The sequence below is a fragment of the Saccopteryx leptura genome, chromosome 11 (assembly GCF_036850995.1).
Source record: "Saccopteryx leptura isolate mSacLep1 chromosome 11, mSacLep1_pri_phased_curated, whole genome shotgun sequence".
Classification (NCBI taxonomy): domain Eukaryota; kingdom Metazoa; phylum Chordata; class Mammalia; order Chiroptera; family Emballonuridae; genus Saccopteryx; species Saccopteryx leptura.
In genome coordinates, this window is record NC_089513.1 from 60389374 (window position 1) to 60677731 (window position 288358).

General features: G+C 43.0%; 3 protein-coding genes and 2 pseudogenes across 5 annotated transcripts; 3 read left to right on the forward strand and 2 right to left on the reverse strand.

The window, feature by feature from the left end:
• Window positions 1-2522: 2522 nt before the first annotated feature.
• CEP76 (centrosomal protein 76) lies at window positions 2523-26806 on the reverse strand. 2 transcript variants are annotated; one of them, XM_066352702.1, is made up of 12 exons: window positions 26420-26806; window positions 25305-25460; window positions 24143-24224; window positions 23303-23347; window positions 20578-20763; window positions 18305-18402; window positions 17809-17937; window positions 14279-14467; window positions 8384-8550; window positions 6345-6678; window positions 5430-5647; window positions 2523-5015 (listed from the first exon to the last, which is right to left on the reverse strand). In XM_066352702.1, exons 1-12 carry the CDS (start codon window positions 26480-26482, stop codon window positions 4877-4879), a joined length of 1806 nt encoding a protein of 601 aa, XP_066208799.1. In that variant the 5' UTR covers window positions 26483-26806; the 3' UTR covers window positions 2523-4876. The 2 variants fall into 2 exon arrangements, with proteins under 2 accessions (XP_066208799.1, XP_066208797.1); XM_066352700.1 differs by having other exon boundaries at window positions 23303-23527.
• Window positions 26807-26931: 125 nt separating this feature from the next.
• PSMG2 (proteasome assembly chaperone 2) lies at window positions 26932-50162 on the forward strand. The gene is made up of 7 exons (XM_066352703.1): window positions 26932-27136; window positions 30960-31131; window positions 36229-36287; window positions 41754-41872; window positions 42874-43047; window positions 49006-49126; window positions 49914-50162. Exons 1-7 carry the CDS (start codon window positions 27080-27082, stop codon window positions 50010-50012), a joined length of 801 nt encoding a protein of 266 aa, XP_066208800.1. The 5' UTR covers window positions 26932-27079; the 3' UTR covers window positions 50013-50162.
• A 13700-nt stretch (window positions 50163-63862) lies between these two features.
• Window positions 63863-170103, reverse strand: PTPN2 (protein tyrosine phosphatase non-receptor type 2). 2 transcript variants are annotated; one of them, XM_066352519.1, is made up of 10 exons: window positions 169911-170103; window positions 137789-137879; window positions 106336-106436; window positions 98604-98702; window positions 94852-94989; window positions 87238-87447; window positions 85480-85632; window positions 76720-76901; window positions 72734-72835; window positions 63863-64536 (listed from the first exon to the last, which is right to left on the reverse strand). In XM_066352519.1, the coding sequence occupies exons 1-10, from the start codon at window positions 169977-169979 to the stop codon at window positions 64515-64517; spliced, it is 1167 nt and encodes a 388-aa protein (XP_066208616.1). In that variant the 5' UTR covers window positions 169980-170103; the 3' UTR covers window positions 63863-64514. The 2 variants fall into 2 exon arrangements, with proteins under 2 accessions (XP_066208616.1, XP_066208615.1); XM_066352518.1 differs by lacking the exon at window positions 63863-64536 and having other exon boundaries at window positions 70683-72835; window positions 169911-169994.
• Window positions 82665-83015, forward strand: LOC136383455 (pro-neuregulin-4, membrane-bound isoform pseudogene; annotated as a pseudogene).
• On the forward strand, window positions 153690-154726 carry LOC136383456 (U1 small nuclear ribonucleoprotein C-like; annotated as a pseudogene).
• Window positions 170104-288358: the final 118255 nt, after the last annotated feature.

The window sequence follows — 288358 nt, forward strand, 5'->3', positions numbered from 1 at the left end:
CAGGGTGGTGCGGTGAAGTTAGGGGGTAGGGAATGGTGAGATAGGAAAATAATAGCTAAAGGGTATAGTGTTTCTTTTTGAAGTGATGGAGTATTTTAAAAAACTGGTGATGGTTGCGTACCTGTTTACAGTACAAACCACTTAACTATGGACTTTAGGTTAGTTAATTTTATAATATGCAAATGATCTCAATAAAGCTGTTAAAATTTTAAAATTATAAAAAAACCTGTTTGCTTATGTTGAAATGGAATAGATTTTTGCAACCTCTGACAACTATCTACTTTTGTATTAATAATATGGTTCCCATTCCCTCACCATACATTTTGGCAAGGAAAAATTTTGTAAAAGTTAAATAACTGGCCAGTTACAACTGATTTGTAAATAAGTGGATTTCAGAATTCTCAGAATACAGACTGAATGACTCAAATATTTCCTGAATGTTTATTAGTAGGCACTGTCCAAGTACTGCAGTCACTTACTGAATCTTCACCCAAACAAAAGGTAGAACTCCACATCTCTTCATGTGATTGACATTCCACAAGGAACCCCAGGCAGCTCACGGCCTCTCAGGGCTTTGGCTTTCCTAGGTCATCCTCCCTAAAAAGAAATTCTGGCCTCATCTATCAATGACTTGATACCCTACATATTATTGTATTTTTTTGGAGTTATGTGAGAGTTACGATAAAAGACAAATGCTTCCCATATTCCTATATCTTGGGCAGCACCACTAATATGAGAAAGGGAAAACTGGATTAGAATGGCGGCTTGAGGAGTGAGCAACACCCCTGTCCTCCCCCCACCTTTTATTTAATGGAAGAGATAGCACTATGGCACAAATATTTTCCCATACCATACATTGGACGATCGTACCCAATGCCATGCCCACAGAGAAAAACTCACATTTGTGCACACAATCAAAGAAAGAAAAAAAAAGTAAACTCAAAGTCAGAACTTAGTTTTAGAACTAATCTGCTACTGACAGGAAACTTGACTTCTCTGTAAATGGACTAGAAGACCTGATTCCTATCAAGTCCAAAATCCTGTAATTTCAGGCCATGAAATATTAAATCATGTATAAAACATAGCATAAAATCATAAAGGTAGTGAAAACTCAAGTTTTGTTCAGATTAGCTACCATCAAAAACACTAGGAAACATTTGTTTTGGAATATTAGTACAAGTCTAAATTCAGTAGAGTCAGAGTAAGAAATTGTTCATCTCATAGAATATACATGAACTATCTACCAGTTAATAACCTCTCCCTTCCTTCTAATATCCATGACTTTATCAAAACTGGTGTCAGGCAGTTAATTCACAAACAAATTTTACAAATCAAATGTAATTACAATGACTATGCCAACTAAATCTCAGAATAAAATATTACATTTAATACCCACATTTAATGATAACTAAACTTGTTTTTAGTGTAGAATATGTGACATAAAACAGTATGTTAAGGTTCTTCAAAATTGGATGGCTGCTAGTTTATGTGTTTGACTATTTTGTTTTTAAGATTTTAAATAGGCTTTGGCCAATGTTTCTTAACTACTAACAGCTGGAAAACAATGCTAATTTCATTGGTATAAAAGTTAAGTGCATGTTACAAAAAGATCATTTAATTTCCGTACTTACCTATTTAAGTAGAAAGTATGAAATTATTTGAAAGTGAAAGAAAAAAATTGTTGAATTGCAAACTGTAGTCGAACGTATTTTGTTTAGGAAAGCATGAAATCAGAAATGTGAATGAGTTTAAGCAATTTATAGTTCATAAATAATGTCTTCTGACAATCAGATAACTGGCTTAGAATACTAGTTCATGAGCAAAATTCTTTTCTAATATAAATCCTACACTTTATATTATAGAAAGTCAGGTTTCACTTGTGTATGCGTACTTTCCAGATTTGCTAGGTTACAGATGGATTTTTGCAGATCTAAAAATGTACACTTCGATACTAGAAAAAAACTTACGGGCACTTGGAGTGTTCAGTTATTTGGAACTGAATTTAATACATTTTATAGTAGAGGTTCATGCTTGGGCCCCTGGTCTGGTTGCTCAGTGAATAGCATCATCCCAGCGCACCAAGGTTGAAGTTATGATCCCAGATCAGGGTACATGCAAGAAGCAACCAATGAGTGTACAGCAAAATGGAATAACTAAATGGAACGAATTGATGCTTCTCTCTCTCTCTCCTCTCCCCCGATTCTTCTCTCCTTTTTTCTCTTTCAAATCAATTAAAAAAATTAAAAAACAAAACCAAAAAAACCCAGGTTCATGCTTGAGTAATGAAGTTCCTAGGTTTCTGATACTCTTATACAAAATAAATATACCTATATATTATGTACAGAGAACTATGTAAGCGCATATACTGTAAAAAAACACACACATTAGAGACATTATATAAAAAGATTTTGTTTTTAATAGAAAAAATTTTATGACCGCTAAATACACAAGGTAAATTAAACTTTTAAAAAGAAAAATTATTGTAAGAGCAATGAAACTTGAGTGATAAATGTACTGAAACAATCTTTTGAAATAAACCACCTCTAGAGAAAAACATTAATTCATACAAGACTCTATATTAAAGTGCATAAAAAGGAAATTTTAGAATTTATACCAAAGGAGCATTTATAAATACATGAAGCCCATCCTCAATGTAATATAGCCTTGGTCTAAATATAGTCTGCTTCTTAGTAGTGCCTCATAAATAGTTTGTTCCAAAAGTTGAAAATTCCTAACCCTAACAAGCAATTTTCATTATTCATAGCTGTAATGACTAATTTTGGCAACAGAATAAGTCTTAATTCTTACTTTGCTAATTCTCTAAAGTCATCTCAGTCTCACAAGAAACAGCTAATTATTGTTTTGAATGAAAATTGACAGAAAAGGGATATTTTCAGACCATTGAAACCATAAATACTTATCATATGTAAAAATAAAACAAAAAGTAAATTTTAGGATATCTTTAGATTTTAATTTTTTAAAAGACATTAATCATTTTCTGCAATGGTAGATTAAAATAATGAAAAGAATAACTTGTGGAGCCAACAGTTACACAGTTACTTTCTCAGGGCAATGGTAAGACCTGTGCAGAGATGCTGAATGACAGTCACGCCTATCACTGATATTATGCAGCTTCCTACAAAGTCAACCTGCTATAATTTTTTAAATACTCACTTTTAAAACTTGCTCAATTTTAAAACAAACATCATCATGGAGTTAACTCATATATGCTTGTTTTTAAGTGGCCTCACATAATGATTCTATGATTTAGATTATTCATATATAAGTTAATGTTTTTATCATAATGAAATTTAAAAAAAGAAAAAAATGTGTTTTCAGAAGATGGAATCCATGAAAAGGCTACCTTTGACCATAGAAAATCAGCAACAGAATGCTAATATTAATTACAAAGTATAACTTGTCAATATCACAACAAAAGGGCATAATAAAATTTTTCTAAAATACCTTTATTTATTTATTTATTTATTTTTTCCTTTTCATTTTTCTGAAGTTGGAAACAGGGAGAGACAGTTAGACAGACTTCCGCATGCGCCCGACCGGGATCCACCCGGCACGCCCACCATGGGGCGACGCTCTGCCCACCAGGGGGCGATGCTCTGCCCATCCTGGGCGTCGCCATGTTGCGACCAGAGCCACTCTAGCGCCTGGGGCAGAGGCCACAGAGCCATCCCCAGCGCCCGGGCCATCTTTGCTCCAATGGAGCCTTGGCTGCGGGAGGGGAAGAGAGAGACAGAGAGGAAAGCGCGGGGGAGGGGTGGAGAAGCAAATGGGCGCTTCTCCTGTGTGCCCTGGCCGGGAATCGAACCCGGGTCCTCGGCACGCTAGGCCGACGCTCTACCGCTGAGCCAACTGGCCAGAGCTCTGTTTTATTTTTATAATGAACAAACACTTCTATACTATTCATGTACTTTTATATGGGCTTGTTTTGTTATTAATATTTGTCCTTTTCCGGTACTAGTATTTTCCTACTCTGGCATCAAAGTCTCTCCATAAATCTCTGGAAAGTCACAAATATCCCTATGGCCATGGATTACCATAAAGTGATAATTCACCAAAATGTCTTTTAATCTATGTAATAAATAAATATGTTGTGATGTTAATTTTTCCTAATTATAAAATAATCCTATTCATCTTTGAAAACTAATTATATTGATTATACTATGGCTCAAATCCTTAGATATCTTTGTTTACTTATTAATGTAAAGAAACAATTACATTTTATAGTCATATTTAAACTACTGAATATCTGTAAACAAAATAGTATTTATTAAAATAGAATATACACTTTATACTAAATTCCACTCAAATTTATAGGTTTTTACCCTTAATTTTTAAATACACACATAATTTTCTTCAAACATTACAGGTATATACAAAACTGAAATACGACATCAAAGCCAGACTATGATTTTTAAAATAAATTCTAAACAGGTAATAATATACAATATGTAAAATTTCAATAAAACACAGGTATTTTTTTTTCTTTTTTGTATTTTTCCAAAGTGAGAAGTGGGGGTGGCAGACAGACAGACTCCCACATGCGCCTGACTGGGATCCATGCCCACCAGGGGGCAATGCTCGGCCCCTCTGGGGTGCTGCTCCACTGCAATCGGAGCCATTCTAGCGCCTGAGGAGGAGGCCATGGAGCTATCCACAGTGCTGGGCTAACTTTGCTCCAGTTGTGGGAGGGGAAGAGAGAGAGAGAAAAAGGAAAGGGGGAGGGGTAGAGAAGCGGACGGGTGCTTCTCCTGTGTGCCCTGACCGGGAATCAAACCTGGGACTTTCACACGCTGGGCCAATGCTCTACCACTTAGCCAACTGGCCAGGGAGGTATATTCTTATAGAAATGTTAGTCCTATAATACTGAGCGATATTTACAAGCAAACATGATCCAAACAGCACATGCAGATTCAGGATAAGTAAACACTCGGACACGAACTGCCAGTCGCACCTGGTCTCCACGACAACAGATTATTTCTTCACAGAAAGGAGACCTACAGAAGAATATAATTTATTCAGTTAAGAAGTAAACATAGGCTCTATTTTCTTATTTCTAAATAAGTTAGTATTTTATATAATATTTTAAAATCTTGTCTCTGCTACCAATGGCTCTATAATTTTAATTGAGCTATTCAAATTATAGACAATTTTCTCATAATCTATACATTTAAAAAATTACACTAGTCAAGATTAGGGATTCTCAACTGAGATTATACCAAAATACTGGGAAAACTATCCCAAACTATCAAGAGCTACATTTCAGACATAATGAGTTACAACCTGTGGCAAGGAACTTATAAGTCATTATAAAGTTCCCCATGTGATTCTGAAGTCATTCCTAAATAACTACCAGACCAATTTCTAAGATTCCCACCCAAAAACATATGAATTCATAAATCCCATCCTACCGAAGACATGTGGCAAATGCACGCCTTGCATTTCTATACACAAAATGTATTGGGAAGCCTTTAAATGTGTGACCATCAGGCACAGCCCTCCTTATAGCATCTTGAAATTCCTCGTTGCCAGCAGATATACTTGTTGTACGCTCAAATTCATAAGAAGCCAAAGCTGGTGATAAGAGATAGGAAAGCTGGTCTTCCCACACAGTAGTGAGGCCAAGATCCTATAGCAATCAAAAGAGAAAAAGTAAAATACATTAATATTTTCAAAACCAATTATAACAAATATGTGATTATTTTAATATAGGCCAAAATTTTTAAATTTATCAACTTTTTAAACTTATTAATTATAATAAAAAATACAGAGAAATTAAAAAAACTATAAGTATCAGATTTTACTTCTTAAATAAAACAAAAATATTCAGTATATTGATGTTAGTAAAGGTTCCAAATTCTATACTTCTTTAATATCCACTAGACAAGATCATACTGAATAACTGTACTATGAAAGACAGTGTTAGTAAATTTTGAGGTCACAATTTATTTAACTTTAGAGTTTAGTAAAGCTGAATTTGCTAAATTTGATTGCTCCTACCATAAATTCAACTATAGGAGGGGAGAAAAGTCAACAAACTAATTGCATGTATAATTAAAATCAAATATTTACCGAGTCTTAACTCTGTTTCTAGAAGGAAGTAATACATTTCTAGAAGTATTGTTGAATTTAAGAACTTCTGAGTTTCAGAACTTAACTCTTTGATATTCAAAACTATAGTATAAGCTTTATAAAGGTAGGGGCTGTATTTACTTTGCTCAGAGCTTGTGTAGTGACTGGAACTATCATCCAACACCCCCCCCAAACTGTTTATACATAAACAAATTTAAAAATTGCTTGAAACTAAAAATTTCAGTGTTAATTACCTTCCTGTGTTCTGACACTAGTAACCTCAGCTGCATTTCTATTTCATTACTTGTTACTGAAGCATCAATTGTGGATGCACAGAGAGGTGGAAAGGGAGGAAGGGAAGTTGTAGCTCCTGGAGCACACACAGATTTAATTGCTTCTTCACTCATGGGCTTCCATTTAGATTCATCATTCAAATCAAATACACAGATTTCTACTGAGTCAGAGGGCTGACAGTTTCCCAGAAACATCTGATGATTGAAAACACAACCAATTGTTCGATATGGGTACAATGGTTTGGGCTGCTCAGCAACTGGAGGTTCATCAGGATTGACAGATTTATGAATGTACCTGAAAAAGGTAAATCGTAATTGTACATGACAAGATACATAATTTTATCAGATAATGTATATAAAAACTTAAAAATTAGGAAGACAGAATCCTACTGAGGACACTTAAAGCTCTAATTATTCCCCAGGACTAGAGTTGTGTTTTGGGGTGTTTTTTTTTTGTATTTTTCTTAAGTGAGAAGCAGAGAAGCAGAGGGACAGACTCCCATATGCATCCGACCAGGATCCACCTGGCATGCCCACTAAGGGGCACTGCTCTGCCCATCTGGGGCATTGCTCCGTTGCAACCAGAGCCATTCTAGCACCTGAGGCAGAGGCCATGGTACAATCCTCAACGCCCAGGCCAACTTTGCTCCAATGTAGCCCTGGCTGCGGGAGGGGAAGAGAGAGACAGGAGAGGGGGAAGGGTGGAGAAGCAGATGGGCGCTTCTCCTGTGTGCCCTGGCTGGGAGTCAAACCCAGGACATCCACACACCAGGCCGATGTTCTACCACTGAGCCAACCAGCCAGGACCCAGGAATAGAGTTTTAATACTTGTTTTTCCTTCTTATATTTCTACAATTTGATTATTCTATATTAATATTAATTATATAGTATATTTTATACCATAGAAACCAATTTTGTTCCTGTAACATAATACATTCTATGTATATTGTTAAGATCAAAAACACCTATCTCAGATAACACACTTAAAATAATTTAGCTATATATTTTGAGGTACAATTAACCAAAATGATTATCAACTAGGGGAAAAAACAAAAACTAGAAAAATGAAAAGAGGGCCCAGGGCTGTGCCTTTAGGATCTCTAATATTTAAAGACAAGATAAAGAAAAACTGAGACAGAAAAACAATGAAAACTGGAAGATAGTACTATGAGAGAGAAAAGAAAATGTTTTATGAAGAAAAAGCATTTAACTCTTTGACAGGCCAAAAGACTGAAAAAATGTTCAACATGATTTATCAACATGGGATCTGGCCTGTTGGCTCAGTGGTAGAGTGTCAGTCTGGCACATGTTTGATTCCCATTCACGGCACACAGAAATGACCAGAAGTGACCATCTGCTTCTCCACACCTCCGCTCTCCCCTTTCTTTCTCTCTCTCTCCCTCCTTCTCCCCCTCCCACAGCCATAGCTCAATTGATTCAAGCAAGTTGGCCCAGGGTGCTGACGATGGCTCAATGGCCTCTGTCACAGGCGCTAAAAATAGCTCAGTTGCAAGCAATGCATCAACGCCCCAGATGGGCAAAGCATCACTTCACAGGGGGCTTGCCAGGTGGATCCTGGTCGGGGCACATGCAGGAGTCTGTCTGTCTACCTCCCCAGCCCTCACTTAATTAAAAAAGAATAATTTATCAACATGGAGTTGGTAACCACATCAAAATTTCAAAAAAAATCATGGTTTCAACTTGAGTTTATTTTCAGGCTTAGGGATGATCATCAGAAAGAGCATATGACAATTATATAAAATTAAAAGTAAATATATAAGTGTGGTTTTTTTTTAACCAATACTCTGTTGGTAAAGAGTATTTTAGGTATACAACTTTTTTTCGAGCTTTTTACACAGCTGTATTAATTGAAGGAATTTTTTACATAGTCACTGAAAAGGCTGTAATAACTAAAACAACCTGTACTTTTGATAATCATCAATATAAACAAAGAACCTATATTTAAAACGTCGGCATCTCTGTAAACTTAGTTGGCTAACCTGTGTCCTGTTAAACTCTCCCAGAAAGTGACAGTTCCATCGGTTCCACAGGTCATAACCCAAGCATGAGGCACTCCTTTTGCCTTAGTCCCAACACAGACAAAGGCTTCTAGTCCATATCCAAGAAGAAGGCTGCACAGAAGGTTAGCGTGATCTTCACAATCACCCTAAAAATAAAGTAAGTTAAGAAATTAAGTATCTCTTCTTTCATACTGTCTCATTAAATATTTAAATACAAAATGATTAAAAATATTAAAATTTTCATTCTAATCATTAGCCCAGTGTTAAGCTGAAACAATAGGGGTGGAAAGAGAAATATGAAATTTAGAAGAGCCTAAATTATTTTACAAAGTCAGTGCTCATAAGTACTTTAAGAGGGGAACATTCAGATTGAAAAGTTTATAAAGAACTCACACAACATGAAAAGAAAGCAATTAAGATTTTAAAGATTTCAAAAATGAGTAGCTAATGTACATCAACAGACAAGCAGACAAATCATAGAACAGAAAATGCAAATAAATAGGAAAATACACAAATTGAAAACAATGAGTTACAGTATCTATAGAAGACCATTTTAACACATTGCTGACCGCTCACGAATTAACTTGTCTTTGCCCTTGCATTAGCTATTTCAAGTTTTGAAACTCAGGGTAATGAAGGATTATTGTATTTGTGACTCTTCGTCCTGAGGGTCGAAGTTCGAAAACTAGCATACTGTTCTATATTCTCACACGGACTCCTTTTCTTCCACGGACTCCTTTTCTTCCCACTCTTCCTCTTCCCACTCCTCCAGGCTTGAGACCACAACATAGAAAGTTATGGTAAACAAAAACAATCAGAGTTGAGCCATCAAACGTGGACTATCTTCCAATCGCTCACAGTTTGAACATACATATTAAGGATATTGTAAAATCTTTCTTCATCATGTTCAATTGTGTTCAGTTTATTATAAAAAAAGTGACTTTTCTTGATATTTAGGTTTTTTTATTTATTTTCTTTTTTCTTTTTCTGAAGCTGGAAACGGGGAGAGACAGTCAGACAGACTCCCGCATGTGCCCGACCGACCGGGATCCACCGGCACACCCACCAGGGGGCGACGCCCTCAATGAATTATATGCAGACACTTTAATTGTTCAAGTGATTTTGAAATATACTGTAGTGATGTAGAAATTGATAGTTTATCGGAAGACAGTAATGAGTCAGATATTAGACTAAAACAACAAAAAGAAATGTAATAAGATCTGATAGCAAAAGTGATTTTGAAGAAGAATGGATTGAAAATGATATTACACTAACTTGGGAGGATTATTCAAATATTTCTGACCTTATTGATCCACGAAGCATCAGGGAAGTGACAGAGTTACTTTTTAGTGATGATTTTTTTTATTTAGTTCCTTTTCAGTGATGATTTTTTTGATTTAGTTGTTTCTCAAACCAATTTATACCACCACCAAATGGAACAATTTTACCATTACACGTAGGTGACTGCTATACCACACCAAAAAAAATTACTAAAATATATAATATGTATAAAAATATAATATGTATCAGATATGTATAAAGTTTTATTTAAATTCATTATGTATAAATAAAGTATATTGAAGTTTATTTAGATTGTTTCACTTTCATACTCAATTACGGAAAAAAAATAGCCGGTGAGATAACTTCTGAGTAAAATTGCCGGTAAACAATGTTTAAAGAAATAAATACATAGGAAAAATGGGTGTAATACAACAAAATGCCAACAATGGCTATAATTAGGGTGGTTATATATAATTTCCCTTTCTTTGTTCTAAATTATCTTTGGTAATATCACATTACTTTTACAATTTGTACTTCCTCGTGCCTCCTGACCATCCAAAGTACTATTGTACATGTATAAAGGCAACATTAAAAAAGGACAAATGTATGTTCTTCTTGTTTCCATAAATTGATTATCAAACAAACATGATTTTAAGTAAACAAAGCTGGAACTGGAACTAATTTCATTTTTTGAAAAAACTCACTCCCGGGGTCACCAAGCATGAAAAAAACTCACTACTCAAAAGGTTAAGCATAGGAATACAGAAATATTAAAAAATAGCCTGACCAGGCAGTGGCGCAGTGGATAGAGCGTTGGGCTGGGATGCAGAAGGACCCAGGTTCGAGACCCTGAGGTTGCCAGCTTGAGCACGGGCTCACCTGGCTTAAGCAAAAAGCTCACCAGCTTGGACCCAAGGTCGCTGGCTCAAGCAAGGGGTTACTTGGTCTATTGAAGGCCCACAGTCAAGGCACATATGAGAAAGCAATCAATGAACAACTAATGTGCCGCAACGAAGAATTGATGCTTCTCATCTCTCTCCCTTCCTGTTTGTCCCTCTCTGTCTCTGTCACAAAATAAATAAATTAAATTAAAATGCTTAAAAAAAAAAGAATTAAAAAAAACAACACCCCCAAAATACAACCAAAGATGTTCGATGAAAAAATCATCCTCAATGATATCAAAAAACTGGAAGCAGCCCTGGCTGGGTGGTTCAGTTAGAGCATCGTCCAATATGCCAAGGTTGTGGGTTCAATCCCCGGTCAGGGCACATAAGAGAATCAACCAATGATGGCATGAATGAGTGGAACAAATTAATGTTTTTCTCTCTCTCTCCTCACATCTTCTCTAAAAAAAAAATCAATTAAAACAAACAAACAAAAAGCTGGAAGCAAACTAATTCAGCCAAAAGAAACAATCCCTGGCCCTGGCCGGTTGGCTCAGCGGTAGAGCGTCGGCCTGGCGTGCGGGGGACCCGGGTTCGATTCCCGGCCAGGGCACATAGGAGAAGCGCCCATTTGCTTCTCCACCCCCCCCTTCCTCTCTGTCTCTCCCTTCCCCTCCCGTAGCCAAGGCTCCATTGGAGCAAAGATGGCCCGGGCGCTGGGGATGGCTCCTTGGCCTCTGCCCCAGGTGCTAGAGTGACTCTGGTTGCGGCAGAGCGACCCCCCCCCCCCTCCGGAAGGGCAGAGCATTGCCCCCTGGTGGGCAGAGTGTCGCCCCTGGTGGGCGTGCCGGGTGGATCCCAGTCAGGCGCATGTGGGAGTCTGTCTGTCTCTCCCCGTTTCCAGCTTCAGAAAAAAAAAAAACCAAAAAAAAAAGAAACAATCCCTAAATGGGGAAATCGTTAAGCAGATTACATGTATCAACTCATGAAAACGTTATACAGTCATTAAAAGACATAGATCATAAAGACTAGTAAACACATACATAAATGTTCATAATATAACACAAAATTATAAAGCAGAACACAAAATTTTATTTATATATTAATTATAACTATGGAAAAATGATTTATAATACGAGCAAAACATAAAAATATAAAAGGACATAAATTCTGTTTCAACAGAGTTAGAAAGCTAATGACAGTCTGACATATTTTTATATTATCCACTTTTTAAAATACATATGATTAGAAAATATCCCATAATCTATACAATTAGTTTACTGAAATCAATTCATTTTTTTTTAAACCATTTTTAGAGAGGAGAGAGAGAGGTAGAGAGAGAGACAGAGAGAGAGAAGGGGGGAGGAGCTGGAAGCATCAACTCCCATATGTGCCTTGAGAGGTAGAGAGAGAGACAGAGAGAGAGAAGGGGGGAGGAGCTGGAAGCATCAACTCCCATATGTGCCTTGACCAGGCAAGCCCAGGGTTTCAAACCGGCAACCTCAGCGTTTCCAGGTCAACGCTTTATCCACTGTGCCACCACAGGTCAGGCCTGAAATCAATTCATTTAAGTTTAACATAAATAAATTTACACAAATTCTTAAATATATATTTGTTTCTAACCAAAACACCAATGAATCCAGTAATTTTCCATATTCATTTTTACTGCCATTTTTCCTTTTTAAAAAAACACATCATCTCAGGTTTGATTCCCAGTCAGGGCACACAGGAGAAGCCACCATCTGCTTCTCTACCCCTCCCCTGTCTCTTGCTCTTCTCCTCCCACAGCCAAGGCTCAATCGGTTTGACTCCTCCCACAGCCAAGGCTCAATCGGTTTGAGCAAGTTGGCCCTGGGTGCTGAGAAGGGCTCCATTGCCTCATCTCTGGTGCTAAAATGGCTTGGCTGCTGAGCAACAGAGCAGTGGCCCCAGATGAGCAGAGCATCACCCCCCTACTGGGCTTGCCAAGTAGATCTCAGTCGGGGCACACACCGAGTCTGTCTCTGCCCCCCACCCTGTCTCTCACTTAAAAAAATAAATCATCTAAGCAAATTTTAATACATGACTATTACTAGAAAACCACAGTACTGGTCCTAACGCTCTCTCTAACTCACTGTTTAATTTACCTCTAAGCCCTGGCCAGGTAGCTCAGTTGGTTAGAGCATTATTCTGATAAGCCAAGGTGACAGGTTCGAATCCCGGTCAGGGCACTTACAAGAATCAACCAATACAGTAAATACATAAATAAATGGAACAACAAAGCAGTTTCTCTCTCTCTCCCTCCGCCCCCCCACCAAAATCAATTAAAAAAAATTTTACCTCTACATGTTAGTTTCTGACATAATAGTACTTTTAGATCCCTACCTCACAGAAATCACAATACATTAAATAAGAAACTAACTAGAAAATAAAGATGCTAATGTTTTTTCTATACTGACATCTAAATGTTAAGAAAAATGGTGAAAAAATTGACTTGTTCAAATTAATAATATATAAATTTTTTCTAGCCTGACCAGGTGGTGGTGCAGTGAATAGAGCATCAGACTGGGACACGGAGGACCCAGGTTCAAGACTTGAGGTCCCCAGTTTGAGCACGGGTTCATCTGGTTTAAACAAAGCATACCAGCTTGAGCCCAAGGTCGCTGGCTTGAGCATAGGGTCACTCGGTCTGTGGTAGCCCCATGGGTCAAGGCACATATGAGAAAGCAATCAATGAACTAAAGTGCCACAACGAAAAATTGATGCTTCTCATCTCTCTCCCTTCCTGTCTGTCCCTATTTATCCCTCTCTCTGACTCTCTAGTGTGTCCATAAAGTCATGATGTACTTTTGACCGGTCACAGGAAAGCAACAAAAGACGTTAGAAATGTGAAATGTGCACCAAATAAAAGGAAAACCCTCCCAGTTTCTGTAGGATGCTATGGCAGCATGTGCGCATGCGCAGATGATGACGTAACACCGTGTATACAGCAGAGCAGCCCACGGCCATGCCAGTCAAGATGTGGACAGTACAGAGGAAAGTTCAGTGTGTTCTGTGGCTCACTAAATTCGAATCAGTGACCAAAGTGCAATGTGAATATCGGCACGTTTATAACGAAGTGCCACCATACAGAAATAACATTACTCGGTGGGATAAGCAGGTGAAGGAAACCAGCAGTTTGGTGGAGAAGCCCTGTTTTGGTAGGCCACAGGTCAGTGACAAGTCTGTAGCAGGGGTCCCTAAACTTTTTACACAGGGGGGCCAGTTCACTGTCCCTCAGACCATTGGAGGGCCACCACATACAGTGCTCCTCTCAATGACCACCAATGAAAGAGGTGCCTCTTCCAGAAGTGCGGTGGGGGCCGGGTAAATGGCCTCAAGGGGCCGCATGCGGCCCGCAGGCCGTAGTTTGGGGACACCTGCTGCAGAGGCTATATGGGATAGCTACCTAAAGAGCCCTAAAAAATCTGTGCGTGAGCCCACATCGAACTGCACTGAATAGGTATGAAACTGGGAGAGTTTTTCTTTTATTTGGTGCAGATTTCACATTTCTATTGTCTTTTGTTGCTTTCCTGTGACCGGTCAAAAGTGCGCTATGACTTTACGGACACACTGGTGTATTTCTGTCCAAAAAAAAAATTTTTTTTTCTAAGTAAATTCTTTTACAAATGTACCATAACTTCACAATTATGAGGTAGTGCTTTTTAATTCTATTGAGTATGTAGAATACCTTGTTTCTACAGAGAAAGGCCAGCAGAGTGCACCATTGTTCCTGTTTACCTCCTCCTCCAATAACGGGGGCTCTTTCATAGCCAAGGACATTAACAAATCTTGCTGCTTGCCTTGGAGTATCCAGAAGCCGCCCAGCTCGAAGTGGTTTAACATAGGAACAGACTGGTCTATTTATCCCATTTTCATCCTAGAAGAAGAAAGGGAAAACATTATCTGTAATGAAAGATTAACCATATCCAATTTTTTTTTAAATTTTTTACAGAGACAGAGAGTGAGTCAGAGAGAGGGATAGACAGATAGGAATGGAGAGGGATGAGAAGCATCAATCATTAGTTTTTCATTGCGCGTTGCAACACCTTTGTTCATTGATTGCTTTCCTATATGTGCCTTGACTGTGGGCCTTCAGCAGACCGAGTAACCCCTTGCTGGAGCCAGCGACCTTGGGCTCAAGCTGGTGGGCTTTTTGCTCAAACCAGATGAGCCCGCGCTCAAGCTGGCGATCTCGGGGTCTCGAACCTGGGTCCTCTGCATCCCAGTCCGACGCTCTATCCACTGAGCCACTGCCTGGTCAGGCCAATTTTATTTATTTTTTTAACAAGAAAGAAAGACAGAGAGAAGGGCAGACAGGGACAGAGATAAGAAGCACCAATTCTTTGTTGTGGCACTTTAGTTGTTCATTGATTGCTTTCTCATATGTGTCTTGACAGAAGGTGGGGGTGGGGGTGGGGGTGAGGGAGGCATTCCAGCCAAACCAGTGACCCACTGTTCAAGCCAGTGACCCCTTGCTCAAACCAGGGACCTTGAGCTCAAGCCAGCGATAATGGGATCATATCATCAGCATCCCAGGCTGATGCTCTATCCACTGTGCCACTGCCTGGTCAGGCTAACCATTTCCAATTTTAACACCTTTTCTTAGAGTACATTAATGGGGGATAAAGTAATTCTAGCTATCACTAAGCGTTTACCCTGTATCTAGCACTAGGTTGCTAAGTGCTTTGCATACAATTTATCTTTTAATCCTCATAATATCTCTATTACTTTCATTCCATAGATGAATAAACTGAAGCTAGCTCGTTTTGTAGTAATACAATAGTAATTCAATTGGCCCTGGCCAGTTGGCTCAGTGGTAGAGCGTTGGCCCAGCGTGTGGAAGTCCCAGGTTTGATTCCTGGCCAGGGCACACAGGAGAAGTGCTCATTTGCTTCTCCACCCTCCCCCCCTCTCTGTTCTCTCTCTCTCTTTCCCTCTTGTAGCCAAGACTCCATTGGAGCAAAATTGGCCCAGGCACTGAGGATGGCTCCATGGCCTCTGCCTCAGGCGCTAGAATGGCTCTGGTTGCAACAGAGCAACACCCCAGATGGGCAGAGCATTGCCCCCTAGTGAGCATGCTGGATGGATCCCGGGTACATGTGGGAGTCTGTCTGCCTCCTCGCTTCTCACTTCAGGAAAAAAAAAAAGTAATTTACTTAATGATAGTTTTATCATTTACTGTGCAGAAAAAGAACAATGGATTATTAAGTATGATAACCTTGGGGTTCTACAATGTTTGGTTAGGATAAAGGTAATTAATTAATTTGGTTCCTGTGTGGGCACGTTTGTCCTCTTTTTACAACACTAAGGCAAGAAAGAAATAAAAATGTAAAAAAATGGATGCATTTGCCCTTCACCAGTCATCAATAGTATCACCTTGGAATACAAAACATACATTACTTATTTCATCACAACAATAATTCTAATATTACCTAAATATATCCCCATACACTATTTAAACATCTTGAAAATCTCAGTATTTCAACCTCTAAACCTATACTGTCCAACATATCACTAATCATATGTGGTTATTTAAATTTTAATTAATAAAATTTTAAATTCAGTTCTTTAACCATGTTAGCTACATGCTCAATAGCTATATTTGGCTAGGGATTACCACTGGGCAGCAAAAATACAGAATGTTTCTATCGGTGCAGAAAGTTCTCCTGGATAGTGCTATTCTATACTATTTCCTCTTGTGCATTCATTTTCAGACTATGTATAATAATCTTTATTTAAAACTACAGTTTTTGTAATTAGATTGATGCCTTAAATAACTGCTGCTCCTTAATTTCACATCTAGCCAAGTGTAGAAGAAAAGCAAGAAACACTACTGAGGAAGGAACCTATGTAAGATAAATGACTTCTTTACTCTCTATATGGAAAGAGATGGAACAAACCAAAAGCAATTGTAAACTGAAATTTAATAGTTTGCCATGACTGAGCTGCTGTTTGAACTTAAAAAGCCTTTACTTCTCCATCCTTAATACTGTTTGCAAAAAGTAGCAATGCCTGGTCACTTGACGATCTCATATGGTTCCCATGATATTAAGTGACCTTATGTGATTAAAATCTTCTTACAAAGAATTCTGAGACAGGAACTTAATATTTCCTAAAAGATAATATCAGTTCCTTGATTCCCTTAACTGTATATCCCATCCTTTTCCTCTTCCTTTTTCATTTCCCATTTCTCTGATCTACTCCCTCCCCTTCCCCACTATTCCAGTCCTCTTGTCCAGTCCAGTTCCAAATGGCAATAAAGAACCTCACCTCAGACTAAATAGACAGCTGGGAACTACTTATATTTTCATTGGTTTCTCTTTGCCATTGTCCTGACATCACTGCTACCTTGACTGACCAGTCATTCAATGTATAGACAATGCTATTGTAAAATCCTAGCAGCCATTTTCCTCATTTCTACCACTAGTGAACTAGGGTTTCCCATTCCCAAGCTCCTCATGTAGAAATTTAACCACTTTTAGCTTGTCCTAAAAATCTAGGAAATGTAGAATAAAGCCAGACAAATGCATAGGATCTGAGAAATAGAACCCAAAATAATACATTATATTCATATAAATGCATCTATACAAGGTCAAATATATATAAATTATTTGAATAGTACACAAACCACAAAAAATATGGATATAATCACATATTTTATGTTGGTTTATTAATGAGAGAAAATGGGCTCAGGATACAAGAAAAACAGGCAGATATATAGTTGGAATGCTACAGTTAAATATTATTGGTCACTGGCTTAGGGTTCTTGGTTATACAGAATTATTACATGTAACATTGTCTGTCTTAAAAAAAAAAATACCCTAACCAGAAAAAAATATATATGCAGAGCCCCAGTTATGCACACAAAAGTTGAATTTACATATAAATTACAAACTGGCCTAATAGTTATTTAGTATTAAGTAGCAACCAAGGACACACTCAAAGTTAAACAAAAGTGTTTTCATCTACTTTAAATAGAGTACATTCAAAAAGGGTTTTAAAAAAACAATTAAAATGAAAAGCAAAATAAAACAAAGATTGTATCATACCACTCACCTACTCAGTGAAAGGGAGTATTACAACATTAGCATTCTATTTTACAAATAAATGTTCACTTCTCTGGAATAAAGACATTTTACAAGTTCAACTTAAAATGTATATAAACAAACAGTAAGTATCAAATGCAAGCGTGAAGCTGTTCTAACACAATTTACAAACCTGAGCAAAAATCTTAACCAGCCGTGAGTTGTGTGAGGGTCGAATTTGCAAATACTCTCTCCACCATTGCTTAGCGTACACAAGAAATAACCGTTCTTTCTCTGCAGTTTTTTGACGCTCCAGAGCAAGCTCAAAATAAAAATAAAAAATTTTCATTTCTATTCGTTCTCCTTAATTACTATAAAATATGTAACAAATCCATGCGCTTCTCTCCATCTCTCCCACCGCCCTAATCTAAGCCAGCATCTCATCTGTAAGAGCCTCCTAACTGACTTCCCTATTTCTATACTGTACTTCCCCCAGTACAATCAGGTCTCCATACAATAGTCAGGTGGCATTTTTTCCCTGAGACATTAAATATTAATTTATATTGTCATTCTCTTGCTTTAAACTAAGTAAGTCGTAATTTTCTAAAAAGAGACTGCTTTCTAGGATCAACCAATAAATATACTACTATAGAAACAAGTACACAAAAGAGAAATTCAGAATTAATTACCTGTGTGTTCACTACTTCTTGAGATAATGTTTGATTGAGTGGTGGGTACATCTCAAGTTTTATATTTAAAATTCCCACAGAAACTTTTGATTCTGTGCCTATAAGTGAACATAAATATTTAGAACTTCAGAACTTTCAATACTACTATATAGTCAGTCTAACCAAAAAAATTAAGAATTTTATGCTTTACACTTTACACAGAATAGAGATAATATCAACATCAGCTTTAATATTCACATTAAAAATAAACCAAATCAAACTAGTTTTTATTTGGTACAAAGGCATTCATCTAATTTTGAAGAAATTGCCTATTTTCTTAGTGTCCTAATCACATTTTAAGGCACTTTTCAAACCTAAAGGATTGGGTCTTCATTTTTATCTTAATTAAATGTATAATATAATACCAACCAGACTTATATTTAAAACCAAAGTCAAAGCAACTATTAACTCATTCTCAGACAATATTTATACTGTCACATATAGTAATTCCTACTTATCCCTTTGCATTTTCACATCACGTGTGAGTAGAAATTTTCAATCCATGCCTGTTACCTTTTTTTTGTAATTTTAAAAATTCTGACTTTAGGGAAACAGTAGAAGAGGGAGAGAGAAGAAACACTTATTTGTTGTTCCACTTATTTATATATTAATTGGTTGAATCTATGCCTTTATTTAAAGAATTAGAAAACAAATATACTTCACAACGGAACTATTTAATATTGCTTTGGTGAATCAGAATATGTTTGTGGGTCACTAGTATGCATATCATGTTAGGCCTATATTTGAAGAAAAATAATGGGTTTCACATTTGAAAATAAACATCCTACATAAAATTTTTTCTATACTTTTTAAGGAAAAATATACTCAGGGTCTGACTTATTAAAGTCTAAATAACTAAAGCTATTCCATCCAATGGCCAGATTTAACTCTGTGACTAAGTTTCAACACCGAAGTACTCCATTATGTTATTCATAAAACATTGGTAGCTTTTATTTTGTTTTTCACTGTATTAGTAAATATGTATTACATATTAGTAAATATGTGGAAGAGTCCAAGGAGACAATGGTAAATAGGCACTATCTCTGCCCTTAAAGAGTACTGTCTATTGATATTGAGCAAGTTAGCCCCTCTCTGAGTCCCACTTTTCCACATGTAAATGGGTGGAAGAAAGCCTACCCCATATCCCACAAGAACAGCTGTTGAAGGAAGCCACTGGTATAATGGGGAGGCACCTATATCCTGGGGTGTGCAGGAAGCCACTGGTATAACAGGGAGGCACTATATCCTGGGGTGTACAGGCAGCCACTGGTACTAATGGGAGGCACTATATCCTGGGGTGTGCAGGCAGCCACTGGTATACCAGGGAGGCACTATATCCTGGAGTGTGCAGGCAGCCACTGGTATAACGGGGAGGCACTATATCCTGGGGTGTGCAGGCAGCCAGTGGTATAACGGGGAGGCATTATATCCTGGGGTGTGCAGGCAGCCACTGGTATAACGGGGAGGCACTATATCCTGGGGTGTGCAGGCAGCCAGTGGTATAACGGGGAGGCATTATATCCTGGGGTGTGCAGACAGCCAGTGGTATAACGGGGAGGCACTATATCCTGGGGTGTGCAGGCAGCCACTGGTATAACAGGGAGGCATTATATCCTGGGGTGTGCAGGCAGCCACTGGTATACCGGGGAGGCACTATATCCTGGGGTGTGCAGGCAGCCACTGGTATAACGGGGAGGCACTATATCCTGGGGTGTGCAGGCAGCCACTGGTATAACGGGGAGGCACTATATCCTGGGGTGTGCAGGCAGCCACTGGTATACCAGGGAGGCACTATATCCTGGGGTGTGCAGTCAGCCACTGGTATAACGGGGAGGCACTATATCCTGGGGTGTGCAGGCAGCCACTGGTATAACGAGGAGGCACTATATCCTGGGGTGTGCAGGCAGCCACTGGTATAACGGGGAGGCACTATAACCTGGGGTGTGCTGGAATGGAGGTATTTTGTGTATGTACGCATGCATGTATATATATGTATGTATGCAGAATCTTAGTTTTCTTTATAGCCTTACCTATAACCAAATAAATTTCAGAAGGAAAATCCTTTTAAAATTTCTATATTCATTTCCCAAGAAAAGAATTTATTTAAGAAACTCTTCTTTAAGAAATTATTTTTACATGTTTGCCTCTTGGTCTACTAAGGCACTTAAAATACCAAATGTATTTACAAACAAACTGGGACTATAAAAAGGTAACAGTGATATTAATCATCATACCTACACCCATAAGTTCCGCAGTAAGATTGGTCACTCCATTTTCTGAGCCCAAAACAGATCGCCATTCGAGAAAATAAGATGCTACTAACGTAGTCTCACCAAATATATCTGTTTTGATTAGCACCATATGAATTGGATCACTTATTGATAACATTGTTGTTGAATCAGCCATTCTAGTTCCATCACCTAGCAACATAACCCAAAAATAATTACACTACATTACATATTTAGTTAGGCCAACACAAAATGAAAAGTACTAATAAATTTATATAAAATCAAATGGAATAATTTGGTAATGCCTCAGAAAGCATTCAATTAACTGGGAATAAAAGTAGTCCTATTTCACACAACTTTTAAAAGAACTGATAGGCCTGATCAGGCGGTGGTGCAGTGGAGAGAGCGTCGGACTGGGATGCGGAGGACCCAGGTTCGAGACCCCGAGGGCGCCAGCTTGAGCGAAGGCTCATCTGCTTTGAGCAAAAGCTCACTAGCTTGGACCCAAGGTCGCTGGCTCAAGCAAGGGGTTACTCAGTTTGCTGAAGGCCTATGGTCAAGGCACATATGAGAAAGCAATCAATGATCAACTAAGGTGTCACTACACAACAAAAAACTAATGATTGATGCTTCTCATCTCTCCTTTCCTGTCTGTCTGTCCCTGTCTATCCCTCTCTCTGTAAAAAATAAATAAATAAAAATAAATAAATAAATAAAAGAACTGATAGAATTGTGATGGTTTTTTGTGTTTTTCTTTTTTTAAAAATTAATTAATTTATTTATTTATTTTCCCTGAAGTTGGAAACGGGGAGGCAGTCAGACAGACTCCCGCATGCGCCCGATTGGGATCCACCTGGCATGCCCACTAGGGGCGATGCTCTGCCCATCTGGGGCGTCGCTCTATTGCAACCAGAGCCATCCTAGTGCCTGAGGCAGAGGCCGTGGAGCCATCCTCAGCGCCCGGGCCAACCCTGCTCCAATGGAGCCTTGGCTGTGGGAGGGGAAGAGAGAGACAGAGAGGAAGGAGAGGGGGAGGGGTGGAGAAGCAGATGAGCACTTCTTCTGTGTGCCCTGGCCAGGAATCGAACCTGGGACTCCTGCACACCAGGCCGATGCTCTACCACTGAGCCAACCGACCAGGGCCTGTGTTTTTCTTTTTAAGTGAGAGAGAGACAGACAGGGACAGAGAGAGATGAAAAGCATCAATTCTTCGTTGTGGCACTTTAGTTGTTCATTAATTGCTTTTTCATATGTGCCAGCAACCTTGGGCTCAAGCCAGTGACCTTGGGCTTCAAGCCAGCGACCTTTGGGCTCAAGCCAGCAACCATGAGGTCATGTCTATGATCCTACACACAAGCCAGCGACCCCACGCTCAAGCTAGTGAGTCTGCACTCAAGACAGATGAGCCTGTGCTCAAGCTGGCAACTCGGGGTTTAGTACCTGGGTTCTTAGCATCCCAGGCCAACACTCTAACCACTGCACCACTGCCTGGTCAGGCGGGACAAGTTATTTTGTCATGTAATGCATATCAGTGTTTTCTAGTCTCTAAGAAATAAATCAATCTAACCATTAAAAGTAGTTACTAAACTATATGCTGCTACAATAATTCAAATATGTGAACAACATATTTGAAACTAGCTTTATCCTTAGAACTCTAGAAATAATCACTGTATTTATCTACACAAAACTAAAAGATTCAGGACCTTGGAGCTAGCAATTTAAGCCATTAACTGCCTTATTAGGGTAACATTTTTCACTGGGGAAAAAAATAAATTTCAGTACTGCATTAGTCATCTTAGTATCCTATAAAAAAAATTTTTTTTTTGAGAGACAGGAAGGGAGAGAGATGAGAAGCAACAACTCGTAATTGTATTACTTTAATTGTTCATTGATTGCTTCTCATACATGCCTTGACTGGGGGGCTATAGTTAAGCCAGAGACCCCTTGCTCAAACCAGCTACCTTGGGCTCCAACCAGCGACCTTTTGGGCTCAAGCCAGCAACCATGGAATCATGTCCATGATCCCACGGTCAATCCAGTGAACCTGTGCTCAAGCCAAATGAGCCCAAGCTCAAGCGAGTGACCTAAGGGCTTCAAACCCGGGGCCTCAGTGTTCCAGATCAACACTCTATCCACTATGTCACCACTGGTCAGGCAGTTATCTAAAATTCTGAAGGTATAATTTTACAACTTTGCTACGTTTACAAATATGTTACAAAAACTTCTAAGTTAACAACTAAAATGTACAAAATAACTTTACAGGAAGAAACAGTGTAAAACAATTATAGGAATCAAGTATCATAATTTTAAAGTTCTAAAAAGGAGTTATATATAGATTCACATCTAAACTTTGACTTCTAAGTTATATAATATCATAAATATAGTCATCTTTCATAAATGAGGAAAATCATGTCTCATTCTCTGCTATATCTCTAGGACTTGCCTAGCATATAGTACCATGCACCTAATATGTATTTAAATATTTATCACTAAACTACCAACCATTAAAATAGTCAAAAAATAATGTTTAGGGAAAATTAATTAGCAGAAAATAAACCAAGGATGTAGTTACAAATAGTAAAATAGAAAAGAGCAGTGGAGAAAAAATAAACAGCTGGGCGGTGGGGGAGTCATCCATTACAAATCTCTCCTTACAAAGGTTACTGTTGTTCTGCAATAAAACCTCACAAAGATTTACTCGATTAAAAGACAATTTATAATTGCTCCTTACCTAAGTTTTCTCTGTGTACTTCAAGTAAAAAGCCATCATGAAAATCTGGTTCACAGGCACATGGAGCAGGTTTAGAACGAAAACGTTGGTTTCGAAAATGCAAACATAAAGTAAAGGTTGAACAAACTTGTCCTGGTAAAGGCTCAGGTTCTTGCAGATGTTCCAAGAAAGCTTTTCCACCCAAAACCTGAAGGTAAAGATACCTCCGTGTTGGATCAATATTAGCTGTAAAGTGTAGCAATATATATGAGGAAACTGCCGAATAACTTCTGGAATGTGATCAACATAACAGTAAATAATAACTTGACAGAATAAAACCCAAGACTGGGGGGAAAGTAACACATTTATTGTATACCAGGACCATTTGCACCCAGGGAAGAATAGATACATAATATGATAGCTTTTTCTGAGTTTACATTCCGGCTACTTTCTCCCAGCTAGAAAGGAGTCAGAGACAGGGTTTAGGATACCTTTGCTGTTAGTTGCTTATCCAACATTCCTTCATCTCCACAAACCAACTCAGACAATTATCTCAACTCAGTAAAGTGTAGTTGTGAGATGATTACATTACCATTAAAAAAGCAAAGCTATACAGTTTTTTAATGAAATATATTATTAAAACATGAGAAGCAGTTTTTGCTTCCACTGTGCTATACATTAAATAGTCTGATAGACTTTGTGCAAAACAGAATTTAAGTTTTTGGGATGATTACTCACAAAAATGTAAGCATTTAATTCTGGGGAAAAAATGGAAAGTTTTCTATCAAACACCAAACTCTACAGCACATCTATCCACAAGTACTGCTCACAATTAAATTAATGTTCAAAAAATACACATACTTTTTTTTAACAATGTTGATTGTCTATCGGTAAAGCAAACTGGTTGTTTTGGAGAGAGAGGAAGTTCTTGATCAACATTGTCCTAAAAAGGCAAAAAGAAAAAATAATTTTTTTAAATCAGAGAACAAAAATTGTAGTTAAGTAAGAAAATGCCAATATGGAACTAAGAACTGAACCAAAAAATAAATAGGATAACATCCCCTCAAAATACCCCTATGTTCTTTGCATAATGAATGAATGACTTCATAATACACTAGCTTGCAAAAGAGGTGATGCAGCTGGTCACTCCTAAAATCTAAGGTTAAGAAATTAAACGGTCTTCAAGCCATGTCCACAGAATGGTAACAACAAATTCCTAATACCTTAAACAAGGTTACTTCCTCTAAACCTCATCTAACCTTTGGCTTATGATTCTACCACGAACTGAATTAAACAAGTAACACTGCCACAGCAAAAGCTGTTATTAGGTCAATTTTTATACCAAATGGGTTTACAAACCTCAAAAACCAAAAAAAGATGCTGTATTAAAATATTTATTCCCTCGTGTATTATGAAGTTCATCCAATTTTTACATTATATTTATCCAGTATTGAGGTCACAGTTTCTCATTATTTCCTCATTTCCAAAAGAAGGCCTACTTACTAATTTGTGCACTGAGGCCATCATCCCATTATGACCTATTTGTATGAAAAGATTTGAAGGTTCTTACACAATTATTTACTTAAATTGATAATTTTTTAATCAGAGATAACTGTACCAGAACAGTGTGTTATTTTTTAAATAAGCCTAATCTAAAAACAAAACAAAAACTATAGGACAATTAGTGAAAAAGAACTACATTGTGATAAAATAATTTGACTAAAACATACTGCTTACAAAAATTAGAGAATATTTCAAAATGAATATAAAGCAATAAAATATCCCCTAATTTTTGTGAGCAATATACATACATATACTCAACATTAAAGACCTAGAGAATAAATAACAAAAATTTGTGCCTGTAGAGAAATATGGAATATAATGCCAATTTCATTGCTTATATTAGAGTTGAAACAAGGATATTACTAGACAAATGGTCTTATTTTAAAGTGGTTTTACTAAAAGGAGAGGCCCTAAATATATATTTATGACGTCAAATATTTTCCCCTAAAAGATTACTCACAGTAACAAAATTAAGTTCTTTCATCACATCATCAATGATTCCCCGATTTCTAAGAGCTTTGATCAAATCTTCTGTTGATAACTGTTGTTGATCTGGAGCTAACTCTTCCCGTATTGTCTCAGCAAGGATTTCTCTTATTCTGCCATGGACGTCCATCTATGTAGAAAACTCGCATTACAATGTACAACACCAAAAAGCAATCAAATACTGCCACTTAGCAGTATAAGTCTTAGCTCATTTCTTTTTAAAATACTGACGGGAAAAAATGGCCGAATAGATTCAGGAAAGGTTCTCCAGCTAAGAGTAAATATAAAATTGGTACCACTAAAAAAAAAAAAAAAAAAAATTGGTACCAGAACTCAATGAGAATAAATGTAAGTTTTTAAAAGAAAAAACAACAACAACAAAAGAAAGATGAAACATTTTTAGTACATATTCTAAAAATAATCCCTACTGGTTACCTACCTTTGTTACTATTTCCCCACAAATAACACTGAACCCAAGCAATCTTTGGGGAGGGCGTACAGTATAATAAATCAAAAGAATACAGACCCAGAGGCGGCGATCAAAGTTAAATTTCAGCTGTCGGCTTACTGGACGGGACGCGGAGCCACCACGTTCAGCCTTTGTGCCCCTGGGAGAGGGAGTGCGCGCCCCGAGCAGCACAAAGCCGGGCACAGCGCTCCGTCACCCGCAGCACCATTCCTCAGAAGCACGGCGTGTGTCTAGACTGAGCTCTGAAGTATCAACAATACTTTCACCACAATCCTTAGTACCTTCTTCCACGACTTCTTTCAAAATTGCTGACTTGGTTCGTCATCAGTTACACCTCCTGTTTCACCCTTAAAGTAATTCCAATTCCTGACCTCTGAATAGAAACCCGCTCCAAACACAACTTGTATCGGATGTGACTTCCAGAAATCGCTGGGTAAACGCTAATTCCCATTGTCCCGTGACTACCGCCCTTCCGTCCCCTCAGACCCTTACTAAGCTGCTCTGGCTTCCAACCCGAAGCTCTGCCCAGCGCGCGCTCCGCGTCTCCCAGCCTGTGCTCGAGCCCCCGGCAAACAGGTGCCATAGCGGCCGGACCAGGGACACAGCCCGCGGCCCCTCACCTTGCTCAGCTGCTGGTGGATGAGCTGCTTCAGCTCAGATGCTTTCTCCGGAGGTAGCGACATGCCGGGGCCAGCGCCTCGCCGCCGATTGTCACCGCTTCAGGGGCCCCAGCCCGCTCCGGAGCGTTCGTCGCAGCTGAGCACAGAGCCAGCGCGACCGTCTGCCTCGCGGAGCTCCCGGGGGATGCGGCAAACGTCAGACCTGCTGCTGGGCGGGAAGCGAGGCTGCGGCAGCCGCAGCGTCCAACCGTTGTTTCCAAACAACCGCGGACAGCAAAGCCTCGGGGCTGTCCCCCGCCCTGCCTGACCACCTCTACCTGCCGCTCTTCCTCCCTCAAGGAGCCCACCCCGTGACCTCAGCGAGCCCCAGCGCCCACCAGCGCCTTGCCAGTGTCGCCGGATGCGCCATGCGCTCCCATATTTCCCTCCTATCCGGTCCCTTTCTGCCCTCCAGACAGGCAGGTAGCTGGACGGGCCACCTGAGGACCCCGCGCCGAGGGACTCGAAGGACCCCGTCCGGCTAGTCCCGCCGCACCTCCGTCGCGCGGACTTCCAGGGGGTACAGTTCGCAGTACGGCTGGAGTTTGGGATTTCGCTTACCCGCCTCCTTAGCTCCTGCCAGGCCCGCGCTGATCTCCTTCGTCCCACTTCAGTGCGACCATGTTTGTTCCCTGCGGAGAGTCGGTCTCCGACCTGGCGGGTTTTACTCTACTGATGGTGAGTCCCCGCCTTTGCGAACTCTGCACAGCCGACTTTGGGCTGCTGCCTTTCGGAAGGCTCCTGCGGTGCCGCCCCGACGCGGGGTGTCCCACCCGTCCTTGGGGAGACTACTTGTTTCTGTTTCAGGTGTTCACCCTGCGCTGAAAATGGAGAGAGGCAGTCGCTAGAGGCGGCGGGCAGATAGAACCTTCGTTGGCTCTATCACCAAACCTTGTGTCTAAGTCTGTAGGTTGTGGTTTTTGTGGACTGTGCAACGCAGTGTGTGTGGGTCTTAAAAATATGTTGTACTTAGGTCGTGCGAGGCATTCTCTTTACATTTTATCCCAGAAAAGTAGTTTTTCAACTGGTTTTAGAATCATTCTTAAACAAGCACGTGATTTCCATTAGCCAGAAAAACTACCGATAGGATAATAAAAGCAACTTTTTTGCTAGTAGCTAACACGGTTTTGTCGCTTTTACAATTGTCCATGTTCATTCATTCTTTCTGTAAGCATTCTATTATGTGAAAATATTAGAATATGACTGGGTCCTTGTGCTCAAGGAGTTTTACAGTCTAGTTGAGAACACGTAAATCAATAAATGCAATACATGCTAGGAAAGAAGTTTTATAAAGATACAGAAAGGCCCTGGGATTTATTGGGAGGGAAAGGGGACACAAGGACCTGTTAAGGAAAACTTCATTTGTGGAAACTTGAAAAACAACAACAAAAACCCCCACCAAACTCACAGCTGCAGAGAACAAATGAAGGGGTGGTTGAGTAAATGGATGATGGTGGTCAAAAAATACAAACCTTCAATTATGAGTAAATCTCTAAGAGAGTAAATATTAAAAATTATCATCTTGAGAAAATAATGTAACTGCGATAGTGGATCTTAAAACAATGTATTTGGTAATCATTTCACAATACACGGGTGGGCAAAAGTGTTTCCAGTTTTTAGTACATGAAAGTTTCTTGTGTTACTATCAATTAATGGTATTACTTAGTTGTATTACAACTGTAACCCTATTTTGCTCACTCCTGTATATATATCAATCATGTTGTCACTTAAAACTGACAGTGTTATGTGTCAGTTAAAGAATAATGGTATTAAGAAAAATAACTTTTTGACAGTTTTCATCATAATGCATGCAAGAAATATCAACGAATGCTAAAATTAGTGCGTCTGTGATTGTGTTCTAAGGGAGGAAACTTTACATGATTTCAAAGTAACATCCTGAAAAATACTTGTTAATCACAAAATGGAAAAAAAAAAAGTATCTTTTCAGCAGATACCTGACAGGAAAAAATATATAGAAAAGCTTTATAGAGAAAGTAAGGTCTAAAGGAGTATTAGTGGTAGCTTTGGCAAACATCAGTGCAGTGGTGAAGAGAGAACCCATATCAGAGTGGGTTGAATAGATGGGAGAAGCAGTGGAGATGTCTGAAAGGCAGAAACCGCAGGCTGAACCAAAAACACGAGAACACAAGGCTAGTGTCATTTATTTTAAAAACGCCTGGATATAGGCGGGCTGAGACCAACAAAGGGTGTCAGCCCCAAGTGTTAGATATATGTGTTAGAGATTGATTAGCATATCTTGGTTTATGGTCTTTGTAACTGACTTGATGATGAGCAGGAGGAGGGAGATTCAGCTACAGAAACATCTCCTCTGCAAGTCCTTCTGATGTGGTGCAGGCCTAATCAGTAGGGTCCTATCCGGTGTCCTTGGTAAATCTTCAAGACAACCGAGGTCAGGTATTTCCCAGGAACAGCTGGGACCTGGCTCCTCTGGGTCCATCTGCTTTTGGGAATTATCTGTGAAAAAAACCCTCCCTGTTTTCCTAGAATACAAAATAAAGATTTAAAATTGGTGATCTAAGTTTCTAACTAATTTACAGGCTTTAACTTTCCACAGTAAATCCTGTGGCTAGGTTTTTATAAACTACTGTGATTCAGACTCCCCTAATTGTCAGGTCCCTCCCCAGTGTAAGCTTTTCTTGACATTCCTGTAAAAGTAAACATTTTTCTACATTTCAAAGTAAAGGCCAGGAAGCCATTAAGAGACAGAATAGCAAGCAAATTATCTACGTCACAGTGGGAGATGAGAATGTTCTGTTTTGAGCCCTTCCTCCTCCTTTGGACCAGCACTGTTCTAGGGATGGCAGCTGGCTGAGTAGCCATTTTATCTAGCAATGTGTATATGTATGTATTTGTTCATTAATTTGTTTGTATTTTAGTGGACAATTGTGGGGAATTTGGGCTATGGAGGGACACCCTAGAAGTGAGTTAGGGATCAAAGAATGGTTATTTGGAAGGAAAGATACTAGAGCACGTGTGTATGCAGATGGGAAGAATCCAGTGGTGAGGAAAAGAGGAACGACTCTGGAAGAGTAAGGGTCTAAGCAAAGTAGCAAAATCTTTGAGAAGAGGCAAGGCAATTACAGGAGATGACCAGCAAACTAACAGATGAGAGCAGTGAAAAGTGGGAGACCACAATGAAGGACACAAAAATATGACAAAGGCAAAAAATAGAATCTGTGATAATTAGTTGTGTATTAGATGTGGTTGGTAAAGGGAAGAAGTTTCCTGATTTAAGTGATTGGCACAGTAATTGTTGCTTTTTTTCTGAAATACAAAATATGGGGACAGTTTTGGGCAAAAGTTTGATATTGTACACGTTAAATGTGAAAATGTGAGTTACCTGTGACATAACCATGGAAAAATTATCCATTAGGCTCGAGTTCAGATAAGTCTTTCAGACTGTAGATAGACATTTGACAGTTGGACTATTTGCAGTTATGGAGATAAGTGTGTGTATGGGTATGTGTGTGGTTTTAGTGTGAAAACAAGCTCACTCCAACCATTAGACACTAACAAAGCAAACAGAAGACCCAAGGACACTTTTGTTGTTACCTCATAGCCCTTCACTTGCTTTCCCACTGCCTGAAATAGTCTTTCCCCCGTCTTTGTGTGGCTTTCTCCTTTACCTCTTTCAGGTATGTAGTTTCTTGTTACCTGAAGTGATTCTTTCCTTGACCGACCATTACTGCTCATAAAAAGTAGGGGATATTTTATCGCTTCATACTCATTTTGAGATATTCCCTAACTTTTATGAGCAGTATATTTAAAATTGCAGCCAAAGATACACACACTAATGCTTAATTTTTGTACATAGCACTTCCCACTGTATATTTTAGTAATTTTTTTATTACAGGTAAACTACTCTCACTACAAAGGAAGCTCCACCTGGTTTTCCATTGATTTGTTTTAGTGAATTCCCAGTGTCCAGAGTAATTAATAGTTAACACACAGTAAGGCAGGGGTCGGGAACCTATGGCTCACGAGCCAGATGTGGCGCTTTTGATGGCTGCATCTGGCTTGCAGACAAATCTTTAATTAAAAAAATGTTAAAATATAAAACAGTCTCATGTATTACATACCATTCATTTCCTACCACTCATGTTCATGGTTGCAGGTGGCTGGAGCCAATCACAGCTGTCCTCTGGGACAACACCAAATTTTTATTGGATAATGCATAACATACATGGGTCGTTGTATGGCTCTCACAGAATTACATTTTAAAATATGTGGCGTTCATGGCTCTCTCAGCCAAAAAGGTTCCCGACCCCTGCAGTAAGGGTTCAGTAAGTGTTAAACAATAGTTGCAAAGGTGAAGGAGGCTCCCTCCTGACACCTCAGTTGCAATTAATGAAAGAATATGTAGCAATGATATACTCGACCATAAGCATTCAGTACTAGAGCTGTGATTATTATCTTCTGACTAAACTTCTAACAGTGCTACTAATGTTGATGATTTAATGAGCTTTTTTTTTTACTGCAGCCAGCAGTATCTGTTGGAAATGTTGGCCAGCTCGCAGTAGATCTGATTATTTCTACACTGAATATGTGTAAGATTGGTTACTTCTATACTGATTGTCTTGTGCCGATGGTTGGAAACAATCCATATGCAACATCAGAAGAAAATTCAACAGAACTCAGTATAAATGCTGAAGGTATGTAAGACTTTGGCAGATTTTATTCTGCTATGAGGTAGAATTGTTTTGAATTAGAAATAAACTCTGCAAACACTGTTTTGTAGCAAACATTTACTTGGTGCCAGCTTTGTGCAGAATTGATGACCTAGTCACATTGTCCTGTTCTCTGATACCCTGGTTTTGGTTCTTACCCTTTCCAATCACATCTCTCTATGAGAGATGTGATTTTACTTGTGTCTTTGTATAGAATTTGAGATTTTTTTTAACCTGTATTGGTTTTATTTCCCTTTTATCCTCAGTTTTTTTTTCTGTTATTAATGGCATGCGTAAGCATTACTAATACCAGGAAAGGAGAGAAGAGAATTCCACCGGGCTCAGTCCTGTGCGTTTAGTATGTGCTACCTCTTCTAAGCCTCAGTCATCCTCTCACAGTATAGAAGCCATAATAACATATCAATAAGGTGTGGAGAGATTGAGTTGCCCAGTGTTGCTAGTAGGTGTAGGCCTTTCCCATTTCATAAGTATCCATAATGTCTCATTAGACTATCAGGCTTAATAAGGGAGCACAGTTTTTATTGTAGTGACCACTGAGTAAGGAGAGAAGCTGTTGATCATGAAGCACAGGAGCATACAGTTACTTGATTTGATTGCCAGCTCCTCTGTTAGCCTCTTAGTCCCCTTTTATCATTTTAAGGTCAAAATCAAGAGGTGATGGAGGACCATGAAAACACAGGTTGGTGGATTGAAAAACAAATGAAGGAACATTTTGTTTGTTGTCTTACTAACTACGTCATTAGCTGGCGATAATGAAAAACACTTTCAAGAAATCATCTTAAGGCCCTGGCTGGTTGGCTTAGTGGTAGAGTGTTGACCTAGCGTGTGGAAGTCCCAGGTTCGATTCCTGGTCATGGCACACAGGAGAAGCGACCATCTGTTTCTCCACCCCTCCCTTTCTCTCTTCCCCTCTCTTCCCCTCTCTTCCCCTCCTGCATCCATGACACGATTGATTTGAGTGCATCGACCCCACGTGCTGAAGATGGCTCCAGCTCCATGGAGCTTCCACTTCATCTGCTAAAAATTGTTTGGTTGCAAGCATGGGCCCCAGATGGGCAGAGCATTGGCCCCAGATGGGGATTGCCAGGTGGATTCTGGTCAGGGCGAATGCAGAAGTCTATCTCCCCTCCTCTCACTTAAAATTTTTTTTAAAAAAAGAAGAATCTTAATATTGAAACTTCTGCAGGAAAGATAGCTTTTTTTTTTTCTTATTTGCACCCTTCCTAAGTTGGAAACAGGGAGGCAGTCAGACAGACCCCCGCATGCACCTGACCGGGATCCACCTGGCATGCCCATCTGGGGCATCGCTCTGCCGCAATCAGAGACATTCTAGCACCCGAGGCAGAGGCCACAGAGCCATCCCCAGCGCCCGGGCAAACCCCGCTCCAACGGAGCCTCGGCTATGGAAGAGGAAGAGGGAGAGGGGGAGGGGTGGAGAAGCAGATGGGCGCTTCTCCTATGTGCCCTGGCCGGGAATCGAACCCGGGACTCCCGCACGTCAGGCCGACGCTCCACCACTGAGCCAACCGGCCAGGGCCGGAAAGAGAGCTTTGTTAATACAAGATGGAATTTAATTTATTGCCTTAAAGGATAAAGGACTATAAAATCTATAAGTTGAACACTATGTACATTTACATGGGTTAACTCATTTAATCCTCATAGTTACTGCATAGGTAGTTTTATAGATGAGGAAACCATTGCACAGAGAAGTTAATGTCAATTATAATTGTTATTACTGAGCCCCTAATCAAGCCCATGAGACCTGACTCGTAAGCTCCATACCACCCTGCTAATGCACCTTCACTCTAGTGGAAGACCCACTGATTGTCCACTGATACAAACTGGCAGCAAGTCAATTGGATACAGTTCTTTAATCCACTTCATGTTTTTTTTAAGATGAGGTAGTTTGAAATCATAGACATCATGACATTTCACCCCCACGTATGTAAGTATGCATCTCTTATTTTTAAGAACATTTTCTTACATAGCTAAAATACTGTCACATTTAACAAAATTATAATCTTCTATACACCATGCATATTCAAATTCGCCCAGTTTACCTTAAGATGTTCTTTAAAGTTTGCCCAAACCAGGACCCAAAATACATCTGATCATTGTGCTTTTGAAATCTCTTTTACTCTAAAGTAGTCTCTTTTTTTCTTCTTCTTCATGAAACTGATTTATTGAAGGAAAAACTGGACCCACTGTCCTATAGAATGTCCTTCCTACATTTGTCTTATACTTTGTGATATCATTTGATTTGTCCCTTTGGTCTCTGTATTTCCTGTTACTGGAATTAGATCTAAAGGCTTGATTAGATAAAAGCTAAATATTTGGGGCAAAACACATGAAAGGTGATACTGCTTTCTTTTATTGTATCAGAAGGAAAAAAGAAGGAAAACAAGATCTTAAAAAAGAATTGCATGATACACTGATGGAGAATTTGAATATTGCTATGTGGAAGGTAGCATATCTTGTATTTGAAAGCCTAGCCTGCTCACTCCCTACAGATACAACCCCTTCCCAATAGGTATGTTGCATTGCACTGTACATATACATCAGAGATAAATTAGAGGCTGATGCCTATGCCTTAGTCCCTTTTCCTAATTCCTAAACTTCTTGCTTTAGCTGCCTTTGCCCTGAACATGCCTAATGGTTACTAGACTTGCTGATGCAAGCCCGCAATCACACCACACCAGTCCAATGAGAGAGTCCCTAAAAGACCTGTAACAGAAGAGACATGATCTCAAAGGATTTGCCCCTAAGTCCAGGGTTATTTGTAAGCTTTAAAAAAAAAAAAGTGTATTGCTTGATTGATTTTAGAGAGAGGGGAGGGAGAGAGAAAAACATGGGTTTGTTCCACTTATTTGTATAGTTATTGGTTGATTCTTATATGTGCCCTGACCAGGAATTGAACCTACAACTTTGGTATATCAGGACAATGCCCTAATCAACTGAGCTACCCAGCCAGGAACTGTAATCTTTTTGTAGTAACTAAAGGCTTAATTAACTCTTTGTACAGTGGCCTAATCACATGATCTTAGAGACTCTATATTTTGCCTTTGGTTCAGATCAGAGCTTTTCATTCCTGGAAGTCAAGTTGACAGGGACATTTTAGGCATCAATAAAGTAGGCTCTTTGTAGAATCTGAAGAAAGTTTCCTCAGAAAAGCACACACATTGACTCACAGAATATTTTGCATATTATTTCAGGTCTGTCTTTTTTTTTTTTTTTTTTTTTTTAATGTAGTGAAAGGAGGGGAGGCAGAGACAAGACTCCCACATGCACCCTGATTGATATCCACCTGTCAAGCTCATTAGGGGGTTATGCTCTGCACATCTGGAGCCCTTGCCATTGTAACCAGAGCCATTTTTTAGTGCTTGATGCAGAGGCCGTGGAGCCATCCTCGGCACCCAGGGAGAGCTCGCTCCAATCGAGCCATGGCTGCAAGAGAGGAGAAGAGAGGGAGAAAGTAGCGAGAGGGGGAGGGGTGGACAAGCAGATGGGCACTTCTCTTGTGTGCCCTGACCAGGAATCTAACCCAGGACATCCATACGGCAGGCTGATGCTCCACCCCTGAGCCAACCAGCCAGGGCCAATATTTCAAGTCTTTCAAAAACTCCTAAAGAATACAAATGTACTTCCTGTAGGGATTTTGTTGAATGGCTAACATTCACCATTTTATTCTTCTGTTAACCCCAATAAGTATTGCTGTTCTCTAGAGAGAAGAAAGGAGAGCATCAGAAACTGACTACATTTATTTGTGGTTATCCTGGCCAGAAGCTCAGTTGGTTGGAGCATCATCTTGATGTTCCAAGGTTGTGGTTCTACCTCTAGTCGGGGTACATGCAGGAATCAGCCAGTGGATGCATAAGTGGATGGAACAACAAGTCGAAATCCCTCCCCGTACCGCTACCCTTCCTCCTCCCCTCCCCTCTCTCTTCCTGTTCATTGCCCTTTCCCCCTCCCCTGTCCCCTTTTCTCTGTCTCTGAAAATCAACAAATAAAAATTTAAAAAGAATTGTTTTAGCCTGACCTGTGGTGACACAGTGGAGAAAGTGTCAACCTGGAACGCTGAAGTTGCTGGCTCAAAACCCTGGGCTTGCCTGGTCAAGGCACATAGGAGCAGCAACTACTATGAGTTGATACTTCCCACTCCTCCCCCCCAAAATCAATAAATAAAATCTTTTTTAAAAAAAGAATTGTTTTATTTGTGTTAATACCAGAAATTTCTAGGGGAATACTTTTTTGGTTATTTAAAGTGGAAAGAAATAATTTTTGATATTTTCTTACAGTTAACTTCTCAGAAATGAATATATTTTGTAGAGTGAAGCCCACAAGTACGTCTTTAAAAATACTTTAAAGTATTTAAAAATACTTTAGCCAAGTGATATAGTACATATCTTCTATTTTTAATTATTGAAAATATTTAGACAAACAAGTTCTTAAAATTCAATTTTTTATATTTTTATTTATTTAACTTTAGTTTTCAACTACAGTTTACATCCAATATTATTTCATTATAGTTTCAGGTATACAGCATAGTGGCTAGTCAGTTATATACTTTACAAAGTGGTTTCCCCAATATTTCAAGCACCCATCTGACACTATACATAGTTATTACAATATTACCAACTATTCCCTAGGGTGCACTGAACATCCTTAGGGCTATTTTGTGACTACCAGTTTGTAGTTCTTACTCCTTTCACTTTTTTCACCCAGACTCCCATCTCTCTCCTCTCTGGCAGCCATCAGCCTGTTCTCTGTATCTGTGAATCTACTTCAGTTGTTTCTTTTATTCCTTAGATTCCACTTAAATGAAATATGGTATTTGTCTTTGACTTATTTCACTTAGGAATACACCCTTTAGGTCCATATGCTGTTGCAAATGGTAAGATTTCATTATTTTTTATGGTCAATATATGTACCAGAACTTTTTTTTTCCATTATATATGTGAACCACATATAAACATTCATCTATTGATGGGCGTTTGGGTTGCTAATAATTTTATACTTCCTCCATTTTAATTATTGTATGATTTTATTTTCTTGACTTTGCAGTATATTCGTTGCCTTCAAAGAAGTTAGTGGCTCTTCAGTTAAGATCCATTTTTATTAAGGTTAGTACATTACATTTGTCTTTAAGTATATTAAAGTAAAATTTAATGAGAAAATACTAAGTGTTCTTAAGAATTGAGTCAGAAGTCATTTCTGATCTTTTAATCTGTACAGTTAAGAAAGGTACTGAATCTATAGTAAAGGAAGCTCGTGAAATTTCAGAGATGCTACCATTATTTTATGATTATATTAAAAGGAATTGGGATGTATAGCTTGGGTCTTCTGTATTCCTGATTCAGGTAGCATTGGTGAAAAAAATTTAAGCATGTGAATTATTGGCTTACTTCATTTATATTGTTTCCTCCTAGTGGCATCTACATACAAATTATGTATATATCAAAATATATTCTATATCCAAACCACTGTCATCTCACCCTCCTGATTCCACTCTTGTACCACCCACTCCCCACAAACACTTAACAGTCTGTTTGCAAATAGCACCATCAGTGATCCTTTAAACCTTTAAACCTAAATCAAATCACTTTACCTCTCTTCAAAACACTGTCTAGTGCAGGGGTCCCCAAACTTTTTACACAGGGGGCCAGTTCACTGTCCCTCAGACCGTTGGAGGGCCGGACTATAAAAAAAACTATGAACAAATCCCTATGCACACTGCACATATCTTATTTTAAAGTAAAAAAACAAAACGGGAATAAATACAATATTTAAAATAAAGAACAAGTAAATTTAAATCAACAAACTGACCAGTATTTCAGTGGGAACTATGGGCCTGCTTTTGGCTAATGAAATGGTCAATGTCCGGTTCCATATTTGTCACTGCTAGCCGTAACAAGTGATATGACACGCTTCCGGAGCCGTGACGCGTGCGTCCCGCATCACCGGAAGTAGTACTTTATGTGAGCGATGCAGCGCTTTGCGGCGCCGCCACGTACAGTACTCCAGGATGCATCCTGTGCTCCTCTCACTGACCACCAATAAAAGAGGTGCCACTTCTGGAAGTGCGGCGGGGGCCGGATAAATGGCTTCAGGGGCTGCAGTTTGGGGACCCCTGCTCTAGTGGCTTCCCATCTTACTCAAAGTGAATTCATGCCTTTACCAGGGCCTGTAAGGCCCTGCATTTACTCTGATATGGTAGCCACTGGCCATGTGTAGCTATTTAAATGTTGATTCATTAATTAAAAGGAAATGAAATTAAAAATTCAGTTTCTCCATTATTCTAGCCACATTGCAAGTTCTCCATAGCCACACGTGGCAAGCATGTGAAGAGCATTTCCATTATTGCAGAATTCTGTTGGACAGGTGCTCTACCTAATCTTTACTCTATGCACGTTGCCGGTTTCCCCGTTACTCACCCTCTTCAGCCATGTTAGCCTCCCTGTGTTGTTCAGACAGATTAAGCTCACTTCTGTCTCAGAACCTTTACACCAGGGGTCCCCAAACTACGGCCTGCAGGCCGCATGCAGCCCCCTGAGGCCATTTATCCGCCCCCGCCGCACTTCTGGAAGGGGCACCTCTTTCATTCGTGGTCAGTGAGAGGAGCATAGTTCCCATTGAAATACTGGTCAGTTTGTTGATTTAAATTTACTTGTTCTTTATTTTAAATATTGTATTTATTCCTGTTTTATTTTTTTACTTTAAAATAAGATATGTGCAGTGTGCATAAGGATTTGTTCATAGTTTTTTTATAGTTGGGCCCTCCAACAGTCTGAGGGACAGTGAACTGGCTCCCTGTGTAAAAAGTTTGAGGACCCCTGCTTTACACTAATTTCTCTGCCTGGAATACTTTTCCCTTCAATACATAAATGGCTCATTTCCTTGATCTTTGCTTAAATGTGACCTCATTAGAAAGGCCTTCCCTGACTACCCTTTTTTTTCCTTTTTTTTAATAGAAAGGAGCAGAACAGGTGCCTAGCCACAATTTTTTTCTTTCTTTTTTTCTTTTTTTCTCTGATTGATTTTAGAGAGACAGACAAAGGAAGGGAGATTCAGAGAGAAAAAAGTGTTCATTTTGTTCTACTTATTTATGCATTCATTGGTTGTTTCCCGTATGTGCCCTGACTAGGGATCGAATCTACAACTTTGGCATTTTGGGACGATGCTCTAATCCAGTGGTCCCAACCTTTTTTGGGCCATTGACCAGTTTAATATCAGAAAATATTTTCACGGACCGGCCTTTAGGGTGGGACGGATAAATGTATCACGTGACCGAGACAAGCGTCAAGAGTGAGTCTTAGATGGATGTAACAGAGGGAATATAGTAATTTTTTTTAAATAAAACATCGTTCAGACTTAAATATAAATAAAACAGAAATAACGTAAGTTATTTATTCTTTCTCTGCGGACCGGTACCAGTCCGCAGCCTGGGGGTTGGGGACCACTGCTCTAACTGACTTATCTAACTGGCCAGGGCCTGACCAACCTTTCTACCATCTTATTCTATGCTACTTTTCTTCACAGCTTATTACTACCTGGCATGTCACATATATGTTTATTATTTACTTCTAATAGAAAGTAAATTTCCTGACAGAAGGGATGATGTGTCATTCACTCTTATATCCCCAGCTTATAAAATAGTGCTTTTGCATGTAGAGAAGCTCTCAATAAATGTTGAGTGGATTAAGGTACCATTTTAAGGAGATCAGAAATTTATCAGTGTTTCAGACGCCCTCCCTCATGCTCCATCCTAGTTACATTATTATATTATATGAGTGGACTTTTATGATATGCACTTTATATCTAACTTCCTTTACTCAGTATTCTACTTGTGTGGCTCACTTATGTTGCTGCAAGAAGATGATGTTTAGTCTCACATCTATGTAGGATTCTGCTATATAAATAACCCATTATTCATTGTACTGTTGATGGAGTGTTTGGTATCTAGTTTTAGGCTGTCATGAATACTGTTATGATTATTTTAATATTTTTATTGGAATCATTCTTTAGTTTTTAGTTAACAATATCATGCCCAAAGAGTTGCTAACATTTTTACATTTTGCCATGTGGCTTTTTAGTTCACTTTTTTGCACACACTAAAATCAGTGTAAGTTCAAGAATTAAGATAGTTCAAACATTTATAAATGAAATTTATGGTATATGGAAATAGTGATTTCAAAGTAGCAAACATTTGCCTGACCAGGTGGTGGCGCAGTGGATAGAGCATTGGACTGGGATGCCTAGGACCCAGGTTCGAGACCCCAAGGTTGCCAGCTTGAGCACGGGCTCATCTGGTTTGAGCAAAGCTTACCAGCTTGAGCCCAAGGTCGCTGGCTCGAGCAAGGGGTCACTCAGTCTGCTGTAACCTCCCCGTCAACACACATATGAGAAGGCAATTAGTGAACAACTAAGTTGCTGCAACAAAGAATTGATTCTTCTTGTCTCTCTCCCTTCCTGTCTGTCTGTCCCTATCTGTCCCTCTCTCTGACTCTCTCCCTCTCTGTCACAAAAATGGGGGGAAAAAAGTAGCAAACATTTATTGAGCATTAATACTTTGAACCAGGACTGTTCTAAGTAATTTATATAGGTTATTTAATCCTCACAGTAATCATGTGGCAGGTACTAATGTTACTGATGTTTCACATTTTACGAATGTGAAAACAAACACCAAAAGGTTAGGCAATTTGAGACACAGTTGGAGGAAGCAGAGGCAGCATTCAAGACCAGGCAGCCTGCAGAATCTGCCTCTATTTACCAATTTACTGTCTTGCGTTCCTGTTTTTAAATGTTACAGTTAGAGTTCATTTCTTACCTGCATTTTAAATTTATTGAATAATTATGTCTTTGAAAAGAGTTTCTATAATATGGGTTTCCCCCCTCATAATTTTATAACCTACATTCCATATTAACCATGATGTTAACATCTTGCCACACCTGCTTGATTCTCTGTATGTGTGGGCATGGACGGTTTTCTATTGCAAAACAAAACAATCCAAAATTAGGCTAGTGACATATGTCACCCCAAAGTACATTAGCACATGTCTTTCAGAATAAGGACATTATTCTTTATAACCACAGCACCATTACCACACCTGAGAAAATTAGCATTTAATGAATTTTTCAGTAGCATCATCTAATACTCAAATTTCCCTAATTGTCTTCAAAATATCCTTCAATTCTGGATCTATTCAGAGTTCACATGTTGCTCGTGGCTGATACATCTTTTAGTTGGTATCCTTCAGTGCAGAACTGGCTGTCCTCTTTCTGGTTTTCGCAATATTGACTCTTGAGAAAGCAAGGCCAGCTGTTTGGCATTCTGAATTCACCTAATTGTTTTTTCATGATTAAATTTAGGTCAGAAATTTCTGGCAAGAACATCTTATAGATGACCATGTGGCATTTTTAAGTAATAATGGATTACTTAAGAGTACTGGAGCATTGGCCAGATAGCTCGGTTGGTTAGTGTGTCGTCTTTAAGTGCAGAGGTTGCCAGTTTAATCCCCAGTTAGGGCACATACAGGAACAAATTGATGTTTCTCTCTCTCTCTTTTCCTCTCCCTCCCTCTCCCCCTCTCTCCTTCTAACCCCCTTCCTCTCTCTCTAAAATCAATTTTAAAAACATTTTTTAAGAGTACTGGGGGTGGCCTGACCAGATGGCGCAGTGGATAGAGTATCAGACTGAGATGCAGAGGACCCAGATTTGAGACCTTGAGATCGCCAGCTTGAGCGTGGGCTCATTTGGCTCACCAGCTTGGACCCAAGGTCACTGGCTCAAGCAAGGGGTTGCTCGGTCTGCTGAAGGCCCGCGGTCAAGGCACATATGAGAAAGCAATCAATGAATAACTAAGGTGTCAAAACCAAACACTGATGATTGATGCTTCTCATCTCTCTTCGTTCCTGTCTGTCTGTCCCTGTCTATCCCTCTCTCTGCTTCTATCTCTGTCCCTGTATTAAAAAAAAAAAAAGAGAGCACTGGGGTCCCTGGCTGGTTGGCTTAGTGGATAGAGTTGGCCCAACCGATGGACATCCTGGGTTTGATCCCCGGTCAGGGTACACAAGGATTAGCGACCATCTGCTTCTCTCTGCTTTCCTCATCCCTTCTCTTCCTCTTCTCCCACAGCCAGTAGCTCGATTGGTCTGAGCACTGGCCCCAAGCACTGAGGAAGGCTTACCGCATCAGCTTCAAATAGCTTAGCTGATTTGAGCATTGGCCCCAGACAGGGTTGCTGAGTGAATCTCGGTCAGGGCGCATGTGGAAATGTGTCTCACTATCTCCCCTCCTCTCACTTAAAAAAAAAAAGAGTACTGGGAAATTTTCCTTTGTCAGTCAAAATCAAATTTTTAAAAAATCTAGATTCCTCACAATTTATTTCTTAATTGAAAAATAAAATAGATAATTGCTCTTCATTTTTCCCTTTCAGTTTAAAGACATTAAGTGGATCTAAAAAAATTCTAACTTTAGTATATTTAAGTTATGTGTCATCACAAAGTTGATGAAATAGTATGTAGAATACTTTCATTATATTCTTAAGATCTAATTTTTATATTTTCTTTTTCTTTCAATGTATACAAAGTATAAATCAAAGCCATTCTGTGAAAAACTGCTTTCCTGGGTGAAAAGTAGTAACTGTGCCCAAGTTATTGTTCTTTCAAGCAGTCATTCGTATCACCGGAATGATCTACAGCTTCGCAGGTATGTTTTGGCCTTTGAAAAAAATTATTTTTGTTATGATTACACAGTATTATAATGATTTACTATTAAAAAGTTAGAATAATTTTAAAAAGCCATGTGTATTAGTGGTTTTCCACCGCCAATCCCCAGGCCGATGCTGTGTGTGTTGTATGAACATACATCAGGGTAGTTAACTCTTTGATTATATAATCTTCATATAATATCAGGATGGTTAATTCTTTCATGGTCTGGTCGTTGAAAACCACTGACATAACCTTACTTCTTCTCCCTGGAATTAGGAAAGTAAAGAGGTAGAGATCACAGGTAGAATCTTTTCATTCTGCAGTTGGGGCACAAGGGAGGCTTGTTGTCAAGATAGAGATGGTTCTGGAACTATGCTTCGATTGTTGATATCATGCATGGCAACATCACAGAACTCACCTATGAGAAAGAAAAAAGAGGGAAAGGGTACCTAGATTTATTGGGTTTTGAAAGATTGGATTGATATTTTCATTCATTTCCATATATTCATCGATTTTTATTTGCAGAAATGCAGTTGCCTTTAACTCCCAGGCATTTCAGATTGAATTCTTAAATAAAAGACAAAGTATCCAAGAGATAGAAACATATTTTATTACATTGTCATTTATACACCTGTAAAATCATGATGAAAGATATCAGCCAAGAATAACCTGTCAAAACTGGAGCTGATTTCTAGGACTCTCACAATAGGCCTCATGGCCAGAAGGGAGCATAGCTGTGGGAAATAGATTTATCCTCATGATGGCCTTGCCTTGGTTTAAATTTTCCTGTCTTTTTACTGTTTCTCTCAAGTATGTAAATAGCAAGTCAGAGCAATAGTTTTTACATGTTATTCTCCCATAGACTGCTAAAACTTGTGTTTGCCTTGTGAAATAGAATATACAGTATAGAGAACAGGATAATTTTTGCTTAAAGAACTGAGTTTTACCTTAATGTTTATATGTGAGGTTTTAGGAAGTTAATTATATAATTGTTTCTAGTACTCCCTTTAGGTACCTATTTACACCTCCCATGCAAAAAAGTGTTCAAAATAAATTTAAGAGCCTTAACTGGGAAGAAATGGAAAAAAGCCCACGCATTCCTGAAATACGCGATTCTGATTTTTGTATCCGTGTACCTGGAGGAGGCATCACAAAAACACTCTACGATGAAGGGTGAGTTGTTTGACTGTTTGTTCATTTGTTTCCCCCCTTATTTAAATGTGAAAGTAAAATAAAATATTAGTAAAGTAGAAATTACATTCAATTTTAAATTGTAAAATATATATAATATTAACCATTTTTAAGTATACAATTAAGTGGCATTAAATACATTCAGTGTTGTGTACTCACCACATTCAGAACACTGTCATTCTAAATGGAAAATCTGTCTCATTAAATAACTCCTATTTTATTTCTGTAAGATCAATAATAATGACCTTACTTTCTGATTTTAGTAATTTTTTTTTTTTTTTTTTGTATTTTTCTGAAGTTGGAAATGGGGAGAGACAGACAGACTCCTGCATGCGCCCGACCGGGATCCACCCGGCACGCCCACCAGGGGGCAACGCTCTGCCCACCAGGGGGCGATGCTCTGCCACTCTGGGGCATCGCTCTGTTGCGACCAGAGCCACTCTAGCGCCTGGGGCAGAGGCCAAGGAGCCATCCCCAGTGCCCGGGCCATCCTTGCTCCAATGGAGCCTCAGCTGCAGGAGAGGAAGAGAGAGACAGAGAGGAAGGAGAGGGGGAGGGGTGGAGAAGCAGATGGGCGCCTCTCCTGTGTGCCCTGGCCGGGAATCGAACCCGGGACTTCTGCACGCCAGGCCGACACTCGACCACTGAGCCAACCGGCCAGGGCCTGATTTTAGTAATTTGAGTCTGCTTTCTTTTATTCTTAGTCATTCTAGTGAAACATGTTAATTTTATTTATCTTTTCAAATAATTAGGTTTTGGTTTTATTGATTTTTCTCTATCTTTTTGTTCTCTATTTTATCTCCACTTTATAATCTGTTATTTTTTTCTTCTGCTGACTATGGATTTAGTTTGCTCTTCTTTTTCTAGTTCCTAAGATATAAACTTAGGTTATTGATTTGAGAAATTCCTTTTTTAATATATGCATTCATAGCTACAAATTACCCTCTTAGGACTGCTTTAGATATAGCCCCCTTAAGTTTAGTAGATGTATTTTCATTTTTAATCATCTCTTAAGTATTTTCTACTTCCCCTTGTGATTTTTTTTCTCCGTTTAAGGTTTTTACTTCAAATGTTATACAGTATAGTTCTTTAGCTGATGTCCTTGTGACTTCTTCTTTGATCCCTTGGTTGTTTGAGAAATGTTTTAATTTCCACAAATTTGTGAATTTTTCAGTTTTCCTTCTGTTGTTAATTTCTAGTGTCACTTTATTTGTTTATTCTTCTTGATGAATTTACCCTTTTGTCTATATATATATATATGCACATGTATATGTGTGTATATATGATATATATATGCATATATAGTTACAAATATACATATATATTTGTTTCCTGTAACAGTTTTTGACTTGAAATCTATTTATTTTGTCTGATGTTCATATAGCCATCCTGCTCTCTTTTGGTTACTATTTGTATGGAATATCTCTTTTCATCCATATTTTCACTTTCACATTGCATGTCCTTAGATCTTAAGTGAGTCTCTTGTAGACAGCACATAGTTGGATCATGTGTTTTTATTCTGCAATCTTTATATTTTGATTGTAAAATTAACTCATTTTCATTAAATAATTACTGATAAGGACTTCTATTATTTTGCTCTTTCTTTTCTGTATATCTTACAGCTTTTTTGTTCATTCCCTCCATTCCTGCCTCCTTTTGTGCCTAGTTGGTTTTTGTACTGGCATGTTTTGATTCTCTTCACATTTCCTTTTGTGTATATTCTATAGATACTTGCTTTGTAGTTACTACGATTCCATATAACATCCTAAACTTTTAACAGTCTAATTTGAATTGATCTTGACAACTTCAGCTGCATATAAAAAATACTCCTATACACACTTACCTCCCATCCATATGCTGTTTTCATCACAAATTACATCTTTATACATTGTGTGCCCAATAACATAAATTTCTAATTATTCTTATGCATTTGTCTTTTAAATCCTCTACAGTCACTCTTGATTAGCCTCTAGGATTCATGAACATTTTGAAGGAAAGTGAAAGTAAAACTGGAAAATAGAAAGATCTTTTTTTCTTTTAGCCCCTCTTTAAATTGATTTATATGTCTAAGCCCAGTCTGCTGTCAGACTTGTAGACACTTACACCATCCCTATTTTTACCTGCTTTATCCCTTAGCCTCTTATTTCCTCATCCAGAGGCTAAGTTCGGGGTTAACCAGTAGGCCTTGCTGTATGCTCTAATTTCCCTTGACGACGACTCCTTGCTAGGGGTTGATATGCCTGATAAGTTCATGGGAGACAGAGCCAATGGTTATGAGAGGGGTAGGGAAGCTGTTTAGAGTGTGGCTTCTGCTGCTTCTGGGCTCATGTAATCTATCCACTCTTCCATGGAGAGAGATGGACGAGGGATGTGCCTCTGGTACCTTGAACAGTGGCTCTAGAACAGGGGTCCCCAAACTACGGCCCGGGGGCCGCATGCGGCCCCCTGAGGCCATTTATCCGGCCCCCGCCACACACCCGGAAGGGGCACCTCTTTCATTGGTGGTCAGTGAGAGGAGCATAGTTCCCATTGAAATACTGGTCAGTTTGTTGATTTAAATTTACTTGTTCTCTATTTTAAATATTGTATTCGTTCCCATTTTGTTTTTTTACTTTAAAATAAGATATGTGTAGTGTGCATAGGGATTTGTTCATAGTTTTTTTATAGTCCAGCCCTCCAACGGTCTGAGGGACAGTGAACTGGCCCCCTGTGTAAAAAGTTTGGGGACCCCTGCTCTAGAAGGTTGTCAGAGCTAACCCTAGGGAAAAAAATGTCCCCAAACTCAACCAATAAATTTGCTTTCTTAAATAACATAATAAGTTACAGGAGTATAAACCTATCATTGCAATTAGAATGATTGGTTTGCTTACTCTGAAATTTACATTATATGACTTTGTATGACCTGAAGAAGTCATGGTAGTAGTAACTAATATAAGCGGTAGTCAAGGTAATAGCAAATTATGTGCCTAGTACTTATTGTGTGTACCTTACATATATTGTTATTTAATTCTCATAATAACCATATAGGTATGTGCTGGTATTAACCACATCTTATCAATAAGATTATTGGAAAACAGCAAGGTTAAATAACTGCTAAAAGCTGGATGAGTAATGAATGGCAGAGCCAGGATATCAAACACAGGCATCTGGCCTCAAATCTTAACTCTAATTCAGAGACGGATCTAGCACCTATGTGAGAGAGAGAGGGTGAGAAGTATCAACTCCTAGCTGCTTTCACTTTACTTCTACATTGGTTTCCTCTTGTACGTGCCCTGACCGGGAACAGACCTTGGGCTCAAGCTGAGCTGGTGTCCCCTTGCTCAAGCCAGCATCCTTGGCCTTTTCTCACCAGCAATCTTTTGGGCTCAAGCTAGCAAGCTATGGGATCATCCTGATCCCCCACTCAAGTGAGTGACCCTGTGTGAACAATCCCCCGCTCAGAGCTGACAACCTTGGAATTTTGAACCAGTAACCTCAGTGTACCAGGTCGATACTATATCCACAGTGCCACCACTGATCAGTCCACAGTTTATTCTTGTATTATTGTTTGTTTATTATATTATTTTCCATACAAATAACTGTAAACCTACTTTTCCCCACTCCTGTATTTAATTGGGATAGAAATACATTTATAATTTAATAATGGATATATCTCATGTGTTAGATTTTAATGTCACAGAAAGTAGTAAAATTAGTCATTATCCACATTTGTAACAGAGCGGACCAGAGGATAGTGTTTAAACTATTACTGTACTATGTGTTTGTGTTACAGAGTAGTAGCATGAGACACTGTAATTTAAAGACCATACCCGAGCACTTTTCAAGCTAGAGCCTTTCACTTGCAAGCACACCCAGGGTGACTAGCTTTCTTTAGGCATGAGTCATTTCTAAGGCTATCATCATAGCATGAGTGTTTAGGAACTAAAATCTTCTGAGCCATTCCAGCTCTCAGTGCTTCCATGCAAAGCCAGTGAATCTGAGATATTTCAGAACTGTGTACTGAGATGGTATAATTAGTGCTAACAACTTCTAATTTTCAGTTTTAGAGACTGAATGAAATGCTGTGGTAAGCTCTCACTGTAGATCTGAGACTCTTACCTACATGTCAAAGTCTCCTCCACATTTTAAATCCAGATTAGGAACCTATCTTGCCTTTATTTGTGTAGCTCTCTGTCAGTCATGTGCTCTGAAGCTTTTGCATGGTTTTTCTCATTGTAGGGTGTTAGAAATGATTTTTGCTTCTTTGGGCAAGCAGGAAGCTTTGCATTGGTGTAGAGCTCCATCTCATTACTAGCTTGAGGCGTATCTAACATAACAGGAGACTTATGTTTTGGAGTCAGAAAGACCTGGGTTCGAGTTCCATCTCTGCCACTCCCTAGATATAGAACTTTAAGCGTATTAACAATATTGAAATCACTATATACCTCAGTTACCTTATAATTAATTGCTAACACTTTAATTATGGGCACTGTTCTAAGCACTTTGTCATCGTTATTGCCTTTAAACCCCACAACAATCTGTGAGGCCCATTCTGTTGTGATCCCTCTTTTACAGATGAGGACCACTAAAGCCTTGATTAAGTAACTTGCCCAGCATGTCTGGTAAGTGGCAAAGCTAGAATTTGAATCAAGGTGTTCTGTCCTTGTTTCCATTATTCTAAACTGATTCATTTTTGAAAAGGATGTAATTATAACTTTATCAAGGATTGTTGTAAGGATTGAATCATAAAATATGCAGATTTTTGCTTAGCACATAATAATCACTCAATAAATTAAGAAGTAATAGCAAGATTTTTTCCCTCCTTTAAATATTCTATTTCAGTTTTCTTTCACTGCTTTAGGATAAGGTTAGTAACTTTCAGCCTAACATTTTTTTTTTGCTGTGGTGCTTCTGAAAATATTTTCCTCATTTTCTATAACCCAAGTTAGAAAGGTGGTTTTTCTTAGAGCCTTGGTGTGAGGCACAAACTTGCATATGCCTATGGTAGGCATTGCATGGTTCCTAGTCCTGTCCCCACAGGCAAAAGAATATATCTAGGACAAAGGGAGGTAAATAAAGTGATCTCAATGAGGCATCTTCTTGCCTAAAATCTGGAAAATTATCTTAGCTATAAAAACAGACACACTGGAATTACCGTTTCCCTGAAAATAAGACATCCCCCGAAAATAAGACCTACTGCAATTTTTTTCAAGCTTAGAAACATAAGGGGTCCCCAGAAAATAAGATCTAGCACATCTTAGGAGCAAAAATTAATATAATACACTGTCTTATTTTGGGGGAACCATGGTAGATTGTTGTACATGGAAATAGTGTCACAAGAAATTCTGCCTGACCAGGCAGTGGCGCAGTGGATAGAGCATCGGACTGGGATGCAGAGGACCCAGGTTCAAGACCTGGAGGTCGCCAGCTTCAGTGCGGGCTCATCTGATTTGAGGAAAAGCCCACAAGCCTGAACCCAAGGTCGCTGGCTCCAGCAAGGGGTTACTCAGTCTGCTGAAGGCCCGCGGTCAAGGCACATATGAGAAAGCAATCAATGAACAACTAAGGTGTTGCAACGCGCAATGAAGAACTAATGATTGATGCTTCTCATCTCTCTCTGTTCCTGTCTGTCTGTCCCTGTCTATCCCTCTCTCTGACTCACTCTCCATCTCTTTAAAAAATAAAAAATAAAAAAAAATAAATTCTGATGGAATTCAGAGTTTGGCTGCTTATGCTGATGTTTGTGATGACATGACTACAGTATATTAATAAATGTTGATTTTTTTTGTTTAACAGTAAATGTGAATTTTTGTTCACAGAAAAATAAGACACCCCCTGAAAAGAAGACCTACCACGTCTTTAGGAGCAAAAAATAATATAAGACACTGTCTTATTTTCGGGGAAACATGGTAGCGTTCTGTATCAGTAGCATACTTAATTTTTTTTTTTAATTTGTCGTAGCTGTTCTAAAGAAATCCCAATGGTGGTTCTGCTGAAATTTGTTTCAGAAGGAGACAATATCCCAGATGCATTAGGTCTTGTTGAGTATCTTAATGAATGGCTTCAGATAATCAAACCACATGTAAGTTTTTCTTCAGCTTAAGCCTGATTTCTCTGGTTATGTATTCATAAACTTGTATTTTATATGCTATATAAGTAGACCAGATAAGTAAAAACTCATGTTGACTATAAACATATCTCTACATAAAATTTAGTGTAGGTGAACTTTTGAAAAGAGGGCAGTTAACCAGCCTGTTTTCTATTTGTTTCATTAAGGCTAATTTTCCAAAAAAGGAAAATCTTAAGTATTTCATTGTATTCATTGTTCATGTTGCATTTATAGCAGACAGCTTTTTACAATAAGTTCTTTTTGGAATTTAGGATTTTTTATTTTTATTTTTTAGAAAACAAAAGGTATTGTGTGAACAATATACTGTAGTTGAGCATGCATTATAATTAAATTCTTTATTATGAAATCACACCTAGGGAAATCAGTTAGCATTTAGGCAGGAAGTCCCATAAGGCTTTTTATATGGAAAGTAACTGTTTAATTCATACTTTTGCTAAGAACAAATTGATACACTCACAGCTCTGATTTTTTTTTTTAAACCCCTGTTCCTTTTGAATTTGATTTTCCTAGTGGAATCTATCCATAGCCTTTCTGGTGTATCATTATGATTTAAAAATTGAGAAAATTTATCAAGTTGACATAAAGACATAGAAATGTATTACTTTGTTTTTCTTTAAGTAAAACCCAGCTAAAAGTGTCAGAACAGAAAGAAACAAAAAAATTAGAGGAGGAGTTTTATAATACATGTTAAAAGGCAGTTTGGTGGTAAAGATGGAGATTTAAATATTTTGTTTTTTAGTTACAGTGTGATGGTCCCACAGCATCTGCCTTGCCGTGGAAAATGCCAAGTTCCTGGAGACTGCTCTTTGGCAGTGGGCTTCCCCCTGCGCTGTTCTGACCTGTTCTTATACCGTGTGTTCCGACACACTACCAGTACAGTCCCACGTCCCCAGACACTTGCTACCAACACAGATACTAAACAACTGTATTCAGAGTTGTATTATCTAATGGTTAGAAAATAACTCTTTACTTTTCACAGAAAAGAAATGGATTAGCAAAAGAATGTTTTTCCATGCTTTTCATCATATGCAACAGATATAAATTTTGTACAATAAAATATTTCCTAATTTTATGAAAAGTGTCCTAGTTTTTAAACTCTGATTTCTATATTAGTTTTCTATTTCTGCTCCAACAAATTACCACAAAATTAGTGGCCTAAAATAACACAAGTGTATTAGCTTAAGGAAGAAGTCTAAAAATAGGTCTCACTGAACTAAATCAAACTATAAGCAGGTCTGTGTTTCCTCTGGAGGCTCCAGAGGAGAATGTTTCCTATCCCTTTCCAGCTTCTAAAAGCTGCATTCTTTGATTTAGAGCCCCTTTCTCCCTTTTAGTTATAAGGATCCTTATGATTATAAAGTGCATAACACAATAATTTAGAATAATTCCCCCATCTCTAAAGAATTTTAATATAAAAGAAATAAAAGTTATCATTTTTGAGTACTTACTACATACCAGCCACTTTTTACACATGATCTTATATATCTGTTGTTATCTTCATGAGTTGGCCTTCTCATCTGTAAAACAAAGGCTTATAAATATTAAGGGGTATACTCTACGTGGTAGTACTTAGTAAATGATTTGTGATAAATCATTCTGGTTTCTATAGCCTGTTTCTCCTTCTCTTGTGGTGAAATAGGAGGTGACAATCAGATGGTAGGATAGGAAGTTTAGTCCTTATTCCCCACAGAGACACAACTTGTCAATAATATATGGGCCAAAATGCCTTTATGAGAAGTCCTAAAACCAGTTAGAAAGTTGTACTATTCCAGGCGAACATAGAATTGAGAACAGCTGCATTGAAATGGATAAGAAGAGCTGTTTTATTTTATTTACACTGCACCTCCACCAAATAAATCATGATTGGGCAAAAATCACCAGCTCATTGGTTGGGGTTGAGTTTGGGAGCAGTGAAGAGTGGAATGTGCATTCAGCATTCCATCTTTTTAGATGGCTGCTGGAGCAACTGGTTTCTGTCTTGACCAGCACTGACATATATTGGCATATATTAGAGGTCTCGGGACCACTGGGAGCAAGGAAGAACAGGAATTCCTTTCTCTAGCACCAGAGAGCCTGCAGTGCCACAGGCCAGCACAGCTCTGCATAGTCAGAAGGCACCCAGCTTGGGGCTCCAGCAGGTATTTGTGGCACTTGATTTGGTGCTGATGGGGAACCAGCATACTTTGGATACATGGGAATAGCTGAGAACAAAGAAGAGAGGGGCACTTTGCTGCTGCTGCACTGTAGAACTAGCAGTGCCAAAAACAGCACAGGGAGCGAGAGAGTGTGCGCTCCTGAAAAACTGGCCGACTTCTCTAATTGGGAAATATACACAAGCCAAGAGAGATTACATTCTGCAAGGAGTTTCAAGGACCCCCAGAATCTCTAGCTAGATTTATTAGTGAAGGTCCTCCGAATAAGAAGGCTGGTAGAGTTGGCTTTTTTATCAACTGCATAAAACAGCAAAATGATCACAAGGCATAAGAAGAGACAGGGAAACAGCTCAATTAAAGGAAGAAAATAAACCTCCAAAAACCAATCTCAAGGAAATGGAAAACATTACATGATGAAGAGTTTGTCTCAAAAAGCACAATGATTTACAAGACAGCAGAGACAAATGCATTAACAGCTTGATCTGTATTGGCACAGTGGATAAAGTGTCAGCCTGGAATGCTGAGGTCGCCAGTTCAAAACCCTGGGCTTACCTGGTCAAGGCACAAACGGGCAGCAAGAACTGAATTGGTGCTTCCCACTCCTCACCACCCCTCTTTCTCTCTCTCTCTGCTCTCCCCCTCTCTAAAATCAATAAATAAAATCCTTTAAAAAGTACATCAATAATATCAACAAAGACAAACTATATTTTTAGAACACCATACAGAAATTCTGAAGCTGAAGAACACAATAATGGATTGAAAAGTTCACCAGAGGGGCTTAACGGCAGAGTTGATTGAACAGAAGAACCAGCAATACTGACCATTACAATGATCAAGTCAGAGGAATAACAAAAGAATGAGGAGAAATGAAAGCCTAAGGCGTCTATGAAACAGTATAAAATAGACCAAAATATGCATTATGACAGGGAGAGAGGAGAAAAGCAGTTTATTTGAAAATATGATGGCTGGAAATTTTTTAATCTGAGGAAGGAATTAGACATCCCAATCTGAGAAACAATTCCAAATAGAATAAATCTAAATGGGCTTACATCTAAAACACTTATAATTAAAAAAATAAAGACAATGACAATCTTGAACTAGCAAGAGAAGAGTGACATCACATACAAATGAGCTCCCATAAGATAATCAGTAGGTCTCTCAGCAGAAACCTTCGAGTCCAGAAAGGAGTGGAATGATATAGTCAAAGTGCTAAAATAAAAACACACCTGGTAATATTATACAGCAAAACTATAATTCACAAATGAAGACATACTTTTCCAGATGAAGAAAAGCTAAGGAGGTTCATCACTACCAGATTTATTTTAGAAGAAATGCTAAAGAGAGTAGTAAATAGAAAAAGAAAAGATTTTTTAAAAATTGTTTAAGACTTTATTCATTTTAAAGAGAAGCGAGAGTGAAGTGGAGGGAGAAGCAGGAAGCATCAACTCCCACATGTGCCTTGACTGGGCAAGCCCAGGGTTTTGAACTGACGATCTCAGCGTTCCAGGTTGATATTTTATCCACTGCGCTGCCACAGGTCAGGCAGAAACAAAAAGATTTTAAACAGCAACATGAAAGCATACAAATATACAAAGCTGATAAAGGTAAGTAGACAAATACAGGATCCTGTAATGGTGTTGTATAAAGCAATTTTAATTTTGGTCTAGAACTTAGCATAAAAATAGCTATAGTAAAATTTTAATAATATATAAAGATGTAATTTGTAAACCAACATAAAAGGGTGGAGGGAGATAAGAGTTTTTCTACACGCTTAAAGTTATTGGCATAAAATCAATCGTTATGACCATAACATGTCTGGTGTAAGCCCCACAGTAACCACAAAGTAAACACCTGTAGAAGATAACACAAAAAGGGGGGAAGTCAAGCACATCAACGCAAAAAATAAAAGCAGCAAGTGGAAAATGGGCATAGGCAAACAAAACAACAAAATGGCAATAGTGTTATAGTCTGAATGTGGTCCCCAAATTTATATGTTGAAATCCTAACCTTGGTCTGACAAAGTAATGGTGGCATGAGACTTACCCTTTGAAATTTCAACAAATTGAACAATAATGCAGTGAAAGAATCCCCGCCAGGCTTGCAGGCTTGCCTGAAAAGACACGTGCGCAGAATTGACTAAAACAGGAAAGGGTTGAGAAGGGGTGGGAGATGAAATGCACTGTGGTGGGGCTTCAGAGAGGAGAGAAACCCATACTGTCTGGTGTTTGCTGTTGCTCCAGAGAAGGGAGAAACCAGAGTGACCAGGTTTCTGCCTGCTGGGGCTCGAGAGAGAGGAGAAACCTGGAGGGACTGAGTCTCCTGCCAGGAGGAGCAGAGAGATGGGGGGGGGGGACAGTTGGAGGGATACTAAACCAAAGTGGCAGCAGAGAAAGGGGTCACTGCCAGCATCCCCATGGTCTGCAGGCAGCCCACACTTGACACAGCAGAGAAAAACAAAGTATGGTCCCCCAATCTCCCAGATCCCACCACTCTCCCTGGCAGAGAATTGCAGAGACATACCCTACAGCTAGTTCTACAGGACTACTCTATCCTGGAGAGCAGAGGTACTCTGTGTCTAGTTCCCTGGTTTGTTCAGACTTGGAGAAGAGCCGCCCAGAGGCCTGATATCCCCACTGCTAAAGCTGTAAAGTCCTCACACGATGCCCCACCTATCATCACAGTTGCAATCTGCCTTCATTATCAACATCTCAGCAGAGATGAGCCCAGGAATTCCACAGAGTTTGTAATCCGGCACCACCTACTAAAAAAACCAAAAACAAACAAAAACTCTTGGAAGTGCAATATTTTTTTATCTTGAATTTTAATTTATTTTGTTAATTATAATTTGTGGTTTTGTTTTTGATTATTTTTGCTTTGCTTTCATGAAGTGTTCTCTTATTTTAATTTTTTTCTATTTTTATTTCTATTGTGTTTTTTATTGTGGCTTTTTTTTTTCCTCGATTTCTTACCACTACCACTATCAAATACCATCAAGGAAGAAGAAAACTAACACCATGGCTTCTCAAGACAGAGATGCAGTTCAGAAAATGGAAAAAAAAAAATCTCCATGAAAAATCTCTAGAAAGCAATATTAATCACATGGAATTCTTGGAGTTAAACAATAGAGAATTCAAAATTTAAGTTCTGAAAATAATAAGATGTGAGAAGTTAATGAGCTCAGAAAACAAGTTAATGAACAAAACAAGTACTTCACCAAGGAGACTGAAATTTTAAAAACGGATGAAGTCAACACATGCATTGAAAAATGAGCTAGCAAGCTTAGCTAATAGAATATGCCAGACAGAGGAGAAAATCATTGACATCAAAGACAGGCAACCAGAGATGCCATAGAGAAGAAGAGAGAGTATAAATTTTTTTTAAATGAGAGAGCTCTATGAGAATTGTCTGATTTCATCAGAAAAAGCAGTATAAGAATAATGAGTATATCAGAAGAAGAAGGGGAGAAAGGAATGGAGAGTTTATTCAAACAAATAATTGAGAACTTCCCAAGCCTATGGAGTTAGATCCTCAAGTCCAAGAAGCAAACAGAATGCCAAGTTACCACAACCTAAACAGGCCTTCTCCATGGCACAGTGTAATAAAAATGTAAAATAATCAATGACAAAGAAAGAATCCTTAAGGCAACTAGGGAAAAAAAGAACATCACATATAAAGGAAGGCCCATCAGTTATCAGACTTCTCAGGGAAACTACAAGCCAGAACAGAGTGGACCCAAATATCCAAAGTACTGAAAGAGGAATTACTAACCAAAAATACTATATCCATCAAAGTTATCCTTTAAATATGGAGAAATAAAAACTTTTGCAGACATTCAGAAGGTATGTATCACCAGAAAACCCCCATTGCAGGAAATACTCAAGGAGGTTATATTAGCAGATACAAAGACCAAAACAAAACAAAACTACAATTAAAAGCTACAAAAAGGTTACAGTATAAACAAGGATATTCTGTGACAACAATAACATAAAAGGAGAGAGGATAAAGATCTGCAGTAGCAAAAGAAGATGGAATGCAGAAGCATTCTTAAGACAAAGGACTCATACATATAATTTTTCTCTTAATAACCTAATGGTGACCAACCATGAAAAACCAATACTGAAATATGTATCTTAGAAAAAGGAGAAATGGAAATGAAGTATGAAATACCATCAAACAAAAACTGACAGAAACACAAAAGAGAAGAACCAAATGAGACACAGAGCCACCAGAAAACAAAATATAATATAGCTATATGGCCCTGGCAGGTTGGCTCAGCGGTAGAGCGTCGACCTGGCGTGCGGGGGACCTGGGTTCGATTCCCGACCAGGGCACATAGGAGAAGTACCCATTTGCTTCTCCACTCCCACTCTTTCCTCTCTGTCTCTCTCTTCCCCTCCTGCAGCCAAGGCTCCATTGGAGCAAAGATGGCCCGGGCGCTGGGGATGGCTCCTTGGCCTCCGCCCCAGGCGCTAGAGTGGCTCTGGTCGCGGCAGAGCGACGCCCCGGAGGGGCAGAGCATCGCCCCCTGGTGGGCAGAGCATCGCCCCCCGGTGGGCATGCTGGGTGGATCCCAGTCGGGCGCATGCGGGAGTCTGTCTGACTGTCTCTCCTCGTTTCCAGCTTCAGAAAAAAAAAAAAAATTAGATGACATACTGTAGAATGCACTTATTTTGTATGGATCAATACAGATCATTTTTGGTACAAAATAGTAGAAACTCTTTGCAGCAGCATACAACAATCTTTTCAGAGTTGGGTAGCCACTCCCTGTGGTAATCTGATTTAGTATAAGATCAGGCAATTCTTAAGATTTCCTAAAACCTGTTGGTTAGAACAAAATTCAAGCTTCTTCACAGAAGTCTGATGAACCTGTTCATGACTATTGTACTTCAGATTATTTTCAAAGAAAACGCTGTTTTCCCTTTAGATGTTGATTCTACTCAGTCAGGTAGCTTTTAACACTATGTTTATCAACTGGCTGAATTGAGACCTTTCTCTTTTAGTTAAAAGAACCAGCATGAAACGGGAGACCACGTCCTCTCTAGATTTGGTCAATCTGGCAAATCAGTTTGCTCACACCTGGATGAGTCACCTGAAAGCAAAACTGCTAAAATTCTTAACTTTCAACTCTGGTTGATGAAGGTCCCTATACAAAACCAGAAACTCCCTAGTTTCCACTATTACTGCAAGTGAGCCAGGACATTGGAAAGAGGCTGTCACAAACTGGAGTGCTGCAGGTGCCTTCAGAATTCTAACCAGCCCTCTCAATGTCTTCCCAATTCCCCGTGGTGGGGCTCTGAGGAGTCACGGGGGCTCCTGCCAGTCCTCCCTCCTCGTCTGTTTGGAGAAACCACTCTCCAGGTTGGGAATGACTCTGTGCTTACAGAGCCACATGCCTGCAGCTCAACCCCATTGGTCTACAGCAGCTCTGGCATCGGAGGACTTACTTAACGCGGCTCAAGTAGCGAGTCCCTCATGAACGTCAACAGGCTATCTCTGTTTGGCCCTTTGAGAGACGCTCACCTTTTTCTCCTTAGTTCTTCCCCACCCTAATTTGTCAGACTGAACCTTGTTAGAAAAGTATCACTTTGGAATTTCTTTCTCCCAAAAGGGGAAATGATTCTAGAATTTGACGGTAGCCCTCAAAATACCTAATCAGGTGAATTAAATGACCCTTCGACATCTTTTGTTTGCTCCATTTCTCATGACATTATAGCTGGAGCTAGGAGGATGGCTCATTTGCCCCTATTGGCTACCATCCTCTTAATGGGCAAAGTCTTCAGTCGGTATGGGCAGACCCCATAGTGTACCTCCTATCAAGATTCAAAGAGATCCCTCAATGTCCCATTAGTATAGAAGCCCTTCAAGGTATAAAACCCATAACAGATTACAAGGCTCTGGGCCTCCTTATCTCTTATTCTAGTCCCTGTAATACTCCTCCCTTATCTGAGAAAATCCTGGGACCAAAGGGCTCTTGCACAGGTCTGCACCACAGCCGAAGGGCAAAGCTGCCCACATTTAATATTGGTAGTAGATAAGCCTCTGGAATACCTCATCATTTGCCAGCGCTCTGGAAGCAATGTGGCTTCCTCACTTCCAGTGGAAATAAAGTTTAAAATGTCCTGTACCTTTAGGAGTTATTGCATGCTACACTTTTTCCTGCTGCTTTATCTGTTATTAAGACCCAGGGCATCCTAAACTTGACTCTCTGAAAGGTAAAGAAAATTTCCCTGTTGACATTCTGCAAGCAATGCTGCCCTTAAAGGGACCAGCAGCAGCAGTCAAACCTGTCATGGTCCATGGAGATAATTTCCTAAACTGGTAACTAGAGAAGCCCAACAACTGGTCTCAGAAAAGAAAAAACAAAATTGGAAACGCAACAATTCTTGATTTGAAAAAAAGGGAAAGGTCTGCTTCAAGACAAATAACAACCCAGTCCCATAGAAGACTAAAATTCTCACACACACACACACACACACACACACACACACACACACACACACACACACATTTTTCAACAGAGACAGAGACAGAGGGACAGATACGAAGGGAGAGAGATGAGAAGATCAACTCATAGTTGCGGCTCCTTAGTTGTTCAGCGATTGCTTTCTCATATGTGCCTTGACTGGGGGGCTATAGCAGAGCGAGTGACCCCTTGCTCAAGCCAGCGGCCATGGGGTCATGTCTATGATTCCATGCTCAAGCCAGCGACCCTGTGCTCAAGCTGGTGAGCCCGCACTCAAGATAACGACCTTGGGGTTTCAAACCTGGGTCTTCTGTGTCCCAGTCCAACGTTCTATCTACTGTGCCACCACAGTAGAGGCTAAAATTCATTAATATTCTTAACTACTGTGCATGCATTAAACCATTGACCTACTGACAAAATAATAGCACTCATGAATCAATAATGATGGAGAAATATTAATAAGGCCATGAAAAGTGCCTGCCTCATTTGTCCTGCTTGTCCCAAGTAAGACCCAGGGAAGTCTGTTTGCCCTGCTCACAGACATTTTAAATTGTCTAATGGGCCAGTCAATGTTTGAAAATCAATTTCATACAGCAATATATTTTAGTCCTCTGTATGTTTTCTCCCTGGACTGAAGCTTTCCCTTGTACAGAGGCTACCGCCCTTTCTGCATGCAGCTAAGGTCCTTTGAAACTACCCTTCCTGGGAGCCCCTCTCCTGCCTCAGTGACCAGGGAATCCATCTTACTGGTGAGGCGCTTTACTGCCGTTTGGCTGGTTTTACACTTCACTGTGTTTACCACCCTCAACCCTCAAGTTTAGCTGAACACACAGGATCATTAAGATTCAATTGAGCCCTTGCCAGTTTGCTCAGTGGATAGTGTCGGCCTGGCATATGGATGTCCTGGGTTCAATTCCTGGTCAGGGCACACAGGAGAAATGATCAACTGCTTCTCTTCCCCTCCCTCAGCCAGTGGCTCGACTGGTTTGAGCATGGGTCCTGGCATGCAGGAGTCTATCTACTCTTCTCTCTTCACAAACAAACAAACAAACAAACAAACCAATTGGCAAAATATGTACACAGATCTTCTAAATACTTTGGCCAAAAGCACTGTCGTTAATCCTTCTAAATTTCAGATCCACCCCAACTGGAACTCAAATTTTCACTCTTTAAGGTAGTCCTAGAGTGCCCAATGCACCTGGCCCTCCCCCTTCTGATCCACAGCAGATGCAAGGCGATCTATTTCGATGTCAGAAAGACCTAATAGCTTCTATTAAAATTAACCACGTCAGGTACGGCAGTCTTTTCCTTGGAATTTTTTTTTTTTTTTTTTGGTATTTTTCTGAAGCTGGAAACGGGGAGAGACAGACAGACTCCCACATGTGCTCGACCAGGATCCACCCGGCACACCCACCAGGGGGCGATGCTCTGCCCTTCCGGGGTGTCGCTCTGTCACGACCAGAGCCACTCTAGCGCCTGAGGCAGAGGCCAAGGAGCCATCCCCAGCACCTGGGCCATCTTTGCTCCAGTGGAGCCTTGGCTGCGGAAGAGGAAGAGAGAGACAGAGAGGAAGGAGAGGGGGAGGGGTGGAGAAGCAGATGGGTGCTTCTCCTGTGTGCCCTGGCCGGGAATCGAACCCGGGACTCCTGCACGCCAGGCCGACGCTCTATCACTGAGCCAACCGGCCAGGGCCTATGGCAGTCTTTTCACAGTGCACTCCAGGGAGATGAAGACCCTAAGCAACACCTTTGTAAGCTGGAGATCTGATCTATTGGAAAAGACTCCTCCGGAAGGCCTCTTTCAACCTCGCTGGACAGGCTCTGGTGCCACAGTCCTCCGGGAAAGAAACCGCTGGATGCATCGGGCCTGCCTAGAGAAAGCTCCTCACCCTGATGGGGCCTGTGCGTGACCTGGTGGCCTGAAGGTGAAGATTTAAAATTCACAGAAGTCTCTTTTCCATCTAGACCAGGGGACCCCCAAATTTTTACACAAGGGGCCAGTTCACCATCCCTCAGACTGTTGGAGGACCGGACTATAAAAAAAAAACTGAACAAATCCCTATGCACACTGCACATATCTTATTTTAAAGTAAAAAAAAACAAAACAGAAACAAATACAGTATTTAAAATAAAGAACAAGTAAATTTAAATCAACAAACTGACCAGTATTTCTATGGGAACTATGCTCCTCTCACTGACCACCAATGAAAGAGGTGCCCCTTCCAGAAGTGCGGCAGGGGCCGGATAAATGGCCTCAGGGGGCCGCATGCGGCCCGTGAGCCGTAATTTGGGGACCCCTGATCTAGACTATTACAGGACTCTGGATTCTTGTCCAAATTCATAGTCTCTGAATTTGCAAACTGCAGGTTTTATTAAAACAAGCTGTCAAAATGTGTTTTTTTTTATTTTTCTGAAGCTGGAAACGGGGAGGCAGTCAGACTCCCACATGTGCCCGACCGGGATCCACCTGGCATGCCCACCAGGGGGCGATGCTCTGCCCATATAGGGCATTGCTCTGTTGCAAACAGGGCCATTCTAGTGCCTGAGGCAGAGGCCATGGAGCCATCCTCAGCACGGGGCCAAATTTGCTCCAATGGACCCTCGGCTGCTGCGGGAGGGGAAGAGAGAGACAGAGAGGAAGGAGAGGGGGAGGGGTGGAGAAGCAGATGGGCGCTTCTCCTGTGTGCCCTGGCCAGGAATTGAGCCCGGGACTCCTGCACGCCAGGCCGATGCTCTACCACTGAGCCAACCGGCCAGGGCTAAAATGTTTAATTGCTTGTTTTCCTCCCGCATTGTCTCCTCCAGGCATGGATGGTGCTTTGCTGTATTTACTATTCCCTGGTATTGACTTAAGATGGGAAGTGCCTGAGAGATTGCCTTTCTATTGTGTAACTCAAATGTGATCACAATAGGTTTTCAATCTTTGCACTTTCTTTAGGACATGAGACAGGACACCCAGGAAAGGATCTTCCAGGCATTGAAGAGCAAAGGCCACTGAATTTGGGGACAGTTGTTCAGTGATGCTTTTGGAAATACTGATCAAAAAGGGGAAATGTAAAAAATTAATGAACAGAAACAATTTAAGATGGAGATGGGAGGCTAGCACTGTAATGCATGTCTCTCAACACACCCTACAGACCCCCCAACAGGAAGAGATGTACCTGCATCTCCAACAGGAAGTGACACTACTTTATCCCTGCGCGGGAGGAAGAGATTCCTCCTTGCCTCAAAACAGCTCAGCCATTGGAGACTGCCATAAGTCAGCCAATGAAAAGTCACTATAATTTGACCTTTCAACTTCCTTCAATGAACTACAAGTCCATAAAAGAACATTACTCTCCTTTGTCTCTCTGGACTTGCACACGGTCACCATTAGACCACATGTCTGGAACTGCAATTCTTTTTTTTTTTTTTTTTAATTTTATTTATTCATTTTAGAAAGGAGAGAGGGGGAGAGAGGGGGGGGGGAGAGAGAGAGAGAGAGAGAGACAGGGGGGAGGAGCTGGAAGCATCAACTCCCATATGTGCCTTGACCAGGCAAGCCCAGGGTTTCGAACCAGCGACCTCAGCATTTCCAGGTCGACGCTTTATCCACTGCGCCACCACAGGTCAGGCTGGAACTGCAATTCTTGATTGTTCCCCTGAACCCATTTTTCTTAAGAACTACCAGGTTGTCAATAAAACTCTGAAGTGACATATGGCTGGGAGTTGAAGAAGGTGCACAGAATCAGCACAGGGGTATTGAATAAAGACTTGGGCAAAAATGAAATCATCCAAGTTAAGTGCATTAAAATGAAAATCAAAGGCACAAAGATGGAGAGTCCTTGGGAACTCCAATATTCGGGTCAGGCAGAAGAAAAATAATCACAGTGAAAAAGCAACCTACTGAATGGGAGAAAATATTTGCAAACCATGTATCTGATAAAGGGTTAGTCTCCAAAATTTATAAGGGAATATCACAACTCAACAGCAAAAAAAAAACAAATAACTATTAACCCATTAAAGGGCAAAGAACATGAATAGACACTTCTTAAAAGAAGAAATACAAATGGACAACTGGTAGAGGAAAAATACTCAACATCACTGATAATCAGGAAATGGCAACAAAACCACGAGATACCACCTTATATATGTCAGAATGGGTATTATCAAAGCAAAATACAGTGTTGGCGAGAATGTGGAGAAATTAGAACCCTTGCTGTCTATTGTGGGTGTAAAACAATATGACTTTTAAGGAAAACAGAGTGGAGGTTCCTCAAAAATTTAAAAACACAACTACCATATGATCCAGGAGCCTACTTCTAGGTATTTATAAAAAAAAGTCCAAAATCAGGATATCAAAGCGATATTAGCACTCCCATGTCACTGCAGCACTGTATAATAGTCAGATGTGGAAACAACATAAAAGAAAATTTGCCACATGCAAAAACATGGATAATCTTTAAGAGTATTATGCTAAGTGAAACAAGCTAGTCACAGAAGGTCAAATACTGAATGATCCCACTTACATAAAGTATCTAAAATAGTCTAATTCATACAATCCAAAAGGGGAATGGTAGTGGTCACGGACTGGGAAGGGGGAGGGGAATGTGAGTTACTAATCAATAGCCATAAAAGTTCAGTTAAGCCAGATGAAAAAATTCTATAGAGATTTGTACAACATTACAACTATTGTTAACAATAATATATACTTAAAATTTTTATAAATACCTATTTCTAGGTATTTATAAAAAAAAAAGTCCAAAATCAGGATATCAAAGAGATATTAGCACTTTATTAAAGAGGACAGATCTCATGTTAAGTGCTCTTATCACAGAGAAAGAGAGAAAGAGGAAGAGAGAAAGAGGCAAAGGATGGATGTAGACAACCCAGAGAGAGGTCTGAGTCTTAGGAAAGCTTTGTCTGGCCTGTGATGGAGCAGTGGATAAAGTGTTGACCTGGAAAGCTGGAGGTCACAGGTTTGAAACCCCGGGCTTGCCTGGTCAGGCACAAATAAGAAGCAACTATTATGAGTTGATGCTTCCCACTCCTTTGTCCCTCCCTTTCTCTCAAATCAATAAATAAAATCTTTGGAGGAAAAAAAAAAGATTCTGAAAAAAAGGAAGCTTCAAAGAAGGAATTCTAGTATCACCATCTAGTCATATAAGGTAGAAATGAGTTTCAGCTGTATCTGGCTAGGCAGTGGTAGTCAACCTGGTCCCTACCACCCACTAGTGGGTGTTCCAGCTTTCATGGTGGGCGGTAGCGGAGCTACCAAAGTATAAATAAAAAGATAGATTTAACTATAGTAAGTTGTTTTATAAAGACTTATTCTGCCAAACTTAGCAAAAATCTGACAAAAGTACTTGGTAAGTCATTATTATTATATGCTTTAACTTGCTGTAACTCTGCTTTATAAATTTTATAAAGTAAAGTTACTTCCCTACTTTATAAATCACTATTACTGTGGAACCGGTGGGCGGTTAGAAAATTTTACTAACAGAGATACAAAGTGGGCGGTAGGTATAAAAAGGTTGACTACCCCTGGGCTACAGTGTGAGCTAAGATGACCTTTCTGGGTCATTTCCAGATACAAGAGAAGTCAGATACTAGTGGGGAAATATGGTAAGAAAAAAAATAGAAGTTGATTGCAGATAACTCTTTCAAGCTTTATCAACACAATAGGAATATCTTTGCTGAACTGCTTTGTGGTATAATAAACTTTACATGCTTTGCTTATTAGGAAAAATTTTATAGGGGTGATAGCTTCTTAATCCTAAAACAGACCTATAAGAACCCTGGAAAACAAAGTAAAATAAATACAGGGTTATTCAATTTTTAAAAGATGAAATAGAGATGTTCAATGAACAGTTATTATAAAACTTTCACAGTTGGCAAAACAAAAACAATTATGAGTCATTATATTACTAAGGTGATGCTTGTGTGATACAGAGGCTTGAGTATATTTAGACAAGAAGATCACCAACAACCTAACAACTGACTGGATACATAATCCAAAAGCCTCACACAGGAAAGAACTGTTGGTCTCTACAACAGGAAATGTTTGGGGAAAGCAAAACATCTAACAATACTGTTAGATAAATAACCCTGTGATTTTAATAACTGCATTGGGTTGCTGTAGTTATTTGAAATTAACATCATTATCCGTAATCATATTTTTCTAAGCAACAAAAGAATATAACTTTTTATTGTTTTTACTTTATCTATACTGATAGAAAGATTATTGAGGGGTAACAAAATTATTAAGAAGCAAGCAAGCGGTGTTATGAACCAATTTCAATTTCAATGTCATTTGTTACGTATAAAAATTTGAGTAAATTCTTAAAAAAACATTATTTGAAGTAGAGCTGTCCTAAGATAATGCATACAAACCAACATAGTCTATTTAATAAAAATATTTAATGCTGCCAAAAGTATAAAAATACAGTTGGAATGGCAGTACAATACAAAGTGGTCTCTTCTAATTTATTTGTTTACATCTTTCCACATTTCATACACGCATTAAAAAACTTAACAATACGTCAAATTAGAGAGCTCTGCAAAGTCTTCTGCTGGTGGTTCTCTTCTCTCCCTGGATGTAAAGTTTACTTTGTAAACAGACAAATGTGAGGCAATCTACAGGCTTATCAAGCCTCACATTAGTTTCCGGAGTGGGCTTCAGGTCTTGCTTTGCACACCACTGGTTCAAAATTTATAGCTGCAGAATATTCTCAAGTCATGAATATTTAGGTGTCTGTCAGTCTTGGCCTAAAACATAAAATAAGAAGTCATCTGTTCAATCCATATTTACCAAACACACAGACGTACACAGATACACACAAACTTATGGACTAACAATGAAACTAAAAAGGCAACCAAAAAGCATTCCAATGTATCACATTCAACCACACTAAATGCTTTACCATTATCTTGGTAAAACTGCTTAAGTGCTAGATTTTCAAACAGAATTGGTGGTGTGAGGTAGACACATGTTAAAGCACCATAACTCACATTGTTTTTCAAGAATTACTAACTATGAATTTTTTAGGTCATCCTGTAGGACTCAAGAAATGACCTCTATGTGAAATACTGACAGACAAGTTTAAAGAAAATATACCCACAATAGTTTAGCAAGATTGAATGTTATGTGCTAGACTTACCAATACTTTGGCATTCAACTCAAAAGTCTAATCCCATTTGGATTTCCACTGTATCATACTGCTAAAAATATTGAGTGTAATGTCTGCACATAAACTTGGCTGTGAGCAGCATGCTTTTTGTCCTGAAGGGTAATACTACTGATTATAGCAATAGAGAACTGAAGTGACACAACTTAGTTACTAACAACATAAAAGAAAACACAGACTAAAGTAATTGAGAGATTTATTGTATTTTAATGCCAAAAGTAAAGATAAATGAATTTCAACATGCAATAGACAGATGAAATAACTATTTTAAGGGCAGTTGAGTTTTTGATGTTGTTTCACAATGTTTGCAAATAGCCAAACTTTTGAGATAAATGTATTCCCATTCTTCCCCCACTACAACAAGTCCCTCATATCTAAATACTTGTCATTATTGTATCTCCATATACATAAATAGGAAATATATAAACCACATCCACAAAGTTATCCAAAACATTCAGTCAAAACCCCCCAAAATACAATGAACTGAGCTTCTTCCTGGCTACTGGCCCTTTCTACTGAAGGAAAGAACAGCACCAAGCACCTTGGTGTTCTGGCACCCTTTTCTCTGATTTTCCAGCATTGACAGAGGAATGCCAAGTCATCAAGAAAACACTCTCGGCCCTGGCCGGTTGGCTCAGCGGTAGAGCATCAGCCCGGCGTGTGGAAGTCTCAGTTCGATTCTCCGTCAGGGCACACAGAAGAAGCACCCATCTGCTTCTCCACCCCTCCCCCTCTCCTTCCTCTCTGTCTCTCTTGCCCTCCTGCAGCCAAGGCACCATTGGAGCAAAGTTGGCTTGGGTGCTGGGGACAGCTCCATAGTCTCCGCCTCAGGTGCTAGAGTGGATCCGGCCACAACGTAGCAATACCCCAGATGGGCAGAGCATCACCCTCTAGTGGGCATACTGGGTGGATCCCAGTCAGTGCATGCACGAGTCTGACTGCCTCCCTGCTTCTAACTTGGGAAAAATACAAAAAAAAAAAAAAAAAAAAAAAAAAAAGGAAAGAAAAAACTCTCATTAGTATTAGATGTCTGTGGGTCACAAAAACTCCTACAGCTGCTTATTGCAGGGTTTGACAGAACCCTGAACCCAAGTGGCTGAAGGCAAGGTACTTGTTGATTCTAACTGCTACAAAATTCTGTTTATTTTCTATGCATAAAACTGCTGTCTTAATCCAATGAAAGTGAGTGAACTAATGGTTTAGTGAATATTTTGACGCTCCAGTATTTCTCTGGTCCAGTGGGAGTTCAAACTGTTCCACAAGTGCTTTGGAGGAAAACTTCGTTTCACCTAGAAATAGAGGGTTTACTTTATATTTTAACAAGGAAAAGGAGTTGTCTAACATTTTTTCATTTAAATATATGGTTTAAATATTGCATAAAAACAGAGTCAGTGCGGCCTTGGCAATTTCGCTCAGCGGCAGAGTGCTGCCTGCCATTTGGAAGTCCCAGGTTTGACTCCCGGTCAGGGCACACAGAAGAAGCGACTATCTGCTTCTCCACCCCTCTTCTCTCTCTCTCTCTCTCTCCTCCTACTCACACAGCCATGGCTCAAGCTGTTTGAGTTGGCCCAAGCACTGAGGATGGCTCCGTGGTCTCTGCCTCAGATGCTAAAATGGCTTGGTTGTGAGCAACGGAGCAACATCCCGGATGGGCAGAGAATCACCCCTAGTGGGCCTGCCCGGTAGATTCCGGTCAGGGCGTGCGCTGGAGTCTGTCTCTGCCTCCTTGCCTCTCACATTATTAAAACAAAACCAAAAACAAATACAAAAAACCAGTCAGTGTGACATCACGGAAAAGAATGAGGTCTGGAGCCAATGGGGTTGTGAAGACTGGAGCCCGAGTCTTGCTGTCTGCACTAGCTATGCAATCTTGAACCGGATACCCATCCTCTGACTTTTATTACTGAACACGGGTGATGTGATGAACCCAGAGAGGTATTATGGGGATTGAATTTAAGTTCTATATTTAAACCGACTGGCAGAACTGCAGATAATCCAATATACACTTGTTGTCTTCCCTCGCAGGACATTAAAGACACATTTATCAAGGAGAACTACCATCTACAACAACTAAAAGAAACAGTGAATTTTTAAAAATTCACTTTTTTTTTCCTGGGAATATGGGGGAAAAGAAAATATGATGAAATGACTGGGAGAGTTACCTATTTAAAAAAAACTGTATTTATGTGCAAGACTGAAAAGACAAATGGGCTTCATTTTAGGAAAAAAACATAGTCACCCGAACCAGTTTTTGCTGTCTTATTTAACAAAAGTAAAATGGGTTCAAATAAATCAACTGGAATTAGCCTTTGCTTAGGTGCTGTCTGTGGAGAAGCGGCTCTCACATACTGCCACCAATAAAAAAACTGAGCCTGACCAGACAATGGAGCAGTGGATAGAGCATCGGACTGGGACCCGGAGGACCCAGGTTTGAAACCCCGAAGTTGTCTACGGCCATACCACCCTGAACGCACCCGATCTCGTCTGATCTCAGAAGCTAAGCAGGGTTGGGCCTGTTAGTACTTGGATGGGAAACCCCGAAGTCACTGGCTTGAGCACAGGCTCCTTTGGCTTGAGCACAGGGTCGCAGGCTTGAGCAAGGGGTCACTCGCTCTGCTGAAGCCGCCAGGTCAAGGCACATATGAGAAAGCAATCAATGAATAACTAAGGAGCCACAATGAAAAATTGATGCTTCTCATCTCTCTCCCTTCCTGTCTGTCCCTATCTGTCCCTCTGACTTTCATTGTCTCTGTCAAAAAACCCCCCAAAAAACAAATAAAAAATTGGGTTTTATTTAAGAAATAATCTCTATTAAAAAGAAAAAGATCCCAAGCAATTCTTCTAGCTCCCTAAAACATACTGTGTAATAGAAAACCAGACATATTAAAATAGACTCTGTAAGTAATATCCTCACTAAATGCCATAATTCTCATATTCCAGTCCAAATTATAAACTAAAACAGAAAGAGTTCCAAAGATTAAGCTTTTCATTCTCCCAACAAACTGCACAGAGATGGTCAGAGCTCCTTCACTGTCAGCTTGCTCCGGCTGTTACCAAACACTGGCCTCTTGTCTATCTGCTGCTCACACTTGGCAACGCTCTATGGGGTAAATAGCATACAATATAAGAAAAGGATCAGCATTGACTGTGAGGAAAAACTCTCCTGAAAGAAGTTTCTAGAATCCAGTAGCCAAAGGAGATAATGCTTTCTCTGAAGAGTGTTGACGGAAAACACTTGTGCAGAAGTAAGTGCTCAATGATGTTCTTGGAGAGTCTGAACATGGTGAATATTCCTACTATGGAGGGAAAAATGAAATAGCCAAACACACCATTTTCCTAGAAGTTTTTTCTTTAAAACACTGCCTAAAAGTGAGTAACATAAAATTTCCAAATCTTAAAAGCTTAAATTCTCAAATCTGGATGAACAATGAAATGGCTACATTATGGTCAGGTACACGGACTATATAACCAGCATACAATGTCTGGACTGAGGATCCCTGGATGGAATAGACACTGCGGAGCTGACAGCCTGAGTTTCTCGCCACCAAGGCATGTTATCACTTATACATCTTCAATAAAACAAGGATGGCTGGGACTTCTAACATATCCCCTGCTGTAGGGACTGCTGGTCCTGTTGTCTAATACCAGTGTTTTGAGTTTAGGTGTAAGTAAAAAGGAAATCAAATCCAAACAAATGAACTAGGGAAAAAGATGAAAAATACAGGTCAACTCCAGAATAAATCATAATAAAGAATGACCAAGACCTGCATTTTAAGTTGGGAGAACTTCATTTCATTATGTGGAAAAATATTTTCATTTTTCAAAAAAATTTATTAAGATTTTGTTCTCCTACTATCTAATTAAGTCAAAGCCAAACAAAGCCTTCTTAAAGTAAAAGGGACTTAATTAGCAATTAATGTGGAAATGAGAACACAGGAACACAGCACAGACATTTCTGCTATTGTACTTAATTCCAGACCAGGATCAACGCACCAAGTCCTAGCCTCAGCCACCCCACCCTCTGCTGGTGTGCAGCGACTGGGAGGCCCACACTCTCTACCCTACTGACAAACCCATGTGGACTGGCTGGAAGAAAACAAATAGAAAACTGTTGACAGAAATTGTGATTCCCAGACTTCCGCCTAAACACACGAAGACATGGATGACGTAATAAGCATTAGGGTTACAACAGACTACGTAAAATAAAAATCTCTGTAAGATCTGTATCTGAAAGCAAAACTCAAGGACAGATAAGATTTAAAAATCTGTACAATAAAAAGGCAGGCATTTTGGAACGTAGGTACTCATTAAAATAAACAATGGTCAATAAAAATATTTCTAATATAATCAGATTTTGGCCTGTGTCTACTGATACAGAATCTAGTCAGAGATGTTTTTCTAAGAGGGAAATGACTTGCCCAAGGTCTTTCTTTGACAGTTACCTAATTCTAAAACATACTGTACATGAGACTTTTCAATGATAGCACCATTAAAGAATGTAGAAATGTCAAGTCTCAGCTGATTATAGCTTAATAATAAGACCACCTACCTCAAAAGCTTGCTGTGAGGATTAAATAGTATAAATAACATGAAAAGTACTTAGCGCACAGTAAACGATCAATAAATGGCAGCAACCATCACTTTGATTTGTGCTGAAAGCAAAGAAGGGATTGGTATTAAATCTGAAGGACTGCCTCACGTCCTAAACTACTTTTTAAACCAATATGTACTTTTTGATTCACACCATCAATTCTAGTTTATTTATAACAAGTGTACATAAAATTAATTTATGAGTTACAACTCCTTCCTCTGATATACCTACTAAGCAGAGCTAATTAAAAAAAATTAAGTTTTTTTACTTCCTTTCTCTTTTCTTATTCATCCCTTGGTAAATGTTAATATACAGTGAAGTGAACCCAAAAGACAGAAGAAGAAGAAAACAAGAGAGAAAATACATAAAATATTCCCTACATCTGATGAATAGTCTTTATATTGTTCTAAAGTTCTCTATACCTTTGAACATATTACATGTTTAACCCTTTCAGAATTCAGGGAAAGGTTATTATTTTAATTTTACATATGGATAAAATAAATATGGAGAATCACTTTTTACATATTACATGTGTGCAAGCAGAGATAAGAATCAGGATAGGACAGCATAAACTACTTGGTTACACTTGGAAACAAGTACCGTATAGCCAGAGAAGATGGCATTCAAGCAAAGGCTGCTGTCAGTTTGTCACCAGGGATAAATGTACAGCTCACAAAAATGAGAAGATATTTATAGCTTCATATTCATGTTGAAATATCCCCTAATTTTTGTGAGCAGTATATAAACAAAAATGAACTGGATAGTAATGTAAATATGCTTTTCTTAACGTAAATAATAAAGCCTCTGACATGAAAAATATCATTGTTTCTTCCTTAACCTATTAAAAATACGACTACTCCATGGAAGTCAAATTACACAACTAACTGAAAATCTGTTGTAATCAGAAAGTATTATGAAGACCTAAGGATAGCCAAATTTTGTAAAGACGTAAAATCTTTCCCCATGGATGAGTCGCTTTTTCCTCTGGCTGCTACCTGAGATGGCAGGAGCCACATCTGTGTCCTTCTTATTTAATAAAGGGCCAGGAGGACATCCTCAGGCACCACAGCATGTTGCCAGATATTCTCAATAATTAGTACATGGCACCCACCAAAGATATTCCTTTGGTAACAACTTAACATACTATCTCAAGGATGTGCTTGGAGGCAGCAAGATGACTGACATTTGCAGAAGTTCATCAAGAAATGTTTACAACATCGACTATAACATTAAAAATAGAACGAACACCGCCCAGAAGCAGACAAAAAGCAAAGCTGCAATGCTGAATCCAATGAAGCACACGCACCTGCGACGGGGTGATGCGCATCATTACCTGCATCTGTTTTCTATGAGAAGTCTTGACTTTTTGTTTAAAGCAAGGCTATCTTCAATTGGAAATTTAATATGGTCTAGCCACATTTGAGTTGCAGAATAATATACTGTATTTTAGTTAAGCAAGACAAATTGGAAAGAAAAGTTTTTGGTGCCTGAACACAGATTTAATGCAGACAGACATAAGAAATGTCCTTCTTACCTCCATTCCACTTAAAGGTTACAGGACACAGTACTACTGAATTAGGACACAGGCAGAAATTTATTTAACATATAGTACCACCTCCATCCTGCTTTCACACTTGCAGCACAAGTTAACACATTCAAGAAAGCTATTCAAATCAATTCAAACATCTATCTGTACCAGTAGTTTTCAAACTGTTTTAAATTATAACTGACTTCTTAAAATAATTAAACCTCATGCAGAAATCTATTTGTAGTATATAAAATAGATAAAGAGACGGTCTGGTTGAAAGTAAAGGTCGGTAGCTTGGTGACTTTCCTACCACTTCTCGGGGACCTCTTAGAAATCCAGTGAGCAAAGTTCAAAGACATTGGAAATAATGCTATTTCATTATTTCTGCAATTAAATTTATAATAACTATTTCAAGTTTAAGTTAAATAAGTTGAACACTTAATGGAATGCTGAAGTCTGAAGAAAGCTACCAGTCAAACCAGTAGTTAAACTCATTAAACAACATACTTTAAAAGTACCCATCAAGAAGTTAAAGGGACAAGGTAAAGCTTGTACATCATACTATTTATTAACGTAGAAAGAACTTGAAAATATTTTTACTTCAAAACTTCAACCAGTAAACTGACATCATGGCAGTAAGATGCTGCTCCTTCCTTATTCCCGACATCATGGTTTAACCCTGCTCTAAGTTCGGGAGTTACACCGAAATCTTCATGAACGATCAAGAGTGTGAATTACGGGCTTTACAGAAACCAATTTCTTTACAAAGTCTTGACCAACTGTTACCTAACTATGTCAGTAAGGAGACTTTACTTTCAAAGGTATTTTAGGAAACATTTTTTTTTTCTTTTTAAAATTGGGATAACTGTAAAACGTGAAAGAAATGTAATACAGTAAAAAAAAAAAGGTTACTCAGAGTTCTAATTGCTCGTATCAAACCTCTCTTTATGAAAATGTATCCAGTACAATTGAATCCACATACAAGTTTTTTATGGTAACAGATTTTTCAAATTGAGCTCTTTAAAAAAGTACATTTAACTACAAAAGTAAGATTAAATAGGTACTTATAAAATATATTTACCCTGACATGGTTAAGAATATAAATTATTGATGCTTATGTCAATAGTACATTATACATTACAACATTAAAGATCATTTTCTTTTCAATAATAATGTAGATAAAACCATGATATTTATTGCTTGTATCAAGTGCAGGTTAAAATCCAGTCATAGCCTCAAAAACAAATCCTTGTGATAAAGGATATTTCTCAATCTGGTCAATAATATATTACGCTAAACATGTATGAATATACAGTTGCAAAATGTACCAGGTTTTCACAGGCATTCAAGTCTTTATTATTTTAGGTCGCTGTTGACAATTGGGGGTGGCACCCCAAGAGACGGGGCTACGGTGAGTATCTCATGTATCTGGTCGAGTCTATTCTACTGCTCTGTGTACGGGGTAAGAGGAACTTGCTAACAGGAAACACCCTTGTGATTAACGCAACACTGTCAGCTATTAGTGCAGAAGCTTGCTGGGCAAAGTGTTTTATTCACAGGACATTTTGCTGAAAGAACAGTGTCCAGCCAACAAAAGCGCCAACCAAAATGACTGACACAAACCCCAGCTTAGTGAGAATAGGTTGCCAATATAACCACCTTTTTCTTTTTCGTTCAGTCTCATTTAGCCTCTGTTTCATCTGCTGCACCTTCTGAGCCGTGTGAGCTTTTCTGTCTTCTCGAATTCGTTTCCGCAGAACACTAAAGAGAAATAAAAACAAATGATAAGAAGTGCTTGGCAGGACTTAATCACTCTAATACCGAGCACCCCAAAACAAATATCTGCCCCCCCATTTTCAACTCATTCAAACACTGAAATTAAATTTAAAAATTGGCTCAAATAAACTCTTATAAAAATTCTCAAAAAGGGAGGATAAAAAGACTCAGTATTCTAAACAGTCCAGAGATGTATTCTGATAATTCAGTGAATTATCCAGTACTGGAATTTCCCAGTACAGTTCGTTTACTTATTTATTTTAATTGTTCAAATGATTTGAGAGAGAGAGAGAAAAAGAGAAAGAGAGAGAGAGAGAAAAGTATCAATTCTCTGTTCCACTTCGTTGTGTACTCATTGGTTGCTTTCTTGTAAGTGCCCTGACCGGGGATTGAACCGGCAACCTCTGGCATGCAGGATGATGCTTTATCCACTGAGGCACCTGGCCAGGGCACTAGTACAGTTTAGTAGGACTTGATAACAAGCATGGTGCTTTCTTTTTTGAACTGTGGACTGGTGACTGTCAGTTTTCTTCTTTCTTTGCTAACCAGACAGAAGTGGGGAGACACTCGGGCCCCCTAGCATCTGATCCCCTCTGCGTTTACATCTGATTTCTGATAAAGGCCCCTGATAAAAGCCATTGGTACTATATCCATGAATATTCTGTCGTAGGAGTACCTCTTATTCTGTCCATACAGATTTCTAGCTCCCACTTTCTTATACAATACAGAATTTTTGCTCCAATGAAAGCTCTCTGGTCCGAGGACTAATGGCCAGTGGCAACATGTAAATTACTATTGTCTATATTACAGCAGAAACCTAACCAGTCTCCCTATCTCTAAATTAAACATCACCTTGTGATTTTCCTAGAGCATAGCTCTGATCATGCAGCTTGATTAAAAATCTTGAATGCCTTTTCAGCGTCGACTACAACTTTAAGAACCAACTTTTTCCTAGCCAAAATGTTTAGCCTGAATCTAATAATTAGAAACAATCAGAAGAATCCAGATTGCGACAGTATAAAAGGCAACTAGTCTAGAAACTACAAAAATGCCAACGTCAAGCAAGGAAAAGAATGTGGTGAAAAATTCCATATTAAAGGAGTCTAAAGAATCACGGTAAGCAATACTATGCATGACCCTCAATTAGACAGTGAGTAAAAAAAAAAAAAACAGCTATAAATATTGGGATCATGAAAATGTTGCAAAACTAGATTACGGTGATGGCTGTACAACCCTGTAAAGATACTGAATCTGTAGAACTGTACACTTTAAATGAATATACTTAATGGTATGTAGATTAAATCTCAAAGTTATGTGGATTTTTTGACAACTAGAAAAAAATGAATATAGACTATATAGTAGATGATTTTATCACTGTAAAATTTCTTTTGAATACTGTAACCTTCAGACACCACTGGTGGGGATATAAGATGATGGAGCTGCTGTGGAAAAGTGGCAGGTCCTGAGACGTGAAACATACTGCATGGCCCGGCAACTGCCCTCCTAGGTCCGTATATACCCAACAGAACACCTGTCCAAGCAAAACATTTCTAATATTCTGCTATCCACAACTCAGTTCTTGTCCAAATGGGTTTTTGCTGTTCTCTGAATAGGTTCCCCTCCCACCTAGAAACCTTTCCTCTCTGGTCCTCTCATTTCAATTCTATACTTCAACTGAACTCCCTCCTCTCATCTCCTACAGCCCTTCTATTTTTATGGCATTTAATTTATTGCAAATGATTTATGTGCTCATTTGGGTTCTTGTTTTATAATATATTAGCAACTTTGAGACTTTATTTTGCTTATATCTGTATGCTCTATGGTAATTTCTATTGCCTTATTTTATTTTATTAATTTATTTTTAAGTAAGAAGAGAGGAGATCACTATGCGAGACAGACTCTTGGATGTGCCCTGACTGGGATCTACCCAGCAACCCTCATCTGGGGCTGATGCTCAAACCAACCGAGCTATCCTCAGTGCCTGAGGCCAATGCTCAAACTGACTGAGAGATTTAGCCACTGACTGTGAGAGGGAAAGAGAGAGAAGAGAGAGAGAGAGGGGAAGAGAAGAAGATGGTCAATTTTTATGTGTAACCTGACCAGGAATTGAACCTGGGACGTCCGCATGCTGGGCCAATGCTCGAGCCACTTAGCAAGCCGGCCAGGGCCTCTAATGTCTTTTTAACTTTTATTTGTTATATACACAGGTAGCTCTGACTGTCTGAACACTATCTGAATATTTGCTATACTGACATGCAAAAATTATTATCCAGAATTCACTCTCTAAATTGAAAGTTCACTGTACCAAATATGTGTGTATCTGCCAGTGGAAAAAAAATTTATGTTGAAGTGCAGGCAAAACATATGTAAAAAATATGAGACCTGCCTGGGTAGCTCAGTTGGTTAGAATGTTATTTGGATACATTCATATCCTGAATATTTGCCAAGATTGTAAGTTTGATCCCTCATCAGGGGATATACAAGAATGAACCACTGAATACATAAGTAACCGGAGTAGCAAATTTATATTTATATCTCTCCCTTCCTCTCTAAAAAAAAAATTCATTAAAAAATATGAAAGAATACAGCGTTTCCACCCGAGGAGAGAGCCTTTCATGGGTCCCTACATTTGCTTCTGCGGAGCCTGGGTCCACCACAAACCAGGTTCTGATTTTGATGGAATCTTTAACGTTGCAGTATGTAAAAACCTATTTTTTTATCCAGTATTGTCATTTACCCAATAGCAGTTCACACAGTGTTATGCATTACATACCTGGTTTTACAGGTGTTTAAGAGAATTTTATGATTTGGGGAAAATCAGTTATGGTTTTGGCTGGGCTGAGAACAAACACCATTTTCCCATCTGACACTCACGGACACAGATAAAAGTGAAGCGGTCCCCAGAAAGAGGGCTGGGGGGGGGGGGCGGAGTAAAGAGGGACAAATGCTATAGAAATGTTTACCTGAAACGTATGTACTCTTATTGATCAATGTCACCCCATTAAATTTAACTTTCTAAAGAGAAAAGCAAAAAAAGCCCTCCCCCCTAAAAAAAGTGGCTCTGGCTTTCCAAAAATGCACTATATATGCATGTTTTCAGGAATAGAATGAGTATAAATATCAAGGGATGCCATTACTTACTTTAAGAACGCAATTCCAGAGCGGTAAGGACTATTCTTTGATTCAATAAAATCTTTTTTTGACACAGCTGGGCCTAAGGAAACTATACCCCATGTAAGAACATGCGAAGTGGAACCTGGCCAGGTTTTCCGTATGTCTACCCAGTACAGGCCACAGCGGGGCTGGGAATGGCTCCTGCGGCCCCTGCCTGTGGAAGGGCATGGAAACCCCTCATGGCGGCACACACAGCGGGCTACTGCCCACACCTGTCTAACGAGAGTCCTTCCCGCAATGCAGATGCAGAGGGGAAGGATCCGAATGACGTGTCATTTTATTTACCCAATAATGGAATTAAACTTTAATACTCAATTAAACAGTTTATAATTTTATAAAAGCCATATTACCAATTACATATAACTATAGTACAAACACTACATAATTGTAAAAACATCAGGTATTCATACCATTTATTTTCTGTACCATGCTATGTATTTTAGCATCTAATTGTAGATATTAACTTTTGTACTCAATTAGTATTTTATGAAACTATTTCCAACTGGTGTCTGTTTACAAGTGCTGGCTTATTAGGACTGAAAACTCTTTGAGATCAATGATGTCATCAAATACTTTTTAAATACCCTCAGATAATAAACAAATGGTTACATTAATTCAACAAAGGGCCTATATTAGTTCGCATCTCCTGACCTCATTACAATACAGTCTCATCTCGTCAAACATGTTATTCTTACCTCTCACTGTGCTCCTCCATAGCATCTTGCATTTTGGAGGACAGTCCTGTATATCTGTCAGCTGTCAGTTTTTCTTCTTCTAGTCCTATCCTGTTCCCATTGTATTTTTCAGTCGTTATTTTGGATGGTGAATGATCAAAAGCAGGACATAAGTCTTCTTTAGAAAGTTCTTTCCACCGTTTCTAGGTGAGGAAGAGAAATAAAAAACAAATGCAAACACTCAACTTTTGGCGGTTTTTTTTGTGACAGAAAGAGACAGAGAGGGACAGATAGGGACATATAGACGGGAAGGGAGAGAGATGAGAAGCATCTACTCTCCATTGCGGCTCCTTTGTCTCCTTAGTTGTTCAATGACTGCTTTCTCATGTGCCTTGACGGGAGGTTGGAGGATTATAGCAGAGTGAGTGACCCCTTGCTCAAGCCAGTGACCTCAGACTCAAACCAGTGACCTTGGGATATCTATGGTCCCACGCTCAAGCTGGATGAGCCCATGCTCAAGCCAACGACCTCGAGGTTGCAAACCTGGGTCCTCCGCGTCCCAGTCTTACGCTTTATCCACTGCGCCACCACCTGGTCAGGCAACTTTTGTTTTTTCTTAAAATAATTTATGAATTTAAATTCTATAGTCAACTAACAGATGAATGAAAAAGGACCTTATTAGATTATTAGTCATAGTAAGACGACTTTAGCCAAAGCCAGATTTTGCTGGCCTCCTAATCCACAGGTATGTAACACTGGAAGAGATCTTCAAGCAAGTCCCCGTAATGCCAGAGGACTTTAATTTGGTCGTCCCTACCAGGCATACCATCAGCTCTTGGTAGCAATCCCATTGCCAGGTTTGGAGAAACCCTTCTAGCCTGTCTAGGTTTCAAAGCAGGCAGGAAGTAGACCATGAAGAGAAATTACATTTTCTTCATCTATGAAACAGGAATGTCATCAGCTACCCCAGAAGCCCGTTGTGATTAATAAGATGATAGTGCAAGGCCTGGCACTGTCTTGCAAACAGTTCCCTTTGCCCTTCCTGCCACCATCCCTAGAGAGGACAAGGAAGAAGAGGTGCCGAGTATAGCTGGGCCTTTGGAAGATGAAGGTGGCGACAAAGTACAGGCCAGAAAGGGAGAAGGCATATATCCTCGACACGGGACCATGGACCTTTCAAGGGCTGGGAGACAACCACCCACCTCCCTGTCAACAGCAAGAGCAGGAGTGGAGCAAACAGGGAGAGCCAGCGGTTTTGATGATTTGTAACTCTGACACTGCACAGAATGACTTGGCAGAGACATGATGGCCCTCTTTGAAGATCCTATCAAGGAAAGATGGAATCTCAAATCTAATGAAAAAGAAACTCTACAGCTGCTGTTTCAGGACTGCCATGATTTTGAACAGAAACGTTAACAATGCAACTTATGTTATTTATGGACCTTATGGAACACTCACTTCCTGGAGTTACTCTGATGCAAAACAGCATTGCTAAAAACAATGCTTGATAATTAGATTTTTAAAAATCCTGGAAAATTCAACTGATGAACTGATAGTTTCTAACTTGTCTCATTCTCATACAACAGGAATTAAAAAGAAAAAGGCATTTATCACACCTCACCTTTCCTATATGTCTATTTTATTAAGTTGCATATTAATGTATATTTTGGTTTAGAGTAGCAGATTCAGAAGACTTAGAGAATGTATAAAATTCAGTAATTTGTTATATTTGGAGAGCAGTGAGTAGTACAGTTTGGTATAATTTGGCTAGAAGGTAAGAACATGCAGAGCTGGACCCTGAGAGAGGAGGCCAGAGAGGAAGCCGGCCTCAGGGACAAAGGTCTCTGAACTTCATTTGAGAAACAATGGGGCAGAACTGAACTCTACTGAGCAAGGACCTAAGAGGACTTAAACCATATCCAGAAAGAATATATTGCCAACAGCTGAAAAACTACTAATGACGGGACATATGAGTAAGACACTTTTCACTGTAGATGACTGTACCGTTTTTCTTTCTTCCTGTTTCAAATTTTTGTTAGTCCAAATAGATATTTTATATTGAAGTGCAAGATTCTAAGCACTTACTATACCCTACACTGTTCTAATGCATCAAAGGTACTAGTTCTTAATTCTCAAAAGAACCTTAAGGGGTAGGTATTACTACTGTTCTTATTATACCCCTTTATAGATGAGATGGTTGAGAGAATTTAAGTAATTTGCCCAAGGCTATGTAGCTAATGAATAGTAGGGCCAGAAGTGGGTTAAAGAGCCTATAAACCCTCATGATTATCTGTAAAACGTAAATCAACTTCAGACACCAGATCGTTTAAGAAAGTGCCCAATAAAAATGCCTAAGTTGTCTCCAGAATTTATGCCAGTCAATTTCTGAAGTTTCCATTCTTTACTAAGGCCTACTTATAGCAACTCGGCCTTATACTTGGACAAAACTCAACAATGTCAATAAACAAGATTATACCAAAAATCAGGTCTTACTGGGCCACATCCCAGAATATGCAACAAATTCAGAATCTGTCAACAAGAAAAGCACTCATGAAAAGGGGGGGTATCAATGCTGATTAAAAACAAAATGTCAATTTGCCATGGGTCTGGGCAGCAAACTCACTAAGCAGGCACTCCAAAACCACCTGTTCTGGCTTGTGAAGCCAGGGAATCAATTCTGCACTCAGCTGCCACCTCGTTCAAGCTCTAGTTTTAAGGTCTGAAGTACAGCTATCTAGACCAGGGGTCCTCAAACTACGGCCCGCGGGCCGCATGTGGCCCCCTGAGGCCATTTATCCGGCCCCCGCTGCACTTCCGGAAGGGACACCTCTTTCATTGGTGGTCATCCGCATCCTGTGCTCCTGGAGTACTGTATGTGGTGGCGCTGCAAAGCGTGGTGTCGCTCACGTACAGTACTACTTCCGGTGACGTGGGATGCACGCGTCATGGCTCCGGAAGCACGTCATATCACTTGTTACGGCTAGCAGTGACAAATATGGAACTGGACATTGACCATCTCATTAGCCAAAAGCAGGCCCATAGTTCCCATTGAAATACTGGTCAGTTTGTTGATTTAAATTTACTTGTTCTTTATTTTAAATATTGCATTTGTTCCCGTTTTGTTTTTTTACTTTAAAATAAGATATGTGCAGTGTGCATAGGGATTTGTTCATAGTTTTTTTTCTAGTCCAGCCCTCCAACGGTCTGAAGGACAGTGAACTGGCCCCTTGTGTAAAAAGTTTGGGGGCCCCTGAGCTAGACTGACAGGTTTTGTTCTTTCTAATTCTATATGCGAGTTGAATCCCACATGCTGCTTTGAGCAGTGCCCCACATATTGCCTACAATCCCACTCATTTCTGACTGAGGAAAGCCGCTCAAAGGAGCAGTAAAACGATGTAATTAAACTTGAAACCCACTGTAATTTGTTAAAAGTGTATCATTCACCAACTACTTTATTTGTACTGTCAAATTACCAGCCTGAGATCTTTCAATGCCAATTCTGAATTGCCTTAAAACTGTATCTAATAATGAAAATATCACTCACATCATATACATCTAGATTAATACTGAAGTGAAGACAGATGTCCCCTCTTAGGAAAAGTACCAGAGAGGAAGGAGTGTATGCAGCCGCTGCCGCTGTGGACCAGACTCCTCTCTGGAGACGCAAAGGTCCAGGAAGTGCCCCCGCCCATGCACTGCCGTGTCCGCTGGAAAGAAGCTTCCTTCTTCCTGCTTACCAACATTTTATTTCCCAAAAACCAGAGACCATGAGGAGTCAGCGGTATGGAGAGAAATAAGAATTTCCTAAATTGGTTATCATATACATATATGTCAAAAAAGACACTTTTAAGGTATAGTTATATTTATTCAGTTTAGGGCATGTACATATAAAAAGTAACTTGAGGTCTTTGTAAAATTCTAAGAGAACTCCACGTCTCAGATTTCTGTTCTAAGCTAAGGTTCTACTACAGTATTGTCCAATGAAAAGTAATGTGAGACACACATATCATTTTAAAATATCTAGTAGCCATGTTTTAAAATAAGATAAATTTTAACAATGTTTTACTTAACTTAAAAATATTGCCATCTGAATATATCAATAATTTTTGAAATTATTTTAAACTTTTTTCTCCTTGTATATAAGCCACTTTGCATAAGCTACTCTGTTTATACAAAAATACCTACATAAGTACCTGTTCTTGCTAATTGAAAGAAATTCGAAGAGGATTTTTCACTTTTGCAAAACTAGCAAAAGGGTTTGTTTTGCAGTGAGCTGTTACGCTGAGCAGCGAAAACAGCGCTGCTTCTATCAGATGTTATTGTTATTTTAGGTCTTATGTGTTATTTGGTATAGGTTGGTAGGTTGTTTTTTTGAGTCTGAGAATGCTCAAAAATGTTTACATATAAATTAATAGCAATTGCTTCATTTTATGCCATTTCAGCTTACAAAATGTTTCATACGAATGTTCTTTCAGACAGCGAGGAAATGTGTACTCAACAGCACAATGAAGGTAACTGCTACAGTGCTGGACAATGAGGTAGCAGAAGGAAAAAGAAATCTATGTAAAAAACCCAAATCTATATATGTAAATACATACTCCTGGAAGAATACATATATGCCAAAATTGTTGCAAATTTGAGGTGGGTGAGTTAACAGGGATTTCCCCTTTGTACTGATGATATACTTCTATGTTCTTTCTTTTATAACATGTACTCTTATTTTTTTTTTTTTTTTTTTTTTTTTTTTTTCATTTTTCTGAAGCTGGAAACGGGGATAGACAGTCAGACAGACTCCCGCATGCGCCCGACCGGGATCCACCCGGCACGCCCACCAGGGGCGGTGCTCTGCCCCCCAGGGGGCGATGCTCTGCCCGTCCTGGGCGTCGCCATATTGCGACCAGAGCCACTCTAGCGCCTGAGGCAGAGGCCACAGAGCCATGCCCAGCGCCCGGGCCATCCCTGCTCCAATGGAGCCTTGGCTGCGGGAGGGGAAGAGAGAGGCAGAGAGGAAAGCGCGGCGGAGGGGTGGAGAAGCAAATGGACGCTTCTCCTATGTGCCCTGGCCGGGAATCGAACCCGGGTCCTCCGCACGCTAGGCCGACGCTCTACCGCTGAGCCAACCGGCCAGGGTGTACTCTTATTTTTATAATTAAAAAACAGTATCTCATAAATTATTAGAACCTTGCTAAAATCATTTCTGTGAAAGATGACACCTCCGAATAGATGACATGATTGGTAACAATCGTGTAACAATGATTCTGAGTACCTGAAAGACATTTCCAATGGCCCTATCTGGAAGTGGGCAGAGGCTGCCTTGTGTTTGAACGAGGTGCTGACAACGCTGAACTGAGAATCTGATGGCTACAGCCGACCAGATCAACTGGGATGTAAAGTCCTTCAAAGCCACAACCTGCACTGCATCATAATAAAGACCACAAAAAAAAAATGTGTCCATACAACTCATCTGAACTGAAAAAGATCCTCAAAGTAAGTACATATACCATATTTCCCCATGTATAATATGCTCCCATGTATAAGATGCACCTTAATTCTGGGGCCTGATTTTTGGAACGAAAAAAAAAAATTTTACATAAAGTTATTGAACTCAAGTTTTATTCATCTATAATAATGAGTGCAAAAACAAGCATGAAAAAGCGGTAAATGCAAGTAAAAAAATCTACAACCACTGTATAAGATGCATCCAGTTTTTAGACCCCAAATTTTTGGAAAAATATGTCCGTCTTATATATATGAAGAAATACGGTATATTCTCAAACTACAAACACAAAACTTGAAAAACACAGATAGGCAGCCATGGGTCCCAAGGAGCACTGGCTTTGTGACGTGGATGTACCTGCTTCTGATGTGTCTGCAACAAGCAGGACATCGCACACCTACATGCTTTCTGAGGTGCTCTTTTTCAACCCTAAACTTTTAACCAAGAATGAAACTATTTGAAAGTTAAGATGCGAACAGATCACAAAGAGCTCTGTGGCCTGTTACAGGTCCTTTTGCTTGAACGGGCAGATTTGTTATGTGGTACCTACTGCGCTGCCTGTTTTGTAGACGCACTGAGAATTATACAGGAGAATTATACACTGTGAAGAGGTTTTTCTCCCAGCTGCAACATCCAAACTAAAACTGACCTGTCTGCAGCTTTTGTGGCACTGGCTGTTGTTCCCTTAGGAACTCTTATTGGATCCCTCTACTTCCTTTGCAGGAAGGGCCACCTTCAGAGGGTCAGTTCAGTCCAACATGATATCAACCTGGTAGAGACAAGCCACACCAGTGCCCACAACAGTCATGGAGAACAGTGAAGGAATATCAAAGTGAACTGAATAATTGCTTCTTTGTTACATAGGCAGAACATGAAACACACTAAGGATCTTTATTAAGCAGACCCATACCCAGTCTTTACAAATGGAAATCAAGTCAGTCATCTAAAAATCTCACAATTTCCAATCAAGAGGATTTAGAGACTTCTGTTTCCATTAAATTTAACTTATGGGGGTGCTAATCTACAGTTGTATTATATGGACATAAAATGACAAAAATAGATTTCTTTCTTTTTAACAATTTTTACGTAGATTTGAAAAAGTTTATTTTATATTCTTTGCATGTTCATTGTGTTAAATTTGCAATTTTAATAAATGGCAAAACTTTTGCAATAAAAGAAAAAGAAAAAAATGTTGAAAGTGGTGGGGAAGAACTCTAACCAAATGACAGCACCCTTTCCCACAATCACTCAGCTGTGAGAACAACCACGAAATGAGCAGGACTATAAATGAGATTAAGTTCTTAGAAAAAAAGGCCGAAGTTTAAGGTTTAAAAAACACAGTTCTTGGATACTGACAAGGGAAGCTACAAATGGGAGAGCAAGAAGTTAGGAATAACTATTTAACTTTTTAAAAACTCCAAATTTAAATTGGTAGAAGCTCATTGAGATAAAAATAAATGTTTTCTTAATTTGAAACATTTGAGATGTTACTTCTCTTAAATCACTGTTTACGGCCAAACAAAGCGGATATCCCCAACAACTGACTTCTGAAGTAGGTCTCATGTTGTGGGGTTTAATCTACACAATGACTGTTTTACTGACTGATAAGTAACCTAAGGTTTCCATTCAATAAAAAGTATATTTTGGCCCTGGCTGACTGGCTCTGTGGTAGAGTGTCGGCCCAAAGTGTGCAAGTCCCGGGTTTGATTCCTGGCTGGGGCACACAGGAGAAGTGCCCATCTGCTTCTCCACCCTTACCCCCTCTCCTTTCTATCTCTCTCTTCTCCCACAGCCAGGGCTCCACTGGAGCAAAGTTGGCCCTGGTGCTGAGGATGGCTCCATGGCCTCCGCCTCAGGCGCTAGAATGGCTCCAGTTGCAACGGAGCAACACCCCAGATGAGCAGAGCAATGCCTCAGATGGGCAGAGCATCGCCTGCTGGTGGGCATGCTGAGTGGACATCAGTCAGGCACATGCGTCAGTCTGTCTCTCTGCCTCCCCATTTCTCACTTAAGAAAAATACAAAAATAAATAAATTATTTCTTAATGCTCTTTATTTAAAGATTCAAACTAAACTTTTCAATAAAATGTAAACATTTTTATTGATAAATGTAAAAGGTTGTCATAGTTCAAATAAAATCAGAACAAAAAAGTTATTTAGCTACTGATTGTTTAAGAATATTTTTGTATGACTGCAATCTGTATGACACTTTTAACTACTCAAACTTAATTCCATTATGACAGATGGTTTGACCTAAGTTACAAAAAGGCTTATTCAGAATATTGTTTTAGGTGCTAATCACAGAAATTAAAGAGCTACTAAATGTGTTCATATAAGAGAAATATAAAAAAGAGATTGTCGACGTAGGCCCAACAAACAAGAAAAGGAGGTCTGTTGTTACTTCTCTGTTTCTATTTTACATTTCATGTTAGCTCACAATACAACTTCTGATCATCAGTCATTGAACTTAGCTTTTGCAAATGTGGAATATTTTCATGAGAATAAAGCCACCAACCTGAGAAAATATAACATTCTACTAGAGTTCTATTGTGTCTCCCATAATTACATTGCTCATTGTTATAAAATGAAATATCAAATATATAAACTAAGTATTTTACAATCCCAGGTCAAGTTTTTTTTTTTTACAGAGACAGAGAGTGAGTCAGAGAGAGGGATAGACAGGGACAGACAGACAGGAACGAAGAGAGATGAGAAGCATCAATCATTAGTTTTTCATTGCGCGTTGCAACACCTTAGTTGTTCATTGATTGCTTTCTCAAATGTGCCTTGACTGCGGGCCTTCAGCAGACCGAGTAACCCCTTGCTCGAGCCAGCGACCTTGGGTTCAAGCTGGTGGGCTTTTGCTCAAACCAGATGAGCCCGCGCGCAAGCTGGCGACCTCGGGGTCTTGAACCTGGGTCCTTGGCATCCCAGTCTGATGCTCTATCCACTGCGCCACCGCCTGGTCAGGCCCAGGTCAAGTTTTTGATGGGTAAAAGAACCTAAACTGTCTGGTTTATTTTAATGATGAAATGCTTAAACCCTCCTTACATTAAAATTTTATTTTCTTGAATAAAATCTTGTTCCCAGTAGGGCTTTAGAGTAATAGGCAGGATTCCACAGGAGGGGCTGAGGTATAATATCAGGAAATAAGCTTAAATTTTTTTAATTTTAAGATGACCAGCTGGATTTACCACATCAATGAAAATATGCATTTTGGAAGGGAGACTATAAGTGCTTAAATGGAGTGTAATTACTAAATGCTAATCATAACTATAAGTTTACCTGTATATTTGAATCTCCCTTTATGAACTTTGCTCCTTCTATTATAGTCATATATGAAAATCTGAGTTGATCTGGTGTCTGAATAAGTCCCATTCGATATTTTCTCATATTCAGTAACAGTTGTTTAATGTTAATATCATCTCCTTTTTCCATCTGCAAGAAAAGTAGAAAGTAAATTATTCAAGCCATTTGTTGTTAAGAGTTCAGGAAAGAGAACCAGGGTTTTATGTCCTATGTTCTTCCTCAAAAACAAGGATCACTGCCACCCCAGGTGCCCATCTCCCCATACATGAACTGTTCAGGTAGTAGATGGAAGACTTCCGGTCCTTTAGCTCATTCATAACTGATTCCAAATTACAATAACCTCATTCACTTTGGCCAGTGTTTGCTCTAAGGAAGGATTTATGACCAGTGCTGGTTTAATGCAAGTAAAAATCCACTGAGATCAGTGCTCTTCTTTTTTAAAAGATGATGGCAGGAGTAAACCTTCTGCCCAGTGCTCTTCCACCATCAGCCATCTGGAGATGGTGAGGGAGGGAGATGGACAGAGCCTTGGCCCAGTGACACTGCTGAGCCACTGCACCAGCCTGGACTACTGCTCTGGAATTATAACCACCATGTCCCCCCAACCCAACTGAGAAAGAAGAAAATTGTTGAAATTATGTTTGGCAGAAAACGAACACAAACATGATTAAGCATTATTATTATTATTATTATTATTATTATTATTTTTAGAGAGATAGGGACATTGAGCTGCTCCTATATGTGGCCCTGACCAGGGAATAGAACCGGCAACCTCCGTGTTCCAGGACAACGCTCCAATCAACCAAGTTATCCAGCCAGGGCTTAATTTTTATTGATTTTTAAAGAGACAGAAAGAGGAAGGGAGAGAGAAAGGAAGCATTCATTTGTTATTACACTCAGTCGTGCATTCTGTGGTTGCTTCCCGGGTGTGCCCTGACCAGGGATCAAACCTGTATCCATGTCATTTTGGGATGATGCTCTTAACTGACTGAGCTAACTGGTGAGGGCCAAAGATGATTAAGTTTTAATATCCAACATTAACAGAATAGACACCGGTATTTTAATCATGTCAAACTTCACGTCAATGTACCAATCCAATTTTTGATTGAAATATACTATACATAGGCAGAGTGGTGAGTAATACAATAGGTGTGTGAAGACTCAACTGTTCTTATGCCCTACAAGTGCAGCTGAAAGAATATAAATGACTTTTTTTTTTAAATTCATTGAGAGGAGGGGAGGCAGACCCGCATGTGCCCTGACCAGGATCCACCTAGCAAACCCCCTAAAGGGTGATGCTCCGTTGCTCAGCAACTAAGCTCTTCTTAGCACCTGAGGTGGAGGCCACATAGAGTCTTCTTCAGTGCCCAGGGCCCAGCTTGCTCCAATCGAGCCATGGCTATAGGAGGGGAACAGAGAGAGCGAGCGAGATAGAGAGAAAGAGAGAGAGAAAGAAAGAGAAAAGCGAGAGAGGGAGGGGTGGAGAAGCAGATGGGTGCTTTTCCTGTGTGCCTTGACTGGGAATTGAACCTGGGACATACACATGCCAGACTGACGCTCTACCAGTGAGCCAATCGGCCAGGGCTATAAATGAGATCATGTTCTTACAAAAGAAAGGGCAGAAGTTTAAAGTATGAAAAAACACAGTTCTTGGATACTGACATTAGAATTTTCTTCGGCCAGTGGAAACAATACGAAAATAAAGCCTAAAATGCGATCAGAAGCAGCACTTACCAGAACCAGACAGGTATCTACTAGAGAGAAGGTGCCTGACCGCCCGATGCCTGCACTACAGTGGATCACTGCAGGCCCATGTTCAGGATTCAAGGAACCAGATTCTCTCACTTTAAATAAGAAATTGAGAAATGAAGCTGGTGATTCAGGGACTCCAAAATCTGGCCAAGTAGTATAATGAAAGTGAGATATTGTTCTGCTTTCACCACTCTAAAAAGTAAAAATCAAAGGGGAAAAGTTAGTTCTAATATTTTTCTTTTTAAAAAACTACTTCAAAAAGGTTAGGTGTTCTGGATAATGCTTTCAATCCTATGCACTTTCTGTGCCACAGTTTTTCCTTTGGTTTCTGTTAATCATTTACACAAGTTTAGAAAGATTTTCTTTAGAAGAATTTAGAATATGCTAATAATAGCTAATGAATTATTTTACAAGTGTGTTCTAAGCTTTTTATGTATTAATCATATAACAATTCTATTAAAAACCATTTTCCAGGCCCTGGCCGGTTGGCTCAACGGTAGAGCGTCGGCCTAGCGTGCGGAGGACCCGGGTTCGATTCCCGGCCAGGGCACATAGGAGAAGCGTCCATTTGCTTCTCCACCCCCCCTCCTTCCTCTCTGTCTCTCTCTTCCCCTCCCGCAGCCGAGGCTCCATTGGAGCAAAGATGGCCCGGGCGCTGGGGATGGCTCCTTGGCCTCTGCCCCAGGTGCTAGAGTGGCTCTGGTCACGGCAGAGCGACGCCCCGGAGGGGCAGAGCATCGCCCCCTGGTGGGCAGAGCCTTGTCCCTGGTGGGCATGCCGGGTGGATCCCGGTTGGGCGCATGCGGGAGTCTGTCTGACTGTCTCTCCCCGTTTCCAGCTTCAGAAAAATACAAAAAAAAAAAAAAAAAGAAAAAAGATATAAAAACCATTTTCCAGATGAGAAAACTGAGGCAAAAGGTTAAGCAATTTATTCAAGGTCACACATTTAGAAAATGGCACAGCCAGAATTTGAAGAAGCAGGCTGGTGTAGTATTTGGGTTCTTAACCACTAACCTGTACCATACATGTTGCCAATGGGTTTTTTTTTTAACTCTTTTTCCTGGTTTTAAAAATGTCTACCAGTATAATTTTACATCTTTAATGGTTTCCTTTTTAAGAATTCCAAAATTCCTTTTTTATATAATCTCTCCTGTTCTATGAGTTATCTTGTAGCTCCTGTTACACAGGCATTGAGGAACAACTAAAGAATTAGTTTAAAACAACAATCTTTACATTTTTTAATTGCAGTTGCTCTTCTAATTGCTGCTGTTGCCCACAGTAACAATTCCAGTCCCAGAACTGTTCACTGCCATTGCTGATAGGCCAAAATTGTTTACCAACGTGCTAAATGTTCCTGCCTCTTAAGCCTGCCTGGCGTTTACTGTCACTTCCTGGATATTCCTGATGATCTTGTATTTCTGACTAACTCATTATGAAAATGTTCCTTAGCTTCTGCCAATTGTCTTTTGACCCAAGGAGCACTTACGTGCCTTATACCCTTAATTTCTATAAACAAAGCAATAACCCTCTAACATGTCTTTGCACCATCTTTCAGTCTTATTATAAGACATTCAGGAGGGAGAAGCCAAAGAAGCAACATAAAAAATCTTGAGATTTTTAACAACTACCAGCAAAACATTATTACTGTAGTATCCTGCTTTCAATACAAGTTTTCAAAATTAAAGTCAGCTCTCATTTTTAAAATATAAAATTTCCCCTTTTCAGTAGAATTAAGAGTCCTAAGTCCCAGATTAAGTTATATCAGGTATAGCACTGATAAAAGTGTAGAAATTAAAAAAAATATATATTTAAAAAAATTTAACTATAAGTTTTAGTGACTAATTTCTATGAATATCCAGATTTCATAATTACAAGTACTCCAGGATCCATAGGTTCTCAATATATTAGGTTGTAATAGAAGATTTCCCTATTACTAAAATAATCATTGTTGTTACTACAAAACATTTCCTAATTAAGTACCACTGGTAAGTGAAAGAAGTCAGACTCTAAAAGATACAGAATATAGGATTCCACTTACATGAAAGTCTTGAGAAGACAAAATTAGGGGAACAGGAGCAGCTCTGTGGCTACAAGGAGCTTGGAGGGGGTGTGGCTAACCACACATACACAGCACAAGAAAATCTGGGGGTGGGAGGCTGGGGGTGGCTAGAACTGCTTTGTATCCCGATGGGGAGGGGCACACTACTGAATGCACTGTCAAAACTCAGAACTGTACACCAAAAAGATCGTGTCTAACTATATATAAAAAAGAAATTAAATGTACTATATTTATAAAAAGGTTTTTAAGCATTCCAAATTAAGAAGGTTTTTACAAAGTCATAAAGGAGCAGATAACACCTGACAATTGCCTGCTGTGGTTATCAGCCACCGTGCCAAACTTGGTCCATGAGAGCCTACACCAGGTACAATGTGGGCTTGGAATCTCCCGGGTCTTGGGTGGGGGGTGCAGGGACTACAGGACTCTGCTTGTGAACAAACGGTGCTCCTTAGGGTGTGGCTCTGTTCCTAAGTGGTTGTAGGCTCAGTAATTGCATCACCTCTGGCTTAAAACCTATGTTACCTCACGATCCTCAACGGCTGCTTGCTTTTTCTTTGCTTGTATGATTTTGGCTCATGACTTATGGTTCCTCTTTTTTTTTTTTTTAAGTTTGAGGTCTGGGATACTCAAAGCCAGTTCCCAGAAATGCTCACAACCATTTGTATAATACAGTCTTCTTCACTAATAGATTTCTGAAAATCAGTCTTTTTCTTCTCCTACCAGACCAGACTAAAAACCTTCTTTAATAATTTACTCCTACTGAAAAAAAAAAAAAGATTAAAAAAACACAACTCACAAAAATCACATAAATCCCCCAAAGACCACATGAAGCAGGAAGAGCCACGTGTTTACTTATGGTATAAAAGAAATGTTTATATGCATGACTGGACCCAGTTTCCCTCTTTTTCACATGGGCGAAAAAGGCTTGCCAAAGAATAGAGAGCCAAAACAATATTCATCTTTATTCCAAACAAGGTCGGCATTTAGGCTTTTTAGCATGTCTGAAAAACTTCTTATTTCAAAGCTGTGGAAGCAGCCTCCGCTTCTGCAAAGTCAGTATGTCACTCTGGTGTTCTTTCGGTGAGGCCAGCCGGTCCTTCCCAGCCCTGCCCACTCTACACCTCACACCCACACACACACACACACACCTGGTCTGCACCCTTCTCCAGCTGCTCTGCGTGTGCCTGCGCAGTTTTCGCCACAACGTGCTGCATTATGAATACCACACTCTACACACAAAAATGTAAGTAGTTCACTGTTCCTTTTAAGGCAAAAACCTTATTTCCATTTTTTGAAGAATTCTAAATTTAAAGTCTCTGAATAAGGATATCAAACACATTTATATAGGATGGAGCAAACACTGGTTTACAGTTGTTCTTATGGAAAGTAATACAATAATTACTAGTACTTCAAGAATAAACTGTGTTTCACGTCCTCATAACACTGTGTCTGGAGTGTTCTGCCCCACCCTGCACACTGAGGCCAGGAAGATACGATAATCTAGGAGCCGAGCAGGTATCAGACAATGGAGAGCTGTCAGGCTTCTGGCAATGGCAATTTAAGTGTATGCCATCGAAAGCCATTCAAGGTAACTTTTATTTTTATCTGCAATATTCATAAGATTATATATTTTCCAATTAATATAAAAAACCTATGCAGCTGTGAGGTTCCAGGTCTAATTACTTTTACTTTTAGACATATACAGAAGGTACTAAGATTATGTTTCCAAAAAACGTTCATAGCCCCCCTTTCATCATTTTGTGAATGGGGTTTAAAATAGTACTTACCCGAGAAGCCATCCTGAGGAATAAATGAAACAACGAGCACAAAGTGCCTAACACAAGCTTGCACGTGATGAAGCTTAACACACCCTGGCTACTTCTGAAACTAATGCTCACTAACTGCCTTTACTGTAGCCCTTAACAAGCTCCAAAACTTGTACAACTCGCCACACTTTCAATTTCTTCACTTAGTATTTCCTCTGCACTTGAGGAGTAGCAAAGCTCGTTAACGATGTCCCCTATGTATCAAATCTGTACCTTCATTGTCGCTGCCTCAGTTCGGTGTCTCATTACTTTTGCCAGGATCAACCTACTGTCCAGGTTCAATATTTAGTTACTTGGGTTTATTTTGAAAGAGTAACAGAACTCACCAGATCTGAAGGAGAGGAGAGTGACAGGAATAGTTCAGCATGGGCCCCCATGAAAAAGCTTATGTGAGAAGTACAAGTCTTTTAGCAAGAACAGATCCTAAGTGCCTGAAGAGGATAAGGTAGACAAGGAGGCAAGGACCCGGCTCAGCCGGGTCACACACTTCGGTATTGGCCACGCCTGCGTTTGAGAATAAGCACTCAGGTGTAGTGTGTTTTTACAATGCACTCAGTGTAATGACAGAAGGGAGCTCAAAGATAACAGGTAAGAACTCTGCCCACGGGGAGTTGAAAACCTTGTTATACGGAGTCAAAATATATACATACAGGAGGCATGAACAAGTTAGTAAAATGGTAAAAATTTACTTATGGAGAGAGGCTCGCAGCTGTTAGAAATGAATACATCACGGATATATTATTAAGACCTAGGTAAGAAATGAAGCAAAAGTGTTAGCATGTGAAGAATGGGTCGGCTATAAACAGGCAGGGAAGAGAGAAAGACATTGCAAGTCGGATAAACCTTTAAGCTATTTTGACTCAAATCCCAGCTAAACATCATAATGATTAGGTACTCATCTGTTTTGGGCAAATCTACAGGAACAGAGAAATAGAAGGCCAGCTGTCGGCATTACAAGAGTATTCCTGGAACCTGATAAACATAAAGTTGGCCAACAAAATTACGGAAAATAGTGAAGGGCAATTAAAAAGAAAAACCTGACAAAGAAGGACTCTTGACCTAATGTTTTAAAATCCCCTTGAAACCACCTTCATCGCTTAAGCCGCAGGGTCACTTTAAAAGCAGAGATGGAATCTCTTCATTCAGGGGCAAAAGTTCCAACCTGTAGCTCTCATCAAGACAGTGGGGACAACTGCTGGTATGTAGCTTTCCTGTTCCATTAGCTGAGAGGTCGGGAAGAGAGCAGGCCTGCACAGACAGCCTTGGCCCGGGATCTGTTCATAAAGCAAGCCTGACTCCTTCAGAAGCCAACTGGTTTTCTGCGGCTCAGGAATCTCAACGAAGATCTGCAGAAAGATCTGCAGGTGAGGTTGGCCTCACTCCCCTACTTCATTACCTTCTCTTGTTCTCTCTGGATTTCTTTCTCCCTCAGTTCTTTTCAATTTTCCTTGCTCCTGCAGTCTTTCCAATCCTTAACATACAAAAGAAACAGATATAGACAACTAACGCTAATAACTGTGGATCTTGCAGTGTCTCTTAAGCACTGGTATAGTATTAATTAACTGATCCTTATAACAACCCCATGAGATAGGTGCATCATTATCCCCATTTTGTAGATGAGAAAACTGAGGCACAGAGGTTAAGTAATGAGACGAATCACACAACCAGGAGTGATTGAGCTGGGACTTAAACTCAGGCAATCTGGTTCTAGAGTTTAAATATTTAAAAAAATGCAATTCTACCTCATACTGAAATTCTACTTTATTCTAGTATTCCTAGTTCTTACTAAGGATTATAAAATAGATAAAAGCAAATGGCTGCTATTTAATTATTATAGACTCTGAACCCGGAGCAGTAAGAAATTACATAGTTGTTTGCAACTAAAATATAGTAGTTGGCCAGCTCACATGGGGACCTCAACTTCAGGAAGATGCTTTAGAACCAAGAATCTTCCTTTATAACAATTAGCATCTTTTTCAAAAGACTTAACCCCATATCATCAGAAGTTAGGAGATCAGGATTTGACTTTTGGTCTGTTACTTATTAGCTGAATAATCCTATTACCTAAAGGATTTTAGTTGTTTTTTTTGTTTTTAAATGAGAGCCCTGGCTGGGTGGCTCAGTGTGGTTCTGGCACACTGAGGTTCGGGTTTGATCCTGGGTCAACCACAGAGTGCACAACTAAGTGGACCAATGAGTTGATGCTTCTCTCTCTCTCTCTTGCCCTTTCACCCCAACCCTCTCTGTCTCAAATCAACGAAAAAAAAAACAAACAGGGATATTAAGAATATTTACTCTAACCACATTCCAGGAAGACTGTGGGTCAAAAGATATATGTATGTAAAAGCGCTTTGAAAACTGATAAAAAAAAAATACAAAAGTCATTCTATTTTATTATTTGAGAGAAAATCAATTTTCAATTAGATTTCAGAAACAGGGAAAAACATCTATGCTCTTCTCCACTTTAATTCCGTAAGTAGATGAGGTACCCGGGATAAATACCAAGAGAAGATGACTCAGAGAACCATGAGAAGTTTATGGGAATACAGTTCTGTTTCTGGGAACAGTGCTGTACAGTCCAGTATCAAATAGCTGCTGATGTTTCTCAGTGCAGCTTAAAGACATATGTAAATGGAATAGCTGGTGCAGAATAAATTCAGTAAAGGAAATTAAAAAATAATTCCCAACCCTGAGCTTCTCAGATCACCTAAAGAGATCACAGAATAAGCTTAGTCACGGATATCATGGGAAGCTGGACCTGGCCTTAAGTACACAGCATGCACTTGTGCTTACAGGATGCAGTAAAAACAGAGGAGTGCCACCACAGCGGCCATAAAAGGGACTTCTACGTATCTAAAAAGTCTTTTTATGTATATTCCTTCTGGGAGGAAAGGGGAGGGGAGGGGAGGGAGGAAGGGAAAGAAGGAAGGGAAGGAAGGAAGGAACTTCAATCTGTTTCTGTCTGTACCCTGACCAGGAATAGAACCAGCAATCACTGCACATTGGGACAGTGCTCTAACCAACTGAGCCGCCCTGGCAAGGGCTAGATTAGGTACAATTCTTAAAGACACTTTATGGCAAACATTTCTTATTTTCCAGTTTTCTTAGTTTCTAATTTCATTTCAGAATCACACTCGTTTTCTATTTTCTAGTTATTCTAACTACAACACAAGGAGGCAAGAGAGATAAGTGAAAGGGGGAGAAAGGTCTCGATCCCCAGATTGGCGACAGCTGGTGTACAGCCCACTATTGACAGGTATCGCAACCAAGTACCAAGGAACAAGTCTTATCTTTCTGACAACTATCCAGGTACATATTCTTGAGACCATGTGCTCAATTTATTTCACCATTTCCCCCAATTCAATAATGATACATTTCTGTGTGATGAGTCACTTGAATGAACAACATTTAAGTTCTTTTCTTAACTAGCTTGCTACTCTGAACAGTTAAGCACCAGGAGCTGTGGCTGCTGGGCGTGCTCTGCACCAGGTGGTGGGCATACACGACCGACCAGATTGATCTCTACAACCCCTGAAATGGAGGTATTGTTATCAAAATGTCCGTGCTGCTCCAAACTTCAAATCTAATAACGAAGAGAACCTGAAATTAATATAATATTGTGTGTCAAATATAATTTTTAAAAAATGTAATAAAGAAAAAATCTTAAAATCTTCATATAAAATCCGACCTTTGGGGCATGAAAAGTCTTACATTGATATTTTCTAATTGTAGTAGATGCACTGTATAATATGACTTCACATCTTCTGACAGGAACTTCACACTGAATCCTGTTTCTTTAAACAGCATCTCCCGGTCGTCTTTTGTTGGCCAGTACTGTGCACATTTAACCTGAATTTAAGAATATGTATATATATATTTTAGTATATAAACATTATGAAACCATAAAAAGTTGGGGAAACAAACCTTACACACATACATGCTATTTTTCAACTACCCAAATCTAAGAACAGTCACACTATATTTGATGTTTATTTTAATTGAATGGGCATTTTATAAGAACAGGTATGTAAAATGTTCCTACAACTTATACACAAAAAAGCCATTACCAGATATATATTCATAAAATAAAAATGAATTTGTCATGTTTAAAGCATGACAACCTATTCATAAAATAAAAATGAATTTGTCATGTTTAAAGCATGACAACCTATAGTTTGACATCATACTGGTATATACTTTGATTCCCAAAGTAGCAAACTCTTGCAAGAACCTTATATGCAAACAATATTTAAAAGGCTTTATTTTATAAGTATTTACCATAAATACCTATCAATCTTCTACTAAATACTACATATCTATAAATAACACAGCACACTTAGCTACTAAAATTAACTCAGGGAAAAGAATCAGAAAATAAGCCCTCTTTACCTAGAGTTGTTACATTTGGCAGAACTACTAATACGGAATTCATATTTGTGATAATAAAAGCATATTCTCAAAAGCCAAATTATGAAGCCAATATACTGAGGCAAAGTAAGATAGTCATTTCATTACAGAACACATTATTTCAGAAAAGAAGGCTAATTAAACTATAAGGAACAGAGGCATGAATAAATAGAAAATATCTTAAAAGAAAAAAGAGAAAATTAAAAATAAGAAACAAAGAGAGTGACTAACAGAGAAAAATTGTAACAAATTAAAAAAAGGCAAAGAAAATCTAACATGTATATAAAAGAAGGACCCAAAGAACACCAAAGCAAGCAAGGAAACAATATTAAAAATATGATTCAATACATTTTAAAAAAAAAGAGAAAAAAGTATTTCAAATCATATATTGAAAGAGTATACTATGCACTTGGAGAAAGGGACCCGGAATTATCAACTCTAAGACATTTTTGGGTAAAATTAATAGAATTTGAAAAAAAAATCCTTTACTATGTTAAAAACAAGTGACTATGCTCTGGTTAGTTGGCTCAGTGGTAGAGCGTCGACCTGGCATGTGGATGTCCTGGGTTCAATTCCCAGTCAGGGCACACAGGAGAAGTGACCGTATGCTTCTCCACCCTTCCCACTCTACTTTCTCTCTCTTTCTTTCCTCCCACAGCCATGGCTTGATTGGTTCAAGTGTATCGGCCCCAGGTGCTGAGGATTCCTCTATGGAGGATCTGTGGAACCTCCGCCTCAGGTGCTAAAAATAGCTCTGTGCAAGATGTCCCAAGATGGGCAGAGTATTGGGCCCAGATGGGGTTTGCCAGGTGGTTCCTGGTCGGGGCACATGTGAGAGTCTATCTCTCTATATTCTCCCCTCCTCTCACTTGGAAAAGAAGAAGAAAAATTTAAAAAGATTTAAGAAAACAACAAGTGGCTTATTTATAAAAGAAAAAAACAAGATTTCCATTTGACTTTAACAGTAATTTGTAAGGCCAGAAAGAAATGGACTAATATATTTAAGCTGCTCAAAGAAAAGCAAATATAACCTGAGGATTTTATGTCCTGCTAATCTGACTTTTAAGCATTTAAGACAGCAGATAAACTCTCATCAACATCTAAGAAATCAGAAACAACAATGCCCATGATTCCTTTTGTAGGATCTACCAGAGAATGAGCTATATAGATAGGACTGAAGAGACATCAACAAAGACTGGTGATAATTATTAAATACTCATTTACATGTAGAACTAAGATTTTAAAAGTCATATAAGAGAGACTCCAGTATGCTATACACTCTGACAATGTAGGTAAAGCACAACTTAAAAATAACAACATAAGAGAATTGGGAAAGCATAATTTTAAACACTTTTCAGTTATTTTGGTGATTAAGTTGATAACATTTATATGAGCAATCTTTGTGTGTAATTTGGGACAAAGTAAATGTGTCCTTATAAGACATTCTATATCCCTAGTGTCTTTTAAGAACCAGGATTCATGGTATGGAAAAAGATAACAAATATAAGGTAGAAAGGGTTAAGCCAAACCTATAGTCCTAAATTTGAATGAAAATATCAGTATGAACTCTTGAGGTATTGTTATCTTAAAATACAAGCCTATTTTTCTCTAGCTCTGTTCATTGAAAAGTTTTGAAAACAATGACCAACCCTTAAAGAAATGCCTGATTCTATGAAGAGTATAAGATGAGCCCTTAATATGTAGTTATTCCAGAGAGCAAGTAACTATTAAGGATTTAGGGCCCAACTTGAAGAAATTCCTGCTAGCCAATGAAGGGACAATTTGACTACTGATAAGAATAATAACTTCAATGGAGTGAATGAATCAAATATTTTTAAATCCATGAGTTCATAATAACTGATACTTCCCCTCCCTCACACCAAAAAAATCCTAATTGGTCACCGGTTAAGGACACTGGAAATCAACTCTAATTTGAGAACTTCTTTTTTCTATATAAAAGTGGTCAAGTACCTAGAATAAAACAAATTTTAATAGAAGCATTTCAACATCAACTCAAGAAGGAATAATAAAATTGGAATAACACCTCTTCATAACCCCTAATTAAGGAACTAAAGACTGAACAACAATGGCTGCCAACATCATAAAAAGAAAGATAATCAGGTATTACAGGCCTCTTGGTAAACAACACACCACCATCTATGAAGTAATCATCCCCCAAATAATTAACTATCTAGATCCAACCACTATAAACATGATTTCCAAATTCTGGTAGCAGTCTTATTAATACAGTAATAATACACCAAAGTGAGGGATGAGACCAATAAATTATTTAGTTTGCAAAGCTGCTCAAACTGATCAAACTGACGGTGTCATCATCATTTAATTTTTAAATCATATTGGAAACCATGAGAAACCACTGCAAATGACTGCTGGATATTCAAGTATATTAGTGCCACCTCAGATTATAAATACTAAAGTAGAAAAATTTTAACTACCATAGAAAACTAGCCACTATAAATTTAGAAAACAGTGAGAATCAGGAATTTGAAGAAGAATAGTCCAAGATCTTAAGGCTGGAAGAGACCTTAACAATACTTTCCAATTTGCTTGTTTGATAGAAAATGAAAGCTACAGAAGTTAAAATACTTAAAACAAAATTATACCACTAATTAGCACTGTTTAGATTGTATGTCAAATTTCAAAAATTTCCCACTTACTGTCTCATGACCTAAGAGCCAATAATAAAGGTTTAAAAAATCGTATCACTTTAATCTTTCACAAAATTTCCAAGACTTTGATAACAAATTGTAAAGAGTCTAATAAAGCCTAGGTGTTCCAAAGTTCTATGTATAATACTAATTAGTATTTGTTCCATTATATTTATATCTTGGAAGGTCTGCAATTGTTACTTAAATATTTAAGGTAAGAAAGGAAAAGGATACATTAATTCTTTGGGTCAGAAACAGCCTGACTATGAGCCTTCAGTAATTAAAGGCCTAAAGTTATGAATGAATATCCCAAAAGAAGTATAAAAGTATTTATAAGCTAATGAGCACATGTAGTACACTAAGTTGTAAATAATAAGTTTTACTCACCGATTCTTTCTCTACAACTCGGTTTAGCATGACAATTGCTTTCGTCTTTTGCTGCCAAACCATGAGCCAGAAATGACAGCCTGTATTAGGAAGCGGACCCTGTAAGAACAGCAAAGAAAAAGTATCTAAGAGAGAGGTGACAGAGTAAGGCTCAAAGAAAACTCCTTCAAGTATGCTTCTGGTCTGAGAACAATGTATTGGATCATAATTAGTAAATCAAGACTTTAAATCCACTTGAGTTAAAAAAAACATGTCTGTATCAGTAATAAATGATCAAACTGACTTTAATTCATATAGGCATAAAAGGAATTTTTCAGACTATCAGGTCACTTTCAGAGTTGAGGACTGGAGAACCAGGGTTGGGTAGGAATAAATGTCAAGGCAATATTCTGCACAAAGAAGTGTCAGCTGGGACAGTGCTCTATCATCGTGCTTTGCTGACACTGCCATGCATAGGTGGCTGTGGGGTTCACACATAACCTATAAGCAAACCAGAGAGAGTCAAATCACAGGTGGGAATAGCTGACTGCTCGTGTTCTAGCTGCAGAGGAGGCAGGCAGAGGAACTTTCTGTCCCCTTCAGCAGAACAAGAGGCCTGCCTCCACCGATCAGGGCAGCCCAGCAAAAAGGAAGTTTGTGCTATCACTGGCCAGCCAGCCAACCAACCCAACTTAGCTACAGAGAATTCCAGAAAAAGTAGAAATTTCAGAATACCTGAACCACTATAAAACTGCTCATCTACAAAACTAAAGCATGTGTGACCTCAATACCAGACTTAAAAGGGGCAATGGTTCCATGAGAAAAAAAATCAAACAATATCATGTACTTCTAATTATCTTTACTTAGTGTTTAACGGTAGCACATGGCAGAAGAAAGGGCAAATAAGAGAAGAAAGGCCACGCCCAAATTATAACTCATTTAAATAAGTGGCAGTTAAAATAAATGAGGCTTCAATGTACTGTAACTAAAATCATTCAGCACACAACCACCTCTGGGCAGTGTGGCAGAGTGGTGGGTCAGAGGCAGGGCAAAGTCACTGGGCCAGCTCAGTCTCGAGCTTCAGCTTCACCAATAAAACCAGGTGCTTCTGGGTACCAGACTGAGCATCTCTAAGGCAGTTGTATTTTCTGGTATGCAATGAATGGATGCTCTTAAATATTATTTGATTTAATAAACTCTATACTTCTAAGTTATTAAAATATTAGAAATATAGTGAGAATCTCGAGAAACTCCTACTTAATATTTGAGGATACTGTTCTCACTCAACACCTACTATGTATTGCTTGATCTACTTCTAAAACAAAACAAACAATGCAAAGGTAAAAAGAGCAATGAGCAGATCTCCAGTAAAATGAGTATCTTTATTTTCATCTAAAAAAATGAATGTATCAATCCACCAATGAAGTCACTCCGTTGTGTGTACACCTCCCTTCCCACATTCTGTTAGTGGTTCTAAAAGGGGACAAGGGCTTATCTCTCAGCTTTTCCACTTCCCAGCAATACTAGTAACTTTCTTCCTCTGCAAAATGGAGATCCATACCTAGGGAGTGACATAGTTTTTAAGAAATTCATAAAACTCAGAGGAAAAGATGACAAAAAAGAGCAACAAAGGATAATCAGAACAGCTAAGTATTTTTTTATTATATATATACACACATACATATATTCATATACACACAGCTCACAAAAATTAGGGGATATTTTATTGCTTCATATTCATTTTGAAATATCCCTTAATTTTTGTGAGCAGTATAATATATATAAATATATATCATGTATTTAGTGAGAGGAAGGGAGGCAGAGAGAGACTCCCGCATGTTTCCCGACTGGGATCCACTCAGCATGCCCACTAGGGGGCGATGCTCTGCTCATCTGGGGCATTGCTCCATTGCACCTGGAGTCATTCTAGCGCCTGAGGCAGAGACCATGGAGCCATCCTCAGTGCCCAGGGCCAACTCACTCTAATCAAGCCATGACTGCAGGAGGGGAGAAGAGAGAGAGAGAGAAAAAAAAGAGAGGCGAGAGGAGGAGGGGTAGAGAAGCAGATGGACGCTTCTCCTGTGTGCCCTGACTGAGAATTTACCCGGGTCATGCACTCGCTGGGTGGACACTCTACCACTGAGCCAACCAGTCAGGGTCGGCTAAGTATTTTATTGAAGCTTTTATTTACTAATTTGTGTGTGTGTGTGGGGGGGGGGAGAGAGAGAGAGAGAGAGAGAGAAGCATTGAAGCATTGATCTGTTCCTATATGTGCCCTGACCAGGGATCGAACTGGCAACGTTTGCACTTCAGATAACACTGTAACCAAATGAGTTATCTGGCCAGCTGAAGTGTTAATAAACAAACATTTAGCATCTCTATAGTTTTCTCTATTCTTTATAACATTTTCTGAGTATGTTCTCTTTCCAAGGTACCATGTAAAAGGGAGAGAGTAGTCTCAGCCTTCAAAGAACTTATAAAGGAGGCGAGGAGAAGTATTTGTTCTATTAACTGAAACACTTTAAGTTCGACAAGAGTAAGGGTGAAATACCAGATCTTTCGGTGTAGAAATGACATTAGAGCAGAGCCTTGAACACGAGGAGGGCATGGCTCCGGGAAGAGGAGGGTAAGGATGGGGAGGGAGTCAGGGTCCATTCCAAGCACAAGGTAAGGCACAGGCAAGTTTAGGGCACAACTTGGAAAAGACAGATCAGTGAGGGCAAGGTGGAGGTATGCAGTAGAAAACTAAACCTGGAGAGTGAGCAGGTCTTCAATTCAGGAAATAGTCACCAAGCTTTTTATTTTTATTTTATTTTATTTTTTTTCTGTATTTTTCTGAAGCCGGAAACGGGGAGAGACAGTCAGACAGACTCCTGCATGCACCCGACCGGGATCCACCCGGCAAGCCCACCAGGGGGCGATGCTCTGCCCACCAGGGGGTGATGCTCTGCCCCTCCGGGCGTCGCTCTGTTGCGACCAGAGCCACTCTAGCGCCTGGGGCAGAGGCCAAGGAGCCATCCCCAGCGCCCGGGCCATCTTTGCTCCAGTGGAGCCTCGGCTGCGGGAGGGGAAGAGAGAGACAGAGAGGAAAGAGAGGGGGAGGGGTGGAGAAGCAGATGGGTGCTTCTCCTGTGTGCCCTGGCCGGGAATTGAACCCGGGACTTCTGCACGCCAGGCCGACGCTCTACCACTGAGCCAACCGGCCAGTGCCTCACCAAGCTTTTTAAAAGAAGTAATGTGATATACTCAGATTTGTATATTACAAAAATAATTCCAGTGGCATTGCTAAATATGGATTAGGAAGGGAGGGACTGGTTCCACGGAAACAAGTTAAAAGTCTACCTCATTAGTACAGATAAAATTTGAGAGGTCTAACAAGGGCAGAGGCAGAAAAATGAAAGGATTCGGCAGATGATGAGGACAGTTTTAACCCAGATGAGAAAAACAGCAAAACAGGTAAAAAAAAATTTTAAGGCTTATTGGTAAAAGGAGATTTTAAAAAAAGTAAAAAAGGCTTGGTAAAAAAAAATGCTAAATATAGAAAATGTGGGAATAGTGATGTCAATGAGTCATTTGGGTAAACATATCCTGGAATACAGGGGAGGAACTCGGGAAGGAGAAAGCTGAAGACAGGCTTCCGAGTGCTAGTGCTCTGAATGTGGGAAGGGGCTCTGTCCACACACAGACTCAGTCCACACGGACAGGAGGTTTAAATATAATCACCAGGGTACTAATCAGACATTTTATTTATCCTAAAGGTATTTAACTGTTTTATAAAAAGACTGTTATTATAACTACTACTAATAAAAAGCAGTAACAGCCCTGGCTGGATAGCTTGGTTGGTTAGAGCACTGGCCTGAAGAACAGAAGGTTGCTGGTTTGATCCTAGGTCAGGGCACATACAAGAATGAATAGATGTTCCTGTCTCTCTCTCTCCCTTCCTCTCTGGCTGAAATCAATAAATAAAATTTACACAAACTAACAAAAAGCAGTAACAAATGCCACAACAAATAATCCATGGAGTTCATACCATAGTATCAGGCACTATGTGAGTTTCTCTCAACATCATTCGATAGATAATATAACTATATATCAATAATATAGACATATAGAATTGGGGAGTTAAGTAACTTGTCCAAGATCACATAGCTATTTTAAGGCAGTAGAATTAAATGATCAAGAATATAGTCCTCTCTATCTCTCTCTTCCCCTCCTGCAGCCAAGGCTCCACTGGAGCCAAGCTGGCTCAGGTGCTGAGGATGGCTCCATGGCTTCTGCCTCAGGCACTAGAATGGCTCCAACTGCAATGGAACAATGCCCCAGACGGGCAGAGCATCGCCCCCTGGTGGGCATGCCGGGTGGATCCTGGTCAGGCGTATGCAGGAGTCTGTCTGACTGCCTCCCCACTTCTAACTTTGGAAAAATACACCCCCCCCAAAAAAAAAACCCCAAGAATATAAACCATGGATCCTGTGGAGAACATGTGGTTTCAAATACTGGCCTTATCTTGTTGTATAACCTTGGTAAAGTTATTTAATATCCTTTGGTCTTTTTAGCTGATTCTTTACGTATAACATGATAATAATAGTATTTACCACACAGGGTTATCCTGAAGCTGATATGAAACACATAAATTATAGAAAATGTTACAAAATTGCTAGCTGTTATTAATTTTATTTCCCATTGGGATATAAAGATCATAATGGCAGGGTTTTTATTAATGTCTGTTTTACATATTTGAACAATGCCACCACAAAGTAGGAACTCAGTAAATCTTCGTTGGATGAATGAATTTGTTGAATGAATGAAGATTTGAGCACAGATCCTATAAATCCAGAGTCTACACAGACCTTGAAGACACAAAGATCGAAAATATTGTTCCAGAGATTTGAAGTCACATGTGTAGACCAGAGGGGGATTAAAAAAAAACCTAAATCAGACCTTTGAGAAACAACTACATTTTAAAGGACTAAGATGAGAAAATAAGTAAATGAGACTACAAAAAAACATTAGAAGGGGTTGTGATAAGAACTTAAGGTATCTCGGATATAAAAAAGCTGAAGTTCATTACCAGCATTACAAAAAATATCAAGGGGACTTTAAGAAGAGGAAAAGATAAAAAATATAAATAATAAAATGGCAATAACTACATAACTATCAATAATTACTTTTAATATAAACAGATTAAATGCTCCAATCAAAAGACATAGAATAGCTGAATGGACAAGAAAACAAGACCCGTGTAAATGTTGTCCATAAGAGACTCACTTCAGACTGAAAGACACACAGACTGAAAGTAAAGGGATAGGAAAAGGTATTGCGTGAAAATGAAAATGAAAAAAAGGCTGGGGTACCAATACTTAATATCAGACAAACTAGACTTAAAACAAAGGCTATTAATAAAAGACAAAGAAAGATCCAACAATTCCACTACCGGGTATTTATGTGAAGAAACCCAAATTGGAAAGACACATGCACACTTATGTTCCCTGCTGCATTATTACAACAGCCAAGATAGGGAAGCAAACTAAGTGTCCACTGAGAGATTAGATAAAGAAAATGTGATACTATATAGCATGGAATATTACTCAGCCACAAAACAAGAATGAAATCTTGCCACTTATAACAACATGGAAGGACCTAGAGGGTATTACGCTAAATGAAATAAGTCAGAGAAAGACAAATACCATACAGTTTTACTTATATGTAGAATCTAAAAAACATAATAAATGAACAAATAAAACAGAAACAAGCTCATAGAGAACAATTTGATGGCTGTCAGATGGAGAAGGGGTTGGAGGGATGGGTGAAAAAGGGGAAAGGATTAAGATGTACAAACTGCCAGTTATAAAAAGTCACAGAGGCATGACTGGTGGTGGCTCAATGGATAAAGCTAATGTCCCAGGTTTGAAACCCTGAAGTCGCTGGCTTGAGTGTGGGATCTTCAAAATGATTCCATGGTCACTGCCCTAAAGCCCAAGGTCACTAGCTCGTCTTGAGCCCCCCCTCCACCGATGGTCAAGGCAGATATGAGAAGCAATCAATGAACAACCAAAGTGACACAACTATAAGTTGATGCTTCTCATCTCTCTCCCTCCCTGTTTGCCTGTCTCTCTCCTTCTTTCTTGCTGAACAAAAACAGTCACAGGGATGTAAAATATAGCATAGTCGACAATATTGTAATAACTGTATGGTGCCAGATGGGCATTAGACTTATTGGGGCAATCATTATTTAAGTTACATAAATATCTAATCACTATGCTGTACACCTGAAACTTAATATTGTATATTAAATGTAATATGTAAAAATAAAAAATATTTATATTTAAAAAAAGATCGAGGATAATTATTTTCTATTTTTCTAACATTATAGTTTTTCCAAATACAAAGTAAATTTTTTAACTCTAAAAATGAGTTTATTAAAAACACTATTAAGGCTCATAAGAAAAACTTCAAATATTACAGAAAAGCAGAAATTGCAAATAAAAGTCTCCATTCAAAATTTCTAGAAACTGACTAATAGTATATGTATAATTTACTTAGCCAGTCCCTTATAGATTATTTCAATCCTACTATTTGTGGTCCTTCCTATGCTATTATAATTAAGTTGAAATAAACACCTGCACATATATATTTATGTCTGCACATATTTAACTACTGAGTATTATAAACTTTTTAAGTCTCTGTTCTGACAGGTGAAAAGTGGTAACTGATTAAATCTGTACTCCCTAAATACTAGAAAAAATTAAGGATCTTTTCATATGCATATTATCTACTTTTTTCCTTTGAACTGTGAATTTATGTCCTTTACCAGTTTTTTCACAAATTATCCTTTCCCTTTTGATTTACAGTAACTGTTTTACTTCAAGTAAAATTAAGTGATTTTAGTTTCCTGTGAATTAGAAATAGTCCAATAGCTTATAGTTACATTCATTTTAACATATTTTTACCATATTCTGATCCAAATTGAATTTTTAAAAACCTTAACATTATGAATATACAACTTATCTTAGGAATATTTAAAAATCATTAACTGGAAGAAATGACATCACTGCTAATTAAGTTTCTGTTATTTGATAAATAAAGGGTAGCTGGTGCCGATAAGCCAAAGTAATCCCTATGATCTCAGAATGGAAGAAGAGCAGTACTGGAATATGCACTGGAATATGGGTGTGGCCAATGTGCCAGGAAGCACTTGGGCCGAATGCCAAATGGAACTGCCAGACTCTCTGGTCTCCTAGCCAGTTCTTTGGGCACCTGGTCTCAGTATACCAGCTCAGCCCTGGAGAAAGGCTGACACCATCTAGGGTATGTCCAATACTCTCAAAACACATGTGCCAGAGAGGGAAGTAGAGAAGAGTTTTCAAAGAGTCTCTCTGGTTATTATCCAGGTTATCTGAAGAGAAATGGAAGAAGTTAACAAAAGATTAATGAAGGCTTTATATTAAGTATATATAAAGCAAGAAAAGATATATATATATATATATGTATATCCTGAAAAGAACTGCCTTGCACCATTTCATTAAAAATGTTTCCTTTACAGAACGTGACATTAAAATTAACTTTACTTTCATCTTAAACAAAGCTGCAAAACATTGGAATTTCTAAAGTTCATTACATAATACAGCAACAGAAGAAACTGAAATAGTATTTCATTGCCAAAGCAAGTCAGAACATGCTTTTAGCTATGTTTTCAAGTAGACCAATCACAAAAACGGGAGGTCAGGCATCTGCTAAATGTCACAACACTTGCCTGTGATAAGATGTAACTCCTTTGTGCCTCTTCTATGTCAACTAAGCTGGCATTAATATAATCATTTTCAGCATTTTGCAGTTTAACACGACTGTGATCATCTGAAAAAGAGATAAAGACATAATTGTCATATCAAACTCATTTCCTTTTTGTTTTTAATATTCTAGGTACTTATAAAATTAAAGAAGAGAACCCTAAAGATCCCACCAAAAAACTACTAGAACTGATAAATGAATTCAGTAGACTAGCAGGATACAAAATAAATATTCAGAAATTGGTTGCAATTTTTTTTAAAAGATTTTATTGATTGATTTTAACAGGGGGTGGCGCAGGACGGGAAGTATCAACTCATAGTTGCTTCACTTTAGTTGTTCATTTCCTGCTTGTCGTGTGTGCCTTGACCGGGCAAGGCCAGGGGTTCAAGCTTGTGACCTCACCATTCTAGGTAAGCATTCTATCCACTGTGTCACCGCAGGCCAGGTGCAGCTGTATTTCTACACACCAATAATGATCTATCAGAAAGGAAAACTAAGAAAATAATCCCATTTACAATTTCATTAAAAAAATAATAATAATGCTGGCCCTGGCCATTTGGCTTAGTGGATAGAGTGTAGGCTCAGCATGTGGACATCCCAGGTTCAATCCCTGATCAGGACACACGTGAGAAAAGTGACCATTTGCTTCTCTCCCCTCCCTCTCCTCTTCCTCTCTCTTCCCCTTTTGCACCCAGAGGCTCAGCTGATTGGAGCATCGGCCCCAGATGGGGGTTGCTGAATGGATCTCAGTCAGGGCATATGAGGGAGTCCATCTCACTATCTCCTCTCCTCTCAGTTAAAAAACAACCACCACACACACACCCCCCCCAAGGAATTCATTTAACTAAGGATATAAAAAACCTGTACTTAGAAAATTATAAGACACTGAAGAAATAAATTGAAGAAGATATAAATAAATAAAAGCATATAGATTTTAGGTGCCTTATGACCTAACAGGCCTACCTACAAAAAGAAAAAAGAAAAAAATCCAAGAAAACTGGCCTGAAATAGATGAGACTAGATTTCCATAGTAACTATATTCCATGTTCTTCATTCCCAAATAGATCTGCATTCAGCTACTGTAGTTAGTCCCCACTTACCTGTTGGGAGTACACTGCAAGTCCCCCCAAGGGATGCCTGAAACTGTAGCTGGTACTGAACCCCATATATAGCATGTTTTTTCCTACACATACCTGTGATCAAGTTTAATTTATAAATTAGTCACAGTAAGAGATGAACAATAACTAATAATAAAATAGAACAAATATAACTATGATATATACTGGAGCAACAATGATGTGAATCTGGTGTCAGATAACCGAGAGGGCTACTACGTGGACAGAGCGTGGAGATGCTGCACAAAGGGACGCGTTCTGTCCCAGGTGGCACGGGACAAAATGGAATTTTATCAAGCTACTCATGAGGGTGCACAATTTAAAACTTATGAATAGTTTCTTTCTGGAAACTTAATATTTTTGGACTGAGGTTGACCATGAGCAAAACCTCAACGTGAAGCCTGGACAAGGTGGGACTACTGTATATTTAAATAGTTTTTATATTAAATGCTAAAATATTGAAATACAATTGCAATATTACAATTATTTCAAAGACAACTAAAGATGCTTCACTACGTACGTTGTATTATAATAGTTTAGGTATATTTCTAGTTTTTAAAAGTAAAAATATCTCATAGGTTTAGAATTTATGCTAATCTAAATATGTTGAGTACAAAACCTGACCTTGTATCATTTGAATGGGAAAGGAAGAGAATCGTGACAGAAAGAAAAAGCACATGTGTAAGAACAGAATTAACATTAATTTAGAATCCTAGACACACAACTGTCAGAAGCATATAACTGAGTTATAAACTGAATACATGCTTGATCTTCAACTCTGGAGGATATATTCTATTATAAGCTGCTTCCCTCAAAGAACTCAATACAAAATATTCATTTTCTTCTTATTGCCAAACTAAAAAAACTGTTTACATTATGTCCATATGAAAGAAAACATTAAATGGCTTCAGTTTCACACATCAATTTATCTGAGATATTTCTGCTGGACTGAACCCAAGACCCCTATAAATATTACATGTCATAGGCCAACAGAAAAAACTAAGATCTTGTTATAGTAAATCACTTACACTAGTGTTCTCGGAAAGATGATGTCAACAAGCACTTTTTTTTAAACAGTTATTTTTTTAACAGTTTAATCACCCTTTAACTATTATATTATGTGAGATAGTAAAAAGATCAGCTACCTAATTAATAAAAGACCGTACATCTCCTAGATAACAAGCATCAGGAAAGAGAATAATGCATGCTTTTAGAATGTTATATGATCTATTCAAGATCTACTAAATATAATAATACCAAAGGGAATGCATTTCCTCATGTTGTAATCACAGAAAGAACACAAACCCCAAAGGTTAACCGTATCTATTGCACAACAACAGACACAAGAATCCACAAAAACCGGGAAGGTCCCTCTCTAGGGTGCTGGGAATTTTGTGTGTCACCGTCCCATACCCTTCCGCAGCTTTGGAGGGGAAAAGCCTAGAGAAAGACCTTCAGCAGTCCGTACTTAAGTACTTGACGCCCTGCCCTCAGGACTCTGAACTGGAATTTAATGTTATTTTCTCTCTAGCTTTAGAATCTACACCATGTGCCACTCCAGTTCATTAAAAATGCCAGAATTACACACCATTGAAGCACAGATCTCTTCCTACGAGCCTTGGGTGTCTGACCAGGGGGAGCATGCGCTACCTGAAAAGCACCCGGGGTCACGCAGAGCCGGACAGTGGCCCTGCATCCCTCTAACAATTATTCATGTAGAGTAGGCAGAAGCAAAGCAGCACTGAATTTTCTCAGGGGGAAAAAAAAATTGTTAGCAGAGAAGACTTAAAAATAAGGCAATCCTTTGGAAAACTGTATGGCTATTTAGAACTATATATAAATGTTGGCTGCACCTGTATTTTCTCTCAGGACTGATTAAAAACAAAACCATGAAATATACCTACATCATTAGATATTTATCTTAATCTTTCTGTTTTAATTTTTTTTTTAATTTTTTTATTTTTTACAGAGACAGAGAGTGAGTCAGAGAGAGGGATAGACAGGGACAGACAGACAGGAATGGAGAGAGATAAGAAGCATCAATCATTAGTTTTTCTGCATCCCAGTCCAACGCTCTATCCACTGCGCCACCGCCTGGTCAGAATCATTAGTTTTTCATTGCGCATTGCAACAACTTAGTTGTTCATTGATTGCTTTCTCACATGTGCCTTGACCGCGGGCCTTCAGCAGACCGAGTAACCCCTTGCTGGAGCCAGCGACCTTGGGTCCAAACTGGTGAGCCTCCCTCAAACCAGATGAGCCTACACTCAAGCTGGCGACCTCGGGGTCTCGAACCTGGGTCCTTCCGCATCCCAGTCCGACGCTCTATCCATTGCGCCACCACCAGGTCAGGCTAATCTTTCTGTTTTAAGATTAATAACAACTTTTTTTGGTGTGTGTGACAGAGACAGAGAGAGACAGATAGGGACAGACAGACAGGAAGGGAGAGAGATGAGAAGCATCAATTCTTTGCAGCACCCTGGTTGTAAATTGATTACCTTCCCATATGTGCCTTGACTGGGGGGCTACAGCAGACGGAGTGACCCCCGTGCTCAAGCCAGCGACCTTAGACTAAGCCAACAACCTTGGGCTTCAGGCCAGTGACCTTTGGGCTCAAATCAGAGACCATGGGGGCATGTCTATGATCCAATGCTCAAGCCAGCGATCCCGCGCTCAAGCTGGTAAGCCTGCGCTGAAGCCAGTGACCTTGGTGGGGTTTCGAACCTGGGTCCTCCACGTCCCAGTCCAACGCTCTATCCACTGTGCCACTGTCTGGTCAGACTACATTTTCCTTAACCTATCTAATTAATTCTAGCTTCTTCAGTAAGAGTTCTAGTTCTAATTCCTTGGATCCACAGTGTATGAATAACCTATAGAAAGAAAAAATCAGAGGCCCAAAACAGTTATGTATGCTTCAGCCTTGATTAAAATAGAAGATTAAAAGCAAAACAAATTAAAAAAAATTGAAGATAGAACCAAAAACCTAACAATTACTAAGAAACCCTTTATGTAAAAAAAGCTGCTGACAATAAATTTTGGAATATAAAGTACATTTGGTCTTTATTTTTAAATTTTAGATAGAAAAAGAAAAAATGTTAGCATTTACATAATAGTGACCATAAAATATAAATTATATCTATACTTATTCTGATTACTATATACAAAATATTTATCTAACTATGCTTATTAAGAAAGACAACACATTGTTGTTTTAACAATTTAAAGGTCTATCTTATAACAGATTATAAAAACTATCATAACAATTCTTTGATTTGTCAATATTTTGGATTATCTATGAACAAAATCCTATCATCTATAATTGTGATGGTTTTAAAACATGTTTACAATTCTTTGAATATGGCTGGCTCTCCTAGAATGCTCACTCTGGAAACTCAACTACTATTTGTGAGGAAGTTCAGGTCACAGGGATTTGCCACATGTCAGTGTCCTGGCTGATGGTCTACAACCAAGGGAGAAAGGCCTCAAGGTGACCCCAGCTCCAGCCACCACCTGAACACCTCCACTGAAAACCTTGAGCAAGAATCCCCGAACCGAGGCAAGTTGAACCAAAGATCTGTGAGCATGACAAATGATTGTTACTGCTTTAAGTCACTGTTTTGGTGTGGCTTACAGATAAAATAACAGTTTTGCTTATTTTTTTCCAACTTTTATGCCTTTTCTTTCTTTCTTTTCTTTTTTTTTTTTCTGAAGTGAGAAGCGGGGAGGCAGAGACAGACTCCTGCATGCACCCGACTGGGATCCACCGGCACCAGGAGTGATGCTCCGCCCACCTGGGCCACTGCTCTGTTGCAACTAGAGCCATTCTAGCGCCTGAGGCGGAGGCCATGGAGCCATCCTCAGTGCCTGGTCCAACTTTGTTCCAATGGAGACTTAGCTGTGGGAGGGGAAGAGAGAGATAAAAAGTAGAGGGGGAAGGGTGGAGGAACAAATGGGCTCTTCTCCTGTGTGCCCTGGCTGGGAATCAAACCTGGGACTTCCACACGCTGGGCAGATGCTCTACTGCTGAGCCAAACAGCCAAGGCCTGTGCCTTTTATTTCTTATTCCAGTCTTACTGTATTGGCTAAGACCTGCAGTACAATGTTAAGTAGAAGAGGTAATAGTAGGCATCCTTGGCTTTTTCTTGAACTTTAATAGAATATTTCTAACACATTATCATTGAGTTGTGCTCTTTTGTCTCTTACATATACTAGATTACAGAAGTTCCCTTCTATTTCCAGTTTGCTACATGGTTTGCTTTTAATCATAAGCACATACTGGCTTTTTCTCTTTTACACTGTTTCTGAGGTGAATTACATTTCTAAGATTTTTCTAATGTTAAGCCACTCATATTCCTAAAATAAACTTAATATAGGCATTGTTGCATTCAATTTTCTAATCTTTTGTTAAGATTTTTGTGCTTATATTCATGAAGGAGATATGCTTCTAACTTTTACTCCTCTTAATAAACCTTTCTGGTTTGGATATCAAAGTTATATAATGGTCTTATTAAAAAAAATTAGAAGTATTCTGTTTTATAGTTTTCTGGGAGAGTTTGTATTTTTATAAAACACACCTGTAAAACCAGCTAGGCCCAGTGTTTTCTTTTTCATTCTCCACTTTTAAAAAACATTTTTAAAATTGGATTTATTGTGGTGACACTGGTTAACAAAATTGTATAGGTTTCAGTGTACATTCTATAACATATCATCTGTACACTGCACTGTGTTCACCTCAAGTCAAATCTCCTTCCATCACCACTTATGTTTTAGCCTCCCCCAAACCCCCTTTCCCTCTCATAATCATCATACTGTTGTCTCTGTCTATAGGGGTTTTTGTTTTTGTTTTTTGTATTTTTATGAAGCTAGAAACAGGGAGAGACAGTCAGACAGACTCCCGCATGCGCCCGACCGGGATCCACCCGGCATGCCCACCAGGGGGCGACGCTCTGCCCACCAGGGGGCGTCGCTCTGCCACGACCACAGCCACTCTAGCACCTGGGGCAGAGGCCAAGGAGCCATCCCCAGCACCCGGGCCATCTTTGCTCCAATGGAGCCTTGGCTGCGGGAGGGGAAGAGACACAGAGGAAGGAGAGGGGGAGGGGTGGAGAAGCAGATGAGCGCTTCTCCTGTGTGCCCTGGCCAGGAATCGAACCCGGGACTTCTGCACGCCAGGGCCTTGTTTTGTTTTTGCTTAATCCCTTTTCCATCCAGCCCCAGTCTCCTTCCCCTCTGACAGCTGTCAGTCTGTTCTGTTTCTATAAGTCTGTTTCTATTTTGTCTGTTAGTTGACTTTGTTACATTCCACATATAAGTGAAACCACATAGTACTTGTTTTCTCTGACTAGATTATTTCACTTAGCATAATGCTTTCCAGGTCCATCTATGCTGCCCAAGTATGACTTCTTTCTTGTTTATGACCAAGTAATACTCCATTGTGTAAATATACCATGGCTTTTTAATCCACTCATCTACTGATGGGTACTTGCGCTGTTTCCATATTTTGCTGTTGCAAATAACATCGCAGTAAACATAGATGTGCATATATTCTTTCAAATAGATGATTCAAGTTTCTTTGGATATCTTCCCAGAAGAGGAATTGCTGGGTCCCAGTGTTTTCTTTGTGAGAAGATTTTTATTTATTTATTTATTTATTTTATTTTATTTTATTTTTTTCTTTTTGCATTTTTCTGAAGCTGGAAACAGGGAGAGACAGTCAGACAGACTCCCGCATGCGCCCGACCGGGATCCACCCGGCACGCCCACCATGGGGCGAAGCTCTGCCCACCAGGGGGCGATGCTCTGCCCATCCTGGGCGTCGCCATGTTGCGACCAGAGCCACTCTAGCGCCTGAGGCAGAGGCCACAGAGCCATCCCCAGCGCCCGGGCCATCTTTGCTCCGATGGAGCCTCGGCTGCGGGAGGGGAAGAGAGAGACAGAGAGGAAGGCGCAGCGGAGGGGTAGAGAAGCAAATGGGCGCTTCTCCTGTGTGCCCTGGCCGGGAATCGAACCCGGGTCCTCCGCATGCTAGGCCGACGCTCTACCGCTGAGCCAACCGGCCAGGGCAGATTTTTATTTATTAATTCAATTTATTAAACTCTTGTTGAACTATTTGGACTCTCTTCTACTTAAATCAGTTTTGGTAAGTTACATTTTACTAAGTTCTGTGCTATTTATTTTAAATGGTCACATTTATTGCCATAATATTGTGTGCAGTATTCAATATGCTTTTTAATTCCTTTTAGGGCATTTAGGTTTCCCTTTTCTTTCCTAATATTGTTTATATACACCTTTCTCTCTCTGGCTTTTGTTTAATTTTTCTAGCTCAAGCTTGCCAGAGTTTATTACTTTTATCTAGGAGCCAATATTTGGGTTTGCTGGTCCTTTATATTGAAACTTCGATTGCTATTCTGCTTTTATTTTTGTATTATTTCCTTTTGCTTTATTTGGTTACTTTTTACCCTAAATCAGGTTAGAAACTTAACACATTAATCTTCTACCTTCTATTTTAATATAAACATTTAAGACAGTATATTTTCTTCATAGTAGTTTTGCTGTGCAAATTTTAATATAATTAGTATGCTATGTATTATTCACCTTTAAGTACACTGCTCACAAAAGTTAGGGGATCAAGGAACGTGCAGATACCCCATTTCAGCCTTTTGTATAGTGCATTTTTTACCAATGTAATAAAAGTTGGTTTTGCATCTCATTTGCATATAGAATTTTCTTTGACTTGTTGTTTGCTTTTCTGATGTTCTTGTTTAATAAAAAAAAAAATCAAATGATTCTTTTTTTTTTTACTGCTTCATATTCATTTTGAAATATCCTCTGATTTTTCTGAGCAGTATATTTTTAGGTTTCCATAATGACTTATTCTCAATCCATGAATTTGTTGAAAATTTTAAATCTTCAAATATGGAAATAAATTTTTTTTTATTAATAATCTATAACTTAACTGCATACAAAGAACAACAGCAATTCTTAAATTAAGATTTACTTTACAGCCTAGCCCTGGCCAGATAGTTCGGTTGGTTGGAGCATCCTCCTGAAGTGCAGACTGCCAGTTTGATCCCCAGTGAGAGCACACACAGGAACAGATTGATGTTCCTCTCCCCCCACCCCATTAAAATCAATCAATAAAATATTTTTTAAAAGCTTACAGCCTAGTTGATGTTCCATTTTTATATAAATATTCCAAGTATATCTTAAATGAATGTGGATTCTCTAAGGCTAGACATAAGGACCTACTATTTTTATTATTAAATAAAGCTTAATTCTGTGGTCCAAATCTTCCATGTCTTTACTAATGTTGTCCATCAACGTGAATTTGATTTCTTCCTATAATACTATTCATTTTTGTTTAATATATCTTGAAGTATTTCATTGGGTAACTTAAAGTCTTAGAGCTGATACTGTCACTTATAATCAGCATAGTATGCCATTTGCTGAAGTTTTTTTTGTTTTGTTTTGTTTTTAAGATGGGGATAGCAGAGAATGTCTAGAAGTTTTCCTTGTTTTCACCACACCTAGCAACTTATTTTAAAATAGGTTTATTGAAAATCTTGTTTTGTAGCAGTAACGGACTATGGGCTATCTAACCTGCCATAGTTTCTATATGTCAGTCTAAGGATGGGTGTGCCAGCAAGGTATATAAGAATCATGTTTAATACAGATTTCTACACCAACTGAATCCAAATTTAGAACAGATCTGGGGCTCACACTCTGGTCAGGCAACTGTGGGTGTCTGCCTGTGAGGCGTGGAAACAGATGTCTTCATTGGAATGAATAGATTTGGTAATGTGAATGTAGGAAAAGCTACTTTAAAATACTAAAAACACAAGTAACTAAATGCTGCTTTAATTCAAAAAAAGTATAGAAAATTTTGTACAGAAATTCAGCTTTCTACACACAAGTTGAGAGAACGGTATAATGACCTCTCATATACTCATTGCTCGGACTTAATAGTCACTCACTTGCAGGATGCCTATTGCCACGTTTTAAGTAATGACCAATATGACGAGGAACTAATAAAGCCTCTTGCCAATAACCATATGAGTGTATTTAGAAGTAGATTTTCCAAGACGATGTCAGAGTAATGGTGGCATGAGAGATAACCTTTATTTCTCCCCTTGAAATTTCAACAAATTGAACAGCTATAACTCAACAAAGGAACCCCAGCTGGACTTGTAGGCTTTTCTGAAAGATCCATGCACCAAAAGGACAAAAGGAAAAAAAAATACCATGGCTACCCATGAAAGAAGTGGATGTCAGAAAGAAAATGAACAATCTCCACAAAGCAACCTCAATTACATGTAAACCAAGGAGTTAAATGACCGAGGATTCAAAATTGAAGTTCTGAAAATAGTTAGATGTGAGAAAACACTAATAGGCAACTTAATAAGCTCAGAAACCAAAACAAGTACCTCATGAAGGAGGCTGAAACTTTAAAAACATAAATGAAAAACTCAATATCTTAACTAAAAATGGACTAGCAAGTTTAGCTAATAGAACAGGCCAGACAGAGGAGAGAATCAGTGACATCAAATACTGGCAACTAGAGATGACACACAGGGAAGGAGAGAGACTCAAAATTTTAAAAATTGACAAGAGCTCTACAAGAACTGTCAGACTCTATCAGAAAGAGTAATATAAGGATAATGGGTATAACAGAAGAAGAGAGGGAGGAGGAAATGGAGAGCCTATTCAAACAAATAATTGATGAGAATTTCCCAAGCCTAAGGAAAAAATAGATCCTTGAATCTAAGAAGCAAATAGAACGCTGAGTTCCCTCAACCCAAAGAGGCTTTTAAAGCACATTGTAGTAAAAAATACCAAAAATTAATGACAAAGAAAGAATCCTCAAGGCAGATAGGGAAAAGAAGAACACAACATATAAAGGAAAGCCTATCAAGTTATCATCAGATGTCTCAGCAGAAATTCTATAAGCCAGAAGAGACTGGACCCAAACATTCAAAGTACTAAAGGAGAGTAATTACCAGCCAAGAATATTATATCCATTCAAGTATTCCTTCAAATATGAGGGAGAAATAAAAACTTTTGCAGATATACAGAAGCTGAGGGAATTTATCACCAGAAAACCCCCACTGCAGGAAAAACTCAGGGTTATTCAACCAGTTACAAAGAACAAAACAAATCAACACTACAAGTAAAAGCTTCAACAAGATCACAATGAGAACAAGGATAATCTGAGACAACAAAAGCATAAAAGAGAGGATAAAGGTCTGAAGTAACAAAGGAGGATGGAGTGCAGAAGCACTCAGAAGACAAAGCACTCTTGTATATATAAAACTTTTTTCCTGTTGTACAAAAAAATAAAAACTGAAACATGTAGCTTAAAAAGAAATAGAGGAAAGAAGTATGGAATACCACCAAACAAAAACAACTTACAAAAACACAAAGAAAAAAAAAATTAGACACAGCTACCAGAAAACAAAACATAAAAAGGTTAAGGGAATTCTCATGTGTCAATAATTACCCTAAATGTAAAAGGACTAAAACTCACCAATAAAGAGGTACATAGTAACAGATAGGATCAAAAAGAAAACCCAACCATATGCTGGCTTCAAGAAATATTTCTAAGCCACAGGAACAAAAGTAGACTTAAAGTGAAGGTTTGGAAAATGATTCTCCAAGCAAATAATACCCCCCAAAGCAGATGTTGTTATACCTGTATCTGATAAGACATCAAAACAAAAGTAACAAGAGACAAAAATAGACATTTCATAATGATCAAGGAGATATTATATCAAGAATACTTAACACGTCTTTATATATATATATATATATATATATATATATATATATATATATACACACACCAAAACAGGGAGCACCAAAATATCTAAGAAATCTACTAACAGAACAAAAAAGAGAGGTAGACAAAAACACAATATATTTGGAGATCTCAACACGCTATTGACAGTTTTAGATAGATCATCCAAACAGAAAACCAAAAAAGAAATGCTGGCCTTAAATGATACAATAGACAAAATGGACATAATAGAAATTTACAGAACATTCCATCCCAGAAAATGAGATTATACATTCTTTTCCAATTGTCTATGGAACATTTTCAAGGACAGACCACATTTTGGGACACAGAACTAACCTCAATAAATTGAAGAATGAAATCATACCAAGCATATTCTCTAACCATAAGGCTTTGAAATTAGAATTCAACTACAAGAAGGAAGTAAGGAAACCCTGGGGAAATTAAACAACATACTTCTCAAAAATGACTGGGTCAAAGAAAAAATAAAAGAGGAGAGCAAAAGATACATACAGACAAATGAAAATGATAGCACAACATATCAAAACTTCTGGGGTGCAGAAAAAGCAGTAATAAGAGGGAAATTTATATCATTACATGTTTATATCAAAAAGATGCCAAGAAAAACTTAACATCACATCTTAAAGACCTAGAAAAAGAAAAGAATAAAGGCAAACCAAAGTCAGAAGAAGAAAGGAAACAGTAAAAATTAGAGCAGAACCAGGAGAAATAGAGAACAACAAAAACAACTATAAAAAATATTCATACCACAAAGAGCTGGTTCTTTGAAAAGATCAATAAAATTGACAAAACCCGACTGACCAGGTGGTGGCGCAGTGGATACCAAGTCAGACCGGGACGTGGAGGACCCAGGTTCAAAACCTTGAAGTCGCTGGCTTGAGTGTGGGCTCATCTGGTTTGAGCAAGGCTTACCAGCTTGAGCCCAAGGTAGCTGGCTTGGGCAAGGGGTCACTCACTCTGCTGTAGCCCCTCAGTCTAGGCACATATGAGAAGGCAATCAAGGAACAACTAAGGTGCCACAATGAAGAACTGATGTTTCTCATCTCTCTCCCTTCCTGTCTATCTGTCCCTCTTTCTGTCTCTCTCTGTCTCTGTCACAAAAAATAAAAAATTGACAAAACCCTACTAGATGCACTAAGGATAAAAGAGAAATGACTCAAATAAGCATGAAAAGGAGGAAATTACTACAGGCATCATAGATATACAAAAGATCATACTAGAATACTATTAAAGATTATATGCCACCAAATTCAATAATCTACAAGAAGAAGATAATATAATCTTCCTAGCCCTGAGTCACAAAGAAGCAGAAAACTTAAATAGACCTATAAGCAGGGAGGAAATAGAAACAACTATCAAAAATCTACCCCAAAACAAAAGTCCAGGGCCAGATGGCTACACTATTGAATTTTACCAAATATACAAAGAAGATTTGCTACCTATCCTTGTCAAGTCTTCCAAAAAATACAGTGTGTCCGTAAAGTCATGGTGCACTTTTGACCGGTCACAGGAAAGCAAAAAAAGATGATAGAAATGTGAAATCTGCACCAAATAAAAGGAAAACCCTCCCAGTTTCTGTAGGATGATGTGGTAGCATGTGCGCATGCACAGATGATGACGTAACACCGTATATACAGCGGAGCAGCCCGTGGCCATGCCAGTTGAGATGTGAACGGTACAAAGAAAAGTTCAGTGTGTTCTGTGGCTCGCTAAATTTAAATCTGTGACCAAAGTGCAACGTGAATATCGGCGCATTTATAACGAAGCGCCACCACATAGGGATAACATTACTTGGTGGGATAAGCAGTTGAAGGAAACCGGCAGTTTGGTGGAGAAACCCCGTTCTGGTAGGCCATCAGTCAGTGAGGAGTCTGTAGAAGCTATACGGGATAGCTACCTAAGGAGCCCGAAAAAATCTGTGCATGAGCCCACATTGAACTGCACTGAATAGGTATAAAACTGCGAGAGTTTTCTTTTAATTTGGTGCAGATTTCACATTTCTATTGTGTTTTGTTGCTTTTCCTGTGACTGGTCAAAAGTGCACCATGACTTTACGGACACACTGTAGAAGAAGAGAAGAAGAGAAATGGTGCTGTGAAAGATGCTCTTGATATCTCCCCCTGAAATTTCAACAGATTCAACAACTAGAGACAGAAAAACAATCTTAGGAGCATCTGAAATACACATACACTAAACAATGGTACGGTTTGGCAAAAAGGTGGCTGAATATATCATATAATCCACTCTGAAGGAAATAAGAAGAACAGAGTATTCTTCTTTCCTCACTAATCTGAGGAAGAGTTGCTTTCGCTTGGAACTGAGAGAAAGGAGGGCTAGGGGCGAGGGAAGAAACTGGGCTAGGGCAGACGATCAAGCAGAGGAGAGCACGTGGCTCAGCCTGAGGTTGCGGATGCAGAGCTAGCACTAGTGGCAGATTCCAGCAGAGGTGGCCGAGTGGGTTGCCTGAGGAGGCCAGCACCAGAGCGGCTTTGGGCTTTGTTCACTCATGGTCTGCGATTACAGGGGTGTGCAAGTGGCTCAACCTGGCGCCTCTCACAAGGGCATGCGTGTTTGTGGACGGAGGGGCTAGATCAGAGACTGTCAGCAGTGGACTTCTGCGTGGGCTGTAGCCAGTTTCTGTGTGGTCCCTCTCCCCGACCAACAGGATGGGAAGTGTGCAAGGGCCGAGATTCCTAGGCCTGGAACTGTCTGGGCAGGGCGCCTCTGCTATCCAATACAGGTTACAAGGCACATTCCCATGGAGCAAATCTCAGAGAGCACTGCGGAAGTTGTGAGGGCTGGGCTGCGGGCTTCCAAACAGAGCATAAGGGAGAAAAGCCTGTGGAGATTAGACCCGCGGAACGCTGAGGCATATTAGACATGCCCAGAGGCCCTTAGAAAGGCACCTGAAAAGCAACTGGCTCCCTGCCCTGCCTGCTTACACTGGTGGCTCTGGTTGACAAAGCCTTATCCAGAACTGTGCTTTGAGTGGGGCTGGAGGGGGTACTTGACAGCTCTCAGAGCCTCCTGCTCTGCAAGCAGTGGCTGGGGCAACTTCACAGCTGGGTCCTCAGACTGCTGGCTCAGGAAGGAGAGACGTGGGGAGAGGCACTGGGAAAACTGACTCTCCCATTGTGAGTGCCTGCAAACCCTAACAAGTCCAGACTACCAACGGGACTGAGACCTTGCTTATGTCATTACCATAGCGACACATCAATTGCAAATCTCTACTGAAAAGTGCCACAGGGGAAAAACCTGTGGTGCAGTGCCACCTGCCGAAAGGAAAAGGAAAACAAACAAACAAAAGAAGATAATCTCTCAAAACCAGGAAAAGATGACATTTTTTAATAACGTTTTTCCATTTTTTTCTTGTATTTTTCATCCTTTTTCCCACTTTGGTCATTTTATCCTCTTTCCGTCTTATTCTTTCCTTTTCATTTTGAACTTCATTACCAATAAGTGTTACATTATACATTCTTTTTTTTTTTTTCATTTTTTTTTTTTTTTTTTCATTTTTCTGAAGCTGGAAACGGGGGAGAGACAGTCAGACAGACTCCCGCATGCGCCCGACCGGGATCCATCCGGCACGCCCACCATGGGGCGACGCTCTGCCCACCAGGGGGCGATGCTCTGCCCATCCTGGGCGTCGCCATATTGCGACCAGAGCCACTCTAGCGCCTGGGGCAGAGGCCACAGAGCCATCCCCAGCGCCCGGGCCATCTTTGCTCCAATGGAGCCTTGGCTGCGGGAGGGGAAGAGAGAGACAGAGAGGAAAGTGCGGCGGAGGGGTGGAGAAGCAAATGGGCGCTTCTCCTGTGTGCCCTGGCCGGGAATCGAACCCGGGTCCTCCGCACGCTAGGCCGACGCTCTACCGCTGAGCCAACCGGCCAGGGCTTCTTTTTTTTTTTAATTAGGGTTACATTCCAAAACCCTGAACTCTTTTTTTTTTTCTTTTCTTATTTCTTCTTTTCTTTTTCACTTTTTCTCTCATATGAGCGTCATTTACAAACAAATTATTTTATTCTGAATTCAGATCTTTTCTTTGTGGCATTTTGTGTGCTTTTTACTTCGTTTTTTATCTCTTTGTCATGTCCCCCCCAATTCTAGCTCTCCATTCTATACAGTTTTTGTTCCACTTAGCACAATAGAATTTTAAAATTTTCACTGTATTTTTTCAATTTTTTTCTTTTTTTAAAATCATCTCTTAGTGTTATTAACAATACAATTAAGGAAAAAGAAATCAAATATCATGGATACAAAAGACAGAGATGTAGCTCAGATAGATGAGGAAAAATCTATAGAAAAAAATTTTAATTGCTTGGAAACTTGGAGTTAAGTGACAATTAAAATTGAAGTCCTAAAAATAGGGGAATACAAGAAAGCATGGAAAGGTAATTTAGAGAGCTCAAAAAACAATTCAATGAACAAAAAGAATACATTACCAAGGAAATTTTAACTATGAAAATGAATCAAACAGATATGAAAAACTCAATTCATGAACTGAAAAATAAGGTAATAAGCTTAGCTAATAGCACAGTCCAGATAGAGGAGAGAATTAGTGACATAGAAGACAGGCAACTAGAGGTACTACAGAGAGAAGAGGAGAGAAACTCACAAATTTAAAAAGATGAGAAAGCTCTACAGGAATTGTCTGACTCCATCACAAAAAGCAACATAAGAATAGTGGGTATATCAGAAGGAGAAGAGAGAGAAAATGGAATGGAGAACATATTCAAACAAATAATAGATGAGAAATTCCCAAGAAAGTGGAAAGTATTAGAGCCCTGAATTTAAGAAGCAAACAGAACACCGAGTTATCTTAACCCAAACAAACCTACTCCAAGGCACATCATAATGAAATTGGCACAAACCAACGACAAAGAAAAAATCCTCAAGGCAGCCAGGGAAAAAAAGAATACAACATATACAGGAAGGCCCATCAGGTTATCATCAGATTTCTCAATAGAAACTCTACAAGCCAGAAGTGAGTGGACCCCAATATTTAAAGTTCTGAAAGAGAAACACTTCCAGCCAAGAATACTATATCCATCAAAGCTATCTTTCAACTACAAAGAAAAAAATAAAAACATTCAGATACAGAAAAGATGAGGGAATTTATCACCAGAAAACTCCCACTTCAAGAAATACTAAAGGGGATTCTCTGACCAGATACAAAGAACAAAACAAAACAAAACTACAGTAAAAGCTCCATCAAGATCACAATAAAAACAAGATTAATCTGAAACAACAAAAACAAAAAAAGGGAGAGGACAAAGATTAACAGTAGCAAAGGAGGATGGAGTGCAGAAGCACTCATGAGATAATTTACTACAATGAATATGATATATATCCTTTCTATTACTCAACGGTAACCACCCCTGAAAAAATCACCACAGAAACACATGGCTTAAGGAAAAAAAAGAAGAAACAGAGGAAAGAAGTATGGAATACAATCAAACAAAAACAAATGATAGAAAAACAAAAGAGAACCAAACAAGATAAAGAACTATCAGAAAGCAATATATAAAATGGCAATCGGAAACCCTCAAGTGTCATTAATTACACTAAATGTAAATGGATTGAACTTACCAATAAAAAGACACAGAGTAGCAGAGTGGATAAAAGAGAAAATCCAACTGTATGCTGCCTTCAAGAAACACATCTAAGCTACAAGAATAAAAACAAATTCAAAGTGAAAGGTTGGAAAACGATTCTCCAAGCAAATAACAACCAAAGAAAAGCAGGTGTAGCCATACTCATATCTAACAATGCTTACTACAAGACAGCAAAGGCAATCAGAGACAAAGATGGTCATTTGATAATAATAAAGAGGACACTGAATCAAGAAGACATAACACTTCTTAATATATATGCACCAAACCAAGGAGCACCAAAATATATAAGACATGTAATAACTCACCTAAAAATAAAAACCAACATAAATACAATCATACTTGGAGACCTCAATACACTGCTGACGGCTCTAGATCGTTCATCCAAACAGAAAATCAATAAGGAGATATCTGCCTTGAATGAAGCACCAGAACAATTGGATATGATAAGACATATACAGGACATTTCATCCTAAAGTGCCAGAGTATACATTTTCCTCTATACATGGACATTCTCAAGAATTGACCATATGCTGGGCCACAAAAATAACATCAACAAATTCAGAAAGATTGAAATTATACCAAGCATATTTTCTGACCATAAAGCTTTGAAACTAGAATTCAACTGCAAAAAAGAAGTAAACAAACCCACAAAAATGTGGAAATTAAACAATATACTTCTAAAAAATGAGTGGGTCAAAGAAAAAATAAAAGCAGAGATCAAAAGATACATACAGACAAATGAAAATGACAATATGACATATCAGAATCTCTGGGATGCAGCAAAAGCAGTAATAAGAGAGAAGTTCATATCACTACAGTCCTATATGAACAAACAAGAGAGAGCCCAAATAAACAACTTCACATCTTAATGAATAGAAAAAGAAGAACAAAGGCAACCCAAAACCAATAGAAGAAAGGAAATAATAAAAATCAGAGCATAAATAAATGAAATAAAGAATAGAGAAACTATAGAAAAAAATCAATTAAACAAGGAGCTGGTTCTTTAAAAAGATCAACAAAATTGACAAACCCTTGGCAAGACTCACTAAAGAAAAAAGAGAAAGAACTCATATACACAAAATCCAAAATGAAAGAGAAGAAATTGTCACAGATATATATCATAGATATACAAAGAATTATTGTAGAATACTATGAAAAACTATAATATATGCTACCAAATTTAACAATCTAGAAGAAATGGATAAATTCCTAGAACAATACAATATTCCTAGACTGAGTCATGAAGAAGTAGATAGCCTAAATCAGCGGTTCTCAACCTGTGGGTCGCAACCCTGGCGGAGGTCGAACGACTAAAACACAAGGGTCGCCTAAAGCCATCAGAAAAGACATATTTATTATACAATACATTTTTAAATAAAATATGTGGCCTGACCTGTGGTGGCACAGTGGATAAAGCGTCGACCTGGAAATGCCGAGGTCGCCAGTTCGAAACCCTGGGCTTGCCTGGTCAAGGCACATATGGGAGTTGATGCTTCCAGCTCCTCCCCCAGCTCTCTCTCTGCCTCTCCTCTCTCTCTCTCTCTCTCTCTCTCTCTGTCTCTCCCTCTCCTCTCTAAAATGAATAAAATTAAAAAAAAATTAAAAAAAAATATGTATTTCCGATGGCTTTAGGCGACCCCTGTGTTTTGGTCGTTCGACCCCCGCCAGGGTCGTGACCCACAGGTTGAGAACCGCTGGCCTAAACAGACCCATAAGCAGGGAGGAAATAGAAACAACTATCAAAAACCGCCCCAAAAATAAAAGTCCAGGGCCAGACAGCTATATTAGTGAATTCTTTCAAACATTCAAAGAAGATTTGGTTCCTATTCTACTCAAAGTCTTCCAAAAAACTGAAGAAGAAGCAATACTTCCAAACACATTTTATGAGGCCAACATAACCCTCATACCAAAACCTGGCAAGGACAACACAAAGAAAGAAAACTACAGATCACTATCTCTAATGAATACAAATGCAAAAATCCTAAACAAAATACTAGCAAATTAAATACAACAATACATTAAAAAATAATTCATTATGATCAAGTGGAATTCATCCCAGAATCACAAGGATAGTTCAACATACATAAAACAGTTAACGTTATACACCATATCAACAAAACAAAGAACAAAAACCATATGCTCCTATCAATAGATGCAGAAAATGCATTCGATAAACTAGAACACCATTTTATGTTTAAAACACTCAACAAAATGGGTATAGAAGGAAAATATCTCAACATAATAAAGGTCATTTGTGACAAACCATCAGCTAACATCATATTAAATGGCATAAAACTGAGGACTTTTCCTCTAAAATCAGGAACAAGACAAGGTTATCCATTCTCTCTACTCTTACTCAATGTAGTGCTGGAAGTTCTAGCTAGAGCAATCAGACAAGAGAAAGAAATAAAAGGCATTCATATTTGGAAAGAAGAAGTAAAGGTTTCACTTTTTGCAGATGATATGATCCTATACATCAAAAACCCCAAAGACTCCACAAAAAGACTATTAGAAACAATAAACCAATACAGTAAAGTCACAGGATATAAAATTAATATACAGAAGTCTACTGCCTTCCTATATGCCCACAATGAAACATCAGAAAATGAACTAAAAAAATAATAATCCCCTTCATGATTGCAACAAAAAAAATAAAATACCTAGGAATGAACATAACAAAGAATGTAACAGGCCTATATAATAAAAACTACAAAGCATTGATAAGGGAAACTGAAAAAGATACAATGAAATGAAAAAATATTCCTCGTTCTTGGATAGGAAGAATAAATATAGTCAAAATGCCAATATTACCCAAAGCAAATATACAAATTTAATGCAATTCTCATCAAAATTCCAATGTCATTTTTTAAAGAAACTGAACAAAAAATCATCAGATTTATATGGAACTATAAAAAACCGCAAATAGTCAAAGTAAACCTAAGGATAAAGAATGAAGCTGGGGGAATTACAATACCTGACTTCAAACTATATTATAGAGTCACGATAATCAAAACAGCATGGTATTGGCAGAAAAACAGACACTCAGACCAATAAAACAGAATAGAGAGCCCAGAAATAAAACCACATATGGTCACATCATCTTTGATAAAGGGGCCAACAACACACAATGGAGAAAAAAAAGCCTCTTCAATAAATGGTGCTGGGAAAACTGGAAAGCCACATGTAAAAGAATGAAACTCGACTACAGTTTGTACCCTTACACCAAAATTAATTCAAAATAGATCAAAGACCTAAATATAAGACCTGAAACAATAAATTACATAGAAGAAAACATAAGTACTAAACTCATGGATGTTGGCCATAAAGAGCACTTTATGAATTTGACTCCAAAGGCAAGGGAAGTGAAGGCAAAGATAAATGAATGGGACCACATCAGACTAAGAAGCTTTTGCACAGCAAGACAAACTGACAACAAAACAGATAGCCAACTAAATGGGAGATGATATTTTCTTTTTTTTTTTTTTCTTACAGAACAGAGAGAGTCAGAGAGAGGGATAGATAGGGACAGACAGACAGGAGCAGAGAGAGATGAGAAGCATCAATCATTAGTTTTTCGTTGTGACACCTTAGTAAGTTGTTCAATGATTGCTTTCTCATATGTGCCTTGACCGTGGGCCTTCAGCAGACCGAGTAACCCCTTGCTCGAGCCAGTGATCTTGGGTCCAAGCTGGTGAGCTTTGCTCGAACCAGATGAGCCTGCGCTCAAGCTGGTGACCTCTGGGTCTCGAACCTGGATCCTCCACATCCCAGTCTGATGCTCTATCCACTGTGTCACCGCCTGGTCAGGCGGAAGATGATATTTTCAAACAGCAGCACAGATTAGGACCTAATGTCCAAAATATACAAAAAACTCATAAAAATTCAACAACTAACAATCCAATAAAAAATGGGAAGAGGACATGAACAGACACTTCTCCCAGGAAGAAATACAAATGGCCAACATATATGGAAAGATGCTCAATGCAAATGAAAACTACAATGAGATACCACCTCACACCTGTTAGATTAGCTATATCAACAAGAATATCAAGTGTTGGAGAGGCTGTGGAGAAAAAGGAACCCTCATCCACTGTTGGTGGGAATGTAAAGTAGTAAAACCATTGTGGAAGAAAATATTAGGTTCCTCAAAAAGTTAAGAATAGAACTACCATATGACCCAGCAATCCCTCTGCTGGGTATATACCCCCAAAACTCAAAAATATTGGTACGTAAAGACACATGCAGCCCAATGTTCACTGCAGCATTGTTCACAGTGGCCAAGACATGGAAACAACCAAAAAGCCCTTCAACAGATTATTAAATAAAGAAGATGTGGTACATATATACTATGGAATACTACTCAGCCATGAGAAATGATGACAGAGGATCATTTCCGACAACATGGATGGATCTTGATAACATTATACTGAGTGAAATAAGTAAATCAGAAAAAACTAAGAACTGTATGATTCCATACATAGGTGGGACACAAAAATGAGAATCATGGACAAGAGTGTGGTGGTCACCGGGGGGAGGGGAAGAGAGGTGAGAGGTGGGGGGGAGCAGAGGGCACAAGGAAAACCAAATAAAAGGTGACGAAAGACAATATGACTTTGGATGATGGGTATACAATATAATCAAATGTCAAAATGACCTGGAGATGTTTTCTCTGAATATATGTACCCTAATTAATCAATGTCACCCCGTTAAAATTAATTGTTTAAATAAAAAAAGAAGAAAGTAATAACATGAGCACTGAGAAAAAAAAAATAGAAGAAGCAGCAATACTACCTAACAGTTTATGAAGCCAACATAACCCTGATACCTGGCAAAGACAACACAAAAAAATAATACTATAGAGTAGACCAGTAACTCTAATGAATACAGATGAAAAAATCCTAAACAGAGTACTAGCAAATCGAATACACCACCACATTTAAAAAATAATACATCATAATCACAAGGATTCACAGGATCATCCAGGAGCACAAGTATGGTTCAATACATGTAAATCGATCAACATAATACACCATATCAACAAAACAAGGCAAAAAAATCATATGATCCTATCAATAAATAGATGCAGAAAAGGCATTCAATAAGATACAACATCCATTTATGTTTAAAACACTCAATAAAATGGATATGGCAGAAAAGTACCTCAACATAATAAAGGCCATATATGACAAACCATCAGTCAATATCAAACTAAATGGTGGAAAATCTGAAAGCTTTTCCTCTAAAATTAGGAACAAGACAAGGATGCCCACTCTCTCCACCATTATTCAACATAGTACTGGAAGTCTTAGCCAGAGCACTCAGGCAAGAAAAAAGAATAAAAGGCATCGATACTGGGAAAGAAGTAATGCTATCACTTTTTGCAGATGACATGATCCTGTATATAGAAAAGCCCAAAGACTCTATCCAGGGAAAAACTATAGTGTTTACCATCAAGTCAAAGGATACAAAATCAGTATGCAAAAGTCTACTGCTTTCCTATATGTCAACAATGAAATTTCAGAAAATGAATTGGAAATTTTTTTTTTTTTTTTTACAATTGCAACAAAATATAAATTACCTAGGAATAAATTTAAGAGAGTATGTGGCCTGACCAGGTGGTGGCACAGTGGATAGAGCGTCAGACTGGAATGCAGAGGACCCAGGTTCAAAACCCCGAGGCTGCCGGCTTGAGCACGAACTCATCCGGCTTGAGTGTGCGATCATAGACATGACCTCCATGGTTGCTGGCTTGATCCCAAAGGTCACTGGCTTGAAGCCCAAGGTTGCTGGCTTGAGCAAGGGGTCCACTTGCTCTGATGTAGCTCCTCGGTCAAGGTACATATGAGAAAGCAATCAGTGAAGAACTAAGTTACTACTATGAAGAACTGATGCTTCTCATCTCTATCCCTTCATGTCTGTCTATTCCCATCTGTCCCTCTTTTTGACTCTGTATCAAAAAAATAAAAAAAGAAAGAAAGAGTATATGAAGGATCTATATATTGAAAAAGAAATTGAAAAAGACATAATGAGGCCCTGACCGGTTTTCTCAGTGGATAGATGGTTGGCACAGCATGCCAAGTCCCAGGTTTGATCCCCAGTCAAGGCACATATGAGAAGTGACCATCTGCTTCCTTTCCCCCTTCCTCTCTCCTTTCTTTCTCTCTTCCCGTCACAGACAGTGGCAACTGGTTTGAGTGCCTGCCCCTCAAGCTGAGGATCGGTTGACTGGTCCCAGCATCAGCCTCAGGTGCCGAAGATAGCTTGGTTGATTCCAGCACTGGCCCCAGACAGGGTTTGTCAGGTGGATCTTGGCTAGGGCGCATGCAAGAGTCTGTCTCTCTTTCTCCCCTCCTCTCACTTGAAAAAAGAAAAGAAAGGTCCTGGCCAGTTGGCTAAGTGGTAGACTGTCAGCCTGGTGTGTGGATTTCCAGGGTTCAATTCCCAGTCAGGGCACAAAGGAGAAGTGACCATCTGCTTCTCCACCCTTCTCCCTCCTCCTTCTCTCTCTTTCTCTCTCTTCCCCGCAGCCATGGCTCTTTTGGTTCGAGTGCATCATCCCAGACGACGCTAAGGATGGCTCTGTGGTGCCTCCATATCAGGCGCTAAAAATAGTTCAGTTGCAAGCATGGCCCTAGATGGGCAGAACATTAACCCCAGACAGGGAATGCCGGGTAGATTCGGGTGGGAGAAATGTGGAAGTCTGTCTCTCTACCTCCCCTCCTCTCACTTGAAGAGAAAAAAGAAAAAGAAAAAGAAACAATGAAATTGAAAAACAATTCCATGTTCATGAATCAAAAGAATCAACGTACTTAAAATGGCCATATTCCCCAAAACAATATACAAATTTAATGCAATCCTCATTAAAATTCCAATGTCATTTTTTAAAGAAATAGGACAAAAAAATTATCAGATTTGTATAGAATCATAAAAGACCCCAAACAGCCAAAGCAATCCTGAAAAAAGGAATGGAGCTGAAGGTATCATATTACATGACTTCAAGTTATACTATAAAGCTAGAATAATCAGAACAGCATGGTATTGGCAGAAAAACAGACATACAGACCAATGGAACAGAATCGAGATCCCAGAAATAAAACCACACATATATGGACAAATAATCTTTAATAAAGGAGCCAAAAACACAATGGAGAAAAGAAAGCCTTCAATAAATTGTGCTGGATAAACTGGAAAGCCATGTGCACAAGAATGAGACTTGACTACACTTTGTCCCCATGCACAAATATTAATTCAAAATGTACCAAAGACCTAAATATAAGATCTGAAACAATAAATTTCATGGAAGAAAACTAGGTATTAAGCTCATGGACCTTGGCCATAGGAAACATTTTATGAATTTGACTCCAAAGGCCAGGGAAGTAAAGGCAAAAATAAATGAATGGAACTACATCAAACTAAAACGCTTCTATTCTGCACAGCAAAAGAAACCAACTACAAAACAAAAAGCCAGCTAGCCAAATGGGAGATGATATTTACAAACAACTCCAATAAGGGGTTAATATCCAAAATATATGAAGAACTCACAAAGCTCAGCAACAAACAAGCAAACAATTCAATTAAAAAATGGGGAGAGGACCCTAACAAACACTTCTCCTATGAAGAAATACAATCAACAGATAAATGAAAAGATGCTCATATTCACTAGCTATTAGAGAAATGCAAATCAAAACTACAATGAGATACCATCTCACACCTGTTAGACTGACTGTTATCAACAAGGCAGATAATAACAAGTGTTGGAGAGGCTGTGGAGAAAAAAAGAACCCTCATTTACTGCTGGAGGGAATGTAAACTGGTACAGCCATTATGGAAGACAGTATGGTGATTCCTCAAAAAACTAAGAATAGAATTACCATATGACTCAGCAATTTCTTTACCAGGTATCTACCTCCAAAACTCGAAAACATTGGTATGCAAAGACACAGGCACCCCCATGTTCATCGCAGCATTATTCACAGTGGCCAAGACATAGAAACAACCGAAGTGCCCCTTGATGGAGGGTTGGATTAAGAAGATGTGGTACATATATACAATGGAATACTACTCAGCCATCAGAAATGATCATATATTGCCATTTATGACAACATGAAAGGATCTTGAGAACATTATACTAAGCGAAATAACTACATCAGAAAAAGCTAAGAACTATATGATTTCACACATAGGTGGGATATAAAACTGAGCACGGACATAGACAATAGTAAAGCGGTTACCGGGGAGGGGTTGAGGGGAAGGGCAATAAAAAGGAACAGATATATGGTAACGAAAAATGATTTGACTTTGGGTGATGGTCACACAACACAATCAACAAACAGTTCAAATGCTATAGAAATGTTTACCTGAAACCTATGTACTCTTATTGATCCATGTCACCCCATTAAATTTCTAAGTTAAAAAAAAAAAAAGAAAGAAAAAGAAAGATCTGGGACTCTGAATTTTTTAAAAATTCTTTTTTGTTTCCTCTTTATCTACCTTTATATATATAGTAGCCTAGCTGGCTACTATTTCTTCTCTTAAAAGGCATCCTTAACTCTTTAGACAGAGTTGAGTGCCTCTTCTCAGCTCCATCAAAACACTGCCATATCTCCTGATATATACAATACAACAGGTATGTATTTTCCCGCCTAGTTTTAAATTAAAAGGGCAGCATTCATATATTTACGGTATGCTCATGCTTAGCGTATGCCAAACATGTAGCTGGTTCTCAATGCATGTTTTCTGAACCAAACTAACAACTGTAAAGTTGTATGCATAAAAATACATTTTTAAATAATAAAATGACTATCCCTCAGGAAAGGTATTATCATAGCATCTTCTAAAATATATATATATATTCCTGGGCCCACCTGAATTTAGTAAAAGAGTTACCACCTCCATGTCTTCTTCTACTGTGTGAGATTAATACTCATGGGAAAGTGGTGGTTGAGATGATGTTTGGAGGAAGAGGACTCTGAGATAGATCAGAGAGAGAAGGATATTCCAAAAAGGGATGGCACATTCAAACACAGTGAGGTATCAAAAACTGGTCACAGGCCTTGGCCGGTTGGCTCAGCGGTAGAGCGTCGGCCTGGTGTGCAGGGGACCCGGGTTCGATTCCCGGCCAGGGCACATAGGAGAAGCGCCCATTTGCTTCTCCACCCCCCCTCCCTCCTTCCTCTCTGTCTCTGTCTTCCCCTCCCGCAGTCAAGGCTCCATTGGAGCAAAGATGGCCTGGGCGCTGGGGATGGCTCCTTGGCCTCTGCCCCAGGCGCTAGAGTGGCTCTGGTCACAGCAGAGCGACGCCCCGGAGGGGCAGAGCATCGCCCCCTGGTGGGCAGAGCGTGGCCCCTGGTGGGCGTGCCGGGTGGATCCCGGTCGGGCGCATGCGGGAGTCTGTCTGACTGTCTCTCCCCGTTTCCAGCTTCAGAAAAATACAAAAAATAAAATTAAATTAAAAAAAATAAAAAACTGGTCACAATGAAAGAACTCCAAGTGATTCAGTTTTACCAAAATAAATAATTTAAAGAAAAACAGCTAGAAAAAAATCTTTGAGAGATGTGTAAAGCATCAGTTCCCCCAAGGCCTTGTATGAGAATGCTAAACAACTTTAACTTTTTATAAAACTTCTGAACACTATTGGAGAAGGGAGAGGAAAACACACTACCATTATATAAAGACCACTCTGGATACTGTGTGGAGAATGGAGTGAAGTGGGAATAGAGTGGAGACAAAAAGACTAGTTAACAGGCCGCTGTAATAACCTAGGAAAAGAGTAGTATGGACCTGAAACCAAGCCAGTATGAACAGAGTACAGAGCAGATCTGAAATATAGTGTGGAACTGGAATTACAATTACTTAGTTACTAAGTAGATGTGGGAGCTGAATGAGAGAGGAAGGAGCCCGAGTTTCCAGCTGAAGCAAATGTGTGAATAGTGGTACCATTTATAAATGGGGGAATAAAACCAGAAGAGCAGTTTTTAGGGGTGAAACTAATGGACTGTGTGAGGGAGAAAGCTAGCTCAGTGTCTAGACGTACTGAGACTGACGTGGCTCTAGGACATCCAGACAGAGATGTGTGACTTGCATACATAAGTCTATAGTTAAGAAGAGAAACTTAGGCTACAGATGAGATTTGGGGTCACAAGCAGAGGGATGGTAAATGAATGCAGAGAAACTGAGATCATTCATATAAATTCTAGAGTGAGAAGGAGGGAGGGGCAGAGACAGAATTCGGAAGAAGATAAAGGCAAACTGCAGAAGAGAAGCTCTGAGAATGGGAGATCAGCCAGAGAAGCAATAGCAAAAATTTGAAAATATAGTGTTATGGAAGGAAGGCATGGTTAACAATGTCAAAGTCAGAGAGATAAGTAAAACCAAAAGAGTCTCTCATTTCATTTGAAAACTAGAAAGCTATGGATACTTTAGAATAAAAGTTCAAGTGGGGAATCTGGAGTGGAACCATGGGCTGAAGAATATGTAGGCAATAAGGATGGAGAAAGAGCCAGGCGGTGGTGCAGTGGATAGAGCATTGGATTGGGATGCGGAAGGACCCAGGTTCGAGACCCCGAGGTCGCCAGCTTGAGCGCGGGCTCATCTGGTGTGAGCAAAAAGCTCACCAGCTTGGACCCAAGGTCGCTGACTCAAGCAAGGGGTTACTCGGTCTGCTGCAGCCCCACGGTCAAGGCACATATGAGAAAGTAATCAATGAACAACTAAGGTGTTGCAATGAAAAACTGATGATTGATGCTTCTCATCTCTTTCCATTCCTGTCTGTCTATTCCTGTCTATTCCTCTCTCTGACTCTTGCTCTGTCTCTGAAATAAATAAATAAATAAATAATTTTTTAAAAAGGGGGATGGAGAAAGACAAACAGTGCGGTGCATTCTTGTAAGATGCCGTTTGCTCTTACGTTACGTGTGTGCGCATGCAAGTAGATGTGTCCATGTAGTCAATAAAGTAAGGGGGGACAGAGGTGAGACATGAGGGTTGAGATAAAAAAACAACAACAACCACACATTTATATAATAAGAAAAAAGAGTTATTAGAAAGAAGGTGAAGACATGAAGAGTGGTGATAACAGAGAATTAGATGCATGAGGAGGAATGAGGAATTGAGGTACACACCTAGAACAGGAGGGGGGAAGTTTTACTCCTGGGACTTCAGGGAAAATTAGTGCAAACAGAAATAAGTTTACAGGTGATAGAGCATGAAGTTGAAGAGTTAATGACTTAAATTATTTCTTTATTAGAACTGAAGGCAAGATTCTGAGAGCGTTGAGAGGAAGTGGTTGGGACCCGAGTGATGGCTTACTCAGGCAGGGGCTTGAATAGAACGGCAGGGGGATTAGTGAGGACAGCAAAGCACATAGGCCCACTGACACAGGAGTCTCCCCGAGGTACACACAGTAGGACAAAGGTTAAAGAAGCTGACGGACTGATTATTCCAAGGCTGGGGTTTCACTGGGTGGAAGAATTAAAGGTCCACAGAAATTATTTTTAATAAGAAGAACAGAATGGAAGTTATTAAATAATAAGTAGAGTATGGAAGGAATGCACTACAATAAAGGAAAAAGTCAAAGAACTGAAGATAATGAAGTCAAAGAGCTGGAAAGACAGAAAGTAGACCCAAGGTAGGAGCATTTAAGATCTCAGGGGTGAAGACGACTGAAGACTGAGAGCTGCAGAGGTCGAGCGCCACAAGGCTAGTGCCACATCGATCTCTCCCAGCGACACGAAGAAGGTGCTGGGAGAAGAGACGGGCAAAGAGAAAGGTAGTAAATGGCACCTTCGGTGCTCAAGGCTTCAGCAGATATGTGAGAAGAGTCTGCGACACAGGGACTGACTATGAAGTCAGGAGAGGACAGGTACAAGAGAAGATGTGACATGTCTGGATAGCATGAACCTTGGAGGAAAGCATTTTAATTTGCAAGTTGAAAAGTAATGGCTTAGACTAGGAAACTCTGTGGTTATGTGGGAAGCAAGAATGAGCGGCCTCCTGCCGAGAGATAGAAAGATGGTTTACTAAGCGTGGACAGTCAGGCTTCAACGAAGATGAAGTGGGGGGAAGGATCCACTGCCTGGCAGGCTCGCAGCGGAGTGCAGCTCCAGGGCACACTGGAATAAAGGCAGCGGGGAAGGGAGAGGGGCTACCAAGTTCAGGAGGAGGCACCCAGCAGCATCTCCTCGAGGAAGAAACACCTCTGTCTAACAGCAGGTCCAGACAGGAGGTGAAGGGCTCTCCTCCTGAGAAGGCATGCAGGAAGGAGAGTCTGAGCTAGTGGAGGCGGGGCTGAGGTACAAGGTAATAGGTCTCCTAGCAGCCTTCGACCAGAGGTGGCCGACGGGCAACTGGGCATATAAATCTAATGCTTAGGAGAAAAATCACAAGAATTTTATTGACTTGTATACTTACTTGAGAGTAATTTAATGTTTTACTTTTAAAAGTGTCTCGTTCCAACTTTTAAAAATTTCTCCATTTATATCAATTTGATCAAACCCATGAGGGGATTCAAATATACCTTATCACAACCAGTGACTGTAATTATAACAGATACATAAAAATTAAAGGCAAGAACTAATGGGTAGCTAAGTTGGCTAGAGCATCATCCCAATAAGCCGCGATTGCAGGTTTGATTCCTGGTTAGGGCACATACAAATCAACTAATGAATGCATAAATAAGTGGAATGACAAATCAATGTTTTTCTCTTTTCTCTCTTTCCCTTCCTCTCTAATATATTTTTTTAAGAGGTGAGAGGGAGGGAGGAACAGAGGGAGAGGGAGAGAGAAAGGGAGTCATATGTGCCTTAACCGGGCAAGCCTGGGGTTTTGAACTGGCAACCTCAGCATTCCAGGTCGTTTTATCCACTGTGTTGCCACAGGTTAGGCTAAAAAAAGTTTTTTAAAGATTGATCAAAAAAAAAAAAAAAAATGAAAGGCAACACAGGACTTGCGGGGGAGGAGGGGAGCAAGGTGGCTATGGTCACACAAGGGGAGCAGGAGGGACGTCACGATGGAACAGTTTCACTGGTCTATACTTGGGCTCTGGTGGAGATCACATGAATCTACACAAGTGATATAACTGCACAGAACTAAACACAGGCACAAATGAGTGCCTGTAAAACTGGGGGGACTGTAACAACGTCAATTTCCTGGTTCTGCTATTTTACTAACTATATTTATGCAAGATGTTACCAGTGGGGGGAATTAGATGATAAGTATACAGGATCTCTGAGGATTATTTCTTACAACTGCATCCAAATCTACAATTATATATATAAATAAAAGTTTTACTTTTTATAGGCAAAGCAAAGTGTACAACTGGAAAATAATATTTTCAAAACTCATAGTAAATACTAGAGAATCACTTTCTAGGTCAGTGATTCTCAACCAGAAATCTGGAGGGGGTGAAGAGATACCTAAGTACCCCCATTCCCTGAACAAACCCCCACACCAGAACTGGTACCACGATGAGCCACAGGGTTTGGAGGGAATATGTCGTATCTACATGGGTGCTGCAAATGAAGAGGAGTGGAAAACCACTCTCTCCTAGCTACTTATCTTTACAAACACATCTAACTGGCAAGGGAAAACGCATGTAAGAGAAGTATAATATGTAATAAGCAAATTTATAATAAACATGAAACATATTAAGAAATTACTTCTCATTTGATTGTTCCAAAATCAACCAATACATTATTCATGTAAATGTACTTGATGAATGAAGATAAACATTCTGTTAATACAAAAGTAAAAGTATGCACTTAAAAGTTATTTTGATAGATTTTCAGTGGTATATCCATATCCACCTAACAAAAAATACATCTCTAGAGGTACACGATCTATGGCCTTGAGTACAGTGAGATTATTCGGCCTTGGCACAATAACACCATACCCTTGTCAACTAGAGGAAGGAACCACAAACAAGCAGAAACCACAAGCAGATTCAATATTTTTCAGAAAGTCCCTACTAAGAAGCCACCCTAAAAGAGAATACTTAAGTTTTAGTCCACTAAAATCAAGTTTAGCCCACTAAAATCAAACACATGGAAACATTTTGGAATGCTAAGAGAACCTAATTTAATATCTGAACAAGTGGTATCAATCAGAACAAAAAATAAAATCACCTAATGATGTACACATTTCTAAAACCCTGGTATTACAACTGTCCACAGAATTGTCTGTGTGTGTGTGTGTGTGTGTGTGTGTGTGTGTGTGTGTGTGTGTGATCTAAACGGTGACCATAGGGGAACCGTTATGTGAAAGAATGGCATATCAAAAGCCACTACAGAGCCATTGAAAAGAGTACGTTTATGATAAAAAAAATGTTCAAATAGCAAATGAGCTACAAATTAGCACGTGCAAGATTCTAATTTTGAACTTAAAACATACATGTATATGTCTATACAGAAAAAGCATCAAAAAATATAAACCCAAAAGGTTTGTTTTTAGATTGTGGCATTTTTATTCTTTACACATTTCCATGTTTTAAAAGTTTTCTACAGTAAGTACATACTACTTTTGTAAGTTGGGAGAAAAGAAACAAACAACACCAATAAAAATTTTAAGTAATACTAATAACAGCTATGAAATACTATGAAAAGTATGTATACATGAATACACATACAAGATTACAATTATATTAAAGAAAGAAAGGAAATCATTCTAAACAATGATGGCTGTGTGGACGAAATAATATGGGCAATTTTCTTTCCTTCTTCTAGTCCATGCCTTGAAATTTTTTCTTTTAAGAACATGTAATATGTTAATATAAAGAAATACCATACTTATCCACCCTAACCCCAAACCTTCTTTTTCACTGTATCCTGCCTCCTAAAACAAACCAACAGACACAAATATGCACACAAACCCACAGGTACTTACATGGGCTTACATCTCTGTATCTGTTTCGATTTCTGTTTTCTGGAAACTTGGCCACTCTATGAGGATAATCATGGGACTCATTGCGAATTTCCTTAAAATAACAAAAATATATTTTAACATTCCTCTTGAATTTTGTATAGCAAAACAGATACTTTCCCAGCCAGTATAAAATAGCATTTATTGAGCACTTATGATATGCCAAATACTATACAAAACACACTTCCTACATTATCTCATTCAATTCTCACACCAGTGGGAACGATTATCTTCACCATTTTATGTATGAGGGTTGATAGGCTTTGAGAGGTTAAATAACCGAAAAAACATCAAAGAGCCAGTAAGTGGCGGACCCCAGGACTGAACCAAAGTCCTTTGGGTACCAAAGTCTTTTTTCTTGATATATTTATTTACTGTCATGCTATATTCAACACCAACCTGGCAACACTAAACACTGGTCACATAGAATTAATGCAATGGCTATATGATTTCACCATACTCAAAGCTCTGACTGAACTCTCTTAAAAAATATCTACCTATATTTTAGAGTATCTGTCTTAAAATTTTAATCGATTTCTTCATCTTCATGCCATAAAATATTACTTTATTCTGAGTTCAGAAATATCCTCGAATTTTATTTCCAGAGCCATAAATGCTTAGCAACATTTACCAGGCCTGAAGTTCATTCTAAGACCCTTACGGTACTCTGTATTTCACTAAGAAAAAAATTCTGTGAGGTTATGCCTGTGTTAGGCACCCAGCTACTTGTATCCAACATCAGTATTTGTCTGTCATATGAAATAAAATTCGAAGAATTCGGGCAAAAATAGAAACATACCAAAAAAGTGTATGTTAACAGCAAAAATTAATTTGGGTTTTTGCTCACACTACTACGTGAGAAAAATCATTTAAAAAGTTAGGTTCCAAGCCCTGGCCTGTTGGCTCAGTGGTAAAGCACTGGCACAGCGTGTGGAAGTCCTGGGTTCGATTCCTGGCCAGAGCACACAGGAGAAGCGCCCATCTTCTTCTCCACCCTTCCCCCTCTCCTTTCTCTCTCTCTTTTCCCCTCCTACAGCCAAGGCTCCACTGGAGCAAAGTTGGCCTGGGCACTGAGGATGGCTTCATGGCCTCCACCTCAGGTGCTAGAATGGCTCTGGTTGCAATGGAGCAATGGCCCAGATGGGCAGAGCATCACCCCCTAGTGGGCATGCCCGGTGAATCCTGGTCGGGCACATGCAGGAGTCTGTCTCTTTGCCTCTTAGAATCTCACTTCAGGAAAAAAAAATAGTTAGATACCAGCCCTTGCCGGGTAGCTCACTTGGTTAGGGCATCGTCCTGATACTCCAAGGTTGTAGATTTGATCTCGGTCAGGGAACATACTAGAATCAATCAATGAATACAGAAATAAGTAGGACAATAAATCAATGTTTCTCTGTCTCCCTTCTCTCTAAAATCAATTTCAAAAGAGTTATAGCCCTGGCTAATTGGCTCAGTGGTTGAGCACTGGTGGAGGGTGGGTTTGATTACTGGTCAGAGAGCACATGGAGAAGCAACCATCTGCTTCTCCACCCACCCCTTTCTTCCTCTCCCACAGTCATGGCTCGATTGGTTCAAGTGAGCTGGCCTCCCTGCGTGGAGGCTGGCTCCCTGGAGCCTCTGCCTTAGTTGCTAAAAACAGCTCGGTTGGCAAGCAACAGCCCTAGATGGACAAAGTGTCCCAGTATGGGCTTGCCAGGTTGATCCTGGTCTGGCACAGGTGAGAGTCTGTCTCTGTCTCCCCTCCTCTCACTTCATTGAAAAAAAAGGAAAAAAAGAAAAAAAAGGCACCAGATAGTTCTATAAATTGAACACAAATAAATTATTCAAGTCAATTATTGATGAATGCCCTTACTGTGGGTTCCCTACTCTCTTGCCTTGCCACCACGCATACCAACCTTAGAAAAGTTAACTTTTACATAGTTCATATTTTTAAGTCATTGGGCCTTCCCAGATGCAAGAGAAGGAAGGGAACACAGACCACCTTTCAATGGGAGGAATCTGTCACATTGTGCAAAGAGCACATGTGATGCAAATGTTGGTACGGCCATTCTGGAAAATGCAATCTGCCATACAGAAACAGAAACACCCTGCACACATAGGGTACAATTGTTGCTGTTGACTTCTTAATGCTACTGTACATCCTGCAATCTTGCTGAGTTCTTCAGTATGTTGTAGCTGCTTCTGAATTTGTCAATATCAGCAGTAATAATTCTGTCTCTTCCTTATATGCCTTAATTCTTATTTATTCATACCTCTTATTTCTTTTCCTATTCTAATTTTATTGGCTAGAACCTCCTATTCATAATCAAATAGAAATATTTTTTTCCCCTGATTTTGAATGAACTGATTCGAGGTTTAACCACTAAGTGTAATATTGCTTTAGGCTTCTGGTGGATACCCTCTACAGGCTAAGAAGTTTCTCTTCAATTTATAGTTCGCTAAATGTTTTGTTTTTATCAGGAAAGGGTACTAAATTTTATTCAGTATTTTCCCTGCAATCATGGAGATGATCATACAGCTTTTCTCCTTTAATCTGGAATTACAATAATAGATTTTAACTTAATAATATGCATTTAAGATTTCTCCATGTCTTATGATTTGATAGCTCATTTCTTCTTACTGTTGAATAACAAACCAGGAAAAAAATGAAAGAAAAAGAATAACATCCCATTGCCTGGATATGTAACCATTTTTATTTAACATGTATTCATCCATGTTTTTAAGCTGAACAGACCTCTAATTTTCTTTTCTCATGATTTATTCAGTTTTAGTATCAAAGTTATGCCAGCCTCATATAACCTGGTCAAAAATATTACCTTCCAGTTTCATATATTTTTCCATGAAGGTGCATTACAACAAATAACTGACTGAAAAGCAAAAAAACAAAACAAAACTAAAAAAAACTTCAACCATACCCACAAATTAATGATAAAAGCTTTAAAATGTCAAATAATAAATTTTTATGTAAAATTAAACATTTTATGTAAATTCAGGTATAGTCTTATATTTGCTTGCATAACCTCAAACATTACATGATGAGTCAAAACACTACAAGAGGTATAATAGGTAATTTTATATTGGAAGCTAGTAACTGATTTGAGGAAAACACTAACGTAAAATAATATTAAAGCATAATTTTTCTCTTGACAGCTCTTCTGTGTCAAGTGCAAACAGATTAGCAAGAATAAAAATTTCTGATAACACCATGTAGGTGAGAGAGAAAGAAAAAGAGCCTCATACATTACGAGAGAAGGTACACCAATATGCTTTTTTGAGAACAGTTTGATTAAGATCATAAATTTGACCCACCAATTTCACTGCCAGAAATTTATATCACATATGGTCATACGCCTCATGTGCAAACAATTATGTATAAGGATGTTCACTCTACATAATCATGAAAAACTGATAAAAACCTAAATGTCCTTCAAGAATGAACTGCTGGTATATGCTATAATTCACCAATGCAGTGGAATACATAGGAACCATGAAAATACACTGATCTGGAACAATTTCAAAGACAAACTGTGTAGTGAAAAAAGGTACAAAAAGTAAGTTTAGTATGCTCCCATGGCGGAGGAGGGGAACTCCACTCAAACGTGAATACGCCTGAGAATATAATGAGTAATTATAGAAGACAGGAAATCAGTAATTTCTGAGGAGGAAGACTGGGCGACTGGACATCTAGGGAAGGGTATAGATAGAAAATATTTCAAACAGAAAAATATGGGTAATATGACAGCCATGCCCCACCTGTGAGATTAAACATTGACTGGCACTTTTGGGACATCTGAATAAAACATCAGATACACCAAAAAGGCTTTTCCCTAGCCTGCCCCTCTTTCTTTCCAAAGAAACGTGTCCTTTTCGCTACTTTTTATTGGAGACTTTTTGTGCTATTTGAATTTTAAACCATAAACTAATATATTTAGTTCATATATTATTTTAAATTAAACTAGCTAAATACTAAATAATACTAACATCAGTCCTAATGCTAATATATAGTTTTTAAGTCACATCGAAAAGTTGCTGTAACCCACAAAACGGGAGAAAATAGTTGCGAATCAAATACCTGATAACAGATTATTTTCTGGTAAATATTTTTATTGTTATATATTTTAAAATATAAACATTTAGTTTTAAATGAATATGCCTAGAAAAATATTAGTCTCTTACGTGATTGAAAACTTCCCGCCCTGGCTGGATAGCTCAGTTGGTTAGAGCTTTGTCCTTAAGTGCAGAGGTTACCAGTTCTATACCTGGCCAGGGCACAGACAGGAATGGGCCTATCTTCCTGTTTGTTTGTCCCTTCCTCTTTCTCTAAAATTAATCAATAAAAAGTTTCTTTTAATTTTCCTTTCAATCTTATTAACCCTAATGGGCTAAGATTTTATTCATCTAATCATATCAGATATTTTTTCAAAAGTAAAATTTCTAATAACTGATGCTTATTTTTAAAAGTATTTAAAAATATTTAAATTTTAATGAAAGTTATTTTTAAAATGCATTACATGTTTGTCTCCTAAAACAGAATGTCACTTAACTTTTTCATGAGTCATCACACACATTAATTTACTGGGCAGTAACACAATAACAGCCTCAGGGGGTTATCTAAGTAAATACAACTGTTTGTCTCTATAGTGAGTGGCCACAGAGTGCTTTACTTGGAGTTTGCACATGTGAATTGTTAAAAGAGGAAAACTCACTGTCGGAACTCAGGACTCTAAAAATCAGCAAAAAGGAAAATTATCCAGTATTACACTACTCAGAGGTAATACAAATTTTTTTACTTTTTACTTCGTGGATAAGTAGATGTTAATATAAATTTTAATTTAAAAAGTTTTAATAAAAACAGACTATACAGGCAAACTGTTTATATGTATACCTGCTTTAATCTCTTAAAAGTAGCATAATACTTTTCCCTGTCAATACATCCCCCACCATCATTTTTAATGACTGCTGAATGCAGAACCTTTTGTTACAGGATACACCATAATTTATTTTGCCCTGAACAATTAGATTTCCAAAAATTCACAATTATTAAAAATGATGTGATGAATATCCGTAAGTATGACCCTACAGAAATTTCAGAGTATTTCTTGATAACCCTCTAAAAATAGAACTCTTGGCTCATGCTTTGCCAGTATTTCTCAAGAAATGTTGTAGGGTTAGGCTCTGCCTCATTCCCAGCAATACCAGTTAGACTTAAGTCCTATCTTTATTTTGTCCTCAAAAGTTGTCTTTCCCTGGCTGGTTAGCTCAGTCACTTAAGAGTGTCATTCAGAAACGCTAAGGTTGTGGGCTCAATCCCTGGTCAGGGCACATACAGGAAGTAACCAGTGAACGCACAACTAAATGAATAACAATCTCTCCTCCACCCCTTATTCTTGCTGTTTCTCTAAAATCAACAACAAAAAAAACTTAAAAGAAAAAAGTTGTCTTGATTTTTGTAGGGTGTTTACTCTTTCAGCTGAACCTTAAATTTAAATCTTTAGACTGATATTTTAAAAAAACTTTAATTGAATTTTAGAGAGAAAGGCAGAGAGAGAGAAATACAGAGAGAAACACTGATTTGTTGTTCCACTTATCCATACAGTCATTGGTTGATTCCTGTATGTGCCCCAAACAGGGAATGAACCCACAACCCAGGCAGACAAGGACAATGTTCCAACCAACGGTGGGTAAAAGTAGGTTTATAGTTGTTTGTATGGAAAATACAATAATTAATAAATAATAATGCAATAATAAACCTGTGGTTCATGTATTCACAACTGTAAACCCACTTTTGCCCACACCTGTATATAGTTACATATTTGTTAATTTAGGGAGAACTGACATCTTTTTCCCTTTCCCATGCCTTCCCTCCCCTTTCTTTCTTCTTTATTGAGAACTGACATCTTTAAAATACCAACTTTTCCATCAGAAATTGGGTATATTACTCCATTTGTCTTCCTTGGGTTTTTTTTTGGGGGGGGGAAGAGTGTAAAGAGGGACAAATATGTAGAACGTGACAGAAAATTATTTGACTTTGGGTGATGGGTATACAACATAATCAAGAGTTCAAATGCTATAGGAATGCTTACCTGAAACCTATGTAGTTTTGTTGATCAATGTCATCCTGTTAAATTCAATTTTCTAAATAAAATTTAAAATAAATTTTTACTGATTTTTAGAAAGAGGGAAGGAGGGAGAGAGAGACATCAATTTGTTGTTCCACTTATTTCTGCATTCATTGGTTGACTCTTGTATGTGCCCTGACCAGGGATCAAATCCACAACCTTGGTCTATGGAAACAATGCTCTAACCAACTGAGCTACCCAGCCAGGGCTTCCTTGTTTTTTGTTTGCTTCTTATTTGGGGGGCTTTTGTTTGTTTGTTTTTTTAGTGAGAGAGAGAGAGGAGAGACAGACAAGAAGGGAAAGAGATGAGAAGCATCAACTCGTAGTTGCATTACTTTAGTTGTTCATTGAATGATTCTCATATGTGCCTTGACCAGGGGTCTCCAGCAGAGTCAATGACCCGTTGCTCAAGCCAGCGACCTTGGTTTTCAAGCCAGCAATCTACGGGCTCAAGCCAATGACCATGGGGTCATGTCAATGATCCTACACTCAAGCTAGCGACCCTGCGTTCAAGCAGGATAAGCCCATGCTCAAGCTGGTGACCTCAGGGATTCGAACCTGGGTCCTCAGCATCCCATATCAATGCTCTATCCACTGTACCACCACTGGTCAGGCCCTGGTTGTTTCTTTAAAACAAACATGACACATTTCTTAAGTTTATTCTTAAGTATTTAAAATTTTTTATTGCTATTTTGACTGATATCAATATGTCTACATGATTTTTCTCCTTTAATCAATAAAAATTAATTGTACAAGGTGAAGCAAAATTAGGTTTATAGTTGTGAGTACACAAAACAGTTTATTCTTGCATTATTATTTATTGTTTTATTATTTCTCATACAAACCATAAACCTACAGTGGTACCTTGAGATATGAGTTTAATTCGTTCTGTAACCGAGCTCATAAGTCAGTCAACTTGTATAGCAAACAATTTCTACCATTTAAAATAACTGAAAATGATTTAAGCCATTCCAGCCCTGTGAAACATCCTCAAAACATCCTAAATTATGAAAAAAGACGTTTTTAATTAAGAAACACACATGTATACTTTACCAATGTATAACAAAATATTTGAAATAAAAGAAAAAAGTGTTATTTAGTACTGTATTCTTACCTTGGAGACAGACGAGTGTGGCTAACGGAGGTGAATGGCGGAGGAGGAGGGAGGGAGTTAGAGATGCAGGCACTGTAGACACTAAACTAAAACTGCACTTTCTTAACACTAAATGTAAACTAAAACTGCATTTTCTTTACTTTAAACAAAACTAAAACTGCACTTTCTTTACTTAAAATGAAACCACAAAAACTTAATTGTAAAAAAATGCACTTTCTTAACTTCAAACTTAACCTAAGCTTAACATTACGTATTTTTCATTTAATCATCACCTGTTTTTGCCTTTCTGGCTGCACTTTTGGCACTTTCACTTGCAGGACTTTTGAATAAAAATCTATCCAAAGAGGTTTGCTTTTGCCTGCCTTTTAAAATGTTTCGGAAATGTGACCAACAGGTGTCATTAAAGTGCTGAAGCACGACCAGTTGAAACTTTTTCTGGCTGTTTCTTTTCAACGAAATTTGAAAGCTTCTCAACATTGCCAGCATGTCTTTAATTTCACTTGTAGAAATCACTTCCTCCTACTCTACCTCCTCCTCACTACTAATCTCTTGCAGAAGCTCCTTATGTTGCATCATATGTAGCTCCTTCAACTTCTCAGTTGAGAGTTCTTCATGTTCCTCGACGAGCTCGTTTACGTCACACTCATTTACCTCCAGACCCCTTTGACTTTTCAAGGGACACAATCCCCTCCAACACTTCTACCTCGGTCTCAGTCTCTGGTTCGAATCCTCCGAAGTCCGTCTGCAACTACATCAGGCCATAACTTTTTCCATGCCAAGTTAAAGGTTATTCTTGTAACCTCTTGCCATGCCAAGTCAATAATGCGTAAACATATCACCATGTTGTAGTGATCTTTCCAAAACTCTCGAAGGGTTAGAATTGTATTCTTAGTCACCTCAAAGCAGCAGCGGAACAAGTGCTTTGTGTAAAGCTTTCTAAAGTTGGAAATGGCCTGTTGATCCATAGGTTGCAAGACTGAAGTTGTGTTGGGTGGGAGGTAGAGGACTTTCATGAATTTGAACTCATCATTTGAATGTCATCTTCAAGACATGGTGGGTGGGCTGGAGCATTTTTAAGGATTAGTAATGCTTTCATTGGGAGTTTTTTTTTTGTTTTGTTTTGTTTTGTTTTTACAGAGACAGAGAGAAAGGGACAGACAGACAGGAACAGAGAGAGATGCTAAGCATCAATCATCAGTTTTTTGTTGCAACACCTTAGTTGTTCATCGATTGCTTTCTCATATGTGCCCTGACCGAGGGGCTACAGCAAACCGAGTGATCCCTTGCTCAAGCCAGCAACCTTGGGTCCAAGCTGGTGGGTGAGCTTTGCTCACACCAGATGAGCCCGCCCTCAAGCTGGCAACCTCAGGGTCTTGAACCTGGGTCCTCCGCATCCTAGTCTGATGATCTATCCATTGCACCACCGCCTGGTCAGGCGGAAGTTTATTTTCTTGAAGATATTTCTTCACTGCAGGACCAAAACAATATTTACCCATTCAATAAAAAACTGTGCCGCGTAACCCATGCCCTAGCACTGGCGTGCCACATAACCTGCAGTTTTTCTTTAAAAATCTTGTGAGTCTTAAAAGCTCGAGGATTTTCAAAATGATACACTAGCAGTGGCTTTACTTTAACAGGGGCAGTCAACCTTTTTATACCTACCGCCCACTTTTGTATCTCTGTTAGTAGTAAAATTTTCTAACCACCCACCAGTTCCACAGTAATGGTGATTTATAAAGTAGGGAAGTAACTTTACTTTATAAAATTTATAAAGCAGAGTTACAGCAAGTTAAAGCATATAATAATAATTACTTACCAAGTACTTTATGTTGGATTTTCGCTAAGTTTGGCAGAATAAATCTTTATAAAACAACTTACTATAGTTAAATCTATCTTTTTATTTATACTTTGGTTGCTCTGCTACCACCCACCATGAAAGCTAAAACACCCACTAGTGGGCGGTAGGGACCAGGTTGACTACCACTGCTTTACAGTCACCGCTAGCATTTGCACACTATGCAAGGGTTGACGGTCCTTCGTGGGTTTATGGCCTGGCAGCTTCTTCTCCTCTGTGGTGATGGAAGTCCTCTGCGGAATTTTTTTTTCCAAAACAATCCTGTTTCGTCACAGTTGAACACTTGTTGGGGGATGTAGCCTTCCTTTGCAATAAGCGCAGCAAAACGTGTGATGTACTCCTTAGCTATCTTAACGTCAGCACTCGCAGCTTCACCATGCCTTACCACCAAGTGGATGCCAGATCTCTTCTTGAAATTTTCAAACCAGCCATGACATGACTTGCCTTAAACGTATCTTCTGCTGCCTCTTTTGAGGTTGATGGTTCTTTCTTCTTCAAGTTGCCATAAATAATACGTGCCTTTTTGCATATTACAGTTTCTGTCACTGTATCTCCTGCCAGCTCTCTTTCACTCACACCAGCAGAAGCTTCTCCATTTCCTTCATGGATATTTGTCCTTAATTGGGACAGAATTGTAGTTTCTATTGCTGCATTTGCGATTTTGATGGCATCCTTTTAAGGATGGTACAAATTGTAGATGTATTGTGGTCGGTCATACACCATGCTCATGTTTTTCTATTATTTCTTGCTTTACTTCTATTGACATCATTCTCTTCTTCTCACCACTGTCCTTTACACTCACTTTCTTCAGGCCCATGATAGCACACAAAAAAGTTAGTAAAAAATGCAAAAATAATGCAAGAACGAGTACAGCACACCAGATTCGACTTGATTCTGCACGTAACACATGAGAAAGAACAAGATGCTGGTGTTGTGCTGCTGATACTGGACCCATGCGCCAACGCGCCAACTAGCGGCAGCTTCTCAAATCATGACTCATATCTCGGAATTTCGCTCGGATCTCGAACAAAAATATCGTCAGAGTTGCAGCTCATAACTCAAAAATTAGTATGTTGGTCTGCTCATATCTCAAGGTACCACTGTACTTTTGCCCCACCCTGTAGCATTACACTCTTTCATACTGACAATCTTTATATTCCCAGAATAAATTTGTAAATTGTGTTTTATACTATATTTCTAGATAATATCCATTGATGACATATTAGAATTTGGAGACTACAATCGTAGGTCAAACTGAACTGCCTATTAGAATGGGAGCAGTGTCGTAACTCATTTATTTCTGCCTTTCGTTTGTATTCAATAGGTCCTTCTAAAGCTTTAATTTTATTGTAATTTTTCTAGCATAAATCAAATGCTTAATTCATTAATATTCTTTTTTCTTGCTTAATGACTAACTAAATCCTATGTTTATTTTTATTTTTTATATATTTTTAGATTTTTAGAGAAAGGAGTTGGGGCAGGAATGGTAAGCATCAACTCCTTGCTTTTCATATGTGCCTTGACTGGGCAAGCCCAGGGTTTCGAACAAGCAACCTCAGAATTTAAAGTCAATGCTTTAGTCACCGTGCCACCACAGGTCAAGCTGACTAAATCCTGTAAGTTTAGAATACTGTCCAAACCCTGGCTGAGTAGGTCAGCTGGTCAAAACACTGTCTCAATATACCAAGGTTGTGGGTTTGAACCCCAGTCAGGGCACATACAGGAATCAACCAATGAATGCAGAAATAAGTGGAACAACAGGTCAATGTTTCTCTCTTTCTCTCTCTCTCTAAAATCAATCAATAAAGTTTTTAACAATAAATTTAAAAATACTGTCATCTCATTATTTTCTGGAGTCTCTAATGGCAGTATGCATTGATTTCTTCTTTTACCCAAAAATAATTAGTAAAGATTGCTGCCTTCTATATGTTATGATTCCTTATTTCCTTTTCTCCATTTTTTTCTGTTGTTGTTTGTTTTGGGTTTTTTTTTTCTGTATGAATCAAGTTTTCTTTGCTTCTCTTTCCCGCTAGTAATTTAGAAGTAAAAATAACATTTCTATTTTACTAGGAATTAGTCTTAAATTTTTGTAAAACCATATATGAACTTGTATTTCCCCACTACTATAAAAGCATATATAAATATGGAAAATGTACCACGGATTTTACTTCACTCTTCCTACAACCCAACTCTTATGTTTTCTTAATATACATAATCTAGAACTTTGGATCCATATATTTTATATTTTCAGTTATTTAAAAAATTTCTTAAATTTGCACCAAGGCTCACAGCTATAATTATTACATAGAGTTAAGTCTCCATTTTACTTGGCTTCCTTGCCCAAACCTACTTTCTATATCTATTCCATTTCTCTCAGCAGTTGGGTGACATTGCTCCATTATCTATAGGCATCCAAAGTCAGAACACATAAATCTGATGCAAATCTGATTTGCTCCTTTCTTTTACTACCTTAGAGGATTTTTCTTTATCTGGAACACTTTGAAAATTCATCAGGATGAATCCCGTGTTCTATGCTTTTTAAATATATTCCTGAGGAAGACTCTGTGGTCCCCTTTGGTCTTGAACTTTAAGGCTTTCTTCAGCTCAGAAATTTTCTTCTACTAATTCATCTTAGTCTCCTCTGTTCTCTCAGGAACTCTTATCACAGAGATTTGAAACTGTCATGTGTTTTAAATTTTAAATGATCTCTCATAATACTCATTTCTAAAATCGTTTTCCTGAATTCTGAGAGATTTTTCTCAAGCTAACTTGGTGTGCTGCATAATTTGCTAAATTTCTTAGCAATCATGTTTTATTACTTTAAGAATTCTTTCTTGCCCTGGCCGGTTGGCTCAGCAGTAGAGCGTCGGCCTAGCGTGCGGAGGACCCGGGTTCGATTCCCGGCCAGGGCACACAGGAGAAGCGCCCATTTGCTTCTCCACCCCTCCGCTGCGCTTTCCCTCTCTGTCTCTCTCTTCCCCTCCCGCGGCCGAGGCTCCATTGGAGCAAGGATGGCCCGAGCGCTGGGGATGGCTCTGTGGCCTCTGACCCAGGCGCTGGAGTGGCTCTGGTCGCAACATGGCGACGCCCAGGATGGGCAGAGCATCGCCCCCTGGTGGGCAGAGCGTCGCCCCAGGTGGGCGTGCCGGGTGGATCCCGGTCGGGCGCATGCGGGAGTCTGTCTGCCTGTCTCTCCCTGTTTCCAGCTTCAGAAAAATGAAAAAAAAAAAAAAAAAAAAAAAAAGAATTCTTTCTTATTCTCAGTGTATTTTATTTTTATAACCTGCTACTGTTAGTTTGGAAATATAAATTCCAGTTTTCTCTATTTCTTATACTACGTATTTCACATGCTGTAAATGATCCATTTAATCTTGTTTTCTTTTAGTGCTGAATTTTTCACTTCTAATGTTCGTTCATCTTTACAGAAAGATAGAGTACTATATAGGTATCAGCCCTTAATCAAGCTTTTGTTTACGCTCACCACTGTTTACTAGCAAAATCCCCTAAGCTTCAAATATGGGTAAAACCCTTCTCTAGTGTTAAATAATGCAGGGGTTTTTTTTTCTTATCACTGTGTTTTACACATTTCAATAATAAATATGAATAGCAAAAATAGTTTCTATTGCACGAATTAAGGACCTGGAAAATTATATCCATTTCTCATTTTCTATAACTATTCTTACTGTCATTGTTTTTTAAGGCTATTTTTGTATTTGTATCTGACAACTTTCTTTTTCTTAAAACAGACCTTTAAGTTTTCCTTGAGACTATCAAAGAGACAATCTAATAAGGTCCATCAGAAAAGTGTGCTTATATTTAAAGTAACCACAGGAAGAGAATTTATTTTTGCCTAAGGGACTGAAGAAGGAGTGCAGAGCAGACCTGAAGAATGAGCAGCAGTATGTCATGAAAACAAGTGGGAAAAGATGGGTCCACGTAGGGAAAAAAAAGCTTGTGCAAAGTCACAGTGATGTGAGTATACAAAAAATAAAGAAATGAAAAAAATGAGTAATAGCCAGACCAGGCAGTGGCGCAGTGGATTGAGCGTTGGACTGGGACACGGAGGACCCAGGTTCGAAACCTCAAGGTCACTGGCCTGAGTGCAGGCTCACCCAGGTTGAGTGCGGGCTCACCAGCTTAAGTGCAGGATCACTAGCTTGAGCGCAGGCTCATCTGGTTTGAGCAAGGCTCACCAGCTTGAGCCCAAGGTCGCTGGCTTGAGCAAAGGGTCACTCACTCTGCTGTACCCTCCCCCCCCCCCCAGTCAAGGCACATATGAGAAAGCAGTCAATGAATAACTAAGGTGCCGCAATGAAGAATTGATGCTTCTCATCTCTCTCCCTTTCTATCTGTCTGTCCCTATCTGTCCCTCTCTCTGTCTCTGCCACCTCCCCCCCCAAAAAAAAAGAATAACTAATGTCTTGCAAGAAGTATAAGCAACACGACTTGTGCATGAGAGAGAGAGAAAGACATATACAAAATGAGAATAAACAGGTAGAGGGAGAGGTCCCATTAGGTAGGAATTTGTTCCTGCTTTATTCATCCAATACACATACAGGAATTCTACAAATTACAAAGAGGACACTGTAAATGGGGGGTGGGAGGGGAGCACAGGGCACGAAGGGCTGGATTAGTCAACAAACAGTATGAAAAAAACAAGCAGTTATTTAGAAAAAAATTAATTGGTCAGGAACAAGAAAAGGAATCCCACTTTTACGAGTTCTATTCAACATAATACTGATAAGCTCTAACCAAAGCAATTAGGCAAAAAAAAAAAAAAAAAAAAAAAAGTACTAGGCATCCAAATTGAAAAGTTGCTAAACTATCTCTATTCACAAATGGCATGATCTTATAAGATCTTATATTCTTTACAGTAGAAAACTGTAAAGAATTCAGAAAAAAAAAGAAAACATTAGAGTTAATAAATTCATCAAAGCCTGACCAGGCGGTGGTGCAGTGGACAGAGCACCAAACTGGGATGCAGAGGACCCAGGTTCGAGACCCCAAGGTCGCCAGCTTGATCATGGGCTCATCTGGTTTGAGCAAAGCTCACCAGCTTGGACCCAAGGTCGCTGGCTCGAGCAAGGGGTTACTAGGTCTGCTGTAGCCCCATGGTCAAGGCACATATGAGAAAGCAATCAATGAACAACTAAGGTGTTGCAACAAAAAACTAATGATTGATGCTTCTCATCTCTCTCCGTTCCTGTCTGTCCCTATCTATCCCTCTCTCTGACTCTCTCTCTGTAAAAGAAATAAAAAATAAATTCACCAAAGTTGTAAAACAAAAATCAGTTGTATTGCCCTGGCCAGGTTGTTCAATTAATTGGAGCGTCATCCCTATATACCAAGGTTGCAGGTTCGATCCCAGTTGGGGCACATGCAGGAATCAACCAATGGGGGCATGGATGGGTAGAACAACAAACAGATGTTTCTTTTTTTCTCCCTTTCTCTCTCCCCCCCAACTTCTTCTCTCTTGCAAATCAATCAGTAAAAAAAATTGTTTAAACACACCTATTTGGAAAAATATTTGCATATCATACATCTCACAAAGCACTAACAATCAGAATATATAAAGAACTCCTACAATGAAATAACAAAAGGACAAATAGTCTAACTCTTTGAGTAGTATAAATGTTCATGTATGTCCTCAAAGAGTTAACAAAAACTCACTACTCAAATGGTTAAAAGTAGGCCAAGACAGTTTTTAGAATGGCCAAAATCTATACACTAACACCATCAAGTACTGACTAGGATGTAGAGCAAAAGGAACTCTCATTCATTGCCAGTGGTAATACAAAATATTACAGCCACTTTGTAAGAGAGTTGATCAGTTTCTTACAAGACTTAACATAATCTTACCATGTGATCCAGCAATCACATTCTTTGGTATTTACCCACAGGAGATAGAAACTCATGTCCACCCAAAAACCTGCACATGGATGTTTATAATGGCTGTATTCATAATTGCTAAAACCAAGTAACCAAGACGCCCTTCATTAGGGCAACAGATAGTCTATGGTACATGAAGGCAATAAAATATTATTCAGTGTTAAAAAGAAACAGGTATCAAGCCAAGAAAAGACATAAAGGAAATATTAAATGCATTTTACTAAGTAAAATAGGCCAATGTGAAAAGGCTATATAATGTATGAATGCAACTATATGACATTCAGGAAAAGTCAAATATATGAGGACAATGAAAAGATCAGTGGTTGCCAGGGGTTTGGGGACGGGAGGAAGGAATGAATAGGCAGACTACAGAGGATGTTTAGGGCAGTAACAATCCTCTGTATGATGCCATAATGATAAAAATCTATTTGTCTGAACCCACAGAATGTGTACCGCCAAGAGTGAATATTAAGGTCAACTATGTACTCTGGGTGATTACGATGTGTCAATGTAGGTTCATTAATTTTAATAAATGTACCACTCTGGTGGGGGATTCTCCTAATGGGGGAGGCTATGCATATATAGGGACAAGGAGTACATAGGAAATCTCTGTATGGCCCCCTAAATTTTGCTATGAACTCACAACTGCTCTAAAGAAACAAAGTCTTAATTTTTTTAAAAAAAGGCAAATGACTTGAATAGACATTTCTCCAAAGATATACAAATGGTAATAAGTACATGAAAAGGATGCTCAACATTTTCAGTCATTAGGAAAATGAAAATCTAAACCACAATGAAATACCACTTCATACCTACTAGCATGATATGAAGAAATAAGGGCCATTTCCAGTGGTGTGGAAGGAAGTGGGCAAGAGCCTGCAGAACAGTATGTTCAAGCTCTATTGAGACAGCTGCTATCCATACCTCACCCATGACTCTAGAAGAAAGACCCACTGCAGTGGCAGGAAACACAGAGAGCATGGGAAAGACTACTATCAGAAATGGATGGAAGTGCAGGCTCAGAGCCTGCTTGACAAACCACCGCAGCATTTCAGCAAGGAAAGATACCCCTGCTCAGTGGTGGGATTCAAATAATTTAACAACCGGTTCTCTGCCTTAGTGACCGTTTTAAGTATAAAAAACAAGATACCAAAAGGTAGTTTATTATTTCATGCATTAAATACTTAAATAAGAACAATAAAAGAGGTACACAAAACTAGATTATAAGAGTTTTAAAGTGTTAATGAAAAATATTAAATAATACCTGACAAAAAACAGTACAACTGTTATTTAAAATATTTCCGTATTGCTTCTTGATTGGCATCCTCACTTGCGATTTTTTTCACCTATGGAGGGAATGAACATCACTACAGGCACTTAGAATATGCTGTTGCGCAGATGAACATTAAAAAGAGCAGGGAATGTAAATTTGTGATTTCCACCTTGGGCAGCTGCCCAGGCGTCCACCTTAGAGAGAACCCTGATTACAAGTGCCATTTTAACAACCAGTTTGCCAAACTCAACAAAAAATTAGGTATCGGTTCTACCGAACCAGTGTGAACCGGCTGAATCCCACCACTGCTCCTATGCCATTCTTTGCACCTCCTTCTGCAGGGGCAATAAGCCCACCTTCCCTCAGTGCTCCAGGTCTTTCTCGCCCTGGTATGATACCAACTCCCCATATGGGGGGCCCCTCCCATGATGCCAATGATGGGCCCTCCTCCTCTTGAGATGACGCTAGTGGGGCCTGTTCCTGGAATGCAGCCACTATGGGAGGGCACACGCCAATGATGCCTGGGCCCCCCATGATGAGACCTCCTGCCTGTGCCACGATAGTGCCCACTCAGCCACGAATGACTCGGACCAAAACAGATAAGGAGACGGAAGCCTCTTTCTATCGGTTTTATATTATATACTTGTTCTAATTCACCAGGAGAGTGTGCTGCTGTGACTCTGGGTGTATTCTAACAACATGGCAAGTAAGACTTACTCCCTCTTCCTATTAAAGAGAGAATAGTTTTGCAGGAGTAGTAGGACCAAAGAAAGAAAAAAATCAATTTTCATTTGTATTGTGAAATATGAAAATAAAATTGTCAACTCTTTTAGTTAAAAAAAAAAAAAAATAGGGCACCTGACCTGTGGTGGTGTGGTGGATCAAGTGTTGACCTGGCATGCTGAGGTCGCTGGTTCGAAATCCTGGGCTTGCCGGGTCAAGGCACATATGAGAAGCAACTGCTATGAGTTGATGCTTCCTGCTCCTCTCCCCTTTCTCTCTCTCTCTCCTTTCTCTCTAAAAATAAATACTTTAAAAAATAAAATGGCTCCTTAGCTCAGTTGGTTAGAGCATCGTCATGATGTGCAGAGATTGCCAGTTCAATTCCTGATCAGGGCACATACAGGAACAGATTGATATCCCCCCCCCCAAATAAATAAATTAAAAATAAATAAATAAATAGGAATCCTTTCACATTGCTGGTGAGCAGGTAAAATGTTGTGACTACTGTGGAAAACAGTTTAGTAGTTCCTCAAAAAGCTAAACACAGAATTACCATAATCCAGCAATTCCACATCTAGATCCAAATGGAAAAGAATTAAAAAAAGGAACTCCAGCCTGACCAGGTGGTGGCACAGTGGAAAGAGCATCAGACTGGGACACGGAGGACCCAGGTTCAAAACTCCAAGGTCACCAGCTTGAGCGTGGGCTCATCAGGCTTGAGCAAAGCTCACCAGCTTGAGCGAGGGTTGCTGGCTTGAGCGTGGGATCATAGACATGACCCCATGGTCGCTGGCTTGAGCCCAAAGGTCACTGCATTGAAGCCTAAGGTCACTGGCTTGAGCAAGGGGTCACTTGCTCTGCTGTAGCCCCCAGGTCAAGGCACATATGAGAAAGCATTCAATGAACAACTAAGGAGCTAAAACAAAGAACTGATGCTTCTTATCTCTCTCCCTTCCTGTCTCTCTGTTCCTATCTGTCCCTTTCTCTGACTCTCGCTCTGTCAAAAAAAAAAAAAAAAGCACTAAAGACAGGAACTCCAATGGATATTTGCAGACCAATGTTCACAGCAGAATTATTCGCAGTAGCCAATAGGCAGAAATCACCAGTGGCCACAAAAAATAAATAGATAAACAAAATACATGTGATACATAGGAATGAAGGTGATAAGTGCTACAACACAGTCCAACCTTAACAACATTATGTAAGTGAAATAAGACAGATGCATACTATACAATTTTTCTCTTATGAGGTACCTGGAATAGGTAAATTCACAGACATATAAAGTAGAGCAGAAGTAACCTGGTTAGAGGTAGGGAAAAATGAGGAGTTATTATTGCTTAACGGGTTCAGAGTTTCTGTTTGGGGTGCTGAAAGGTTTTGAAAATAGTGGTTGGTGATGGTTGCATAACCCTGTAAATGAAATCAATGACAATGAATTTTACTCTTAAAAATGTCAGGTTTTGTTAGATATATTTTACCACAAAAATTTAACTGACTGTATACTTCATTCCTTATACCAAAACAAAGCCCTGTTTGCGCAATGATTTCAACATAAAAGAAATGAAAAGCCAGAATTGTATAAGAAAACGCTGGAGAAAACTTTTTGCAATCATAGACTAGAGAAGACCTTTATAAGCCACAGCACACACACAAACAAGAAAATTAGAAAAGGCTGAAAAATCTGATTTCATAAAAACTTACATTCCGCCTAACCTGTGGTGGCGCAGTAGATAAAAAGCATCGACCTGGAATGCTGAGGTTGCTGGTTCAAAACCCTGGGCTAGCCCAGTCGAGGCACATACAAAAAGCAACTACTACAAATTGATGCTCCCTGTTCCTCTCCCCTTTCTTTCTCTCTCTCCTCTCTCTAAATATCAGTAAATAAAATCTTTAAAAAACTTAAAACTTTCTTCATAAAAAAATATCATAAACAAAAACTGAAAAAATATTTGCAATGTATGACAAAGGCTTAACTTCTGTAATATGTAAAGTAGTGGTCCCCAACCCCCAGGCCACGGACCAGTACCGGTCCATGGGCCATTTGGTACCGGTCCGCAGAGAAAGAATAAATAACTTACATTATTTCCGTTTTATTTATATTTAAGTCTGAACGGTGTTTTATTTTTAAAAAATGACCAGAATCCTTCTGTTACATCTGTCTAAGACTCACTCTTGACACTCGTCTTGGTCACGTGATACATTTATCCGTCCCACCCTAAAGGCCAGTCCGTGAAAATATTTTCTGACATTAAACCAGTCCGTGGCCCAAAAAAGGTTGGGGACCACTGATGTAAAGAGCTCCTACATATCAAAATGAAAAATACGAATGGCTTTTAAAAATAAGAGAAGCCATTCAACTTCATTCAAAATGACAGAATTGTAATTTATAACTATAGTAAGACCATTTTTGTCTATCAGACAAAAGTTTGATAACATAACTGGGTAATGAAGGTACAGGGAAACAGGCACTTCCTTAATTGATGGCAGTGTATGTACACTAGTAAACACCTCTGGAAGATTGTTCATTACGGCACTGTTTATAATAGCTCATAGAAATAACCTATATGCCTATTACAGACGAGTGGTTAAATAATGAATATTATTTAACTGTTAAAATAAACACTTGAGATCTATATGGGAGAACTTCTGATATATATTCAGTGAAAAAGGCAAAGTGCAAAACAGTATGCTAGTATTTGTTTCACAGAGGTGGGACAGATAGAGGGGAAGAGGGAGGCAGGCAAGAGACAGCTTAGATATGGATAAAATATCCCTGGGAAGATACACAAGATAACTGGTTACAGTAATTTACTATAGAAAAGGAGGTAGGGAGAACAGGGGCAGTGACTTACTTTTCTACTACATATACTTCTGTACTGTTTGAATTTTTGCCATGCTCACGTAATTCTAACCATTTAGTTATTTACTTCTTAAGACACAGACTCTTAACTCCTGGATTCCTATCTGGGTCTACCACTTAACTGCAGTTGGAAAAATTAAGTCTCAGTTTCCTCATTTGTAGCTACCTCTTAAATAATTCCACATAAAGTATATAGCATATGCCTTATACAAACTGGGAGCTCAAAAGTCAAAAGTAACTACTATAAAATGAGGAAACAAGGGAAAGAAGTATGGAAAACCACCAAACAGAAACACAAAGAGAAGAACCAAACTAGACACAGAGCTACCAGAAAAACAAAACATAAAATGGCTCTAGGAAATCCTCAAGTGTTAATAATTACCCTAAATGTAAATGGACTGAACTCACCAGTAAAGAGGCACAGAGTAGCAGACTGGATCAAAAAGCAAAACCCAACCATGTGCTGCCTTCAGGAGACATCTAAACTGCAAGGACAAAAGTAGACTCAAAATAAAAGTTTACGAAACGATTCTCCAAGCAAATAATACTCAAAGAAAAGCAAGTGTAGCCATACTCATAGGTGACAGTACTGACTTCCAGACAACAAAGGTAACAAGAGACAAAGATGGACATTTCATAATGATAAAGGGGACACTGTATCAAGAAAGCATAACACTGATACCAAAACCAGGCAAAGACAACACAAAGAAGAAAACTACAGACCAATACTGCTAATGAATACAAATACAAAAATCCTAAACAAAATACTAGCAAATCGAATACGACAATACATTAAAAAAAATACTACATCACATTCAAGTGGGATTCATTCCAGAAGCACAAGGATGGTTCAACATACGGAAACAATTGTAGTACACCACATCAACAAAACAAAGAACAAAAATCATATGATTCTATCAATAGATGCAGAAAAGGCATTCGATAAGACAGAACATCCATTTAAGATCTTAATTTATTGGCCTGACCTGTGGTGGCGCAGTGGATCAAGCTTCGACCTGGAATGCTGAGGTCGCCGGTTCAAAACCCTGGGCTTGCCTGGTCAAGGCACATATGGGAGTTGATGCTTCCTGCTCCTCCCCCCCTTCTCTCTCTCTCTCCTCTAAAATGAATAAATAAATAAAAAATTTAAAAAAAGATCTTAATTTATTTATTTTAAAGAGAGGAGGGGGGAGAGACAAGGGGCGAGGGGAGAAAGGAGAGGGGGGAGATATACGAGGGAGAGAAAGGAGGGTAGAGAGGAAGAGAGCAAGATTGTAGTTGCTTCACTTGAGTTATTCACTGATTGCTTCTCGTATGTGCCTTGACCGGGCAAGCCAGGGTTTCTTTCTTCTTCTTTTTGTTTTTTATTTAGACAATTAATTTTAACAGGGTGACATTGGTCAACCAGAGTATATAGATTTAGAGAAAACATCTCCACATCATTTGGACAGCTGATTATGTTGTATATCCATCACCCAAAGTCAAATCATCTTCCTTCACACTATATTTTGTTTCTCTCTTTGTTCCCCTCCTTCTCCTCCTTCCCCCTCCCTCTCTTCCCTTCCCCTCCGCCTGGTAACCACCACACACTTGTTCATGTCCATGAGTTTCATTTTTGTATCCGACCTATGTATGGAATCATACAGCTCTTAGTTTTTTCTGATTTACTTATCTCACTCAGTACAATGTTATCAAGGTCCATCCGTGTTGTTGTAAATGATCCTACGTCATCATTTCTTATGGCGGAGTAGTATTCCATTGTATATATATACCACATCTTCTTTATCCAATCTTCTATTGAAGGGCTTTTGGTTGTTTCCATGTCTTAGCCACTGTGAACAACGCTGCAATGAACATGGGGCTGCATGTATCTTTATGTACCAATGTTTTTGAGTTTTGGGAAGGCCGGGATTTCAAACCAGCAACCACAGCATTCCAGGTTGACGCTCTATCCACTGTGCCACCACACGTCAGGCTGCAACATTCATTTACGTTGAAAACACTCAATAAAATGGATACAGAAAAACTGTATCTCAACATAATATAGGCCGTATATGACAAACCATCAGCCAATATACTAAATGATAAAAAACTGAAGACTTTTCCTTTAAAATCAGGAACAAGACAAGGAAGCCCCCTCTTTCCACTCCTACTCAGCATAGTACTGAAAGTCTCAGTCCGAGCAATCAGGCAAGAGAAAGAAATAAAAGGCACCCATATCAGGAAAGAAGTAAAGGTATCATTTTTTGTAGATGACATAATCCTACATATAGTAAAGCCCAAAGACTCCAGAAAAAGACTATTAGAAACAATAACAAATATAGTAGTCACAGGATATAAAATCAATACACAAAAAAGTCTACTGCTTTCCTACATGCCAACAATATAACTTGAGAAAATGAACAGAAAAAAATTCTTTTACAACTGCAACAAAAATACAAAATACCTAAGAATAAACGTAATAAAAAATGTGAAGAATCTATACCCTGAAAACTACAAAGCATTATTAAAAGAAACTCAAAAAGACACAATGAAATGGAAAAATAATTCCATGTTCATGAATCAGAAGAATCAACATATATAGTTAAAATGGCCATATTACCCAAAGCAATATATAAATCTAATGCAACCCCCATTAAAACCCAATGTCATTTTTTAAAAAGAAATTGAACAAAAAAATCACCAGATTTGTATAGAACCAAAAAAAAACCCAAATAGCCAAGGCAATCCTGAGAAAAAGAATGGAGGCAGAGGTATCACATTACCTGACTTCAACATATACTACAGAGCCACAATAATGAAAACAGCATGCTACTTGCAGAAAAACAGCAGACCAATAAAACAGAATTGAGAGCCCAGAAATAAAACCACACATATACGGACAAATGATTACCAACAAAAGAGCCAAAACACAGAGAGAAAAGAAAGCATCTTCAATAAATGGTGCTGGGAAACTTGGAAAGCCATATGCAACACAATGAGACTTGACTATACCTTGTCTCATGCACAAATATTAATTCAAAATAGATCAAAGACCTAAATATAAGATCTGAAACAATAAATTACATAGAAGAAAACATAAGTACTAAACTTATGGACTTTGGCTGTAGGGAACATTTTATGAAATCGACCCCAAAGACAAGGGAAGTAAAGGCAAAAATAAACAAATGGGACTATCTCGGGGTAGTCAACCTTTTTATACCTACCGCCCACTTTTGTATCTCTGTTAGTAGTACAATTTTCTAACTGCCCACCAGTTCCACAGTAATGGTGATTTATAAAGTAGGGAAGTAACTTTACTTTATAAAATTTATAAAGCAGAGTTACAGCAAGTTAAACCAAATAATAATAATTACTTACCAAATACTTTATGTTGGATTTTTGCTAAATTTGGCAGAATAAATCTTTATAAAACAACTTACTATAGTTAAATCTATCTTTTTATTTATACTTTGGTTGCTCCACTACTGCCCACCATGAAAGCTGGAATGCCCACTAGTGGGCGGTAGGGACCAGGTTGACTACCACTGGACTACCTAAAACTAAAAAGCTTCTGCACAGCAAAATAAAACTGACAACAAAACAAAAAGACAGTCAACCACATAGAGATGCTATTCACAAACAACAGCTTCAACAAGGGGTTAATAACTAATATCTAAAGAACTCACAAAGCTCAGAACAAACAGGCAAAACAATCCAATTAAGAAATGGGGAGAGGACCCTAACAGACACGTCTCCATGAAGACATACAATCAACAGATAGATATATGAAAAGATGCTCATCCTTGCTTGCTATCAGAGAAATGCAAATCAAAACTACAATGAGATACCACCTCACATCTGTTAGATTGGCTATTATCAACAAGACAGGTAATAACAAGTGGTGGAGAGGCTGTGGAGAAAAAAAGAACACTCATTCACTGCTGCTAGGAATGTAAACTGGCAAAGCCATTATGGAAGACAGTAGGCAGTTCCTCAAAATATTAAGAATACAGCTACCATATGACCCAGCAATCCCTCTATTGGGTATCTACCCAAAAAAACTCAAAAACACTGGTATGCAAAGACACGTGCCACCCCCATGTTCATCAGAGCATTATTCATGGTGGCTAAGACATGGAAATAACCAAAGTGTTCCTCAATAGAGGACTGGAAAAAGAAGATGTGGTATAGATATGCAATGGAATACTACTCAGGCATAAGAAATGATGATATATTGCTATTCGTGGCAACACGGAAGGACCTTGAGAACATTATACTAAGTGAAATAAGTGAATCAGAAAAAGCTAAGAACTATATAATTTCATGCATAGATGGGATATAAAATTGAGACTTATGGACATACATTGCTCATAGAAATTAAGGGATCAGGAATGTGCAGACACTCCAGTACTTTCAGCCTTTTGTATAGTGCGTTTTCACCAATGAAATAAAAGTTTGTTTTGCATCTCATTTGCATAATTGAACTTTCTTTGACTTGTCGTTTGCTTTCTGATGTTCTGGTTTAATAAAAAAAAAATCAATTGCTTCCTTTTTTTTTTTACTGCTTCATATTCATTTTGAAATATCCCCTAATTTTAGTGAGCAGTATAGATCAAAGTGAAATGGTTTACCAAGGAGAGGGGGTTAATGGGGGAAGGCAGTAAGAGGGACAAATATATGGTGACAGAAAATGATTTGACTTTGGGTGACGGGCACACAACACAATCAACAGTTCATATGCTATAGAAATATTTACCTGAAACCTATGTTCTCTTTTTGATCATTATCACCCTATTAAATTTAATTTCTAAATTAAAAAAAGAAAGAAAACAAGACCCTTACATATGTTGTCTATAAGAAACTCGCTTCAGATTGAAACACACACACAGATTGAAAGGAATGGAAAAAGGTATTTTATGAAAATAAAAACAGACAAACATCTGTCTGACTGTCTCTCCCCGTTTCCAGCTTCAGAAAAATACAAAAAACAAACAAAAAAGCTGGCATAGCAACACTTACACCTGACAAAGTAGATGATAAAACAAAGGCTATAACAAGAAACAAAGAAGGACCCAACCATTCCACTTCTGGGCATTTTTCTGAAGAAGCTCAAAACACTAAATCGAAAAAAGTACAGTGTGTCCGTAAAGTCATGGTGCACTTTTGACCAGTCACAGGAAAGCAACAAAAGACGACAGAAATGTGAAATCTGCACCAAATAAAAGGAAAACTCTCCCAGTTTCATACCTATTCAGTGCAGTGGGCTCACGCACAGATTTTTTAGGGCTCCTTAGGTAGTTATCCCGTATAGCCTCTACAGACTCGTCACTGACTGATGGCCTACCAGAACAGGGTTTCTCCACCAAACTGCCGGTTTCCTTCAACTGCTTATCCCACCAAGTAATGTTATTCCTATGTGATGGCGCTTCGTTATAAATGCGCCGATATTCACGTTGCACTTTGGTCACAGATTCAAATTTAGTGAGCGACAGAACACACTGAACTTTCCTCTGTACCGTCCACATCTCAACTGGCATGGCCGTGGGCTGCTCTGCTGTATACACGGTGTTACGCCACCATCTGTGCATGCGCACATGCTGCCACATCATCCTGCAGAAACTGGGAGGGTTTTCCTTTTATTTGGTGCAGATTTCACGTTTCTATCGTCTTTTGTTGCTTTCCTGTGACCAGTCAAAAGTGCACCATGACTTTACGGACACACTGTATATATATCCATATGTTCATGGCAGCTTTACTTACGATAGCCAAGATATGGAAGCAACCTAAGGGTCCATCTGTAGATGATCAGATAAATGTCTGCAACATAAACAGGCCTAGAGGGTATTGTGCTAAATGAAATAAGTCATACAGAGGAAGACAAATGCCATGATTTCACTTATATGTGGATCTAACAAGCAAGCTGACCAGAAACAGACTCATAGATATATGGAACATTTTGAATAGTGCCTGATGGGAGGGCAAGAGGGAGTGGGAGTATGAATGAAAAAGGTGAAGGGAATAAGAAGTACAAACTGATAGTTACAGAGTAGTCACAGGGATGTAAAGTACAGCATAAGGAATACAGTCAATGATACTGTAATACAGGGGTCCCCAAACTACGGCCCGCGGGCCACATTAGGCCCCCTGAGGCCATTTATCCGGCCCCCGCTGCACTTCCAGAAGGGGCACTTCTTTCATTGGTGGTCAGTGAGAGGAGCACATTGACCATCTCATTAGTCAAAAGCAGGCCCATAGTTCCCATTGAAATACTGGCCAGTTTGTTGATTTAAATTTACTTGGTGTTTGTTTTTTGTTTTTTTTTTACTTTAAAATAAGATATGTGCAGTGTGCATAGGGTTTTGTTCATAGTTTTTTTTATAGTCCGGCCCTCCAACGGTCTGAGGGACAGTGAACTGGCCTCCTGTGTAAAAAGTTTGGGGACCCCTGCTGTAGTAACTACGTATAGTGTCACTTGGGTACTAGATCTATCAGGGAGATCACTTCCTAAGTTATAGAAATATCTAATCACTGGGTTGTACACCTGAAATTAATTATATATATGTCAACTGCAACTGAAAATAAAACATTTATAGTAAAAAAAAAGTAAAGTCTTTCTTTAATTCATCCAGTTAGCATTGCCAAAAAAGTACAATTTTCCTGAAACATTATCATAAATATCACCCACTGTTAAGCCATACAAAGCAGAAAGCCCACTTAAACACCTTTTCCCTGCTCAAGCAAGAGTGGTTGCAAAGTGCAAATTGTGTCCCCTAAACAATCTGCTGCTGCAGCTTGTTAAATCTGCTGCACTGCTATGAAAGGGGAAGTCATGGCATGCTGTAGAAATATTTAACGGGAGATCATACCCCACATGGCACACTTGTGAAGGCACCCCCTAAGGAAGTGAGACTTCAGGGATGAGTAGTAAGTAGTTAAGCAAAAGGGGAAAAGAAAGAGGGAAAAGTTGTGCTAATGCAAAAAGAACTACATTTATAAAGACCCAAGAAGAGAACGGACATGCACATTTAAAGGAACAGAACCTAGTGAAAAAGAGAGAAGTCATATTGGGAGGTAGGACATGTGGTCTTGAGAGCTACAGGACGGGTTTAAATTTTACATTATGAGCAATGGTAACCATTGAAGGTTTTAAGTAGAGAAGTCACATAATCATGTTTCATTTTAGCCGCATTTCCCCACTCCATCTCATTACGCTGGGCTTCTTAAGAGAGCTATATGTATACTTGGTCATTTGTACTTCTTCCATCTTCTCAACACCCGACATCTGACTTCTATACTCCACTGATATTTCTCTCTTTAAGATATGTTAATTTCTTAGTCATTAATTCGATGGGCCCTTTTGATCTTAGCTGCCCCATCTGCACAAATTGCCCTGCTGACCATTAATGCCCTCTAGACCCTGCCACCAGTTTTCTCCCCATTTCTATGGCTATTCCTCTCTGGTCTTTTTTTGCAAGCATCTTTTCCTCTACTTATGCTCATAAATGTTGTCTGTCAAGTTTCTGTCCTTGCCTTCAGTATTTCCAAACCCCCTACATATCCCTAGCTGAAGTCACCAAAGTCTAGGACTTCAAACATCACCTACGTGCTCATGATTTCCAAAATTATATTTCCATCTCAGAACTCTCCTAAACTCCCAATTTATATATTAAATTTCTATCTCTATACATTCTATTTCTATCTCTTACAGGTACTTCAAATTGAACAGTGTCAAGTCCACACTTATTTATCCCCTTCACTACTTCAAATCTGTATCCCCTCTTCATTCATACTGCCACTGCCTTAGTTCAGGAACGCAACATTTCTCTTCAGGTTTATTCCAAAATACTACTTTCTTATGCTACCTGTCTACATTCAACCCACTGGCAGAATGATCTTGCTAAAAAGTAAATATAGTTTGACCACCCTGGCTGGATAGCTCAAATGGTCAGAGCATCCTCTCAATATGTAAAGGTTGTGGGTTCAATCCCCTGTCAGGGCATATACTAAAAGAGATCAATGATTCTGTCTTTCTGTCTCTCTCTCTTCCTCTCTCTCAAATAAAATAAATAAATAAATAAATAAATAAATTTATTTTAAAAAGCCTGACTAGTGGTGGCACAGCGGACTGAGTGTTGTCCCAGGACGCTAAGGGCCTGGGTTTGAAACCCTGGGGTCGCTGGCTGGAGTGCCGGCTCACTGAGATGATCCCAAGGTCACGGGCTTGAGTCCAAGGTCACTGGCTTAAAGCTCAAGGTCACTGGCTTAAGCAAGGAGTCACTGGCTCTGTTTGAACCCTCCACACAAGGCATGTATGAGAAGCAATCAATAAACAATTAAAGTAAAACAACTATGAGTTGATGCTTCCCATCTCTTTCCTCCCTGCCTTTCTCTCCCTTCCTGTCTAAGGAAAAAATAAAATAAAATAAAATACATACGTATACATACATATAAATAATATGACCGTGGCACCACCGGTCTTAAAATTCCTCAGTAAAACCTATTAACTAGCTCAAATTCCTTAGGCTTATTTATAAGAGCTTCATATACTCTTTCTCTTGGGCACCTCAAATCCACACCATACTCCTTATCAGGCTCAATTGTTGGTGGTTGTCTTGGCATTCCATGCTCTGTGCCTTTGCATACCTTTCTTCCTTTTCTGGAACACTAATTCTCTCCCTTTCCCTTATTCTCCTCACCTGGTCATACTATCCTTCAAGATTTAGATAAGGCCCTCCCTCTTCCAGGAAGCTTCACTAGATCTCCCAGAGCACCCCTTTGAGGGATATCTAGCACCCTGTGCTTAATACTAACTTTTGCACTTATTACTTTTACATTTTCATCCGCTTACCTATTTACTATTCCCCACTAGGCTGTATTTTTAAGAGTAGGGACTCAGTCTAACACTGACACATAAAAGACATGTCTTAAGTGAATGAATGAAAATATGGAATTGCAGCCTGACCAGGCAGTGGCACAGTGGATAGAGCGTCGGACTGGGACGCAGAGGACTCAGGTTTGAAACCCACCAAGGTCACCGGCTTCAGCGCGGGCTACCAGCTTGAGTACGGGGTCACTGGCTTGAAAGTGGGGATCATAGACATGACCCCACGGTCGCTGGCTTGAGCCCAAGGTCGCTGGCTTGAGCAAGAGGTCACTCAGTCTGCTAGCCCCCCAGTCAAGGCACATATGAGAAAGCAATCAATGAATTAAGGAGTTGCAACAAAGAACTGACTCTTCTCATCTCTCTCTCTTCCTGTCTGTCTGTCCCTCTCTCTGTCTCTGTCACACAACAACAACAAAAAGAAAATGTGGAATTGCAATGAGACCCTCAAAAGAACAAATCCTAGAATGTGAGGTCCTCAAGAACAGGAACTTTGGGTCCTGGCTGGGTACCTTAATGAACCGAGTGTTGTCCCAGCACACTGAGGTCATGGGTTCAATCCCCAGTTAGGGAACATAGGAGAAGCAACCAACGAGTGCACAACTAAATGGAACAACGAATTGATGTCCCTTCTCTTCCCTCTCTTCCTTGCCTCTTTCTCTCTCTCTCTCTCACTCTAAGCCATGGGGAAAGTTTTTTTAATTAAAAAGAGTGCCCTGGCCCTGGCCAGTTGGCTCAGCGGTAGAGCGTGCGGGGGACCCGGGTTCGATTCCCGGCCAGGGCACACAGGAGAAGCGCCCATTTGCTTCTCCACCCCCCCCCCTTCCTCTCTGTCTCTCTCTTCCCCTCCCGCAGCCAAGGCTCCATTGGAGCAAAGATGGCCCAGGCGCTGGGGATGGCTCCTTGGCCTCTGCCCCAGGCGCTAGAGTGGCTCTGGTTGTGGCAGAGTGACGCCCCAGAGGGACAGAGCATCGCCCCCTGGTGGGCAGAGCATCGCCCCTGGTGGGCGTGCCAGGTGGATCCCGGTCAGGCGCATGCGGGAGTCTGTCTGTCTCTCCCCGTTTCCAGCTTCAGAAAAATACAAATAATAATAATAATAATAATAATAATAATAAAACAAAAGAGTGCCCTGGCCGGGTGGCTCAATGGATAGAGTATCAACCCGGTGCACCAGAGGTCGCAGGATCAACCCCCCAGTCAGGGGACGTAGGAGGAGCAATCAATGAGTGTGCGACTAGATGGAACTAAGCGAAACAAGTTGTTCTCTCTCTCCCTTCCTTTCTCTCTCAAATTAATGGAAAAATTAAAAATAAAAAAGAACAAAAACTTTGTCACTGGCATTCTCTGCTGAATCTCCAAGGCCCAGCGCAGAGAATGGCCTACGACCGATGTTCAGCACATATTGGTAAATGGCTAAATGGATATTCTAGAGTCAAAGGAAAACACTAAACTCTTTCTAGGCTTGCTTTCCATTGCTAACTAATTTTTGGGTTTGTGATCTACTTTTAGCGTAACAACGGAGTGTATTGCATGATTTCTCCTGACCAAACTACTGTTGTTCTTTCTTTAGGAAAAAATAATGAGCACTGACCAACCCAATAAACTAAAGGACACCTAGGCACGAGCCCGTGGAAGGGTGTCCTAACTCTCTGAAACTGAAATTTTCAGTGGATATGGTGCATTTTCTGATGAGAGGGATTATAATTTTCACTGAATGTTACATTATATATATCAAATGATATATCTATCTATCTCAAAGTGCTTAACCAAAATGTTAAGCTGAGTTAACTTGTAGCATTAACCTTTCTCTTCTCAGTTCTGTATTTTGATGTATGACCAGTAATTTGCAGACAAGCAGCCTCTGCTACAACAAATACAACTGGAGAAGACACAGCTGGCAGGCTCTCACATAGATTCCTACTAGAATTTGCATTTAAATTTTTCTATATTTGGAAAAGTCCTCACCAGCATTCTTTAAAGTTAGTACCCTATCCTAACAGTTCTGTATTCATGAGTCAGGATATTCATTCCACTTCCCGCTATTGCATGCAAGAGGAAAATGTTACATTCTGAACATAATGACAAAGAACACATTTTTTTTTCCTGTCATCTAATTAAATGGAATGGGGAAAAACCCAGGACTAGCAAGATTTACAGGAAAGCCTTTTCTTTTTCTTTCTTCTCTTTTACCGTACAGTGAACCCACCAGCAGGAGCAACTCACAACCATTCGATTCAATGTTGGGAGTAATATGCTAATAATTAAACAGTAGAGAACAGGCAATTAAGTAATTTTAAATGATATTAAATCAAAAGATAAAAATACTTTAAAAACTTCCCTAGTTGAGTTAAAGAAACTCATTACAAAGGAGTTCAACTATATGAGCCTGTTTACAGGAGTTGGAGAACAGGCAAGATTATTCTCTGATGATAAGAAATCAGAACAGTGGTGGCCTATGGGGTGGAGGAGCTTGACAGCACCTTCTGGGTAGACGGAAAGGTTGTTTTGATTTGAAAGGTGCTTGCACAGCGGTATACATTTATGAAACTCACTTAACTATATACATAAGACCCATGTATTTTATTGTTATGTAAAGTGTGTCTCAGTAAAGAAAACTGAAAAGAGAATGACACCCTTATTTAACTAACACAAGCAGAGCCCATTCTCGTTCCCGGAACCTCCGTGGAGGACCTGCACGCCGCGACGGTGGGCTCTACCGAGAAATCCAGGCTGCCGAGGGCTGCAGCTCTCGCCACCACCACGGTTAGGCACCAGCATTTCGAAGGCCCAGGTAGCACCCACAAAACCGAGGCAAGGGCCGGCAGCACCTTCGGAAATGGATGTTACGGCTGACCTTTGCCCGCTTGGCCACTGAACACCGGGCCAGCGAAAAAGGTGTCCATGAGCAGACCTAGCACAGCGATGGAGAAGCCGAAGTCGAAGCCGCCCTCCGACCCGCGCTTCCAAGGCCGCTGCCCACCCCTGCCCTCCCCACTGTTCCCTGCGGCCTCTCGGACTGCCTGCCAGTCTCACAGGTCCCTGCTCAACCCCAGCAACCACCGGTCCCTGGGCCACCAAAGTCCCTACCCTGGAGCCCACAAATACCGCCACACCCGCCACAAGGCGCCGCTGTGGCACCGCCTTCTAGGACTAACTCTGCGCTTGCGCTTGACTATAGACACCCCCCTACCCCCCGCCTCATTTCGAGTGTTTTTTTCAAAAAGGACCACAGACTCGGTCGGCGCAGGCGCAGCCCTGACGCGGCCCGCGCGCCACCACTTCCGCTCTGAGCGGGAGGCGCGGGAGGCGGGGGAGGCGGGAGGGAGCCGGCGGGCGCGAGCCTGGGACCAGGGAGGAGTGTAGCGCATGCTGTCTGAGCCAGCGACTCACCAAGTACAGCTGCTGCCAACGATTCTGAGCATCCAACTCCTCAAACTCCCGCTCGATGGTGGCAGACATGGCCCCTGGAGCGAGCTAGCGCTAGCGGAGCCTGTGCCGGCAGAGAGGCTCAGGAACCCGCAAGATCCGGGGAGAGTGCTGGAGCAGTGGCGCATGCGCGTCCGGCGCCCCGCCCTGCCCCCACGCCGAGTCCTGACCGACTGCGGGGAAAGTACCTGGAGCGTCGGACGTCAGCGCGCCGACACTCGCGTCGTAGGGGCGGGCGGCGGCAAGGGGGCGGCGGGGCGGGGCGGGGCGAGGCTCTTAGGAGAGGCGGAGTCCAGAGAGGCCCAGGTGGAGAGGGGTGGGGCCCTGGGGACCACCCAGAGGCTGCTGTCCGGGGTGGTTGGCAGGATGGCCAGACTTCTGGACCGAGGTGCGGTCCCGCAAGGTTCACGTGGTTGGAGCAGGTCAAGAAAGTTCCCTAAGACCTCCTTCTTCTTGCTTTCCCGTTATTTTGTTTTAAATATCATCTAGGTCAATTTAGCGGCCTGTGGACAACTTTGGAAGAAAATTTTCAGCCTTCTTGTAGAATTAATGAGCCCTGATGCCAGTTCCCTCGCACCTGGGGATTTTGTGACAAATAGCACGAGGATAGGCCACCTCTCCTAGAGTTAGGGAGAATACAGATTGTGACACAATTTAAAAGTTAATGTTACCTGTTGGTAAACTCATGTGCTTATTTTATTTTCTCCATGAGAAATGTGAAGGGTTTGTTAAAAAACCAAATTCAGCTAAGTAAATGGGAAAATGTAAATTGGCTTTATTAAGCAGTTAATTAATTGAACATCATCCCATCTAGCAATTAGAAGGGTGGTCTGAAGGGTTGTACAAAATGGAGGGGCTTTTTAGAAAGGAAAGGGGGGCAAGGGAACTGTTAAGAAAAAAAGGATAATTTTCACACTAGGATATCTTTTTGGCGAAGGTGGGGGAAGGCAAGGGTGCAAATTCCCTCTTTCTGGGGGTGGGAGAGGGGGTGGAGAGGTTTCACTTGACAGTTTACCTCATTGATACTGATCTGAAATTTCCAAACTCTTTCATTATGTTTCTGGAAGTGGTTAAGACAGCAATTAGGTCAGGTATTAAATCTAGGTTTGGTATCTTGGGTTTTGGCACAAGTGACACCATATTGTTGAAATTTTAAAAATATACATTTAATTACAATTTACATTCATTATTATTTTGTTTCAGTATAGGTGTATAGCATACAATCATATACTTGACAAAGGGATCCCCTCGATATTTCAAGTACCCACCTGGCACCATACATAGTTATTACAATATTATTGACTATATTCCCTATGCTGTACTTTACATCCCCTTAACTATTTTGTAACTAACAATTTGTACTTCTTATTCTCTTCACCTGTTTCACCCAGCCACTGGACCCCTCTCCCATCTGTCAACCTCCAGTCTATACTCTGTATCTATGAGTTGTTGAATTTTGTTTGACAAAATAACACACCTTTTATACAAATCCAATCTCACTCACACTACAAGACTCATTGCAGTGGTCCTTATACCTATAACAGTAGTTCTCCCTACCCTTAAAGTCTGGCCAGGTAGCTTAATTGGTTAGAATGTTGTCTCCATACATCAAGGTTGCACATTCCTAGTCAGAGCACATACAAGAATAAACCAGTTAATGCACAAATAAGTAGAACAACAAATTGTTTCTCACATCAATAAATAAAAAAATTTTAAATGTAAAATAAACTTTTTCTTACCTCATTATCCTCAAAAAGCATAATTAATAATCTTTAACAAATTAAAATTTTGGTTCCTTAGTTGTATTAGTGTGAACGAACAAGGGGTTCTGTAATACATCTGACTGAAAGTTAACTCACCAGGGTGATCTGTTAATAAAATTCCTAACTGGGCAGGTCATGGTGCGTAGTGACTACCCAGGATTATAAAAAGGTTTATCTTTGCCTTAACCAAGCCTTATAGATTGTTCTTGTGCATCTAGGTTAACACACCTTTGAAACGCCAGAATAACCCCCCTTTTTAGATTCTTTAAGGGGATAACCACTGCAGGGGAGAAACAAACTTTTCTCTACCTTTCAGGTTGTTCTGGCTGATCTAACATTCAAATAGACATGAGACAGACTAGCAGGAGAAAATAACCAAATTTAAAGCATATGTATGGGGATCGCACTTATATGAGAGAATCAGAGACCCCATATTCCTGAGAGGTGTAGAGAGAGAAAGGGGGATCTAGAATAAAAGACTTCTATGTTAGGGATAAGATAAGGCACCTTAAGGACTTAAAAGGGTCATTGCAGAATGATAAAAAGAGTAGATACTTAATAAATTAGTTTTTTCTGTCATAGAGGTGGGTCAAAAAGGTTATCATTGGCAATAATCTCTTATTATGGGCAAGGTCCCTAATTCAGGTCTTCTAGGTCAGTGGTCTCCAACCTTTTTTGGGCCACGGACCGGTTTAATGTCAGAAAATATTTTCACGGACTGGCCTTTAGGGTGGGATGGATAAATGTATCACGTGACCGAGACAAGCGTCAAGAGTGAGTCTTAGACGGATGTAACAGGGAATCTGGTCATTTTTAAAAAATAAAACATCGTTCAGACTTAAATATAAATAAAATGGAAATAATGTAAGTTATTTATTTTTCCTCTGAGGACGGGTACCAAATGGCCCACGGACCGGTACCAGTCCGCGGCCCGGGGATTGGGGACCACTGTTCTAGGTGGTTAAAGGGAGAGGCAGAAGTTCCTGTTGAACCTGAAGCTAAAATTGCCTTTAGCTAAAAAACCAATCCTTATACTACTGACGCACATCTGGGATGGCTCATTCCGAACCGCACACCACCCTTGGGAACACATAATCTTGTCAACATGTAATCTTCCGTAAATTCTCTTCATAATTCCAAATGTATAAAAAAACCCTGCAGAACTGTGATTCTCAGAACATTTCAGATCTTGCTTCCAGGCATGACATCAGTTTGGTTAAAATAAACTCAAAAATTTTCTACAGCTTTGGATGTTTCTGACAACGCTAGCCATATTTTAAGTGCTCAATGGCCACATGTGTCTGGTGGTTAATGTATGGCAGCACACGCGCATTTCTATCATCAGAGTTCTGTGGGACAGCGCTGCCTGACAGGATTAAAATACTTGTGGGAGAAAAAAATGTTCCTCTGCATGTTAATTAATGAAAATATGATTCAGGCCTGACCAGTGGTGGCACAATGGATAGAGCAGGGGGTGGGAACCTGTGGCTCGCGAGCCAGATGTGGCTCTTTTGATGGCCGCATCTGGCTCGCAGACAAATCTTTATTTAAAAAAAATAATAACGTTAAAAATATAAAACATTCTCATGTATTACAATCCATTCATTTCCTACTGCTCATGTTCACAGTTGTGGGTGGCTGGAGCCAATCACAGCTGTCCTCTGGGACAACAACAAATTTTTATTGGATAATGCCTAACATACACGGGTCGTTTTATGGTTCTCATGGAATTACATTTTAAAATATGTGGCGTTGGCCCTGGCCGGTTGGCTCAGCGGTGGAGCGTCGGCCTGGCGTGTGGGGGACCCGGGTTTGATTCCCGGCCAGGGCACATAGGATAAGCACCCATTTGCTTCTCCACCCTCCTTCTTCCTCTCTGTCTCTCTCTTCCCCTCCCTCAGCCGGGGCTCCATTGGAGCAGGGATGGCCTGGGTGCTGGGGATGGCTTCTTGGCCTCTGCCCCAGGCGCTGGGGTGGCTCTGGTCGCGGCGGAGCAACGCCCCGGAGGGGCAGAGCATCACCCCCTGGTGGGCAGAGCTTCGCCCCTGGTGGGCGTGCCGGGTGGATCCCGGTCGGGCGCATGTGGGAGTCTGTCTGACTGTCTCTCCTCGTTTCCAGCTTCGGAAAAATACAAAAAAAAAAAAAAATTAAAAAAAAATTAAAATATCTGGCGTTCATGGCTCTCTTAGCCAAAAAGCTTCCCGACCCCTGGGATAGAGTGTCACCCTGGAACGCTGAGGTCCCAGGTTCAAAATGCTAAGATCACCTGCTTGAGCACAGGCTTATCTGGCTTGAGTACAGGCTCACCAACTAGAGCACAGTGTCACTGCCTTGAGCGTGGGATCATTACCCTGATCCCATGGTCTCTGGCTTGAGTCTGAAGATGACTACCTTGAAGCTGAAGGTTGCTGGCTTGAGCAAGGGGTCACTGACTCAGTTGGAGCTGCCCCCCTCCTTGTGAAGGCACATAAGAGAAGCAATCAGTGAACAACTAAATGCTGCAACTATGAGTTGATGCTTTTCATCTCTCCTCTCTCTCTCTCTCTCTCTCTCTCGTGCGCGAGCGCGCATGCTAAAAAAAAAAAAAAAAGATTGTTTCTGGGAGACGTTGAAACTGCAATTAGATCAGATATTAAATCTAGGTTTGGTATCCTGAGCTTTTAGTATGAGTGCCACCCTTTTAGGCCTGCAGTCTTTTCTTTAACAACACTGATTACTATTTAGATTAAAAGCATGTTATCTCCCAGGTTACTCCATGATTGTTGGCATCAATTAGCTTTCCAACCTGAAAATATATACTATTTTGTGAAGAAAGAGCAACCCTCTGCCCCCTAAAAATCAAGTTATTTCCTCCAAGGTTGAAGTGGTGGTAATGAGGGGTTATTTCCCTGAAGGAAAGAACACCTTGATCTCAAAACAATTCTTTTCACCAGGTATTTACCATTACTTTGAAACTCACTTGTGAACCTCCCTCGTTGGGGCATAGTACTTGTCTTGTTGCAGGAAGTGACCCGATGGAGGATAGACACTCAGATAACTCAATCATTAAAGGAAAGAGAATTTATTAAGCCAGCAAAGCACGTAGAGTTTGTTGCTCCAAAACACAGGCTCCCCGAAGTTGATTTTCTTACAGGTTATATATACCTTTACAGTATCTAAGCAATGGGCATGTGATTTCTTTGTTTAAGGTTTCCCAGGACTCAAGGAGAGGGGAGGGAAAGTTTCAGGGGGGTAACAAGGGGGAAGGGGTTTCCAGATCACTGGCCATAGTTACATACAGATCTTACTGTTCTTGTTTTGTATTGTAACTATGGGATATAGATAAATTATCACTGGCTGACTCAGTTACCCAAGCTGGCTCCTTTCTCTTGTATTCTTTTAATTTCTTCCTTCTAAGCCAAGAGGGGGCCTGCCCCTCCTTCCACAGTCTTACTAAGTTTGTTGTTATTTTTTGAATACAGCTGAGATTCTAAGGCACTGGTTCTGACACTAGCATCATGTACAGAACTGTTAGCATGTTAGAAATGCAAGTTTTAGGCTCCACCCCTACCTACTGAATCCGAATCTCTGGCGATAGAGTCCAGGAACCAGCCTTAACAAGATCTCTGGGGGTTATTATGCATTATAAAGTTTGAAAACTATTGCTGTAGAAGAATAATTATACAATGATTTCCTAAAGCTGAGAAGTGAAAAGAAAACAAGAGAGTAACTTGCTTTTTAGATATTCTACTTACAACATATAACTAATTCTCTCTGGCATATAATGCCCAACCCAAATAGTTCTTACATGCAATTCCATATATGCCAAACCTACATCTTGACTTGAAGTCAAGATCAAACATTTCCAAGATTTTTAATAATTTTTATTTATTGATTTTATAGAGAGAAAATGGTAGGGAGAGGGAGAGAGAGATAGAAACATCAATCTGTTCCTATATGTGCCCTGACCAGGGTTCAAACCTGCACCCTGTGTGTATTGGGATGATGCTCTAACTAACCAAGCTATCTGGACAGGGCTAAAAGTTTTCAAGATTTTTAAGTTTCAGGTTCATCCTTTGCCCCTGTGGATAAAAGTTCTATGGAAAGTAACCTCACCGTTGATCTGATCATAAATTTGTAACTGGGCAGGTCATGGTGGATAGTAATGCCCCAGGCATACTGACTTCATCAAGCAAGCACTATCTATTGTTTCTGTGCACCTGGGTTAACACATTTTTGAAATGCCTCTTTTCAGAACCCTCTCAAGAGCTAAACTGCCCTCAAAGTGAGGATAATCCAATCCCTGCCTTGCTTTCTCCCACCTTCATGTAAACTTCTTTATGTTCTTTTCTTTTTTTTTCTTTTTCTTTTCTTAGTGAGAGAGAGAGAGAAAAACAGACAGGGACATACAGACAGGAAGGGAGAAAGATGAGAAACATCAACTTATAGTTGCATTACTTTAGTTGTTTGTTCATTGATTGCTTTCTAATACATGGCTTGATGGGGTTGGGGTGGGGGGCCTCCAGCTGAGTCAGTGACCTCTTGCTCAAGCCAGCAACCTTGGGGCAAACCAGAAACTTTGAGCTTCAAGCCAGTTGCCTTTGGGCTGAAGCCAGTAACCATGGGGTCATGTCTATGATTCCATGCTCAAGCCAGTGACCCCATGTTAAAGTTGGTAAGCCCACACTCAAGGCAGCAACCTCAGCATTTTGAACCTAGGTCCTCAGCATCCCAGGTCAATGGTCTATCCACTGTGCCACCACCTGGTCAGGCTTTATGTTCCCTCCTTAATTCCAAATGCATAAAAGATGCAAAATGTCATTCTGTGAAGCATTCTTTTTCAGTCTGTATGTTACTAGAAATCCAGGAACCGGCCTGTCTAAGGTGGGCCAGTAGTGTGTGAGTTCTTGACTTCATACAGGAAAGATTTCACAACATGAGTCCAGGTTTTAAGAGTGTATTTATTGAAGCAGGGAACATTGAAACAAGGAAGGGCCTAAGAAGGAAGAAACTGCAGGGGAGAGACTAAGCAGGGCTGCTTTGACTCTCTAGAAACATTATAAGAAGTGAGACAAGGCAGGGATGCTGTCAGCTCCCTGGAGAATCAGAGGAAAAGGGCCTTGAACGCAGGGTCAGGGGGCTAGCCCAGGATGAGCTGCCACTGCCCATTGCTTCCCTGGTTGCCTTTAGAGAACAGATAAAAGCCCTTAAGACAAGGGAACCAGAGCACACACACTCTCCCTAGAGCATGCCTGTGCCTTTCCCCCTTCTCTCCTTAGGTGTGTATCTTTTGCTTTCTTTCTCTTAAGCTCCAAGGACCCTCCTTTTGCCTTTAACTCGTTTCCTGAGTCCATGCAGCCCAACTGGCTTACTTATTCAGCCCTGTGACTTTCTTCACAAAAGGCTAAATAAACTTGTGCTCGAGTTCTTGGCTCTGAATACTTTCTTTGCAGAACTCAAGAACCAAGGTCTAACACCGCAGCTGACAAATTGGTTATTCAAATTTATAGCAATGTCTTGGCCCCTTCAGCTTCTGCAGACCACTGGTTGGAACCACTAGTCTAGGCCAAATGAAATGAAGCCTAGCAAGAGTTTAAAATCCAATCTTTTACTGGGAAAAGGCCTGTCTTGTAAATTTTAGATTCTTATCTAAGAAGCTTTTCCTCCCCTAAATAATATCAGGAATTTATAGCCCTTTCAGGACAAACTTTATTCATTACTGTTAAAAAAAATATATACACATACAACAATATTCAACTGAGTAAATTTGAAGATTGAATTGGCGTTACTGAGCAGTTCATGAATCAGGCAGCATCCCATCTAGCAACTAGAAGGGGAACCCAAAGGGTTGTACAAAATGGAAGGTTTTTATGGAAAGAGTGGGTAAGGCAGTTATTAACAAAAGAAAAGAAAGGATTATTTTGGAGCCTGAGAGAATGGGAAGGGTGTTTATCATGCAGATTACTTTTTTCTTCTATGGAAGTGAAGGATACCCACATGACAGATCACCTACCTTGTGTTGACCAGAAAATTTTAGACTATGTTTCTTAGATTGAAACAGCAATTATGTCAAGTATTAAATCTAGGCTTGGTATTATAGGCTTTAGCACAAGTGAGCCTGCAGCTTTCTCTTTAACAATTCTTCCTTTTTATCATACTCTCAGCTTAACTGAGAGATATGTGATTAAAAAAAATAAGGCATAGTGGGTACCAGACTTATTGGGGGATCACTTCACAAATTATATAAATGTCTAACTACTATACTGTACACCTGAAACTAATATAAAATAATACTGACTGTCAGTTGTGATTTTTTAAAAAATTAAGTTGCAGGAACAAGGAGAATAAGACACTCAGACAAAGACAAAGAAAGATTTATTAGCCAGTGGAGCTGGGTGACCCCAAAAGAGGCAACAAAACACATGCTTACTTAAGTTAGATTTCTTACATCTTATATACCTACCTTTACAGCTTTAGCATTCACATGAAAAATGCCTGATTTCTATGACTTCATTCTTTGCAGCCTGTAAGTACAGTAGCTGCTACCGCCATCACAGCTAAGCAGGTGCAGGTTCACATTAGATTCTGATAGATGGTAATGAAACAGTGGAGCCAAGAACTGGTGGGCCATTACCTATTATTCTAGCCTCGCAACCGGCTGGCGAGTAAAAACAAACACATAGAGCACCAAACTCCACTCACATGTTCTCCAATTTCACAACCAGGAGAATCTTTCTGGTTTTTCCTAGAATCAAAGGCCCCTACCTCTGTTTTCCTTCAGCACTCCGCCATCTTGGCTGCCTGCCTCCTCTGAAACCATGCGACCTCCACAAAAATGACCTCCTAGCTCTTCCTTTTTCACAAAATTTCTCGTGTGACAACCCCCCTACAGCACACATCAGCATAACCAAGCCCCTTCCCAAGCATGGAGGTAATTAACAGTATCACCTGGGCAATGCATCATGTGGTCAGTGGCCATTTTTTTGGTGTGTGTGTATTTTTTTTTCTGAAGTTGGAAATGAGGAGGCAGTCAGACAGACTCCCGCATGTGCCCGACGGGATCCATCCGGCATGCCCACCAGGGGGCGATGCTCTGCCCATCTGGGGTGTTGCTTTATCGCAACCAGAGCCACTCTAGTGCCTGAGGCAGAGGCCATGGAGCCATCCTCAGCGCCTGTGCCAACTTTGCTCCAATGGAGCCTCAGCTGCTGCGGGAGGGGAAGAGAGAGACAGAGAGGAAGGAGAAGGGGAGGGATGGAGAAGCAGATGGGCGCTTCTCCTGTGTGCCCTGGCCGGGAATCGAACCCAGGACTCCTGCACGCTAGGCTGATGCTCTACCACTGAGCCAACTGGCCAGGGCCCATTTTTAACAATAAAAGTGAGCAAAACAAAATAACACAAATTTTACAAACTTATTTGCCCAATATTCTACCCCTTTTGCTCACTTTGCAATCCACAATCCACAACATAGGCATTCCTGTGCAGAAAATTAGGCACATTATGCAAATTATAGTAACAACGCAAGTCATTGTTATAGTAACAATTGCAATACAATTTCAACAGTTACAAAGGTGCCCTACACCATGTCTCTCAGCACTTTGTCAAAAGCACAAAATGTCCTTGGAGCTTCTCTCCAACCAGATGAAAAGTTTCTCTGTGCAGGAGGGCCTCCAGCAGAGCTTCCTCCCCCCTCCCCCCACCCCATTAGGGTCTCTCACATTGTCCAAAAGGCATAAAGTCTAGCCAACATGGGTGCCGGTGTCCCGGCTAGTTGTAGTTCAGGGATCAGTCCACACACATGGGACCTCAGGCCTCCCCCCTAATCCCTGCCATCCTGACAGTTCTTATGATGCTGTCCCAAGGGAGAGAGCATGGCAACAGCAGTCAGCATTTCAACCTTTGCTCAAGAGACTGTGCACTTGCAGGGGCTGGAGCCCAGTGAGGCGGGGAGTCCACTGCGCCCACAAGCAGTCTGAGCTGCAGCCCGTGAGCCCATGTTGGTGCCAGAGTAGGCAGAGGAAGAGGGGGGCCAGTGAAAAAGATCTCACTTCAGGAATAGAGAGGCCGCACACACTGCCTAAGAGTGGATAAAAGCCAGCCTAGGAGTGCAGCTGATAGTTACAATGGCATCAGGGCCCAGCAGGGGAAGACACAAATTCTGGATCACCTGTAGCTCCAAGAAGGTTACTAAGGGCCAGTCATAAGCAGTGACTCCCACTGGTCTGCACCAGGTTCCAGCCAGGCAGGTCCAGGGCTGGTACATCCAGCGGCCAGATAGAAAGAACATTAGCTCAGGACCTAACAACCCTAGTTTGAGTGGTATCTTAAGGAAAGGCTACTCACATCTGACCCAGCTAAGGCATAGAAAATGCTGTCATAAAAAGCAAAAAGAGCAGTAGCAGCAGACAAGTAGCCCACAGTAGATTACAAACAGCGGAAGCCATCTCAGGAAGATCTAGAAACAACACAACTGAAAGCTGGAGGCAGACAACACCAACCCTATACTCAGCTAGCTACACAACAACACATCCAAAGCAGCAGTCTATACAGAGACAAAATGGGAAGACAGAGAAGTGCAATTCAAATGACTCAACAAGAGATATCCCCAGAAAAAGAACTGAATGAAATGGAAATAAACAAGATACCAGATGCAGAGTTTAGAATAATGATTGTTAGGATGCTCAAGGATCTTAGAACAACAATAGATGGACAAAATGAGCACCTAAAGAAAGAGATAGATGGCATCAAAAAGGACATTGAAATCATAAAAAAGAATCAGACAGAAATGACAAACATAATATCAGAAATGTAGACTACACTAGAAGGAATTAAAAGCAGACTGGATGAGATTAAATCAGTGATTTAGAGGGCAAGATAAGTGAAAGCACGGAAGCAGAACAGCAAAAAGAAAAGAGGATCAAAAGGTCTGAGGAAACTCTAAGAGAGCTCTGTGACAACATGAAAAGAAACAACATTCACATCATAGGGTTTCCTGAAGGAGAAGAGAAAGAAAAAAGGATAGGGAACCTGATTGAAGAAATCATAGCTGAAAACGTACCTAAATTGATGCAGGAAAAAGTCACACAAGTTCAAGAAGCTCAGAGAATTCCATTAAAGAGGAACCCAAAGAGACCTACACCAAGACACATCATAATTAAAATGCCAAAGCTAAGAGATGAAGAAAGAATACTAAGAGCTGCAAAAGAAAAGCAGTCAATCACGTACAAAGGAGCCCCCATAATGATGACATCTGACTTCTCAACAGAAACACTTGAGGCCAGAAGGGAATGGCAAGAAATATTCAAAGTAATGCAGAACAAAAGCCTACAACCAAGACTTTTTTATCCAGCAAGGCTATCATTTAAAATTGAAGGAGAAATAAAAAGCTTCACAGACAAAAAGCCCCAAAAAACTCAAGGAATTCATTACAACCAAACCAATGCTGCAAGAAATGTTAAGGGGCCTGTTGTAAACAGAACAAAGGGGGGGGGAATCTAGTAAAAGAGGAATGTAGATTTAAAGAATAAAATGGCAATAGACAACTACATATCAATAATAACCTTAAATGTAAATGGATTAAATGCTCCAATCAAAAGACATAAAGTAGCTGCATGGATAAAAAAACAAGACCCATACATATGCTGTCTACAAGAGACCCACCTCAAAACAAAAGATACACATAGACTGAAAGTAAAGGGATGGAAAAGAATATTTCATGCAAATGGAAATGAAAAAAAAAGCTGGGGTAGCAATACTTATATCTGACAAAATAGACTTTAAAACAAAGGATATAGTAAGGGATAAAGAAGGTCACTACATAATGATAAAAGGAGCAATCCATCAAGAAAATAGAATGATTATACATATCTATGCACCTAATATAGGAGCACCTAAATATATAAAGCAGATTTTTTAAATTATTTTTATTTATTTATTTATTCATTTTAGAGGGGGGGAGAGAGAAGGGGGGGAGGAGCAGGAAGCTTCAACTCCCATATGTGCCTTGACTGGGCAAGGCCAGAGTTTTGAACCGGCAACCTCAGCATTCCAGGTCAACGCTTTATCCACTGTACCACCACAGGTCAGGCTATAAAGCAGATTTTGATGGACATAAAGGGCAAGATCAATAGCAATGCTATAATAGTAGGGGATTTCAATACCCCACTAACAGCACTGGGTAGATCCTCAAGAAAAAAAAGTAACAAAGAAACAACAGACTTAAAGGACACACTAGATCAACTAGATTTAATAGATATCTTCAAAATTTTCACCCTAAAGCAGCAGAATATTACAATCTTTTCAAGTGCTCATGGTACATTCTCTTTGATAGACCACATGTTAGGACACAAAATGAGTCTCAATAAATTTAAGAAGATTGAAATCATATCAAGCATCTTCTCTGATCACAATGGCATGAAACTAGAAATCAATTACAATAGAAAAACTGAAAAACACTCAAACACTTGGAAACTAAATAGCATGTTATTAAATAACAAATGAGTTAACAATGAGATAAAAGAAGAAATAAAAAATTTTTTGAAACAAAGGAATATGAACATATAACAACTCAGTATCTATGGAAACAACAAAAGCAGTCCTGAGAAGGAAGTTCATAGCACTACAGGCATACCTTAAGAAGCTAGAAAAAGCTCAAATAAACAATTTAACCATGCATCTAAAAGAACTAGAAAAAGAATAGCAAGTAAAGCCCAGAGGAAATAGAAGAAAAAAAATAATAAAGATCAGAATGGAAATAAATGACATACAGACTAAAAAACAATACAGAGGATCAATGAAACCAAGAACTGGTTCTCTGAAAAGGTAAACAATATTGATGAACCTTTAACCAGACTCACCAAGAAAAAAAGAGAGAGGACTCAAATAAATAAAATTAGAAATGAGAGTAAAGAAGTAACAACTGACACAGCAGAAATACAAAGAATTGTAAGAAAATACTATAAAGAACTGTATGCCAAAAAATTAGACAACCTAGATGAAATTGACAAATTCTTTGGAACATATGATCTTTCAAAACTCAATCTAGAAGAATCAGAAAACCTAAACAAACTGATTACAACAAATAAGATCGAAACAGTTATCGATCTCAACAAACAAAAGCTCTGGGCCAAATGGCTTCACAGGCAAATTCTTACACAAATATTCAAAAAAGAACTAACTTCTATCCTTCTCAAGCTATTTCAAAAAATTTAAGAGGAGGGACAATTTTCAAACACCTTTTACAAGGTGAGCATAATTCTGATTCCAAAACCAGGCAAAGATAATACAAAGAAAGAAAACTATAGGACAATATCCAGGATGAATATATATGCTAAAATTCTCAACAAAATATTAGCAAACCGGATCTAGCAATACAGGAAAAAATTATACATCATGATCAAGTGGGATTTATTCTGGGAAGGCAAGGTTGGTACAATATTAGCAAATCAATCAATGTGATTCATCAATAAACAAAAGAAAGGATAAAAATCACATGATTATATCAATAGATGCAGAAAAAGCATTTGATAAAATCCAGCACCCATTCATAATCAAAACTCTTAGCAAAGTGGAAATACAGGGAACATACCTCAACATGATAAAGGCCATCTATGACAAACCCACAGCCAACATCATTCTCAATGGGCAAAAATTAAAAGCAATCCCCTTAAGATCAGGAACAAGGCACAGGTGCCCCCTTTCACTCCTCTTATTCAACATAGTTCTGGAAGTCCTAGCCACAACAATCAGACAAGAAGAAGAAATAAAAGGCATCCAAATTGGAAAAGAAGAAGTAAAACTATGATTATTTGCTTATGATATGATACTGTACATAGGAAACCCTAAAGTCTCAGTCAAAAAACTAATGGACCTGATAAATGAATTCAGCAAGGTGGTAGGATATAAATTAATATTCAGAAATCTGAGGCATTTTTATATACCAACAATGATGTGTCTGAAAGAGAAATTAAGAAACAATCCCCTTCACTACTGCAACAACAACAACAAAAAATACCTAGGAGTAAATTTAACCAAGGAGACTAAAGACTTGTACACAGAAAATTATAAAACATTGATAAGAGAAATCAAAAAAGATACAAACAAGTGGAAGAATATACAATGTTCATGGATAGGAAGAATAAACATCATTAAAATGTCTCTATTACCCAAAGCAATTTGCAAATTCAATGCAATTCCGATTAAAATACCAATGACATACTTAGAAAATATAGAACAAATATTCAAAAAATTTATATGGGACCAAAAAAGAACACGAAAAGCCTCAGCAATCTTGAAAAAGAAGAATAAAGTGGGTGATATCACACTTCCTGATATCAAGTTATACTACAAGGCCATTGTACTCAAAACAGCTTGGTACTGGCATAAGAACAGGCATACAGATCAATGGAACAGAACAGAGAACCCAGAAATAAACCCATACCTTTATGGACAATTGATATTTGACAAAGGAGGTAAGAGCATACAATGGAGTAAAGACAGTCTCTTTAACAAATGCTATTGGGAAAATTGGACAGCTACCTGCAAAAAAATGAAACTAGACCACCAACATACACCATTCACAAAAATAAACTCAAAATGGATAAAAGATTTAAATGTAAGTCATGAAACCAGAAGCATCTTAGAAGAAAACATAGGCAGTAAGCTCTCCGACATCTCTCGCAGCAATATATTTGCTGATTTATCTCCACGGGCAAGTGAAATAAAAAACAGGATGAACAAATGGAACTATATCAAACTGAAAAGCTTTTGCACAGCTAAAGACAATATGAACAGAATAAAAGACAAACCACACAATGGGAGAACATATTTAATAATACATCTGATAAGGGGTTAATAACCAAAATTTATAAAGAACTTGTAAAACTCAACACCAGGAAGATAAACAATCAGATTTTAAAAAATGGGCAAAAAAATGAATAGACACTTCTCCAAAGAGGATATACAGATGGCCAATAGGCAGATGAAAAAATGTTCAACATCACTAATCATTAGAGAAATGCAAATTAAAACCACAATGAGATATCACCTCACACCAGTCAGAATGGCGCATACTAAGTGCTGGTGAGGAAATGGAGAAAAGGGAACCCTCCTGCACTGCTGGTGGGAATGCAGACTGGTGCAGCCTCTGTGGAAAACAGTATGGAGATTCCTCAAAAAATTAAAAATGGAACTGCCTTTTGTCCCAGCTATCCCACTCTTAGGAATATATCCTAAGAACACCAAATTACTGAGTCAAAAGGAGAAATGCACCCCCATGTTAATGGCAGCATTGTTTACAATAGCCAAGATCTGGAAACAGCCCAAGTGTCCATCAGTGGATGAGTGATTAAAAAGCAGTGGTACATATACACAATGGAATACTATGGGGCCATGAAAAAGAAGGAAATCTTACCTTTTGTGACAACATGGGTGGACCTGGAAACTATTATGTTAAGTGAAATAAGCCAGGCAGAGGAAAAAAAAATACCATATGACCTCACTTATTTGAGGAATCCAATGAACAGTGTGAACTGAGGAACAGAATAGAGGCAGAGGAGGAATCAAAGGGATCAGAGGGAAAGTGGACAGAGGGAAAGGGGATGAGAGGATGGGATCAGAGAAGGGAAAGAGATTGGTGAAATTTTATATACATAGCACAGCATTATAGAGAGCAGAAAAGCAAATCCTGGAGGGAAGGGGGGATGGCTTTGGGGGGAGTAGGGCAAGGGGGATGTTGAGGGGAACATGGGGGTGGGGGCGATGTATTTGGTGGGACACTTGAATCTATGTAAACACGATAAATTTTAATCAATAAAAAAAAGCCTTTGAAAAGCCTAAAATGATCTCAGACTGGCTCTGAGGACTTGGCCACATAAAAATCACAATATGGGGCAGGGGTCGGGAACCTATGTCTCTTTTGATGGCTGCATCTGGCTCGCAGACAAATCTTTAATTAAAAAAATAATATTAAATTAAATTAAATATTTTAATTAAAAATATAAAACCTTCTCATGTATTACAATCCATTCATTTCCTACCGCTCATGTCCATGGTTGCGGGTAGCTGGAGCCAATCATAGCTGTCCTCCGGGACAACACCAAATTTTTATTGGATAATGCGTAAGGTACACGGGTCGTTGTATGGCTCTCACGGAATTACATTTTAAAATATGTGGCGTTCATGACTCTCTCAGCCAAAAAGTTTCCCGACCCCTGCTATGGGGGCTCTAATTATTCTGCAACGTGGAACGGGTACACCAGGAATGCCATGGCCTTCTGGAACAGATCCTTTCAAAGGGCAGAATGCAAAACCAGACCCTCTGCCTGCGGGCGCTATGACCCGGGTGAGCCTGTGCCACAATGAAAAATGTGTGGGCTTCTTGTTGGTGATGGTGGCTGTCAGGGTGGGCTGGGGCTAGGCTTAGAGGTGAGGGAAAGAAATTCTTGTCTTCCTAAAATGGACAAATTGCACCAGAGTTTCAGATGGAAACTGAACAGCCTGGTGGTGACTCTGAACAACTTGAGTTTTGTTCAAGGATGTGCCTGCTGATCCCATTAGAAAAATGGAGTATGCATTGCATTTTTTTTTTTAAAGCAGAGTATTAATGAGTTGAACCAGTGCTGTGGAGGCGCCATTAGCTGGGATGATGGTGCTGGAAAATTCTTTCTATCCAGAGAGGGGAATGTTGACCAGTATCGTGCGGGGTATGCAGTGGGTACTGAGTGGCTCAGGGCTTTTTCCACAGCACAGGCAGCGGTGGGCAACAAATGCATCAAGTTCCCTCTCAAAAAATGCTGGGCCTCTGGACTTACCTTGGAGGAAGGTTTGCTAGGGCTGACTCCCGGAGCAGATGAAGGCGGTACAGCCATTCATCAGGGGACCTGTTGCCACCAAGCAGGTCTGAATCCCTGACTTCAGAGTCCTCTGGCCCTCTCCAGTGTGACTTCCTGTTTCACCAGAGACATGTGCGTACATGGCTAAGTCAGGGCAGCTTCTGAACATGTCCCCTGGGGGGAGAAACGCTTTCCTGCCATGCTGGCCCCTCCTCCCAGCACCCTGCGCTTTGGAATTGGGTTCTATCTGGATTTGAAGTTTGTCTGGTGGTGGTGGCTAATAAAAACTGCACTGCCAGCTTGGTTTTGGAAGGAATTTCAAAATCAAATCAGTCACTAAGGCTTAATTAGTTCCCAAAATACATTAGGATCTGAATTAGGTCTGCTGAAGAGGCGATGAGCCAAGCTGGGGCCCAAATGGCCCTCGGCAGCGCTGTCAGGAGCCCAGTTTCCAGCCGTCCTGGCACCAGTACAGGTTTCCGCTAGATAACACCTGAATCTAAGAGGTGTGGGCATCCCGTGCACCTGACCTCACTTCCAGCCTCCTGGGGGTGCTGAGAATTGGTCAAGGTTGGATTCTTGTGTCGTAAATAAACCTCCTCAGTGTCTGCAACCCTTCCCAGCTGGGCTGCAAGGACACTGACAGTGGTGGGAGTAATTGTCGACAGCAAGCTTCTCCAATTCTCTGGTCAGTGGTCAAGGCATTCTCAGGCTTCGTTGTTCCTGCTTCTCTCTGCTTTGACACGCTCTCCATCTCCATGCCAGGGGCATCTGCCGCCTCTAGACATGCAGACTGGGGAGCTCGCTGTTACATAACGTGGGTGGGTGTGCAGATGTGTGATTGGTGGGGGGACACTTCTTTGGTTAATATAAGTTTATGTGCCCGTAACTTCCACCTTCTGATAATAGCTGAGCAGATCATGTCAGACAAAACTTGATTCTCCTACTGATAATAATAACAAACGGGACTAAATGTAAAAAAAAAAAAAAAAAAAAAAAAGCCTAGCAACTCTAACTTCTCAAAGGCATTGGCAGAAAAGCAAAGGCAGGAGGAACAGGAGGGCTAGGACCCATAATGGAAAAGGAGCCTCTCATGTGAGACCCACATTAATGAGGGGTTGCCCCTGACAGAGAGTGAGTCTCACTGGGTTGAGGATTCAGCGACTGGAGTTCAGGCAGCCTGAGTGGTTGAAAATAGATGCAAGCCCTGGCCAGTTGGCTCAGCGGTAGAGCGTCGGCCTAGCGTGCGGAGGACCCGGGTTCGATTCCTGGCCAGGGCACACAGGAGAAGCGCCCATTTGCTTCTCCACCACCCCCTCCTTCCTCTCTGTCTCTCTCTTCCCCTCCCGCAGCCAAGGCTCCATTGGAGCAAAGATGGCCCGGGCGCTGGGGATGGCTCCTTGGCCTCTGCCCCAGGCGCTAGAGTGGCTCTGGTAGCTGCAGAGCGACGCCCCGGAGGGGCAGAGCATCGCCCCCTGGTGGGCAGAGCGTCGCCCCATGGTGGGCGTGCCGGGTGGATCCCGGTCGGGCGCATGCGGGAGTCTGTCTGACTGTCTCTCCCTGTTTCCAGCTTCAGAAAAATGCAAAAAAAACAAAACAAAAAAAAACAAAACAGATGCAAAAGATCCTGAAAAGGGAGAACTCCAAAATCAGCACATAAATTCCTCTCAAATCTTTAACTGACAACTGAGATATCATGTTCAGGATGAGAATCCAAGGGTCCCAACGGAACACAGCAGCTTAAAGCTCAAAGAGCTGAGGGGAGATTTCAGCAGCACTCTCATGGGGAAGACAGAGGGTCAAGTTGAGTTCTGCTATATTAGAAGAGCTAGGCAAACATTGGGTTTTATTCCAGAGGCCCAGAAGGACCCCAGAATTCAGAACCTCATCTGAGGACCAAACCAACAGAGATTTCTCCTGCCAACAAAAAAGCTGGAAGCCACAAATTCCCAGGACTGGTGTTTTCCTGGCAATTTTATTACCTGCTAGAAAAGTTTCACAGTCTTCAGAGGAAGGTAACAGAACCCAGCGTCCCTAAAGCATATCAAAGACAATGACTGATACAGAATAAAAAATTATTAGACATGCCAAGGAGCAGGAAAACACATGTAATCAACAGAAAACCACAGTTCACAGAAACTGACCCATGAAAAATCTAGATGTTGAAATGAGAAGACATGTGCCTATGGTCACTAGAACTCACACTTACAAGCTCCCACTTTGTGCCATATCTTGCTTTGTAGATAGAAAAGTGTGTGAACCCCTCTCCTGCCTCATGCCTTCTGAAGCATTCCAGTTGTGGGGAAGGGGTGTGTATGGTGGGAAGAGTTCTAGAAATAGACATTTCATATTATGAGGCAAACGCAGTGAAAAGTGCAATGGGTGAGTCCAGGGTGGGAAGTGGGAGAGTAATGTTCTTCATTCATTTATTGACAAGAGGTAGGATACAGGTTGTCTTGTTGGGTTGGGCTTGTTTGTTCAGTCAACAAACAAGCACATTACTGGGGAGAAAGACAATATAACCAAACTCATAAATTGTGTGATATCAATTTTTGATAAATGCAATGAAGGAAACATAGCAAGCAGATACGCCAGAGAAGAAGAGGGTTTCCTGTTTAGAAAGAATAGCCAGCGGACATCTCTGTGATGTGGTGGCCTTGGCAGTGAGCACTGAGGGCTGGAGTGAGGAGCCCAGGTGGGCACAGAGGCCAAGGCCCCAAGGGGTGTTCCGGGAACTGAGGGGCACAGGCAGGGGCCTGTGTGGGTGAGGGACGACCTGGAGGAGGTGCTGGCAGGAGGGTCCCCCACAGGCCTGTGAGGGGAGCGGGACATGTTCTGCCGTGTATGGTGTCCATGTCAGCTCGGGCGGCTGTTACAGGCACTATACAGGGGGCAGCTTACACAGTGGACGCTCGTTTCTCACAGCTTTGGAGACTGGAGATCAGGGCACCAGCCAGTGTGATTCCTCATGAGCAGCGTCCTCATGACTCGCGGATGGATCTCTCTCATTCTGTCCTCTAATGGCAGACAGACAGAGACCATCTCTCCAGGGCTCTTCTTATGAGGGCGTCAACCTCGTGACCTAACCGCCCCCAAAGGCCCCACCTTCTAATGCCATCACGTTGTGGGGTTAGGACTTCAACATATGAATTAGGTGGGGGCACAAACATTCAGTCCATAGCACGTGGTCGCTCTGGTTATCGTCTAATCGTCTCGGGCGACCTTTAAACAAATTACTCCATGCAGGAAGCTGCTGTGAGTGGTTAGCTGTGCTGTGTGTCCTTGGACATGTAGGTGTCCTGTGGCTGCTGTGGTTCTCTGTGTGTGGTTCTGGCATTGGCAGTCAAGTTCCAAATGCCCAGGTGTGTCCAGACCAGGATCCCATTAGGACAAAGTATCGGGGGGTAATGGAGGCAGCGGTCCCACTCCAGTGACTCATGGAGAACCAGCAAGGATGGCAGAAGTGCCCAGCCCTTGTGCTCCTGCCACCGTCTGCTCCCAACTGGTCCTTTAGGGGAAATGCTCTTTGTTCTGCCTGGAACTCCATGGCTGTCACAGATGTGAATGGTGTATGTCATGGTTCTGACTCCCTGCAAGTGGATACAGTTACTGTCCCTTTTCTAATGTGCAAACTCAGCTCAGAGAGGCAAGGTGACTGGCCTGAGGTCCCAAAGAGCAAGGGGCTCATGAGGCAGGATCCTGAACCCCTCAAACCCATACTTTGCTTCTCTGCACTGCAGTGGCCATGGTTAGCTGGGCTGAGAACCAGAGCGTCCTGGTGGTGCTGGAGGAAGTGACCTGTTCCCCCGATGCCCTTGAGAACTGAGCATCACATCTTCCATGGGACCACGTGGGTGTGCAGGCCGTGTTGTCAGGGGTCGGTTTGCACTCTCCAGGGCTTGCCTATGGCTACTGGCACATGGGCACCCCCTCTATGGTGGGAAACCCAGCAGAGTTCCTCCCTAAGTCTGGGGCTCCTTACACCTTGGTGCTTCCCCCTGTATAGGTAGGAAGTTGACAGGCAGCCCACAGATGTGGGAACCTGACTACACAGGTGTGGTGTGTGTGGTCCCACTTCCCAGCCTCTGTTAAGATTGAAGGTGGGCCCAGTATGCCTCTGGGTCATACAGCCCGCCACCCCCAGGTTTCCCTGGCCTCTGGGACCCTCTCTGAGAGGGTCTCACAGACCAGCGGTAAGGGGCTGACTTGCTGATTTACACATGAATCCCACCCTGAGTAAGAGTCTCACCCAGCCCTCATCTCAAACTCCATCATTTGGTGACAAGCTAGGAAAGGGCACAGTGTGGGTCAGATCCTGCAGAAGGGGTGGTCAGCCCGTGTCTGGCCCCACAGCTGGAGGAATCTGTGGTTTTCATCGGGTCTGTTGGCAATGTGTATGTTTCTTGCAGACTCAAGTTCTGGACGGAGCCTTCTGGCAACCTGCATTTCCTGGTGTCTGGCAGTTAGGGTCTGAGTGGGGGGACAGGGGAGCACATGTGCCGGGGCCTTCTCTCCAGAGATGGAGGATGAGTGCCTCCACCCCCACAATCTTCCACCTGCTTGACCAGCAGCTGCCCAAGCTGCTCCCCAAGGACTCAGAGCTGGGTCTGGGTCCCTTCCCGGAGCCCCGGTGGAGGGGGGCTGACTCAGTCCTGAGGTGGCTTGTAAACCTGAGGGCAGGGGATGTGACACTGAGCCAGGGGAGGGGAGTCCTGTGACAGGCCTTGTGGGCCAAGTGGGCATCTATTGAGCGGTCAGGGCTGGGTGGGCACTCTGAGCCTCAGTTTCCCCTTTGGGTGGTCCAGTGGCCTCAGTCTCTTGGCTCTCAGAAGGGCCATCCAGGGGTGGCTCGTGGTGTCCTTAAGCCCAAGCACGGCCACATGTGCCACGCCTCCTGGTCAGAACCATTTGCCGGTTACTTGGTGTCTCTGGACCCCCCATCAAAGGCTGAATCTGCATGGAGGGGGAGGGGAGAAGGGCCGTGCTTGGATCCTGTGATCTTCCAGAATGTGCCCTGAGACCCTCACTTCATTTGAGATCGACCCTGGTTCTACCCTCCAGAGCCCCTCTCCTTGGAGCTAAAGAAAGACCACTCACTGTGTCAGGATCCCAATGGGCACGACCTGCGGGAACTCCTGACCCAGCCGCCCTGCCTGGCTGTTGGGCAGATAAAATATATTATGCTCACTTTGTTAAAGATGGTGCTGCCCACGTGGAGGCCGTTGCCCAGGTGATATTAATGTGTGTCTCTGTGGGCTGTGGGCTTGTAGCCTGGGGCTTAGTTTTAGGATTAAGCCTTTCCCACCCATTTTGATGTGGGATGGTACAATCCCATCATGCCCCAGATAAGTGACTTTGTATTAGAGACTTCCCTATTTTGTATATTGGATTGTATATTGGATTAAAGGTTTGGATTTCTACACTATAAAATAGGGCAGAACAGGAGCTTGCTCTCTTGTTTCCTGAGATTAGTATTAGAAAGGCCACGTGGAAGAGGCCAGGAGAAGCAGCCAAGATGGTGGAGTGCTGAGTGAGAAGCCAGTTAGTGCAGAGTTTGTGCAGAGAGAAGGAAGGAGATGGGGAACAGAGGTGAATAAGTCTGGTGAGCTAGAAACTTTTGATTCTAGAAAACTCAGATAAGTCAGTGGCTTTGTGAGCACTGAATGTGAGTGGGTTTTGGAGCCCAGTGTGTGTTTTTACTTGCCCACCGGGTGCAAGCTAGAATTAAAGCTAATGGCCCACCAGTTCTTGGCTCCGTTGTTTCTTTACCGACTGTCCGAATCCAATGTGAACCTGCATGAGCTGGGCTACTGTGATAGTGGCCGTGGCTACTGGCTTTACACTGGCCCAGCCAGAGAGAGCCCCCACCCCCGTGCCCCTTGCCCCGACTCTCTGTGGGCCTCGATGGGTCCTCCAGGAGCGGAGTTTCCCTCCCCGGCCCCCACTGACAGAACACCACACACGTTCCGCACTCCTATTGCTTTGCTCACAGATAACCCCACATTACTGCCGAGACGCCTTTTTGTATCTCATGTTTTTTACAAAAGTATGATTCACTTAACAGTTGTGAGATGGAGAAGTAGCATCGACTAATATTTAAATTGCAGTTATCCGAGGCAGAAGGCTGGTATGGGCAGAAAAGGTTCAGGTCCAGGCACACCTGTCCTGGATCGCTGCCTCCCTGCTCCCAGCGTGGCCGGCTGGACAAGGCCCTCCTTGATCACCAGGCATGCGGTTCTTGATTCTGTAAGGTAAAGGGCAGGGTGTGGCTGGTGGGCCACTGAGACCCTGTGGAGTTCTGCTTCTTCCTCTCAGTGCCCCGTGGGCCTCCTGTCTGACAGGTTAGAGCCACCACCATGAATTTGTGCTAAAACAGAAATAGCCTCAGGCCCTCCTCCCCTCTCACAACAGGAGGTGGGGCCTGAGATAATCCCCAGGCCTCAGAAAGAGAAGGGATACACCCACCACCCGGGGTTCCAGGGTCTCCCAGACAGACCTGCCTGAGCCCCAGCCTCCTCAGCTGAATCAGCCAGGGTCTTGGTGGCAGCAAGGGGACACTCTGTCTTGACACAGGAAAGGAAGCTCTTAAAGGATTTGGTTGGTTCACGGTGCACCCAGAGCCCAGAGAGCCAGGTCTGGGAACTGCATGGCCAGCCTGGTGTCCTGCCACACGTGTCTGCTCCATAGCATCACCCTGCTGGGAGGCAGGCAGGTCCCTGGGCGCAAGTAGGGGGAAGTGACAGTAATGGGGCAGAGAAGTGAGGTGGCTTCAGTCCCCAGGTGACTTCAGTACAAGGAGACCAACCTGCTGAACCTGAAATAGTACCTTCCATACTCAGAGCAGTAGAAGCCGGGACTTACCCTCTGTCTCCTCATTCATTCATTTCTTCATTTCTTCATTCATTAATTCACACCAGAGATTTAGGGAGCACCTCCAGTTCACAGGGTGATGGGGGGATTGGGCATTGAACCTCTACCATCAAGGAGCTAAAAGTCTCCTGGAACCAGGAAAGGCTTGAATGTGGCCATGGTAGCCCTGAAAAGGGGTCTCTCTGATGACTGGGTCAGTCATGGGGACTTCTTGGAAGAGGTGGCACTGGAAAAGGTAATGTAAATGCATTCTGAGGGACCCGGGAGGGCTCATTATAGGCAAGGGGTCAGGGGCAGGCAGGGCAGATCACCTTTCTATTGCTTACAGATTTTTTTTTTAAGTGAAATGCATTTATTTAGCAATCACTAATAGCTCTAAAGTCTGTGCACTGTTATAAGTATTGAACAAATTGATCATCAGAACCCTACTATGAGGTGGCACCATTCAATCCCCATCAGAGAGATGAGGAACCAGAGGCAGGGAGAGATGTCATGACTTTCTTGGGATCATGGAGCTGGGGAGTGGTGAGGCTGGGATATGACCTGGAAGGTCAACGCCCCACCCCATTTTGCACTTCACACACAAGCTTAAGTGATCCCACAACCAGTGCTGGGACTGCACTGGGTTATTCCCTTCTTACAGATGGGGACACTGAGGGCTGGGTTGCCTGGCCAGCCCACAGCTGCCGAGGTAGTAAGACACAGAGCCAGGCCCTGAATCCATTGGGCCCCCATGTCCAGTTTTTTTCCCATGGTGACGCAGGAGCCACAGCAAGGGGACACGGGCTTATCATCAACATGTACCGGGCGATGTTCCTTAGACCCACACGCAGCACACCAGACTCTAATGAGGTGTGTTTGTAACACCTGGTGCTTCCTCCCTGCCAGGACTTCAGAGTCTTGAAGTGTTCTGATGTGTGAAGAGCCTTTTTTTGTACAAGAGATGAAATTATTTTCAGCCTGTTATCAGGAAGCTGTGAAAAGACATGGCAGTTGAAGGGCTGAGGGAGTGAGGACTACGGAGGGCGGGTCAGAGCGTGTGCGGGTTCCTGTGGGTCACTGAGGTGAGGTCGTGCGGGTCCCCTGGGGCTGGGAGGCAGAGTGGCTTCTACGTTCTTTATTTTGATTATTTACGTATATATTTATTACACATTATTTCTTACCAAGGGGCTGGCACTGGGGTTCAGGGTGGAGGCTGAAGGGTGCGGCTAGGAGGCTGATTGGTGCAGGGTCAGTTTGGGGGTGACCCTCTTCCTTCCTGGCATGTATGGGATTTGGGGACTTCTATCTAAGCTTTCCTCTTGCTCTTGTGGTCTTTTGAACAGCCTGCAACTCAGAGGATGCTCACACGTCCTCTGGGAAGAGTGAGTGGGAGACGTAGGTTAGTGAGCAAGTGGACAGGTTCTCCTGTAGCCTCTAATCCCCACTTGCTGCCACTGCCTCTCCCTGACCCCAAAGTTCCCTTTCCACCTCCCCCTTGTCTGGAATGAAACCCACTTGAAATCCAGCCTCCTCTGCACCAGGTTAGGTGGAATGTGGCCGGCACAGCGTCTAGCAGTCACTTCCGTCCTCCTTGAAGGACCCTGTGTAGGAACAAAGGCTCTATGAGATGATGGAAGGAAGGCTTGGCCATTTGGGGGCATCAGGGAGTGAGATATCTTCAAACCCATGGCTGTGGGCCCGTTTCATCCACACGGCTTTGTCACGATCTCCACGGGAACATCCTCTCTGGCTGAGACCCAACCTGGGTGAACTGCGCAGAGAAAAAGGGGTCTGGGAGCCTGAGGGATAAATGGATTTTACATTTTATTTTCCCTCTTTGTCATAATTTTGACTGTGGGCCTCCAGCTCTGTGGTTGTAATCCCCATATCTTGCCGTTAGAGGCAGTGTTAGCTGCACCCCGGGCTCTGCAGGGGCCCAGAGCAGGTCCGGTTCTGTCCACCTCTGCTGCCCAATTTGCCAAAGCCCCTCGGGTCAATGCTGGGTCTCTGTGGTTTGACATGAAGGGCTCAAAGTCACGTCTGAACTTTAAACGTCGCAGTTTTTCGTAAGATTAGTATGTGGCAGGTGCAGGCGTATTCTCCACGAGAAGGGAAGGAGACCTGTACCGGAGAACCCAGAGCCAGCATCCTCAGCTAGTGTCTAATAGCGAGAACCTATGCATACATGTAGTGAGCTCCCTGCCGTTAGAAGTACTTATATATTTAGCCAATTTTTCACTCGACCATACCTTCGGGTGTATTGTGAAGCATCTGGAGGCTCCAAGTATAGGTTTTTCTGTTTCTGGTTGAAGATCTTGTTGAGTTTTGGGGGAGATTTATCGGTATCGCTTCCTACTCCGCCATTACTCTGACGTCATCCCCGTTAGAAGTACTTGAGAGGCATTTGTCTACCATTGGTGAGGAAGCTTTCAATGGGCAAAGAACATGGGGCCAGAGATGGCCATTCTCCCATGACAGGATTTCTGTGGGGCAGAGCTTGGGCACACAGTAGGTCTACCAGAGCTACCACTCCGAATTTCTGTGAAGTTTTTTACTCAGATTCCTGGGAAGTGTGGATTAGAAACATCTGCTTATTCAAAGTGGAAGGTGTCAGGATAGGATTTCTTCTGCCAGGGGTGTTCCCTGGGGTCCTCAAATCCTGCTGAGCTCAATGCCAGGTCTCACTCCCCACCCTGTGCTGTCCCAGTTGGGACAAGGATCTCTTCTATCCTGTTCCCCCTGGGTCTTGGAGCCTGCACAGTGTGCACCATCCACAAACGCAGTGGGACTGGGAATGGGGGTGGTGTGGGGGGCTGAGCATGTCCCTCTGTCCTGCCTCGTTCCTGGCTACAGCGCCTCCTTTCGAAAAGGCCACAGTGTTTCTGACTCTGCTCCTGCCTGGGACACATGTCAGTGCCACTGGGGAAGTCTGGTTCTGTTCCCTGTCTCCTCAGGTCCAGGGAAAGAGGTGGGGTTTCACAGTGGCACCTGGCGAAGCCACTTCTTCCCACGTCCTCCACTCAGGGTCCACAGCAGGGCTGCCCTCGATGGCGGGGGCTCCCCAGGCCTTTGGTGAGGTCCTTGCCCCCATCTACCCAGTACAGCACACTTCCTCACTGCCCTGCTCACAGCAAGGCGGTGGCACCCAGAGCAAAGACTGGCCAGGGGACCTGGCCAGGAGATGAGCCTCCCACTCCTCTGGAGGGTTCCCTGATGTTACAGCAATATAAAGTGATAGTAATTAAATATATAGAAATATAGAAAAATATGGAAGATATATAGAAATAACTAAGATATAATATTAAAAGCAATCAAGGAAATTAAATAAAGTTATGCCATGTGGATTACAATTAATCTAGTGTATACAGATATGATAGGCAGACTCTGCCTTTCGTGCAGGGCCCAGATAGGGTGTGTGTGAAGTTATATAAGATAAGAAGTGGCTTGAGGTCATAACTCTGTAAATTAACATAAACAAGAAGCTTCCCTAGGAACACCTTAAAAGTGGCTTGATGTGACATTTCAGTAGATTAACATAAAAAGGGCTCCCTGCAAGGAACTCCCAGAAAGGTGGTTTGAGGTGATAATCCTGTAGCTTGACACCTGTTAGAAGGCATAGGCTAGAAAAGGTACTAAAGCTAAGGGGTCTGTTGGGCAGATAAAATGTATTATGCTCACTTTGTTAAAAAATAGGCACTGCCCACGTGAGGCCGTCGCCCAGGTGATATTAATGTGTGTTGAGAATCCTTGTAGCCTGGGGCTTGGTTTTGGGATTAAGCCTTTCCCACCCTTTTTTGATGTGGGGCGGTACAATCCAATCATGCCTCAGAGAAGTGACTTTGTATTAGAGACTTCCCTATTTTGTATATTGGATTAAGGGATTTTGGTTTTCTACACTATAAAATAGGGAAGGAGCGGGAGCTTGGGCTCTTGGTTCCTGAGATTATCATTAGAAGAGAGAGCAGAGGAGAGCAGAGAAAGGCCACGTGGAGGAGGCCAGGAGAAGCAGCCAAGATGGCGGAGTGCTGAGTGAGATGCCAGTTTGTGTAGAGTTTGTATCTGGGATAAGGAAGGAGATGGGGAACAGAGGTGAATAAGGCTGGTGAGCTAGAAACCTTTGATTCTAGGAGACTCGGATAAGTCAGTGGCTTTGTGAGCACTGAATGTGACTGGGTTTTGGAGCCCAGTGTGTATTTTTACTTGCCCACCGGGTGCAAGCTAGAATTAAAGACTATGGCCCATCAGTTTTTGGCTCCGCTGTTTCTTTACAGACTGTCCGAATCCAATGCGAACCTGCATGGGTCGGGCTCCTCTGATGGTGGCCCTGGCTTCTGGCTTTTCAGGGTCCCCCTGCTGCAGTAGTCGCCCAGACTCCAACATTGATGTGGACTGTCTCAACACCGCTCTGACCAAGGACAGTCAAGAGAAGCATGCCGACAGGGGCCCCCTTAAGCTGTATCCAGGCACGCCAAAAGGATTTGTGAGTAATAAACTGCCTGCGTGGGTCTTGCAGCTAACTTGTGTGTCAGTTGTGTCTTTCCTCTGGTGGCAGTTGGTGTCAGCACTTATAAGTAGAATCCTCACAGCTGCCTCAAGAATAGTCTGGAAGAGGCTGCCAGCCCTGCTGTTAAGAACAAGTGTCCCACTGTGTGGGGAAGTCTAACTGGGGACACTTGATCGACATAGAGCTTGGGCTCTACTGGGACACCTGAGCTTTGGTGCATCCTTGGGGCTCACATGCCAGGGCTTACAGCCTCTGGAGAGGTGCTCCCCAGTTTTTCTGACACTGTGGCTTGTTGTCCCAATCAGGCGGGCAGCTGGGCCTATGGCCAGCAGAGCCCCATGAACTAGATACAGCTGTCATGCAAACCTCACTATGTCTGCCCAGGAACACAGCTTTAGTCTTCTAGTGTGGAAGGCAGCTGTGTGTGTGTCCTTGTTGGGCAGATAAAATGTATTATGCTCACTTTGTTAAAGAGGCCGTTGCCCAGGTGGTATTAATGTGTGTTGGGGTGGGCTAAAGGCAGGCAGAATCCTTGTAGCCTGGGGCTTGGTTTTGGGATTAAGCCTTTCCTACCCTTTTTGGTGTAAGGTGGTACAATCCTATCATGCCTCAGAGAAGTGACTTTGTATTAGAGACTTCCCTATTATGTATATTGGATTAAGGGTTTGGATTTCTACACTATAAAATGGGAACGGAGTGGGAGTTTGGTTCTTGGTTCCTGAGATTATCATTAGAAGAGAGAGCAGAGGAGAGCAGAGAAAGGCCACGTGGAGGAGGCCAGGAGAAGCAGCCAAGATGGTGAAGTGCTGAGTGAGATGCCAGTTTGTATAGAGTTTGTATTTGGGATAAGGACGGAGATGGGGAACAGAGGAGAATAAGTCTGGTGAGCTAGAAACCTTTGATTCTAGGAAACTCGGATAAGTCAGTGGCTTTGTGAGCACTGAATGTGACTGGGTTTTGGATCCCAGTGTGTATTTTTTACTTGCCCGCCGGGTGCAAGCTAGGATTAAAGACTATGGCCCATCAGTTTTTGGCTCCGCTGTTTCTTTGCCGACTGTCCGAATCCAATGCGAACCTGCAAGGGCCGGGCTGCTGTGATAGTGGCCCTGGCCCTGATTACTGGCTTTACAGTCCTTATCGGTGACACTGCCTTCTGGAACCAAAGCTGCCATGTCCCGAATGTGCAAGGAGACTGACCTCTGCCAGCGTCACTTTTGCCCCTAAGGAAGTTAAGTGTGCTGGACAAGCCGTGGGGGTCTCTGATGATGAAATGAAGCAAGGAGGCTGTAAAGCCAGAAGGCAGGGCTGCCACTATCAAAGCAGCCTGGCCCATGCAGGTTCGCATTGGATTCGGACAGTCGGTAAAGAAACAACGGAGCCAAAAACTGGTGGGCCATAGTCTTTAATTCTAGCTTGCACCCGGCGGGCAAGTAAAAAACACACACTGGGCTCCAAAACCCACTCACATTCAGTGCTCACAAAGCTACTGATTTATCCGAGTTTCCTAGAATCAAAGGTTTCTAGCTCACCAGACTTATTCACCTCTGTTCCCCATCTCCTTCCTTCTCCAGCATCAAACTGCACAAACTGGCCTCTCACTCAACACTCCGCCATCTTGGCTGCTTCTCCTGGCCTCTTCCACGTGGCCTTTCTCTGCTCTCTGCTCTGCTTTCTCTTCTAATGATAATCTCAGGAACCAAGAGCGCAAGCTCCCGTTCTGCCCCTATTTTATAGTGTAGGAATCAAAACCTTTAATCCAATATACAAAACAGGGAAGTCTCTAATACAAAGTCACTTCTCTGAGGCATGATTGGATTGTGCCACCCCACATCAAAAAGGGTGGGAAAGGCTTAATCCCAAAACCAAGCCCCAGGCTACAAGGATCCTGCCTGCCCACAGCCCGCCCCCAACACACATTAATATCACCTGGGCAACGGCCTCCACGTGGGCAGCGTCATCTTTAACAAAGTGAGCATAATACATTTTATCTGCCCAACAGAGGCTCTTAGCATAAGTAACTTTATATAGCTTCTCCCTACATATTTTTTATTTAGTTATATTTTTTGTGATAGAGATAGAGAGAGAGTCAAAGAGAGGGACAGAGGGACAGACAGGCAGGAATGGAGAGCGATGAAAATCATCAATTCTTCATTGCAGCATTTTTTTAGTTGTTCATTGACTTTCTCATATATGCCTTGACCAGGGGGCTATCGCAGAGTGAGTGACCCCTTGCTCAAGCCAGTGACCTTGGGCTCAAGCCAGCAACCTTGGGCTTCAAGCCAGTGACCTTTGGGCTCAAGCCAGTAACCATGGGGTCATGTCTATGATCCCACGCTCAAGCCAGCAACCCTGTGCTCAAGCTGATGAGCACGCACTCAAGCCAGATGAGCCTGTGTTCCAGCCAGCGACCTCAGGGTTGCAACCTGGGTCCTCCGTGTCCCAATCCGAGGCTCTATCCACTGCACCACCGCTTGGTCAGGCTCTCCCTCCATCTTGAACTCTAAGTGAGCCTTCCTTCCTTCCTTCCTTCCTTCCTTCCTTCCTTCCTTCCTTCCTTCCTTCCTTCCTTCCTCCCTCCCTCCCTCCCTTCTTCCCTTCCTTCCTTCTCCCAGAACTTGCTTTTTCTAAAAGACTCTCTTGCTTAGTCAGGCTCTCCCTCCATCTTGAACTCTAAGTGAGAGTTCCTTCTTTCCTTCTTTCCTTCTTCCCTCCCTCCCTCCCTCCCTCCCTCCCTCCCTCCCTCCCTCCCTCCCTCCCTCCCTTCCTTCCTTCCTTCCTTCCTTCCTTCCTTCCTTCCTTCCTTCCTTCCTTCCTTCCTTCCTTCCTTCTCCCAGAACTTGCTTTTTCTAAAAGACTCCCTTGCCCTGACCTTGGAGCTAGTTTTGCAAGGTTGCAGATGTGTCGGGAGCAGTTAAGCCCCAGGATGTTTCTCCCTAAATTGATTCTATAGATAAACATTGTAAAAAGTCAGTAAGATTTAATGAGCTCATTAGCAAGATAGAGTTGTTTTTTTATTGCTTTTGCACTGTGCTTCCCTAGGTTCCCCCTCCTCCCTGTACCCCGACCAGGATGTAATTTTGTCTTTAAAAGCTGGCCCCTGATGGTGTTCAAGGCCCCAAATTTTTTGGAATGCTAGTTCACTCATGGTCTCCGGCTGTTTGTAATAAAGACTCCTTATTTTGACTATTTAGATAATTGTGCGGCAAACATTAGTTTCTCACTGTTCCAATATAACAATGATAAATGGTTTTTCATGGTACATCTTAGAGCAGGCTGAGGCTCCAGTCTGGGGTTTTGTGGGCAAGGGTGTCACCCACCAGTGCCTGTATGGGACAATAGAATCCCTGGGGTGGGTGGGAGTTAAAGAGATGGCGCTCAAATGTACAGTTAATAGAGGTTACATGCTGGATGTGTCCACACTGGGCTTCCTTCTGGCATTACTGAGACATCGCCTGGCAAGGTGTCCTATGGTTTCTCAGCCTCCCATGGTGTTGGGCAGATAAAATGTATTATGCTCACTTTGTAAAAGATAACGCTGCTCACGTGGAGTTGCCCAGGTGATATTAATGTGTGTTGGGGGTGGGCTAAAGGCAGGGAGAATCCTTGTAGCCTGAGGCTTGGTTTTGGGATTAAGCCTTTCCCACCCTTTTTGATGTGGGGTGGTACAATCCAATCATGCCTCAGAAGTGACTTTGTATTAGAGACTTCCCTATTTTGTATATTGGATTAAAGGTTTTGAATCTACACTATAAAATAGGGGCAGAATGGGAGCTTGCGCTCTTGGTTCCTGGGATGATTAGTATGAGAGAGCAGAGGGAGCAGAGCAGAGAACAGAAAGAGGCCATGTGGCCAGGAGACGGAGCCAAGATGGCGGAGTGCTGAGATGCCAGTTAGTGCAGTTTGTATCTGGGATAAGGAAGGAGATGGGGAACTGAGAAGAACAAAGCTGGTGAGCTAGAAACCTTTGATTCTAGGAAACTCGGATAAGTCAGTGGCTTTGTGAGCACTGAATGTGAGTGGGTTTTGGAGCCCAGTGTGTGTTTTTACTTGCCCGCCAGGTGCAAGCTAGAATTAAAGATGACAGCCCATCAGTTCTTGGCTCCGTTGTTTCTTTACTGACTGTCCGAATCCAATGCGAACCTGCATGGGCCAGGCTGCTGCTCTGATAGTGGCTCTGGCCCTGGCTGCTGGCTTTACACATGGCTTCTCAGCCTCCATTCTCATCACAAGTATGTCAGCCATAAGAACTTCAACTCACATGTCCTCTCTGCTGTTTCTGCCTCATTGTAAAGCCAGGAGCCAAGGCCAGGGCCACTATCACAGCAGCCTTCTGGCCTATGCAGGTTCGCATTGGATTCAGACAGTCGGTAAAGAAACAACGGAGCCACAAACTGGTGGGCCATAGTCTTTAATTCTAGCTAGCACCCGGCGGGCAAGTAAAAAACACACACTGGGCTCCAAAACCCACTCACACTCAGTGCTCACAAAGCTACTGACTTATCCGAGTTTCCTAGAATCAAAGGTTTCTAGCTCACCAGCCTTATTCTCCTCAGTTCCCCATCTCCTTCCTTATCCCAAATACAAACTCTACACAAACTGGCATCTCACTCAGCACTCCGCCATCTTAGCTGCTTCTCCTGGCCTCCTCCACGTGGCCTCCTTCCGCTGCTGGCTCTACTCTCTCGTACTAATCATCCCAGGAACCAAGAGCCTAAGATCCCGTTCTGCCTCCATTTTATAGTGTAGCTTCACAACCTCTAATCCAATATACAAAATAGGGAAGTCTCTAATACAAAGTCACTTCTCTGAGGCATGATTGGATTGTACCACCCCACATCAAAAAGGGTGGGAAAGGCTTAATCCCAAAACCAAGCCCCAGGCTACAACGATCCTGCCTGCCCCCAACACACATTAATATCACCTGGGCAACTCCCCATGGGCAGCGTTACAAAGTGAGCATAATACATTTTATCTGCCCAACACTCATCTTTCTTTCTTTCTTTCTTTTTTTCTCTTTCTTTCTTCTTTCTTTCTTTCTTTCTTTCTTTCTTTCTTTCTTTCTTTCTTTCTTTCTTTCTTTCTTTCTTTCTTTCTTTCTCTTTCTTTCTTTCTTTCTTTCTTTCTTTCTTTCTTTCTTTCTTTCTTTCTTTCTTTCTTTTCTTTCTTTCTTCTTTCTCCTTCCTTCCTTCCTTCCTTCCTTCCTTCCTTCCTTCCTTCCTTCCTTCCTTCCTTCCTTCTCTCTCTCTCTCTTTTGTTCTTTCTTTCTTCTTTCTTTTTTAATTTGGGAAGCAGTTCTCTTAGCAACAGTGTAAAGCCAATAGGCACGGCCACTATCACAGCCGCCTGGCCCATGCAGGTTCACATTGGATTCGGACAGTCGGTAAAGAAACAACGGAGCCAAAAACTGATGGGCCATAGTCTTTAATTCTAGCTTGCACCCGGCGGGCAAGTAAAAAACACACACTAGGCTCCAAAACCCACTCACATTCAGTGCTCACAAAGCTACTGATTTATCCGAGTTTCCTAGAATCAAAGGTTTCTAGCTCACCAGACTTATTCACCTCTGTTTCCCATCTTCCTTCTCCAGCGTCAAACTGCACAAACTGGCTTCTCACTCAACACTCCACCATCTTGGCTGCTTCTCCTGCCTCCTCTACATGGCCTTTCTCTGCTCTCTTTTCTGCTCTCTCCTCTAAAGATAATCTCAGGAACCAAGAGCACAAGCTCCGCTCTGCCCCTATTTTATAGTGTAGAAATCCAAACCTTTAATCCAATATACAAAATAGGGGAGTCTCTAATACAAAGTCACTTTCTGAGGCATGATAGGATTGTACCATCTCACATCAAAAAGGGTGGGAAAGGCTTTGTCCTAAAACCAAGCCCCAGGCCTGCCTGCCCACAGCCCGCCCCCAACACACATTAATATCACCTGGGCAATGGCCTCCACGTGGGCAGTGCCATCTTTAACAAAGTGAGCATAATACATTTTATCTGCCCAACAAACAGGAAAGGTGCACTTAATTACAGCCCCATTTAGTGTTCAGGAGGTGACCCTCTCTTTTGGGTGTTGTCCCAGTAAAACCCAAGCTCTATGTCGATCAGGCTTCCTCGATTGAACTTCCCCGCACACTGGGCCACTCGTGCTTATCAGCAGGGCTGGCAGCCTCTTCCAGCCTACTCTTGAGGTGGCTATGAGGATTCTACTTATCAGTGCCGACACCAACTGCCACTGGAGGAAAGACACGACTGACATACAAGTTAGTTGCAAGACTCACACAGGCAGTTTATTACTCACAAATCCTTTTGGCGTGCCTGGGTACAGCTTAAGGGGCCCCGTCAACATGCTCCTCTCTGCTGTCTTTGGTCAGAGCAGGGGGAAGAAAGTCCACGTCAATGTTGGAGTCTGGGCGACTACCGCAGCAGGTGGGACCCCTTAGCTTTAGTACCTTTTCTAGCCTATGCCTTCTAGCAGGTGTCAATCTACAAGATTATCACCTCATACCACCTTTTTGGGAGTTCCGTGCAGGGAACCCTTTTTATGTTAATCTACTGAAATGTCACATCAAACCACTTTTAAGGTGTTCCTAGGGAAGCTTCTTGTTTATGTTCACCTACAGAGTTATGACCTCAAGCCACTTCTGATCTATATATAACTTCACATACACACTAACTGGGCCCTGCATGAAAGGCAGAGTCTGTTTATCTTATTACACACTGTATTAATTCCTATCAAAACAGCATAACTTTATTTAATCTTCTTAATTGCTTTTAATATTATATCTTAATTATTTTTATATATCTTCCACATTTTTCTATATTTCTATTTAATTACTATAACCTTATATTACTGCAACAGGTAAATAAATGTTTTTTAAGTTTGCTGGCTTATATTGGGGCAGTGCTATGTGTAGTCCATGGAAGGCTGTGGGTAGTTGCCCTTAAGGCAGCAATTTGAAAATTGAAGATTGCCTTCCTGCTAGGGAGGGGTGATTGTTTGCTATTGTTTTCTGGAGAAGGGGTTTCTCCCCCCAGCCTCTTTTGTAGAGAATGCAGTGAGCCTGGAGAACGAGTCCGGGTTATAGAACCAGAGACCGAGTCCTGGCTTGGGAGCCCTGATATCTACCTGGCCTGTTTGGCTGGGGACTGCTGAGAGTGGTGGGATCCTGAGATAAGAGAAAGGGAAGCGGTCTTCTCTGCCTGTTTGCTCGTCCGCCATTGCAAGGCTTGAATAAACAGAATGGCCCACCATCTTCTGGCTCCACAGTTCCTTTACCGTCCTCCCGAATCTCATGGGAACCTGCATGGCCAAGGCTGAGCCACTAGCATTACACCCTCCCACTGGCCATGAGCACCCAGCGTCTGGCCCTTCTTGGGTGTGCTTTGTAGAGAATTTTGTTCGCTGTCCCCTTGCCTTGCCTCTCTTAGACCTGTGTCGGGTGGGAATGCTAATGACCTGTCCAAAGTGATTCGGAAGATGCTCCTTTCACCCACAGCTGTCTGGAAATCAGGGCAAGCCGCCCTGTCTAATTGTTAAAAGCGAGGCATTCTGCTTTTTCCAGGGTAATAACTGCGGTAGGGGTGAGCCAGAGGAGGAACGGGTCCTTGTGTCTGATTCCTTTAAACAGGAATCTGGGTCATAAGCAGAAATTCTGGAATGCAGGCTAGGGCTGCCCAGGGAATGTGGGTCCAGCGTGAGGCTTCGGAACAGAATTATTTTAGCCTCCTGACATGCTCGCTGCCCCTGTGAGCTGGTGAACAAGAGGCATTGAAGGAAACTTGATGTTTCCTTTAGAAATAAAATTAGGAAGGCACAGTGCATTCATTTAGCCCACGGGCTGGGCATTGGAGCAGAAGTAGTTCACAAGCAGCCTGGGTTTCCTGGGATAATAGGGCTTGGGCTGGCAGGTGCCTCAGGAGTTTCCAGGTCTGGCCATGAGCTGAAGGGGTAGAGCTCCTGCTCACCCCCTCCCTGTGCAGTGCTCACAGAAGCACAGTAGCACTGCTCACATGACCATGGCCAGTACAGGGAGAGGCAGTGGGGTTTGAGCATGGCCCTAGTCCACTCACAGTTGGTTTCCAGCTGACAGACCATAGGGTGGGCTTTCTTACCAGCACGCTGGGTCTGGCATGCCTGGTGATGGTCAGAGGCACGCCATGCCAAGATGCCCACCACAGCTCCCTGGGGCCATGCCACTCCAGTGCCAGGGGGCCGGCTGGCACTGCTCCCCTTCCTCTATCCGAGAAGGTTATATAATGAGCGACAGAGGGCTGACCAGGTCAGAGGGAAAATGAAGTCTTTGTTAATTGCCTTCACCAAGAAGAAAGGTAAGTAAAAGCTTCAGGGAGCATTGTGCATGGAGGTGAGCCCTTTAGCAAGGGTTCTCTGGGGAGGGGGGAGAGGAACCTCTGGTCCCTCCTAAAACTGCTGGCTGTTCATTGCGGCATGCGAGGGAGTGACCCCTCCTGGTGGCAGTGGGGCTTTGTTGTAGCTGTCTGGCATTGTGCCCCCTCGAAAGGTGCCATTTGATTTTGTTTTTGTCCCTCAGTCTCCCGTCCCTTGCAGACTTGCATTCCAGAATGTGCCTCTCCATGGCGACTGTGCCAGAGTGCATGTTAGGAACTGATTTTTAGGAAAAGAGAGGAAGTTTTGGCTCTAGTCTGTCTGCCACCTGGAAGCTGGTAAGCTCAGGATAAGGGAGGTCAGGGCGCACTGCTGGACACCATGGCCACTGCAGCCGGGCAGGCCGTGTCCGAACCGCTTTCTGACTCCCCCTCGGCTGTCCCCAGGTTGCAGTTTGCACGGGGTGGGTCGAAAATGCCTCATGGCAGACTTTAAAAACGCACATGCTTTTTTGTCATACCTTGTGTCATTTTCATTGTGGGGAAAAAATGTATTAATAAAGTACATGTAAAGACAGGGAAGAAAACACCCACCCACTTGGAGTTTTGCAGATTGCCAGAGAGAAGGAAGCAGTTGGGCAGTATATCAATCACTTTCAGACAGAAAAAAGAGTTACTTTTCATCCTTTTCACATGGAAAAGAAATCCTTGGAGGGTTCCAGTTGCCTGTCAGTTGGGGAGCTCTTGGTTTTGTAAAGGTTTTAATGAAGATGTTACTTTAGAGCAGGGGTCAGGAACCTATGGCTCATGAGCCAGATGTGGCTCTTTTGATGGCTGCATCTGGCTCGCAGAGAAATCTTTAATAAAAAAATAATAACATTAAAAATATAAAACATTCTCATGCATTACAATCCATTCATTTCCTACCGCTCACGTTCATGGTTGCGGGTGGCTGGAGCCAATCACAGCTGTCCTCCGGGACAACACCAAATTTTTATTGGATAATGCGTAACATACACAGGTCATTGTATGGCTCTCATGGGATTATATTTTAAAATATGTGGCGTTCATGGCTCTCTCAGCCAAAAAGTTTCCCGACCCCTGCTTTAGAGGAATTAGGGAGGTACACCCACTGCCCCAGCCCAAGGCATAAAACAGACACAGGAAAAATGTCCTGATTAAATTGCATAGAAAACTAACTTGGTTTTTTTTTTTTTTTTTTGTATTTTTCTGAAGCTGGAAATGGGGAGAGATAGTCAGACAGACTCCCGCATGCGCCCGACTGGGATCCATCCGGCACACCCACCAGGGGCGACGCTCTGCCCCTCCGGGGCGTTGCTCTGCCGCCTGGGGCAGAGGCCAAGGAGCCATCCCCAGCGCCCGGGCCATCTTTGCTCCAATGGAGCCTTGGCTGCGGGAGGGGAAGAGAGAGACAGAGAGGAAGGAGGGGGGGAGGGGGGAGAAGCAGATGGGCGCTTCTCCTGTGTGCCCTGGCCGGGGATCGAACCCGGGTCTCCCGCACGCCAGGCTGACGCTCTACCGCTGAGCCAACCAGCCAGGGCCGCATAGAAAACTAACTTAATGTGAACCTGAGTAATGAAGCAGGATGATTTTTATTAGAAGTTCACCTTAATGTACACTTGTGTGACTCTGTTCGAGTGACTCCTCTGGGTGCTTAGTGCAGAGCGGACTTGAAAATGTCTCTGCTGTTTTATCCCTAATGTTCAGAGCACAGCAGCCCCCACGTGGGTCCTTACAGCTCTCCAAGCCCCACTCAGAAGCACTGGCCAGCCTGTTTCTTAGACATTTACATAAAAAAGGAAACAACCAACGGCCTTCCTCTGTGGTCCTTTTCTTACATTATTAACCCAGACTCACTTTCTGGGACTCCGATTTTTGTATTCCACTCAAAGTTTGGAGACTGTCATTGGGAAGCGTGGTGTTAGGTTATTTCTGTTGGTCAGTCCTCTCGTCTCTTCTCTCCTGAGTTCATCTTGGCCGTGAGCAGCCGTCCCCCAAATCCATCACTTGCTGTAAAGACATTAAAGCAGGGGTCCCCAAACTTTTTACACAGGGGGCCAGTTCACTGTCCCTCAGACCATTGGAGGGCCGGACTATAAAAAAAAACTATGAACAAATCCCTATGCACACTGCACATATCTTATTTTAAAGTAAAAAAAACAAAACAGAAACAAATTCAATATTTAAAATAAAGAACAAGTAAATTTAAATCAACAAACTGACCAGTATTTCAATGAGAACTATGCTCCTCTCACTGACCACCAATGAAAGAGGTGCCCCTTCCAGAAGTGCGGCGGGGGCCGGATAAATGGCCTCAGGGGGCCGCATGCGGTCCGTGTGTCCGTAGTTTGGGGACCCCTGCCTTAAAGCCTTTTCCAGTGACACAGGTCAGAAGTGGACCTGACTGTCATCCGGGAAGCTGGGAGGCTCAGTGTGTGGGATGCAGGCCTTCCCCCTTTTGGGGGCATCCCCTGGAGCTGGGTGTCCCACCCCCCCACAGTGGGCACAAACACTGACATCTCCTGGGTGGGGAGACCTGGAAGATGATTTGGGGAGCTGGGAGTTTGGCAGTCACTTTGAGCTGTTGGCTCTCACCATGCTCCAGCCTGCAGAGTGGCAGATGCTCTCCAAGGACATGGAGTCATCAGCCCTTGGTGGAGTCTTTCAGCCCCCAGCCCTGTGTCACTCAAATCTTAGGTCACCCCAGAGCACCGACCAGGCGAATTTTTCCAACTCAGCCATTTTGAAGTCTTTCTGGCCTCTGTTGTCTCTGAGAGAGTGACACCCATGAGTTTCTACCCTGTGACCAGCAAAACTCAAACTTTTCCCTAAAACAAGATTTTCTGGTAGGCGGGGAAAGGGGAAAGACTGTAGCTGGTGCTCCAGGGGCTGTTCCCCTGCCCTGGAGAGGGCAGCCTCAGGCCCTAGAGCTCTGTAACCCCGGCAGACATTCCCGGTCCCTGACCCTCCCAGCCAGGCTGGTGTCCGCATCCTTGTGCTTTGAGGCAGTGCCGACTGAGAGCTCCGGCCGCTGTGCAGCAGTGTGTCTGGCTCTGGCAGAGAAGCTGCTCCATGGAAGTGGCTGGAACAAGAATGTGCTGCTGTCTCTTTGGAAAGAATGCGTCCTCTCCACATGACGCTTCCAAGTGTGCAGACCCGGATGTGAATTCCGAGATTCCGAGTGTGTGCCCCGTTCCTGTGTGGCTCCCCACGGTGACTCCTCTCCACTCTCTTGGGACTGCCCTGCATCCTGCTGAGGTGGGGGTGCTGCCTGGATCACAGCTGTCACCTGTGCCACCTTTGTCCCCTAGTCAGCCACCCCCTGCTCCACCTCTGTCCCTCAGTGAGCCCTGCAGGCCCTATCTCTGCCCCAGTGAGCCCTGCCTGTGCCACCTCTGTGCCCCAGTGAGCCGCCTGTGCCACCTTTGTGACCCAGTGAGCCCCACCGCAACACCTCTGCCCCTAGTGAGTTCTGGCATCTGTGTGCGAATGGCTGGTAGTAGGTGCTGATGTGCACAGGCTCTGTGAAGGCTGCTGTCCTTCTTTTCCATGGGGTTCTTCTCTGCAGCATCTGACATCAGCAGCCGGGATGGGAGGTTGTCCAGGACTTGGTCAACCAAGTGCCTTTCTTCTCCTGTGAGACTCCAGGATTCCCATGTCCAGCCTGTGGGAGGCATCTCTGGCCTCAGCACACAGGTCAGGAGGCAGTGGGCAGCTGCCCAGGGCACAGAGGACAAAGGAAGCCCGTGTCCTTTGCTGCTGGGGTCATTGGCATCTGACCTCCCACTCAGCCTGGATGGCTACATTCCTTTAGATTAGTGGTAGTCAACCTGGTCCCTACTGCCCACTAGTGGGCATTCCAGCTTTCATGGTGGGCGGTAGCAGAGCAACCAAAGTATAAATAAAAAGATAGATTTAACTATAGTAAGTTGTTTTATAAAGACTTATTCTGAGCCTGACCTGTGGTGGCGCAGTGGATAAAGCGTCAACCTGGAAACACTGAGGTTGCCGGTTCAAAACCCTGGGCTTGCCTGGTCAAGGCACATATGGGAGTTGATGCTTCCTGCTCCTCCCCCCTTCTCTCTCTCTCTCCCCTCTCTATAATGAATAAATAAAATCTTTAAAAAAAATGTTTTTTTAAAAAAAAGACATTCTGCCAAACTTAGCGAAAATCTGACATAAAGTACTTGGTAAGTAATTATTATTATATGCTTTAACTTGCTGCAACTCTGCTTTATAAATTTTATAAAGTAAAGCTACTTCCCTACTTTATAAATCACTATTACTGTGGAACCGGTGGGCGGTTAGAAAATTTTACTACTAACAGAGATACAAAAGTGGACGATAGGTATAAAAAGGTTGACTACCCCTGCTTTAGATGCTTTTTTTTTTTTTTTTGTATTTTTCTGAAGCTGGAAACGGGGAGAGACAGACAGACAGACTCCTGCATGCACCCGACCGGGATCCACCCAGCACGCCCACCAAGGGCGACGCTCTGCCCACCAGGGGGCGTCGCTCTGCCGTGATCAGAGCCACTCTAGCACCCGGGGCAGAGGCCAAGGAGCCATCCCCAGCGCCCGGGCCATCTTTGCTCCAATGGAGCCTTGGTTGCGAGAGGGGAAGAGAGAGACAGAGAGGAAGAAGGGGGGCGGGGTGGAGAAGCAAATGGGCGCCTCTCCTATGTGCCCTGGCCGGGAATTGAACCCGGGTCCCCCGCACGCCAGGCCAACACTCTACTGCTGAGCCAACCAGCCAGGGCTAGATGCTTCTTGGAAAGGACAGTTCCTGTTCCTGCTCCGGCTTTCACTGTCTTCCCAGGCAATGTCCTCGTTCTGAGTGCCCGGGCAGAGAGGGCTTTGCCTTGTGTCTAGAACTTAGTATAAAGCCAGGTGCAGCGTGCCCAGCCCTTCCATTTCACACTGCTGGTCTCAGGGTTGAGGCAGACTGAGCTCACCCTATAGATTTGAGGGCTGTGTCAGTGTCCTGGGTCACTGCATCAACGTCCCCAAAACAGGGCTTACCCAAAACATTCTTTCCCCCAGTTCAGGAGACTGGAAGTGGTCCCAGCGGCCTCTTTCCTTGGCATGTAAACGGCCATCTTCTCCTTGTATCCCTACATAGTCATTTCTCTGTGTGTCTGTGTTTAAATCTCTTCTTACGAGAACAGCAGTCACATTGGATTAGAGCCCACCCTAGGGACCTCATTTTACCTTCATCACCTTTATAAAGACCTCATTTCAGCTTGACAAGGTAATGGCACAGTGGATAGAATGTCGGACTGGGACGCAGAGGGCCCAGGTTCGAAACCCCGAGGTCACCGGCTTCAGCAGGGCTTCGTCTGGTTTGAGCACAGCTTACCAGCTTAAACCCAAGGGCCCAGGCTTGAGCAGAGGGTCACTCAGTCTGCTGTAGCCCCCCAGTCAAGGTACATATGAGAGAGCAATCAATGAACAACTAATTTGCCACAACAAAGAATTGATGTTTCTCATCTCTCTTTCTTCCTGTCTGTCTGTTCTTATTTGTCCCTCTCTCTCTGTCTCTGTCACAAAAAAAAAAAAAAAAAAAGACTTCATTTCAAAACAGTCACAGTCTAAGGTACCAGGGACTATGGCATCAACACATAATACCAGGAGCACGATTTCCACCCAGACCCAGGGCCAAGTATAGGTCTTGACAAGGAGGGACTCTGTCGCTGTCTCAGAGTCCAGACCACATTGTGAGTTGGGCAGCCCTCCTCACATGTGTCTCTGGGCTGCATAAGGAGAGGGCGCCACCCTGAATGGTAGGTGGACTCCATGTTGCTTCCATCTCAAGCATTGGCTTGAACCTCCATGAAATGCAGGCATTCTCCATCTCCACCTCTGTGCTTCCGTGATGGGGTTAGTTGTGTGCATGGCAGGGTCCTGCAGGCCTCAGCATAAAACTCGCGGCACCCTTATGCTTGGCTCCCATGTTTCCCCTGACGTTGCCGCCAATGGCACGTGCACTCACTGCCTCTCCCACTCTCTCCAACCCAGTGCCCTTCCATGAGGCCTCAGCTTACTACAACCACAGGTCGGCGGCCCCTCAACACACAGGCCACCCCTCGCATCCTGCTGGGCTCCAACAGTGACAACGTCAACTCCAGTGAGCCCGGCTTGGCCATCTGCTCCGCCACCTCCCACCACAGCCTCTCGCTGTAGCTGCTGCAGCAGCAGACGCCCAGCAAGGCCAGTGGGGCCCTGCAGACCATCAGCAGCTATGCCCCCGAACCCCAAAGCCAGTCCCAGTTGCTCAACAGGCTCAGTGGCACTGGCGAGGGTGGCAAGAGGACCCAGCAGCCCTGGCACGTGGGTTAAGGAGTAGCTGTGCAGGGCCAGGGCTGGTGTGGAGTCAGGGGGGCTCCTGTGGGGAACAGCGAGAGGAAGAACCCCGTGCACCACGCTGCTGGTTCCAGAACTCGGCACTTGCCTGGGTGTTGAGCACGAAAGCAGTTTTACTCCATCCTTGGTGGAGAGAACACTGTAACTCCAGACTTCTGCTGCAGACTGTACCGGCTCATGCTGTCTCTGGAGAGCAGTGGGGCCCAGGGTCATTCCAGGAACACTGCGCCGGCGATGGCCACTAGGGGCAGGTGTGGGAGGCCAAGTGCTAGAGCTTCCCGAAGACACCAGGGGGCAGCTGCTGGCGTCTGGGGCCCGATTTCCTCTCCCTCTGTGTAGGTTTCTGGGCCTTAGGAGTGACATGTGAAGAGAGGCAGCCAAAAGTTCTTCAAGGGGCTCATGTGCAAACCTGCAGGTGTTTGCACTGCAAACGCACCTCATCCGGAATTAACGCTCGCCCTGGCACAGAGGGCAGACCTGAGGCTCAGCGGGGCCAAGGCAGGCCCTGGACCACAGACCCAGTGGCTGCGTGCTTGTCCTGGCTGGTCCCCTATGGCCATCTCGGAAGCAGCATCTGGCCAATTCTTGTACCATTTTCTAGATAAGGGTACAGGCCAGAAAAGGTCAGACTGAGCATAGGACCCCCACCCCCAGGTGTCTGACACCCCCACTCAGCTGTGTCCTCATAGCCAGCAGCCTGAATTTGCACACAGAGTGTCACCTCCCAGGCACACTCTTCTCCAGGTCACGCCACCTTCCAGGATGTCTCAGGCCAGAATGGGGCTTCCAGGCACAGGGGTTCATTACCAGGGTCTCAGTACAGGGGACTGTGAGCATCAAAGCAGCAACCATTCCATCCCTGTGAACCCCCTGTGCAATCACAGGGGCCCAGGCCTCTTCCAATAACATGCTTTAGGTCATCTGATCAGGTCCTTTCACGGTGCCTGTGCGGGGCATGATGTCCTTCCATTTCTCAGATGGCAGACCCAAAATCTGCAGTCATACAGCCAGTATGCAGCAGGGCAGGACTATGGATGCCGATCCTGCGTGTGCGACTGGTGTTTGTGAGGGTTTCTCCCGCCTCGAACCCTGACCACACCCATGGTGCCCGGAGAGGGCCTGTAGGCCTATGATTTCCCAGGGGCATGGCATTGCTATTGAAGAGAGAATGCCCACTTAGCTCTTGCACTCTGTCGCATTCTGAGCGAGGGCAAATACATAATGAGAGGGATGGCTTGCCCAGTCATCAAGGCGCCTGTGTGACAAGGCAGCTGGAGGCCAGACATTTGTTCGTGGGCCACCAGAGAATGCAGAAAGACATCTAAAGCCATAACAATGTGATAGAGACGATCTGGTCTGATCTGGGAAGCTAAGCAGGTCGGCCCTGGCTATAACTTGGATGGGAAACAGTGTCAGGATGCCAAGTGCTGTTGAATTTTGCCTCCTTTTTTTTTTTTTTTTTTTTTTTTTACCCTTGCCACAGACTTGAGTGTCCTCACACAGGCAGCTGTCAAACCACTTCAAGACAACCATGGTACCTTCATGTAGTTCGGCTGTACAATGCACTGCTGCCTGGGCAGCTGATCCTAGGACCCCCTACCCCCCAGCACTACCTCCGCCCATGGAAGCTGCTGTCCTAAAGAGAACCCTGACTATCTCTTTAGCATTTACTGACAGGCTTGGTGGGAACCAAGTTAGGCCCCGAGATGAAATGCCTGGATGCTCAGGAGTGGCTTTTTGCAGCCCGTGGCAACCGGAGGAGGTGACATTGTGATACCTGGCAATCTGCGAAAGAAAATGCCCAAGAGGGCAACTGGCACTCCCAGGCAGCAAAAGGTCTTAGCGGTGAATGTCCTGGAGGGCAGACACATCTTCTTGGGCTACTGGAAGGCCACTGTCAGGCTGCTACATCAGTAACACCTGGAGAGCACCTGACTTTACATGATCTCGAAAGCTAAGCAGAATCGGCCCTGGTTCATTTTTGGATGGGAGACCGCCAGATAATACCGGGTGCTGTAGACTGCTGCGTTCCTCCTTTTGTTTCCATGCCACAGGCTCGGGTGTCATCTCACACTCGGGGGTCTCACTATTTAAGGCAGCCAGGGCCACTCCTGGTGACTTGGCTGTCCACTGCACTGCTGCAAAGGCAGCTGACGTCAGCCCCTTCCACCACCGGCAAAGCCCTCTCTCATTCAATCCGTTGTGGTAAAGAGCCCCCTGAGACTCGCTCCAGCTTTTTATCATTTTGCTTGTTGGGAAAAACCCTTTTGCTTCTAAGGAAATGCCACATCTCTCAGGAGGGTCCCTCTCAGCCCCTAGAAACCTTAGGAGTGGAAGCTTCCCCAGGTGGCACGGTGATTCAGTGCAGGTATCTAACAAAAGAATGGGCATGCCTGGGCAGAGATGAGGCCTAGCAGTGAGGGTCCTGGAGGCCAGACATTTCTTCTTGGGCCACCAGAGGGCAATGACAGACATAAAGCCGAACCAATGTGATAGAGCCCGACCTGGTCTGATCTGGGAAGCTAAACAGAGTCGGTCCGATTAGAATTTGGATAGAAGACACCATTGGAATGCTGAGTGCTGTTGAATTTTGCCTCATTTTTTTTTTTTTTTTGTACCTTTGCCACCGACTTGAGTGTCCTCACACAAGCTGGAATCACACCACTTCAAGGCGGTCATGGTAACTGCAAGGAGTCTGGCTGTACCTTGCCCTGTTGCCTAGGCAGCAGACCCCAGCACCCACTACCTCTATTCTGACTCTGCCCATCAAAGCTAAGGAATATCCTGACCCTCTCTCCAGCATTTCCCAACGGGCTTGGTGGACATCCTGTTGAGCCTCCGGAAGAAATGCCAGGAAGCTCAGAAGTGGCTTTTCGCAGCTCGTGGGAACCTGAGGAGGTGGGGATGGAACAGCTGGCATTCTGAGTAAGTGTAAATACCTAATGGGGGACTCACATGCCCAGGCAAAAACGGGGTTGAGCCATGAGGAATCAGGAAGCCAGACATATCTACTTGGGTATCTATTTAGAGGCTGCTGTCGGCCTCTAAAGCCATACTACCCTGAGGTCACTGAACTTGGTCTGATCTTGGAAGCTAAGCAGGGTCGGCCCTGGTTAGATCTTGGATGGCGGACAACCTGATAATACCGTATGCTGTAAAATTTTGCTATCCTCTTTCTTTGCCTTCGCCACAGGCTCACGTGCACTCACACACGCCGGGTTCACCAAATTTCAAAGTAGCCAAGGTCACTCTTTTCAGCATGGATTTGCCCTGGGATGCTGACAGGCAGCTGAACCTAGCTGCATTCACCCCAGGCCCCTCCCTCGCCCTTTAAAGCTGCTGTGCTATGGAGGCTCTTGACCCTCGCTCCAGCTTCCGTGGTTTTGCTTGGTGGTCACCTATTTTGGAACCTGGAAAGAATGCCAGGATGCTCAAAAGGGGCTTATCACTGCCCATGGAAACCTGAGAATGTGAAGCTGTGACAGGTGGCATTCTGAGCGGGGGCAAAGACCTAATGAGGGGGATGGCTTGCTTAGTCACTAAGGAGTCAGTGCAGTGAGCTATCTGAAGGCCAGACATTCGTTCTTGGACCCCCAGAGGGCACTGACAGACATCTAAAGCCATCCCAGCCTGACCTGTGGTGGCGCAGTGGATAAAGCGTCGACCTGGAACGCTGAGGTCGCCGGTTCAAAACCCTGGCCTTGCCCGGTCAAGGCACATATGGGAGTTGATGCTTCCTGCTCCTCCCCCTCTTCTCTCTCTCTCTCTCTCTCCTCTAAAAATGAATAAATAAATAAAAATGATTTAAAGCCATCCCAATGTGATAGAGCCAGATCTGGTTGAATCTGGGAAGCTAAGCAGGGTTGGCCCTGGCTAGAACTTGTATGGGAGACACTGTCAGAATGCCAAGTGCTGTTAAATTTTGCCTCCTTTTTTTTTTTTTTTTTTTTTTAAATGTTTTAACCTTGCCACAGACTCCAGTGTCTTCACACATGCTGGGGTCACACCTCTTTGAGGCAACCATGGTAAATTCACACGGTCCAGCTGTACACTGTGCTGCTTCCTAGGCATTAGGAAGTTTCTAAGACCCACTACCCCGGCCCTGTCTTCACCCATGGAAACTGCTCTGCTAAGGGGAACCCTGACCCTTGCTCCAGCATTTTCTGACAGACTTGGTAGGAACCTAGTTTGAGCCTCTAGAAGAAATGCATGGAAGCTCAGAAGTGGCTTTTCACAGCTCGTGGGAACCCGAGGAGGTGGGGCTGGGACCGCTGGCATTGTGAGTGAGTGTGAATGTCTGTCTAATAGGGGGGCTTGCCTGCCTGGGCAAAAATGGGGTTGAGCCATGAGGAATCTGGAGGCCAGACACATCGACTTGGTCCACGAAGAGGCTGCTTGCGGGCTACTAAAGCCATACCACCCTGAGTTCACCCAACCTGGTCTGAACTTGGAAGCTAAGCAGGGTCGGCTGTGGGGCAAATTAGTTTGTAAAATTTGTGTTTTTTGAGTTTGCTCACTTTTCTTGTTAAAAATGGCGCCGGTCTGTGAAATTGCTAATTACCTGCCTGCTTGAGAAGGGCCATGATAATGCTAATGTTTGCTAGAGGAGGGGTTTTGTGCCAGAAAAGTTTTGATAAAGAGCAGAGAAGAAGGAAAAGGAAGAAGAAGGAAGCCAAGATGGCAGGGCGCTGAAGGAGAAGCCAGTTTGTGCAGAGAGGAGAAGGGAGAAGGCGTGCAGATGGGGAACCAGAGGTGACCGAGACTGGTGGGGCCTCTGATTCTAGGAAAAACTGGAGAAGATTTTCCTCGTTTTGGAACCGGAGAACGTTTCAGGGTTTGGGAGCCCTGTGTGTATTTGCTCATTGGATGGTATGGGTCTTGAATAAAGGAATGGCCCACCATTTTTTGGCTCCACTGTTTCTCTACCACCTGCCCGAATCCAATGAGAACCTGCAGGTGCATGGCAGTGATGGCGGCAGCTGCTGGCCCTACAGTCAGCGCTGCTTATTACTTGAATGGGAGACCACCGGGGAATACCATGTGTTGTAGGCTTTTACTTCCCTGCTTCTATTCCCTTGTCACAGGCTGGAAGGTCATCACCCACACCGAGGTCAAACCTTCTTCGAGGTCATCACACACTTCGAGGTAACGGCACTCACCCCACACCACTTGGTTTCCACTGCACTGCTACCAAGGCAGCTGACCCAAACTGCCACCACCTGGACCCAGGCCACGCCCTCACCCCTTCAAGTGGCTCTGCTAAAAAGATCCTTGTCCCTCGTCCCATCTTCTGCCATCTTCCTTGGTGGCACCTCTTTGGACCCCCAGAGGAAATGCTATGACACTCAGGAGGGGTTTTCACAGCCCTGGGAAACCTAAAGAGGGGAAGGTGGGACAAGTGGCATGCGGTGGGAGTGCGAATACCTAGTAGGTGCACTCACCTGCATGGGCAAAAACTGGGTCAAACCATGAGGAATCTGGTGGCCAGACATATCTACTTGGGCCACTAAGAGACTGCTGTTGGGTCTCTAAAACCATATACCCTGAGCTTGCCTGACCTAGTCAATTATGGAAGCTAAGCAGGGTCGACCTGGATTAGAACTTGAATGGGGCCTAACCAGGCAGTGGCGCAGTGGATAGAACGTCAGACTGGGATGCAGAGGACCCAGGTTTGAGACCCTGAGATCGCCAGCTTGAGCGCGGGCTCATCTGGCTTGAGCAAAAGCTCACCAGCTTGGACCCAAGGACGCTGGCTCAAGCAAGGGGTTAGTTACTTGGTCTGCTGAAGGCCTGTGGTCAAGGCACATATGAGAAAGCAATCAATGAACAACTAAGGTGTCGCAACAAAAAACTGATGATTGATGCTTCTCATCTCTCTTCGTTCCTGTCTGTCTGTCCCTGTCTATCCCTCTCTCTGACTCTCTCTCTCTGTCCTTGTAAAAAAAAAAAAAAAAAAAAAAAAGAACTTGGATGGGGACTGCCTGATAATACTGTGTGCTATACAGCTTTGCTTTCCCTCTTTCTTTTCCCTCCTACTCTGAGCTGATTCTACCCTATCCAGTACAAACAGATACACAATTACATATACAAGTCAGTTGATAGTCTAACTTATAACTACAGTCATCCCTCACCATATTGCGGTTCACTTTTCACAGTCTCACTGTATTGTGGAATTTTAAATTGTATGTATCTAAATTTGAATCATGAACTTTTCACTATATTGTGGAATTTTGCAGTATATAGGTATTTTTATATATTTATTAGAAAGTGTGTAAGAGCATTGAAAGTGTTTATAAGAGTGTGGGAAAGGTTAATATCAGTGAGGGAAAGGTTTATATGAGTGTGAGGAGGATTTATAAAGCCTTAAAATATTTTTAAATAATAAAAGAAGTATAGGGTCTCTACCTCTTGGATTTTACCTATCGCAGGGGGTTCTGGAACCTAACCCCCGTGATAGACGAGGGACCACTGTACAGCCTCTCTTGGTCAAGTAAAAACCCCACTGCTAAATAAGAAATACAATTAAACCTCTAATCAACACATATTAAGTGCTGCAATACTTAAATCGCCAGTTGCAACAAATCCCTTTTCCTCCCATCAGATACAAACAGGACCGTCCTCCCATCAGATACAAACAGGACCATCCTCCCATCAGATACAAACAGGACCGTCCTCCCATAGATACAAACAGGACCGTCCTCCCATAGATACAAACAGGACCATCCTCCCATCGGATACAAACAGGACCATCCTCCCATAGATACAAACAGGACCGTCCTCCCATAGATACAAACAGGACCATCCTCCCATCAGATACAAACAGGACCATCCTCCCATAGATACAAACAGGACCATCCTCCCATCAGATACAAACAGGACCGTCCTCCCATCGGATACAAACAGGACCGTCCTCCCATCGGATACAAACAGGACCGTCCTCCCATCAGATACAAACAGGACCGTCCTCCCATCGGATACAAACAGGACCGTCCTCCCATCGGATACAAACAGGACCGTCCTCCCATCGGATACAAACAGGACCATCCTCCCATAGATACAAACAGGACCATCCTCCCATAGATACAAACAGGACCGTCCTCCCATCAGATACAAACAGGACCGTCCTCCCATCAGATACAAACAGGACCGTCCTCCCATCAGATACAAACAGGACCGTCCTCCCATCAGATACAAACAGGACCATCCTCCCATCAGATACAAACAGGACCGTCCTCCCATCAGATACAAACAGGACCGTCCTCCCAGTTGAAACAGAATCCTGCAGGTCTGCATGTGCACCGCCCGTACCCTCATTCTTTGGTATTTGCTACTTCAGTATCTTGCCCAGAGCAGCACAGGGCAGAGCAAATGTACTGCTTTGGCCCAGAAGGACTTGAATTTAAATTTGTCCGCAAACTCGTTTTACCTTTTACCTTGAAAAAGTTACTTAACATGTCTGAGCATCAATTTAAACTGCAAATCGGTGCAAATATTGCTACCTCCTAGCATTGTAGTGATTAAATACCTGGAAAGCATCCAGCACATAGTGCTAAAGAGTCAGTGCTGCTAAAACTGGTGACAGACGGTTAACATGTAACTCCCCAGGGACAAAAAATATCTTTATTGCGAGGTAACTCATACAATCCCATCTACAGGCACTAACTTCCATGCGATTTAGATTTTTGTTGCCAAAATAGCCTTTAAGAGGTCTTAGGTGATTTTACTGTGAAAGTGTGAGCCACAGAGGTTGTTTATTCCGCAGGACTGCCAACCCCGCTCAGTGTACTACACAGATGACACTCCCTCTGGAGAATTAGTCCAGGGTCAGATTAAACACTAAGGACCTGGCTCTGGGGGAACAGCCCCAGGTTACCATAGAGACCTATGTGTGTCAGCATCAGAACATAAGTGCCCGCCCCATGTGGCTCTTACTCAAATTCCTCCTCCTGGGACAAGATGGCAAATCAAGTCGGGCAGCAGACAGGGCTGGACACAGTTCAGCCTGGGGGCTGGGTTCTTCGTCTTGGGCCGGTGCCCACCCTCACTGTGCTGTAGAAGGGCAGGCAAGACCCACCCACCTTTGCCACAGCTTCCCTGGGGGTTTCGCAAACCGCTGGGGTCCAGACTCTGCCCTCCTGCACCACACCACCACGACCCACCTGCCAGAAGGTGTGCAAAGAAAGGAGGGTGCTCGTGTCCCCAACTGCGCTACCTCAACTTCCAGGTCCCAGACAATTGTGCCAGGAGTGGATGTGCGCCTTGCCCCGCCCCTCGGGTCGCACTTTCGATTGGCAGAGGGTGGGCGGCGGACTCTCTCTGTTGCGGGAAGCTCTGGGGGGTGGTTAAGCCCAGAATGCAGTGAGGAGGTGGCAGAGGTACCACGTGCCCATTAATCAGCCCCTGAGCAGCCTGGATCACGCCTCGAAGGAGAAGAGGCCAGCATGTTGGAGGAGGAGGCCGTGAGTACGTGCATAGTGGGCTCCGCATTCTGGGCCCTCTCCCTTGTCAGGAGGCAGGACAGAAGCCTGAGCTTGGGTGGCACAGCCCATTTGGGAAGCAGGGCTGTAGGTCTTGTAACCTGTACGTAATTTTATCCACCAATGTCACCCCCAATAAGTTCATTTTTAAAAACTAGATAAATAAGCGACCTGCAGCACCACACATTGACTGAGTGAGAGAACTCATAGGAGTCAAGCACAGAATGCAGGTCTCAGCTTGCAGAGTTCCCCAGTAACCCGAGAGCATTGGTGTTCTGTACAGAAACACCCAATTTTAGTATGCTTACAGCCTTCCTACAAACCAGAGGTTGTGTTCCCAGCCACAGATGAGTGTGTGTACTGCATTAAAAAAGAAAATACCTGAGCAAAACAATCGGATGTTTTTAGTTTTTTTATAAACTAATAAAACCAATGTTTTAATTGTGCATTCATTTCAAGTTGGAGAATTATGGAAAAGCTGACAATTATGACGAAGTGTAGAACATGATCATAGTGAAATGGGGCCGTTCTCTAGGCCCTCCAAAACTCTATCATTGTCAAGAAGATTCAGTCTTAACCCCATGAAACAACAGGCAAGATGTTGCTAAATCAATGGGTATCTCTTGGCAATGTTTTCTCTACAATTTTAGTTTTTTAAATCAGCAGCAGACTTAGTTCTTTATTCCATCCCTTCATGATGGCTTTACAGGTCGCTCTAGCCACCCTGACCGAGACCTCCACAGGGCACAACTCCATGTCTCACCCTCTTTGTGTCCTGGAATCGCAATTCCTGCATCTTTCTGGATGCCCATAAATGGCATGCATCTGCCTGTCAGCTCTCTGATGGTTGGGTGGGGTGGGGGGGAGCAAACCTGGGATGTCATAGTCAGTTTTGAGCCTTGACAGCAAAGACAGGAGGGCAACTTCTGTCACTGGCCCACAGAGTGACAATGCCCAAACCCGGCCTCTGCCTCGCTTTGATTTGCACCTGCCCCAGGCATTATTGCCATTGTCACGGGGTTGCCTGAGCCATGCTAACTGTGTGGAGTGCGAGGAGTGTGATATTTGGAAGAGGTGGGTCCCTGTTATACTTGGCTGCTTCCCCAACCAAGTGCTGGCTCTAAAATGTGTGTGCTCATAGATGTCCCTAATCTTGGCTGTTCAGGCAGACAACTACATGTGAAATATAAAAAAGAAAGGCCCTTAGCATGAATAATTCTTAGCAGAACTTACTTTCTCTAAAACAAAGAGACTTTTGGCAGGACTTATTTTTCTAAAAAGACTCCCTATTCCTGGCCTTGAGGCTGGTCTTCCGGACTGTGGCCTTGGGCTAGCTTTGCAAGGTTGCAGATGTTTCAGAATGTTTCTCCCTGAATTAACTCTATAGATAGTTATTGTAAGAAAGCTTGTTTTACTGCCTTCTCCTACTGCTATGCTTCCTCTCCTCCCCATTCCTCAATCAGTATGTAATTTTGCCTTTAAAAGCTAGCCCCAGACTGTGTTCAGGGCCACATTAATTTGAACAACTTAGGTCTCCATGTGGTCATGCTGGCATTAAAGACTCCTTAATTTAGCTACTTAATTGTGTGTATGGAAATCTGTTTCTCACTGTTCCAATACAACATTTTGGAGGCCCCAGAGAGATTGTGTCCTCTGGACAGGTTTGTCCTTGCCACACACAAGTTGGGCCACTGGCCTCCTTAGCCTGACTGCTGGGAATGTAAATACAGCAGGGGAGATGCGACCTGAGACATTCCAGGGCCCCGTTGGCCTTTTCTGTCTGGCCGATAGTCAGCCGTGGACAATCGGCATGCCCATCCCCTTATTTGGAGTCATCAGGAAAGCCTCCGGAGGTCAGCAGAGCAGATTTGCAATCTGCTCAATCTGTGGTTTGTTTGTTTGTGGCTAGCTATCTATACTATTGTGATCGAGGATCAGACATGATCACACTCACAAAATAGTTTCTACATGCCAAACGTTGGTGGAGTGTAATCTGGAAGAGGAATTTGTGTGCCCTTGGGAGGATAGTTGCTGGGACTAACACATCAAACTTTCTGGGACACATTTGGATTTGCTCTCTCATGTGTTTGCCCTCTGCTTGTTTTGTTGCTTTCATTTATTTTTACAGGCTATCCTAAAGGACATCTCCTGGTTTGTTCCCTCTTCAAGATCTTCTTAATGTATTCTTCACTGGATAGAGGACCTTTGTTTTCCAGGGTCCCTCTCTGATTTTGCTCCTGCCGAGATCTTGTTCTTTGTTGTTGGTATTCAGGATCTCATGAGAAGGAGGCAAAAGAATGAGGCAGCAACAATCTTGCAAGTAGAGGACCCAAATCTCTCCAGGATGGAGGTGCCTTAGAGAGACCAGCTATCCAATTTATTAAGCAGAAATATGTCATCTTGCATAAGAAACTAACAAGCAGAATACAATGTACAATTTTATTGCTTAGTTTTGCAAAACTTATTAGATTTCTCTTGCCCTTTCTGAGACATAACACCACATCATCTTCTGTCTGATTCCTGACCTGCAGAAAGCTCCAGCAGGGCCAAGCATTGTGTCCTTGAGGCCTTCCCTGGACGCAACTGCCTTCAGTCATGTGTGCTTGGTCTCAACCTTCACTTTCTCGGGATGGGGACAGAAAGGCCCTCAGTGCTTTGGCTTTCCTCCAATAGTTCTTCATTTTTGCTTTGTTATTCTGTCTCTACACGGAAAACCCCTGAGTAAATAGTGTGTGAATAAGAAGCTCAGGTGCCTGAGCCTAAGTTTCCAGTTTGTGGCAGCTTACAGGGCATCTCCTTCCCTTGTACATAAAACTTTGTGTCTGAAAGCTCTCTGTCCTTTAGTTCTCCACAGTACAACCCAACCAGGTACATTTTAGAAAATTGGCACAAACCACAGTTCTTAATCCCTTTTGTGATCTTGGGAAGCTCATTTGTACTCATATTGTTTGTAACAATAGGGGAAGGGCAAAGTAAGAGTCAAACTCCTCTTGAGTATATGCTTAAAATTTTCAAAATTAGCTTTTCTGATGATTATGGTGTAAAACTAGGCAGGGTAAGACTTCAAACTCTTTGTGAATTAGAGTAGCCCTCCCTTGGGGTAAGGTAGCCACAACAGGGCTCATTAGATCTTAAAGATGTCAGACCTGTATGGAATGTAATGGCTAAGCCACCGGGCCACCCAGACCAGTTACCATATATAGATCAGTGGAAAGCCTTAGTAGAGAATCCCCCTCCCTGGATGAAAGGCTGTGCTGTCAGTGATGGTCGTCATGTTTTGCTAGCAACAGCCCCAAAATCAGGAAAGAAGGTCCATTTTACCAGCTGTTTAGGAAGATTCGGAATTGCCCCTTCCATATCTTCCTCCTCCATTGGCTCCACCTGCCTCAGAAAGCCCAGAGTCATTATCAAGATGGACTAGGAGGCAAGAAAAGAAAAAGGAAGCAGAGTTCCCTTACCCTTAAGAGAAGCCCCATTAGCAGAGGGAAGAGAAAGGGAGGAGGCTTATCTTGTCTACATTCCTTTTTCCTCTAGTAACTTGTATAATTAGAAGACTCAGAATCCCCCTTTCTCGAAGAAGCCTCAGGCTCTAACAGGACTGTTAGAACCCTTTCTCGAAGAAGCCTCAGGCTCTAACAGGACTGTTAGAACCTGTCCTGTACACACGTCACCCCACTTGGAACGACTGACAACAGCTTTTAGTTACCTTGTTTACTACTGGGGAGAGAGAAAGAATCAAATCAGAGGCAACACTGTCACCCATTCCTTTTTGGTTATTCCAGGCTGTCCTTATCCTTTACTTGGAAGAGACTTGTTATGAAAACTAAAGGTTACTATCTCTTTTAGTCATAACTCTGCTGAGTTCCATGCTGAGGCTGACAGCCAGGTGTGGCTTATAGTCACTTGCCCTTTGTCTGAAGAATATCTATTAAATATAGGTACTAAGGAAGAACAAGGAGATTCAAATGACTATTTAACCGACCTACAGAATAGATTTCCTTCAGTTTGGGCAGAAACCAACCCACCTGGGCCTACACAGCATCAAGCCCCAGTAGTTGTTCAGCTTACTGCAAGTGCCATCCCCATATGGGTAAAACGATATCTTATGTCAAAGGAAGCTAAAAATGGAGGAAAACTCATATTAAGAGACTAGTAGAAGCTGGTATTCTTGTTCCTTGCCAATCCCAGTGGAATACTCCTTTTCTGACTGTCCAGAAGCCAGGACTTACAGGAGGTAAATAAATGGGATGAGACAATACACCCAACTGTACCTAACCCCTACACACTTTTAAACCTGTTGTCACCAGACTTGAAATTTTACACAGTCTTAGATTTGAAAGATATTTTCTTCAGTATTTCCCTGGCCCCTGTAAGTCAGCCCATCTTTGCCTTCAAGTGGAATGACCCAGAGGCAGGCATTTCAGGACAACTAACCTGGACCAGATTCCCACAGGGCTTCAAGATTTCACCAACTCTCTTTGATGAGGCATTACATCGGGACTTGCTTGCCTTCTGCCAAGAATATCCAGAATGCACGCTGCTATAGTACTTAGATGATTTGCTTTAGCTGAGGAAATGGAAATGGGGTTTGATATGCTGGAGCAGCTGTAGTGACTCCTGATGAGACCATATGGGCCCAAGCCTTGCCCCATGGCACCTTAGCTCAGTGGGCAGAACTCATTCTCACCCAGGTGTTGAGGTGGGTCGAAAGAAAGAAGGTCAACATTTATACTGAGAGTAGATATGCTTTTACTACTGCCCATGTTCATGCAGCAGTCTATAAGAAGAGAAAATTCCTGACATCTACTGGTAAGGACATTAAAAATAAAGAAGACATTTTAGCTTTACTAGAGCCATTTGGTTACCAGAGACTGCAGTCCTTATTCATTGCCCAGGGCACCAGAAAGGAAACTCACTAGAGGCAAGAGGAAATCAGGCAGCTGATCAAGCAGCAAAAAAGTAGCTCTAAAACCAGTGGGGACTTTAGAAATTTTAGTGAACTTTAGCCTGACCTGTGGTGGCGCAGTGGATAAAGCGTCAACCTGGAATGCTAAGGTCGCCAGTTCAAAACCCTGGGCTTGCCTGGTCAAGGCACATATGGGAGTTGATGCTTCCTGCTCCTCCCCCCTTTCTCTCTCTCTCTCTCTCTCTCTCTCTCTCTCTCTCTCTCTCTCCTTCTCTCTCTCTCTCTCTCTCTCACCTCTAAAATAAATAAATAAATAAAATCATACCACTAAAAAAAAAAATTTTTTAAAAAAAACCTTAACAGAAATTTTAGTGACTTTACCAGAACCCTTGTTGCCAGAAGCTCCTTTTTTATAAACAATTAGAAGGAGATTTTGCTAACAAGAAAGAAATGTCTAAAATTAAGGGAGGATAGTTAGAACTGCCAGATAACTTGTAAAAAGAAATAGAGAAAGAGGAGCTTTCCCAGAAGAACATTAGATGATAGATTTTACTGAAATAAAGCCACCAGCACAGAAATATAAGTATCTGTTAGTTGTTATTGACACCTTTTTATGATAGGTGGAAGCTTTTATTACTAGAAAAGAGACCACAGTAACAGTCGTTAAGAAATTGCTGTATTAGGCCCTGGCCGGTTGGCTCAGTGGTAGAGCATTGGCCTGGCGTGCAGAAGTCCCGGGTTCGATTCCCGGCCAGGGCACACAGGAGAAGCACCCATCTGCTTCTCCACCCCTCCCCCTCTCCTTCCTCTCTGTCTCTCTCTTCCATTTCCGCAGCCAAGGCTCCATTGGAGCAAAGTTGGCCTGGGTGCTGAGGATGGCTCCATGGCCTCTGCCTCAGGTGCTAGAATGGCTCTGGTTGGAACAGAGCAATGCCCCAGATGGGCAGAACATTGCGCCCTGGTGGGCATGCCAGGTGGATCCCGGTCGGGCACATACGGAGTCTGTCTGACTGCCTCCCTGTTTCCAACTTCAGAAAAATACAAAAAAAATTGCTGTATCAAATTATTCCCAGATTTTACTTGCCCTTTAATATTGAGTCTGATAATAGGCCTGTGTTTATATCCAAGATTTCACAGCTAGCAGGAAAGGTAGTCAATATTAATTAGAAATTACATTGTACTTACAGGCCTCAGAGTTTGAGACAGGTCGAAAGAGTGAACCAAACTCTGAAAGAATTGCTAACTAAATTCATTTTATAAACAAGTGAAAACTGGACCAACTTACTCTCCCCAGTTCTACTGAAAGCTAAATGCACTCCCTACTGAGCAGGATTCACCTCGTATAAAATTGTATTAGGCAGGGAAATACCCCTTCTCCCTAAGCAGCCTTAGAGACTTCCTTGTAGACAGTGCAGACAGATTCCACCAACCCCTGTAAGTTGACCCTAAGAAGGATAACCTGTCTTGCTCCAGACACAAACCGGAAGCTGGCTGGTCTATGTACAATAGAAGCCTGAGGAACCTTGCCGTGGAACTCCTTATAATTAAACTTTAGAAAGGGGAGGAAGCTTGGGTTGGGAGAAGGCCAGAGCGAATCTTCTTAAGGTTTGATGCATGTGCCACTGTGGGTCATGCAGAAGGGGGGTATAAGTCCCTTTGCTAAGAGAGGAGCTACAAAATAAATGAAAAATATATGTATACTCATAGCTACCCCTGTAGAGTAACCTGTGAATATTAGTCATGTGTCTGACAGGCTATTTAGGGGGAGGACACCTCCAAAAAGAAGCATATTTTAAAAGAAAATTACTTATTGCTAGCTTGGTTGTCACTGAAAGTTAAGATCTTTAAAAATTAAGAATCCTGATTAATTAGAAAAAAAATTGTACAGTTTTAATAATAAAAGGTATAAAATATAGAAATATTTTTTTGAAGGGGAGAAAGTGAGTTGTTATAAAAGATAGTTATTTCTGAATAGTAAAGAGGGTTTATATAAATTGCAGAAGGTTTGTGCCGATTGTAGGAGGTTTGTACAAAAAAAAACAGGTTTAAAGAACAGAATAAGCCTCTATTATATATTCTAGTATATGTTATGCCTCAAATTTATTTATATAGAGGAACTAGTTTTACAAAATAGAAAAGGCTTAGATTAATTTTCCTTCAACAGGGTGACTTACATGCAGCATTAGGATGTTTAATTGGTCACCATAGCTAACTACCCTATTGTCTGCTACAATTGGTCGTCTTACTTTCATTTTAACTTATCTGATAGTAGGACCACGTTTAATCAATTTTATAACAAAGTTTGTTTGAGAAAGGATAAACTCTATCAAATTAATAGTAATCAGAAGTCAATATATACCAATACAAGAGGATAGCAACAAAAATGAAAATGAATCAATGATTTGATTAAAATTTAATCAAAAGCAGAAGAGAATGAAATATAGAAAAGAAAGGCCCTTAGCATGAATAACTCTTAGCAGAACTTACTTTCTCTAAAACAAAGAGACTTTTGGCCAGACTTAATTTTCTAAAAAGACTCCCTATTCCTGGCCTCGAGGCTGGTCTCCCGGACTGTGGCCTTGGGCTAGCTTTGCAAGGTTGCAGGTGTTCTGAGAGTGTTTCTCCCTGAATTAATCCTATGGATAAACATTGTAAGAAAGCTTGTTTCACTGCTTTGTCCTACTGCTACACTTCCTCTTCTCCCCATCCCCCAATCAGTATGTAATTTTGCCTTTAAAAGCTCGCCCCAAACTGTATTCGGGGGCCCCATTGATTTGAACGACTTAGGTCTCCATGCGGTCACGCCAGCATTAAAGACTCCTTAATTTGGCTACTTAATTGTGTGTGTGGCAAGACATCTGTTTCTTGCTGTTCCGATACAACACATGGAGGTCATCAAAGCGCTCAGAAACAGCAGGGTTCATCTGGACTTTTGTACCAAAGAAGGGATGACAGCCGTGCACAAAGCTGCCCAGACCAGGAACCAAGTGACCCTGAAGGTACATTCTGAGTTTGTCCTGCACGGGTAACACCCCGTCTCCATCCGATAGCTTGAGTCTCCCCCCACATCATCCCCAGCTCACCACAGCCACCCTAGGTGACCCCAGATGTTCTGACTGGAGTTTTGGATTACGGGCTTGTTTTCCTACCGTTTCCTTGGTGCTCTTGATTTTAGAATCTGCCGTTCACCAAGCCCTCTTTCCTATTTGTTTTGGTCCCAAGCCAGGGAGGCCAGGGTTGATCCCTCTATGGGAGGAGGCTGCAGACCCTTCCCACAGATATTGAGTCAGCCTCACTGCCCCCACATCCCACTGAGCTTGGGATACTGATGTCAGGGTATGGATTTCACCCACCTCTTCCTCCTGACACTGTCCCGTGTGTGCACTGTACCTGGCCTTGCATCTCGTCTGCAGAGCCTGAGAATAGGAGGGCGATGCTCCAAGCCCACCCTTCATCAGAGCCCTGGGAAGGGAGAGGGGACCCTCAGCTGCAGGCCGACCTCAGGATGGTGCTTCTCTCCCAAGTCATGGATTTCTCTATTTCTGTCAGCTGCACCTTGCCGGGGCCATCCTCAGAAATCACATGTTTGTGGTGAGGCTTGCTAGCACCCCATCAGTGCACACTGAGATAGTTTTGTGCTGTATTTTCAAGGACACTTCTTTTTTTCCCTACAAATGACATCCTTGTGTTGTTGCTCTCCACTGGTATCATAAGGTGTCAGAGGGCTCAGGCAGGTCTCCGAGGCACCTGCTCCTGTTTGCAGACTCTTCCCATCTCCCAGACGTACGAACTCTTCCTGCGCCTGCGTGCCTGGTGCATGGCTTTCAGGGCCCAAAACCTCGTTAAATGTTGGGATGTCCCTCATGCTGGGAGGCCCAGGGAAAGCACAGGACCTGAGGGCTGGGTTAGCCTTGGTCTTGGTGGGGCATGTGGCCCACGAGTTTCTCCATTGATTGTTTCTCACCCTGAAAAAGGGGCTCTGAGATCCATGACTGACCATCTGGTGTGTTTGTGTGGGAGACTGCAAGCTGGCAAAGCCCTTGCAGTTTAAGGCTTAGCCCAAGGCTAAGCTCTTTCCCCACACCTCCATATTGGCTATGAAGCTGAGTATTTGTACTTGTCCCATCTCCCCACCTCACTTGCTTGATTAAGTTGCTAGAAGCAATTTTCATGCCCTTCTTCTTACCCTTTGTTTGTTCTGATGTTGATTTTAGTTATGCAGGATGGTGGGTTTTTTGCACTTGGAAGAATTCTTGGGTTGCCTTGGAGATGTGTGACTTTGTATCGGAGACTTCCTTCTTTGCACATGGCTCAGCACTATATTATAAAGCAGACCAGGGACTTTGCTTGGCTCTTGCAAGCTAAAGGCTGTAAAGAGACCTCCCAATCCCATCCTTTTTCTCTCTGAGTTTATTTCTTCATTCTGCACTGTTCTCAGGACCAAGACAATTACTAGCCATGCTGGTCCATAGCATGTTATTAAGACCCTCTTAGAGTTCAGAGCATCCTCAGATTATAAAGACAGATATGGGCTGACGACGCTGTATCACACCACCATCATTGGGGGTAACCCCTACTGCTGGGAGCTGCTCCTCCATGAGCATGTGGCGATCTGGTGCAAGGACGAGGATGGCTGGCACAAGATCCACCAGGTACAGCCTGTGCTCCATGTTCCTGCACTTCATCCCTCCATCCCCGTTTGGGCACGAGATCCACCAGGTATGGCCTGCAACCTGTGCTCCCGCACACAGCCACCTGATGCTCCATCCCCGTTTGGGCACAAGATCTACCAGGTACTGTGACCTGCGTGCAACCTGTGCTCCCGCACACAGCCACCGACACTCCATCCCCGTTTGGGCACAAGATCCACCAGGTACTGTGACCTGTGCCCTGTGCTCCCACATACAGCCCCCCATCTCTCTGTCCCCGTGTGGGTTGGAGATGCACCAGGTATGAGTCCTGCACCCCATGTTTCCCACACACAGCTGGCAAAGAACTGTATGCTGTGTTGTCCTCCTAAATTTTTGTCCTCCCCGTTAGCGACCCGGACACTGTATTTGCATCATCTTTTATTGTCTGGGTGCAATTGGTCTCTACCTCTTAGATAAGTTATTGGGGTCCAGAGAGGGTGAATAACTTTCCTAAGGCCACAGGGCCACAGCTGCCCATGTGGGGTTCTCTTCAGCTGCTCCCACAGGAAGCTTCTAGGTTACAAACAGAAGCCACCCTGATGTGACAGGGCACTTGGGGCAGGAGGACAGAAAGGGGTGGGCAAGCTTTGCATGTGCACAGTTGGACTGGTTCTGGCTTCACCCTTACAGGAGAAGCACCTCAGAGTCCTGGTTTGTTTGTTTTTTTAAGGTGAGTGGAGTCAAGGATCTTTTTTTTATTTTTTTTTATTTATTCATTTTAGAGAGGGAGAGAGAGAGGGAGAGAGAGAGACGGGGGGAGGAGCTGGAAGCATCAACTCCCATATGTGCCTTGACTAGGCAAGCCCAGGGTTTCGAACCGGCAACCTCAGCATTTCCAGGTCGACGCTTTATCCACTGCGCCACCACAGGTCAGGCAGTCCTGGGGGTTTTGGGTTCTGCAGTGAAAGTCTGTCCCTCTGTCTAGCCCCTGGGGTGTTGACAGCTCCTTCCAGCCATCTGGCTCCTCTTTCTTTCCAGGGATCCTGGGTGCCCACAGCCAAGTCTGCCCACAGGTGTGGCAGATGGCTGGTCTACTCTCCTGGGCGTTGCCCAGGACAGGTGTTTCATTGCAAAGGAGTCCACTCTGATGCAGCCCTTCTAGGCTACATGGCTCTGGTGCTCTGCCCCCTGCAGGCTGACTCAAGAAGAGTGCTTTTTTTTAGCTTCTATCTGCAAAGGATCTTAAAAGTTGTTTCTCGAATTACCCTAATATTTTTTCCTGATTGCAAAAAAAATACCCGTTCAACAAGGAAATCATTTGGGGTCATTCATTATTCTGCCCACCACAACGGAGAGACCAGAGACAGGGCAGCCAGGCAGGGTAGCCGGCTATGGCCAGGGAGCAGGGCAGAGGGAGCTGTGTTAGAAGCACCTTCCCAGACCTACGCTGGGGAGAAAAACTGAGGCTGAAACGTGGTGTCGGAGCAGGTGGACCAGTCGGCACGTTCAGTGAACCCAAAGGCCTGAAGCAGGGACGGATACCCCAGGGCAGGGCACAGCCATTAGAGACGAAGATGAACTCAGAGCGCAGCAAGTCCTTAGATGTTTCCACCAAAGCCCAGAACCAGGCATGGGACACGAAAGGGGTCAGCCTGGATCGGTCATTTCTTTAAGATCAAGGAAATGGCCCCTAGGTCCCAGGGGTGTCTGTCTTCTCCCTTTGGAGATCTGTCCTGCTCACGACCTCCCTCTGTCCTGATTGCTGCCTGGAGCCCGGGCATGAGCATCTCTCCTGATTAACGCACCCTGCCCTACGCAGCTAGCCCCAGTTCATCTCCCCGTGGCTGGCCCTGTCCAGGAGACATATGGAAGGGGATCACTCCTTGCTCCCCCACCAGGAAGCCCTCGAGTGTGGCTGTCCTCAGGTCTGCTCCTGTGTCCCCCAGTCTGCTTCTGCATCCTGAGCTGCAGCCATGCAGAATAGCTGTCCTCTGGCCTGGCCTGGTCTCCAGGAGCTTGGGCCTGTATCATCCAGGACACACAAGGCTCACCCTGCTCTGGGGTCATGAAGAAGTTGTAGGACCTTGGAGATACTAAGGGAATGACAATGCCATGACCATTGTCCTCCCATCTGAAGCTCATTTGGGGGTGAGGATCTCACTCAGGCACCAGGGTTCCAGGTAGGGTCTGCCCAGTGGGCCCTGAGAGCCAAGATCTCAGGGAAAGACCTGGGAGAGCTTCTGTTTGGTTTTGGGGGGTTGGGGGACATTTTCCTGATTTTCATATGACTTTGGGTCTTTTATAAGATTTTTGTGTTCTCTGTTCCCAGTTCTAGTCAAGGTACGTGATCCTCCATCTCTTCCCACTTCTGGAAGCAGCTGCTGTGTGGTGATCCTTCCACTTTGCTCCAGACATGAGTATCAGTCTGTTATTTAATTAAAAGCCCAGCGTCCCTCTGCATGCTATCCCGGCCTCTCCCGGGCTGGCCGGTGTCATGTGAAGAGAGGAACCTGGGGTGTGGGCAGGACAGAAGAGCCTGTCTAGTAAACCCCAGGCTTCCTCTTGCAAAGCTGCCACCAGCACTGACATTTCAGAGAAGGTCACACTGCTCAGAGTCCCAGGGAAGAAATGGGACAGCAGAGAGTTGGACCAGTGAGGTATTATGGTCCAACCAGGAGATTTCAGGGCTGACTCTGACAGTGTGACTCACCTCACACGCAGGGTGTTCAGTATGTTTTCACTAACCCTTTCCTTCACTGGATCCCTGTTCCCTGCAGCTCACCTGGCCACCCCCTTTCTCCACTGAGCCTGCTCCCTCGTGGCTGCTAGCTTCTGACGTGGTTACTGGAAACCGGGAGGCTTGCCGACAGAGAAATGAATAGGCAAACAGATGGTCTCCTTCCTCTTGCTGTTGCCACGCAGGTATTTATAAACTCTCAGGTCCGTTTTAGTCCATAATTCTTAATTGTTTATTATTTATTTTTTCATGTGTTGAGAATGAGTTCCATGGAGTTGGCATTTAATCAATGAGACTTAAGACAGGATTCTCAGTCAACCATGCCATGAATTTAGGCAAATCGACCTGCTTAGTGAAACGTGAGCTGCCGGCGCCCAGGAGCAGGGTGCCCACCTGTGCTCCCTCAGGTGTGGCTGGACCGGGCTGGGGGTGGGGGGCGGGCTCGAGTTGGTCCCCATTGGAAGTGAACCTCAGCTCTCTGTGAAGCCCTTCAGACCCGGGTTTCGTTAGGAACAGCTCACGATACGGGTTCCAGCATAAGGTTCCCGTTTGCATCACAAGGAAGGAGCTGTATAGAGATTCTTTCTGCCGTTGGGGGCGTGGAGTTTTCAAAGCACATGCATGCTTCCTCCTCTTGGAGGGCTTGTGAGTCTTGGAAAAGTGTTCTCTAGGGCAGTGGTCCCCAACCTTTTTTGGGCCACAGACCGGTTTAATGTCAGAAAATCTTTTCACGGACCGGTCTTTAGGGTGGGACGGATAAATGTATCACGTGACCGAGACAAGCGTCAAGAGTGAGTCTTAGACGGATGTAACAGAGGGAATCTGGCCATTTTTTAAAAATAAAACATTGTTCAGACTTCAATATAAATAAAACGGAAATAGTGTAAATTATTTATTCTTTCTCTGCGGACCAGTACCAAATGGCCCACAGACTGGTACCGGTCCGCGGCCCGGGGGTTGGGGACCACTGCTCTAGGGCACTATGTGTTTCACTCATTTCCTGAAGGCCAGGCTCTGGTCCCGGCACACAATAGGCGTGCTCATTGGTAACGTGAAGGAAGGAAGGACACATGAGGATCTGGGGCTCAAGGAAGATGCCTCGTCCACACAGAGCAGACTCGGGCAGAGCTGTGCGTTTCAGGGTGTTGGAAAGATCACATGACCCATGGTGATGTCTTCTGGTTTATATCTCCGCCCCCTGGCAAGATGCAGGCAGCTTGAGAAAGGAAAGTTCTAGTTGTGAAGCCCACTCATTAGACCAGCTCATCTCGTTGTTAACCTGGCCACTCCGAGCCTCAGGTAGCCATCTGTGACAGTGCGGGTTCTGCCCATCTTGAGGGGCCTTAGGGGCCACAGCAGGCCACTTACCCATCGCATGGAGAATGCATTGCTGTGATAACCGGTTTGGCCCGGGCCAAGGGGAGGCACACCGGCTCCCACACTGGGCCAAATTATCTAGAGCCAGCGAGCTCTCATGGCACTTACACTGATGCTGTGAGAGCCCAGGTGACCTCTCGGCACCCACCTCTGCCCAGCAGACATCCTGAAAATGAGGTGTGTCCCCCATTCTGAGATCCTTACTCCTGGGCAAGCAGCCCTTTACCTAGGTGGGTACAATTGTGAAGGTTCCACCTGGCGACCTTTTGATCCCCTGACAGTTACCTAATGTTCCAAGTTCATTCATTCTTCAACAAACACTTCTTGAAAATCCGTGTGTCTTAGTCCTGAGGATGGGACACCCCACAGTGACGAGTGCCCTGCTCTCCCTGAGTGCCCACGTGACCACGTAGTAATTGCATGCTGGGTCTCGTCCTCTTGGAGGCCCCCTGCTCAGGTGTCGTGTTATCAGTGGTGTGCGAAAGAGTTATCGGAAGCTCTTCTCTACCACTGGACACCTAAAGCAGTGAGCATCACATCAGCAGTGGTGTCCTGCAGCTGATGAGGCGCCGTTGTCCCAGTGACAATAAATGCCAGGCAAGGCCACTGGGGGTAACCCAGCTTGGGAGCAACATCTCACCGGCCCCTGAAAGCTGAGGAGCTAACCTGGGTAGCAGGAAGGTGGGTGGGGAAGGGTCGCTCCCCAGGGTGGGAGCGCATGTCTCAGGCTTATGCTCCCTGCGGCACGAAGTCCCAGATGGGTCTGGGTTCACAGTGAAGAGGGAGCACCTGGTTCCCTGCTCTGTGTGTTTGTTGTCATCTTGTTGTGGATGCTTTTTTTTTAAAGTCATGGTAAAATGCATACCACCCAGCATCCCCAGGTCTTCCTGCTTTTCAAAAAATATTAGACGGCCTGGTGTGCCGGGGACCCGGGTTCGATTCCCAGCCAGGGCACATAGGAGAAGCGCCCATCTGCTTCTCCACCCCTCCCCCTCTCCTTCCTCTCTGTTTCTCTCTTCCCCTCCCGAAGCCAAGGCTCCATTGGAGCAAAGATGGCCTGGGTGCTGGGGATGGCTCCTTGGCCTCTGCCCCAGGAGCTGGAGTGGCTCTGGTCGCGACAGAGCGACGCCCCAGAGGGGCAGAGCATCGCCCCCTGGTGGGCAGAGCCTCGTCCCTGGTGGGCGTGCCAGGTGGATCCCAGTTGGGGGCATGCGGGAGTCTGTCTGACTGTCTCTCCCCATTTCCAGCTTCAGAAAAATAAAAATATATATATATATATATATATATATATATATATATATATATATATTAGAAATGTAGGGCTTTTTCCATTGTGGCAAACTATATCAATACATAATGTAGAAATCACCCCTCAGCCATCTCAAAGTGCACAACTCAGTGGCACTAAGCACATTCACATTGTTGTGTGTCATCTCCAGAAACTTACATCTTCTCAAACTGACTCTGTCGCATTAAAGCACCGACTCCCCAACCCCGCCCCTCCCCCAGCCCCAGAACCACCATCCTGCTTTCTGTGTCTGTAGATCTGACTCCTCTGGGGACCTCGTATACGTGGAGTCACATAGCCTCTGTCCTTGTGCACAGTGTCCTCCGGGTCCATTCACGTAGCAGGTGTCAGGATTTCTTTCCTTGACAGGGCTGAGTGATGTTTCACTGTGTGGAAGGACCACATTGTGTTGTCCATCCCGCACCTGTGGACCCTCAAGCTACTTCCACCCCTCGGCTTCTTTGACCAATGCTCCTGTGGGCATGGGTTGAAAGGCTCTCTTTGAGTCTCAGTTTCAGTTCTTTTGGGCCTACGCCCAGGGGTGGGATCACTGGGTCACGTGGGAATTCTATGTTTAGTGTTTTGCCAACCCTCCATCCTGTTCCCCATAAGAGCTGCAGCATCTCATATCCCCACCAGCGGAGCACAGGGTCCCAGGTGCTCCACCTCCTCACCCACGTTTGTCTCGGTTTTGTTCCTCATATAGTAGCCATCCTCATGGTTGTGAGGTGGAGTGTTATTGTCATTCAATAGCTTTGTTTCTGTGGCAACCACTGGGATGGTATCATAAGGAGAGCACGAGCTCAAGCAGGGGGCTGGTTGGGAGACCCTACACCCCTTCAGGTGGTGGCCCCCCTGTGGGGCTCTGAGGAACTGCACCAGCCCCAGCAGCTTCTGCCCTTGGCTTTTCTCTGTATGGACAGAAGACTGAACTTTCACGCGAGGATACCTGCTCACACCCCGAGAAAGCGGGGCCGGCAGCCTGACTTGGAAACATGGCCAGAATCACTCGGAGCTGGTTTCCTGTGAATTGGCCCAAAGTTAGTGATAAGGGTTCTGCCTGCGTTGTGGCCCATCCCTCTGTACTTAGTGGCCCCTGTAACTCTGGCAGGGACGACAGACTCAGGCCCTGGCAGCTTGTTCCTTCTCTGCCAATGGGGTTTGAATCCCCGATCCATCCGTTTCTGAGTGCCTAAGGCGAGGCCTCGCTCTGAACTGGCTGCAGTTAAGCTCTGAACCAGAGTGCCTTTGGACTTCACGTCTCTTGTGGCTCTTGCTGGACACCTCAACTTCGTTTCCGTTGGTAACATTTCCGTGGCCATGGCAGAACTAGAGGTCCCCAGAACAACCCTTTTCCAAGAGCATCACAGTGTCAGCTTGAAGAAGACACTTCCAGTGGGAGATACGGTGCCGCAGAGATGATGGTAATGTGAAGGAGTTTGAAGTGGGCTTATGGAAATGGGCAATAAATGTAGCACATAGAGGCTTTTCCAGAGAAACAATATTTGTGACTCTGATTTTGAATCACCAGGATTTCCGTAGGCTTGGCAATGGATGATGTTTTTATTCTTTCTTAAAAATTTCAGGAGGATGATTTTTCACTTTGGAAAAATAATCCAGGTAGTGGAGAGGATGTATCTGCCAAAGAGGTGGGCCCAGCAACAAGTATGGATTTCAGGATACAGGCATCTTCACAACGATGAGCTGTTAGCGCCCTGCTCCTTGCTGCTGCCTGCACGCCAGAAAGTGGCCTTATACTAGAGGCGTGTATTTAGCATCAAGACAGCTTCTCCCTCCTTGGGAAGAGACAGGTGAGGTCTTCAAGATGACCTGTAAAGCACCAACCCTGGTAACCAATGGGAAGTGTCACCACCGATAAAGGGCACACAGAGCCAGGTGATCACTTAGCATCCTCAGTTCCTCTTGTCTCAACCACATGGTCAAGGTAACATCTCTGTCTGGGGTCCAAAGAGACCTTGTGCTGCTCACTCCAAGGGGTGAGGAGGTGATGAGGACCCTGTCCTTGGCTCCCTAGTACTCTGTGCTTCACCATTCTTCACACAAAGCTTTACTGAGATGGAATCCACACACCATACAGTTTACCCACTTAACGTATAATTCAGTGGGTCTTAGTCTATTAACACATGTGTATAACACATGTGTATAACACAGTCAATTTTAGAATATTTTCATCACCAAAGTAAGATATGTTTTGACTTCTATTCCCTTAACACCCCTCCCCACCTCGGTACCAAGCAACACAGGACGCTCTGCTAGTCACAGAGCAATAGCAGGGCTGTCTAAACCTCATCCAGAGAGGAGCAAATGCCTGGAACCAAGAACTCTCTCTACACTGGGGGATGGCCAACTAAGACTGTGTTTGACCCATCACCTTGTCTTCGTAAATAAAGTTTTATCGGAGAACAAGCCCTCTTCATTTGTTTTATGTCCTTTGTTATTGCTTCTGAGTTCTGTCAGCAAAGCTGAACAGCTGTAGTGGAGACTGTGTCCCAAAAAGCCATAGATAGCTCCTCTCTGATCTCACCTCTGTGCTCCATCCCCACCAGCATCCTCCCCACTGTCATCATTACAGTCCCCGTTACGCGTCATAGGCAGCTCATGTTTCTGTCATCAGTCAGGGCCAGTCTGCTTTATAAATCATGGTTAGCTGCATAATGGCATCCCCAATGATGTCTGCATTCTGATTCCCAAACCTGGGGATATGTGAGCTTCTGTGGCAAAGGAAGCTTTGCAGATGTGATGATGTTAAGGATCTTGAGACGGAAGATGATACTAACTGTCTGGGTGGCCCCATGTCGCCCTAAGGGGCCTCAAATGAGGGGGCTGGAAGGCTGGAGGGTCAGAGTGACGGAAGGTGACATGATGACGGAAGCAGAGGTTGGAAAGAAATAGTGATGTGAAGACGCCACACAGCTGGCCTTGCAGGGTCCAGCTAGCTCTGGATGCTGGGAAAGGCCTGGAGATCAAGTCTTCCCCAGAGTCTCGGAGGGAAGCAGCCCTGAGGATGCCCTGATGTGAGAACTTCCGACCTCCAGAACTGTAGGAATAACTGTGTTGTTTTACTAGAGCAGCCAAAGGAAATTAATGCTTGTGTCCTAGTCCTAGGTCCTCACAGTGGCCCTTTGAAGAAGCTCCTGTGGTCATGCCCACATCACGGATGAGGAAGCCACACACAAAGATGGCTGCTGTGTGGTAGGGAAGGGGCATGCTCAGACCCAGGTGTCCTTCTCTGTCCGGGGCATCTCTCTTAGTTTTCTGCAAAAACACTCTTCCTTATTAGGATACAGCTGATGAATGGTGGTCATGGGAGCAAACCCTGCAAATCATACTGAAGAGGAGACTGTGGCCCGTCACGTCATCAGCTCTGGCTGCTCACTAGCCCTACTCGACAGGTGAAATCTCCTACTTCTCTGCCGCCAGCATCGACCAGCTCTGGGATCCTCAGCCTCTCCCTTGTGTCTGGACTGTGCAAACAGTGCCCAGGGAGAAGCAACCCTAGAGGGCTAGCTCTCTGCTTCACTGATGTCCCCTCTCAGAACTGTGGCTCCTCTGGTCTGTGTGGCTTCAGAAGCTCTCTGTCACTGCAGAGAGATGCCTGTTGTGTTTGTTTATCCTGCTCCGTGCTCGGTGGGAGCATCCCCCTGCCTCTGTCTACCTCATCACATCCGTCTGTGTTCAGCAGAGGCTCGTTTTGACATGACCTCCTGGTCATTGATGGTGTCCTTATCTTACAGTGTGGCAAGTTTTCTCGTGTCCTGTTAGGAAATGTTTTTTTTTTTGTCTCAGACACGGAATCAACCATTCTCCCAGGGAAACCTCACTTTCTTTCATGCAAACTGGTATTGAGGGGGGTCACAGTCTAAGGACAAGGAAGCTTATTTTGAACGTAATAATACATTATGAGTCACCTTGATGTTGGCTTTTGTAATTCAGGACAAGGTGTTTACTTAACCTCCTGATCCTACAGCCGTGTCTCCCTCATGTCGAACCATGACAAAAGCCTCAACTTGTAATTAGCAACATCACTGCCTGGTTTATCCCACCATGCTTATATAAAATTCCCCCATTAATAATGCCAACACTTCCACCAAGTATGTGATGCTTGGAAGGATTAAGATTTTTGTTTGCAAGTATGTTTTGTCATTGGAGTAAATCCCATTGGGGATGTGTACTTCCTTTGTTAGAAAGTCGTTTCAAGCCAGACCAAGTGGTGGCGCAGTGGATAGAGCATCGGATTGGGATGCAGAGGACCCAAGGTCAAAACCCCGAGGTTGCTGGCTTGAGTGTGGGCTCATCCAGCTTGAGCGCAGGCTCATTAGCTTGACCACGGGGTCGCTGGCTTGAGCATGGGATCATAGACATGACCCCATGGTCGCTGGCTTGAGCAAGAGGTCATTCACTCTGCTGAAGTCCCCTGGTCAATGTACATATGAGAGGTACACTGCAATCAATAAACAAGTAATCAATGAACAACTAAGATGCCGCAACAAAGAATTGATGCTTCTCATTTCTCTCCCTTCCTGTCTGTCTGTCCCTATCTGTCCCTCTCTCTGACTCTCTCTGTCTCTGTAAAAAAAACAACAAAAAAAAGTCATTTCAAATAATTTTTCTGTTTGTCTATGCCACCAGCTATGTATGCATGAAGGCTCATTTGTTTAATTTTCTTTTTTCTTTTTAATGACTGCTTTCTACATTTTAAATTTTATTTGTGTTTAAAATATTTGCATCATTCTAAAAATCAAATCTATAAAGAAATCCAGCCTCTCTTGCTCTCTCCTTTTCTAATCTACTCTCTTTCTTCTCCTCAGGCACTAGTTCTTTTAAACGTATCTGTTCACTGGTTATAGAACACACTCTCTCTCTCTTTTTTTTAATTTATTCATTTTTAGAGAGGGAGAGAAGGGGGGAGGAGCTGGAAGCATCAACTCCCATATGTGCCTTGACCAGGCAAGCCCAGGGTTTCGAACCGGCGACCTCAGCATTTCCAGGTCAACGCTTTATCCCCTGCGCCACCACAGGTCAGGCAATAGAGCACTCTTTTAAAGAATAACAATATTTCTAGTAGTACCTGCCGTTTATGTTGGGTGGTGCCACTCTGCATGCACGGCCTTGCTTTAATTGGCAAGAGATCCTGTGAGGCAGAGCGTGTTATTGCTCCTGCCTAAAGATGAGAAAACTAAGGCTCAGAGATATTAAGTAACAAAGCCAAAGCCACATAGCAACTAAAGTATATACCCTGGGACCAAAATCTGGGTCTTCTCCCAGCATGATCACAGCGCTCTGTCTTCTTCCACTTTGGAAATTGTCAGTTACCATCTTTTGCTTGTGTTGTCTTTGATGAATAATTTTCAAAAGATGCACATATATGTTGGATACTTTTTCCCTATGATTGCTCTTCACGCGACAGAGCCACCTGGGTTGTACCTGGCAGGGAAGATGACATGGAGAGTGGGTGGCGGCCTCGTGATTCTGGGTCATGATCACTTTTGTGAAATAGGCACCATTGGCTTCCCCCGCAGAAAGAGGAAAGCTAGACTGTTTGTGGGGACACTGACTCACCCTCATAGCCAATGCAGAGAAGACACCTATCTGCCTGCTCTGTTCCAGGAGCAGGTCCTGTGGTTGCAGATGAACTTTTCCTTGTTAAGTTGGCCCTAGCTACTCTCTGAATGCCGGTATTTAGCAACTTCTCCTTCCCAGTCCTCCCAGTGTGACAATGTAACATGCGGGTTCTTTTTTTTTTTTGTATTTTTCTGAAGCTGGAAACGGGGAGAGACAGTCAGACAGACTCCCGCATGCACCCGGCCGGGATCCACCCGGCACGCCCACCAGGGGCTATGCTCTGCCCACCAGGGGGCGATGCTCCGCCCATCCTGGGCGTCGCTCTGCCTCGACCAGAGCCACTCTAGTGCCTGGGGCAGAGGCCAAGGAGCTATCCCCAGCGCCCGGGCCATCTTGGCTCCAATGGAGCCTTGGCTGCGGGAGGGGAAGAGAGAGACAGAGAGGAAGGAAGGGGTGGGGGTGGAGAAGCAAATGGACGTTTCTCCTATGTGCCCTGGCCGGGAATCGAACCCGGGTCCCCCACATGCCAGGCCGACGCTCTACCACTGAGCCAACCAGCCAGGGCCCATGCGGGTTCTTTTTGATACCCAGGTGCAACCTTAACAGACTGTCTCATTTCAGGCAGGCTGAGATAATTAACTATCTGCAGGGCCAGAGAGATGGCCTGCTCCCTCCCCCTGTATGGGCAGCTTTACTTGGTTACTTTCCCTCTCTTCACCTTGTCTGTTTCCTAATAAAAATTAGCAAAGGAACCCAAAGCAATGGCCTGGTGTCCCGAGGCCACCCCTCTCCCCCCACACACACCTTGCTTTGGGACTTCAGGTCACTCAGAGATTTAGAAGTAAAGTGTGTGCATATTGAGGGGAGGGTATTTGTGCACCATAACGCAGAGCCAGCTGTGCCTCAGTTTCTCCTTGCACTCTGGCCCTGGCTCACCTCTGGCCAGGACGAGGAGGAACACCCTGCATCCTGACTCGCTTTGGTAAACACTCCATGCAGACAGTAGGCAGGTGCTGGCTGGTATGCTAGCCGTACGGAGGGCAAGGGGCTTCTTGCCACTTAAATGACAGGTGGATAACTGTATCACCGTACTCTTCCCAGTGAATTATGCTCCATTATAATTCTGGAAATAATATCCATACATGCTACCTCATGAGAGCTGGCGGGGGTAGGGCGGTGTGTGTGTGTGTGTGTGTGTGTGTGTGTGCGCGCGCACAAGCAGCAGATGCAGGATTTAGTGCTTCTGCCCCCTGCCAGGTCCATGTTCAGGATTTTCATAATCACCAAGGGATTTTCATGCCTTCATTCACTCGATGACACTGTGATAGGTCAAGCGGGTGGACGTGGAAGGTATCCTCTATTCTGGCTACCACTCTGTCCTCTCTGGGTTGTTCTCATGTCCTCTGACCTTCCCAGAGCAGTGCCTGTGAGTACTGTCCCCAGCAGAAAGTGTTCCAGGGGTGAGTGTTATCTCAGTCTGGTCCAGCCCCCTGCCCCAGGAGTGCTGGGTGGCCAAGATGGTCATTTGTCCACTGGACTAAGGCATCTAATACAGCTTACAATGGCTTTGGGCAAACCAGTGACAGAGGGTATTATCATCACTCAGTTTTCTTTAACCCTTTTTTGCAGGAAATAGGTGGGTCTTCTTAGACATGGCTGACCCTGGAAAGGAAGGATGCTACTCCCTGGTGGAGAGTATGGCAGTGAGCATGGCAAAGCATGTTGCAGAGAGCGTGGTGGTGAGGAAGGACCTGGTAAACATAGAAACACACTTTGGTCTCATCGGGTTCTGGTGTGGTTCTGAAATAAAGAAGGTACAAGAAAACATCATGGACTTTCTTATAAAAAGTGTTGATTTGCTTACCTGTGATTAGTCCAATAATCCAGAAGGACCTGGCGTGACCTTGATGTAACATCTGTCTGCCTCTAGGTGGCGCCCTTCATTATTCCTCCCCATTCTGCTCTCCCAGGTGAGCGCTTCCTGCGTGTCCTCACTTCTTCCTTGGGCACAAAGGTCATGCTCTGGGTGTTCTTGGGGGTCTGGGGATGGCTGAGGGTGTAATAATGGTACAGCAAGCAACAGACATCTTGCCACACAATCATGAAACCAAATTAGGTAATTAGGGAGCCTTTATTAGCTAGCTATGTGCTTGGACCACACAGAGGCTGAAGCCCTTCAAATCAGTGCGGCCCCGACTGCATTTTGGAGTTAGGTTTTATAGATAGAATCACACACTGATTGAGGAATGGGGAGGGGAGAAAGCATAGCAATGAAACAAGCTTTCTTACAATGTTTATCTACAGCAGTGGTTCTCAACCTTTCTAATGCCGTGACCCTGCAATACAGTTCCTCATGTTGCGGTGACCCCAAACCAAAAAAATAATTTTGGTGGCTACTTCATAACTGTAATTTTGCTACAGTTATGATTCGGAATGTAAATACCTGATATGCATTATGTATTTTCCGATGGCTTTAGGCGACCCCGCCGGGGTCGCGACCCACAGGTTGAGAACCGCTGATCTACAGGGTTAATTCAAGGAGAAACATTCTGAGAACACCTGCAACTTTGCAAAGCTAGCCCAAGGCCACAGTCTGGGAGACTGGCCTCAAGGCCAGGAATAAGGAATCTTTTCAGAAAAAGTAAGTTCTGCTTAAAGTCTCTTTGTTTGAGAGAAAGTAAGTTTTTTGCCAAATATTATTCATGTTAAGAGCCCTTCTTTTCCACACTTCATTTCCTACTGGTTTTAATTAAATTTTAATCAAACCATTGATTCATTTTCATTGTTGTTGCTCTCTACTTGTATTGGTGAGTATTGATTTCTGATTACCATTAATTTGATAGAGTTTATCCTTTCTCGAACAAACCTTGTTATAAAATTAATTAAACATGGTCCTACTATCAAACAAGTTAAAATGAAAGTAAGACAACCAATTGCAGCAGACAACAGGGTAGTGAGCCATGGTGACCAATTAAACATTCTTTGGAACCAATTCTCTGACTGCTCAAATTCTTCTCTTTTCTATGTTTGCCTTAACTAGAGATAGCCTTTCTCTAATTACACCTAAATTATTAGCATATAAAAAACATATTTCTCCTAAAGCCACACATGAGCCCCCTTGTTGAAGGAAAAGCAAGTCTAAGCCTCTTTTATCAATATTTTGTAAAACCATTTCAGCTAAGGAATCTACCTGAGCGTCTAACTTGGAGATAGATTGTTCCAAATTTTCTAAGTCATTATTGACTAGACTATTTAATTGCCCTATATGCATTTCTTCTCTTACTGAGGCTATAGTCCCGATTGCAGCCATCCCAGCTAGTCCTAGGCTCACTAGAAAGGGGACAAGAACTGGGACTTGTTTCCAAAGAGACAATATGTTAGGTGGTTGCATTAATAGCCTCCCTTCATTTCCACCGTACAAATAAACTTGAGGCATAACATATACTAGAATACACAATAGAGGCTTATTCTGTTCTTTAAACCTGTTTTTGTTACCACACCTAGAAAGCCCATCTGTGCAGGCCCAGCATGTATCGTTGGGGGCTCTGCAGTCATTACCTTCTCCTTTCCCTATCTGATTATTTATGATGAATATTGTATTGCACAAATTTTTATAAGGGGAACTGTGAATTGGATAAGATTGGCTTTGTAAACAGACTCCTTGTCCTTGAACATCTCCTAAAGTTAGCCTAGGTTGTTCCCAACTATATGTATTTTCTTGGTTAATAGAAGTAATATCACATATGATTCCAAGGCCAACCGAATAAGGTGGTTTAGATCATAGACATAACCAAGAACCTGCTCCTAAATCAGAGTTTGTATTATTTACAACTTTGTGTACTACATCAAGAATACTAAGAAGGGAGATTTAGGAGTTAAGGTAGGTATAGGTATTTCAGGCGATTCTAAATCTTTAAGTCTGGTGGAAGGAGTAACGAAGGGTGCTTTCATAACTGGAGGAACAACAGGGACAGAGGAGCTTCCCAGGTGATCATTGGGAGATAGATTTTACTGAGATAAAGCCAACAGCACAGGAATAGAAGTATCTATTCGTTTTAACTGACACCTTTTTATGATGGGTACAGAATTTCCCTACTAGAAATGAGATCGCAATACCAGTCGTTAAGAAATTGCTGTATGAAATTATTCCCAGATTTGGCTTGCCCATTAATATTGGGTCCGATAACAGGCCTGCGTACATATCTAAGGTCTCACAGCTAGTAGAAAAGGCACTCAACATTAATTGGAAGTTGCATTGTGCTTATAGGCCTCAGAGCTCGGGTCAAATTAAACAAATGAACCAAACTCTGAAAGAAGTCCTAACCAAATTCATTTTAGAGATGGGTGAAAACTGGGTCAATCTCCTTCCCTTTGCTATTTTGATAGCAGGCCCTCTATAAATTACATGGGCAAGAATGTTCCCCGCAGTTTCCTACATCGTAGCCAAAAATCACAGAAGCGCCCAGATGTCCAGGTGAGCAGTGACTCGGTGTGGCACAGACATGTAGAGAACATTACCCAGCAGCAAAGAGAAACTGCCGAGTCCGCCGTGTGCAGGTGCGCCTCCAGAAGGCGACACCAAGCGGACACAAAAAAGCACGCACCTTCTAGTTCCTGAGGGTGACATTCAGCAAACAGACGTCATTTATGGTGAGGGAAAGCAGGTCATTGTCGTCTGGCTGGGGAGGCAGGGGGTGTGGGGAATGTTTGCAGTGATGGGAAGCTTCTGTTTCTAGACTGGGATGGTGGTTATTTAGGTACACACATTTGTCAGCTTATGCATTTTACAAATTGAAAGGAAAGAGGCATTTGAGAACCATAAGGATGGAATAAATGTGAGAGAGGGTGTTGGGAGTGAAAGATAATCTGGTTGTGACATTATGGAGAAGAATGTTCTTTGTGTCAGTGCTGAGTTATACGGGGGGAGGCATTACAATGGTTTAGCAAAAACCAGATCTTTAGCACACAGGCATGTGTACACACGCCACACCAGACCACACATAAACTGCAGTGCCAGCTAGTTGGACAGCAAATTGATTTTTATTGCTCTATTCTTTCAATTTTTCATGTACATTTAAAATATTTTATAATGATCTTGGGGTAGGAACTAAAGAATCTACATAAAGATCAGATGGAGGAGGCAGTTTCTGCTCTGTGTGCATCTGTGGCAGTCATGTCCACAGTAGTCCCCGAATCCCACCCTTGTGCCCTAGGAGCAGACCTCTGCTCTGTGTGCATCTGTGGCAGTCATGTCCACAGTAGTCCCCGATCACACCCTTGTGCCCTGGGAGCAGACCTCTGCTCTGTGTGCATCTGTGGCAGTCATGTCCACAGTAATCCCCAATCACACCCTCGTGCCCTGGGAGCAGACCTCTGCTCTGTGTGCATCTGTGGCAGTCATGTCCACAGTAATCCCCGATCACACCCTGTGCCCTGGGAGCAGACCTCTGCTCTGTGTGCATCTGTGGCAGTTATGTCCACAGTAGTCCCCGAATCCCACCCTGTGCCCTGGGAGCAGACCTCTGCTCTGTGTGCATCTGTGGCAGTTATGTCCACAGTAGTCCCGATTCACACCCTGTGCCCTAGGAGCAGACCTCTGCTCTGTGTGCATCTGTGGCAGTTATGTCCACAGTAGTCCCCGAATCCCACCCTCATGCCCTAGGAGCAGACCTCTGCTCTGTGTGCATCTGTGGCAGTTATGTCCACAGTAGTCCCCGATCACACCCTTGTGCCCTGGGAGCAGACCTCTGCTCTGTGTGCATCTGTGGCAGTTATGTCCACAGTAGTCCCGAATCACACTCTGTGCCCTGGGAGCAGACCTCTGCTCTGTGTGCATCTGTGGCGGTTATGTCCACAGTAGTCCCCGATCACACCCTGTGCCCTGGGAGCAGACCTCTGCTCTGTGTGCATCTGTGGCAGTTATGTCCACAGTAGTCCCTGATCACACCCTCGTGCCCTGGGAGCAGACCTCTGCTCTGTGTGCATCTGTGGCAGTTATGTCCACAGTAGTCCCTAATCACACCCTCGTGCCCTGGGAGCAGACCTCTGCTCTGTGTGCATCTGTGGCAGTTATGTCCACAGTAGTCCCCGATCACACCCTGTGCCCTGGGAGCAGACCTCTGCTCTGTGTGCATCTGTGGCAGTTATGTCCACAGTAGTCCCCGATCACACCCTGTGCCCTGGGAGCAGACCTCTGCTCTGTGTGCATCTGTGGCAGTCATGTCCTCAGTAGTCCCTGATCACACCCTCGTGCCCTGGGAGCAGACCTCTGCTCTGTGTGCATCTGTGGCAGTTATGTCCACAGTAGTCCCCGATCACACCCTGTGCCCTGGGAGCAGACCTCTGCTCTGTGTGCATCTGTGGCAGTTATGCCCACAGTAGTCCCCGATCACACCCTCGTGCCCTGGGAGCAGACCTCTGCTCTGTGTGCATCTGTGGCAGTCATGTCCACAGTAGTCCCCGAATCCCACCCTGTGTCCTGGGAGCAGACCTCTGCTCTGTGTGCATCTGTGGCAGTCATGTCCTCAGTAGTCCCCGATCACACCCTCGTGCCCTGGGAGCAGACCTCTGCTCTGTGTGCATCTGTGGCAGTTATGCCCACAGTAGTCCCCGATCACACCCTGTGCCCTGGGAGCAGACCTCTGCTCTGTGTGCATCTGTGGCAGTCATGTCCTCAGTAGTCCCTGATCACACCCTCGTGCCCTGGGAGCAGACCTCTGCTCTGTGTGCATCTGTGGCAGTTATGCCCACAGTAGTCCCCGATCACACCCTCGTGCCCTGGGAGCAGACCTCTGCTCTGTGTGCATCTGTGGCAGTCATGTCCACAGTAGTCCCCGAATCCCACCCTGTGTCCTGGGAGCAGACCTCTGCTCTGTGTGCATCTGTGGCAGTCATGTCCACAGTAGTCCCCGAATACCACCCTCGTGCCCTGGGAGCAGGCCTCTGCTCTGTGTGCATCTGTGGCAGTTATGTCCACAGTAGTCCCCGATCACACCCTTGTGCCCTGGGAGCAGACCTCTGCTCTGTGTGCATCTGTGGCAGTCATGTCCACAGTAGTCCCCGATCACACCCTGTGCCCTGGGAGCAGACCTCTGCTCTGTGTGCATCTGTGGCAGTCATGTCCACAGTAATCCCCAATCACACCCTTGTGCCCTGGGAGCAGACCACACTGAGGAGAGATTTTCAGGCCATTGTCTATGCCAAAGAGACTTCTATCTGGTGTGTTCTGGGGAACGTGTGTCCCTGAGAAAGGTGAAAAGATTGACTTGACCTGTCTGGTTGGCTCAGTGATAGAGCATAAGACCAGTGTGTGGATGTCATGGGTTTGATTCCTGATGAGGGCACACAAGAGAAATGACCATATGCTTCTCCATCCCTCCTGCTCTCCTTTCTTTCTTTCTCTCTTTCTTTCTCTCTTTCTTTCTCTCTTTCTTTCTCTCTTTCTTTCTCTCTTTCTTTCTTTCTTTCTTTCTTTCTTTCTTTCTTTCTTTCTTTCTTTCTTTCTTTCTATCTCTCTCTCTCTCTTCCCCTTCTGCAGCCATCTCTCAATTGGTTCAAGCAAGTTGGCCCTGGGTGCTAAAGATGGCTTTGTAGAGCTTCTGCCTCAGGTGCTAAAAATAGCTCAGTTGTGAGCATGGCTCCAGATGGGCAGAGCGTCAGCCCCAGATGGGGGGTGCCAGGTAGATCCCAGTCAGGGCTCATGCAGGAGTCTGTCTATCTCCCCTCCTCTCACTTGGAAAAGAAGAAATAAAAAGAGATTGTTTTATAGGCTGAATTATGTCCCCCAAATCATATGTTGAAGTCCTGACCTCTAAGACCTCAGAATGTGACCATAGTTGCAGGTAGAATTTTTAAAAAGTTTATCAAGCAAAATGAGGTCATTGAGGTGGGTCCTAGTCCAATGTGACTAGTAGTGTCCTTATAGAAGAGATCAAGACACAGACACAGGGGGATGACCATGTGAGGACACAGGGAGGTGACAGCCATCTACACACCAAGGAGAGAGGCTTCAGGAGCAACTAGCCCTGCCACACCTGTATCTTGAACCCCTAGCCTCCACGATGGGGACTGTAAATACCTGTGGTTTGAGCTGCCATCTGTGCTACTGTGTTACAGCAGTTGAACCACTGCGTGCACAAGTACAGTATATGGTGGGCTCAACTGTCCTTTCTTTCTATGGTCACTGTCCTAGAAAATGGTGCTGTCTTCCTGTTTCAGACTCAACACTCATTATATTCTCTCTCACACCCCATTTCAAGCCAGGGGATTGTGCCTGATGTGAGTTGTCGAAGAATGTTTTGTAGTTGGACCCCCCCTGAGGCCGTGGTTGCTGCACCAGCTATGAGCCCCAAGCTCTGGCACTACATGGACAAACTCTCCCTGAACTGAAAGTCAAAGTTGAACTTCCTTGGGCTCTGGAAGCCGCCTCCTCCTCCGTGAAGCAGGAGCCACAGCATGACTCCCTCCTCGGCACACTGTGAGGATGGCATCTCAGGCTGCATGTCGACACCTGGGTGTGTGCGCGTGTCATGTGAAGATGAGCTGCACTGGCTGTGGTTAGCTGGACAGCCGCCTTCACCATTACTATGACAGCGTGGTCGAGCCAGTCTAGGAGCATTTGTGGCCCTCAGAAGTTCCAGGTCCCCAACACCCAACACTCTCCTTCCTCTGCCCTGTGGATGGACTCCAGGGGTTCAGAAGAAAAGTCCCACTGCCCCCTGGACACTCAACCTCTCCAGCCTGAAGCCCCGAATACACCCCTGATCTAGAAACTGTTTCTTGGCAATCATGGGAGAACTGTGTGCTTTCTTATAAAGCCAAAGCTCTTTCTGTGTCTTCATTTAATCAGACATTTTCTGGGACAAAAGTGTGTCCCTCAAAGCCACTGCAATTTCAACAGAGAAATTTGCATTTTTATGGATAGATCCATCCTGGGAGAGGAAGATGTATTTGGTTGATGGGGAGTGATTACTTACCATTATTTGGGGGGGGGGGGGTGCATGTTAAACTTATATGCCTCTCAGGTATTTTTTATGGCTTTTCCCCCTTGACCAGCACTATAGTGTTTTGGAACATTCACCAGGGGCTGTTGTTAATGTTCAGGGTCTCCTGAAGAGGAGCCACAAGGGAATGAGGCAGCAACAACAATACTGCAAGTGGAGGACCCCAATCTCTCCAGGATTGAGGTGCCTTGGAGAGATCAGCTATCCAATTTATTAAGCAAAAATATGCCATCTTGCATAAGAAACTAACAAGCAGAATACAGTGTACAATTTTATTACTTAGTTTTGCAAAACTGATTAGGTTTCTCTTGCCCTTTCTGAGACAAAACACTATCTGCTGTCTGATTCCTGGCCTGCAGAAAGCTCCAGTTGGGCTAAACACCCACGTCCTTGGGCCTTCCCTGGACATGACTGCTTTCAGTTACGAGTGCTTGGCCTCAACCTTCACTTCCTCAGAATGGGAACAGAAAGTCACTCAGTGCTTTGGCTTTCCTCCAACATCTCCCCCTTTTTTGTTTAACTCATTCTGCAACATTATGGGGTACAAGGAGGCTCGTCCTTTGGAACAATGTAAGTCACTTCTGCTCCTTCTCCAGACTCAGCAAATACAAAAACATAAAACAGCAATGACGATTAATGCACTTATTGTAGAAGCTTCTAATAATTGTAAATGTTTAACTGGGTTTAGTTCAGATAATCCATCAGCAATACTACTTAATAAAGGTGCACCAGAAAGGAATTCCAGTTTTTCTCTGAAAGTGTCATATATATCTTGTTGTAACTGTTGTATTTTCATAGATATATTACCTTGATTAAGCAAATGTCTTATAACTTTATCCCAAGGAAAATTAGTCTCATTATATGGATGTGGGGTTACACAAAAAGTAGTAATATTCCTATCACATTTCAGTTTTATTTGATGTTGTAAACTTACCAATTTGTAAAGCCAGTAGCCAGGGCCAGGGCCATGCAGGTTCGCATTGGATTCGGACAGTCGGTAAAGAAACAACGGAGCCAAAAACTGATGGGCCTTCATCTTTAATCCTAGCTTGCACCTGGCGGGCAAGTAGAAACACACACTGGGCTCCAAAACCCACTCATTCAGTGCTCACAAAGCTACTGACTTATCCGAGTTTCCTAGAATCAAAGGTTTCTAGTTCACCAGACTTTATTCTCCTCTGTTCCCTGTCTCCTTCCTTCTCCCTGCACAAACTGCATGAACTGGCTTCTCACTCAACACTCCACCATCTTGGCTGCTTCTCCACGTGGCCTTTCTCTGCTCTCCTCTCTGCTCTCTCCTCTAATGATAATCTCAGGAACCAAGAGCGCAAGCTCCCGTTCTGCCCCCACTTTATAGTGTAGAAATCAAAACCTTTAATCCAATATACAAAATAGGGAAGTCTCTAATACAAAGTCACTTATCTGGGGCATGATGGGATTGTACCATCCCACATCAAAAAGAGTGGGAAAGGCTTAGTCCTAAAACCAAGCCCCAGGCTACAAGGATCCTGCCTGCCCACAGCCCACAGAGACACACATTAATATCACCTGGGCAATGGCCTCCACGTGGGCAGCACCATCTTTAACAAAGTGAGCATAATATATATTTTATCTGCCCAACACAATTGATCTCCAAATAGTACTACTCTCTGTTGTAAATCTGCTATTTGACTCTCAATACAACTATCAATCAATGTTCATGCCTATTTTGCACAGTCTGTGTTTTGTATAGACTGATGAAGAGCAACTCCTGCTGCTGCTGCAGTGCCTGTGATAGCTATAGTTCCAATCATAGCAGCGATTAACATACCTATAAAACATTTTCTTCTGTGTAATATCTTTTTTAGAGCCTCATCTATTAAATTCATTTCAGGTGAGTTTTGCCATTGTCTATGCATCTGAACAGGGATCCAGACTCCTGTTCTGGCTTTAAGTATATACACAGAATCAACAGACTGCTTATAATTAACAGAGGAATTGAGATATGTATAAAAAGAACAGTTCACACAGGTAATGAGATTAATAGATTCATTCCAGAACACAGGACCTATCATGAACATATAAGGCAGACATACACAAGCCTGTATATTATGAGATTCATTGCATGTAAATGTCAATGAATAGTTTTCTGATTGATAAATATATGAACCTTTCCATGCACTCATATGATGTAGATCTATTCCAATTTTCCATAAATCTGTGTGTAGGTCCTTCTATAAAGTGAGGAGCCAGGGGAGACATTCCTCCACCATGCCATACAATAGGCTCTCCAGTGCTACTTGTGAATATGGTGTTATTCCCTCTTTTCCTGGTTAATGTATGTAAAGAATATTTGGTCTGAGCAGAGCCAACTGGGGCCCAATCAATGAGGCTTCCATAGGAAGTATTAAGAAGTACTCTTCCAATTTCTCCTTTACATCTTTTCCACATTATCTAATTATCTATACTATTAGCATGCCTTTGCTGACAATTAGGAAGATTGGGAACACTATCAGTAGTGCCATTAGATGACTCATTCTGAAAGGTCCTCCCTTGTAATATTATATATAATTATATAAAGAATAAGGTGTTGTGACCCATTTTTTTTATAGTAGATAACCAACCCTGTGATTTTATCTTTAAGCAATTGTCTCCTGCACCTATGCCAATGGGTAATCTAACTGAGCCCACGGTATAATTTGATATAACCCATCCCATTTCTTCAGGCTTTAAGGGTCCATGGCCATAAAATGGTTCTGGAAGCCAAACAGAATCATTAACATAGGCAGAAAAAGGGGTGTCTTTCCAATTAACAGGCCTATTTAAAGGATGACTAGGAATATAAGCCCAGTAAGAATCGTTAGTTCCACTTACTGTTACGGACACAACAACCAACATGGCCAGAAACAGTTGAGGACATTTTTGGAGTCTTAGTCCCAATTAAAACAATTTCTGCCTCCTGGGTAAGTTTCTTTAGTTGCCCCCAAGTAGGTGGTTCAGCTTTTTGTGTTACAGTTGTCTTCATCTTCACTCTCTGATAACCTTTGGCTCTAGGCTCAGTTTCTCCATTTCTTCTTCTGGCGGCTCAAAGATGTCAAATCTCCCTCTCTTCCACTTCTGACTCATGCCGAGGCTTCAATCTTCTGGAAGGCATCCACTGGTCTCTCATATCGGTGGAGATAAGAGCAAATCTTCACACCCATATTTTGACTAATCCCTTTTTCCATTACCCATTATCATCTTTCCAATAAATGGGTTGTGTTCTAATAGTTAAAGGCTGTTTCAGGTGGTGTATTTCAGCAGCTGTATCAATCGTATCATTTCTGATGTCTAAAAAATTTCAAGTAAAAAGAGGTCTGGCTAATTGTATTATAGGCGGTTCTCCTTTATTCACGTTTTTGTTTTTTTTGTTTAAGTAACATGGCTTTCGATGTACGATGAGCTCTTTCAACGATGGCTTGCCCTTGAGGGTTATAAGTGATGCCCGTTGTATGTGTAGTTTGCCATTGTTGACAAAACTGACCAAATGCCGAGGCAGTGTATGCAGAACTGTTGTCAGTTTTAATGCCCAAAGGGATGCCCATGACAGCAAATATTTCTAAAAGAGTCTTGGATAACATGACGTATTTGTTCTCCAGTAGCAGGTGTGGCCGATAAATATCCTGAGAAAGTGTCAATGGAAACATGAACATAGGAGAGTTTCCCAAATGAAGGAATATGGGTCACATCTGTTTACCAAACCTGATTAGGATGCAAGCCATGAGGATTAACTCCTCCTGAAAAGGGTATAATGGTGAGAGGACTGCAGGTGGCTCACAATCTTCTGAGCCTGTTGTCTAGTAAGAGAAAACCTTTTGCGGAGGCCAGCAGAATTAAGATGAGTAAGTGCATGGAAATCTGTAGCTGAGGAGACATTACCTATAATCAATTGATCAATTTGATTACCTGCAACCATAGGACCTGATAAATTAGAATGAGAATGAATATGAACAATATATAGAGGATTAGAACGAGTGTGAATAATATTTTGTTAGTTAGAGAAAACAGAAAAAAGTGTATCATCAACAGAGGATCTAGATAAGGTAAGTTTCAAGAAATTGAACAGCATTGGTGGAGTACTGAGAACCAGAAACTATATTAATAGGATCTGCTACATCTGACAATAATGTAAGGATGGCAAACAATTCAGCCTTCTGGATGGATTTACAACCTGAGAAACAACATCGCTGTTGAGGGTCAAAATAAGCTGAAAAGCCATCCTTATTAGCATTAGTGAAATAAGTGTCACCTTGAACTGGAGAATCTTTCACAATTTTTGGTAGATTAAAAGTTCTCTCAAGAAAATCACTGAGTTCAGATTTGGGATAATGATTGGTAATTTGTCTCACAATATCAGCAACACCCAATTGTCATTGAAGGTTTTGTTCAAAAGTCATCTTAACTTGGTCTTTGATTCATAGGGACTAACTCCCTTAATTGCTGCAGCCAAAAGATTCATGTTATAAAGGGGTGCCAATATCAGCGCCAGCTTTAACATTATCTGCTATATTAACATCATTGGCACGAATGGGACGTAAGGGTCTCTGACATTCAGCATTAGCATTATCAAAAGCAACTACTGGAAGTAACATGTCTCTGAGTTTCACTTGTGGGATCGTTTTAGCAACACATCATGGAATTCTGCAAGAAAATCAACATAAGGCTCAGAGACTCCTTGTTTAACATTAACAAAGGAAGGCGTCACCTCCCCTGGGGTAGCTATTCTCTGCCAAGCATTTTTACAGTATGATTTAACTTGTTCCACAACACAATCACTCATCCCACATTGCTGTTGCAAGTCAGCAAACTGTCCCTGTCCAAAAAGCTCACCTGTTGTGTAATTTTAAAAGGAAGATTAGCGTTAGCATTCTGATTAGCTTGAATATGAGCCTAATCTTCCCACCAAGTCATAAATTGTAAATATTCCACTTTTGAAAGAACAGTTCAAGCTAACATCTCCCAATTATTTGGGAATAAATGTTCAGAGTCTATGAAGGAGGATAGCAATCCATGCCTATAAGGAAAGTTAGTTCCATACTGGGAGCAAGCTATTTTTAACTCTTTAAGAGTTTTGACAGGGATTTGGTCATACTGAGCATAAAAACCTCTGTGGGGGAATGGTGGATTAGGTCCAAATGGAGTGAGTGTGACAGGAAAAGCTTCTGATGCTGGACTTATGAATTCTAAATCCCCGTCTTATCTAGCTTGCACCACCCATCTCTTAAAAGGGGTAAAAATAGGTTCCTTAGCTTGTTTTTCAGGTATAACAATAGGTACTGAATCTACAAATGGATTAGCAGAGGGGGCTTCTGTGGGTAGGGCTGGATACAAGGAAAATGGTGGTGGAGCAGAGGGAGCAACAGAAGGAGGAGGCTGAGGCCAATTATCTTGGTCAGTTTTGAAAGGGTTAGTACTATGTCGAACTTCTGTGTCAGAAAGTTTAGACTGTAATTCAAACAGTTGCTCCTTTTATTGTTTAGAAGACAAATGTTCTTCTTCATCAGAGGCCAAATGACCCTCGTTGTCCAACAAAGGTCTAGGCATTTCACAAGAACTTAAAGGATTTTCATCTTCTCCTGGATCCGACTGCAAAGGTTTCAGGGCAATTTCAATTAAAGAACATAAGGACCAGACTTTTAAAGGAATGGTTTCTTTACTCTGATGAGTTCTCCAGAGAGTTCATTACTAATCTCCACTGTTGTAAATTAAGTACTTTTTTTCCCCTGTGGGAGTAAACCAATAACAATGCCTTCTAACTAAATACCATAGTTCATCAAAAGTTCCTCTCTTAACTTTGACTCCTGAACGATGTAACAATGTCTTAGGCAACTGCGAATAAGCTTCATAGTTGCTTGATGGGGAATTCCCCATTGCTCCACTGTTCCAGAGTAGGGACTTTCCTGTCCCCATGAATTCCTCTGGTTCCTCGGGCTGAAAACCGAAAGCAATCTCGAAGACTTATTTTCTCTTCAAGTCCCTGTTTGGGCACCACTTGTTAATGTTCAAGGTTTCATGAAGAGGAGCTGCAAAGGAATGAGGCAGCAACAACAATACTGCAAGTGGAGGACCCCAATCTCTCCAGGATTGAGGTGCATTGGAGAGATCAGCTATCCAATTTATTAAGCAGAAATATGTCATCTTGCATAAGGAACTAAGAAGCAGAATACAGTGTACAATTTTATTACTTAGTTTTGCAAAACTGATTAGATTTCTCTTGCCCTTTCTGAGACAAAACACTATCTGCTGTCTGATTCCTGGCCTGCAGAAAGCTCCAGTTGGGCTAAACACCCACGTCCTTGGGCCTTCCCTGGACACGACTGCTTTCAGTCACAAGTGCTTGGCCTCGACCTTCACTTTCTCAGGATGGGAACAGAAAGTCACTCGGTGCTTTGGCTTTCCTCCAACAAGGGGCCACACATATTCCATGCACTTTACCTGCCTAAGCTCAATACTGTTACTGTCCCTGGTTTATGAGGCTCAGAGAGGTTGACTATGTGGCCTAAGTTCACCCAGCTGGGAAGTGGCAGGGAGGTTCACTGCACAGCATAGCCACCCAGGTGGCTTCCACTCTGGCTGTCTGGGAAGAGGCATCTTCACAAGTAATCCACCTCAATCCAAGCGGCCTTCTCATGTGTTGTGGATTTGCCCTCACCTGGCATCAGTTTTGGACCTAGGAAGACAGTGGGTGGTCTAGATGGATCTAGGGACCCTCACCCACCATTATGTGTGTGTCTCATGTCACACCAAGGCATGGCCTCTGCTGGCTCTCTGGGACCCGCTATCATTGTGCAAAGAGGCAGGGCTGCTGCTGGCTGCCTGAGCTGACCCCTTTCCAGGACCTTGATCCAAATGTGGGTGATAAACACAGGGCTGTGGACTAGGCTGGCGGGAGGGGGGGGGCAGGGTCCAAGTCAGCATCCCTGTGGGTCAGCTTTAGCAAGGAATGCCAGGCTCTTCAGCTAGAACCACTGCTGCCATGGCAACTTCCCAGGTCACAGGCCTCTGGGAGTAGCAGTGTATGCAGCCCCTGCTCATCCCCCCTTTATAACCTGGCTCTTTCTGCTGCAGCAGACACCTGGGTGCAGGCCCTTGCACCCAGCCCAGAGGCATCACATGCAATGGCACAGGAATGGCCCTCACCAGGCATCTCTGGGTCTGCCCTGCCCTTGCCCCACAGTGACTGGAAATTTCCTGTGTTTCTGTGACAACCCTTCCAGAATCCCTCAGCCCAGGGCATTGTCAAAGGCAGGCACCAGCAGCTGCAGCCCAACTCAACACTGAGCAAACAACAGGGGACCTGTTCTCTGAGGTTCCCCAGGGCACAGACCTTGAGGAATTGGGGCCTCCGGGGGACCAAAGGCAACACAGACCCTGCAATCCTCCGCAGGTCCTGAGCCTCTGTCCAGCGTTTCATGACAGATGTATTCAAAGTCTGGTCTTTTACACACCCTGCATATCCTGCCTCAGGCTCCTGGGCACAACAAAACCCTCAGAGGTCCCAACAAAAGACCTCAGGGCCCATATCTGACTCCATCCTCCAACCCTGAACTGTCACCCTCTGTCCTCCACTTGCATTAAAGTGACCACCTCGCCACACCCTTCTTAGTTCCTGTGGAGAAGACACTCCTCTTCACCTAGGGCCATGGGTCCCCTGTCCTTTGGCAGATGAACCCTTTCCTTTCCCTACTCCCGCTTTCGGGCCCAGGCTCCAGTGGCCATCATGGTCGTCTGGTCAGCTGCCCCTCAGAAGGTCGGCACATAACCTTATCTTGGACAATGAGATCCCAGTCCTGTTCTGGGATTCCAGCTCCTGAGGCTACTGAGTTGGGGGTGGGGGACAGGCTTTCTGAGAGTGACACACAGGAGGACAGCAGAGCAGCTGGTGGAGGGAGAGAAGGGGACAGAGAAAGAGTCTCAGAGGGACGCACTGCCCGACTGCCCCACAGACACCGTTGGCAGTCCCGTGCAAAGCCGGCCCAACTTTTCAATCGTATGACCAGATATGTTTACTTTGTGGTTTAAGACCCTCCGGCTTCTGTTGTTTACAGCTGAAAGAGCTCAGAGCAACCTCGAAAGGCGTTTAAACATATGACACTGTGCCCGATGGCCAGGAAGCAACCACCAAGGTGTGGCACACACGTGGATCTTGTGCTGCATCAATTCTGTGGGAACAGGTCTGCTGCCCTTTCCCCACCCACCACATGCACAGCTGTGACCCAGGCTGCTCTGGCACCGTGCTGGACTCTGGACCCACTATGAGTACTGAGGGCCCCACGGCCCCATGCAGGGCCAGTGGTCTTTTTCTGAGCTCTGGGTGCTGAGGATGGTGATTGGCTTTCTGAAGGGGCATGAGGTCCAGGGACCTGGTCTGTGGGCACTGGCTGTCACACCACATCTTAGAGGGAACCAGCCCCCAGATGCGGCCAGCTCTCAGGACACAGGAACTCCGTGAACTGGAGGTGGGGACGGACGGGCACACAAGGGCCTCGATGCTGAGAATTCCTGGATGCTGGAGGTCACCAGGGCTGCCCATCCATATTTCTGGTTTTCTTCTTTCTGGGCATGCAGTTGATGGACCCTTGAACTTAGTTTTGGACATTGAGTTTTGAAAGAAAGTGATTTATCGCTTTCTGGATGACTGGAACATTTAACTCCCCAATGACCACCCCTCTCCCCACCGTTTTATTTTCTTCCCTTGGGCGTGACAATCGAGATGTTTGAGATGGTGACTGTTTCATCAGTATGGGTCCCCTGGTAAGCTCCTGGGACACAAGACTTGGGGCTTCATGAGAAAAAAACCACCTTTGCGGCTTTAAGCCACAGCTAGCAGGGGTCTGCACAGGCTCACCCAGCCTCAGCAGACCCAGCCTGGATGCAGACTCTCGGCCTTTGCTGTCGCATGGGCCAGTGCTTTCTGTGTTTTCTCAAGCCTGGCAGAGTCACATTCCTGTCACCAGCAACCAAGGGTCCCTCCAAGTATAGAAGGGAGGACCAGACATGTAGATGAAGGCCAAGTTTGCCCCCATGTCTGGGAGAACGCTCATACTTCCAGAAGAAAAGGGAACACCACAAAAAAGACGGTGGGAATGTGTCTTGTGAAACACGGTTCACAGATGCCTTTCTGGGTTTCAGAGCTGGAGGCCTCTCTGCTTACGTCAAAGGAGGCAGATACGAATCAACCAAGGTGAATGATTTACTTGTCCACTTAACCTGAAGATGCTTCTTGAAGGCAAGAAACAAGTTGTTTGCAGGCAGGCCCAGTCTTTGGCCAGTGCCAGGCTCCATGCAACAGACAGCAGAGGCTCAGAAATGTCTGCATCCTGCACAGCTTGGATACTGGCAGTCACTACCACTCTAGTCTGAGTGAGCACCATCTCTTGCCTGGGCAGTTGCAATCTCCTCCTATCTCCTTCCACACTCATCGCTCTCCTCAGCAATTGACTCTTCACAGGGCCACCAGAATGAACTTCCCACAACGTACATTAGGTGAGGCCACTTTGCTGCCTAACATTGTCCAACAGTGTCCCAGTGGAGAAAGAGTCGCATCCAAGTGCCCTCCAATGACACCGGCCTGACACTATGTGGCCCTGACTGCCTTTCCACCCTCCTCTCCAGCTGCTTCCCTCCTCAGTCATTCCATTCTCTTCATATCGACCTCCCTTCTGTTCCTTGAACATGAGGAACTCATTTGCACCCCAGGGCCTTTGTACTTGCTAGATTCTTTCTAGAACATTCTTTCTCTGCCTCAAATTTCACTGCATGGCTACATCCAGCTCCCACAACAAATACTCTCAGACCCTTTGCTCCTACTCAACATTGGCAATTTCATCTCCCTGGCTCTGACTGGAACGAGTTAAGGACAAAGAATAAAACGTGGATACAGTTCCCTCCTGGGAACGGCAGAAGGAAAGGAGACACCCCCTCCTACAAACAGAGGATCTTGAGTTCTAGTCCTGACCCCTCGCTGTGCCTCTCCTGGCTCTCGCCTTCTCAACTACAGAGCTGATGGAGGCTGAAAGGACCCCAGAGGCTCTGACTTCCCCACCAGCACCATCACCGGGGGGCTAACCCCCACCCTCCCTGGAGATGGCCACACATCCGGGAGCCCCATACCAGTAGTGTTTCAGCTGATGAACCCTGAGAGCTTTTCTGAATATGGCCTAGAAAAATCTACATTGGAAAAAAATTTAAAAACCCTAGAAATTCTATTCCATATAGCTCTTGTGACTCGTGAAAGGGAGTGACAGATTGCAGTGACAAGCTTCAGACTGTCAGCCTTTAAAATAGCCCCTTCACACAGGGCTGCCTGAGTAAGATCCCACATAGCTTGTCACGGAAGCTGGGACACAGGGCCTCTGGGGAGATTCTAACGGTCCCTGACCCTCGAGTGGGACTGTTTCTGATAAAAAGGAGAGAAACTTTCTTAAAGGAATTGATTAAGACTGGAAGTCCAAAAACTAACTCACAAAGATGGGTGAAGAGGAGGGGGCTATATAGGGCCCCGAGACAGGGCAAGAAGGCGGAGCAGGGACGAGGCTGCTGTGTACATGCTGGGTCCGTGTGGGATGGTCCTCTCATGCACAAGGTACCAGTGGACGGTAGAGGCGGGACCATAAGGACACAGCTTGAATTTAGACAAGTTAAACGTGAGCGTGAGCTCCGTCTAGATCAGGGGTCCCCAAACTACGGCCCGCGGGCCACATGCGGCCCCCTGAGGCCATTTATCCAGCCCCCACCGCACTTCCGGAAGGGGCACCTCTTTCATTGGTGGTCAGTGAGAGGAGCATAGTTCCCATTTAAATACTGGTCAGTTTGTTGATTTAAATTTACTTGTTCTTTATTTTAAATATTGTATTTGTTCTCGTTTTGTTTTTTTTACTTTAAAATAAGATATGTGCAGTGTGCATAGGGATTTGTTAATAGGTTTTTTTATAGTCCGGCCCTCCAATGGTCTGAGGGACAGTGAAATGGCCCCCTGTATAAAAAGTTTGGGGACTCCTGGTCTAGATGTACGACCTGGGTCAGGCAACAACCTCACCGACCTCAGTTTTCTCATCTGTGACATGGGCCAGCAGCAGCATGAGCAGTGCTGAGGAGAGAGCGAAACAATCACCCTTCTAAGTCCCTCTCCTGGTACCTGGCCTAGGGAGGCTGTCACAGACTGTTGGCTACTGTTCTCCGAGAATCCATCTTGATCTTGTCTACACCCCTCTCTGAGAGTGTCCTCCGTGCCCCAGGATAGAAGAAGATCCCCAACCCCCAGCCACTCCTGTACATGGGACCTCACACGCTGCTTAGAGCTGCCCGGCCAGGCCCATCAGACACTGTGTGGGGAATGTGGGATACAGTGGATGGTCCCTGCTCCTCGTCTGGACTGAGGGCACCTCCACTTGGCTCTGAGGCTGTCCCTATGGGAAAACCATACTCGATGTGTGGCTCCCTCAGTAGCTACTCCAGGCATCAGCTCCTTTCTCCCCCGCGGGGAGAGACACCACACTCCCAGCCTCCCTCTAGGAGTGGCCATGTGACTGGGCCTTGGCCAGTGAGATGGGAGCAGGTGGCTGCTGGGAGGGGCTTCCCTTCACAAACCAGGCCTCCCGTGCCACGTGCCCCTTCCCATCTGGACCATGGGGCTTGTTTGGCAGCCGCGTGGCCACTTTGGGAGTGCTGAGGACATGGGGCAAGAGGAGAGACTGGAGTCCCAACTACAAAGCCATGTCTCATTCACCAGCAGTCCCATGAGTGGGCACTGTTGTCATAACCAGGTAACAGGAGGAACCTGAGGCACAGAGAGGTTAGAGGACACTGCAGGTCAATGTCTACAAGTGGTAGGATTGGTTTTTTTGGTGTTATCTTAACACCTCTCTCTGCTATACCGCCATGGCGGCTCCGTGAGGTAAATCTGCCCCACCCAGGAGAAAACTGGTGCTTCCACCTAATTCTCAAGGTTGCCCGGCATGTGAGTGTCAGGGGATCCAAACCCTGGTTCCATGACTCGAGGTCACCCATGCATGTGACTGCGTCCATCCCATGGTATTTCTTCAAAGACAGATTTTACAGATGAGTACAGTACTTTCCTGTAGATAATGCTTTTATGATGCTACCCTTGGGAATTATTAGGGGACGCAGGGAAAGCTAGAGCCAGAGGCTTTTAGGTTAAAGACCTCTATTTGAGCCGAGCAGGGACTTGCCCAAGGTCACCCACTGCCTGCCACTTGGCTCTCCATTTGGGCTCTGCTGCCTCTCCCATCCCTCAGGGAACACTCGTGGTGGGTGGTCTGCAGAGGCGGATTCAATGGCGGGCGCACCCGGAGCGCACCCTGGGCCCCGACTTCTGAAGGGCCCCCTACAACCCCAACTTTATACTTTTTTCTAATAACACCAAGTTTGGTTTCATATGTGCAATTTTAACATTAATAGTACATGATATTTTTTATTTATTTAAAAATATAGTTAATATGTATTTTTATTTTCCCCGTCTCTCTCTTTTTTTTAAGGGGCTCAATATTTTCTTCTGTGCCAAGGTTCTGTGCCTCAACCAACCTTAACTCACCTCTGGTGGTCTGCAGCCGCATTTGCCCCCTCTCTCCCTGACTTGCTGCTCCAGGGCCAAGCAAGGCAGGGAGGCTAATTAAGATCCGGTCCTGGCACTGTTTCCTGGTCCCTACGCTTCCAGATTGGTTGCACAAATAAATAAAGCTGCTGGCTGTCAATGAGTTGGTTTCTGCTCTATAATAATTAGAACGTTTGTTTTGTTTTTTTTTTAAATTATTTATTTATTTTTTATTTTTTTTATTTTTTATTTTTTTGTATTTTTCTGAAGCTGGAAACGGGGAGAGACAGTCAGACAGACTCTCGCATGCGCTCGACCAGGATCCACCCGGCACGCCCACCAGGGGCAATGTTCTGCCCACCAGGGGGCGATGCTCTGCCCCCCCCCGGGGCATCGCTCTGTCGTGACCAGAGCCACTCTAGCACCTGGGGCAGAGGCCAAGGAGCCATCCCCAGCGCCCGGGCCATCTTTGCTCCAATGGAGCCTCGCTGCGGGAGGGGAAGAGAGAGACAGAGAGGAAGGAGAGGAGGAGGGGTGGAGAAGCAGATGGGTGCCTCTCCTGTGTGCCCTGGCCAGGAATCGAACCCGGGACTTCTGCACGCCAGGTCGATGCTCTACCACTGAGCCAACCGGCCAGGGCCCATTGTTGTTTTTTAAAACAAAAAACAAAAAAACCCAGGCGGCTTGGAGGAAGCATTTCTACCAATATATGTCGGCAACCTGGCAGCGGAAGTGGAAATTGTAGTAAATGGAGGAGCCCGTGCCCGACTGTGGGTTGTGCTGAGCTCAGCAGGGACCATTTATGTCAAGGCGGTCCCATTTCCCAGAACAGTCTCCTTCCCTCTCCATCCAGAGGGAACGCGGTGTCCAGGGTGGCTGGGGAAGCTGGTGTGCCTCTGGCCCCAGCAGCTCAGGCTGGGAACCAATTGTGAGGAGGGGTAGGGCATTTAAAGACACACAAGGCCCTTAAAAAGGCTGCTAGGGCCTGACCAGGCGGTGGCACAGTGGAAAGAGCATCGGACTGGGATGCGGAGGACCCAGGTTCAAGACCCTGAGGTCTCCAGCTTGAGTGCAGGTTCATCTGGTTTGAGCAAAGCTCACCAGCTTGGACCCAAGGTCGCTGGCTTGAGCAACGGGTTACTCTGTCAGCTGAAGGTCCATGGTCAAGGCACATATGAGAAAGCAATCAATGAACAACTAAGGTGCCACAATAAAAAATTGATGTTTCTCATCTCTCTTCCTGTCTGTCTGTCCCTATCTGTCCCTCTCTCTGACTCTCTCTCTCTGTCTCTGTTGAAAAAAAAAAGTATATATATATATATAAAAGGCTGCTCAGAACCCACCAACCAGGTCCTCTTCTCCACTGTGCTGGGACATGCAGGCAGAACCTCACTTAGTGTCATTTAGTGTCCTCATCACACTGCTTCTGCCCACTTCTTGCCCGCTCCCCCACCAACACCCACAACCTAACCCTGAAAGATGCTTGGTTTTGGGTCCTCTTCGTGGCTGGCCTCTCACCCTGACTGGAGTGCCCAGCATAAAACCCGGGCATTAGTGAAGCTTCCTCCTCAAGTGTCTCTCTCCTGTCTTTCGGAAGCCCCTACCCTACGGGCAGATGTTCTCATCCGTCTCCCACTGGGCCTGCCAAGGTAAAGTGCAATGCCCAAGGGCATGCCAAAGGGGGCGGCAGAGCTGGATTTAAGCCCAGGAAAGAATTGAGGGTGGGAGGATTCTTCTTTTTAGTGTTTGAAAATCTTTTTTTTTTTTTTTTTAAGGATGCTGGCAGCTGAGGCTTAGAAACTGGGACACAAAGAGAGGAGACTTGTTGAGCTCAAGGACACCACCCTGACCCTGTGGGAAGACAGCGAGCAGAGTTGGTGCAGCTTGGGATCTGACACTCGAGTCTTGGGGGAGCCCCACAGTGCAGAATCAGGGAGGTACTCTAGAAGGGCTGGGGAGGGGGGAGTAGATCCCAATGGCACGAACAGATCCCGTAATTACAATGATGGCCAGCCCCCAGCTCACCCCTTCCCTGCAACCCCCCACTGGGTTTTATCTGCAAGAGGTCAGGCACCCTCCCCGCTGCCCCCACCAAAAGGACCAGCAGGTGGGACTAGGTCACTGGAGTCTGAACATTTCAATTTCTCATTGCACCACTCACAATGGCGTCTGGAAGGGAGTCTTCATCGAAGAGCAGTGACTTAACTAATCAGGTTATTGAGCCCCAAGCCCCTGAGCCCCCCAAGCCCCAGCAAGCTGGCCATCCCCAGCCCTCTCTGCTTCTTGGAGTGAGAGGGAACAGTTGCCAACAACCCACTGCAAAAGGTGAAATAAATCAATGCAATCTGAAAAAGAATATGGTGTTTTCCTGTCTCAACTGCTACAATGCCCAGAAGCACGCAGTCCAGTTGATTTAAAAGCCTCAAACTGAAAACCGAACTGACCGTGCTTTCTTGGAAGGGGGGCAGGCTGGGCCAGGTAGAAAAGCATGCTGCCCTGCTCCAGTTTGGGGAAGATGTTCCAGTTTGACAGGTAGGACAGACATACAGGAATGCTTGACAATGTACACACTAAAGTCACAGCAACTCAGAAAGCACTCTCCCCCCTACACCTCGCCCCTTTCAAGTTTAACAACAGTGCTTACTAGGAATAGATACTCAAGGTGGTCTTAAAAACATACCAGCCGGCCCTGGCCGGTTGGCTCAGTGGTAGAACGTCGGCCTGGCATGCAGGAGTCCCGGGTTCGATTCCTGGCCAGGGCACACAGGAGAAGTGCCCATCTGCTTCTCCACCCCTCCCCCTCTCCTTCCTCTGTCTCTCTCTTCCCCTCCCACAGCCAAGGCTCCATTGGAGCAAAGATGGCCCAGGTGCGCGGGGGATGGCTCCATGGCCTCTGCCTCAGGCGCTAGAATGGCTCTGGTTGTAACAGAGCGATGCCCCAGATGGGCAGAGCATCGCCCCCTGGTGGGCATGCCGGGTGGATCCTGGTTGGGCACATGCGGGAGTCTGTCTGACTGCCTCCCCATTTCCAACTTCAGAAAAATGCAAAAAAAAAAAAAAAAACAACCCAAAACATACCAGCCACTCAAAGAGACACTTCATTATACAGAAAGGCACCTGGGGCCTGGGGGCAACTGAGAAGCCAGGTCCTGCAGGATCGGATGGCTACCGTGGTTCTCCCTTCTAACATTTGAAGCCTAGGATGCTGTTATGCAAACAATACCTTTCCGCGGTGCAGCATGACAGCCACGGGGACAGCAACACTAAAACACATCGAGTGCACACAGCAGTCACCTGCGCAGCGAGCCACTGCCTCCCCCGGGGCCGGCAAGACCGCCTGCACCCCATGATGCCATGGTCCCCGGGCTCCCGTCAAGAACAGAGGTTCAGCACACCAGTCCACAGTGGGTTCAGGAGGTGGCAGAGCATCTCTGAAATGAACTTTTTTTCTTGAGCTGGAACTGCTCGGCCAGTGCCTCCAGCCCGGGTGTGGCCATCTCACTCAGGCCAGCTCCACTGCTCCTCTGGGTCCATGTGGAGACCAGGGACCCTGGGATGCCTTCGTCTACTATTGTCTGCTAATCCACCAGAAACAAAGTTGCAGCCCTCTGAGGCCAGGCTTGCAGAAGACAAGGGGTGGTGGGGGGAGCCAAGGTCAGAGCAGAGGGAAAACGGCTCTGGAGAGTGTAGTCCACGGGGAGGTTTACGGCTTTGACTTTTGGAGACTGCGCATCAGGATTGGTGGAAAATTCAGGTTTTTGACACAAGTTGTGAGCTCCAGATTGGAGCCCATATCCTTCTCACTGTACCAGGGACAGTTTTTTTTTTCCCTCCTAGTGCCAGTTTCCATGGCGATGCATCAGTCACTAGTCTAAATAAGTACGGGTGAAGGACACTTGAAAAACCAATGCAATTACAGATTAGCAGGGAGCGGAAAAATGACTCAACCCACTATTAACATGGGGCTGAGAGGTAACCGCTTGGGGGGCTGCTGTCACCCTTGTCCCACTAACTACTTTCTCGTTTTGTAACACTAGGCTGCTTCTGTGTCCTGGCGGTTTTCTTTTTTCTTTCTTTCTTTTTTTTTTTTTTTTGTATTTTTCTGAAGCTGGAAACGGGGAGAGACAGTCAGACAGACTCCCACATGCGCCCTCTTTTCGAGCCCCGCTCTCTGGACTGGCCAGCCAGGTCCATTTTGGCCACATGACCCCACCGAGCCAATACCATGGGTAGGGGCTGCGTCTGAGCGCCTTCCGTCCTGGCCAGAGGGGCTTGTTTGCTCCTTATGCCAGACTGTGCCTCCCTGGAAGGTGGCAGGGAAGCTCGGGAGTTCAGGTGGCACAGGGGGGTGTCCGGGGACATTCGGGGGGGGCACTCTGTGCAGTTAGGAGACTAGTGATGAGCATGTGCAGTGGGGCTTGGGCGGGGCTGGGGCCTGGCCTGCCTCCTTTCAAGAAAGGTTCTCCTCGCTTCTTCACTTTCAAAGTGCCTCCCCGCTCGATCCCAGCTGAAGAAGGGACATATTAGCAGGCAGGGCAGGGCCTCTTCTCTCTTCCTGTCACTTGACAGCCCTGGGTTAGCCATGTGTCCTCAGACAAGTTCCTTCACTCTTCTGAGCTGCTGGCTGCCTGTCGGTTAGAAAGTGGGTAGGTAGGACTGGTGATTCTCAATAAATGCTCTTTGTACCCTGGAAAGGCAGGAGAGGGGTGAGGTGCCATCTGCCAGACCAGGGTGGGGATAATAATAAATTGTCTGCAAAATGGGAAGTGAAGAGGAGATGCCCGGTGTGTGGTAGGCTCTTAAAAGGAAAGCTTTGTTATTTCTACTTTTTGCTGCTAGTGTGAAGAGTGTAAAAACTCTGCCACCTGCTCCAACAGCGTCACCCAGGAGACACGCACGGTTCAAGGTGTAACTCCAATAGTGTGTCTCTGCTCATCTACCTGCTTTGGCATAAGTGCCCTGTGAACATTCAAAGATGGGAAAACTGGGCTCAGAGAAGTTAAGTGACTGACCCACAGAGCCACACAGCAAGGTAAAGAGAACCTGGGACCCGGGCCTCCCGATTTGGCTTCCCGATTTTGGCACCATGAAGTTCTGGTGCCACGTGCACAGCACCCAGCTGATCGCTGGGGATGAATGCGGGTCTCTGCGTGGATGTCCTGGCAGAGCTTGAACCATCCCCTGATCCTGTCCATTGGCAGAGCATGGCCCGTACAAGCCCTCCCTTAGACCTCAGCAGGTTCCTGGGCCTCTGAGTTTCTTCCTTCCACCTGCAGTCTGATTGACCTCGGAGCAAATCAGAGGTCACCAGAATAGCCTGTTCCTGAATGCAGAGGCCCAGGGTCGCTGTCTCCGCTCCAGGAGGGACAGCAGAGGGATGAGGTGAAGCAGTATGTGTTTCCCAGAACGGCGCTCAACCCAGCACCCGAGCCCCAGGCAGCCGCCGCCCTGGGCATTGCAAAGCCTGGCGTCCTTGTGGGCGCCTGTGTCTCCAGGATGGTGTGGAGCTTGAGGCTGCACGTGGACATGGCATTTTCCACCTTCCTCCATGTTACTGCACCCACAAGGCGTGCTGGTGGGGGAAGCCGGCAGAGGGCACACACTGAGCTACGAGTGAGAGCTCACCTTCCTGGTCTGTGGCCTTGGCAAGTCCCTCACCATCTCTGGGGTTTGGCTTCGCAATCTGGGGAATGAGGAGTCAAGAGCACATGCTCTTGGGAGGACTACCTGGAACCACGAGATACCAGCAGGCAGCTCCCTGTGGGCAAGGGACGAGTGTGACCAGGACATAGCTGCCTGTCCAGAACCTGCACCCAGCAGGTGCCCACACCCACCCGATGCATAAACACGCACTGTGTAAGCTGAAAAGCACCATGCAAATGCCACAGAGGTGCGCGTGCCCCAAGATCATACACGTGCACAGACATTTTCTTCTCTCTTGTCACCTCCACAAATGGGGAAGAATCAGCTCCCTGCCCGAGGGTCACATGACATCGGTTTGCACTCCTTCCCAGATGCCCATGGGTTATGTGGGATTTAGGAATGTCACTGAACTTCTTCAATTCCTATGTTAAAGCCTTACCCACCCCCCCCCCCCATGTGATGGTGTTTGGAGGTGGACTTTGGGAAAAGGGTTAGAAGAGGTCATGAGGGTGGGGCCCTTGGGATGGGATTGGCGCCCTTGTAAGAGGAGGAGGACACCAGCACTGTGACAGAGGACCCCGCTGACCATGGCCCGTGCACAGCCCACAGAAACTGCGAAGAGGAGAACAGGCCGGAACCACTAAGTCCATGGTGGGCTTGTCATGCATTCTGTTTGAACCTCAGAGCCAGACCAGTGACCTTCTGTGGTGGAACACAGTACACTTATTCCTCAGATGAGATCCCCTCTCCTAGATGCTAGAAGTGCAGAGACAAAGGGATGCTGAGAGACAAAGTGTGAGGAGCAAACCCAAGAGAGGAACAGAGGGCGGCGTCTCCAGATGTGAGCAGCGGTGGTGGGCTGGTCTTTTCCAGGTGCATCTGAGCACATTGGAAACAGAAGTGGGACATGGGGCCTTCTCATGGCTCAAGCCCTGACCTGACCAATGGACAAATGAGGAAAAAACTCAAATTCATATCTAACACTGGACTCCTTATTGAGAGGTGTGTCCTGGAGTCCCCGTGATCACACTTGATCAGTGGGAAAGAACCACTGCACAAAGGTTTTGGTGTGTATGTCTGTGCGTGTGCATATACACGCATGTCTGTGAGTGTACAAATTTTCCAAGAACTACCTCCTGCTACTGGAAGAATCCCTGTCACCAAGCTTTCCTTTCAGACCCCCTTAGATTCTCTGCTGGGCTATCTCCATCTCCCTTGATCTATGACCTGTCATCCTTTTAGAAATATCACACCACATGCAATCCAGAGAATGTGAGAAGCCCAGGGTTTCTCCGAGTATTCAGGGTGACCCAACGGCTGTCACAGCCACACTCAGCACAAATCCACGCCCGTGCACCTGTGGTCAGGTCACATGGGGGCTGCTTCTGTCCAAACACCAGCCCGGAGCGGCAGGAACCCGTGCTGAACACACTCAGAGTTGGAAACAGACACCCGTCTCATGATCCAACGAGTGGATTAGGCAGTGGACATCTATCAGAGTGGAGGCTCGTCTGTGCCCCGAGTACCCTGAAAGAGAGGACACACACATTTGAGGAAAAGTCACCACCACAGTAAAAACCCAACCCAAATCTCTGTCCAAAGGAAAGGACATCAACATTTTCTGGATACATACGACATGTCACCAGCTTTCCAAGATGAGATGGTACAAAAAAAAAAATTGTTTTCGGAAAATGGGGCTTCAAAGCTTAATGTTTTTTTGGGGAAAAAAACCCTTAAGCTGAGACCATTATAAGACTGACATTAGTCTAAATAACTCGGGCAAGAATAAGCACTGTGGCACGTACTAAGGGAAGTGATTTCTTTTTAACTGTGTGAAATTTCAGTGAGTAAATGTTTTCCTACAATATTCATAAATGCCACTAATACCCCAAACCAGCAACATTTCACTGATTTGCAGCTGGTTCTGTGTGTATTTAAAGTGAATCATCTTTGCAACATTTGGAAGACTATTAAAAGCTGAGTGTGGTGGGAGGAATTTCCTGGATTCCACCCAGGTTAGGAGTACAGAGAGCAAGGGCTTGCCAGCAGGCCGGGGCCTGGGGAACCGTCCTCCTAGGCCTTTGCCAGCTGCCACCAGGCAAACGGGGTCAGAGCGAGGGCGGGGTGCCCACCCAACGAGGCTTATTATGAGTTGGGTCATGCAGACCAGTGGGCGTTGCTCACACAGCCTGACCGGATGCAAGCCACTGTCCCAGGAGGGCGTGGGGACAGGAGACACATGACTATAGCAGCACATAAATGTCAGGAACAACATGGCGTCGGGAGCAGTCGTGTCCTGAGGGCTCACTTTCTCCCAGCACCCTGTAGGTGCTCTTTATACTTTACTGCCAACTTTTCAGGACCCCAGGTGCCTTCTGCAGGCCCTAAAATGAGATGCACCATGAGGGGAATAATGCCTGAGACATATAAGGAAGGATGTGGTGCCCCCCCTCACCCCACCGCCCCATCTGCAGTGTCTGCCCCCATCTTCCCAAGCAGGCAGGGCAGTCTTGTTCTCAGGGCTGTCCTGTCCGACGGTCATGGAGGCGCCTCCAAAGCTGCATGCCCACACGGGTGTGTACGAAATCACATGGCCATGGCGGGGCTGGAGACCCACCCAGGAGCGCTGGTCTCAACCGCACACGTTTCTCCACACTTAGCTGAACTCCTCAGAGCTGTACTTGTTTCAAGTATATTTCTCCATCGCCCCCCTCCCCCACACCGCACCTGCATGTAGGGTGCCTTCTCTTCAATGCAATCTTACCTTGGCGCCAACTCAGAAAGAAGACAGAAGCAGGGGCCCCACCACTCACCTCCCACTGGGGGCTCCCTGGGGTGGGGGTGAAGGACCCTGGGCTGTCTCAAAGGCAGTGAGAGCAGAGGTCTGGCTACCAGACAGGCCCAGACACCTGGGAAACTGCACCTTGGCGGTCCGCCAGGGCTTCTGGTGTCCTGCGTGCAAGGCTCTGGGCAGGGGCCTGAGACATAAGGTCACTGCCCCAAGGTAGCTCCCATCTGGTAGAAGAGGCAGATAAAATGAGACTCCTCTGGGATCCAGACTTACAGGTGAATAAAGCTAGTGGGAACTAGCAGGCAGGAGCAAGTGTGTGGTCCTGCAACACTGACCAGTAGAATGTAGTATCAGAGACGCTGTACCAGTCAGGCTTTGAGAGGTCTGCATGCTTCTTCTCTGAGCACGAGGCCACTGCCGTGTCAACTAGCCCGGGCCCTCTTGCTGGATGGCGGGACACGTGTGCCCGGTTGTCCCAACATATCACTGCTTATTTACCAGCTGTCCCAGGAGATGCGAGACAAAGTCCAGCTGAGAACAGCAGAATCTTCCGGCAGAGCCCGTAGGAGTTGCTGATTTATGCAAGCCTGAGGTAAATGGTTGCTGTTTCAAGTTCTGAGCAACTGTGAAAGCTCACTTTAGTTACATGACCCTTACATGACCTGAGCAAGTCTCTTGATCACATAACAACATTGTCACCATCTATAAAATGGAGGTGGTAAGTCTTGGCCCCTTCATAGAGCAGTCATGAGAGCCACGTGAGTAACTATGTAAAAACTCATCATGTGTTAAGCCTAATCCGGAGGGACCCGAAACATTGAAGACACGAACAAAGTTCGTCGATCACACACCAAAGCTTTATTGTCTAGCTTGGCCAAGCGGCGGCTCCTCCAATAGTGGTCTGAGGGAGCACGCGCCAGCCCTTTGTTCTACTTAGTTTTTATAGGTTTGTAAGTGGGAAGTACAGAAGCAAAAATTGTAATTAGGAGCCCCTTACCACTATTGGTTATAGTCATATGTCCTTTAACATGATAGGACCATGTTCAATTTGCAAGCCATACATCTTTTTGGAGAAAACAAAATTTACAAGTCAACACAATGGCAGAAAGATGTCTCTTTACATACTAAAAGGCATTCCCATATTATCTAGTGTTTATCTGCCATCTCTCTGTCCAGAGTCACATGTGTTAACTACACGCATTTACATAAAAGAGGTAGTTTCCTTGGGATCAAATGCCCGCAAATGGCTCATTGCTATAAGAAAAGGTTTATTTTGGCTTTTCTCTTCCTGCACCTGGCTAGCCATTCACCCCTTTCCCCACAGGCGTAGTGGAATGTCTGGGGATCCATGTTTTCCTCCCCTTTGCATTTACAATACAATGCCAAGGGCCATCTTGGTCATGCCAATCACACAGTACAGGGACTATTCTCACAATTTCTCTGCACACTTTAACTCAAATTACTAAAATGTTCTTCAAGCCTCCCAAAATATTAATATAATTCTGTAGCTTTTGGTACTTTACAACACCTGCGGGTGAGGTGGCGCAGTGGCTCCTCAATGAATTCAAAGTGCAAGGCCCCAGGCAGGAGAATATTAGCATGAGAACAGTCTGAGGGTCAGGGGGCAGGAGGTTGGCCAGTGTTTATAAACTGCTACACTGGTGTCTTTTTCCAGACTGGCGGAGTCACCCATGGGGTTCGCTGCAGGGAAGTTGAATGCCCACTGACTTCCATGTGGTTTCCAAGGCTTTCTTGTTGCCAAGGTGCCGGGTCATATGCTCTCTGACGTAGGGGGCACCCTGGCAGGGCAGTGAGCCTCCTAGGAGCTGAAGGCAGAGAGAAGGGGTGGAGGTTCTGTCTCTATAGTCGGGTTTGCCACCACCTGGTTTATACCCTCAGACAATACTCATCCTTTTGATGAGCCGTTTTCTCATTTGTAAGATAGACGCCACCCTACCGGCTCTGCGCCCCAGCGAGGCAGGCGTGAGGCGGAAATGGGAACCCCAGGCCAACACTCGGGACCATCTTGAGTTCTAGATAAGTGACCACTGAGGTCCCAGGAAGATCAGCCGTGGCTGTCACCATTCACCCTCAGGAGAGACAACTGCTCCTCACCCCCCACCCCCACTGGCATGCTATGGTGGCTGTGGGTGATTCTTCGTTTCTGTGCACCAACATTTATATTAACAAAAGGAAACCCACAAAGCCACAGGCTGATCATGGATAGAAGGCAGAGAGGTGTTCTAACAGTTTTACCAGCTGACATTTTTCTTAAGTTATTAAGGGTTGAGAAAAAGGCATTGCCATGTCTGCCACTCTGTGCCGTTAGGTGCTTTGCATCAGGAGAATAAATGAATACACAAACATTCTGTGTCAAGGCAATAACAGGTAAGTGTGCACAGAGGGGCACTTTCTGCCTGCTCCCTGTTTACTATCACCATGGAGACTGGGCATCCATGAAACCAATGGGCACCAACACAGAAAGACACTCTTTGTTCCATACTCATCTGATGCCCGGGGCATTCCACCTGCTTGCGGAGGGCAGGTGAACAGCTCATGCCTCCACTGGTGCAAATGGGACTTTGCAAGATCCACAGAGGCATTCTACAGCCTTGTCTGTGACTCAGGAGAAGGGGGTGTGATTTCTTTTCAGCTGGTGGGCTGGTCCAGGGCACTGTGGTGCAGGAGCAATCACACTCGGTTCATTGGGTGGAAGGTATCCCCTCCTGACAGTTCATTAAGTCAGGACAACATGGCAGCCGGCCCCCTGCCTATCTACCACTCAGACTTGGGACATATTGTTAGCAAAAGTAGGGTCAGTCCCCGGGCTCCCAGGAACCCAAAATAAAAACCACTGTGTCGGCCATCTGAGAGCAATGAGGCTGGGCTCCTTGGCTTGAAGGACAGAAAAAAAATTATTTCTATTCAACCAACATGTTCATCTAGAAACAAACAGGGTGGAACAAACTCATGTAACACAGATGGTGTGGTCTTTTTTTCCCCAAGGTGCTCACTCTGTTGTGATCACACTACTGTCCGGGCTTTCTTTAAAGAAAATAAAATTTCCAACACTTCTACTCACACTCACACTCACACACTGCCTGATGTGAAATAAAGCAGCGGAACTTACTTTCTCTAAAACAAAGAGACTTTTAGCAGAACTTACTTTTTCTAAAAAACTCCCTACCCCTGGCCTTGAGGCTGGTACCCAGGCTGTGGCCTTGGGCTCGTTCTGCGAGATTGCAGATGCTCCCAGAATGTTTCTCCCTGAATTAATCCTATAATAAGCATTGCAAACACGCTTGTTTCACTGCTTTGTTTTACTGCTTGGCTTCTCCTCCTCCCCATACCCCAATCAGTATATAACTCTGTCTTTAAAAGCTGACTTCAAACTGTGTTCGGGGCCACATGATTTGAATGACTTAGGTCTCTGAGTGGTTGCCGGCTTTAAAATAAAGACTCCTTAATTTGGCTACTTAATTAGGTGGCAAAACGTCTGTTTCTTGCTGTTCCGATACAACACCCCTCCAATCACGTAAGGCGGGCTGCAGCTAACCGTATCCACAGAGGCGTGGGCAGAGAGTCCCGGCAGTGAGGGACGGGTCAGCCTGTTGGTGCTTAAAGAGGAGTGAGGGGCTGCCACATTGTCCCGCGGAGGAGCCTCAGACGTGGTGGCCGGTGAGGGATGCCTCACAAAGGACCTTACAGAGTGCAGTTTTTCTATTCGTATGAAAAGTCGAGGCATACAGGGGCAGGCAGCAGACCAGGGGTTGCGCAGGCAGAGGGCAGGGACAGGGAGGGACCCCAGCCGGTGCACGGCTTCCTCTGGGGATGAGGAGATAGATTTAGAACTAGACAGCGTTGGTGCTCGCACACCTCTGTGAATGTCCTGAACGCCACTGGTGGTGCACTTTCACAGGGCAACTCTATGGCTCTCGGATTACATCTCAGTCAAGTGTCATAAATAAAGCAGGCCCGTGGGTGCATGGATGGCCTTGGTTCCAGCCCCGCTCCACCGCCTGTGTCTTGGCAATGGGAGGCAAGCCGGTCGGCCTCTCCAGGACAACTTCCCCTTCTGCGATGGAACCCCTCACACACAGATGTGTGGCTGGCTGGCCTTGACTCCACCTGGCTGCTCTTATTGATTACTCCACTGCTTCGTATGGTATGAGGCCCCTTGGCCTGTGGATGAATGAATCCCCTTTCCAACGAGGCCCCTAAAGATTTTGAGGTCACGTGCACCGTGCACCCATCAACAGATCCCCTCGGCCACATGGTTCTGGGCTCACTGTCACATGGTTCTGGGCTCACTGTCACATGGTTCTGGGCTCACTGTCACATGGTTCTGGGCTCACTGTCCCTGTGCTGCTCAGCCCCCTGCTTCCCCACTGTGACGGGCCCTGTGATCAGGAGCACCTCCCACACCATCCGTCCCCGCAGACCTCACGGGCAGGCATCTCCTCTCCGCTCCCCTCAAGGACATGGCTGCAGCGGTGGGGCCACCAGCTCCCAGCCACTCAAGATATTCCTCTTTGGCCCCCACTCTGGACCCTCATGCCCCATTTCTGCAACTCCCCTTGCAAGAATGGCCTCTGCTCCCTGCCCCTCTTTCTTCTGGACACACAGTGAAGTCAAAACTCACATGACTTAAACTAGACATTGTAAAGAGAACTGTTTGGCGGCATCTAGTATATTCACAGTGTAGTGCAACCACCACCTCTGTTTAGTTTCAGAACTTTCCATTGTCCCCATTCACCCGTGTACCGTCTGTGACTGCGTTCGCGTCACAGTGTGATGGGGCCGCTGTAACAGAGCCCATGTGTCCTACAAATAAGAACTCTCCGGCCCTTCAAGGTGCCTGGCCTGGGGAGAGAGATGAGGTTAGACGGTGAGTAGGGGGGGGGGGGGGGTTCACAGGAAGGAAGGCCCAGACTGGGCCAGCAGGAGGAGAGGTGTAGGAAGTGGAACAGCACGGGGCTGAGGTCGGGGGGCCCAGAGTGGGCCAGCAGGAGGAGAGGTGCGGGAAGTGGAACAGCACGGGGCTGAGGTCGGGGGGCCCAGAGTGGGCCAGCAGGAGGAGAGGCGCAGGAAGTGGAACAGCACGGGGCTGAGGTCGGGGGGCCCAGAGTGGGCCAGCAGGAGGAGAGGTGCAGGAAGTGGAACAGCGCGGGGCTGAGGTCGGGGGGCCCAGAGTGGGCCAGCAGGAGGAGAGGTGCGGGAAGTGGAACAGCGCGGGGCTGAGGTCGGAGGGGAAACACGGGCCCTCCCAGGCAGGAGGGGCAAACCCCCAACACTTGTTCTCTTCGGGGTCTTTGCTGGGACCAGCTTGCACCTGGCCAGAGGGGGACCGAGAAACAGAGCAGGCACATGTCCCCACTGTTGACACATTCATGGCAGAAAGTAGGAGTGCAATGAGGAGAAGGGGAGAGTCAGCAAGAATAGGGAGGTCACACTGTCAGCCGGAGAGGGGGTGGGGGGCATCCTCGGGGCTGAGGTCACTGTCATTCTGGGAGAGGGGTAAGCAGAGGGTGTCCTCGAAGCTGGGGGGGAGGAGCAGGCCTCAATTGTGCAGAGAAGGGCAGGGCGGGAGGGCTAAGCAGGGTGAGGGGAACCGCTTGGGCAAAGCAAGGAGGCCTGAGCCCCTGAGGCACTGTGTCCGATTTGAGCTGACTTGCTTGGGAATATGTTGATAACACTTCAGCAGAATGAATAAAATCCAAGAGATGGCAAAGAAATGAGTATGAACATCACACTTAGATATGATTAGATAGAAGCTCATCTGGCGATGAGTGACAGACAGCGAAAAAAAAGCAGCCTGGATCTCCTTGGCCTGTGCACCCACATCTGTGGCTGGGCTGGCAGAGTTCGGTCGGGCTCCGTCAACACGAAGCAGAGAACTGGCCAAGGACCCAGAGACCAGGGCCGAGGGCGGCGGGCTGGGCGGGATGCTGCTAGGCGTGGAAGGAGGGCTGGCATCAACACTTTTGCCAGCCAAAGTCTGTGTCCTGTGTCCCGGAGGCCAAGGTGGCAGTTGCCAAGCTCACCTTCTAGGGGCCAGAGGGCAGCCTGGGGACTCACCCAGGTCAGATAGCCAGAGAGAGGCTGCCGGCCACTGGGGCCTTCTGGTAACTGCCCGGGAGAGGAGGATCCTTCTTTCACTTCTCACCCCCACCCCTAGGCTCAGGAGGGAGACAGGCTTGCCAAGAACAGAGTGAGCAGCCGTGTGGCTGTGAATGGCAGGATATTTTAAGCAGCACGTGGGGGAATTCTGCATTACCCTGGAGATGTGGAGGATGCAGCTCCGGTGGCCACAGCACATCTGTGCTCAGCGAAAGGCCTGTACCAGGGGCTAAGGGGACCCCTCCAATCGTGTGGGTTGAAGTGTGAAGACAGAAATGGCCATGGCTGCCTCTGCCTTCTCTGTGCGGGAACCCACTGAACCAGGGAACACTTGTCAAACACGGTAGGAGACTGCAGATGGAGTGATAATGGGATGTAGTCTTCTCATCTCCCTTGTTTCGGAGATGTGCTCCTTATGATGTGGCCCAGATTCTGCTGCTCACTAGTTTCTCCTGGCCCAGGCCATTCACATTCCTCAGTCCCAGGGCAGCTTTCCTCTTCATTAAATGGTAGCCTCCTCACCAGCAGGCCACTGCAGGGATGGCCAGTCTGGACCAAACCTGGCCTAGGTCTGAGGCTTATGGGTAAGAACCCAGCAGGCTCTGAAACCACATGCCTACCTTCCTGTGCAGGCCATGCTGAGAGTAATAAAGTGAGGAGACAGCTAACACTGGGCTGCTTGGTGGCCTCAGAGACAGAACCCCACTCTTGCCCAAGAGCCAGTGAACGGAACATTACCTGAAAAGGGGTTCTTTACAGGTATAGTTAAATAAAGGACCTTGAGATGAGACCATCCAGGGTTACACAGGTGAGCCCTAATCTACAATATGTCCTTGCAAGAGACCAAGACAGGACACAGAGAGAAGCTGTGTACAGCTAGTGCTCAACTTACGACCACGATTGGTTCCGACATACCGGTAGTAACACGGTTTGGTCGTAAGTTGAGTAAGCTATATGTACAGTACTGTGAAATGATGTTATAAAAATCTTTAAGTCATATTTTATCATTATTTTCTTTCATTATTGTTATATATCATAATTTTCTTTGTTCATTTTATGCCATTTGTATCATCTCTACACCATTTTGTCTCTTATTTTTATATTCATCAGGTTTAAGTAAAACACTGCATTACCAGTACAACTGGTTTAATATTTGCAAAGACAATTTCCTCTTGGTAGACATTTTGGGAGGGGTTTGATGAAAAATATCCAAGACACAAAACACAAATTGCTGTACCAAGTCTGGGATAACAGTTGAAATGGTGCACGCAGAGATGGTAGTGCTGCCGGAAGCTGGTCTGCACTGTCGTACGCCCAGCTGGGCAACGCGTGTGCTGCCAGACGCGGAGCAGTCGTGGCTAGCGATTGTGGTCGTAAAGTCAAATGGTAGTAAGTTGCATAGGTCGTAAGTCGATCAATATTTGTAGTCATAGTTACAGAGTCAGAGATCGGGGTGATGTGGCCAAGAGACTGGGGACTCCCAGAGCTGGAGAGGCAGGAAGGGCCCTCCTTTAGAGCCCTGGGAGGGAGCGGGGCCCTGGCACCCTGACTTTTGGCCTTCAGAACTGGGAATTGCCTGACCTATGTGGCGCAATGGATAACAGCATTGACCTGGAATGCTGAAGTTGCTAGTTGAAACCCCGGGCTTGCCCAGTCAAGGCACATACGAGAAACAACTACAAAGAGCTGATGCTTCCTGCTCCTTCCTCTACCCTTTTCTCTCTTTCTCTCCTCTCTCTAAAATCAATAAATAAAATCTTAAAAAAAAAAAAAAAAGAACTGAGAGTGAATAAATTTCTGTTGTTCGAAGCCACCCAGCATGGGGTCACTTGTCAACTCACACACAGAGCACTTCGTAGGCCTGAGTCCCTGGGTGGCCACAGAGCCCTCCAAGCCCACAGGCATTCCCGCCACCTAGCCCATTCTACACATGAAGACCCGAGGCGTCAGGCGTCCAGTGCCGAGGACATGCTCCTAGGAAAAAGGGGACCTGGAGTGTGACTCCCAGTCATTCCCACAAACGAGGTGTTGTTTCGCGCTGGGACACACATAAGACCTGTGCACAGATGTCCTCAGATGGTGGAACATTCAACCTAGGTGGGTGCTGCAGGAGCAGGCATCCCAGTGCAGGGATGCGGAGGCTGAGGAACCGCTGGTGAGTCTCCCAGGGACTGGTCCGGCAGGGGATGGAAACCCCTGCCCCTCAGTTGTATTTCACACCATCCTTACTCGGACCTGCGTGACTCAGGCCACAGAACACTCCTGCTGTTCCACAGTCATTCATGCTGTCCCCATGTGTGTTTTGGCACCCGGCTCAAAGTCCTCAGGGACCGTGGCCCTGGGCGCAGACCCATGACGCTCACTATCCTCCCAAGTTTATGCCATTGTCCTCAGGGTCTTTGATACTCATCCTAGCGTGGTCCCCTGCCCCGCCCTGACATCTTGTCACTGATGGCAAAGGTGCGGCCCTGTGATGGGATCAGTGTCAGTGAAGAAGAGGAGACCAGAGCGCTCTCTCTCTGCCCTGTGAGGAGAGGGGAGACGCAGCCTCCCTGACACCCCAGCCTGTCCTGGGAGGTGGAGCCTAATGCTCCTCAGTGGGTGACCTGGAAGGACCAGCATCTCTGAACTACGATGTGGATACTCCCCTCTCCCTGCTGTTTTTTATGCCAGAGGAGCTGACTCGCACACTTCTTTACAGGCACATCTTGGGGACAGAGCAAACTTAGATGGACAAAACTTCTCCTCCCAGACCTCGCCTCTAGAGCATGGCTACTCAGCATGGGGACAAGGTGCTGCCGAGAAGAGAGAGTGTCCACACAGGCTGACGGCTCCTGGCCCATCTCTAAGTATCAGAGCCTCGATCCACAGCCCTGGGGCATGAAGAGGAATTCCACGTGGCCATCCAGCTTTCCCAGGGTCCTCCCCAAGGTGAACAGTCCGCTCTCCTGGGACTCCTCTCCAATGGGGCCGTCCACCCTCCCTGGGCTGGTCCTCCTCTCTGAAAGAGGTGTGGCTCTGGCCAGCCTGGGCGGGGAGGAGTTGAGCTGACCAACAAAGGGACCAGTAGATGCTTCTGTGCGAAGTGGCTGAAGAGGGTGACCAGGCCCCTGAGATGGGCCTGCATGGGACAGCTTGCCCCGGGTGGCTCTGTGGCCTCTCACGTCCAGGAGGGCATGGCCATGCCCACCCTACATTCTTACATCTCAAATGTATTCAATGCCCAGAAGATTCTAAAATAGAGGCTCCAAGGGGCTGATTTTCCTAAATATAGCTGGAACAAAAGTTGGCACATAAATGAAAAACCAAAAACTACGTTTGTTAGTGAGGCTCTGCAGAGGATGTTTGTGACAAAAACAATGAGTTAGCACAGTGGCTGCGAATCCAGCTCCCCTCTAGAAGACAGAAGGTGGGCTTAGGCCTCTCCCACCACATGCTAGGTGCGAGGTCTCCACGTTACGGGCACCAGTTCACTGCCCCGTGACAGACTCCCGTGAGGGTGGCACCACGCCATATCATGGGACAGGACACTGAGGCTCAGAGAGGGAAACTGACCTTACCAAGGTCACACAGCTGCCACGAAGGAGTGAGCCACTGTAGAATCTTCTGCTGAGCTGACACCCAGAACTGTCAGCTGGGTTCCTTCTGAATCTAATGGCCAGATGGAGAATGCAGGGGTTAGGTCTCTGGCCTGGAGGAGCAGCTTGTCTGGGCAGAAGGTGCTTGTCCTATACTCCCCATGGAGCAGGGGCGGGGGGAGTGTGTCTCATCCCCATCGCCATCCAGAAGAGTAGAATCTTCAAGCAAAATGAAGCCATGTGTTCCTCGGGGTTCATGACAAATGAGTCCCCTGAGCAGGTGAATGAGCCCTTTGGGTCGTGAATAAGGAATCAGGTCAAGGGCAGTGCATGTCAGCACTCAATTCTAAAAGGGAGGCCACAGGGGCCCAGGGGCCCTGACTCCCAGTGTTTACACTTCATCAGAGCCCGTGAAGGGAACCTTCCAGCAGTGTCTCCCATTGGAGTCTGCGGGGAGACAAATGCAGGAAAAGTGCTTGAAGCACAGTGGCCAGTGGTGCCCATAGCTAAGGGCACTGGGCCACCCCACGGGTGGCCAGAGCACCCGGCGGGAGAAAGAGATGTACACACCACATGGCAAGTGGTGGTTCACCCATCACGATGAAAGGCTCCAAATCTGTCCTGAGACCAAAGCAGCCACGGGTGGCAGCACAGCCAACTGTCATGAAGGGCCCAGGCAGAAATGCCTTGAGTTTCAAAAAACACTAAGAGCCAGGCAGATCCCTAAATCATGGAAGCACCGAGGCCTCAGAGGGAAGCTGGCCTGGCCTGGCAGAAACATCTACCTGCCAAGAGCCACAACCCTAAACATAAATGTGTAGGCTGCTTAGTCTTCTTAGCAGTCTGACTAGTGCTGTCCTTATTCCCAGGTTGCAGGGCAGAGGCCCAAGCCTCAGGGAGGGCGTGCAGCTTGCCTGAAGCTGGCCGGAGAGGGTGGCCAATTGGGGATCCCGCTGTGGGGGAGGGAAGCAGGCTTTGAGGCTCGACCCGGAAGCCCCTGGAGTCTGCACACCTGCCCGTTTCCTTCTGGTCAGGTTAGGCCCAAACCCACTCTCCTATTTCCACAAGTCCAGAGGCAGCTGGAGCGACAGCCCGCGGGGCACGCCGCTCTGTCTTCCCGCAGCGCGCTGCTCGTGCCCGCACCGGCCCTGACTGGACGGACCATCCCCAGACTGTGCCCTGGGATGGTGGAGTCCATAGCCAGGTGCCCACCTGGCCAGGGACACACTGTTCATTGGAGGGAAATGGTGAATTGCAGCAAAAACAGTGAAGTAGCCACTGCACCTCAAGGTCACACTGCTACAGAGGACTCCAAAGTCCGTGCCTGGCCCACCAGCCACCTGGTCTCCCCGAGGACCCTGCAGCTGCCCCCACCAGTGATCCAGGACCAAGGAGAAACACAGAGGTCACCGGGCTGTGCTTTCCAAGGCAGGGACAGCGTCTGCGGTCTGACGGGCCGGTATCCAGAGCAAGGATGGAGGCCCCGCAGTGTTCAGACACCACGCAGGGGTCCCATGAGCAAGACGGCTGAGTTTCTCTGGCTGACATGCTTGCTTCTCCACATCTTAAATTTGACACCCATGGTGGGGTGTGCCCTGCATTGCTTGCTAGCCAGTGAGGCAATGTGGCGGGTGTGGCCATGTCCATTCAATGACCTGACCAAGCAACAACCGAGCCTCAGGGTGCATGCAGACCCCAAAATAGCAGCCAAGTGTCCTCCTCCCTCCTTCCCTTCCTGTCCCTACTCAGAAAGTGGTAGTCTATTAGTACCCGGGGTCTTCTCTCTTCATCTGCTCATTACCTCAGGAGAAACTGCTGTCAGGAGGGTCCCCAAAAGGCTAGTACGAGATAAACTGTGTCCCCCAAATTCATATGTTGAAGTGCTGACTCCCAGCACCCCAGAACATGACTGTATTTGGAGATTGGATCTTTAAAGAGATAATAAATGTTAAGTGCTGTTATATGGATGGGCCCTAATCTATTGCGACTGTTGTCATAAGAAGAGGAGATCCGGACACACAGACACACAGACACACAGCAGGGATGTATGTGCACAGGACCACCACGTGAGGACATAGAGAAGATGGCCGTCTACATGCCAAGGACAGAGGCCTTGGAGGAGCCAGCCCTGCCAACATCTGGACCCTGGACTCCCAGCCTCCAAGACTACAGAGAGTAACTCTGTGGTTTTTGTTATGGCAGCCTGAATTAACAGAGCCTCACTCACACTTCTAAGCCAGGGTTCCTGGTCAGGCCATGTGGGCCTGTAAGCTCATTTATTTAGTTTTATTTTACGCTATCAATATAATAGTTTATCTGCATCTATCATGCAGCTGTTAGAGTACACACATCCATTTATGCTTTCTGACCATCTTTCGAAGGAGCACAGTTATTCGCATCTTATAGACCGGAACCCGGACACTCAGGGACCACGAGCCAGCAGGGCCAGGGCGGGAGCCCCACTCTGTGGCGTCGCAAAGGCTCTCTCCCAGCCCTGTCTCTGATGCCCTGGCCCCAAGAAAAGTCCCCGTTCTACCCCATGCCTGTTGGTAAGCATGTCAACTGGTTCAGCCATTATGGAGAATGGTATGGAGGCTCTTCAAGAAGTTAAAACAAGGACCCCCTTTGTTGCAGGAACAAAAGAGTGACTCCCAGAGGACAAAGACACTCAAACTAGTGCTGAAGAAAGAGGTTTTTAGCCGGCAGAGCAGCGTGACCCAAAGGAGGCAACAAAACACGAGCTGCCAGCAGTTAGTTTTTCTGGGTTTTATATTCCTTTACAGCTTTAGCTTTCACGTGACAAGCACCTGATTTCTTTGACTTCTTTGTTTACAGACCTACGTGACTTTTGTCTCTGGGAGGGGAGAGGGTTATGAGAGGAGGTTTGAACCATTTGTCCATAACTATTTACATATCCCGTTGTTCTTGCCTGTGTTACAAGTTATTTCAGGGAGCTGATAAAGAGCTGCACAGCTGGGGTTTGTTACTTTTCAAATTTACTCAGTCAGCCCTTTGAGGTCTTCCTCCCTCATCTTAGGACCCACAGTCTCACATCTAATTATCATTCCAAAGGAACTGAAATCAAGATCTTGAAGGGACATCTGTACCCCCATGTTCATCTCAGCAGCATTCACAACCTAGGTATGGAGACAGCCCAAGGGGCCGTTGACAAATAGAAGGGCAGAGGAGATGGGTGTGTGTGTGTACATACCCTAGAAGGCCACTGACCCTCACAAAGAAGAGAACCCTGTCATTTGCAGTCACACTGATGGACTTTGGAAGCACGATACTCAGTGAAATAAGCCAGACAAAGACAAATACCACAGGGTCTCACTTATATGTGGAATCTAAAGATAAAAAATATGTCAAACTTATAGAAGGAGAGTAGCAAAGTGGTGGCCAGGTCCCAGGTGGTGGGGGAAATGCAGAGAAGTTAGTAACAGTTACAAGATGAATAAGGTCTGAGGAGCTAATGGATCACGTGATGACTATAGTTGGTGACACTGTTGTGTAACTGAAGAGAGTAGAACATAAATATTCTCAACAAACATCCACCCTCACACATAGACATACACAATCTCTAAATCTGAGAGGTGGGGGGACTCTTTCACAAGGTATACAAATATCAAATCAATACCTTTTTGTTTCAGTGTTATTTGTCAATGAAAAAAAAAAAGTCCCCTTTCGTTCTGCCCTGGACAAAATGCACTAGGGCAGTCATGTTCATTTTGAATCACCATACTTTATGAAGTACCAGCTGGCACGTGAGAAAGGGATGTTGGTCAAGGAGACAAGAGGTCTGGAAACCCTTTTAGATGAGATGCCACTGAAAGGAGGAGGGACATCTAGGTTGACAAATCAAACAGGAAAGAAATATACCATGATGTTAACAATGGGTGTCTCTTAATGGTGGGATAACAGGTGGTTTTATATTAATACTTTCTAGCTATTTTACGAAGAACATATTATTTTCATAGTAAGATAAAAAAACACCTTAGTAAATCAGACTTAAAAAACAAAACTTGGATAGTCTGTTTTGTAAATATGGGTTAAATCTTTTGCTTATGACCTCAGAAAAGTCTGGACCAATGTGTGAAAATTATCTGCAGGCACATTTGGGCTTAATACAATATAAATGGAATTGGCTACCATGTGAGGCAACCAGAAAGCACCTTGTCACAGGTGAGGTCAGGCTAGACCGCTAGACCACATGACCCCTGGGATCTCATCACCTTGTCAGAGCCCATCTGGTTCCCCGTGTCTGGTCTCAACTGGTTAAGGACAAAGGAGGAAGGATTCCCCAAATCTCCCACCCACAGCAGTCACTGTCACATTGGAGCCCCTCTCGTCCAGGGAGTTGCCATCAAGTCCCTGGTAATGAGCCAGGATCATGGGATTCGGTGACAAATTGGGGGACAGAACCCCAGCTTGGCCTCTTTGCTAGATGGAGACCCTGGACCAGCCAGATGAGGGGCAGGATTTTTGTATTTTCTCAGCATTCCATGTCTAGCACCTCAAACAGTGCCCTGCACATAGTAGGTGTTCAGTGAACACTCACCCAATGAAGAAATGATTGTGTGGGCTCCTCTGAATCTCCACCTCACATTTGTATGAATGAAAATCTTAACACCTGACTGCACTAGGTTCTTGCAAAATCCCATGAGAAAGGACCCCACCTGGGGATGTGAACATAGTAGGTACTCAGTCAATGCTAATGCTTTTGCCCTGACCACTGTTGTGTTGCTGTGGCCTGTGATTCCCACACACTGGGACCACTCACGCACCTCTTGTTCCTGAAACCTTGGGACACCGTTTTTGACGTCTGAACCAGTCTTTCCCAGCTCTGATACATCCTGTACTTGTAAACGGGGGCATTTAGAATCACTCCTCCCTGGGCAATGGTGTCAGGAGCCTGGGATGGAAACCTCCTTCTCCATCCCCTCACCCCCCTGGTCTGGCCTGATAGTCTTGGGCAACAGCATCAGCTGGCCCAAGTTATTTTTAATTACATGATTCCCTGGGGTCTTTTGTCACATAAGCAGTTTAACTGGGAGCTGTGGCACTCCTACAACAGCAGAGCCTCTGGAGGAAGCATCAGCTGGCACTCCCTGGCAGTGGCAGATGGAGCGGGCTTGTCCCAGGAGGTGCTCCTGGCTCCCAGAGCCGGTCTGGGCCTGTCATGCAGATAGGGGTGGGGGAGGAGATGAGTGCCTCCACCGAGGGGAAGATCCTTGAGGACCTACAGTCCCAGGGAAGATGGTGCTCACCTGTGTTAACCACGGAGACGAGTCACAGCTGAAGACTGTTTTGTTGGGCAGCAAGGTAAAGGGCATAAAGTTTATCTATGTTACCCTTTGCTTATCTGTTCATCCACTCATTACCCCATCCATCCATCCACTTATTCATTCATCCATCCATTCGTCTATTTATCCATCCATCCATCCATCCATCCATCCATCCATCCATCCATCCATCCATCCATCCATCCATCCATCCATCCATTTGTCTGTTTATCCATCCATCCATCCATCCATCCATCCATCCATCCATCCATCCATCCATCCATTTGTCTGTTTATCCATCCATCCATCCATCCATCCATCCATCCATCCATCCATCCTTCCATCCATCCATCCATTCATCCATCCATTCGTGTTTATCCATCCATCCATCCATCCATCCATTTACTCATCCAATCACCCTTTCTTCCCAACTATCCATTCATCCATTGTTCATTGTGCACCTAGCAGGAACCCTATCTTACCTTCAGACCCACTCAACTCCCCAGAAGTGCTGTCCACACTTCCATCCACCCCATCATTCCATCCATTCACCCACCTGCCCACCTACCCAACTTATCTATCCATCCACTGTTCACTGAGCATGTACCAGGCACCTTCTCCTACCTTTAAACCCACTTGCTTCCTAAAGTGGTACCTCTTCGCTTCCGGCTGCTGGGATTCTCTGTGCCCTTCCCGTCCCCTTGGTGGTCCCCTGCTAAGGTCCTGACCTCTCTATCTCACCGCTCCTCATAACTGAAGGGGCTAGTGCTCCTCCCTCAGAGAAGACAGAAGATTAACAGCACAGCTAGTACATGCTGGGCACATCACTTCTGTTTGCTCATGAACTGGGTCTCAGAGCCCATCAGTGCCACCTTGCTTTTTCCAGCAGGCAAATGGCCAGGGGCAGAATGAGGACCAGAATGAACACTGGACTCTGGTCCAGTAGTCCTTCTACTACCCCAGTGGCCACACAGGAAGCAGTTTTCTCAAGAGTCTCAAGGAAAGACTCACTTGTCCAAAGTTCCAGATTCCCACCCTGGTTCTTGCACTGTCCCAGCTAAGGGACTGCACCTCTTGAAGTCTCTGTTTTCTCCTCTGAAAAATGGGAGGACAACACCCATCTTATAGGATCAAATGTCACCTGCGGTATTCCAGCCACCCCCCTGGGCAGCTGCAAATTCTGACAGCTTCTTATTATTTTTAAGTTATTTATTAATTAAAACAATTCTTCCAACTTTCAACCATTGGTGGCTACTGCTGTGTCCCCACGCCACACCCTCTGTGGCCTTATAGGTCAGGGAAGCAGAGAGTTTACAGTCCTCCCTGCCACAACCTTCTGCCCTCTTCTCCTCCTGGTGACCTCCTATTCATCCTTCAAAACCCCAGTCAAGTGTCACCTCTTCTGGGAGGTCATGGCTGCCCAGATCTTATTTTCTCCTGATTCACAGTGTGGCCTTGAGCCCTGTGGGGGGTCTCTGCCCCTCACGCCCGTGCACAGAGGGGCTGGGGATTTGGCAGTGGGAAGCTTTTCCAAGGGAGAAACCCTGCTTCTCTGGCCAGGTCTGAGCCCATTCTTGGTGGACTTCTTTTATGAGGAACCATGAGACCAAGTACGAGGAAGGCCTGGGGTTCCAATTTCAGAGATCACACTGCCAGGCCACCAGCTGGCTTTATCACTCCATGTTCCAGCATCCCCTGCATGACAGGCAGGCAGAGCTGGATGGAGAACCAATGTGAGGGCTCATCTGTTTTGGCTTAAAGGGATGCAAACTTG

Coding starts and splice junctions, on each gene's coding strand:
- PSMG2 (XM_066352703.1), top strand. CDS start 27,080: ATGTTTGTTCCCTGCGGAGAGTCGGTCTCCGACCTGGCGGGTTTTACT. Junction 27,137..30,959: donor CGGGTTTTACTCTACTGATG/GTGAGTCCCCGC, acceptor TTTTTACTGCAG/CCAGCAGTATCTGTTGGAAA. Junction 49,127..49,913: donor TTCAGATAATCAAACCACAT/GTAAGTTTTTCT, acceptor TTTGTTTTTTAG/TTACAGTGTGATGGTCCCAC.
- PTPN2 (XM_066352518.1), bottom strand. CDS start 169,979: ATGTCTGCCACCATCGAGCGGGAGTTTGAGGAGTTGGATGCTCAGAAT. Junction 85,633..87,237: donor TAGATACCTGTCTGGTTCTG/GTAAGTGCTGCT, acceptor CTTTTCTTGCAG/ATGGAAAAAGGAGATGATAT. Junction 72,836..76,719: donor ATGGAGGAGCACAGTGAGAG/GTAAGAATAACA, acceptor ATTTCTCTTTAG/TGTTCTGCGGAAACGAATTC.
- CEP76 (XM_066352700.1), bottom strand. CDS start 26,482: ATGTCGCTACCTCCGGAGAAAGCATCTGAGCTGAAGCAGCTCATCCAC. Junction 25,461..26,419: donor TCCACCAGCAGCTGAGCAAG/GTGAGGGGCCGC, acceptor TTTTCTACATAG/ATGGACGTCCATGGCAGAAT. Junction 17,938..18,304: donor AAGAAGTAGTGAACACACAG/GTAATTAATTCT, acceptor TTTTATTTTGAG/CTTGCTCTGGAGCGTCAAAA.